This window comes from Leptidea sinapis, chromosome 27 (assembly GCF_905404315.1).
Source record: "Leptidea sinapis chromosome 27, ilLepSina1.1, whole genome shotgun sequence".
Taxonomy (NCBI): Eukaryota; Metazoa; Arthropoda; class Insecta; order Lepidoptera; family Pieridae; genus Leptidea; species Leptidea sinapis.
In genome coordinates, this window is record NC_066291.1 from 1,258,258 (window position 1) to 1,546,615 (window position 288,358).

At 34.7% G+C, this 288,358-nt stretch overlaps 5 protein-coding genes across 8 annotated transcripts; 3 read left to right on the top strand and 2 right to left on the bottom strand.

Moving 5' to 3' along the window:
* Positions 1-10,037: 10,037 nt before the first annotated feature.
* Positions 10,038-186,278, bottom strand: LOC126972802 (TWiK family of potassium channels protein 7-like). Of its 2 annotated transcripts, none has more exons than XM_050819868.1 (6): positions 185,229-186,278; positions 14,522-14,707; positions 13,420-13,604; positions 12,005-12,218; positions 11,078-11,300; positions 10,038-10,818 (listed from the first exon to the last, which is right to left on the bottom strand). In XM_050819868.1, the coding sequence occupies exons 1-6, from the start codon at positions 185,461-185,463 to the stop codon at positions 10,347-10,349; spliced, it is 1,515 nt and encodes a 504-aa protein (XP_050675825.1). In that variant the 5' UTR covers positions 185,464-186,278; the 3' UTR covers positions 10,038-10,346. The 2 variants fall into 2 exon arrangements, with proteins under 2 accessions (XP_050675825.1, XP_050675824.1); XM_050819867.1 differs by lacking the exon at positions 185,229-186,278 and adding an exon at positions 169,971-170,377.
* A 762-nt stretch (positions 186,279-187,040) lies between these two features.
* LOC126972830 (GTP-binding protein 128up) lies at positions 187,041-192,473 on the top strand. The gene is made up of 7 exons (XM_050819917.1): positions 187,041-187,243; positions 187,717-187,837; positions 188,367-188,542; positions 188,864-189,103; positions 189,691-189,859; positions 190,361-190,613; positions 191,598-192,473. The coding sequence occupies exons 1-7, from the start codon at positions 187,202-187,204 to the stop codon at positions 191,698-191,700; spliced, it is 1,104 nt and encodes a 367-aa protein (XP_050675874.1). The 5' UTR covers positions 187,041-187,201; the 3' UTR covers positions 191,701-192,473.
* Positions 192,474-199,491: 7,018 nt separating this feature from the next.
* LOC126972856 (uncharacterized) lies at positions 199,492-211,230 on the top strand. 3 transcript variants are annotated; one of them, XM_050819958.1, is made up of 5 exons: positions 199,492-199,889; positions 200,872-201,138; positions 204,452-204,668; positions 206,260-206,364; positions 211,016-211,230. In XM_050819958.1, the coding sequence occupies exons 1-5, from the start codon at positions 199,854-199,856 to the stop codon at positions 211,162-211,164; spliced, it is 774 nt and encodes a 257-aa protein (XP_050675915.1). In that variant the 5' UTR covers positions 199,492-199,853; the 3' UTR covers positions 211,165-211,230. The 3 variants fall into 3 exon arrangements, with proteins under 3 accessions (XP_050675915.1, XP_050675916.1, XP_050675918.1); XM_050819959.1 differs by lacking the exon at positions 199,492-199,889 and adding an exon at positions 199,922-200,774; XM_050819961.1 differs by lacking the exons at positions 199,492-199,889; positions 200,872-201,138 and adding an exon at positions 199,922-200,774.
* Positions 211,231-211,311: 81 nt separating this feature from the next.
* On the top strand, positions 211,312-225,984 carry LOC126972882 (centromere protein S-like). The gene is made up of 4 exons (XM_050819995.1): positions 211,312-211,509; positions 217,945-218,102; positions 223,136-223,202; positions 225,798-225,984. Exons 1-4 carry the CDS (start codon positions 211,501-211,503, stop codon positions 225,960-225,962), a joined length of 399 nt encoding a protein of 132 aa, XP_050675952.1. The 5' UTR covers positions 211,312-211,500; the 3' UTR covers positions 225,963-225,984.
* A 42,120-nt stretch (positions 225,985-268,104) lies between these two features.
* LOC126972907 (uncharacterized) lies at positions 268,105-269,286 on the bottom strand. The gene is made up of 2 exons (XM_050820009.1): positions 269,118-269,286; positions 268,105-268,784 (listed from the first exon to the last, which is right to left on the bottom strand). The coding sequence occupies exons 1-2, from the start codon at positions 269,284-269,286 to the stop codon at positions 268,105-268,107; spliced, it is 849 nt and encodes a 282-aa protein (XP_050675966.1).
* Between the last annotated feature and the right edge of the window lie 19,072 nt (positions 269,287-288,358).

Consider the following 288,358-nt stretch of genomic DNA (forward strand, 5'->3'; position numbering starts at 1 on the left):
TTATAAATTATATAAGATATTATATTATTAATTAAAAATTTAAGCAGAATTGTCAAATTGTAAGTAGAGGTATTTGGTGAGTATTGCATGATAATATGTAGATTAAGTTTCTTTTTTTGTTGTTTGCTTGAGTTCTCGTAACAGGCTTCGTTATGCTTGCTTGCTTAAATGTTACTGCTTGTGGCGGCGATATAGGACATGATTATTTTATATATAATCCCTTATAAAATATCTACTGTACTAAATAACTTTTGTTTTGCATTAATTTACATTTACGTTTTTGACGTTTAAGAGTGTTTGTTGCATCACTTTACATATTATATGGTAATTGAAGTGATTTGTAAAACGATGAAAATGTATATCTTGATTTAAAAGAGTGGCAATGAGTTTCTTGCTACTTCTTCTCATTAGCTCAACCCTTTACGAAGTAGCGATAGATTCAATAAGAAAAAAAAATTTTTTTGACATTCTTAAGTGTGACTATAGTGTTACCTTAACGTATATGAATAAAGTGATTTTGATTTGATTGACAATTTGATGTATGATTAGTTGTTTCTTCGTTAATAAAAATTCAAAGTTATGTCTTAATAATAAAAAATAAACTCTTAACTAGGGCATAAATAATTTATGAACAAACATCAGATTTTAAAATAACACCCTTGTTTTCGATAATATTGTGTTCGGAGACCTCTTAAACATTAATCTTATTATGGTTGGAATCGAGTACCTACATATTAAAGATCAACTTAGAAGATTAGATTTTGCTATTATGAGGAACACAATAATAAATAGAGATACTTTCAGAACTGTATCTATAAATACAAACTGTCGTACTACAAATAATATACCTTTTTACATAAGCCAATGAAAAATATTATTAGGTACTCATATGTATAATGCTTTCAAATGAGAAAATATATAAGTAAACATTAATATTCACAGTCAACATATTATGCCCATCAATTCAAATAAAAACAAAATTTCAATAAATATTAAATTAATATGTAACTTAAATATGGTCTATAACGATGTGAATAATTTGAGTAAAATCTATTCAAATATAAAACATAAATTATTTACTACTCACCTTACAAAAAATTTTATTAGACAATTTATTAAATTTATCTTGTGATGAAATACAACAAAATAAAACTGTTTATTCCATTAGCTTAGAATCATCAATCAATGTATCAACATGACAGATTGAAGGGAATGAATATTCTCTGAAAATAGGAATGATTTGATTACCCTGCGATTTATTTTGAAAAAAATCTTTATTTTAGTTCTAGCTGTTTCCCGCTGCTTCGTCCACATTTACCAGTGTTACCAGTGTGTTTCAATGCTGCCACATGCTAATAATAAAATATACAAAACAAATATAATAGATCTCGTATCGTTGGCCGCGTTGGTAAGAAATGTTTTCGTTCGACCGTTGTTCCTCCAACTTACTGTGCAAATCACAAAAAAGTTTTTCACTTTTCGGGTTCATCGCAGGGGAGTAGATAGCGCATATGTAGAGTTGGTCCGATATTTTCATGTTAAGAATTATTAAAACAGTTAAATATTTTGATATTCAAATTCAAATTCAAATATTTTTATTCAAAATAGGATGTGAAATCACTTATTGAAAGTCAAAAAAAAATTACCATCCATTCCAAAATGAATGCCTCAGGCCTGAGAAGAATGGGCGCAACAAACTCAGCGGGCTTTTTTTTTCATCAAAAATATGTTTTACAATTAAAGTAACATTTACAAAGTAACAAAGTAACATTGTACAATTAAACTTATTATTTAATAGCCTGAGGGCGGTCGCTCCATTCCCAATCTGTGGTATCATTAAGAAAGTCATTTATGTTATCGTTACCTTTACCACACAAATGTTTTTTAAGAATTCTTTTGAATAACCTAATACTTTTGTTTTGAACGTTTTCTGGGATCTTGTTGTAAAAGCCGAGTAGTAGGCATTATCAGTTTATGTCTGTTTCTTATATTACATTATGATTATCACAGTTTCTGGCAAATTCACTTATTATGAACATACATTACATTATCAAGAATATATTGAGAAGCAACAATCAAGATGTTAATTTCTTTGAATTTTGCTCTCAATGATTCTCTAGGACCTAGGTTATAAATAGCGCGAATAGCCCTCTTCTGCAGCACAAATATTGACTACTATGTATATATTTTGAAGCATGTAAATTTATAAAACAAAATAATGATTTATTTAAAAAGGCTATTGAATCAAATCCCAGTTCCCAGGGCCGGATTTAGGGGAGCAACCGGGACAACAGCCCCGAAGCCACCACGAAGGAGGGGCCCCCATAATAGAGGCATCAAATTCAGAGTACTAAACAACTTTTCCTTTGAAATTTTCTGTTAGATTCCGTTCGTGAACGCTAAAATTTAATTTCAGATAATTATTGTTTCCGATTATATTTATATGTTTGTTAAATAATAAATTTTTTTTTATGGAAAAGGGAGGACAAACGAGCGTACGGGTCACTTGTTGTTGAGTGATCAATTCCGCCCACATTCTCTTGCAACACAAGAGGAATCACAGAAGCGCTTGTTGTATATTCTCGCCTGAAAAATATTATACATTCTATTTGGAAAATCATTAGGGATTAGGGTGCCTCCACTGCTTCGTTGCCCTCGATGCCTACAGACTTCTGAATACGACATTGCATGTTCCATAACAACACTGTACTTGGATGGATAGATATACAAAAGCGACATCTCAGGTCAATTTCCTAATATGCAAATATTGGGGTTGAGCAGGTTATCAACTGTAAAATAGATCCTGTAGATGGAGCCACAACCTGAGAGTTGAACAAAGCAAAGAGAATTTATAACGCGGGGGTACTCGAACGGTTAGCTCAGTTGGTTAGAGCACCGGCACGGAACGCCGGAGATTGTGGGTTCGAATCCCGCATCGTTCTAAAATTTTGTTTTTCAAATTTTATTTGTGTATTAATCCTAGAAGTGAGGGTTATCCCTTTAAAAACATAACATATTGTTAAGTTACATGACTACATTATTTAATTATACAGTGACTATAATCCAGAATATTTTAGAGGCTTCGTCGTAAATCGCAATTAGCATATAGATATACTTAGGGTCTTGTGTCCCTTTTAGCTAAATTACAAGACGCCATCGCAGTCAAGGTAATGGTTGTGTAAATTTGATGTCCAACACCTGAATAAAGGCAATGAGGATATTTACCTTTCGCTTCATTTTAAAGTACTTGAAATATCATGAGTGTCATGCGAGTTCTGAAATTAATTAACAGGTCCATAAAAAAACAGATTGATATCTGTATAGTAAAGAAGATAGTACACAAATAAAATATTAAAACAAAATTTTATGAACGATGCGGGACTACAAGCCACGACCTCTCGCGTTCCCTGCGAGTTCCCTCTTCCAGCTGAGCTAACCGTTCGAGTGATGTATCGTCATAAAATCTTCGTTCAACTCTCAGGTTGTGGCTTCATCTACTGGATCTACTTTACAGTTGATAACCTGATATATGCATATTAGGAAATTGACTTGAGATGTTGCTCTTGCAAATCTAAACAATTTGCTATGTTTTTAAGGTGATAACCTTTAATCACGCGCCTAACACGGCCCCGCTTCTTAGGCTGTCGCCGCGTGTGGCACTATAGGTCAGCAGAGTGGGACGAGATGCGGTGCTTTTTTGCATCCTACCCGTGGAGGCAGATCTGTTTTTCGCTGGGAGATCCAGATGCCGCTGCTGACGCTGTTACTGATGTGGTACTGCAAGGTATGGAACTCTTCATTCCATCATCCTCTGTGCCTATCGGTGGCAGGTCCCAAACATTGTTTGACCGCTCCTGCAAAATGGCCTCTCGCCGAAAGCAGGAGTGCTATCAGGCTTGGGTCAATGCGGTGGTATCTAAGGATGTGAATTCTAGCGAACTTAAAAAACACTTCAATCATGCCTCCAGGTCCTTCAAAAGAGTTATTGCTGACGAAGTCGAAGAGTCGAAGCACATTGGCAGAATTGGCGAGAGACTTGCACGCCTTCCCACGGGAACTCGTGCGTTCTGGTTGCTCGCCAAGGCTGTCCAAGGAAACTTCTGCCAGCCAGCCATTCCGCCACTGCACAGGGATGATGACTCGCTGGCCCATGACGCGAAAGAGAAAGCTGATCTCCTGGGCTCCCTCTTCGCGTCCAACTTGACTCTGGATGACCAAGGAGCACCACCACCGCATATTTTGCGGTGCGATTCATATATACAGGAGGTAAAAATCCGGCATGGTGCCGTGCAAAAATAATGTAGATTAAAGAATCAGTAACGAGGAATCTTGTCGAACTTAATAACTTACTTTTTTCACCATGTACCCATGGAAATTAAGGCCAGACGAAGCTTCTGATAGAATATATTCGCCTTTATTCAGATAATATTTAAGAGCTAACAATATGGTTATTCAAATTTTTATGAAATTCATTACATGTTACCCTATCTGTTCTCTTTGCTCTTGGACACAGGCCTTAACTCCCTCCATAAATTGCTATCTCTCTTCGCATCTGTCATTCTTTTCTCATCTTGTGGCTGCTGAGAGATTTTTACTCCATTTGTCCATACCACAAAATATATAAATATTATCCATACCATCAATCGTTGCTGCTGGTGGAAGCTTGTATTAATTTATCTGTACTAATATTATAAGGAGCTACAGATTGTGAGACTATAGGGGGTAATCTCTGAATATTCTGAAACGATTTTTAAAACTATGCTACCAATAGAAAGCCACATTATTTATCGGTTTTATAGGCTCTATATGATTAACCCGAAAAGTCAAAAGACTATTTTGTGTTTGTGGAAATTGGAAAGTAAGTCGGAGAAAAAGCGGTCGTGAAATAAAACGTTTCTTACGAACGCTGTCTTAACTATGAAACATATATTACGATTGTTTTATATTTTATTTGCATGCTGGTAGATGCGGATGAAGTAGCCGATAACAGCTAGTGTAAAATACAGAAAACTGAAATTAAAAACGCGGCCAACTGCGAGTCGGACTCGTCCATGAAGGGGAAAATCAAACTGTCACTAAATGAAATCCACACGAGTGAAGTCGAGCCACGCCACGCCAAAGCCCACGTTCAAGACGAGTAGAAGTAGCTAAAGTGCTTATTGCGAAAATCAGTTTGGTGCGATTAATATTATATTGTATACGGCGCCTTGAAAAATTTAATTTAAATTTAAAACTGGTTCCAAAAATTGCTTGATTACGCTTAGGGCTGGAGCGCTTCTCTCGTCCACAATAATAATAATGTGGTATTGATTAAGTTAACTGTTTAATTTTGATTATTGCAGGTACAATATTCGGAATTCATTACTAAAGCATTCTTTTCAAAAATGTTGGTTGGTTTTCATTTATTATAAGGGATGAGACGAGCAGGATGTTCAGCTGATGGTAATTGATACGCCTTGCCTATTACAATGCAGTGCCACTCAGTATTCTCAAAAAAACCAAAAATTCTTAGCGGCACTACGTTTGCGATCGCTAACCTTGAACCTTAAGATGTGTTAATTCTCATTTGCCCAGTAATTTCAATAGCTAAGGTGCTGTTCAGACCGAAACACAATAATGCTTACACATTTCTGCTTCACGGCAGAAATAGGCGCCGTTCTTGTCCCCATAATCTAGCCGGCATCTTGTGCAAATGAGTCCTTTTAGTAAATATTCATATTCTAAATTTCTGGATAGGCAGACTTTTACAATCGAAAAATGGACTCCTAAGCGGTAAGAGTTAATGAACATTTTATTGTTCATCTTTTTTACGACTCATGAATCAGTAACAACTTCTTATCATATTCAAATATAGATGTTTTAAATAATATGAGTTGTGACAAGTAAATATTCCTAATCGCTACTACATATTTTTACACCAACATAAATTCATTTAAGTCCAAACCAATGATCAAAATGTTTCAGAGTTTGTTATAGAGCTATAAAACGACGCTGTGGCATAATGGGGTCAGATTCAGAGGGATTATGTCAATATAGCGGAAGACTTGTGTCTGAGGTTGAGGTTCTGTTGAATAAGTTATCGTTTATACAGGTAAAAAGAGACGACTTTAAAGTGTTGTTAGCATACATAAAAAGTAATATTTTAAGACTTAGCTAAATTATATATAGCGCAAATATGGTTTCAAATGGAATACTTTTATAACCTCTGGCGTGCGCTTCTCGGGAAGAGTGGCTCGAATCAGCGAAGTTCAAGTCATCTCCGATCGGCTTTGTTTTTTTGGCGTTTCGCAGAGATATATACATACTATATCACGTGGAGTGCTTAGTTGGTTAGGTTGATACCCGCAGCCGAATTATACCACCAGATTTTATGTCAAAATGCGAATAAAATTGGACCCGCAATATGTTGACGTCTGGTATTCTACAACCACGCATTTCGAAAGATCTTTCTTACTATGCAGAGCCTTTGTGGAATCAATTACTGGCTGCAGTTTTCCCAAACCGGTACGACTCAAGGACCTTCAAGCATAGAGCCTACTCCCACCTCAAAGGCCGGCTACGCATCTCTTGACCTCTAGCTAGTTAGATGCCTCACCACTAACCATTACGTGAGTCATTTTTTTATTACAGTAAGGGACGAGACGAGCAGGACGTTCAGCTGGAAGTAATTGAGACTTCCTACCCATTACAATGCAGTGCCGCTCAGGATTCTTGTAAAATCCAAAAATTCTGAGCGGCACTACTGTTGCGCTCGTTACCTTGAGACATAAGATGTTAATTTTCATTTGCCCAGTAATTTCACTAGCCCTTCAGGCCGAAACACAAATAATGCTTACACCTTACTGCTTCACGGTAGAAAAAGGCGCGGTTGTGGTACACATAATCTAGCCGGAATTCTGTGCAAAAGAGCCTCCCAGTAGTCTCTTTCCCATTTGCTCCCATTTATATAAAAAATCGCTAAGTAGTGAGCCCAAAATATTAGAAAACCAAAGCCAAATTTCCTTAAATTTAAAAATATACATTCTTGGTGATATTTTGTAATTAACGTTAAATTGTATTCCATAATATACGTGATAGTCCGTAGATTATTTCATGGAAATCTTGCGAGCTTTATTCTCCTGATCGAATTCCAATTTCATTTATGCTACATTGTTGGCTGCCCTCGATCTCTGAGCGACTCGGAACTTTCGGCAACAATCGCTGCATTCAAAAGTTATATTAAGTTTACCTCGTCAAAGAGCTGTTGGAGCCACGTGGATTTGTCATAGTGTTTTAGTATTCCAAACTAGTTTACTATAAATTTGCTGCCTGGAATATTGAAACGATAATAAATCAGTGACAATTTTGAATAAAAAATAGATTTTATTTCAAGTTTTGATGTAAGATATTAAGTTTATTATCACAATTTGATTTTGTTATTGAAGATATTCTTTATATAGTTATAACAATAAAGAGTTAATGTCAATCATATATTGACGAGACGACTAATGTTACGGGCGGTTTTTGACGACGAGCACTCGAATTTAATGACAAGTTTGTCGAGACAATGTCGTCATGTAATTTACACGATTATTTTCATTTGAACACAAGGATACAGTGATCCTAAAATGAAAAAGAGATAGGTACCTATCGATTACTATTATTGAACACATTTATGAGAAAATAGAATCAAAAAACAATTACAAATAAATTGTTAATTTGTTAAAGTGACCCCTTACTTCTGGGTTTAATTAAATAAAAAAAAGAAAAAAAAGGGGTTATCATTTTAAAAAAAAACAAAAACAAATTGTTTAGATCTGAAATGTCAATTTGGGGTTGACCAGGTTATCAAATGTAAAGTAGATCCTGTTGATGAAGCCACAACTTGAGACTTGAACAAAAAAGACATATCAAGATTTATGAACTTAACGTCACTCGAATTGTTGACTCAGTGGAAGAGCACTCGCGCAGAAAGCGAGAGGCCGCGGGTTCGAGTTCCGTATCGTTCATAAATTTTGTTTTCAAATTTGACTTGTGCAAAAACAATTTCAAAAAGTTATTACTTGAAAATAGCACATCATTGACTAATTTCAACAGTGCGTGCGTTGCCTATGTACGTACTCAAAAGAACAAAGAATTTAATTTGATAAATAGTAGCTAGTTAAACTTTCTTTGCGTTCCGGGCACTCTCCTGGCATCGCGCTGGTTCTGCCCCACCTTCATTTTCATTCAATTCAAATACAACTTTTTTACAAAAAGGTTTCAAAATCACTTAATGAACGTTAAAAAATATCACTCATTCGAAAAAGTATGCCTCAGAACTAACAAAAACGGGCGCAAGAAACTCTGCGGCCTTCTTTTTTTCATAAGATATCAGTACAATGTAATATCGTAAAATAATAGCACATTATGATACAAGTAAGCTAAGTTGGCCATTATACATGAGGATATGGGTTGCAGCCCCAGCCGTAGTCGAGGGCGTAAAACGGGCAAGTGTGTAGTAAGCAAGTTGCTCACGAGTTTCAAATGCACTTTTTCAATACACTTCGAGGTAAAAACAAATATTTAAAAAAATGTCGCAATGATTTTTTGTTGCACGCGCCCAATGTAAGATGATTGATTACATATAGCCCACTTCAAAATTTTAATTTTAGTTTTAAAAGGCATATATTTTGTAACAAATTATTGTAACTAACTTTTCCGTATTATGAGTATTTATATTTGTGTTTATCAAAATAATCATGAATAAAAGCATTCTGTGATAGTTAGTCAAGACCAGCGGGCCTACCATGAACTCTTATTGCGATTCAATTGACAACCTAAAATGAACTGCTTTGCTATTTCATACCACGACGTGATTAGAGCTATCTAATTTAGGTTGACGTCAAATCACCTGATTAAATCGCAATGATGTCAATTGAATGTCAAGAATATATATCAACTGAATCGCAAACTGATTAAGTTCGTTCATTCATTCGTACCATGTGGTAATATTTCAACCTAAACTGGAGAGCATATGTGTCAAAGTGAGCGATTCGAAAAAAGTTCCTACTTCCTTAGTGAAAATGAATCGTGTTGTTAATAACTTTGAAAAAATAGTGAAAACATACAGAAAACGAAAATTTTATTGACGAAAGATGAGATGAGAATACTTTATCGGACTTTTTTGTAAAACAAATATACCATAATACCGAAAATAAATACCAAAAATTAAAATACTAAAGACGAGGCAGTAAGGGCCCGGACTACAGCCTGTTCGCAAGAACGAATTAAAAAAAATGTACTCTGTGGTCCTGTCAAATCAAACATCAATGGAGGTGCGTTCATAACTCGTTATTTTTACGAAACCACCTAAGCAAACATTTAATTTGTAATTCAAAGAACTATATTTACTATATTACTATTATTTAATAAGTACAAATAAAGGCTTAATGGTTTATAATTTGTTGCTATAAAGCGCAATTTTAAAATGTATTTTTAGCATTTTCTACGCAAAAAAACCGCTAAAATCATATCATTTTAGGTTTCGAAACGCAACGCATATGGTTCGAGTAAGAGACAAACTTATGCAACGACTGTAGAGCGTCATCTCTTTCTCACACCGCGGACCACAGACAAATTTAATTCGTTCAATCTTCATAAGCGATCGAAGCGCCATTCAGTAAAAGGCACTTCATGGTACGAATTGTAGTGATTCAGTTTAGGTACCTAAACTAAACTGCATCGGAATCGCATCGCTTATTAAAAATTGATGGTTGAATTGAAAGTAATTAAAAATCTCAGCTGTCGTTGAATTCAATTGCTCGAAACTCAAATATCACCCCTGAGATGTATAGCCATTGTGGTCCTTTCATAATATTATAGTACTTACCAGAATCTTTTTGTGCATAAAGTCTGCCATTCTAGTTAAAATAAATAGTTGGAGTTGTTTCACAATGTGGATTGACAGTATTAAAAAAATATTTATTATAATTATCTTGATTGGTATTTCTTTTTATTCAGAATTGAATAAAAAACTAATAGATATAACATGCAGATATATCAATTAAAACACCAAGTCAAATTCACACAATTATATTGTATTAATACAACGTCAGCCTTGCTTTTATAAGTAGATTTTTACAATATTTACATGCAAAAACATCGACGAAACCAAACAAATCTTAGAAACATCCAGTTTATCATTAAATATCAAGTTTTTACTTCACTAACTAAAGTAGATGTGTGAAAATAATTTCATTTTATTTATTTAACAAGAAAATATATGCGATAGAAATATAGATCGATTCGATTATAGATGTTCTTTACAATAATCATAACATTCCTAAGTGATTGTCGCTGGAGCTACAATCACTTTTCTCGTACTGTCATTGACGAGATATTCCCAAACTATTTGCTAATTGTGAACATCGGTGAACAACTTCATCTTGGACCAAACTGAATGACATGGCTATTAGTATTAGTCCAAAAACAAGATACGCACAACACGCAATTATTTGTAAGTATTCACTTTTTGAGTACTCAGTATTAGATTTCGACGTGACAAAACTGGTAGGAACAAAGTCACCAAAACCAATAGTTGCTAAGGCAATGAAGCAGAAGTAGGCAGCGTCTAAGAAACTCCAGTTTTCCCAGACAGAGAAAATAGTGGCGCCTATACAAATATATCCTACGAGGAGGAATAACACTATACCGATAGGTACATGACAGTGTTCTATGCTAGGACTTTGACTATACGTGTTAGTTGCGCTTATGCTTGGAACAGCACAACTTCTTTGTTTACGGTTCTCTTCATTCCAAATTAAAGGCACTCGTGATGGTGTATCATGAGGACACATCCTGAAAAGTAAAGATTAATTTTTGTAACTTGAAAAAATCTTTTGGTTTATATCAATAAGTTTTTTATACCTATGCACTACACTAAGAAAAAATTTCCAAAAGCCTCAAAATATTTTTGTTGCGTGTTGCAGCTGACAAAATAAAAATTTCTCGTTTCGAGACTTTATGTTTATTACTAAAATATCTAACTGTCTGCACTTTAAATTCATTAAATATGAGATAATAATGTATATAATATGCTATAATTAATTTAACTTACGGATCATCAGCATCCTCAGAATCATCTAGTTCATCTTGACTCCGATTATTGATATCTTCTCCGCATTCTTCAGCTATCAGTTGTTCTATGATAGCACCACGAGGTCTTTGAATAGTTCGTCCTCTACGATTTGGTGCATGCACTGTAGCCATGCATTTAGGACTGCCCAATGTTTTCTTTCTGTCTAATGTTTGTGTTTGTAACATCGTTGACGTATGGGGCTCTGTAAAATGACACGGAAGATTTGTTAAATAATAAAAAACCTCCAGTATACATTCCAGAAGAGGAAACCCTCCAGTTTGGAAAGACTAAGCTTATTGTCATTAAAATTATATATTATTTAGATTAACTAAAAGTATATTTTACTACTTGGTTGAAACAAATAGAAATAAGCTGCTTGACAAGCTAAAGGTACATGAAATAAAATAATATAAAATACAACAGCCATGATCTATCTAGTTCATTTAAAAGTTAAACGCAATGACAAATGAGAGTGTATGTGGCAGCCGACAAGGAGAAGGCAACCAGAACTCTCAATGCATATTTTAAAACTGTGGGATGTGAGCTTGCAACTTATAAGGCTTTAGAGCATTAAATGTTCGGAATAATTGCTATATTTACTTAAAATTAAAAATTTATTGATACTAATGGAAGCCAATTTTGCTTATAAACTTTTCTGTTATTACTCTCTGAATTAAATAAATAAAATAAATTACTATAAGCAACCTACTTATAATAGTATGTTAAATTTTTCACAACTTCATTTAGCGATGCATAGGTTGGTTGGGCAGCAGATTTCTTAAACCATCAAGCTACTTTTTTGTTTACAAAAAACGGTTCTTTTGAGAACAATTTTGAATAGCTACATTCTTCTCCGATATAATTGGATTACGAAGCGCAAGACTGAGAGAGGTCAAATTTACCTACCATCGAGACTTCTTCGTTTTATTCTGCCGAGAGTGGCAGCCCGTGGACTTGGCGGGGCCTTTTCAAAAACTTGCGAGTATTGGCCCCTATCACCGGCTCTCGCTTTTACGGTTTCAAGGCACCTATGTGTGCGAGGTGGAAATGATGTATACTGATTGCTCTCGATTGGCTGAGGTAATAAACGTTGTTGCTCATGTAGTTGGAAGTTCTCCATCTAAAATAAAACAAAATTTGTTCAAGACTTATTACACGTTTATTTACTATACTTAAATTGTTACTTATGAATATGATATATCAGATTGACCTAAACGTTATGATTGTCGGTTAAGGGCTGTTTTCAATAACCGATCTATTCTTAGTTTAACTTACTAGAGGTAGACAAATCTATCCTTTTACGCTTACTTACATTTCAATAACCTATCGACATAAAGCATTCGACTATAACTATATTGGACATAACTATGGATAGATAAGATATTGTCATTAAAAGGTGACAGCAATGTATCCGTAACTCGAGATATGTTATTAAAAACGGCAAATAAACTATGATTGGACATAACTATGGAAAGATAAGATCTTTTGATTAACGGCCGTTCCTAATATTCAGTCTATCTCTTACTTGAGATAAAATCGTAGCCATCGTTGACTTTTATGTCCCAATAAACTTATCGACGGTAACTCGCCTTAACCGTGCACGCTGTCTGTCAATGGGACGACGTATGACTTACCAGCAATATAAAGTTTGTATGGAAATTGCAATTCACGCGTCCCAATATAAGGCGATAAGAATGACTTATAGGGTATGTTGGGATAGCTTCAGATTATTGACAGCTAATTACCGACAGTAGAAGGTATTAATTTATCTTATTCTGTAGATAGTATATTGGGAACGGCCGTAAACGGTGACAGCAGTGTATCCGTAACTAGAGATACGTTATTGAAAACGGCCGCAAATTGAGCGAATGTGAATGGTTATTCTTTCGGGTATTATTAAGAAGAAACAAATTTATTGATCCGCTCATTTGGCATTAGCTCTTTAGCAATTTGAATATTAAACCACTAGCTAACACAAACATTGTTGAATCAAAATCGATCACATGTTAAATGGTTTTATGATCGTTTTTATTCTTAGTCAATGGTTTTGAGGTATGGTGGATGTTGAGTTTTTGGTTTCAACCATTATTGATACCGTGATTGTGTTTTGTTTGACTTTCGTGTCGTGAAAGAGGTACAAAAAGATCGATGCCGCTTACAAAAATAACAAAATAGCGGAGCTCATCGAATGCTACATTAGAAAGGATATCGTGCATATTAAGTGGCTATTTTAGCTTAGCTCTAAAATCTTACGGACACAGTAGATCTGCAGATAGTGAATGTGAATATGTGAAGTATGTTTCTTTTGGTTATTTTCATACCTCATCTTTTCTCCATGTATTTGGTACTTTGTCCTTAGTGGCACGCAGCCAGGCTAATCTTGCTAGCCTCGCCAAGGAAGCACCAAGTCCAGCTAAACAGGCTAGAGCTAAGGGGACTCCTGCTGCTGCGTACGCTACTGTGGCAGCCTTACCAGCCGCTGTCCTGGGAGATACGTTTCCATAACCTGAACAAATAAAACCGAAAATAAAAAGAAGTGTTGTAATTGTAAACAGAGACCTAAGATCATGTAAGGGCCATGAAGAAAGGCAGAATATTTAAATGTATTGAAGACGTAAATAATGGGAGTGGTGGAAGAAAGACTTTAGAATATAAACCAGCGATGAACGGACGCAAGCAACAAATTCTTGCTGATTGGTGATTATTCTGCGAATTATAATTTTTTTTGAGCTTTGCATAACTGAGTAAGTGATTTATTTATTTTAACTGACCTAAAATTTTAGTTCAATCAACTCACAACATTTGAAGTTTGTGGTTACTAATGACAATATATACAAATTGTCATGTTTTTAAGTTATAGGATTAATAAACTAATAAAATTTGAAATCAGGGACAACATATTTGTTTTAGAATACTATGGGTCGCTGTGACCATTGTACCATTATAATATTTTGTTTAAATTTAAAAAGTCCAAAGACGTAAAAATTATCACCTAGACATATTTGTTCTATAACAAAGAGATAAAGAGAGAGAGGCGACACGATTAAAGCAACAGTATCACTTCTAGTTTATCAATGGGAGGCTTCTTTGCAAAGGTTGCCGGATAGATTATGGGTACCACAGCGGCGCCTATTTCTGCCGTGAATCAGTAATGTATAAGCATAACTGTGTTTCGGTCTGAAGGCCGCCGTAGCTAGAGCAATTAATGGCCAATTGAGACTTAACATCTTATGTCTCAAGGTGACGTGCGCAGTTGCTGTGCCGCTCAGAATATTTGGGTATTTTAAGAATCCTGCAGTGTAATGGGCAGGGCGCATCAATTACCATTAGCTGAACGTCCTGCTCGTCTCGTCCCTTATTGTTATAAAAAAATAGTTCCGATCTATTCAGACTGTATGCAGATATTATATAATAATATTTTACCTATAGTGGTTATCAAAGTTATGCAATAGATGAGGGCACCGGAGAACGACCACTTGGAGTCAAGGGCCAGTTCCGCAGATTGGTTCTCTGATTGTCTTGCTGCTGTCACTATTGAGGACTCGAACTTCCGCAGCTGTTCATGCACAAGTCTCGTCCAATTTCTTTCGTAGAGGACGTTTAAGCGTTCTGAAACAAAAAATATGAATTAACAAAAAACGTCAAAGTACTGCAGTCATGATAGAAGGGTAAATTGTTCATTGGGCTCACTTAATGTTGTAATAGATGGTATTATCACATCAACCAAATCAAAATGTTAAAATAATAAAATCATAATAATGTATTCTTAACTGAATTCGAAAAGTAGGAGGTTCTCAGTTCGATTGGTATTTTGTTTTATGTATCTGCACCGATTACGCTGAAATTTATGATCGGATTTTCGTGATTCTTCTTTAGTTTAATGTGGATTGTTTGCCATTTAGTTTCATTAAAATAGTTTGGTCCTGTAGTTTTCATTTTATGAACATTTTTAACCTACTTCAAAAAAGGAGGAAGTTCTCAATTCGTCGGTATTTTTTTTTATGTTTGTTACCTCAAAACTTTCGACTGGGTGAACCGATTTTGTATTTGAAAGCTGGTGCTTCCCATTGTAATTTCGCCAAGATCTGACAATGGCATCCATGAGAAAAATCATAAAAGTCTTTAATTTGCTATACATACGTATAGCAAATTGAATGATAAATTTACGAATAACTCAATATCACGCCAATTGCTTTTGATGATTCTTTTTTTATTGGAAAGGAATCAAAGATAGTTTGGTAAGAGTTTGGTTAGGTTCTGATTAAGGAATCCATGGCAAAGTAACGGAACTCTTACGTTCATTGCTGCATTAAAAAATTTAGTATATCTGCACAAATATTAGGCAAGTTGTTAGTAAGTGTACTTCAAATTCACTAAAAATCAAAAAAAAAAAATTAACAAAAAAACAACCGACTTCAAAAACACTATTCCAAAACAATAGGTATAATATGCACTAAAAAGAATAAAAATAATTGCGAATTTTATACAATCTAATTCTAGTTACGATTATTGTAATTTTTGGAGTCTGTTTCATCCAAGATAGGCTTATAACTACATACATAGTTATAGATGAGATGTGCTTGAGTCGTGAGGAGGTGAGAGGCGAGGGCGGGTCGCGGAGGAAGGACACCGATTCCAAGTATTACAATAATCGTAACTAGAATTAGATTGTATAAAAATACGCAATTATTTTTATACTTTTTACTGCATATTATATCTATTGTTTTGGAATAGTGTTTTTGAAGTCGGTTGTTTTTTTGTTAAAATAATTTTTATATGAATATTTTTAATTCGGTGTCAAGCCAAATGTAATAGCAAGTATATACACTTGCCACGCGTGGCGGGATAGCTTCGTCTAGAACCAAACAACCCAAGTGGGCAAGCACTGACTTAAACCCTATCAATAGGTAGCACATACAATTAACCTTTCTTGTGCTATATCATGTAGCTTGTCTTACTCAGTGTATATTTATCGAAAAAAATATGTCCGCGCGCCTTAATAAACCTGTGCAGCTTTCAAATATTCCACCAATAAGTGCAGCTGCTCATCAACATTTCAACCGTGTATATTATCAAGTTCAAACTGGGTAGGGCATCATTTGGAACCCCAGGTATGGGGTTGGGCAATGCGAAACGATTTTATGGAGCCTATCATGCCAATTTTACCACCTACTCTACAATTAAAGCTGCTAAATACAATTTTCTGCAACTGCAAGAGTAGTTGTGGTTCGCGATACGGCTGCAGGAAAGCGGGCTTGCAATGCTCTTTAGCTTGTGGCCAATGTAATGGGCAAGCTTGTCTCAATACTCTACCATATCAGAGCGACATTAACGAAGATGGAACCTTTGACCCCGAAATCATGGAAGAACTTGAGACAAATGTCGTTGAAGACGATAATGAAGACCAGTTTAAAATTTACCAGCAGCCAGAAGACGACGATGAAGAGGAAGAAGATGATAAAAATTATAAATTGTAGTTTTTGTAACCTTTATTCCATTTTTTTTACTTTCAATAAAAATAAATGATATTTTTTAATAAAAAGGTTAATTCATAATTTATTTGTTTTTTTTCATCATGTAAGAAGTTATTAATATTAATTATGTTAAAATTCAAATATAATTCCTATATTTTCATTAACAATTCTGCAATTATATGGGCAGGTAAGTGTTGTTAAATAAATTAATACTGAAAAAAAGTGGATAGGTTAGGAAATAAATGATAAAATATAATATAATAGTTAATAAAAATTGACAAATCAATCAATCAATAATCATTGATTTATCGATATTTCATTAGCTACATATGGCGTGTTTTCGACCGGAGGCACCGGTTGACCTGAAGTGATGCTGTGACCGCGCGCTCTCCGCCCTATATCTCGAAAATGGTTCACCGTATAAAATTTTTTTAAGGAAAATTTGTAGAGAATTCGGTATTCTACAATATTGATTAAAATACAAATAGCAAAAAACCCATAGGAAATGAGATATTTCCAAAAAAAGCGCAAAAAACCGATTTTTGTGACCTCTGACCTTGAAATTTAATAGTTGCTTACACCCTACCATATGTAGGTTTTGAGACAACTTTTAGGGTGTCAATATAAAAGTATTTACAGACTTACAGCTGAGTATCTCAAATTCCGAGGTGAACTTACTATAATGACTGCACTATAATATGACGTCTGCTTGCCAAAACCTCTATTTAATTAATATTACAGGTAAAGGATTTGCATAAGAGGTGTATAAAATTAAATCTCTTATAAGTTATTTTATACTTTTGGAGTTTTTGAAGTCGGTTTTTTGAGTTTGAGTTAGGTAATTCATTATTTTTTTTAATTATTCCAAAACACAAAATAAGGAAATAAAATGATTAAGTATCAATCAATTATTTGTTTTACAAATCAGTTCATATAAGATGCAGTTATAAGGTCATCATTATCAGCCGGAAGACGTCCACTGGTGGAACAAGGCCTTCCCCAGAGATTTCCACGATGATCGATCCTGTACTGTCCTCATCCAACGTATACCGGCGATCTTGACCAGATCGTCTGTCCATCTTGTGTGGGGCCTACCAACACTACGTCTTTTTGATTGTGGTCGTGATTCGAGTAGTTTCCTGCCCCAACGGCCATCTGTCCATCGAACTATGTGCCCTGCCCACTGCCACTTCAGTTTCGCAATCATTTGGATAGTCGGTAACTTTGGTTGTCCTACGGATCTATGGATTTGTTTCGATTTCGCAGGGAAACACCGAGCAAAGCCCTCTCCATTGCCCTCTGAGCGACCATCAGCTTTCTCATAAGGGCCATAGTAAACGACCTGATCTGCGTACCGTAAGTCATGGACTGGCAACACACACCGGTTGAAAGCCTTCGTCTTTCGACACTATAGTATTTAAGCAATTATAAGGTGGCAAAGAAAATACATACAATTTTATAATCCCGTTATTGAGTTGGTTATAAAATATACAAATTATGCGATGATTAGAGAATAGTATTTTTAATTTGTATTAGAACTCATTGTTTCATTCAGTATTCAAAACCAAACCGCTTTAAATTCAATTTATATGATGTAACTGTTTTAAATATCCACATTTTATAGGTCATGGTGATTGCGAGTGAAGGATTCGACTCCACAATCGTACAAAGACGATGAAAGTACAAAAGCGATTGTTGACATTCACAAACGGAGACAATGAACGTTTTCATTAACGCGGTAATTTAACCATCCATTATTTTCTGCTTTGATGAAATTGCTGAATAAAAATAGAACTTTTTATGACGATAATGGTGGCATAGAATATTTTAAATTTTTAAAAATAAATAGCGCTGTTGTTGAAGCAAAAACAGCAAATGATACACACATAATGATGGCGCATTGTAAAACGACCGTCATGAAATATATAAGAAATAATTTCTCCTTGTATTAGACCGGTTAATTTTGATAATTTTTAATAAGTAAAAAACCAAAAATCATTCATTTCTTCATAGACAAAATAAGAAAAAGGAAAAGAAATTGCGGCAAGTACTAATAGGAAGATAGCTAAGGTCAAGAAGGTAGCTCGTTGTTAGAGGTTTTAATTGCAATAAAAAAATCAAAAGTGTTTATAAGAGTTCTTAAGTTTTATATTGGTTATATTAATCATCATCATCATCAGTAACCGGAAGACGTTTACTGCGGGACAAAGTCCTCCCCCAAAGATCTCCACCTCGTTACCCTTATCAAACGAATTCAAGACCAGATCACTGGTCACACCACCTTGTGGGGTTGTGCAACACTGCGTGTTCCGGTACGTGGTCGCCATTCCAGGATTTTACTGCCCCAATGGCCATCCGTCCGTTGAACTATGTGCCTTGCCCACTGCCACTTCAGTTTCGCATTAATAGTTATCGCTAAATTAATAACAATTTGTAATAAACTCGTCTAAAAATATTTTCTTTTGACTCAGATTATTTCTAATTTTTATTAGTGTAAGTTTTTCTTAAATATATCAAAAACAATCAAAATCAAAAATAATTTTTATTTCATGGGTAAATCATATTACACTTGAAATACGTCATTTATTCATGCAGCGTATTTGGAAGGAATATTTTCTCAGAGAAGAATGAGCAAGAAATTCAAAGGTTGCTCTTTTCAAAACAGATTGAAATACTCAAAGAAAAACTGCTGCTCAGAAAAAATACTCAAATGTCAAAAACTAAAAGGCTTACACGAGAAAGTAAAAAAAAAGTAACTTAATTATTATAACAAAAGATATGCATCAATCCACACATACTGTAAATTAATTAAGGCATTATGCGAGCATTTTATTAAATAATACATATAATAACTTTAATTTTAATATAATTAAATAAAGGAAATATAAAAAAAATATGAAGCAGACCTCTCGGTAACAAGATCATACAGCCACCACAAGTAGCACCCGTTCACGAGCATGACGCATGGACCAGCCATCGACTCCCTCGAATATATTTTAGGAAAGGAAACGAGCATGACGATGCCTGTCACGAGAAATCTACCGAAAAATAAAAGAATGTTCATCTACATATTATACAAGTATTTCATAGCAATTATTATTGCAGCGATTTTATTCAAAATTTCATTTCAGAGTAAGAGTATAATGGAATTTCTAACGAGATCTAGGAATTAAGATTTCCCGATTGCACCCCAAGAGGCTATTATAAGTTCGATGGAGCTCAACTAAGATGAATGAGACCCACAATCAAACGGTGCCTAGTTTAATCAAAACTGAAAAGAGCCATTTAACTTTTAAGAGCTTAAGCCTGTATTTACCGAAGGCTTTCTAAAATATGGTCTATTCATTAGAGTACGACCCAATTTAGGCAACTTTAACATTGGCTGAGAGTCTAATGAATATTGCACAATAACTATTGAGTTAATTATAAATTTGGGTCTATTGTTCATAATATCATGCAAAAACTTAAGTACTTAATTATTTTGGTTAAAAGCGGCCAAGTGCGAGTCGGACTCGCCCATGAAGGGAAGCAGTAAGTAACATAATATAAAAGTTCTTATAGTTCGTTGTATTTGATCGATGTTTTAATAAAAGTGTTTTTTTTTAAATTAGGCTATTTATGACGTATTCAAAAAAAAACTACTAACTAGATCTCGTTCAAATCAATTTTCGGTAGAAGTTTAGATGGACATTATATTTATTTTAGTTTTATCATTCTCTTATTCTAGAAGTTACGAGTATCAACATTTTTTTTTGTAAAATCAAGTTTTAAAACGCTAAAATAATATTGATAGCCAAGCATCGAACTCATGACCTTGAGACGCCTAATAAAAGGCGAATTACTTCAGATACCATTCTAGTAGCCAATAGCGATTGTTAACTATATGGCGTGATTATTATCTGACCAATGAGCATTAAGTATCCCGCGCCCGCTCAACGTCAGTTGGTTTAAATATATATTGAATCGAGTGTCTTAACTGTGACGGTCGATGAAGTAAAGGTTTTTTTTTATTAGGATATATAGGACATAAGAAAATAATAAGGGAATACTATTACTATATACTAGTAGGAGGCTCCTTTGCACAGGATGCCGGCTAGTTTATGGGTACCACAACGGCGCCTATTTCTGCCGTGAAGCAGTAATGTAAACTTTACTGTTTCGGTCTGAAGGGCGCCATAGCTAGTGAAATTACTGGGCAATTGACACTTAACATCTTACGTCTCAAGGTGACCAGCGCAAATGTAGTGACCATTCATAGTTTTCGAGTTTTTCAAGAATCCTTAGCGGCACTGCATTGTAATGGGCAAGGCGTATCAATTACCATTAGATGAACGTCTTGTTCGTCTCGTCCCTTATTTTCATAAAAATAAAGGCAAAATGTTACTACGACTGTCCATTTTCGTGCCAGTATATTAAAAAGTGGTGTCCATACAAATTTAAAAGGTATGTCACTTTTACAATTGTATTAAAGGCTACATTTACAGTACGGAACCCATCGAGTTGGACTCACTCAAATGGTTTTATGTGCATAAAAGTGACTGTTATGCAGAAAAATGTAAATTGACAGCTAACACGTGAAGTATGCCAAGAGTATCTCTTTGACCATACTATCTGGTGCAGTGAATTGTGTAATTTCGACGTTTATGTCCAAATTTCATACTAGGACTTGAAATGTACAAAGCATACGTATACGGAAATTTGTCTTATAAGTTGTTCTTAGTATTCTAATTTATATTTAACCAGTGGGAGACTCCTTTGCACAGGATGCCGTCTAGATTATGGGTCTATTTCTGCCGTGAAGCAGTAATGTGTAAACTTTACTGTGTTTCGGTCTGAAGGGCACCGTAGCTAGTGACATTGCTGGGCAAATGAGACGAGCAATGACGAGCGCAATTGTAGTGCAGCTCAGAATTTTTGGATTCTGAATCCTGAGTAGCTCTGCATTGTAATGGGCATCAGCTGAACGTCCCGCTCGTCTTGTCCCTTATTATCATAAAAATAAAAACTGATTTATTATTATTTATTGCAGTCAGATTTTATAAAGACCAGCTTTACAATATATTATATTAACCCTAATTTAAGGACGATGCGGAACTCGAACCTTCGCCTCTCGGGTTCCGTCCGAGCGCTCTTACAAACTGAGCCAACCATCACTTGGTTTAAATATGCATTGAATAGAGAGAGTCCAATAGTCCGTCCATCAAATCGTCAGGACGGCTCAGTTGGTAAGAACGCTCAACGGATCCCGAAAGGCGCGGGTGCGAATCGTCCATAAGTTTTGGTACAAATAAAATTTGTATATTTAATCCCACTGAGACATGAGATACGATAAATGGATAATTTTAGTAGTAACGCACAATCATGTATATCCATAAAGTTAAACTGGATTTAAGTTATGCCAGCCCCATCCCGGGACAATCTATATCACAGTCTTGATAATAATATTTACATATCTACTTGTAAATTTTATGATAAATCTTCTTAATTGTAATAAAAATTATTAATTAATAAATATATATTTGATAACGTTTATAGCTAGGTGATTGATCATTTCATTTCATCGTTTTTTCACGCAATTGTATTGAAAAATCATAATCATGAAACTTATCATAGCATAGCATATTGACCAAAAACAGACTAGTTTCATGACTGTAACTCATGTGAACGTTTTATTTTAATTTCACGTACCAGGAACATTCACAAAACTAGTTCAGAGTAAAGTAATAATTCATATTTTATGCAACGAACTAAGAAAGAGTTACCTTGCCGAATATCTGATGAAGCATTGCATTGTTTCTAGAGCATAAAAGAAACTTTTTGGGGCAGCTGTTACATTCATAGCATCTTTTATGTTATCTACTTGCTGGATGGAATTCGAAAAAATGTATTGAATGTCTAAGTAGAAGTAGCATTAACGTATCAATATCTTTTTTTATGATACTTAATTAAGCTATTAACCAATTCCTAATTATAAATAGTAATTGAGGTTGGAGACGATAGGTAAGGTGCCCTTGAAATTGGCAACGTTGCTTCTCTGTATACAAACTTATCCCTTGGCAGAGGTACCTACTTACTTGGGTCAACTGTCGAATATGTAATGCGCCTGAATAACTCTTTTATGAGTTTTGTTATTTCGGCAGTTTCAGAGCAGGTAGAACAGATGGTGTTGGCGTTTTTATATAAGTCGCATCGCATACCAGCGACCTCTAGTGATTCCGGGAATCCACGTGACGCCATCAGGTCAATTGACATCTTCAAGCAAAATACAATTCAATTGTAGTAAAGCCGACACGGCAATAAAGGCCCGACGGATGACATCGTTTAAGGTGGTACAGTAAGCGATGCGTTGCGGCGGCAAGATTGAAAATGCTAATCAAGACCTAACTCGCCGTCCGTAGCGGCAGTTCTTGGAATGTCCAGACGCAAAAAAACTTCGATTGATGAGATAGAATTATACGTTCCTATGATAGTTAAAGGAGTAGCCAGATTCTTGTTTGTTGGTGTTAGTGGCAATAAGGCGAGCTAAGTCCAAAACATGATGACATTAAATAAATAATATTAATAATTTTTAAATTGTATTACATCGTTGTTGTAGTGTTTAAAATTGAGAACAATATGGGCTTAAAAATAAATTTAAGAACTTTTTACTCTTACTCATTAAGATTCATGTGTCGGCGAAGTCGCATACTCTATTGAACTTAGTTAGATATAGTATAGTGTACCTGAGGGTTCGGGGTGTGGGCCAGTATGCTATCTCATGTACGTTAATAGCATATGTGCTGTACTATGCCACTGTTCAGTATACATGTTCGCGGATGACCTATGTACTCTTCGTGTCGGCACCGACCTCGCTGAGACGTGTCGCTTGGTTCAACAGGATATTGACTCCGTAATCAAATGGTCACACGACAATGGTATTATGTTAAATGCAGATAAAACAAAACTTCTAGTTATTGGCTCGCCTTATCTTCGTTCTACAGGTTCACCGCCTCCCTTGTATGCACACAGTTTTAACTGCTTTCATAATAATTTAAGTAATAGCCAATGTAATCCTATAGAAAAAGTTAAGTTTGTAACATACTTAGGTGTTAAAGTAGATAGTAATTTCTCCTGGTTCCACCATGTTGACTTTATTTGCAGCAAATTAAGAATTCTTCTAGAAAAAATTTACCACCTTAGTTTTAGAATACTCATTAGTATCCTAAAGTGCTTATACTTTTCTTTGGTGGAATCCATAATTGATAATGCGCTTGATAGCTATGGACTTTTAAAACATATATCGATAGACTCGAATAATTTCAAATGCGATTTTTAAAATTTCTCGTCACCAAAACGTTAAAAATAATTGTAAAAATGATTATAGAAAATCATTTAAAAAATGTAAAGTATTACCAGTAAGCTTAAAACATAATACTTATTAGCCATTAACAATCATGGCAATTAATTACACTTGTATAAAATCAATGTTCTATTAAGCATTAATGTATTACAAGAGACTTGATCCTGCAGACAAACTGTCCAAGCAGTTTTGCGGGACTATGTTAGCTTTTAAGATTCTTTGTGTAAATGATTAATAGTATAAATAAATAAATAATAAATACTATAGAACTCGATTTACAAGTTGATGTTTATGATAGAATTCGTTACAGTGCTGGAAGTGGTCTAACGAGACGTAACTTGTAAACTTGTTGAAATATATTTGACTCGAAGTTACGTCTTTGTTCGGAGTGTATTTTTAACAGGGCCACGAAAACTGCAAGTCACTTCACCGATGAATTCTCTAGCTAACGCAGCATACTCCAGATCAGATTTAGGATTTTGAACACTTCAGGCCACATCGTGAAGTAATCCATCATGACGAATTATATTTATTTTCTAATTCCGTGAACGGGGATGGTATTGCTATTATCATCATCATCAGCCGGACTAAGGCCTTCCCCAAAGATTTCCACGACGATCGGTCCTGCGCTGCCCTCATCCAACGTATTCCGGCGATCTCGACCAGATCGTCGGTCCATCTTGTGGGGGGCCGTCCAACACTGCGTCTTCCGGTACGTGGTCGGATATTATTATATATTCTGCTATATTCAACCTCAAAACATGTTTACTCAATTAGGTTTAAATTAAGCGCTTTTGAAAATATTTTTCATTTAATTTACTCTTACGTATTATGATAAGAAAAGAAGACGCGAGAAAAAAACCACACTCGCAATTTTGAGTGGCTTGTTACCTATATAATACTTATATAGGTAACAAATAACTTTGAGAATTCAAATTCAAATATATTTATTCAAAATATGATATAATATCCCTTATTGAAAGTCAAAAACTACCACCCATTCGAAAAGTATGCCTCAGACCTGAGAAGAACGGGCCCAACAAACTTAGCGGGCTTCTATTTTTCGTCATAAACATATGGTTACAATGCAATATCGTACAATGAAACTAAGGTATTATTTAATAACCTGAGGGCGGTCGCTCCATTTACAATCTGTGGTATCGTTAAGAGAGTCATTTACGTTATACAACTTTTAACACACAAACGTTTTTTAACAATTCTTTTGAGTTTTGTTATATTTTGTTTTGAGCATTTTCTGGGATCTTGTTGTAAAAGCATATACATAGTTAAATATTATTAATGCCCGAAATGTATTCCGAAAGCAATGCACCCAGATTTGAAAAACTATACAGCAGGCGTTATACCTACCCACTAACCCGTTGTTAGGTATGCAGTGGTATATGAGATCACTCGACTTACGGGCCTTAAAAATAGTAGGTACATAAAACACTCTATGAACTCACGAACGTGATGACTCGAGATGCGACATCACGAATTCAATTCAAACCAATGTCGAGATAACGTTGGCGCGTGCCTAAACGTCGGTTTTTACCAATTCCAGACCGGATCGAATCTAGATTGAGTTTCCAAAGCAACCCGGGATAGCTAGAATTATCTCCATAAATCAATTTCTCTTAAAAACAACGTATTCAATCAGTTATTTATTTTTTTCTATGAGAAAAAGTGACAACATGTAAAGGTTTAAAAATAATAGTCTGTGATATGCCCTGCCCATTGCGGTGCCGCTCTGGATTCTTTAAGACGCAAAATCTGAGCGACACTGCATTTGCGCTCGTCACTTTGAGCTAGCTACGGCGCCCTTCAAACGAAAACACAAACAGTGTTTTAGTAATCCGTTCTTGGAATTATTTCAATTATTTTCAAACGTATAATTTAACTAATAATATTAATAAATTTCTTTATGCTGTGAAAACCTAGGGCTTAGAACTAGCCTCTATTTTGAGCAATTCACGCACACTAACACAATGTGTGATACAAATCGCGAGTGTAAGACTTACCTTGTCACGCACACTGAATTAATATTCCTGGCATCATCAAATTATGCCTGAAAATTTTAAATGTAAAATGGAAACCCTATAGCTAATCTAGTATTTTTCGTGAATTTGAAATATACCTTTATATAAAGTTCTTCACAATATGACACTGAGGTGATGTTAGCACAGTCTAGGTAGAACTAAGTATTATTGTTTTATTTTAGTTGTCAATACACTCCAAAAAATGTGTTAGCATTTATACATAAATTCACACATTTCACACATCATAAGCTATTTAAATTAACACATAGGACTAAGTATAGTTGTAATAATTATACATAGGAAATAATAAGAAATAAAGAATAATATACGAATCAGAATCTGTTCCTTCTGTATAACAAAGTTGCATTCAGTCTATATTTCTGGAACACGGACCTAAGTTATTGACGTGACAACGTCTTATAATTCGATAGAGCCGGCTGCACGCACGAAAAAACATGACTCATGCGGCGTTACCTCGCTCTGAGGCGTTCCATGTAAGGTTTGAAGTGCAAGCGAGAGCGCGGAACGAGCGACAAAGAAGCACAATCGGCCTTTGCGTTCGGCAGCGTTCGACATCAGAATAACACAGATTGTAAGAAATATTACACATGTTTAAAAGTTGTAAAACAATTGCTCAACGCACATTTATACTTGTAAAAACTATTAAATTGTAAAAAAAATTGACCTAATTGTATTTATGCGTACAAATAAATCTAACTTGATCAATTTCATTGTGATTTCCAATTACCTCCTTCTCTATATATATACAAATCTATTAAACAAATGAAATTTTTTTTATAGCATTAGTTATTTGTTATAATATTGCTGAGCAAGTAAAGCTTAAAAACTCATAATTGCGTTGTGTTGTTTGAAACAGACACCTTAACGTTATATTTACGTATAAATATAATTCAGAAAATGTAGAAAATGTGGGAGGCTCCTTTGCACAGGCTTGATTATGGGTACTACAACGGCGCCTATTTCTACCGTGAAGCAGTAATGTGTAAACATTACTGTGGTTTGGTCTGAAGGTCGCCGTAGCTAGTTAGAATACGGGGCAAATGAGACCTTTACATCTTATGTCTCAAGGTGACGAGCGCAATTGAAGTGCCGCTCAGAATTTTTGGTTTTTTCAAAAATCCTGAGCGGCAAAGCGTATCAGTTAGCACCTGCTGAAAGTCTTGATCGTCTCGTCCCTAATCCCTTTTCATAAAAAAAAATGTATTAAATTTTATCATCACAGTTTTTTTTACATGAAACTAAACATTACATTTTTGCGCTGAGGTTGGTGAACAGTAATAAAATCACAAAGAATAAATTCCGTTACTATGAAAATTTACGACCATTTATGCCGCAGTAATTACATGAATATTCAACACTATGTTCATAATGCAATAGCCAGGCATGGTAAAAAATAATACAAAAATAAAATTGTGCAAGAATCAATTAATTCCGCGATCCATTCAGCCGGATAATTCGGAAGCGAATCGTGTATCGAGATACAACGTACGTGGATGAATCGATGTTTCATTGTAATGTAACTGTCTTCTACAGGTTGAAATTTAATTTAGTATCGAGCATTCTGGTAAATTTCACAGTCAATATTTTTACGAATTCAGATACCTTCAGATTATTAACAATTACAAACTCCTAGTTAGTAGCTTAGATCTGGGAAGATCAGACGTAAGAAACTCTGCGGGATTTTTTTTTTTATTTAGTTACCTATTATTTTTTAACTTCTGGCCGCTTAAATATGGTGACTGATTGACCCCGTCATCGAGCTCTCTGATTCATATTGTTGATTTTATAGTTAATAGTTATAGTTTATATATTTTCACATCAAAGATATAATGCTCGTATATTGCTCGTATATGCCCTTATTTGTTTACTGTTTGTGGATTGATTATGATAGAGAAAAAACATAAGGTAGAATTGTTTGCGGACGACACTTCACTGATTTTCAAAGTGAAAAGAAACCAAGCTATGTATAACGAAGTGAACGATATTCTATCTGACATCGTGTACTGGTTTAGCGCTAATAACCTATTGTTAAATAGCAAGAAAACGAAATATATAAAATTTACCGTACCACATGTAAAAAATGTTGATGCAAGTGTTCTGTTAAACGGAGATGTGATAAAACCAGTGCAATCTGCTATATTTCTTTGATTCCAAACTATAATGGGGCTCCCATATTGAAGGATTGGCGAACAGACTTAGTTCTGCAGCATACGTGGTTAAAAATATTAGACAATTAACTGACATAGATACGGCGCGACTAGTATACTTAAGTTATTTCCATAGTATTATGTCCTATGGTATATTGCTGTGGAGCAACGCTATTAATACAATATTTGTGCTGCAGAAGAGGGCTATTCACGCTATTTATAACCTGGGCCCTAAGCAATCATTGAGCGCAAAATTCAAGAAATTAACATCTTGATAGTTGATTCTCAAAATATTCTTGTTAATGTAAGGCACATAAGTGAATTAAGCTTATAATGCCTACTACTCGGCTAAGTAGAGTTCGTAAGTCTTTTGTGGGGCGATGTATATGCTTTTACAACAGGATCCCAGAAAATGTTCAAAACAAAAGTATTACGTTATTCAAAAGAATTGTTAAGAAACTTTTGTGTGGTAAAGGTTACTATAACATAAATGACTTTCTTTATGATACGACAAATTGGGAATGAAGCGCCTCAGGCTATTAAATAATAAGTTTAATTGGACAATATTACTTTGTAAACATATTTTTTGATAAAAAAAAGTTTGAGTTTGTTGGGCCCGTCCTTCTCAGGCCTGAGGCATTCATTTTGGAATGGGTGGTAGATTTTGACTTTCAATAAGTGATGTCACATCCTATTTTGAATAAAAATATTTGAATTTGAATTTCATATAAAATATCTTATTCGTAAAAAGTTCTGCTTTAAATCTTACTCAATCATCAGCGGGCTATTTTACCCACTGGACAGTCTGGGACTATATTGTGATTATAATTATTTTATAGAAATAGCAATGAGATACTACCATGTGCTATAATAAAAAATTTAAGACCGGCATTTGCTTCCGGCAATGGTTGTTTTAGCTACTGCTTTAATTAAAATTAATTAAAAAAAAAGTATTCTAAATGAATAAACTGTGATTAAATGCCTCTCAATACTTTTATTAAGAATTACTTCATATTAAAATAAGCCTTCAAATGCTTTGACAAAATTTCTATTAAAAAAATGTATTAATATAAAAAATAGAATTATTACTTCACATCCGACACGATTTAACTAAATTAGAAATTACCACTCTAAAAGCATTTTCCTTCATCTAAGCCCGTCGAAACAGGTATTTCGCTACATGTCAAACTTTTAATTGAGATGAAAAAAGCAGTCTACATTTGATACGAGTCGTAACTTTGTGGCGTGTTCCACAGTTGAAACGTATACGGTTGCTTTGGTTTAATTAAAATTGTTTAAACGACTACATGTAGTGAAGAAGTTAAGACTAGAAAGATATAATAAAGTAGAAAAAATAAAAGTAGAAATTTATTTCATTATCACCATCATCAGCTGGAAGACATCTACTGCTCGACAAAGGCCTCCCCCAGAGATTTACACGACGATCGGTCCTGTGCTGCCCTCATCCAACGTATTCCGGCGATCTTGACCAGATCGTCGGTCCATTTTGTGGGGGGCCTACCAACACTGCGTCTTCCAGTACGTGGTCGCCATTCGAGGACTTTACTGCCCCAACGGCCATCTGTCTGTCGACCTATGTGACCTGCCTATATATACCGAACGTCGTGGAAATCTTTGGGGGAGGCCTTTTGTCCAGCAGTGGACGTCTTTCGGCTGATGATAACGATGATAACTCCAAACGCATATACATATAGCGTTGGTAGGAAATTAATGAATTTTCTAGAAGTTTAAAATATTAATCGTATCATATCTTTGAGAAATATATTGTGATTGTGTAATAGATCCGCGCTAATTTATTATATTTATCCTTTTGCTACAGAAGTGGAATAGAGGCAGGCCCATGGCAAGATTGGAGGCTGTAATAGTAATAAAAAAACAACTGACTTCAAATACACTATTCCAATAGATATAGTATGCACTAAAAATTATAAAAATAATTGCGTATTTTTATACAATCTAATTAATTAATCTAATTCTAGTTACGATTATTGTTATTTTTGCACTCGGCGTCTTTCCGCTGCGACTCATGACTCAAGCACATCTCACCTATAACTAACTATGTATGTAGTTACAAACCTATCATGGATGAAAAAAGCACAGGCCTTTTATATTTATTTTATTCATTGATAAAAGCTACTTTTGAAATAATATCTTAAGTTCTAATTCATTGGTCGCCAATTTATTTAAATTGTTCTAGTTGGTTCTATAAAACAAAATTCATATCTGTTTTCATGAAAAATAGTCGAAATAAATGAAGAACGTTGAAAAATATTCATTGCAAAAGTTTTGCAAAGGTATTCACAATAAATAGCGATGTTTGTTCAAAGCGATCAGTGAAATGGAACTATAAGCCAGGAGGTAGCAACAAGAATCTGTCTATTGAATTTAATGTGAATAAATATAACTTGAATTAAATTAATTTTTGCAAAAGAATCCTCATAAAACCAACAAAATAGCAATTATAACAGTAAAGGCAAATTACACACGCATATAAAAGTAAGTTTTAGAATATATTTATTGTTATTTTTTTTTCAATCATTAACACTGGAAAACGTGTATATTGCATTATGATTTTATTAAGATATTGATAATTGGAATGGAAAATTAAAGATGATAATAGTAAAAAGATTAGATATAGTAGACTTTTCCACGTTCTGATATTAAATTTCTTGAATTATAAAGAACTGAAAAAAAATCTTTAAGGATTTTTTTTTTTATGGAACAGGGGAACAAATGAGCATACATACGTTTTTCAATGGTTTGTGATCACCGCAGCCCTAACTTTCTTGTAACAACAGAGGAATTGAATAAATAAATACATATGAATTTAAAAACTGAAAACACTGATACGTAGTTACCGTGGTAAGAGTCAACCGTTCTACATACAGCACCACCGACGTTTAAATAGTTTAAATTATTGAATGTGTCTTACGGAATAGGAGATATATTAGATTACGAGAATTAACATAAGAAATCTGTCGTTGAAAACTAAAATCTATGAAATTAACTTATAGTATCTATGAAAAAATAATAGTTTTAATATTTTACCAACCATCTCCGAGCCTAAAACGAAATTTATTCGCAGCACACTAAACGTTTCTTTGCGTGATTGCCAAATGTCAGTAAACAGCGAAACATCAATGAAATATCCTCAATTATAACGAAGATGGATGTTTTGTATTTTGTCGACATGATATTGTTAGAAAATAATCACATAAATTTAATTGATGTATATTTTATATCATATTGCTTTAGAGTACGTCGTGGCTACAAAAATTACGAAGTACTTTTTTCTTTAATATATTTTCTTATTATGTATACATTTGTTTGGAGAAGCAATTCATCATATCATCTACTGTAAATATGTTTTCATAATTGAAATTAACTTTTTAAGTCGGTCACTCCATTACAGTAATTGGATGAAATTTGTTAATGAATTAAGTGTCAATAATTAAATACTTACATATTATTATATTCGAAGGAAGAAGTTATATAAATATAGTAAAATATAACATGGGATAAGCCAAATTGCTATGTTTTTATTATATTCCTATAATTTATTACTTTTCTTATACTTAGTCTGGCCACAAATACTGTTAAACTTAAAAATAAATAAAATATTCCATTTGAATTTGGAATATATGATTTTTAGATGATTGTTCATTGAGTCTTCTCATTTTGGCGCCAAGAATTTTGCAATTATAAAATGGAGTGGGGTGATAAAGAGAACCGAATCGCTGTGATTGCATTACACAAATTAGGTATGGAGCCAAATGCAATTTTTAAAACTCTCCGTACGGTTGATATTAGTAAAATGTTTGTTGACACTTGACACTTAATAGGTACAATGAGACCTCCTCTGTTTGTGACAGAAAGAGACTGGCCGTCCACGTAGTGTTAGTACGAAAAAAGTGGTCAAAGCAGTAAGGGCAAGTATTACTACTAAAGCAAAAGATTTTATCTCGGGAGATGAAGGTAGCAGTTAGAACCATGTCGCAAAAAAAAAAATACTGCGTACGAGACGTACTGGTCATTTCTTTACTGATAATTTAAAAAGGAATAGAGTTGTAAAATCGAAACAACTACTGAAGCGGTACGCAAAGGGAGGTCAAAGGAAAATTTTGTGTACGGATGAGATTTTTTTTATAACTAAGCAACATTTTAACAAACAAAATGGCCGTATTTATGCTCAAAGCTCTAAGGAAGTATACCTATTAGTCGACTTCAGTGATGGTTTGGTGGGGTGGTCAAAACATCGGCGAAAGGGTGTCAAGATACCATTATTGAGCATATAGTAAAGCCCCTTAACAATGCCATGTTTAATAACCAAGAATGGTCCTTCCAGCAAGACTCGGCTCCGTCATAAAGCTCAGTCTACGCAGTCTTGGATGGAAATGAACGTTTCTGACTTCATCAGAGCTAAAGCTGGTACGGCTTACTCTAAACGCCATGAATTTTTGAGTCATCAATCCGTACGATTTGCAGTGAAGAATTTTACCATGGAAAGAGTGCGTTCTTCTATTGATAAATGGCCTCAACGTGTAAAGGAATCTATTGCAGCCAATGGAGACCACTTCGAATAAGCTTTTTAAATTTTAATTGTTTTATATTTATGTATTAAACAAACACACTGTAACAGTAATAAATATTATTTGCAATAGAATTTTTCTTTGTATCTTATCTTATATCTTTAAACGAGCAATTCTTGTATATATATAATCTGAATCTCGGAATCGGCTCCAACGATTTTCATAAAATTAAGTATGCAGGGGATTTCGGGGGTGATAAATCGATCTAGCTAGGTTTCAATTTAAAAAATATGGTTTATCCATGTTTGAATGAGAAACAGCTACAATAACATTAGAATACAAAGGTAAATTTCGCCACTATATACAAGACTATTATAGCTCAGATGGGACATTGGGTGATCCGGAAAGCAGAAGACCCCGGTTAGAATCCAGATGTCCTACACTGGCCTTCAAAAGTAAGTATCACACTTTTAAAATTGGGATTACGTTTTAAGTTCACAAGATATGCTTTCGAAATGAAAAGGACTCCAAAGAGAATTTAATTTTGTACATAAAAACTTTATAGTAGGTAACCTTCTTTTAAGAATTGGCTGGAAAAAAACTTCAAAAACAAAACCATACCTTTTTCAAAGTGGACGTTTCCGAATTACAATTTTACCATTCACATTTTTCTTTCTGTTTTAAATTTTTTTCAAGATCGATGGGTCTTGTTTTAAAAATTTATGCTAAAAAGCACATAACATTTATTTATCATGCCTTTTTCAGTTGAAGAATGTGCTAGGATCATGGCTTTTCTGGAACTAGGCATCAGTATGCGTCGCACTGCAAATGGTGGGTGTGACGGTACGAACGGTCCAGAAGGTAAAGCGAAGGTACAAAGAGACTGGACACCATCTGAGGAGACCTTGTAATGGCAGACCCAGGTGTACCAGTGCCCGAGAAGATCGTTATATTATTTCCACTGTGTTAAGAAATCGCCACCAAAATGCAGTTGAAGTCCAGCAACAGCTACTTCAGACCCGGAGGGACTACATTAGTGACAGTACAGTGAGAAGAAGACTTGCTGAAGCAAATTTGAAACCCCGAAGACCAGCGAGTGGCCCAAAACTCGAGAGACAGCATCGAGTAGCGAGACTGCGATACGCCCGTGAACACATGCAGTGGGATGAAGAAGAATGGTCAAGAATTTTGTTTGCAGATGAGTCTCGATTCTCCCTTTACACTTCTGATGGAAGGCGAAGTATTTACAGGCGACCTGGTGAGCGATACCTTCAAGCCTGCATCTCAGAAAGAGTCCAATACGGTGGAGGCAGTGTACATGTATGGGCTGGAATATCTTCAGAAGGTCGCACAAAGCTAGTAGCCATAGAAAATGGCACCCTCACTGGGCAAAGATATGCTCAAGAGATTCTCAATGAGTATGCAGGGCCGTATTTAGCAAATATGGGTGATGGATCGATGCTCATGCATGATAATGCCCGGCCATACACAGCTCATATCGTACAAGAGTATATTCAGGAGGTCGGTATCAGCGTGATGGCTTGGCCATCAAGAAGTCCTGATCTCAACCCGATTGAACATGCCTGGGATGAGCTTGGGAGGCTAGTCAGAAATCGCAGACCACCACCTACTACTCTCAGGGCACTAAAGCAGGCCCTGGTAGAAGAATGGGAGAATATTCCCCAACATCGGCTCCGAAACCTAGTGTTCGGTATGCCAAACCGGCTCGAAGCTGTAATCAGAGCTCGAGCAGGCAATACCAGTTAGTAAAAATTAAATAACATGTAAATACATTTTAGTTGAATTTTTTTACACTAAACTAAAAATGTCTATTTTCATTGTTTTATCTTTTTTAAGTTAAAAATGTTACTAATGTATAATTTTAGTTTCTAAGAATTATAGCCGATAAAATTTGCAACAAAACGTTTTTAATCTTAAATCTCTACCTTCTATAGTTAAGAAAAAAAATTAATTTGAAAAGTGTGATACTTACTTTTGCAGGCCAGTGTATTAGTTTTTTTTTTGTTCAAGTTTTGTACATTCTTAAAAATCCGAGCAAGGCTCGGTCGTCCGGATATTCAGTATTTATGGCAAGACTAGGTATAGTTACTATTCTTAATATACATAAGTACCTGTAGCTTAAAATGATTATAAGAAAATAATACGACTGTATTTTCACATTTACCACACGTTTCCTTATAAATCAATAGTATAGTGTAAATAAGTCAAAATATGGTGTGTTTCGTTAGCTCCGGCATCTTTTTAAAAACTCAGAATTTAATAATTCGTCTTTAAATTAAAAACAATAACCATATTGGGACAAAAATTATATTGTATTTTAGATAGATTTTCTGTTTTTGGAATCAGCATTGCTTTTAGAACACAGAGCATGTATTCTTTTATACAATCCTACTTTGTAACGATTATAATACTGTATATATTATATTATTAAAATTATTATTATTAAATTTCTCTTTATTTTTATTTCAAATTATTTACATATGACTTAATAATTAATAACGCTTTTTATATAAATAATAATAAAATAAAACTTAAATAATCTAACAAAATTAATTAATTACAAATAGAAAATATCATTAAGATCGCTATCGGCAGGTAAGGTGCCCATGAAGCTGGCAACGTTACCTCTTTGTATAGCCAAACTTATCCTTTGACAGAGGTACGTACCAGATCTTGGGTCACCTGTTATATCGGTTAGACGCCTGGATAGCTCTTTTACGAGTTTTTGTGCCGATGAACCCCAAGGACCCATCGTCTCCACCCCAAAGGGAACAAATATGTATCCATCACCGAGTGATGCACACTTCCTCCGCTTTAGGTTTAAATTAAAATTAATTTATAATTAGTTTATTAAATTAGAAAATCATCTCTGGCAGCCTAATTGCCAAGCACACTATAATTAACTAAGAATAATTTGAAATTATTATAGCTCAAATATTTTTTTTCAAACGAGCAATTCTTTTATATTATTTATTCCGAAAGATACTGAAAATGACTGTATTTATCTTAATTCAAATAATATATATATATATATATATATATGTGTGTGTATATAAACCTTCTAACGTTTTGCTTAGATAAAATTACCTAACAAGTAACATTCGCATATACCATACATAACAAGTAAAAACTGTACAGTAAATTTGTCATTCAGATGAGAAGTTCAAATCCTTTTATATTATTATTATGTTTGTTTAGGACGCGTTCAACGGAGCGAAGATTACGTTAAACAAACAAGTGCCTTGAATCGTCCACAAATTGGCAAATAATAATTGTGAAAATTGCAAATCCATTTATTTATTATATCCGGTATCATAGAACAAAATGATGTACAGGCTATAATATAGGCAATATTTTATTACTTATAAAACTGTCGCGTGAATTATATTTTATATGGCAAAACAACGTTTGCCGGGTCAGCTAGTTATATTATACATAAAATTTTTCGTACTACAATAATCATTATATTCTATTGCCATATTGCAACTCTATTGCGTGTCTGTGGATGGATTAGAATAATATTAAAATCGCGATACAAAAGTAAGTGTTCATCGTAGATAGGTGAAAATTTGAAGTTGTTTGTATTTTTTAATGCTGAATCATAATTAAATTAAAAAAAAATGCCAAATTATTAAGAAAAAGTTTTGGGGTGGACTACTGTTAACATTTAGGGGGATGAAAAATAGATGTTGTTCGATTCTCAGACCTACCCAATATGCTCACAAAATTTCATGAGAATCGGTCAAGCCCGTTTCGGAGGAGTTTAACTACAAGCACCGCGACACGAGAATTATATATATTAGATATTAATATGACCTACATGAAGTGATTTTGATTTTACACTGGAAGATGTAATTTGTTATTTATGAGAACAAACGGCGAAAACAGGGCGTATTAAGTATATTCTCTTAAAAAACCTTGTATAAAAAGGTTGAAGGTTAAGCACATGAAACCAGTTAAGTTTCATACTAAATACAAGCAAATCGGAGACAGCCAATGCTGCAAATCATAAGGGCTCATACATTTGTTTTTGTGTGTGTCCTATAAGAAATAGTAGGAGAGACTCACGTATAATCTGATGTTAAGAAATCAACATTCTCCTGTAACAGAAGAGGAATAGCAGACACATGCTCTTTTTCTTCGACAATGTGGATTTCAAGTCACTTTCTTCCTCGCAAATGAATAGAATGAACTTCCTTGCGCTATGATTCCAGGGCGATACGACATTGTTATCTAAAATGCCAACAAATCGACTTATGATTCCACAATGCAATGAATTGTATTTACCACCAGGTGACCTGTATGTTCGTTCTGTCTAAGCTCAGTTATGAATAGGAACTACATTAAAAACTGGATAAACCAGATCGCTAGTCAGGCTCTGGTTGTCCTAAAAGATAAAAAGTGACCAAGTGCGGATGAAGGGTTCAGTAACAGCAAGTAACATAATATTAAAGTTCTTGTAGTTTGTTGTAACGATTTATGACATATTAAAAAAACTACTTACTAGATCTCGTTCAAGCCTACATTCACATCATATATTTATTTTATTTTTATCATTTTCTTATTTTAGAGGATACAGGGGGACGGGGGGAGACACATTTAACCACTTCGGAAGTGTCTCTCGCGCAAACTATTCAGTTTAGAAAAAAGTTATATTAGAAACCTCAACATCATTTTTGAAGATCCACACGTATGGGTTTCATAAAAAAAAAATTTAAGGTTTGTGATAAGTATAGGGAACACAAAAAACAAATGTTTTTTTTCTATTTTGTGTGAAAGTCTTAAAGCGGTCCAGATTTTTTTGTTATGGTAATAAGGGACGAGACGAGCAGGACGTTCAGCTGATGGCAATTGATACGCCCTGTCCATTACAATGCAGTGCCGCTCAGGATTCTTGAAAAACTCAAAAATTCTGAGCAGCACTACAATTGCGCTCGTCACCTTGAGACATATTCAAATTCAAATTCGAATATTTTTGTTCAAAATAGGATGTGACATCACTTATTGAAAGTTAGAAACTACCACCCATTCCAAAATGAATGCCTCAGACCTGAGAAGAATGGGCGCAACAAACTCAGCGGGCTTTTTTTTTTCATCGAATAAATATGTTTACAAAGTAATATTGTACAATTAACCTTATTATTTAATAGCCTGAGGGCGGTCACTCCATTCCCAATCTGTGGTATCATTAAGAAAGTCATTTATGTTATAGTAACCTTTACCACACAAACGTTTTTTAACAATTATTTTGAATAATGTAATACTTTTGTTTTGAACATTTTCTGGGATCTTGTTGTAAAAGCATATACATCGCCCCACAAAAGACTTACTAACTCGATTTAGCCGAGTAGTAGGCATCATCAGTTCATGTGTTCTTGGTGTTAACATGTTAACATTATGGTTATGACAGTTTCTGGCAAATTCACTTATGTGCCTATGAACATACATTACATTATCAAGAATATATTGAGAAGCAACAGTCAAGATGTTAATTTCTTTGAATTTTGCTCTAAATGATTCTTTAGGACCTAGGTTATAAATAGCGCGAATAGCCCTCTTCTGCAGCACAAATATTGTATTAATATCGGCAGCGTTGCCCCATAGCAATATACCATAGGACATAATACTATGGAAATAACTAGAGTATACTAGTCGCGCCGTATCTATGTCAGTTAATTGTCTAATCTTTTTAACCGCGTATGCTGCAGAACTAAGTCTGTTCGCCAATCCTTCAATATGGGGGCCCATTGTAATTTGGAATCTAGAGTTATGCCAAGAAATATAGCAGGTTCCACCGGTTCTAACACCTCTCCGTTTAACAAAACATTTGCATTTACATTTTTGACATTTGGTACGGTAAATTTAATGTATTTACTTTTCTTGCTATTTAACAATAGGTTAATAGCGCTAAACCAGTACACGATGTCAGATAAAATATCGTTCACTTCGTCATACATATCTTGGTTTCTTTTCACTTTGAAAATCAGTGAAGTGTCGTCCGCAAACAATACTACCTTATGTTTTTTCTCTATAAGATTAGGAAGATCACTTATATAAGATGTTAAGTCTCATTTGCCCAGTAATTTCACAAGCTACGGCCCTTCAGACCGCAACACAGTAATGCTTACACATTACTGCTTCACGGCAGAAATAGGCGCCGTTGTGGTACCTATAATCTAGCCGGCATCCTGTGCAAAGGAGCCTCCCACTGGTGTGTATATAGTACAATACATCTACTTACCAACTTTCAACAGTATAGTAGCATATAGTTATATAGCATATAGTTTCGGAAAAAAGTGTCCGTGACATACAGTCGGAAAGACAGATAGACATGACGAATCTATAAGGGTTCCGTTTTTTGCCATTTGGCTACGGAAACGTAAAAATTCCGAATTTTATAAAAAAAAATTGATATCAAATGGATTAAAGATTATTATTATTATTACATTATCATACACATACCTTCAAGCTTCACTTTTCAATATTAGATACTAGCTGCTGCCCGCAACTGAGATTTTGTAGGACTATTTAAGATAAACATTTTTATCATACATTATGTACCTGTAACTCTGACGGTTTTTGTAGAGCACACCAGAATAGCTCATAATTTTTCCTACTTATTTGACATTTGTCGTTAAATTTTGAACAATTGTGATGATATCTTTATAAGTTATAGCCTATGTGTTATTCTGATGTTTAAGCTATATTATTGTAAAGTTTCATCAAAATTCATTCTGAAGTTTTTGCATGAAAGAGTAACAAACATACATCTGTACATTCTTACAAACTTTCGCGCTTATAATATTGGTAGGATAGTGGGATGATTAAAAATAAACTATTCATAATTCTGTACACGGAATAAATGAATATTCAGAAGTGAATACGCGATAATGTGACAAAGTACTTAGATAAGCATTAAATCAACATTGTGTCCTCGCTACTTCAATTTCCTTCGCGTTGTAAAGTCAATACACTTTCAGTTTGAAAGAAATACAGTCGACATTTTATCTTTAATGCTTTTAGCTTTGTGTCAAATACTAAGAAAGGAAGTTTTATCAGGTGACCTATTACCTTAAAGCGATTATATTTTAATAAATTTTAATAACAAGACAGTGGAAAACTGTTGTGTTAAAATATATTTCAGGAAAATAAGTGTGGTGTTTTCATAGTAGACGTGCTGGCGAGGAAAGATATTCAGGGATGGAGGTAACTGGCCTAGTAAATGCTGGTTCTCCTCTGCAGTCCCCGGGGGAATCAAATTGGCCTTTATGTTAATCCTTTCTTCTTCGTTAGTACTTCTAGGTCACTTATCACTGATGAGGTTAGTTAGGTGGCGCGTCCGCCATTTCATTATTTGAATACGCGGGTCGCGAAGCGCTGCGCAAGCGTGTCGGCGCGTGATCCACCGGTGAGAAAGTGAGCGAGGTAGGGGGAGAGGGCACGGGGTGCGGAAGGAGGGATGAGGAAGCGGGGAGTGGAAACGAGAACTTGACAACTGACGTTGACGCTGACATTTACAAGTTCGTTCCGACATGAGCAAATGAAATAACATTTTTCTGCGTTTGTTCCTCAGACGGTATAAGAAGAGAAGTATTTGCTATAAGAAAACTTTTGTCCATGTACAATACAGAGCCAAATAAATACTCTACTATTATCTATTAGTATGTGGCGTTATAATTATTGAAAATAAAGATTTTTCTATTCTATTGCAAAACTTCTTGCCTCACACAGCGACTTTGTGTACCGGCTACCATTTTCCTCAACCGACATGACTCAGGGACCTTCAAGAACAGAGCATACTCCCACGGTTTTCCAAGCTTTCTGTTGATTATCTTTTGAGTATGAACCCGTTTCAAAACTGTATCTTTTGATAGAGTTATTTATTTACAGCCTTAAGGGTTTGTTGTGGATGATATTTGATAGTAATTTCAACTGGATATCTCGCTCGCTTTCACTCTTTTAATTGTTAATATTTATAGATTAACTATTACTAGGAGTCTGTCATTTTTTATTTATTTATTTATCGATTCATAATTTACAAAATATAAACAAATAATACACATTATAAAAACTACAGAGGTTTGACCTCAATGAATTATATAGTCTACACCTTATGTTAGTTTTTTTACAAAATAAATATAATAAAAGCGTTAAAATAAATTCTATACCTATACACAATTACTAATATCTATAAACAGTCACAATCGACTACAAGTACATTACTTACATACAAATACCTATAAGAAATCAAGTAGGCACAGATAATATGTACATTACTTATATTTAATTGAACAAGAAAACCATCTCCGAAGCAACCAAAATACAGATATTTCAAACATTTCCCAGGCAACCAATGACCATCATTGTTAATTACAAATACGATCAAAGATTACCAAGAAAATATTCCTTCAGTTGTCTGTTTAACATTTTTATGGGTTACTGCATTGGACAGTAATGAGGGTATTCATTCGTCCGCGCGTCCCTCCACCTTTTTTTCATGACAGTAAGGGACGAGACGAGCAGGACGTTCAGCTGATGGTAATTAATACGCCCTACCCATAACAATGTAGCGCGGCTCGGGATTCTTGAAAAACCCAATAATTCTGATTGGCTTTACAATTGTGCTCGTCCCCTTGAGATATCAGATGTTAAGTCTCATTGCGCAGTAATTTCACTAGCTACGGCGCCCTTCAGACCAAAACACAATAATGGGTACACATTACTGCTTCACGGCAGAAATCGGCGCCGTTGTGGTACCCATAATCTAGCCGGCGTCCTGTGCAAAGGATGCTTCCCACTGGTTCCCTCCACCTGTTTGATGAATGTACAACAAAATAACAAAAACAACAATAAAATCTAGCGCCTTAGACCACTCGTGACCTGACTTAAAACAGTAGTTGACATTAATAAATCACCTCCACTCAAACTCCGCGGCTGTAATGCGAGATCGGATAGATGGACAAAAAAATTGAGGCGATGAAATAAAAATTCAACTAAAAATGTTTCTTTTACAAGTATTGTTATGATGATATGATGATAATGATGGTCCGTAACGGTTTTTCGAAGATACCTAACTTAAAAATGGAATACAAAATATTCTAAAATTAAAATGGAAACGCCAGAACTGACCCGAAACTGTATATTCTACCAAATAGGTCAAATTATGTCGCCGGACGCTATCACCAATTCGCTTGATTTGGTACAATTGGATATTTGCCGAATCATTCCTCACCGTGCATATCGAAATGTCAACATCGTATTAACACCTCTGTTAAATACGCATCGACACCTCTGTTATAACTATTCACAATATGTAGAGTCTGATAAGTCTTAATTTGCAACTGGGAATAAATCGAACGAAAAATATTATTATAATACTTAATTGCAAAAATAACTTAATTGTCCTAGCGCTATAAGGCTTTTTATGGGAATAGCAAAAAGCTTAATCGACATCACAGGAGACTGAAGAGCTGGTATCTACCTCGGGCAAAGAATTAGTCGAGCTATTCAAAGGGGGAACACTGCCAGTATCTTTATAACCTTGCCTAAAAGAACTCCTTTTAATAATATATTTTAGTTATTATATTATATTTTTTAAGGTTTACTATCCAAATATGTTATTAAGTCGTTATAGTACTATTCTGAGATATTATTTTAAAGTAAAAAAAATAAATGCTATTATAGTTTATAATCAGTGATAATTATATTAAATAGTATTATTAATTCAAAAATGAGTAACACTAGTTAAATAAATGTAATTATTAATTGGCCACGGACGAGTAAAAAGAAAAGGACTCCGCGCCGTGATATTGTTGCAAGTGAAGCATCGTTATGCTAGCGTGTGTGCGGTTACGGGGGATACTAGTTTTTCACCCTTAAATAATCATATATGGCCAAAAATACTTTTATACCATTGTTTTTACACTTTTTCACAACGCATACGGCATTTTTAAAATATTTTATTGCGACACAAACTGATCTGTCACAGACGATGACAAATCTCATAATGGCTGCCGATCGACTTGTATTAGTGTAAGTGTGTGCGTGGGGCTATGTATTTACTCGTTTACCGGCTTGTTTTAGTGCTTTACTGTTATGTAAGCTCGTCCGTGTTAATTGGCATATCTTTTGGCAGTTCATGACGTTGGTAGCGCTTGTTAACACATTGCTGACACAAGTCAGAATGCACAAGCGCTCACATTTTAGTGTCAACTTTACAATAAAATACGGCGTAACATGTCGTTTCAAATTGTACACACATATTTAAGAGTTGTTTTCCACTTGATGCTAAGTAAATAGAAAAGGGAGCGTAAGTTAAAAGATCATTAAAGATCAGATTTATTTTGCATTAAAATTTTCAAAAAATGTGCTTAAAATATGAACTTAACACTCACTAACAACATAAAATACTACCTCGTCGAATCAACGCATCGTACTAGTTGGGAGGAAGAAAAGAAGTAAATTTTTTTTCATACATGCTAAGGAGGAAATAGCAAAGTAACTTATGAAACGGACCCTGCCTAAATGAATGAAGTGACAAAGTACCTTGAAAAAACCTTGCATTAAATCTAAACCTTGGACACTGTCATTGGTCCTTAGTAGATATTATAACATTTATATTATGCACGTGGTTTAAATGTGGTGCCGTAAAAGCTGATTTAAACTCATACAATTTTTTTTCAAACAGGATAGACTGTGTTAAAAGTAAGGATCTAAGGATTTTGGATACGCATTTACACTTAAATATAATTAACTCAAATATCTTAATATAAAGGTGTACCTAAATCAAGACCCTTCTTCTAAGGAACGCGTTGAGGAACAGAATTAATTAACAGTGCGGTATTCAAGGAGCTTTCTTCCACGTACTACAAAGCTGTGGAATGAACTTCCTTGTGCGGTTTCCGGGACGATACGACATGGGTACCTTCAAAAAAAGCACGTACACCTTCCTTAAAGGCCGGCAACGCTCATGTGATTCCTCTGGCGTTCCATAAAAAAAAAACTCACTTCTAAATATTTCAACACTCAGCTTAATCAGAACATGATACAAAATTAGAAAATATGTAAGACGCGATCACGATACTATTGTTTGTTATTTTTAACAGACTTCAAAAAGGAGGAGGTTATCAATTCGATCGGTATTTTTTTACATGTATGTACACCGATTTCTCTGATAATTATGATCCGATTTACGTAATTTTACATAGTTTTGCCCAGTAGTTTTCATTTTATGAACATTTATATGAAAAATTCGTCTAGTTTTCTGTCGAATAGTTTTCTGTGTACGGCTTTTTTTGGAGTTTTCATTCAGGTTGATTATATATTATTATTAACTGACACTAAAACGTTAAAAATAAAAAAAACTACGTTTAAAAAACCGACTTCAAAAACTGAAAAGTATCAAATAACTAAAAATTTATTAAAACACCTCTTATGCAAACCTTTACCTTTAATTTTAATAAAATACATTAGCATAAAAGGTATTTTAAATTAAATTTTTAGTAATTTGGTTTTTTTAAACATGTTTTTTCTTTTATTGTTATATTGCCAGCCCGGCTAGATAAGTGGTTTTGTTTGTTTATAATCCAAGTCACTAGAGACAATAACTTCATTATTTTTAAGTTTGTAAACTTGCAATGAACGATTCTCTCCTAACACAGATTATCTAAATCTACCAGGAGAGTTTCATATGTGATTGTAAATGACTGCTAACAAATAAAGAATTATTGATTTGATAGTAAGTTTTCACAAACCAGATATATGTTTAAATAATTCACAGAGCAAATAGTGTAATGCACAAGTGAATACGCGATAATAGGGCAAAGTATCAAGGCAAACATCGTCTCCTCGCTTCACTTCAATTTCCTTCACGTTGTTAAGTCAATACACTTTTATTTTAAAAGAAATTCAGCCGACAATTTATCTTTAACTCTTTCAGCTTTGAGTGAAACACTAAAAAACTAAATTACAATAAGCTATTCAATTTAAACTTTATGCAAATTTGAATCGAGGGTTACTAGAATACTTCAGAAAATAATTGCACTGTTCTTACAAGAGATACATTTTATGAGTTACGTTAAAATTATTATTAATATTATATTATTATTAATATCTCACACATCACTGTGCTTCGGTTGGAAGGGTGCCATAGCTAGTGAAATTACTGGGCAAATGAGATTAAAATCTTATGTCTCAAGGTGACGAGCGCAATTGTATGCCGCTCTTAATTTTTGGCTTTTTCAAGAATCCTGAGCGGCACTGCATTGTAATGGGCAGTGCGTAACAATTACCATCAGCTGATCGTCCTGCTCGTCTCGTCCCTTATTTTCATAAAAAAAATACATAGGACAGAAAAATGCAACCAACAAATCTATCTTTGACCCTTTGAAGATCGCAACCAGCCTATTCACCATCCGTTGTCAACTAGTACTAGACTAGTTTGGTCACATTGCCCGGGGACAACCGGCATCCGCAGAAACTGGCAAAAACTGGTAAAAGACCACTGGAGGCCGAATAAAATCAATAGTGGGAGTGTATATCTCGAATGTTCTATGACAAACCAAGGACAGAGTGATTTGCAACTTCTGCAGTGAACGCCTTCTAGAATAAGAACCTTCATTATTGAAGTACTCTAAGAAAAACATGTACGTAATGAATATCCAATATATTAATATTCTAAATAGGACATGAATTAAGTTATTGATATTGATTCAGTAAGACATTGACACCTTATCTATTTGCTATTGAAATAAGTTCAACACTATCTTCAGGGCTTTAAAAATATTTGTAATCATCAAGAGCCACATCGAAACATGAAACATAACGCAATAAGCCATATTTTGAGCAAATAAATTACTGGTACTCGTTTCATGTATTCGACCCTTGCCAATATACAATTAATTTTGTGAAATTCCATCTCAACGGTATTTCGCTATGGTGGGGGGAAAATAACGAAGCTAATAATTAAATACTTCCACAGGTATTTATGAAATATCATACTTTATTATTTTCACAAATACCATAAATAATTTTTATATTGTCTTTTGTTTCAGCATTATTTCGATGGATACTATGTTGTTTTACACATGAAGTTCTGTTTTCCAGTAGTAAATAGGCATTTTCTGACTGCGTTCCTTGTCAACATGGTCGCATGGAAGGAGAAACGAGTTTCTCTTAACTTAAACGAGTCTGCCTTATATAAAAAAATATGTAAGAAGCTTACTATTTCAAAATTGATAAGACGAACAGTATGGTCGATATAATTATGAGCTGCCATCTAAATATTAAAATCACTGTAATGCAATTTTCGCCTGTTACGTGGAAGAAGTGAATTATTCCAATTTTATAAAAAAAGACAAAAAGGCATAGGCATTTATTTTCTTAAAATTGATTCTCTTAGAATTCTTTTTGGCTGCAAAATAATATTTTAAATAAGTTGCATATCATTTTACTAACGATCATTTTGTTCCACGTCAAACTCAACTGTAAAGTAGTGCCTTGGATGTTATTTCGTACGCACACCTTCCTTTTATAGGGCGGCAATGCTTTACATGGGCGATGGTGATCAGATTTCAGATGACCCTAACCCTCGTTCGTCCATCTATTCTATTAAAAATAAATGTCTTAAGACAGGTTGATATTCATGCCTAGAATGTATGAGTTTGTTTCCGACATAAACACGTTTTTAACCGACCTTAAAAGAAGGAGGAGGTTCTCAATTCGTCGGTATGTTCTATTTTTTTTATGTTTGTTACCTCAGAACTTTCGACTGGGTGAACCGATTTGATAATTATTCTTTTATTTGAAAGCTGGTGCTGCCCGTGTGGTCCCATTGCATCCATGAGAAAACCACTAGTCTTAAATTTGCTATACATACATATAGTAAAGTGGATGATAAATTTACGAATAACTCAATATAGCGCCAACCGATTTCGATTATTCTTTTTTTATAGGAAAGGATATACTTCAAGGATAGTTTGGTGAGAGTTTGGTTACGTTCTGATTACGGAATCCATGACAAGGTAACGCAACTCTTCAATTCTTAGGAGCAAAATAACGATACTCGGCTGAATCTTTTTTATTCTATCCGGATATTTAAGTCATCTACCATAACATAGTTATGGTCATGTAACTGTCGGAGTCGAATATGATGATAAATGGGACTCCTTTAACGACTTACAGTAAGGGTGCGATCTGTGCCAGAATTTCTAACTGTCTGTAATCAATTTAAAAAACTTACGTTCATTTTCAATAAAATTTAGTATATCTACACATATTTAGACAAATTGTAAGTTAGTGCACTTCAAATTCACTAAAAATCATAAAATAACTTTTTTAACAAAAAAAACAACCGACTTCAAAAACACTATTCCAAAACAATAGATATAATGTGCACTAAAAAGTATAAAAATAATTGCGTATTTTTATACAATCTAATTAATTAATCTAATTGTAATTATTGGAGTCGGTGTCATCCAAGATAGGTTTGTTACTACATACATAGTTATAGGTGAGATGTGCTTGAGTCGTGAGGAGGAGAGAGGCGAGAGCGGGTCGCGGCGGAAGGACACCGATTCTAAAAATAACAATAATCGTAACTAGAACTAGATTAATTAATTACATTGTATAAAAATACGCAATTATTTTTATACTTTTTAGTGCATATTATATCTATCGTTTTGGAATAGTGTTTTCGAAGTCGGTTGTTTTTTTTATTTATTTAGTTTTATACAAACTTAATTAAAAAATGGCTGCTGCTTGGACTGCCGAAGACAGCAACCGTTACAAATATGTGGGTCTCAGTGAGTCATACATCTTTGTGCCGTTTGGTGTCGAGACACTTGGCCCGGGGCCCAGAGGCGTGGAGAATGAGAAGGCTACTGAAAACCCAAGCGCTGGCAGCTATGTCGGTCAATGGATCAGCCTAGCTATCCAAAGCGAAAATGCTGCCAGTATTCTTGGTACGCTTCTACGTAATGATGGTTTTAATTTTATGTAGTCATATTATTGTAAATATAGTTATAAGATTTGTTTTGTTTCAATAAATACATATGTTATACTAACGGATATTTCTAAGTATTATTTGCGATTCTTGGTATAGAGTTGCAATATTCTTCAAAGCATGAAGAAAATTTGAAGTTTACGATACAACTAGAAATCCTGGCATAATCTAGGAATTAATATTTCTTGATAGCGGCAACCCATGAGGCCTTAAATACTTTGATTAACCCCAAATTAGACGAAATTCAATATAATCTCCCTTGAACAAATGAAGCAGATCCATTTAACTTTTAAGTGCTTAAGCCTGTAATTACAGATCTTCAATGAACTCATTTTAAATATTATTTTGAATATAATAAAAATAATAATAAAATACAAGTCTACCAAACTTAATTTGAAATATATCGCTGTTTAGTAGTAATACGGTAAAAATTATGGGGCAAATATCTAGTTTGACGTATTGCTATCAAAGATTTGAAAATGTAAATGGTGGTTTTATAAAGTTGTCAAAATACTTGAAGGTTAATATTAGTGGCCTGTTTATTTCTTGCTTGTCACTTGTTAAATTGTTGTATAAGTCTATTTGAGTCATTGAGTTTGAATTATATAATTTTTGGGAGACAAGTTCATGTATATATGAGAAAGGAGAACAATCACATTGTATGGGGCAGTTCCTCAGTACTTTCCACCAAAGAACGATCTAGAAAGGTAATAGATGGGTAACCACTATATTATATAATTTCATGTCATAAAAGTTTTCCTAATTAATTTCAAGCACACTTTTTTAATAACAAAATCGGAGGTGGTTTTCAGTTCGTTAGAATCTTTTATCAAAAGAAATCACAAATAGAATAAAAATGAACCATATAAATATTTTATTTACTTTATTGATTGATTTCATATATCTTCTCCAATAATTAAACTTAGATTAAGGATTGGTCTCCGGTGCGCTCCAACTAGATACCGTACTATCTAAGAACAACAGCATTTTAATTACGGCAACTATTAGATGCTCGTGTCCGTGGGATCTTGACACTCAATGGCATCTTTAAAATTTTGTAACATACGCTTCGTATTATTTTACATTGAAATTAATAAAATACTTACTGATGATTTGTGATCCCAGTGTCTTTCTTATTTCTTGTACTTTGTGTAATTTTTACAAATTTTTACTTTTTCACAACCCGGGATTTTAGTTTCAACAATTAGCAAAGTTTGACAGGACATGTGACACGTCAACGTCACACAATTTTCGAGACTGGCTCGAGTACGCCCAAGTTGGCGTACTCAAGCAAGAAGGACGACAGACATCGAATTGATGCCTTTGAGATGTGGTGCTGGAGAAAAATGCTTCAAATCCCTTGGACAGCATTCCTCACCAACCAATCCATCCTTGACATAGGTGTAAAAACACACTCTCATCCATCTACCTCCGTAGAATCTTAAGGTTCTTTGATATCGCTGGAAAAGATGGCCACAACCTCGAACAACTGATGGTTATTGACAAGGTAGATGGACGACGGCCCAGAGGTCGCAGCTCTATAGTATGATGGTATGACCAAATCTCTGGGTTCCGGACTTCATGACGCACTGCACATAGTCAAAGACAAACACAGATGGCGAACTTTTGTCAAAAAGTTGAATCCTCACAGAAATCACGACCCTCAATGAGGTATTCCTCACGCGAGGAGGAGACCACACACTAAGAGCATTCAACAAGTGGTCGCAGGTGAATAATGTATTATGTCAACTATGATAGAAGTTACATTGACAGTTGACAGATGATATCTATTTGCGATTCTACTCTCAGCCACATCGAAGGGATAATCTTATTAAAATCTTAAAAAAAAATGAATTGGAATATTACGAGTTTGATTGTATAAAGACGTCAAAATCTAAGTCGTTCTACTACTAAAGAAATGGCTGGTCATGCATCACTAACAAAAAAAGATGAATACCAAAAGAATTATTTAATTTTAGTGCGAAATGGAAGTAGTAACAAAATGGATCCATTATAAAAAGGACTATTTCTATGATCAAATACTCCTATTTATTTTATACCTAAACATCGTTCAGCGCGACTTGAGAATGAACTATAATTGTGATGAAAAACAATATTTGTGGTAAAATAATGAAGAATCTTAATATATTTTGCTTCAGGAAAATTTACGACGAAATTAATTGCGAAAGCGTCCGTAATTCAATATAAACTTTTAATTCATTGTTAAGTTTGTTCAAAACAATAATCGGTATTGTGCGACAGATTAAACTTCTCCGATTAATGTTGTGATAAACTTTATTTTTAACCGATAGATAAGAGAGTATATTTTTTATGGAAGAGGAGGATAAACAGTTAACGCACCTCATGGTATGTAACCAAACTGAAAAATCATTAGTACGTAGAGAGAGGAGTTTAAATTGGGGCACCGTGATGGGAATTCTTCCTATCGCACCACTGACGCTTCAATTATCATCATCATCATTACAAAAGGCCTCCCCCAAAGATCGCCATGACGATCGGTCCTGCGCTGCCCTCATCCAACGTATTCCGGCGCTCTTGACCATCGTCAGTCCATCTTGTGGGGAACCTACCAACACTACGTCTTCCGGTACATGGTCGCCATTGGATAACTTTACTTCCCCAACGACCATCTGCCCGTCGAGCTATGTGCCATGCCTACTGCCACTTCAGTTTGGCAACCAACTGGGCTATGTCAGTGACATTGGTTCTTCTTCTTCTCTTTTCTTTGCTTCACTAATAAATGAAAATAATCATAAATGAGTAGCAGAATATTAAATATGCTAGTTAAATAGATAATATTCAGTTCAGAATAATTTCAAAAGAATAAGTGTCGAATTGTGTGGTAAATATTTTTTCATCTTGATAAATATTTCATAACCACGATCATCTACGTTGATTTATCCGGTGAAGTTCAATTCATTATGAACTGAAATTATTTATGTAAATTTGTCATTGTAATCAGATTTTTAGGATATTTCAGTGTTCACATAAACAGCTGAATCATGCAATGATTAGCATGTAAGTGGGAATGTTTTCCAAATATTCAAGCACAAGGGATGCGAAAGCACGAACTCAATTCAATACAGTGACGAGATAACACTGGAGCGTGCCAACACGTCGATTTTTCCCACAAATTCGAGTGAGGAATTTATATTGAGTTGTCAACTCTCTAACTAGAGGCGTGTCCATGAATGAACCACATTTTTCACTTTCATACTTCAATTTACGTTTAATCGTATAGTATAGACTAACAGTCTATATTAGCATTCCGAAGCGGTAGTAGTATAGTAGTATCTAGTATATTAGAAATGATATCTAAAATAATTCTAAAGGAATCATGTTTCAGAAAATAAATGCCTTTTTATTACAAGAGGAAGGATATGTGTATTTTTTTATTACGAGCACACTCAAAAAGAAAAAAGGAAACTTCAAAATAACTTAACAGATTTTAAAATTTATTATTACTGAATAACATCGGCCGATACCAAATATTTATTCAAAAACAATTTGGCGATTAAAATTAATTTTGTAGGTAGTTATACAGCAATAAACTCACAAAGGCTGTATTCGCTCACTATGCAACATTTCATTTCGAAGTTATTTCATGAATACCGCTAAATAAAAAAATAACCGTGCATGATAGAAATAATCCAACAATAAAAGTACACAAAAATCAATGAATTTATGAATCAAATGTTTCTGAAGTGGAAATTACTATTCAGGTCCATCGTAGCATGATAACATGTTGTTAAAACAGTTTTTCCTGGGGCACGGGCTACAAGGCTTATGAATACCAGCACTGTGGGAGGCTCCTTTGCACAGGATGCCATCTAAATTATGGGTACCACAACGGTGCCTATTTCTACCGTGAAGAAGTAATGTGTAAGCATTACTTTGTTTCGGTCTGGAGGGCGACTTAGCTACTGAAATTAGTGAAATTACTAGGCAAATGAGAATTAACATCTTATGTCTCAAGATGACGAGCGCAATTGCACTCCCGTTCAGAATTTTTGGGCTTTTCAAGAATCCTAAGCGGCACTGCATTGTAATAGGGAGGGCGTATCAATTACCATCAGCTGAACGTCTTGCACGTCTCGTCGCGTATTTGCATTTAAAAAAAAGACCAATTTTGGTCACTCGGTAATATGTTAATTGTTTTTCTTCATAAAATGTGGTATGTCCTTTTCTGTACCCCTGACAATGTTTGTACAAAGTTCTATGTGTCTTTACTACTTAACCCATCATGTGTTAAGAAGATAAGGCGTGAAAGTGTAACAAACAAAATCATATTCTTCTTTATAATATTACTAAGTGAGAATATTATGGTGATACAGTTTAACCAAATACAATTCAGTGCAACTCAGGATTCAAGAAAAATCCAAAATTTTAACCACATGAAACGGTATAAGGTGTAAGATGTTCAGCCTCGGTGACCCAGTAATATGTTGCCTGTAAAATTTAAATTTATGTGCTAACACGTAGAGACGTCGCTTCATTGTGTGTCTTCTACTGCATTTATCACGGTGAGTGTTCCGAAGAGCTGTTTAACCTGATTCCTGCCGCCGAATTCCACCTTCGCACAACACGCCACAAGTTAGGATATCATCCTCACCATCTGGATGTGTGGCGGTCCTCCACAGTGCGGTTTTCAAGGAGCTTTCTTCCACGTATTACAAAGCTGTGGAATGAGCTTCCTTGTGCGGTGTTTCCAGGACGATACGACATGGGTACCTTCAAAAAAAGCGCGTACACCTTCCTTAAAGGCCGGCAACGCTCCTGTGATTCCTCTGGTGTTGCAAGAGAAAGTGGGCGGCGGTGATCACTTAACAACAGGTGACCCGTACGCTCGTTTGTCCTCCTATTCCATAATAATAATAATAATACTTGGCGGAGAAAAAGGCGCGTGACTTAAAGTTGCTCATATTTAAAATAAGAATGTACATACAAAATTGTATATATATCCCAAATATGAGTCGAAATAAACTTTCAGGCACTCTAAATCATAATTAAGATTAAAAGATCTACGCTTGAAAGCATCGGAAGAAAACCTTTAAAAAATATATTAAGGTACTATTAAGAGTTACATAAAGGTTTCATGTCAAGTTTAAAATTAGAGCCATAACAACGTAAATATGATTCCTTACCTAAAGGTAACCTAAAGGTTGACGATCTGATACAATTTAAGTTGTTTTTTTGGGTTGTAGTAAATTTAAGGAAACAAACTACGTGCAACCTTTTCATGAAAAATTCAATGAAAAAAATAAAGAACGCTGAAAAATATTCAATGCGAAACTTTTCCAAAGGTATTCATGATAAATAGCGACGTTTGTTCAAAGCGATCGGTGAAATGCAACTAAAATGAAAACTAGAAGCCGGGAAGCAGCATTAAAATGTGTCTCTTACATTTAAAAGGAGCTATTTAACTAATTTAAGTACTTTTCAGCAGCATTTCAGAATCTATTAAAAGACATAAATAGCTGTGAAGGTTACTTCTGTATTTATAAAACATGAAATATATAATTTCTGGTTTCGAAATATATGCTGCATTGGGCGGGGGTATCGTCAATGAATTATCTCTCAAGGACATTGATTGACGCAACCCCTACTCCCAGCATCTCCTCCTCCCACCCGATGCTGGGTTTGGCGAATGGTTTAGAGGAATATCAATACAGTGACCCCCTAAACAAGGCCAGTGGACTATCCTTCTCGAGGTTCCCGCCTTTTTTTGGCCAAGTGCCTTCATAGAGTCATTAAATAATTTGTATTAAGGTAATTGGCAGAACAGAAACCTCTGGCCGCTCTCCCCCAACCTACCCACACAATCCCTTCCTCCTTCACCTCACCTCATGTGGTCGAGAGGTAGAGGGCTCATTGACATCAATGGGTAAGGAACTTGCGATCACCCACGTGTTTGTGCCGTGCGTGGATACCCGTAAGGAGGGAGTAAGGAATCGTGGTGGTTGAGCGGATAGCGGTCGGTCAGTTACCTGCTTGATGCAACACACCTCTTTGGCCCTGATCTTCCTCTCAAATGGCCGGTCGGGGACTAGCCATCCTCGATCAATCGGCTGTGGCTTCCCGTCAGAGGGCTGCTGGCGAGTGACCCAAATCCATGTGGGTGCCTATGGCCCGGTCGCGAATGTTGAGGTGAGCACGGGAGGCTCTCTTCCTTACGTATGCGGCTTCTACATTACTCGGCCGTCAGTCATCAGGTATTCACGATGAGGGTTACTATATCCTCGCAGTAGTCCTGGTGAACATGTACATCGAGGTGCATGACGTCCCTTACTGAGGCTCCGAGGGGGGTGGGGCGCTGACGAGGATGAATTTAAATCAATATACACCCATGGATAAAAAGAGAACGATCGACTACAAATCCAGCTGCTCCCTCGGGAGCGCTTATCCAATCCATCCAGACTGCGGCTGCTCCTACAGCGCGGAAAGAGTCTTCCTCGCTGGATCTTTCCATTCTGAAGGAAGCCATACCGGCAACTACCTTTACGGACGATGCCTGGACACTACCCATCAGGAAGGGAGATGCCAAGCCTACTTACAAGGCACCTAGCAGGACCGCACGAAATCGCGCGCGAGCCGAGGCTAAGAAAGCGAGGATAAAAGCCGCCAACAATGCAATCCCCCTAAACCTAAAGAGGTACAGGGAGACAGTGCTACTGGCAAATAAATATAAATAAAGGCAAGTCCGTAGGACAGCTGACAATTGAACCAGTAGCAGGCGGTAGTAAGCCCCAAAAAAGGCTACGAGGGAAACGCGCTAGCAGAATCGTTCAGGAGAGAGCGGTAGCTCGTGCTGTTTCCGGGCAAGGTCCACACCTACCCAAGGGCAGCAAAAGAGCTCGCCCTGATGACACCTTGTCACCCCGCGAGGACGTACTGCGTACGCGAACGAACCCGCGGCTTACTCCCAAAAAGGGCTCCATAAATTACGCAGACATGTGCAAATCCAACGATTTGCTAGTCGCGATAATGGACGAGCCGTTCAGGGACATAAAAGTTTAACAAGCCCAGGCGATACAGTCGGCAATAGAGATTGTGATAGACGCAGAAGTCTGCGCCGCCACCTCTTTCACTGACCCTTTCAGGCTGCCCAGATTCAGAGGTAGAGCCAACCATGGTGAGGGTACCCTCAAACTTTGGTGCGAGGACACTTACACCGTAGGATGGCTTAAGAAGACTGTCTCAAAGATCACTTCGCCACTTCCACACACCAGACTAGTGGTCAAACGTCAAGCCGACATCCCCAGAAAAGTCAAGGCAACCATAATCATTCCAAGGTTTTCAAAGGACGAAAATCTCAGCATGTTGCAGACCAGATTCGCCGGGCAGAATCCGTGGTACAACGTCCGCATCTAGCTTGTACCACATTCCAGAACCGGATGAAAGTGGCAGGGTGCACATAGTCCTTGGGATACCCGAGACAGATGTAGCTGAGCTCAAGAAGCGAGATCCCAGGGTCTCGTATAAATGTGGCTCAGTCTACGTGAATTTCCCCGAAGAGGAGGGAAAAGGCAGCGATCCACTGAAACCAAACTCGGACGTGGCAGCGAAGCCGAGAGTACCAACCTCAACCGATCCTGAGGCAGCGCCCGACAACCGCATGGATGTCGTGCCGGAAGGAGGGCAGCAGCCCTCAGGTGCAGCCCCTGACGCTACACATCAGAAGAAGACCGATGGTGTCTCTATGACCACCACTTGCAAAGAGGTTCGGACTCCCATATAGACTGATAGCAGCAAGGGGCCGGGGAGAAGGATCAGACAATGGAGCTGGAGGATAGGCTACTGAACAGCGATGGCAGCCCAGACCGATCCACCTCCACTCCTTAAAATTATTTAAATAAACCTCCAGCACAGCTATACTGCAACGGCTAACCTGCGACGTTTGCTGGAGGGAAACACCGAGACCATAGCCCTAATCCAGGAGCCGTGCATTAGAAAAGGCAATATATGTGGTTTCAACAAGATCGGGGGCAAACTTCTATCTGATACCGAAGGTAAACCACGTTCATGTATATATACTCCGCGACATGAAACGACCACCATTATAAATGAGCTATGTTCCAGAGATCTAACCGCTGTGAAGCTCCAGGCAGATGACCGCCTAGGCCTGTCAGACGTGGTCATAGCGTCAGTCTATTTGGCGGGGGAAGAGGAGGTACCAACACCGGAGCTCACCGCGCTAGTGACCAACTGCGAGACAGAGAGGCTGGAACTCATCATCTCCGCTGACTCCATCGCACATCACACCATCTGGGGCAGCCAAAATACCAACAAAAGAGGTGAGGACTTACTTACATACCTTTTCTCAACTAACCTCAACATACTAACCAGGGGCACTATCTGCTGTCATACAAAAACCGCTACATACCAACCAACACGTATTTTCTTAGCGCAGATCAACCGAATCCGCACTTTATTGTGTAACATCTAATGTAATAAAAGGGTTATCACATAAACAATCAACCTTAGATGCTTCTATTGATATCGAAGGCGCTTTTGACAAAACCTCTTTCACTAGCATAGGCCGAGCGCTAGCCGATCATGATGTAGATCCTACAATTGCCGGGTGGATAGACAGCATGTTGAGGCAAAGGGCGATACGATTCACTGTGTACACCAGTACTAGATGTGTGGTGGCAACGGGCTGCCCACAAGGAGGGATACTCTCGCCGCTGCTCTTGAACCTTGTGGTGGATGAGCTCACCACAAGGCTAAACAAAAAGAAACTGTACACGGTGAGCTATGCTGACGACTTCGCCATTTTAATAACAGGACCAGTTGAGAGCGTCTTATGTAGCCTCATGAGATCTGCTTTTAAGGTTCTTGAGGAACGGTGCGCGCAACACAAACTAACAGCTAATTCGCCAAAGACGGAGCTAATACTATTCACAAACAAACGCAGCCTTGGTAATCTTACATTACTAAAGCTGTTCAACACCGAACTAAGCCTTACTAAAGGTTAAATACCTAGGGGTCATACTGGATAGTAAGTTGCTTTGGAACAAACACCTCTTAGCAGAGCATTACTTTGTTTTAAGTCAATATTTATTTTGAAGTGTTTTTGCGATTTGTTGTAGTGTTAGTGTCGTACAAATAAAATGCTGTTTCTATGAAATTGTATTCATTCAACAAAAAAAAATGTAAAAAAACAAATTACAACCCTTTAAACATTAACTATATAAAAATGTCAATGCAAAAAACTACGTTCGTCTAACGTAACACCAAGGTATTTTATGGTTTCCTCTTTGGCCAGGATGTAACATTTACAATAAGATCGATTAAGATAATTTTTGAACTTTGACTTTTTGAAATGAGACTGTATCGAATGCAGATTTAGGAAAACGCCTATGCATTTATTGCCACTATCTAGGGTACTAGTGATATATTTAGTAACCTCAGGTACTGCATCCAGAGTTGATCGATTTGACAGAAAACCAAATTGGTTTAGAATTAATGAATCATAAGAACTTTTACTGATAGATTGACCGTATCTTTACTCCATCTTTGTATACAATTTCAATTTTGTGGTCAATTTTACATTTCTTCATCGGTTTATCTTCACTCTTTTTTTCCTAAAAGCAAGAGAGCGTAAGTCTTTAGAGCAAGATATTATCACAAGTTATTAAATTTATAACTGTCACACAATAAAAATTAATTTTTAAATTTAAACAAAGAAAGAAATACAATCTATAACTACCTAACTTAATTTTAAGTAACATTCAACTTTAATTTGTTTTTAACCAAATGTTATATTATATGTATATAAAAAAAAAAAAAAAAATATTTGGACATACGTGATATACCTATTGTATCTTCTTCACACTACATAATCGAATTGCCAGTGAGGCCTTTAAGACTCAGACTGACGAATAAAATATCCACGTTGTATCTACCCGTTGTCGAAGGTCAGGTGCAGACTTAGCAGTGTATATTCTAATAAATAATATATAAGACCCTTTAATATTAGATTAAGTATCCAATTTTAATAAAACTATGCAGTGAACTTGATAGTATCTCAAAGTGATGTATAAATCTTGAGCGGTGATTTTGCTATAATATCTAAAATGAACTAAATCGCAGTGTAACAATAAACGATGTAACTTATCAATGCAGCTCGGCCGAAGTAAATGGCGTACTTTAGAAATTATTTGCAGCAATTTTGTTTTATCTATTTTACATAACAAAAGTAGCGGATTTTGGCTGACTTATGACATTTTTTCGGGTCAATTTTGAAATTTTTATACAAAAATTCAACGTCGTATATGAACAAGAATTAGTCGTAGGATACTGAGACCCAGGTCATTAGGTTTAAAGAGTTTATTTCTCAAAAAGAAAAAAAGTTCACTTACATGAGAACAATGATTCTATATGAATATAAAAGAAAACATAAATTTTATAGTTTTATAGTTATGGTGACTTTAAAGTTAAACAATAATATATTAAAAACACGCTATATTCTAAGGTAACAATCTATCTATTGTGATTGACAGTGCTTTTTTAATTTAGCTTTATATTTAGGAAAATATTTTTCCTCAAATTTATTTTCGGCAAGTCATTATATAGGGTAGAACATAACATATAAATGCTGTTATGATTAATAAAAATAAGATAATAACTCCAATTATTCATGTGTATAATAAATTAAAAGATTCATAATAAATTCCTCGTCCAATATGAATGTAAATACAAATAAAAAAAATGGTCATTCAATGCAGTATTTTTTTTTAATTTAAATGATGTAAAAAACGCATTTTCGCATTTTTCGAGATATGACAAGATCGTCCGGCGTCGATATAGAAATTTATTTATTTTACAGCTTAAAGGAAATATAGTCTGCAACTTTCAGGGTTCCGTAACCAAAATTAATGGGAAACCTAATAAGACTACGTTATCGATGCGTCCTTTAATCGGTAAGCGGACTGTATCCGATAAAACGCTATAGTAAGCAGCTGAAATTATGTCACTATGTAACAAAAGAACGAACGAAGACGGCAGATTCCAAACGAAATTGAATATTTTTCAAAAGCATTTAAAAATAACTAACTGTTATATCACAGCACAGAACAGATCCAGAATGGACGAATTCGCCGCGATTTATTTTGTGCTTATTCACTCGCGCGATAGCGAGATACTAGGCGCCAATAATACCGTCCACAAGCATCGCGCGAATTTCTTAATACGCTCGTAAATCGCCTGCACTTCGTCAGATTCTAGATACGCGCGTAATACGCGTGAGGCCGATATTAAAGACGCCATGTTCCAGTAAACGCGCGAAATTTACAGTAAATGCACATTTAATACTCACGCATTGGCACGCCTCTGCTCTACGCACGAGAGAACTTGAATTCATATATTTTTATTCAAAATAGGATATAAAATCTCTTATTGAAAGTCAAAAACTATCACCCATTCCAAAACGTATGCTTACGACCTGAGAAGGACGGGCGCAACAATATCAGCGGTCTTCTTTTATTTTATAAAAATATGGTTACAATGAAAAATCGTACAATCAAATGTATTATTTAATAGCCTGTGGGCGGTCTCTCTATTCCCAAACAGTGATATCAGTAAGAAAGTCATTTATGTTATAGTAACCTTTAAGTACCACACAAACGTTTTTTAACTATTATTTTCAATTTCGTAATACATTTTTTAACATTATCTAGGATCTTTTGTTTATGTTTGTTGCTTGTGTTAATATTATGGTTATGACAGTTTCTAGCAAATTCACTTATGTGCCTATGGATCGCGGCGAATTCGCCCCTTCTGGACAAGCTCTAAGGGCAAGCCAGGCGAGAACATAGAAGCGTCTTGGCATTCAGCCAACTAATTAGTCATGCAAATGTAAACTACACATCGCCACGTCACCGCAACGTGTCAACATGCTCAAATGTAAAATGCACAAGAAATTGTTACACACATTTCTAATACCGCTATGTACTTTTTAAATACTTTTGTGAAATATTTATTTTTTAATAGCGGCCATTTTGGAATTCGGTAAAATAGCGGCAAACTGTTAACTTTTATTTTCAGCAACACACGCCTCTGGAAGCCGGCAGCTTATACCCAACTTATATGCTGAATAGCAAACCACTGCCACACCATATTATTTTGATCTAGAATAAGCCTTACTTTAGTTTTTTCTTAAGTTCCTGATGTTTTTATTAGATTAAGCATGTATATTATATTCATAATAATTAATAAGTTTTTCAAATCTTGTTAATTTTATTTTTTATTATATTTTGTAAATGTTTCTCTGTATTTGTAGTGTTTGTTCCAAATAAAGATGTACTTACTTACTCCACGACAAAGCCCGCTTCAAAGTTTATTTCCATTTAATTGCGATATTTTTGTTTCATTTTGTTCGATGAATTTCTGCCATCTTGTAGGTACTAACATGATCACGCTGCTGTTAAAATATTTGGACTAAGTACTGATCCACTACTGACGCACGACAATTAGTTTTGGCAATTCTCTCTTGATGTTAACCCGACACACCAGACTATCAAAACAGATTGAAGCCTGAAGATGCAAGATCAGGGCTATATTATAGCGTATAATATTTTCTGAGTGGCATTCATAACATTAAGTCATTTAAGTTCAATAAACTACTAGATACATAATCACGCTGAATAAGTCACGCAATAAGTCACGCTGAATAAGCAAAAGTATACCGCATCTATTAGGCAGAGTTTTATACAATAGACTTTGAACATTCCTGCTGCAATTTAAGGTGTTAATTTGAATGATTGTCTTAATGTTATCTGTATAATGATAATAATGTAAACTATAATGTATTATGCCTGCTTCTCGCCTAAGTCGAGTTAGTAAATCCTTTGTGGGGTGATGTATATGCTTTTACAACAAGATCCCAGAAAATGTTCAAAACAAATGTAAAGAAATTCAAAAGAATTGTTAAAAAAACCTTTGTGTGGTAAAGGTTACTATAACATAAATTACTTTCTTAATGATAACAGAGATTGGGCATGGAGCGACCACCCTCAAGCTATTAAATAATGAATTTAATTGTACGAAACTGCTTTGGAACCATATTTTTTTATGAAAAAATTAAGAAGCCCGCTGAGTTTGTTGCGCCCGTTCTTCTCAGGTCTGATACTTTTTGGAATGGGTGTCACATACTATCTTGATAAAAAATTTTGAATTTGAATATTTATTTGTATAAGTTAATGTGTTAATGCATACGACGCCGCTCGGACATTGTTTACGACCTTTAACAGGCGATTGGGAGTCTAATTCTTAATTACTGTATGTTGATGCATTTTATAATATATATTTTACCTGACATTTTTCTAGCACGGTTTCAGTATGAGACGATATAGTGGACAAACTCCTTAAAGCTGACGAGATTCTCATCTTTGAACTGTGATGTTCTTTAATTGAAGTTGTGAAACTTGGAAAAAATATGGCTGATGTAATCAAAGTGCTCGCCAGAGTTTCATTGGGCGGCTCGTAAAGTTATACTAACATCCTGGGCAAGTTGCTTGCTTAAATAAAATATTACACTTTGATCTTGAAGTAAGTATCAACTTTCGCTATATAATACGATAAAATGTACACCTTTGTTTTTGGTGAAGAAAGTGATTGAAATTTAACTTTTACGCAAAAACCTACTGTTAAAAGTACAGTTTCAATAACACGCGTATATAACGCGTACTATAAAAAGTATTTAAATTTAAATAAAAGTAGTGGTTGAGGATTTTATGTTTACGATAATAACTTATCTGTCCATAGTTTTAGATTAAATACGCGCCTATTAGGGTTGCGACAAAATTTTAGTTTTAGTAATTAACACTTACGTAACATCATTCGCGACAAAAAGTACAGAAAAAAATATCGTATATGTTTAGGTATCTATTTTCGTTTTAAAAACTTTGTGTTAAATTGAAATAAAAAAGTCTATAAACATAAGCACATCAACAAAATGTAACATAATATGTTATTAAATTAAAATTGCAAACAAATTAAAATAACAGGATAACTCACTAACAAAAAAATATTAAAAAAAAACAACCGACTTCAAAATCACTATTCCAAAACAAAAGATATAGCACTAAAGATTTGAGGTAACAAACATAAAAAAACATACCGACGATTTGAGAACCTCCTCCTTTTTAAGTCGGATAAAAAGGTAACATTTAACGTTATATGCAATAAGGGTACTTTTCTATAATAATACTCTAAAGGAACTGCAATAGAAACCATTCGTCACCCTTCGTATTCGCCAGACCTTGCTCCAACGGACAATTTTCTACTCGATAAAAAGTATTCTTTTCAGGAGGAAGTACGTAATGCTTTTACACAGATCGTCGAATGTAGATCACCACAGTTAAATTGCAAAGGCATGAATGACCTTCCTATTAGATGGCAGTAATGTATAGATAGTCAATTTTTTAGTACATATCGGCAATTTTATACTTGAACCCCTAATAAAAAGAAAGGGTTGCATGCATAGACTTAGAATTATTATTATTTTACTAGACAACCTAATGGTCCGATAATTTCTGACCAATTTTGATTTGTCAATGTGTGCCTTACGGCTATTCCCAATATTCAGTCTATCTCTTACTTCAGATAAAAATCGTAACTATCGTTGACTTTTCTGTCCCAATAAACATTTCGACGATAACTCACCTTATCCGTACACGCTGTCTGTCAATAGGACGACGTATAGCTTACCAGCGATATAAAGTTTGTATGGAAATTTCAATTCACGCGTCCCAATATAAGGCGATAAGAATGTCTTATCAGGTATATTGGGACAGCTTCAGATCATTGACAGCTAATTACTGACAGTAGAAGGGAGTAATTTATCTCTATCTGTAGATAGTATATTGAGAACGGCCGTTAGCTAATAGTTTAATCTTTGATTATATGACACGTGTATTATCATAGGGTTTATTAGTCGAAATACCAAGGATCTTATGTCAAGGGTGGCTAACTGCAGGTAAGTCTATACAATAGTATATTATAAGTCTTAAGATTGTATGATATATTATAATTCACTCATCACAAACTTTATAAACAAACAGGCGAACAGGAATGTTGAAATATCAGATTCAGATAAAAGGCATAAAAAGGCATAAAAGGCATTTATTTTCTCAAAATTGATTCCTTTAGAATTCTTTTTGATGTCATTTCTTATACTACTAGATACTACTACCGCTTCGGAAACAAATGGCGCTCTGAGAGAGAAGAAGCGGCGCAAGAAACTCTCCCAGCATCCTTTTTTTTGCGCTCTTTTCAATAAAAATATACAATATTGTACAGTCGCTATAAAATAATCACAATCTAGTCCCAGGCTGTCCGATCATTTAGATATTCAGCAGTGGAGTAATAGGATTTACGACAGAGCCATTTTTTTATAAAACATTTAAATTTATTTCCTGAACAGTGGCTGGGACTTTATTGTAGAAGTGTATACATTTACCCTTAAAGCTATTATGTATCTTATGAAGCCTACTAGAATTAGTTACAAGCAATCCCTTATTTCTAGTGTTATAATAATGATAATCACTATTAAGAGCAAAAAGGTGACGATTTTTGTGAACATATATTAAATTTTCATAAATGTACTGACAATAAACAGTCATAATATTTATTTCTTTAAATTTTTCTTTGAGAGACTGTCTATAACCAAGCTGATATATAGCACGAACAGCTCTCTTTTGCAGTGCAAACACTATATCAATGTCAGCAGCGTGACCCCATAGTAATATACCGTACGTCATGATGCTGTGAAAATAACTAAAGTACACTAATCTAGCGGTCGCAACATTCGTGTACTCTCTAATCTTTCTAACTGCATATGCCGCAGAGCTGAGTCTATCTGCTAGATGGTTAATATGTGGACCCCACTGAAGCTTTTTATCTAACGTGATAACGTGATATTTCATAATCTTCAAATACTCAATATAAAATAGCTATAAATGATATACACTCAGTTCGCAAAACACATATTTTTTCCAAGAACATTATTTCAATGATAGGCTTTTCCTGTTTACCCCTTTCCAATATGCAATTAATTTTGTGACATTCCGCCTCCATGGCATTTCTGTTTCCGATAAAAAATAACGAGACTTAATTAAATTTTGCTGCGGATTCTTGTGGAACACACCGGATTATTTTTATCCTTTAAGGTTTTGAAAATAAAGGTTGCACCTACACGAGAAAAATACTCTTTTATTTTACATTGTCGAATTCGATCGCCATCTGTCAAGTTACTTTTTTCCCCAGGAACTCGTGGAAGATCAAAATAATAATCAAAAAATACTGCTGTTTCAACTTGGTATTTTACGACACGGGTAACACAAAACTAAAAGTGGACAGTCTATAATCCCAAAATCATATATTATTCACATCACATTGCCACCGTTAAGGCGCTTGGTATCGTGAAATGATCATCTTTGAGGGCCTAATGCTCTGCAATAAATTAGCTGGGAAATTAAAAAAATGTATATGTTAGGGACGGATATATAATCTCCAATCCGAAAGTTTAAAAATTTTGAATCACTTAAAATACCACGTAATAAAAATTATTGAACAGAAATTGTCTTTAACTTTAAATTTGCTACTGCTTCTAAACTACTGGTGATATTGTTATCACTCTAACAAGAGAAAATGACTATTTTATTTCTCTAAAGGTAAACGGTCTAAAAGTAAAAAAAAAACTTATAACTTATGACATAAAGCCGTCCGCGGGACCGTGTGTGACTTTCAAACTAATAATATTTGTTTGTGATTGGTGTGCGCGTGTCAATCGACATGGCTAGCTCCGCCCAAACGCTGAAGGTCGTTGGCGTGATTCTTAGCCTTAAATATTTCATTCTTCACCCTTCATGTTTGAAGGGTGAAGGATGAACGGTAGCTGCTTGAATCATGAAGCTGTATAAATCGCTTGGCCACAAAAATTGTTTCCTGTTTCAACGAGAATCGTATCTTTCAATAACATGGAAATAAATTTCGAACAGAATGTGACTAAAACAAATGAAGGCATTTCCACCCTTCGCAAAGAAATATCCAAGTCTTCTTAGACCGCGATTATTTTTTATACAGGATGGGCCATAATAAAATAAGCTAAACATGAATTTACGTGTTATATTTTTATTTACGCACGATTAAAGTGAAAGAAACTCTTCTAAACGAAATCTCAGAATTGAAAAAACAAAATTGAACTTAATTTATTATAATTTCACCTTTATTATCTTCGGAAGAATAATAAAGCGGTTCATTTTGGGCGAAGATTTTATCCAATGGACATTTTTTATTAAATATGTTTTTAATATCGAGGCTAAGGCAAGAGTTTGTTTCGTAAAATTCAATCGCCAGCGCTCAAAAACAATATCGTATAATATAATTGGAAAAATTGCGGTTTTACTCTGTATTGTGAACTATAGCTACTTCATTCTATTTAAGTATATCTTATTTGATTAATTCATAATTCTAGAAAAAATATTAAATATTTTTTTTTTATAATCAACAAAATAAGTTTATGCGGATTTGGTTTTCTGCATGTTTGTTATGGAAATACATAAAAAATTTTTCTGTTAGAGTAATATTGTTAATAAATTTAGAAATTATATGACATGCGTTACATTTTTCATGGATGGACGAGACATGTGCAACCGGTTTAGACTAACAGCGCACCTATACACGGGGTGATCTATGATACCTGATTAGCTTCAAACAGCAAAACAGTTGCATAATCGTCAATCTGTTTGTGTTCGATGTGAAACTCCACAACAACAATGTCGTTGTGGAGTTTCACATAATTGGGTACGAATGCATGAGACATGTGCAACCGGTTTAGACTAACAGCGCACCTATACACGGGGTGATCTATGATACCTGATTAGCTTCAAACAGCAAAACAGTTGCATAATCGTCAATCTGTTTGTGTTCGATGTGAAACCCCACAACGACATTGTTGTTGTGGAGTTTCACATAATTGGGTACGAATGCATGAGACATGTGCAACCGGTTTAGACTAACAGCGCACCTATACACGGGGTGATCTATGATACCTGATTAGCTTCAAACAGCAAAACAGTTGCATAATCGTCAATCTGTTTGTGTTCGATGTGAAACCCCACAACGACATTGTTGTTGTGGAGTTTCACATAATTGGGTACGAATGATTGGGTCAGTGATAAATGAATAACATGACAATGGGCCGAAGCTTATCATTTATACGTCTAATAGACTTTGACATCTATGGAAAGGTCAAAAAAGGTTGACAGTTAACCTCTATTTTGTGCAATGCACGCACAAGAGACAAAGTGAAATACAAATAGCGAGTGTAAGACGTAGCTTATCCCGCACACTAAACCTGACCTGTTTTAATCTGTTGTGTAGTAGTAAGATGCTCTATCTAAACGTATATATTATCTACGGCCCAGATTATATAGTAGTTACGACTGACAGATAAGATAACTAAAAAGAGAGACATTAGAAAAGTTTGAAGACCAAGTAAAGGGTGGACTGGTGATATAATGGAACATTCCGGAAATGACTGGCTTGTGTTGCGCAAAGGCCGGAACACTATGAAAGGAAATCGAGGCCTTCACCCAAAAAGGGATCCTACTAATCAAACCAACAACTTACTAACATAAAACTTAATAATTAGAAAAGGTTTAAAATTCTATAATTTAGTATGAGAATAAAAGGTTTTTTTTTATTTTATTATTATATAAAATATAAAAAGTAAATTTAATATAATTTATTTGGATCCTGAATAGAACAAAAGTATTAATAACAACATTTACATTTTTATCATTAATTATTTTTAACTATCTAGAGAAACTATAAACTAATTACGATTACTTGGTTATTTAAATTCATTCAATAATAATTTAAGTGTCAACTGCAAATAAATGTCAAACTCGTTTAATTAAAATCGCAATTTTGTAATAAATTATTTAGCTATCGATACTTGGTCGTTTGCTTTTATATCTGCTGTCCCATTTTTTTTTATATACGTTCAAATATAATGTGCAATTTCATAGGAAGTTATAGTAAACTAATTCCTGACTTTTTTATGGGAGCCACATGTACTCTCTTGCAGCACCAGAGGAATCACCGGAGCGCTGCTCGCCTTTTAAGTGGTTGAACGCGCTTTTATTGAATTTACTAATGTCCTCGAAACACAGTGCTGAAGAAGAAGAAGGAACCTCATTTCAAAGTTTAGTCGTTCGTGGAAGAAAGTTCCTTGAAAATCCGTGGTGAATTTGAGACCTGTGCGCGAGGATCACGCTAAAAATTTGTCAAAACACGTCCCGTAATAAATGGAGTAGAAGTTCACAGAGCACTTGATAATTTGACCAAGTCTGCGTTGCACCGCGGTCAAATGGTAGTACAAACTTATACTGAGTGAAAATGAAAAAAACATTGTACAGAAAAGAAGGTATCCTTACATTATTTTAAGAATTATGAAAATACTGAATTACACGGACAGTTAATAGCAATCAACATTAAATTTCTAGACCTTATAATAATTATGTGAATGTCGGCATGAATACAAGACAGGCTTTTGAATTGCCAGCCCGAGCAAAATAAACGTTGAACAATACATAAACTGTAGATACAACAAATTTCCATCATGCTTGTGAGCGGTTCATTATTTGGATTAGCTTCGGGTCAGGGAAAGGGTCTAAGTACTCGTAGAAGATAATTTTCGAGAAACTGCCCGTCCCTTATAGAATGAGGCTTGTGAAAAATGAACAAAACAAAATTATAAAAAGCAACACTATTTATATATTGACATTGGTATTTTAGAAATGTGCCGCACTCGCCGCTGCTTTAGAGAACTTAATTATTATTCGATACAATTTTATGGTTGATACATTCCACACAAACATGAAATACTTAATAACTTATATCTTCGTTATATTGTATACCTAATATTCGAATTAACAGTGTGTCGTCTTATTTAAAATTGAGAATAGTAGTAGCCTTATAGTTAGTTGTAACGAGTAAATTGAAGTGAGGAGCGGGTGTCGGAGAGGTGGCGCTAGTGTAGCGCTGTGAAGTGTAAGGCGAGTTGAGGAGTGGAGAGGGGATGAGAAGAAGAGAGGAGAGGGATGGCAAAGGGTACAATATTATAATGTCTTGCTTGGGATTAAATTAATTACTCTGCAGTGTTAAAGTGTTGTGAAATTATTACGAGAGTATAAATTTAAAGGTTAAAAGTTATAATTGTAATATCTGTAATATAGAGAGTTTGTGAAGTTAAATACTGTTTTTATTTTCCCTGACTACTTCACAAAATATTAAGTAGTTACGTTCATTCCGACTGTATAAATAATAATTTGTATAAGTTTTTCGACAAAATCTATATGTACCCTAAAATTTTTTTCTTGTTTTTTTTTTGTAAATATATTTCCAGTCAGCAAAGGCCTTCAAATCCTCCTTCTCCTTTAAGACAATTTAGGTTTAATAATAAGAATTTTCAATTCCAGTTTTTCGTTAGCCACTCTATTCCACATTTCTCCTACCACTTGTCTGAAGAAGGAAAAAAAGATAAATATAGCCTACACATAAGACTAGAGAATGTCATTGTCTTATGTTTGGGCAATATCTTTCTTCTTTTCATTTCTCTGTGGCACTAATTCATCTCAAATTGACTCCAGTTCTCTTTTCTATATACGTTATGTGAATTGTGATTAATATTTTACGTTGTGTTATCATTGTAACGAGCTGATAACTGAAACATGATTGAAATTTGTGATTAAATTATAACATTAACGTAATTGTGAATTCTCGTATGAACACATGATGTGAAATTAAATTTGTTTTGCTGTTGTTTACATTTCTACGTCCCAATTCATCTTTAATATTCCAGTATCATTCAGTTATTCATACAAAACACTCGATTCTGCAGCGAAAGATGTCACATAGATATTAAGATTGTGGATTTTATTCTTGTATTTTTATTTTAGTACTAATATATACCTTTTTTTGAATATATTTAACATTTTCATTACTTTTAGCCTTTACTTGTTAAATAAATTTTATCTTTTTCTACGACTTGTATTTTGTGTACATGCTGTAACTGCCTACGCTATGCACCTAAGACTTAATTAATATTAATGTATCGCATGTAATTCTGTTGGTAGTTCATAAATAAATAAATAAGGCTTTAATTAAAGCACTTGACATACTTCCGTTGTTATTACAAAAAAAAATATGCTTTGTAACAACGTCAGTGACCAAACATCAACTTTTTTTACCGAGTTTATCTTTTAATATTACAAAACAGACAGTTGAGCGAACAGTTTTTAGTTGAACACAATTTAACTAAAACGTCCGCGTCGTTAAGTACAACATAAACTGATATGTTCAGGAACAAAAGGGACGGAACGCATTTTTTGCTAACTGTCATCTAACTGTCATCATATTATAATCTGAAACTTCCATATGAATATAATCTATCCGTTAGACTCACCTTAGACAAGCTTTGACTTGTGTTTAAATATAAGCAATCTCTAAAGATTATTGAACAACAGAAAGACACAGATTTATAATAGTTTTTTTTAAAACAAGTGTTCAACACATGTTTAACTTTGTTGTCATAACACAGTTAGAGTTTAATAACTAAAAATGATATTTTTTTTACATTATATTGCACTGCAATGTGATGGTAGAAGGCAATTCGCGTCATTATCATTATATTTCATGAGAGTTATAGCCGAAACTCGTCATATATCACTTATTGAAAGTCAAAAACTACCACCCATTTGAAAAAGTATGCCTCAGAACTGAAAAGAACGATGCAAAAAACACATTGGGCTTCTTCTCATTTCATAAAAATATGGTTACAATGTATTAGGGATTAAAGTATGAAAATGCTGATTTGTACTGAAAAATTGAAATTCGTTTTTTTTTTTAATTTAACATATATATTTAATCAAAATAATTATCATTATTATCTATACAATGCTGCTATCTAATAGGGCATTTATACCTTTGCAATAGAACTGTGGTGATCTGGATTCGATACATTGTGTGAAAGCATTTTGTACTGCGTCCAGAGAAAAAAACTTTTTATCACGTAGAAAATTGTCCAAATCATGAAAAAAATGGTAGTTAGTTGGAGCAAGGTCTGGCGAATATGTAGGGTGTCCTGTAAAGTTAAAATGGTTTCTCGTGCTGTATGAGGCCTCGCGTTATCATGGAGCAATAACGGTGAAGATCTGTTCATGAGTCGGGGCGGGAGTTTGGCACTGTAGAAATCTGTCGTTATTGCTTGACCAGATCGGAGAAAGCTATAGTGAATAACACCATGCTGAGACCACCAAACAGTTACCATTATCTTTTTATTGGTAAACTTTGCTTTAGGACACTGTTGCGGCGATTGACCTGGGGTCAGCCATTGCATTTTTCGCATACGGTTATCGTAAAGAATCCACTATTCATCGCATATCACAATTTGATCCAATATTCCTTCATTTCTGTATCGATTCAACAAGGCAACATAAGTTTCAACACGCGTTTCTTTCTGCAGATCAGTCACCCATTTTTCATATTTTTTTTATTTTATTGATTTGACGCAAATGGGTCAATATTGTTGGTAAGGTAACGTTAAGCCATGCCGCTATTTCCTGGGTAGTTTGGCTCGGATCGGCTTCCACCATCTCTTTCCATTCATTGTTATTCACCTGTGTGGATGGTCTTCCACGTGGTTCGCTTTTTAAATCAATGTTTCCATCTCGAAAGCGTTTAAGCCCTAATCGCACGGTGCGTTCATTAGCAGTCCCCTCACCAAACGCAACATTGATATTGCGTGCTTTTTCTGCCGCGTTAGAACTAACACGGATGCGGAACCGCATCGAAAGTCGTATTAAAGAATCACTTGAATTTTCGAAGTGTCCATCTTTCTTGTCTTAGCTCAGTAAAAAAATCCACTGAAAGTCAATAATCGAGTGTTGCACATTTTTTAAAAGAAGAACTACATAGGTACCATGTGATAAATTTCACTCAAAAATCTCAAACCATGAAGGTTCTATGTCAATTCAAAGTACCCACCTATTATAATAAAATGGAAATTTCACACTTTAACCCTTATTAATATCGTACAATAAAATTTATAATTTGATAGCCTGAGGACGGTCTTTCCATTCCCAATCTGTGGTATCATTAAGAAAGTCGTTTAGGTTACCTTTACCATACAAACGTTTTTAACCATTCTTTTGAATATCGTAATACATTTGTTTTTTAAATAGAAGAATTAGCACTTGATACATTTCTATTATCTTTTTGTTTAGGCTGTCATACAGCGTTATTAACAAAACGATTCTTAAGCACTTAATAAAAAAAATCACATCTAATTTTCGTAGAAACATACACAGTATGCATAACTTTACGCAGAATATCGAATACCCATTTATAAACTTACTAATGCTATAACAATTTCCCACTTCCTTAACCTAACAACAAAACATCAACAAAAACTTTGTTGCTTATTAAGTTGTTAATGAAACCCTTGTTAGCTCGCTATAAAGCGATTTAAAGATAAGAACTATGTATTTTATTTACGAGGTAACTTTCATTGAGCAATTATGATTGCTCAACTTTCTGAAACACATTAAAAAATCATTGATAGCGGCGATGTTAATAAACTACAAAAAATGGCATGCAATGAAAATTCTCGAGTTCCGTAGATTAATTAATATAATAATATTCTAGCTATCATATTAGTAAAGGACCTACTTAAATAAAAACTGTATTTTTTTTCCGAGGTCTGCTGGCAGGACTTCTTTGATTTAATTTCGTTTTAATTTCTCCTCTGATCTGACACATAGACTTCATCATCATCAGCCAGAAAACGTCCACTGCTGGACAAAGGCTTCCCCCAAAGATCTCCACGACAATCGGTCCTGCGCTGCCCTCATTCAACATATTCCGGCGATCTTGACCAGATCGTCCGTCCATCTTGTGGGGGCCTACCAACCTGCGCTACGTGGTCGCCATTAAGACCTCCAGCCATCTGTATTTCGAACATTTGGGCTATGATGATGACTTTGGTTCTGCTATAGATCTCCTCATTTCTGATTAGATCTCGCAGGGAAACTCCGAGCATAGCCCTCTCTATTGCCCTCCCTCGTCAGACTCCCAATCCATATTTTAATTCTATTTCAGAATACGTTACAAATAAGCTTGCCTGCCTGCTTGTACTCATGCTGCTCCACTCCACCCTCAGGAAGTTGTGCTGCATTAGTACCAGTATTGGTGTTTCGGTGTCACTACCCATTACAATGTTCTATTTTTTATATACATTTATTTCTTTATTTATTTAGTGTGCATTGCAGCTGTGTGCGTGCGTTTACTGAAAATAGAGGCCAACAGTTCACCGCTATTTTTACTGACGTGTTTTCAGCAGTCTCAGTCTATCTAGACTAGACTAGTTTTAATTAAGTCATCCTGTCATGCTCAGTTTCAATCTTTTTTGAATTTATTCCCCTTGGATTAAGGACTGGTCTCAGCTACGCTCCAACTAGATACCGCAGGCGTAGTCGTAATATTAAGTGCGGTACTGTGCCATACTGAGGCATTCTCCAACAATGTGTGACATTGACGTGCCACATGTTCTGTTAAATTTTGCTATTACTTAATTGAAATAAAATGCCGGGTTGCGTAGTAAAACTTTGTAAAAAGAATACTGCAAGAAATAAGAAAGACACTGGGATCACATATCATGAGTAAGTATTTTTTAATTTCAATGTAAAATAACACGAAGCGTATTTTACAAAATTTTAAAGATGCCATTGAGTGTCAAGATGCCACGTACAGAAGCATCTAATAACTGTCAGCGGTAACAGCGGAGATCAATCCTTTATCTAAGGTATTCCCTTATGTCAGTTATAAAACTTCATTAATTAACCGTGAAGTGGTTTGCGGTCGCGTCATACCGACATTATCTTTTGTCAAAAAACGGGAGGCAAAAAGTAGCGAATACCACAGCTCAGTATTGAATGACTATTGTGTGCGTCGCAAATAATTCAAGCCAAGTGTCGCAAAAATATCATATCCATAGATAAGATCTTATGAAATCTCTAATACATGTATATGATGGACAAAAAACACACACACGTCGGCTGGATGTGAAGCACTATTTGTGTTACCGCGTGAAGGGCGTCGTAGCTAGTGAAAATACGAGATTACAGATTTAATATGATCAATGTGACATAAGAGTCTCATTAGCGAACACAATCGCTGCGCCACTCAATATTTTCAAGAATCCTAAGTTTCACACTTCTATACGGATGTGAGGCGTGGACTATTAAAAAAGACAACGGACAAAAGGAAACGTATAGAATCTTTTGAATTGTGGGCATATAGACGCCATTAGTTGGACTCACAAGGTCATGAATGTGGAAGTTCTGCGCCGCGTCAATCAAAAACGCGAACTCACGCAAACCATCAACATGAGAAAAGTCGCAACTCATCATGATGGGAAAAGTTGCCGGAAGAAGAGGCGTAGGTCGCAGAAAAAAGTCTTGGCTGCGCAACATCCGAGAGTGGACAGGAATCGCGAATGCGGCAAAACTATTGCACCTCACGAAAGACAGTAAGTTAAAATTACAAAGCTGACTACCAACCTTCGCTAGTCGGAGATGCACCCGAAAAAGAAGAAGAAGTGTTTCACTTAATAATGGGCAGGGCTTACAATCAAGTGAACGAATAAGTCTTCAGTTCATCACATTTTTCCAAAAAAAATATTTAGATATGATACATTAGAGAAATATAAATTATCTGTATTATAGAAATTATATAGAAACATTAAAATTCCTTTCAACTGTCTAAGGTACCCTGAATTATTAAAAAAATATAAAAGAGCTTTAATGATCACGAAAATAACGCATTAAGATAACAATCGAAACAAATATGGCGCGAACTTTACAATTACTATTTCAATCTACACTGATTTGAATAAATCATGGTTGGACTACATTTTTTGACGTTTCTAAAAACAATAAAAAATTCCTGTATTTCACTTTGATTTATATATTATATTAGTTTCAAAATTGAAGTTTATATTGGTATAAAGTTGTGACATCTAATTACTGACAGTAGAAGGTAGTAATTTATCTCTATCTGTACATAGTATATTGGGGACGGGCGTTAGTTGTTGGAACGCTGACACGTAGCCCGAGAGACGTGGTTCCCGCACTCTACAATCGATATTGGTATCGATTGTAGAGTGCGGGAAACTTCTTCTTCTTAAACTTAATCACAATTGGTAATTGAATACAAAAATTTATTAAATTTATATTTATTCTTTAAATAGCACTTTTACGTGTCTAAAATTAAGATTTTGAGCCTTTTAATATATTCATTTATTACTAATAATAATATTTTTAATACATCGTCATCACAGTTATTACACAACTTATTTTAAAGCTAAATGAAGTGGATAAGATTTCATACCAAGTTTTTTTGTTTTTGAATTTAGTTATCTAAATATTTTCTTAATGATATTTTAAAAATATGCCCGGCTCTTTGCAATGTAGTGCTTCTCATTATTCTTAGCAAACCCAAAGTTTAGCTGCATTGTATATATACTTACAGAAAACGTAGGTTTTGATGATGTACCAATACTTCTTCCTCCAAGATGTATTAAGTATAGATCAACTTTGGAGGATTGAACAGTTTTTTAAAATTCATTTGTCTCCCTTCTGGGTTTAAATATACAAACAAAGTTGCAGGATTCAAACCCACGCCTCTCGGGCTACCTGTCAACGCTCTAACAACTAAGCCAACCATTATCCGTATATCTTGGTATGTTTTTGTTCAACACAATACAGGATCTACTTTGCAGTTGATATCCTCATTATTAGAGGATTGACTTGAGATGTCACTCTTTCAAATCTTTGGTAGAGCGCTGGAAGTAGCCCGAGATGCACGACCCGTGCATAATCACTCAACGTCCTTAAATTTTGGTACAAATTAAATTTGAAGGTTTGGATAAGATACTGTCTAGATTGGCATTATAATAATATAATTAATGTTTGTTTATAAAGTTCCGTGAATCATCCAAATTAGCGAAATAATGAGATATAACGTTTTATGTCTGAGTGACAAGCGCAATAATTGCGATGCTAATTAGAATTTGATTAATTTTAGTTGAGCGGCACTTAAAATATTGGAAATCGGCAATGTGTGTCACTAACCATGGCCTTGCTAATCTCATTACTTTTTCTCATAAAAAAAATCCTTTAAAGTGAGCCCATGCTTAACTGTTATTAGCAGACATAAAAACTAAAAAGTAAATTCCAACTAAAGCCTATCTTGTAAGAATAATTTTGGTATGTATTGCAGTAAACTGCGATACTTACATAATTGAATTGCAAGATCTCATCATATTAAACAAGCAAACTAACTTAATTACACTAATGGTGACACAGTACGGACAGTAGTTTGAAAGACTTGATTCCCCAAATTAATGCAACTGCAGAGTTTCATTAGTTTGAATTACTCTTTGACTTACTAAGTAACTAACAGAAGTAATGACCAAATTGCTGGCAAATTTTAGAATTATATTGCGAAGATTCTCGTCCTTAATAAGCAGAGTACATTTGTTGACGTTATGACATCTTAAAAATCGATCGAAAAAGAGTCATGTTCTGCCTGAGCCGAGCTCGCAAGCGAGAGCGCGGAACAGGCGGGAGCCCGGAACAGGCGGGAGCGCGCAACGGTGGATTAAGTAAAAAAAATATTTGCAGAAAAATAAAAACGTGTGCAAATGTAATATGTTAAAATCGAAAGACAGTTAATTTTAAATTAACTCTTTCTTTGTATTTAACAAAGTAATAATAATTCAGTGATAATAATTCAATTCAATTCATAAAAGTATGCAACTTTTCTTCAATGTTTTCTTATGACGTATCGTGTAAATTTATCGTCCGTAAACCGTCTTTACAGTCAACCAATTTTTTTAAGCAAATATATATAAGCAAATATGATATTCCCAGAGTGTAGGATATCACTTTAAAATAAGAAATAGTTTTTTTTATTTTTATGTTTAGATTTATACGTAAGTATGCATTCCTACTCTGTGGTTTTGATTTGAAAGAGTGACAACTCGAGTCAATTTCCTAATATGCCATTATTGGGGTTAAGCAGGTTATCGACTGTAATACTTTACAGTTACTAATCCTGTAGATGAAGCCACAACCTGAGAGTTGAACAAGATATACCAAAATTTACGATCTATGTGTATTCGAACGGTTGGCTCAGTTGGTAAGAGCACTCGAACGAAATCGTCGCGGGTTCGAGTCCCGCTCCGTTCATGAATTTTGGTTACAAATTTAATTTGCAAATATTTATAAGAATTTGATATAAAAGTCAAGGCCCATTTTACCACACTACTTGACTTAAGAAGTCTTCACAATAAGATACCCTCTAAGAAGTTTTATTCAAATTCAGAACCATCATAATAATTACATCAGCGATTCATATTCATTCATTCATTCATGTTTTAGCTCATGAAAAATGCAACATGCCAATTTGCTGGAGGGTCCGAGTGCGCGTTGTTTTCGCCTTTTCATATCGACTTCGCAACATGACTGTATTGCGATAATTAAGCTTATAAACTTGAACTGAAATGTTAATATTATTGTATTTATTTATTATTTGATCACAATGTACGTTCTTTCGTCATCCGCAATCTGCCGAACTTTGCCAGGTCACTCTTTAAATTTGCACCGTTACGTGAGTTACTCCTGAAGCTTCAATGGTTCTGCGTTTTGTGTATTTTGTCTATGTCTATACATATTCGAAATCAAATGAGAAAGCTTCAGAAATAGGATAGTTAATACGTAATCGTCTGTAGTTATATGTAATTATAGTATTCTAAAAATAAAATTTCCAAATATTTTATTTTTATAGAAATCTCAAACCTTTTCCTCTTCGATTTCAACAAGCAATGGCGAAAAATTGATTGAGCGTCCACATATTTCATTATAACAAATTAAAAACTATATATATTTTTGGATTTTTTTCTGATAAATTGTAGAATATAACATTATTGTTCTTAAACTAGGAAATTGTGTTTTTTTTGGAAATGGAATTAGTCGGTAACTCAGGCACAAGGCCTCGACGATATATTTATTCCTCTTTTTTTATTATACGTATGAAATATCTTAGATTAAGTTATATGTGCGTACCATACCATATAATATGTGCTTAATATGTACTTACTTAGTTCGTCTTAGGATATGATCAGATTTATCACACTATATTTAAATCAAAATATGCAAAATTCGTTACTTCCAATGATACTATACACCAGCTAAATGTAAAATAATTCAATGTCTACGTACTGACTATAAAGCCGGCGCTACACATGTGCGCACATATTTGCGCAAACAAGTGTACACATTGTGCGGCACGGTTACTTGATACTATTGTCAAATATATGTCTAAACATGTGGGTTTGCCGTTCCGTGTCGGTTTTTGAATGCACATCAAAGGGATCTTTGTTACAATGTTTGACAGTCTGCCACTCATGTGCAGCGACCAGTTGCACACGCGTCGTAATAGTAAGCGGTCGTGTCTTAATTTCTTAATAAATTAGTGCCAATCTCACTTTGGGATCTCAGCTGTTCTCCACTTTGTGTCTAATTTCGAAATTAAAGGAGAAACTATTTGTAACAATATTTCAAAGTCTGCAGAAGACATTCTGACAAAATTACTGAAGTTACCTGCCTATTTTGCCATCATTTCATCAAGTGATTTTTTCATGGAAGCTTTAGAGCTTAAGAAAAAGAAAATTGTCAACTGCAATGTATGTCAATCAGAAAAACCAATAAAAGCTAATAAGAACGTATTAAAATGCACATACTTTGTTCGGTTACGATTCGTTGCACACATCCATTCAAACGTACATGAAGGAATAAAAAGGCATAAAAGAAATTTATTTTCTCAAAATTGATTCCTTTAGAATCTTTTTGATGTAATTTCTAATATAATAGATACTACTACCGCTTCGGAAACAAATGGTGCTCTGAGAGAGAAGAAGGGCGCAAGAATCTCTCCCAAAAATTAAATAATACAGGCAAACTGCGTCCTATAAATTGTCATCGATCTTTGTAGTCTATTTGTAAACTGTGCGTTCAAAAGAGTGTGAAACATGTATGGCAGGTATGCAAATATTAAAAGCGATGTTCTATCAAACATGTGAACACATCTGTGCGCACATGTGTAGCGCCGGCTTAACAATAATGCGTCACCAGACCTTTGCAAAGAATTTATGACCGACTTATGAACAGAGGTTTACTAAATTAAAAACTAGGCATTCTTAACATTTAATAAGTGAAGAACGAGAACTTAAGAACAATTTTTTTTTTATAAAGGTTCATTTAGCTTGAAATAACTACAAAAATATTAAACTCATGACACAATACTATACTATTATTGATAAGATTCATTTTCAACATCGAATCTCAATAATTTAAAGCATTATTCAGAAGTACACTTTCTAGAAATTTTATCTCCTTTGCTTTACTTATATATTTTGACAAATTAATAACATCTGTAGGGTCATTTTCAATGTTATGTATATTTGAGTGGAACTACAGTAAATTGATTAAAAATGAAGTTCAGCAATATATTTAATAATAAATAAAACATTCTTATTGTTTTATTTTAAATACAGTAAAAATCGTTTCTAAATAATAATTATAGAGAGAAAGTTTGAGAGAAATTCTCGCAACCGGATATCACTGAAACTTGACCTACAGGAGGTTTGAAGAAAAGATGTTAGCAGAATAAATAGTTAATAGAATAGGTCTCGGACATTCCATATGATTATCTACAAACAGATTTTTTGACTGAGTATTTTCTATTGTGGACCTGTCTGAGTGTTACTGAAGTGTAAACTACTTTAGCTGCTTTGACCGATTTTTGGTAGAGGTGGAAAAACTGATCGCTTTTCGTCACGGTCTTACAATATTTTATAATAGTCTATCGACAACAACGAGAACATCAAAAACATCAATGTGAAATAATACAAAACAAAAGTTATTAAGTACAGTAGTTGCATCATCCACACACACCGTAAATAAGATATTCTGCCAGCATTTTATAAGCGATCATAAAAAACATAATAACTTTAATTTTAAGAATCTGAAGGAGAGTTTCTAGTAACAGGATCATCCTGCCACCACAAGTAGCGCCCTTTCACGAGCATGACGCATCGACCATATTTTAGTAAAGGGAACGACCCGTCCCATGTCGTGGCAACAAGCAACGACATTTAAGCGGGCTCAAGTGAAAAATTCTTAAGCCGCTTTGTGCCGTTTGGTGAAAAACTGATCGTTTCGCGTCACGGTCGACCTCAATAAAATACTGAAATAGTCTACTTATACTAGACTAGGGATGTCATGGTATTGCGGCTTGTCTTTATGTATGTATACACAAATACATTGTATATATGTGTTTTTTTTTGTTTATTTAATGATTAATTTATCATTTGTTATGGTACTTTAATGTTTTTGAATAATCATCAAAAACTTCCATACGTATTTGATTATCGAAGTTACATTGGTGGGCTTCCCTCGATTATATTTTAGGGAAGGGAACGACCCGTCCCATGTCGTTGCCACAAGCAGTGACATTTGAGCAGGCTGAATTGAGAACTTTTTTAAGCCGCTTTGAGCGGTTTTTGGTCGGGGAAACCACTTTTTTAAATATGTTATATATATAAATTAAATAAATTTTATCTCCTCTCATTTGCTTATTTATTTTGACAAATTCAATGTAAATACCCTACATATTACGTATATGTAGGGTCAGCTAGTATAATAATAAACTTCATATATATCTATAATGTGAAAAATTTACGACAGCTTAAAACAACATCAAACGATGTACTCACAAAATTGTAATTAAAAAAGATAATAACATAGAAATGTTGAATCAAATTGGATGAGAGAATTAATTTTATTTAGCTTAAGCCAATTTAATTTGTTACGGACAAAGGTTTCAAGGGGATTTGTAACGACTGGATGGCGATAAAAATTATCTCCGGTTACGGTAATCTGATTTGGTATAAATATACGATTAGAGTTAATTAAATTGTATATGTGTCTAACAAAGAATAAAATATGAACATTGTTTGGCAACACAACAATAACAGTCTAAGCGTGGGGCCTATGGACTTGCATCCCAATCCCAATAAAAAAATAAAAAAAGCCTTAAGTTGGACTTTATATTTTGTTATAGCAAAGATTGATTGCCTTTACTTGTAGTATTAGAAAAATGAAAGAAGAAATTATTTTATTTGTAACGAATAGTACCTACATGTAACTGCAAGAGGCTTAAATTTTAAACAGAAACAAAGTTCTAGAATATATTTGAAAACAATATATTTAATAACAAGTTTTAGCTTGAAAACTAATAAAAGACACTACAGTGAAATAATTAAAAAAATAAAAGGAAAAGTGTACGTAATTAAGGGACGAGACGAGCAGGTCATTCAGCTGATGGTAATTGATACACCCTGCCCATTACAATGCAGTGCCGCTCAGGACTCTTGAAAAACCCCAATAATACTGCGCTCGTCATCTTGAGACATAAGATGTTAAGTCTCATTTGTCCAGTAGCTACGGCGCCCTTCAGACCGAAATACAGGAATGCTTACACGTTACTGCTTCACGGAGGAATAGGCGTCGTTGTGATATAAGTGGCGCACGTGGATGAAGCCATTTGTGAACGCCTTATCTTCAGGTTTACTTCTCAAAGATGAATATTCTAATGCTTGATAGCCCCTTATGAATTTCGCTATTATATTTATTAAAGATCATTCAATTCCGACTGGTTGATCCAGAGATAACCACGATCAGACAGGCTATAATACTCTTCAGATTGGTGAAAAAGTTATATGTTGCAAAAGTGACTTCACATGGAGCAGCACCCCATGCATTAATATAGGTTGATAATTTGTTTTGAATTGAACGCGTGTTTTGTAGTTTTGTTTTAACTATTACCCATTGCATAATAGTTATTTATGCAACTGTTGTGTAATAAGGGGTATTAAAACACGAATGTGGTTTTATTACTATGATAATAGTATCACATGAGTGTTTTAATACCTAATTGTCAACAGTTTCATACAAGACTTTATCCTACACACACACCACACATATGAAACCTCTTTAAAAAGATTCTGAAACAGTCAGCTTACTGCTAAGATTAAAAAGGCCAGTCCTAGTAACCATTACATCATCCAAACGAGTGTTGTAATGAAAACGGATGATGTAATGTTGTACTGAATTTCATTACAACACTCGTTCAGATGATGTAATGGTTATTAGGAGATTGGGTGCTTTAATGTTGGCAATAAGCTCACTGTCTTAGAATCTTTAATAGAGGATTTAAAGCATGGGTTTAGATAAAAGCTAGAGATCGTTAATTTTACATTACGTCTTCTCCTTTGAGACCGTGACGTCTCACACGTCACTGTGAAGTGCCTTTTGGGCGTTTAACTATCTGAACGTGAATATTTATTTTAATTGGTATCTTTTGATAACGGTTAATTTGCATACATTGTTATTGCTTCAAAAGGCAACAGAATTAAGTATTTGAAATTAGATTTCACAAGGTTCCATTTAGTTAAAACATTTAAATAAACTGTTGAATAGTTTGTACACAAATTAATTTATTGATAAAATTTTTTTAAACCTATTTACATTGATCAATTAGTGACAGATGAGTTGTTAACTAATAATAATTAAATTGATTAATTAAATACAATATCAGTATTTATTCTTTTAATTAACCTTAGGCAAGTGGAATAACAATTTATATTGAAATATAATAGAGCCTGCATTTCGTTTGTTTCTTTGTACGTGCTAATTCCTGAATACATCGGACGGATAGTGGATATTTTAATATTTTTTTGTATTGTGATACTGATATTTGAAGAAAAGTAAAAAATATCAAGTATAAGAAGGCTACACTTCTCAGTCGGAAGAAAAACCGCCTTAAGAACTATCGCGTACGCTGGCGAAATAGTTGTGATACGCATATATAATGTTATTAAAAATATTTATTCATAGCGAATATATAATAATATGTATATAACCTTAGATAATTTATACGTCTTGCTAGAGCCTCTTGCTGCTAGGCAACCGATGAAATAGGTAGGTTTATTACTTTAGTGTGCGTGATAAGCTACGTCTTACACTCATAATTCGTAAATCACTCTGTGTTAGTGTGCATGCATTGCTCAAAATAGAGGTTATCACTCAACCTCAATTTTTTCGACGCTTGCCCAGCTCACAATCTATCTGGACATATAAATGATCTAAGTGTATAACAATTGGGCATTAAGTATAAGCCCCAGAAGGATTAAAGGAATTCGGATATAATATAAAATAACTTTTACACATGTGAAACTGCGGGGCCATAGTAATAATAAAACCATCGCGCTCAAAGATATTCTAAGTAATTATTTTGAACTGATACGGGAAAATAATGTTTAAACATTAACGGTTTTTGTGCCAAAGTTTTCCTATTGACGGTTATAAGCGAACGTTTAAGTCCACTATTATGGTTATTAAAGCAAGTTTGATTAAGCTGTTGCTGGAAACGTCACGTGACCTGTAATTACCTTGGGGTTTTATTATTTATATGGTAATTTGTAGGTGATGAATAGCTTTGTGGCTCAGCGATTTTGAGAAGGAAAACGTCATTGTGTGTAATAAAACTATGTAGGGGGCTTAATAAATAAAGTGGAAAAGTGTGATTTCAATTCGCGTAGAAACGGTTCCGTTTCTTAGATTAAATGATGACGTACACTAATGTAATAAAAATGGTCTCTTTTCATGCGTTGCCTAACAGCAAGAGGCTCTATTTATACTTAAAAATTATCTAAGAATAAATCCATTACCTCACTCACCTTTTGCACTGAGAAGTTTCGGGTAGGTACCCTTTCACCATTTTGACTTCGTACACAAGTATCGTGTGTACAAGTGTACTTCAAGCACAGAGACCTCACACCGCGGGATGGTCAGCAGGGTCTTTTCGTTATGATTAAGAGTCAAGCTAGTGGCAAAAAAGTGCTCAGGAGATGGGCTTTCTGTTTTGTTATAAAGCCAGTGTCATTTCCCATATGCTGCGGCGATAGGGATGGCTACCTGAAGTTACTAAGGGCAGCTTTAGGCAACTTTTCATCATCACCAAATTCAGCTGATCTTCTTTTAAAGAAAAGCATTAAACCTAATTTGACCACATTTAGTTTTAAATTATCTAAGAATGATATAATAAAAGCTTTCAGAAGTATAAAAATGAAAGGTACGGAAGACTTATGGGGCTGTTATGACTGTTGGGTATATTATACAAAATATTGCGTATATGTGTCTTTCCCGATTTAATGAAGATAAGCAAGGTAGTGCCCATATTCAGGACTGGCTGCTCGAATAATCCTACTAGTTATAGGCCCATATCTATACTGCCAGCGTTAAGTAAAATATTCGAAAAAATCATGTTCGACCAACTGTTGGCATCCTTTAATATGAATGAAATATTACATAAAAACTAATTCGGATTTACAAAAGGCCGGTTCACTCAAGACGTGGGACCTACTTTTATCAAATCTGTGCTGTTCTGTGATCTCTCTAAGGCATTCGACTGCGTCGATCATCGTACGTTAATTGTAAAACTGAAATTCTATGGAGTCTCTGGAACATCTTTGGATATGATAATTTCCTATTTGTCCGGTAGGGAGCAAATAGTGTCCATCGACGGTGTCACTTCTGCAGGTTCCTCAATAAAGATGGGAGTGCTTCAGGGTTCTATACTGGGTCCTTTCCTGTTCCTAGTTTATATCAATGATCTTCCATTTTATCTAGTAGATAAAATCTCAGAAATAGTTTTGTACGCCGATGATACATCGATGATATTTAAAATAAATAGAAGAGACAGAGAGATCATTGAAACTAATAATACCCTCAACGTTATTTCTAACTGGTTTTCTGCAAATAATCTTTTGTTGAATGAAGGTAAAACTAAATCTATTAAATTCTCTTTACCAAATGTTACATTTACTGAACAAATAGTTAAACTAAATAATGTAACTCTAGACTTAGTTTCTGATGCAGAACTAGGAGTTACATTAGATTCTAAATTACAATAGGGGCCCCATATTGAGAAATTGTCATCTAAATTAAGTTCGGCTTCCTACGCCATTTGGAAAATGAGGCAACTATCGGACATAGCAACGGCTACACTGTTATATTTTGCGTACTTCCACCGTGTTATGTCCTACGGTGTTTTGCTCTGGGGTACGGCGGCCGATATTGATTGCTATCAAAAAAAGAGGATGCTTCCTCTTTTTACAGAAAAGAGCTGTTCGCGCTATATACGGTCTTGGAAGTCGAGACTCATTACGAAATCTGTTAAAAGAAATAAATATACTTACAGTGCCATAAGAATATCTTATATATAAAATTCTCGTGTCACAATGTTCGTTCCCGAACTCCTCCGAAACGGCTTGACCGATTCTCATGAAATTTTGTGAGCATATTGAGTAGGTCTGAGAATCGGCCAACATCTATTTTTCATACCCCTAAATGTTAAGGGTGGTCACGAATTTTTTTTTTAATTTTTTTGACTTTTTTTTTTAATTTGTTTGATTATGAGTCAACATTAAAAAATACATACAACTTCAAATTTTCACCCATCTACGATCAACAGTTACTTTTGTATCGCGATTTTAATATCGGCAATACAACGTTTGCTGGGTCAGCTAGTAATCTATCTAAATATTATGTATACTAGGAAAAATATGCTTATATATGTGAAAAAGTGTGAACAGCATAACTTTGATACCATATATAGACATAAACATAAAATTGCTGTACCCAGTTTTAGAACCACTAAGGCAAATAAGTCATTTTTGGGAAATTCTGTTAGGTTTTATAATAAGCTCCCCAAGACAATAACAGAATTGCCTGACAAAATATTCAAGACTGTTTTAATAAAATAAAAACTGTTTTAATGGGAAAAGGTGACTATAATATTATGGAATATATTGAGGATAAAGAAGTTTGGAGTACGGTACTATGCATATCGCGAGTCACTGCGACCATGTAGCATCCACTGACATATTTTTATTTACTTACGTAATTAACTTTTTGACGCTTTTGCGCACTTGTGAACATTTAATGACTATTTACAGATGCTTTTTGTAAGTTTACGTAAATAGTTTTTTTTTCATTTTCATTTTCAACTCTCAGAATTTTGAGTGTGTGAGTGAGAACTAAATTACAACAGCAATTCGTGGCCTGTCTAATTTTATAAACTAGACATTCCTACAACTCATTGAATAAGATATTTAGAGGAAAAATATTCAATTTTCACTACAGGTCGGAGGACCTGTAGGTAGGTAGATATGGAGACATCTATAGGTTGTCTTCTTCTTGTGATGAAAAACTTTTGCGTAATCTAATATAATGCATGGTAGGTATATAATAATAATTAATTGCTGTCAGGGTATCTCCAATAATTATTCATAGTGAATCATAACTTCAAAGGACCTTTGACTACTGAGACGTAAGCATCACATTCAATAGATAGGCTTCAATCTCACAAATTTGAATAATATAGAATATTGGTGATAGAGTTATATTCGCATTCGACAATATGGTAATTTTCACGGGACTTGTGACTACATAAAGCCAATAATTTTATGACCCACTGTTGTTTTGAGATTTCTTTATTGTTTACTAAATAAAATGTATCTGCTAAGGAAGTTGCGAGATATTCCCAATACAAGTGTCCTAAGACAACTTACTGGGAAGTCTCAACCACTAAAGAATGTTTATGTAATCTATGAAATAAACGAAATTTATTTATTATTTATTTATTATTTTTATTATTATTTATTCATTTAAAGTGAGATTATATATGTACGAGGGGCAGACAAAAATCTTGTTTTGAAAGAAAGGGGATATTTTTTTTATTAAATCTTCTCAAAGTACTCTTCACTATCCTCTTTTCAAAGTCTCATGCGGCTAAACCAGTTTTCAAAATACTTTTTCCAGTCTGACGCAGACACCTCTTCTATGGCTTTCTCGAACTCTGTTAGTGCATCTTCCGACGACAAAAACTGCATCCCTTTCAATTGATTTTTTATTCTTCTATAAAAAGAAGTCATTCGGTGCTAGATCAAGACTGTAAGGAGGGTGACCCGTGACTTTGACTGGTGTGGTGTCCAAGAAGTCCTATGTTTTGAGCGTTGAGTGCGTGGACGCGTTATCGTGGTGAAGCAATAGCCCGTGGAGCCCGGTATTCGGTCACCAATTGCTCATGACAGTAAAAACTTCTGGCAGTTATTTTGTAGTATACCATTTGGCGTTGAAGCAGCCATAATTACATAAAGAAAGGAATCCACACTAAATACCCCGTCACATTGAAGAAACTAGCGATCAAAATTGTACCTGCGTTCTCGATCGGATACTTCCCCTCGGGTACTTAAATACAGTACACACATCACCCTTCACACATACACACATCCCTACAGATTCACCATACCCATGCACACATAACAGTCATAACGTAAATATAACACTTGGTCGATTTTGAACACAATCAAGTACCTAGTTTGCATAAGTTTGTTAATTTCAAGTACACGCATCTAAGTATCGCTGTACTAAGGACGATGAATACTATCCTTTCGTAATACAGTTTTTACTAGTACGAAACGATAGGGTTAATCAGTTTAATGACAGCCACTAAGTTACCTATAATAATGAATGTTAACTTTGAAAAATAATTAGTTATATTGTGTTTAGCTTATTGTATAGATTAAGAAGGTATATAATGGTTGTTTTCTTAAGATAATAAAAGAATAAAGATCGCGGAAATTGCAAGACATAATTCTGGGTGTGTTCTTTAATTGAGTATGGCAGTAAGGTATAATTGTCATTCATAGATGTTTATTATGTTGATGCATTTAATTTGTGTTAAACTTTTGTATGTTATCTTGTATCTTATATAATTACTAGCTGACCCAGCAAACGTTGTTTTGCCTATATTATAGCCTGTACATCATTTTGTTCTATTGTCAATAGTTTTTGCAGCGCACGCAAAAAAAGGTTTTCGATTTGACACCTTGTGTTACATAATAGCAATTTTATTACGGATCCCTTATTTTGAAAAAAAAAAGCCTACATAGCCTATAGCCTTCCTCGATAAATGGACTACCCAACACTGAAAAAATATGCTTATATATGTGAAAAAGTGTGAACAGCATAACTTTGATACCATATATAGACATAAACATAAAATTGCTGTACCCAGTTTTAGAACCACTAAGGCAAATAAGTCATTTTTGGGAAATTCTGTTAGGTTTTATAATAAGCTCCCCAAGACAATAACAGAATTGCCTGACAAAATATTCAAGACTGTTTTAATAAAATAAAAACTGTTTTAATGGGAAAAGGTGACTATAATATTATGGAATATATTGAGGATAAAGAAGTTTGGAGTACGGTACTATGCATATCGCGAGTCACTGCGACCATGTAGCATCCACTGACATATTTTTATTTACTTACGTAATTAACTTTTTGACGCTTTTGCGCACTTGTGAACATTTAATGACTATTTACAGATGCTTTTTGTAAGTTTACGTAAATAGTTTTTTTTTCATTTTCATTTTCAACTCTCAGAATTTTGAGTGTGTGAGTGAGAACTAAATTACAACAGCAATTCGTGGCCTGTCTAATTTTATAAACTAGACATTCCTACAACTCATTGAATAAGATATTTAGAGGAAAAATATTCAATTTTCACTACAGGTCGGAGGACCTGTAGGTAGGTAGATATGGAGACATCTATAGGTTGTCTTCTTCTTGTGATGAAAAACTTTTGCGTAATCTAATATAATGCATGGTAGGTATATAATAATAATTAATTGCTGTCAGGGTATCTCCAATAATTATAAATAAATACCCCGTCACATTGAAGAAACTAGCGATCAAAATTGTACCTGCGTTCTCGATCGGATACTTCCCCTCGGGTACTTAAATACAGTACACACATCACCCTTCACACATACACACATCCCTACAGATTCACCATACCCATGCACACATAACAGTCATAACGTAAATATAACACTTGGTCGATTTTGAACACAATCAAGTACCTAGTTTGCATAAGTTTGTTAATTTCAAGTACACGCATCTAAGTATCGCTGTACTAAGGACGATGAATACTATCCTTTCGTAATACAGTTTTTACTAGTACGAAACGATAGGGTTAATCAGTTTAATGACAGCCACTAAGTTACCTATAATAATGAATGTTAACTTTGAAAAATAATTAGTTATATTGTGTTTAGCTTATTGTATAGATTAAGAAGGTATATAATGGTTGTTTTCTTAAGATAATAAAAGAATAAAGATCGCGGAAATTGCAAGACATAATTCTGGGTGTGTTCTTTAATTGAGTATGGCAGTAAGGTATAATTGTCATTCATAGATGTTTATTATGTTGATGCATTTAATTTGTGTTAAACTTTTGTATGTTATCTTGTATCTTATATAATTACTAGCTGACCCAGCAAACGTTGTTTTGCCTATATTATAGCCTGTACATCATTTTGTTCTATTGTCAATAGTTTTTGCAGCGCACGCAAAAAAAGGTTTTCGATTTGACACCTTGTGTTACATAATAGCAATTTTATTACGGATCCCTTATTTTGAAAAAAAAAACATAGCCTATAAACCTTCCTCGATAAATGGACTACCCAACACTGAAAGAATCATTCAAATCGGACCAGTAGTACCAGAGATAAGCGCGTTCAAACAAACAAACAAACAAACACTGCAGCTTTATAATATTAGTATAGATATATTATATATCAATCAACGAAAAAGTTTGTTGAAAGCAAATTGATTCGTTATTTATTGTTAATTTACGCGCTTCAATCGACGATATCATTGCTTATTCAGAAGTGTCTATAATATAGGTACATAGCCATATTATTTTTTTCTTGTTGTAGTTGAATCTACGCAGTTGATCAAGAAATTATGAAAGCAATTAACCATATTGTTGAAATGTTTTCTTAAATATAAAAGTTTTGACGAGCAGAAAATGGGTTAACAAAAATTTTATTTGGCTGTTCACTGATTTACTAGTTTCTATATTCAAGACGTTGACCAAGAAATATTCAATTAATTCTTTTGGTAAAATGTCGTCTTAAATATAAAAGTTTTGACAAGCATTAAATGGGTTAACTAGAATTTAATTTGTCTGTTCACTGATTTAATAATAATTTTTGTTTCTATACTTTTAATTTTTTTCAGTTTTCGTGCTTGTATCGAATAACGTATAATTGTCCAGTTTCTGAAGATAACAAGATAACAACATTTTTTTTAGTATTTACATCCAACTGTCAATCATCACAGTCTTTAATTTTTTCGTACAACAACATTCATAGTATTTGAAGTTGAGTTTATATATATATTTATTTATTGGAAAACAAACAGCTTAAGTTATATTCACATTGTAACACATAATTTATATTACACGAGCCAATAAAGTTTTCACTTAAATATAAACAAAGTAGGAGTGAATATAATACAAAATATAACGATTTTATATACAATTAAACATAAGGCGAAAAAAGTACACAAAAATACAAATGAAACAAAATTTATCAAATTTATCGGTTGGACATATTTTAAGGATGTTTAAGATATTCTTTCATTTTTTAAGTAAAAGTTCGATAGCTGCTATGAAAAATGTCCAAGTGACTAATTGCGAGTTGCATAATTATTTAAATTATAAAATAAATTATTGTAGTTAGTGAGGATTCATATTACACATTAGTAAGACTTACTCGGTATGCCTTTTCCACCACAAAAACAGTGTAGTAAGAGGCAATTGTCTTAACTGCACTTGGCAGCTGTTTTATTTGGTGTTGTTGTAGGGTAAGCTGAGTCCTGGTCATCAGGGTGGTTTGGGGTAAATGTTCACGAATTCGGTGGTTTTTGAAACGATATGAATGGATGGTTTTAATGTTGGACGGCATTCGGCTGTTTAAAAAAATATTATTGATTTTGATTTGATTTCACTCCAATAGCTTATTGCGTATCATTTGCGTTTCGAATAAATATAAATATAAATTACTGAATTTCGAGGTAGAACTATATTTTACACGTTTACTAAGTGGTTTATCGACTTAGATAATATACTATATTATATTTAGAACTTAGGTATCAATTAGTTTAAGTAAATAAAATTAACTTTAAAAGCTGCTAACGAACATTTAAAAACGGCGGTATTCCTATTCTCTCCGCTCTTTCAAATTATCAAATTTAAATAACTATCTGTCCATTTATTACTCTTTCACAGATTAAAAACCCGATCGATTTCGAAAAACAATTACCGATAAATTATGATCACAACCGACATGTTGGTAAATGAAGTTGAAACAAATCAGAAAGTCTTAAAAAGACACAATATATTGTTTTCGTCCATTTTATTCCTAAAAGTTTTTGTAAGCTGTGATCTCGGTTATGCACGGTGTTATTATTTGCTTGTCATATCCAGGTATATACTTCATCCTAGCGTGGCAACTTGTAAAACGTAATGAACGCCCCAGTTTGAAATCGTTTAGCTGCAGAAAACGTTGGCATAACAAAACAATAGAGAACAACTCTATGTAGCGACAACTTTGTGTGTTAAGCCATACATCGTCTGTCATGTTAGCAAGTTTGTAAGCAGTCATGTATCGAAACGACAATGTACATTAAATATAGATGAACAATCGAGCTGGTAATTGAATGTGCTAGGAAAACTAGGTTGCATAGGATGACACTTTGAACAGTTGATTTATAATGTTTTCTTACTTGTGTTTTTCAACAGTAACTTTTTGTGAACAAAAGTGAAAAACTCATGGTCTCTATATTATTATTTGGTCGCCCCTTCATACTTTCTAGTTTAGAATATAATAGATAAGAGACCCCAATATTTGCATATTAGGAAATTGACTTGAGATGTGCCTCTTTCAAAACTAAACAATTTGTTATTTTTTTAAAGTGATAAATATTTAGGGTTCAGCAGGTTATCAACTGTAAAGTAGATCCTGTAGATGAAGCCACAGCCTGAGAGTTGAAAAAAGACATATTATCAAGATTTATGAACTTTACGTCAATCAAACTCGTCACGGGTTCGAGTCCCGCATCTTTCATTAATTTTGTTTTCAAATTTAATTTGTGTAATATTAAACTACCTAGAAGTCAATCAATTTATTACAATAATATAATTTAGTTACAAAGAAGTACAAAAGCCTACATCAAAGATTGAATCGCGAAAGAATGCAGCGATGATTATTATAAAAATACCGCTGCGTTGTTTTCGCTTAATTAATAATTATTGCACAGCATTTTATTAATATAAACGGTGTGGGCTTAAGTGGGTTTAAAAACATACGAAAGAAAAGAAAATTTCATCACAGCTAGGTCCCGTGCGAGTCCCTTTTTAGTTGACTCGAGTTAATTTTAACCGAATAAGCATTATAAGGTTATGGCTTCATGAGAGTTGATCAAACATACAAGATTTTATAAACGATACGTCACTCGCACGGTTGCTTCAGTTGGAAAAGCGCTCGCACGGAACGCGAGAGGTCGGGGTTCGAGTCCCGCATCGTTCATAAAATTTTGTTTTCAGTTTTATTTTTGTAATTAATCCTTGAAGTGAGAGGTATCACTTTAAAATCATATCAAATTGTTTAGATTAAGCAAGAGCGACATCTTAAGTCAATTTCCTAATATGCAAGTAGTGGGGTTGAGCAGGTTATCAACTGTAAAGTAGATCTTGTAGATGGAGCCACAACCTGAGAGCTGAACAAAGCATACAAGATTTTATAAACGATACGTCACTCGAACGGTTGGCTCAGAAGGTAAGAGCGCTCGCACGGAACGCGAGATATCGCAGGTTTGAGTCCCGCATCGTTCATAACATTTTGTTTTCAGTTTTGTTCGAAATATAAGTTCTCAGCGCGCCTAGAAAAATAATCACTCCAAAAATGCTACGGGCAGACATACTACATACTAACTTAAGGCTGCCATTAAATACAAATGCTTAAAATTTAATCTTGGACTATTATCATTATAATAATAAACAACTTAATGATGTTAAGTTTGCTAAGTTACTGTAATCTCTACTTTACACTTCGTCGCATTTCTAATAAATTAACCTAAAGTTGTTTTGACGTGTCGACAACATTAGGTAATAAGGTAACACTGATACAGTGTCATATTAATTATAAGTTGACGTTACTTGAACTTAGATTAGAGTGCTGAAACAGTTTCCTTATGACATGGAGGTAATCAGTACGTATTTGTATATCATGTATATGTGATGATGAAGAAAGGCTTCGTCCCAGTAAATACACTAGCTATACCACGCTAAAGGCTGTTATATTTTTTTATGAAAATAAGGGACAAGACGAGCAAGACTTTCAGCTGATTGCAGATCTAACGCCCTGCCCATTACATTGCAGTGCCGCTCAGGATTCCTGATTCCAAAAATTCTGAGGGGCACTACAACTGCGCTCGTCAGCTTGAGACATAAGATGTTAAGTCTCATTTGCCCAGTGATTTCACTAGCTAGGGCGCCCTTCAAAACGAAATAGAGTAATGCTCACACATAACTGCTTCACGACATAAATAGGCGCCGTTGTGGTACCCATAATCTAGCCGGTATCCTGTGCAATGGAGCCTCCCACTGGGCAAAGTAAGTTATATGAAATAATAATAATAAGTCTTTATTTGTTGCAAAAAGAAATTATAATTTTGCTTAAAATTACCCTCGATCCCCAAACTAGGATAGCCCGTGCCATGGGGGTCACTCTCTTCCCAGTTGTATAATATAAAATGTCAAAGAAAACAAACTTCAAAATATTTTAATGTGACTAACATTAAGTGTTGATGCAACTAATGATGACAACAGTAACTATTTTTTTATATATATATTTTTGGGTGTATATGTGTGTGTGGAATTGTGTGTAGTTTTTTTTATTTTTCAAGTACTATATCTTATATAAGACAATTACGAATTAGATTTTCATTAGTTTCGTAACTTAGGTTCCTTAACATGTTCTTGAGTTTATGACTAAGTCTAGAAGTTATGATTTTTTATCACATTTTTATAGTTAACTAAAAAATTATTAAAAAGAACTACTTTTAACTTTATTTATTAATCATTTTAAAAGGAACGGCAAAACTGTGCTTAAATACAATATAAGCACACTTTTCTCCTTTGTCGTGTCACTGTCACTCGCCCAATCAAAGCTGAACTGAATAAATGTTTTACATACCTAGCTGCTTCGTGACCAAATAATATTTTAAGCAATAAGCAGTCGATGCTTATTACGATATCATTTGTGGCTTGTTCCATATTACGTCTTTGTTTTTCCCGAGTTTTTACCCAGATGGAAGGTTATGTTTTTCGAGAGTATGTATTTATTCGACATGATTTGACTTTACGTATAGAACTTCGTTGTAAAAATACTGTTAAACTATAAAACCAGTGGGAGGCTCCTTTGCACAGGTTGCTAGAATATGGGTACCACAACGGCGCCTATTTCTGCCGTGAAGCAGTAATGTTTAAGAATTACTGTTTTAAGTGTTAAGCCATGCTTTTTATTTGGAAGCTGCGTGGTATGGATAATTGCGAGTGCTCAAGCTATTTACCAGTGGGAGGCTCCTTTGCACAGGATGCCGGCTAGAATATGGGTACCACAACGGCGCCTATTTCTATTCTATTCCATTATAGGTACCACAACGTTCTAACAATACTGTGTTTCGATCTGAAGGGCGCCGTAGCTAGTGAAATTACTGGGCAAATGAGACTTAACATCTTATATCTCAAGGTGACGAACGCAGTTGTAGTGCCGTTGAGAAATTTGGACTTTTCAAGAATTCAGAGCGGCACTGCATTGTAATGGGCACGGCGTATAAATTACCATCAGCTGAACGTCCTGCTCGTCTCATCCCTTATTTTCATTAAAAAAATAAGAATAAAGCATTTAAGTATATATTTATTAATTAAAAACAGATTAATTAATTAAAAATTCTACAGCACTTTCCATCTCATGAATTAATTAGCCCCAAAAACTAGTTTCATTGTTATATCGTCTTAATAAGACTGAGGAGAGCGTCTTGGCTTTGTGAATCGGAAGTGCAATTTCCAGATTGTGTTTTATGAGGTGTGAAATACAGTTCCATCGGCAAGCTGAGCCAGATAAGCTGTACCATAATCAATATTATGTCTGTATAGGTCTATTGAAGATAGTACCAATTTTTCGAACAGCCAACGCTTTAAAGAGAATTCAAATTTAAATTATTCTGCGTTACAATTCTTGAATATGTACATCAGAATTTTGTGTATGTACATCATTCGTTTAATTATTTAATCCTAAAAAAGTAATAATTCGTTACAGAGGAGGAGCCTGGCTGCTGTTTTTTTTTATGAAAATGAGTGACGAGATGAGCAGGACGTTCAACTGATGGTTATTGATACGCTCTGCCCATTACAATGCACTGCCATTCAAGGATTCTTGAAAAACTCAAAAGTTCTGAGCAACACTACAATTGCGCTCGTCACCCTGAGACATAAGATATTAAGTCTCATTTGCCCAGTAATTTCACTAGCTATGGTTTACACATGTAGGTATGCGTGAGAGAAAGGGAAGCAATACACACTGGCGCCGTAACGCGTTACGTTACGAAGCGGTTTAGCCTGCCATGAGAACTTATCACTTAGTCTTCACCTCGGCTATTTTACAGAACTTTGTATTGTAATAAAAGTAACAATAACAATATCTAAAGTTTGCAGCACCATATCTGCATCCGACAGTCGACAATCCGACTAGCGGATAACAAAGCCACATAGTTTATTCATAAGAGCTGAACAAAACAGATTTCATTCACAATAGAAGCGCGTCGCTTACTGTGGCCGAGTTATGATTGTTTGTATGGAAACTTTCTTACAGTTTGAAAAATATCTAAAACACTCTTAAATGTTTGCTTATTAAAAAGAAATGCTTTGCATATTATGTTTTAACTCAAGTAACACCTATGTTATACAGTTGTACATCAATGTATTATAACATGAAAATAATAATGATAAATATTTTGTTAAAATATAGTATAATATACTATAATATAATAGAGGTATATATTATAATTAATTTATAGGTAAAAATTTAAACTGCTATATATTCACCGGTACACCATGGCGGCACAACCAGTCACCGCTAGCAACAAAATAGGAGCCTGCCTACCGCTGCCATATATATGCCTGAGAGAAAGGGAAGCTAGAAATACTGGCGCCGTAACTCGTTACCTTACGAAGCGGTTTACCCTCCTATAAGAAGTTATCACTTCGAAAGCAGAATCACCTCAATTATTATACAGAACTTTGTATTGTATTTACCAGGAGGCTCCTTTGCACAGGATGCCGGCTAGTTTATGGGTACCACAATAGCGGCTATGTCGGGAGCAGTAATGTGTGAGCATTATTGTGTTTCGGTCCTAGAGTCCGATTGCGCAACCAATTTGGCGGTGTGACCAGCTAGGACGCATGCACAGAATGTCGAAATACTGGTCGCGTCGCTAGGCTGGTCGCGCCATCCCTAATTACTGTAGCACTGTATGGTGTCTCACTCACTTGGTCGCCAGTCGGGTCGCCAGTAAAGCTCCCACCTCATTGCATGCAACACGCGTGCACTGTTGTGTTTTGTTAATTGCTTATTTAAATATTTTCATTGTTTGTTAAATGGGATAATTATTTCGATACAGAAATGTTTATTATTGAAATTCAAAGTAGACTATCAATTTAGGATAAACTCTCATTTGATTATTCCGATAGAGATTTAAAAATGAAATGCTAAGGCTAAATAAGGATGAACCCACCATTGTTTATTTTTTCTCTTGATTTTTCCTGCGTACATACAGCAATAGGGCTATCTCTTCGGGGTAGGTTGTTTAGTTTTGTAGCTTACGGACACAATGGTGGCACGATTGGTTGCGCCGCCATGGTGGCCTGGTGAAACATAGCACTAAAAGTTATAATTAAATAACAACAGAAAAGACTATTGACATTGCTAATCGCCGTATGTTTATTTTCACCTGAATGTTGGGGTTTTTATATTGGGATGTAATTTTACTATTAATAGCTGTTGTGCTCCGCAATTTCACCCATATGTGAACATCAGATAAACAACTTGCTCGTCTCGAACATGTTTTTTTTTTCTAAATCTCCACATATTTATTGCTTAAATAATTAACTACATTCACATCTAAATAAAAAACTTAAAGGATTAAAACGCGTGTAATTGTAACTGTTTTTACATTCGATTTTTGCGTAAAAGTAACATTTTTATTTTAGCTATCCCGACGTTTCAAGACTTCTCCAGATCTCGTTTACAGGGAGACGTTCGTTTTCAGATGAGATCTGGAAAAGTCTTGAAACGTCGGGTCTAATGTAAAAACAGCTATATAAATACACGCGTTTTAATCCTTTAAAAGTGTTTTATTTAAATGTGTAACACTCGCGGTAATGAAAGAAAATAATAACATACACATCTGTTGATAAAAGAAACATCTATACTGTGCTTTATGAACTGATTTTAAACAATAAAATATAATTATTATCTATATGCAATTGCTTTATATATAATTTATCCACGTCCAATATTGAATAAATTTATTCACAACACCATAATTCAATGATAATCCAGTTCACTACTCATAAATTCATATAAGCCAGCCATACATGTTAACGCAGATTTCGTCAAAATATGTCGAAGCAAATTTGCATGTGAATTCAACTTCAGCGCTAAGCAATACCTTCAGCAAATCAAATACCACTTTACAAGATGTTGTCATGGATTTGAAATCCGGAATCCAATCGCTAGAAGTGTATTTGAGACTCGAGTTGATAGAATCTATCATGATTTACCTATAAGGGTATTTTAATCGATTTACACGTAAATAAATTTTTTCTTTATTTCATCTAAATCGACCTTAATAGGTTGAACGAGTACTGTAGACGTTCTGTAACAAATTATTCTTAGCATACAAGAAATGTTAACACATTACTTTCACTACAAATATTAATACAATCTTTAGATTAGGGATTGGTCTCCGCTGCGCTCCAACTAGATACCGCACTACCTAAGCAATAGCTTTTTTATTACGGCAATTTTTATATTGGCTAAAGATGCTTGTATGCGTGGTATCTTGGTACTCAATGGCATCACTCAAATTTTGTAGCTTACATACGCTTCGTGTTAACACTTAAATTAATAAAACACAAAATATTTATATATGTTATGTGATCCCACTGTCTTTCTTATTTCTTGTAGTATTATTTTTACAAAGTTTTGAACGCAACCAGGTATTTTATTTCAATTATTAGGAAAGTTTAACAGTACGTGTGGTACGTCAGCATCACACATTGTTCGAGACTGGCTCGAGTACGCCCACATAGAGGTAGTATTGCTGCGGTATCTAGTTGGAGTGCAGCGGAGACCAATCTAAGAATACAATCATGTCATTTTTTAAACTAGGTGATCATTAACTTGAGTTTGTCTCATGTATTCGTGATGTTGGCGTCTACCTAGACACGCACTTATCTCTTGAGAGGCATATCGGACATATTGTTAATAATTCTTATAAAATATTAGGCTTTGTAACACGTATCTCTAAAGATACCCTTACGGGGCATCAGTATTGTCTCGATTGGAGTACGCCTCTCCTCTATACGATATCTTGACTATAAAATCAACTTTCTTTAATTAACTTATATCATAGATATTATATATATTTTCATTAAGTACTTAATTGTTTTTTTTTTTTACATTTGCTACGTTTTGATTTTTATTTTCATATATTTTATCACAGATATTTTCCCTGATACTGGTTAGCAATGTGGCATTAAACACTCTTCAATCTTTACCTTTGCAGTGAGACTAGTTAAGAAAATAATAACTTGGTACTCTTAAGTAAAAACAGGCGATGCCGTATTTTAAGCTTTTTTTTTTTATGGAATAGGAGGACAAACGAGCGTACGGGTCACCTGGTGTTAAGTGCTCACCGCCGCCCACACTCTCCTGCAACACCAGAGGAATCACAAGAGCGTTGCCGGCCTTTAAGGAAGGTGTAAGCTAGTGTACGTGATATTTTTAAAGGCACCCCAATTCACGTCAATATTATTAACGTTTCAACATAATTATTCACGTTTATTCGTCCAAACATAAATTTTCTCTATCTTTTTCTTTTATAATATTACAATACCTAAAGCTAGTTTCGCTATAATGATTATATTTTAATAGTAATTAATTTCTACTAAGCATACTGTGTACATAAATATATAAATAAATAAATAAAATAAAATACCCTCGTAGAGTTGCAGCCTATCTCGTATTTAGCTGATAATTCTTGTAAATTATATATTTATTGTAATTGTGTTATGTGTACCTATTAAATAAATTAATACCGAACTGGTTAATTGTGTATAAGAGGAGGACAGTTTTTTAAAACTTTTAAGGAATTCTCTGGTATGTTCTGTAATATTTTGCCCTATTTTTACTTATCTGCGAAGATGATAGTCCCAATTAAATGTGTAAAGTCTAAAAGTGAATGCTTGTTACAACTTATTGTTGTCTTTGGTTTTTTATATGAGAGCAAAGGTTGCTTGATTCAACAGTAGATAAACGCCACACGTCATTATAAATATTATATATCCTGCTGTTTAATATGTCACGAGTATTCATGGATTAAATTTTGTGATAGGAATAAGGTAAAATAGTTCTTGTGAGTATATAATTCTAGTGGCATCAGCTCTTCATACTTACAATGATTACCGCATTATTTACCTGAAAAAAAAAAGAAGTTTTATATTTAATTAAGGATTCTATACATATAAAACATTTACGTGTTGTTCCCGGCTAAATATTTTAAAATTGCAAATTTTTTTATGGAAAAAGAAAACAAATTCTCTTCACACTCTCTTGCAGCACCAGAAGAATTGCAGGAGCGTTGGCGGCCTTTTAGAAAGGCATACGATTTTTTGAAGGTACCCAGGTCATGTCGACACTAGACACACCACCCAAGGAAGCTCATCCCACAGCTTGGTTGTACGTGGAAGAAAGTTCCTTGAAAACCGCACTGTGGAGGAACACCACGCATCCAGATGGTGGGGATGATACCCTAATTTGTAGCATGTCGTACTAAGGTGGCGGCAGGAATCATGCTGTTTTTTGTAAATAAAATAAGGGACGTGACGAGCAGGACGTTCAGCTGATGGTAATTGATACGCCCTGTCCATTACAATGCAGTGCCGATCAAGATTATTGAAAAATCCAAAAATTCTGAGCTGCGCTACAATTGCGCTCGTCACCTTGAGATATAAGTTGCTAAGACTAATTTGCCTAGTAATTTCACTAGCTGCGGCGCCCTTCAGACCGAAACACAGTAATGTTTACATATAACTTATTCACGGCAGAAATAGGCGCCGTTGTGGTACCCATAATCTGGCTGGCAACCTGTGCAAAGGCTACTACTGCTCAATTCAAACAGCTATCCGGAAAACCCCCGTTATAAATGCGGTAGAAGACACATAATGAAGCGACGTCTCTACGCAACGTCAAGTTTATCTAGCCATTCACAGAGAACTGGATCCCTGACAATTCGAGCACCTAATGTTGTTGAACGCAGTCAAATGGTTCAAGCTGATACTGGGGTGTGCCAGACTACAGATGACAGCAATACTCCATATGTGCGCTAGAATGTGGGCCGGCTTGAAGCATTGCCGTGCCCTATATATGACACCCAGCATCAATCAGTCAATCGCTCGAGATTTCGAGTATTCTGATACTAGGCGGGGCCTTAAGGAAAGTGTTGTCAAAGAGCGCTGAAACAACAAACACACATAGTTCAAAAAACTCAAAAACTCTTCCAAATATAAATAAACAACAGTACAAGTCGTATTATTTAAATTATTTCATAACTTAGAGCCAAGGCAACTTAAAATATTATACAGCGCTATTTTATTCAGTTAAGCAAAATGAAATACAGTTGTTACACAACAAAATTTCAAGATGAAATTCACAAGAAACGCTCCAGAAATGTCGTAAATTCTTTAAGAGTGAAGAACGCTTTGATAAAAATGTTTTGCTAAGATAGGTCAACCCGAATTAAATGCACCGAGGTTTTTCTTTAGCGTACTGTCCCAAATCCGAAGCATGGCACTTGAATATTCAATGTAATAAATACTTGATATAACACAGCGCTGGACCATGTAGATGGCTGAGTTTGATAAAATGTCACACATACATTAAACTATTAGATCTTTTCCCTTGAATTTTGCTGTACAATAAAGAGAAAAGTAGTATCGCTGGAAAATCAGTTTTTGTTTATTTGCGGAGAGTGAATGGTGTGACCATTTATTATTATATATTTTTTATTTATTTTATGAAAATAAGGGACGAGACGAGCAGGACTTTCAGCTGATGGTAATTGATACCCCCTGCCAATTACAATGGAGTCCCACTCAGGATCCTTGAAAAGCCCAAAAATTCTGAGCGGCTCCACAATTGCGCTCGTTACCTTGAGACATAATATGTTAAGTCTCATTTGCCCAGTAATTTCACTAGCTACGGTGCCCTTCAGACCGAAACACAGTAATGATTACACATGACTGCTTCACGGCAGAAATAGGAGCCGTTGTAATACCCATAATTTGGCCGGCATCCTGTGCACAGGAACCTCCCACTGATAAAATTTTCGTATTAACTTTTTTAACTAGCGTACTGGTATGTTATGATAAGTGATCACCGCCGTTCTTACTCTATTGCAGCACCAGAGGAATCACACGAGCTTTTCCAGCGTAAAAGTGTGTATGTGTTGTATCATGTTGGAAACAATGCGCAATGAAGCTCTTCGTATATGGAAGTAAGCAGAAGAAAGTAACTTGAAAATCGCACTGTTGATAAATACCTTATCTAAGTGGTGAGGATGATGTCTTACTGGCTTGTGGTGCGATGTTTCTAAATTAATGTAATATGTATCGGCGCAAATACTACAATACACCTGATGTAACAAAGAGAATAATTAAGTTTAATTATTTTACTTAAAATTTTTGTTTGCAAGTTAATTAAGTAAAATTATTGTTAAAAAGCATTAATCGAAAACACGTGAACGTGTGCAGAGCCCTATAAATACGGACATATTGTCGATACTCGAGGCATACGTGCTCGAGCTGTCGTGCACTACAGACCTTTCTGGGACGTCGTTATGCTGCCCGTGGAATATACTAAGGTGATCAAATACAGGCGCAGTTTTCTTTCAATGATCCAATTATGAGTCATCACCAGCAACTCAAGCAAGCCAACAATTTTAAACACCATACGAAGGTTCATTCTGCGTCATATATTATAATCATTATGCCACCCCCATAATGTGGAAGAAAATTCGCTACCCTCTACCCTCGGATTTGTAATCGTATCATTATGTTTACATTAAAAGTTAAATTTATTTACTACTAGCTGACCTGGCAAACGTTGCTTTGCCATATAAATTATATATGTAATCCTTCCTTGAGCTTCAACGAATCTATTACAATAGATTTCATTGAGATCGGTCGAATAGTTTAGGAGTTATTAGGGAACATACAAACATACATTCTCTTTTATATATTATATAGATTAATGCTGTGATCAAAATTTGTAAATAAATAACTGAATAAAAAACAGACCTTTTGAATGTACCCATTTAAATTTATATCTTATTTTATTAAAAAAGACACCGTTAAAGATAATTATTGCAGTTTTATTATAAAGTACTGACTTATATAGATAGACTTTGTGTTGGTGGCGCACTGGACCCATATATAACTCATAACAGTAATAATATACTGACAGAAGAACCCTTGACTCTCACCACGATGCCTCAGAATTGCCTGGCACGTATCAATATTTCCTCTTTCGAATTCATACTGTGTACGTTCATTGAACATTTTATGAGAGACAATGCTCTTCGGATTCCTCTACTATTACAAGAGTGTATGGGTTGCGGTAATCATTCCTTTACCAGTATGATAATCTCGTTTCCCGCCTGTTTCTTAAAAAAATACTTTCTAGTTTAAATTGTTCGATTAAGGATTGGTCTCCGCTGCGTTCCAAATAGGTACCGCACTACCTAAGAAGAATAGCTATTTTATTATGGCAATTATTAGATACTTGTGTGCATGGCATCTTGACAATCAATGGCATCATTAAAATTTTGTAACATAAGCTTCGTGTTAATTTTCATGGAAAATACAAAAAAACTTACTGGTGATATATGATCCCAGTGTCTTTCTTATTTCTTGTAATATTATTTTTATAAAGTTTTACTACAAAACCCGGCATTTTAGTTTCAACTATTTGCAAAGTCAACGACACACAGTGTTCGAGACTGGCTCGAGTTTGTAGTGTGGCGTAGATTTAGGTGCCGCACTTTGGCGACTACGCCTGCGGTATGGAGCGCAGCGGATACCAATCTTTAGTCTAAGTTTGAAATACTTATATAATTTTTAAAATCATTTTTAATTTTGCATTCAAAGTTTTATCAACAGTTCGTGTATATTCATTCCTACTAAAGTTCACATGTAAAATTATGAAATGTTTGACTTAAAAACAAAAAATAAAACCCTTTACGCATCAAAGTCTTCTCGAATATATGAGATGGCATTCCGATATTTTATTCGGCATTTACGAGCAGTACCGACATCAAAGAACATGAGGGTAGCTAAGAATTCCTCTTTATTGAAACTTGATCGTAAAATTGGGTATCAAATGGACGAAAGCTACATCAACATAATGTAGTTTCTTTTTCTTATTAAATATTTTTCAGTGGGTACAATCACACAAAATAAAAGTATTTTCTAACGTTAACATGACTATTACCTACACATTCAAATGAATTTTATTATAGGAATAAAAGTGAATTGAATTTTAACATTCGTTATTTATCAATAAAAGAAAAATTAACAAAAGACAACCGACTTCAAATACACTATTCCAAAACAATAGATATAATGATACGCACTAAAAAGTATAAAAATAATTACGTATGCTTATACTATCTAATTCCGGTAACGGTTATTGTTATTTTTGGAATCGAAAGAATTCCATTTTAATTTCTTACTTCACACAATCTTATTAATAATTATGTTCGAAATAGTTGTCACATCCTATGAATGTTTTATAATACAGGCAATGACGTAATTAAAATAACCATGATGTAATTTAAAATCCTACAGATTCGTATATCATTTAGATATTTTCCTTAACAGATAAGCATTCAACTAACATTTCTCAATAGTAAGTCGATTGAATTCGATACTCGTATTACGCCAAATGTATTTAAAGAAACACATCTTGATCTACGAAGCAGCTATCCTGGACTTAATCCTGGCAAAATCTACGAAACTATTTACTTAATATGGGATAATAAAAAGGAAAACAACGATAAAGAAATAAGAGACTTTCTCAAATCGGAGTTCATTTCCAGCGCTTACTTTACGGGTCGGGCAATAAAATCACGATGTAATCTACTTGAGCTTAATACACATCGTTTTTTATTTTGGCAGAAAATTAAAACGAAGAAGTTATACAGTAAAATTTTCTTTAAAAAGGAGAAAATTTGTATTCTTGGTATTAGAAATAAACAAATAACAGCCTGATGTTATAATTGTGAAAATACCTATTCATCGAGCAAAAGGTCATGTATTTTTTTTTCAGGAATAGCAGGACAAACGAGCGTACGGGTCACCTGGTGTTAAGTCATCACCGCCGCCCACATTCTCTTGCAACACCAGAGGAATCACAAGAGCGTTGCCGGCCTTTCAGGAAGGTGTTTGCGCTTTTTTTGAAGGTGCCCATGTCGTATCGTCCCGGAAACACTGCACAAGGAAGCTTATTCCACAGCGTTGTAGTGCGAGGAAGAAAGCTCCTTGAAAACCGCACTGTGGAGGACCGCCACACATCCAGATGTTGGGGATGATATCCTAACTTGTGGCGTGTCGAAGGTGGAATTCGGCGGCAGGAATCAGGTTAAACAGCTCTTTGGAACACTCCCCATGATAAATGCGGCAATTCGAGCTGCTCTGCGTTGCACGCTGTCAAATGGATCGAGCTGATACTGGGGTGCGCCAGACCAGAGATGACAGCAACACTCCATGTGTGGCCGGACCTGCGCTTTGTAGAGCGCTAGAATTTGGGCCGGCTTGAAGTATTGCCGTGCTCTATAGATGACGCCCAGCTTCTTCGAAGCTAATTTGGCTTAGCCCTCCAGATGGCCACGGAATTGGCAATCGCTCGAGATTTCAAGACCCAGTATTCCGATACTAGGCGAGGCTTTAAGGGAAGTGTTGTCGAAGAGCGGTGATACGGCAAATGGGGTTTTTTAATTGGTAAATGCACAAACTTGAGTCTTCTGGGGGTTAAATTGGATAAGGTTCAACTTACCCCATTCCGCGACCTTCTCGAGAGAGGACTTTATAGAAGACACAAGTTTCTCCCGGCACTGGTCGACGATATCCCGAGAGAGACCTGCATGGCCAGTGTATACGGCATCACCAGTGCTATCGTCTGCATAGCAATGTATGTTGGAGGTGTCCAACATATCATTGATATGCAGAAGAAACAGCGTGAGAGATAGCACACAGCCTTGAGGCACTCCAGCGTTCACAGGCTTGTGATTCGAGCAATAACCGTCGACAACGACCTGCATGCTGCGCCCAGTGAGGAAGCCGGAGGTCCACTTGCATAAGCTCTCGGGAAGCCCAAATGATGGAAGTTTTGGAAGGAGCGCCTTGTGCCATACACGATCAAAGGCCTTCGCTATACCCAGGCTAACTGCCAGGCCTTCCGCCTTGCTTTCAATTCTTGCCGCCGCCCATCTATGTGTTAGGTATACCAGAAGATCGCCAGTCGAGCGACCATGACGAAAGCCGTACTGCCGGTCGTTGATCAACTGGTGACCCTCAAGGTATACCAAGAGCTGGCGGTTAATTATGCTCTCCATGATTTTGGAGAGTAGGGAGGTAATAGCAATAGGTCTGTAATTTGCCGGATCCGAACTGTCTCCTTTTTTTTTGGATCGGATGGACAAGGGCTGACTTCCATGAGTCAGGGACTACGCCTTTTGAATAAGAGTGCCGGAATAAACGCGTTAGCACCGGCGTCAACTCAGAAGCACACGTTCTAAGCACGATTGGAGAAATGCCATCCGGCCCGCTCGACTTCTTGACGTCCAACGAAAACAGACCTCGCCGAACAGTTTTCTGTCTGAATTGTACTTCAGGCATGGAGCTCTGATACCGCGGGATGGTCGGCGGTGTTTTTCCGTTGTCGTCAAGAGTCGAGTTGGAGGCAAAAAGAGTGCACAGGAGATCGGCTTTCTCTTTTGCCGTATGGGCCAGGGTGTCATTCCTCATGTGCAACGGCGGCATGGACGGCTGGCTGAAGTTACCAAGAGCAGCTTTCGACAACGACCAGAACTTGCGTGTTCCGGTCGGGTAACTGGAAAGCTGCTCGCCGATTTTGACGACGTGTTTTGACTTTGCACAGGCGATTTGCCGCTTAAAAAATCTGGAAGCACGGTTGTATTTCCTCTTTAGAACTATGCAGTTCGGATCCTTTGTGCCCAGCGCCGCAACCCAAATTCGATACGCCTGTTTTAGCAGTCAGATTTAACTGACGCATCGAACCAGGGCTGTGATCTTCCACCGATCGGTACTACAGAGCTTGGTATAAAAATATCCATGCCCTGTAGTATCACATCGGCTACTGCAACGGCGCAGGCCGATTGTGCTGACGTCATAAGACGGCAGCGTGACTCTTCCACTTTCAAAAAGCCCGTAGTCGCCTCTTACGACACCCTTGGACCTGGGACTACCCTATTATTTTTACGCCCCGGGGAAGCACAGGGCAATGTATTCCCTCAAACCTGCAAGCAGAGTTTTACCATTTTAGAGGAAAAAAAATCTCAACAAAAAACATACCGACGAATTGAGAACCTCAAGAGAAAAATGAGCTTACAATGTTTTACTTTGCATTTTTGTCTTCTGAGGCTATATAGTAAAATTTTCTAAAAGGGATAAAAATGTATTCTTCATATTTGAAATAAACAAATTAACAGCCTGGTGTAATAATTGTGTAAAGACCTATTCATCGATCAAAAGGTCACGTATTCGATCAGCGATGTTTTTTAATCTCTGGGTATAAGTGTTGTTACTTTTCCGATAAGAGTTTTGGTAGATTCTAATAGGGCAACAAACTGAAGTTACAAAATCAAGGGACATGGATTGCAGTGCCCCAAAAATAAAAAATTTGGAATCTAAAAGTATTCTAAAAAGTACAAAAACACTTCTTTTTCTAATTAAATCAAAAATATTATGTCACCGCATTTAATCAAGTAAAAAAAAACAAATATATTGTTAATGCCTAACAAACCTAGAAGAATAAACTCTTCTTTACATGTCCCGAGTGGATAAACCCAATCGTGCAGAAGTAGTGTCACGTCACCAGCCGTTTTTCATGTGATCGTAAACGATTCAATAAATTTGAACCTTGAAAGTAAACTAAAGGGAAAGTAATCTGCAGTAAATATCCTTTACAAGTCACGTTTGTACGCTTGATTTGAACCCGATGTACTACTATCACATAGCCCAAGAGCCGTGGCACATATTTATCGATATAATGTGTATATTAGCAATACAACTTTTGAAATATGGTTTTGTTAGCAATATAACTGATATGTACGAATTATGATTCAAGGATGCCTATAAAAAGAAAAAACTACTCGCAAATAACTTCAGTCACCTCGTAAGCACTACGCTTGAAATATCAGGTAACTCGAAAATAATCGAATATCCTATTTAATATTGCCAATAATAGCATCTATGTTCCTTGAAATGTTTCCATAAACCTGATAAAATACATCTGATAGCGTTATATATCCATAAAGTTGAAATCATAATTTTGCACGGTGGCCATCTTGGATTAAAAAAAATGCACGATCCAAAGCTAGTAGGGAAGAAGATCTACTTACTAGCGGCCACGAGCTAAACCTGCACGATACAAGGCTAGTAGGGAAGCCCGAGAGTAAGAAATACTCTTCCTCAATCGGTGTCAATCGCTCTCTCCCTTGAACAAAAACCTCATGCTCTTCTTGAACAAAAACGTCTGAAATTTTCGTGACGCTCTATTGCGTTTCATTCGTAAAATTTGACCCTCATGCGCCTAAAGAAGTTTCACTTCAAAAAGGTTTTAATGTACAAAATACAAACATTTCATACTTATTAATTCACAGTGATATTGAGGTTAATAAGCATATCAATATATTTCAATGTTAATTTATAATTTTATGATATTATCCTACAGTTATCTTGAAGGGATATATTATGAGGGTACATCATCATAACAATATAATCATCAACAGTGTTGATGATAATATTGAGAAGTCTTCAATTTATTTACTTTTACCTATGCTAAGGTACCCTATGGTAAGATTACGACTTTCTTGACTTAAAACCCCTTTGAGATTATTCTAAACAATTTGTTATTTTTAAAGTGATATTCCTCACTTCTGGGATTGTAAATTAAATTTGTAACCAAAATTTTTGAACGATGCGGCACTCGAACCCACGACCTCTCGGGTTCCGCGGCGCTCTTACCAGTTCAAAAATTTCCTCTCGGGTTCCGCGGCGCTCTTACCAGTTCAAAAATTTTGGTAACATTTTTAATTTGTATAGATAGCAATATAATAAATATATTACAGCAATTCTTTAGCTACATTTTCTTCAAAAAGCGCTGCAATTCTACCTGGTCGAAGTGGCATTTAAAAATGAGATTACATCTTTCGATTTAGAAAAGGTCCAGCTTAACGTCCTGAGGCTATTTCGAAGTATGTTCTGTAATTGAATTGGACTTGGAGCACTATGGTGTGATGGTATCAGTTGTGTTTCCATAGTACCAGCTGTTGTTAATAGTGACTATATTTGTTTAACTATAAAATAAACTATGCGATAACGTTCTATGTCCATGTGGTCAAAGTTTATTTAAAGAGAAACTTATATTATAACTTTAAGAGATTTGACGTTAAATATTTGCATTCATGTCGAATTAATAATAAGACTGTTTTCACAAAAAACTAATAAGTGTCATGTAGGCTTTACAAACATATAAAAATATATAAGCAAATAATAACTAATTTAAACGACATTCAATAGTAATAATAATAATACTAAAGCCTTTATTTAATTGATTTTCCATTTGATTTTTACATTTTTGTAGTTGCTCCAATATATTTTTTAAATCTAGCCTGAACATTCAATATATTTTGTATATATTTACACCAAGCATGCGAAATAACGGAATCAATAAACTAATATTTATTTTCCGCAATTATAGTTAATACACAAATTCAGTTTGGTAATTAAATAAATATCTAAAGAAACATCTTAAGGTTTTCTGCACTTAATTCTGTTCGAGCTTTCGGCTGTAAGTTCAGTGTTCTGTGTTAAGGATTCTAGAGTGTTCATTTATGTTGTATAACTATCAGTGAATATTATAAAAGTTTATAGTTATAATTGTAAAATCAATGTTATTATAATGATTGTGTAAAAAATACTGCTTTTATTTTCCCACCTGCGTTACAAATAATAATGAATTCTTGTTTCATCGTTCGTCAATTCGTCATATACCGTAATATTTCCTGTCGTTATATTCACAACACATCACTCCAAAATATTAAAAGACTATAGAAGTATATCTGAGTGTATTTCAGATTTGCGCAAAACTCAGATTTGCGCAAAAATTCGATCTTGCAATAATATACCATCTAAATATAATGTAAACATCGTTGCTGGCTCGATTACTCGGCGATCTCACTACAGACTAAACGGCACGATCTTTTGTTTTCTTGTCCTACATTCGGATTTGTATACCGTATTTTAACTATCTTATCTAATCTCAACACTAAAACAGATTATAGTTTACTTCAGGGCGTAATACTTGGCATAGGCATGGGTTCATAGATACGCCATGCATATTGCAACGCAGTGCCACTCATGATTTTTGAAAAACCCAAAAATTCCGAAATACAGTAAATGTTTACATATTACTGCTTCACGGCAGAAATAGGCGGGCGGAGTATACCAGTGGGAGGACAGGATGCCAGCTAAATTTTTGGTACCACAATGGCGCTTATTTCTGCCGTGAAGCAGTAATGTGTAAGCATTACTGTGTTTCGGTCTGAAGGGCGCCGTAGCTAGTGAAATAACTAGGCAAATGAGACTTAACATCTTATATCCCAAGGTGACGAGCGCAGTTGTAGTGCCGCTTTACTAATGCCAGAATACCATTTTTTTATCTATCTGTCTCTTTAGATCATAGAGAATGAAACTTTACATGTATATAATATTATAGAGGAGTCCTATTGTAAGCATTGCAATGATAAATATACAAATTTTCTATAAAATCGACACATTTTGTTACTTTTTGATAACACAAGTAAGTAAGACAGATAGGTAAGCAGAGATAATACAATTGACCACCATTATACGTCCCTATTGTTTGTAATATTTACGATATTTGGTGATAAATATACATTGAATCTCATAATAATTGTGTCCAAAGCCATGACGTAATATTTTGTGGCAATGATGATATATTGAATAAAAAATAGTTAAAAATAAACTAAAACAGTACCCCACGCTTTTATTAAAATAAAATTTATTCTTTTGTCATTTACACTTAACTGTATTGTACTTTAAGTACGTACTCAATAACTATTACTATGTTTTTACTTATTTTAGTTTTATTTTATTTTATTTTGTTTTGTTTTATTTTGTTTTGTTTTGTTTTGTTTTGTTTTGTTTTGTTTTGTTTTGTTTTGTTTTGTTTTGTTTTGTTTTGTTTTGTTTTGTTTTGTTTTGTTTTGTTTTGTTTTGTTTTGTTTTGTTTTGTTTTGTTTTGTTTTGTTTTGTTTTGTTTTGTTTTGTTTTGTTTTGTTTTGTTTTGTTTTGTTTTGTTTTGTTTTGTTTTGTTTTGTTTTGTTTTGTTTTGTTTTGTTTTGTTTTGTTTTGTTTTGTTTTGTTTTGTTTTGTTTTGTTTTGTTTTGTTTTGTTTTGTTTTGTTTTGTTTTGTTTTGTTTTGTTTTGTTTTGTTTTGTTTTGTTTTGTTTTGTTTTGTTTTGTTTTGTTTTGTTTTGTTTTGTTTTGTTTTGTTTTGTTTTGTTTTGTTTTGTTTTGTTTTGTTTTGTTTTGTTTTGTTTTGTTTTGTTTTGTTTTGTTTTGTTTTGTTTTGTTTTGTTTTGTTTTGTTTTGTTTTGTTTTGTTTTGTTTTGTTTTGTTTTGTTTTGTTTTGTTTTGTTTTGTTTTGTTTTGTTTTGTTTTGTTTTGTTTTGTTTTGTTTTGTTTTGTTTTGTTTTGTTTTGTTTTGTTTTGTTTTGTTTTGTTTTGTTTTGTTTTGTTTTGTTTTGTTTTGTTTTGTTTTGTTTTGTTTTGTTTTGTTTTGTTTTGTTTTGTTTTGTTTTGTTTTGTTTTGTTTTGTTTTGTTTTGTTTTGTTTTGTTTTGTTTTGTTTTGTTTTGTTTTGTTTTGTTTTGTTTTGTTTTGTTTTGTTTTGTTTTGTTTTGTTTTGTTTTGTTTTGTTTTGTTTTGTTTTGTTTTGTTTTGTTTTGTTTTGTTTTGTTTTGTTTTGTTTTGTTTTGTTTTGTTTTGTTTTGTTTTGTTTTGTTTTGTTTTGTTTTGTTTTGTTTTGTTTTGTTTTGTTTTGTTTTGTTTTGTTTTGTTTTGTTTTGTTTTGTTTTGTTTTGTTTTGTTTTGTTTTGTTTTGTTTTGTTTTGTTTTGTTTTGTTTTGTTTTGTTTTGTTTTGTTTTGTTTTGTTTTGTTTTGTTTTGTTTTGTTTTGTTTTGTTTTGTTTTGTTTTGTTTTGTTTTGTTTTGTTTTGTTTTGTTTTGTTTTGTTTTGTTTTGTTTTGTTTTGTTTTGTTTTGTTTTGTTTTGTTTTGTTTTGTTTTGTTTTGTTTTGTTTTGTTTTGTTTTGTTTTGTTTTGTTTTGTTTTGTTTTGTTTTGTTTTGTTTTGTTTTGTTTTGTTTTGTTTTGTTTTGTTTTGTTTTGTTTTGTTTTGTTTTGTTTTGTTTTGTTTTGTTTTGTTTTGTTTTGTTTTGTTTTGTTTTGTTTTGTTTTGTTTTGTTTTGTTTTGTTTTGTTTTGTTTTGTTTTGTTTTGTTTTGTTTTGTTTTGTTTTGTTTTGTTTTGTTTTGTTTTGTTTTGTTTTGTTTTGTTTTGTTTTGTTTTGTTTTGTTTTGTTTTGTTTTGTTTTGTTTTGTTTTGTTTTGTTTTGTTTTGTTTTGTTTTGTTTTGTTTTGTTTTGTTTTGTTTTGTTTTGTTTTGTTTTGTTTTGTTTTGTTTTGTTTTGTTTTGTTTTGTTTTGTTTTGTTTTGTTTTGTTTTGTTTTGTTTTGTTTTGTTTTGTTTTGTTTTGTTTTGTTTTGTTTTGTTTTGTTTTGTTTTGTTTTGTTTTGTTTTGTTTTGTTTTGTTTTGTTTTGTTTTGTTTTGTTTTGTTTTGTTTTGTTTTGTTTTGTTTTGTTTTGTTTTGTTTTGTTTTGTTTTGTTTTGTTTTGTTTTGTTTTGTTTTGTTTTGTTTTGTTTTGTTTTGTTTTGTTTTGTTTTGTTTTGTTTTGTTTTGTTTTGTTTTGTTTTGTTTTGTTTTGTTTTGTTTTGTTTTATTTTATTTTATTTTATTTTATTTTATTTTATTTTATTTTATTTTATTTTATTTTATTTTATTTTATTTTATACCTTTTTTGTACCTAATTGACGTTTGTGTATTTTGTTGCATCACTTTGGATATATTGTAATTGAAATGCTTTGTAAAATTTATTTGAAAATAAGAATCTGTAATATCATTCAGGTTTGAAAAGAGCAACCTTAGAGTTTCTTGCTCGTTCTTCTCTAAGGAAATCTGCCTTCCGAACGAGCTGAAAGTAATAAATTACATATTTCAAGTGTAATGCAATTTACCTACGAAATAAAAATATTTTTGTTTGTTTGTTTACACTCTTAATTAAAATTTATTCATAAAATTTTAACACTATTCTTAATTTAAATTAATTAAAAAATTATTTCTATTTTTTAGTTCGGTTTTCTATAAAAAGCGTACTTTTTTTGTTTTTTTTTTAACTATTTACATTGTTGAATTAAAAATTCTCTTTGGTTTTCGAAAATTTCCTTATACATATTAGATAAATCATTTAAAGATAATGGTTGAAATTTAAAATTAACATCAATTCCTGCCTTATCGATACATGAATATAACAAATCTTATTTTGCAAATTCAAAAATGGAATAATTTTATCAAATTAATGTATTGTCATCGGTCCTCGATAAATCTACGAAGTGCGAACGAAATCTGTGTGGGTTACAAAGAAACGTACAACAGATGAAGCTAATAAAAAACGTGAAAAAAAGATAAGGCACTAGCAAATAGATTGTGTAATTTGTAAATTAGGTTTCCATTTGAGTTGTTTCTTAAAAGTTGAATAGTGTTGTGTATGAACAGTTTCGATTCCGTGGCTTCATCTTTCGATAGACTATTCTATATGTACGTTGTCATTAATCCAAACTTTTTATCGTAACTTTTGTTGTTTGATATAATGCGACGTCATCAAATGAAATGTCACGTGCCCGTTTGCAAGCAACATTTAAAATGGATTATGAAAAATATTATCATACTCGTACACTTTGTTTATACATTATTACATTCATTTCTTCACACTTTATTCATAAAAATACAACTGAAAAAATTCATTGCAAGTGTATAAAATAAATAATTGCAAATTTTAAAACACTTTTTGTAAAACAGTCAACTAGCCAACCATCTTAATAATTGTGATAAAAATCATCCCGTTCCAGTGTATCCCAACCAAACCATGTATTTTTTTATTTCAATAAGGGACGAGACGAGTAGGATGTTCATCTAATGGTAATTGACACGCCCTGCCCATTACAATGCTGTGCCGCTCAGGATTCTTGAAAAACCGAACAATACTGAGCGGCACTACAACTGCGCTCGTCACCTTGAGACATTAGATATTAAAACTCATTGCCCAGTAATTTCACTAGCTACAATGCCTTTCAGACAGAAACACAGTAATGCTTACACGCTTCACGGCAGAAATAGGCGCCGTTGTGGTACCCATAATCTAGCCGGCATCCCGTGCAAAGGATTAGGAGTAGAGTACATTGAACAGTTGAAGTCGAATCGATACGTAAGAAGTTGAAGTTGTTTTGTCCTCGAAATCTAATTGTATCCTTCACAATATAAACATAGATACCCTAAGCATGAAGTTCGAAATGCTTAAGTCTGTATGCGGAGTTGCGCTGGGTTGATATGTTAAAATATTGACGTAAAAGAGAACGAAGTACACAATAAAATGAGGTGCTCCATCAAATATACTGGCGTAATTATTAATTAACAAGCACGGCTACCCTAAGCCATCTGTGTTTGACAGCATTGATGGATTTTGAAGACCGCCTAATACCGACCTCACATAATTAATTCGTGTTTCTCAAACTTTCTAAGCAAATAAACTTTATATTAAAAATAACATGACCGACATATTTCTGGTGTCAGTTTGACACCCTCATGACCTCCGGTTTTAATAGGATTGTGTCCTATTGAAGTCGGTCGACAGGTATATTCTTGTTTTTATTGCTAAGAATTTAAAAAAATAAACATATAAATATATAAATAAAACACTTTTAAAGGATTAAAACGCGTGTACTTGCAACGGTTTTACATTAGATTTTTGCGTAAAAGTTAAATTTTTATTTTAGTTAACCAGACGTTTCAAGAACTTCAGTTTCAGTCGCCCTGAAAACGAGGTCTGGAAAAGTGGTTTATTTTAATGTGTAACACTCGCGTTAATCAAAGAAAATATAAATATTTGTAAGAAATTTCTCCAACATGTTATAATATAAAACGTGGATTTAAGTGTAGTATAACTTTTCATCGAGGTGCAAATTAAATTTCTCTATATGTAAGACCGCTTTATTCATAATAGTCTCTATTTGGGGTCGGCCCTCCTGATACAAGATCGCCACTGTTTGCGATCTTGGGTCATTACTGGCGTTAGGCCTAGCATCGTCATGTCTTTGTTAACAGTTCTAGTCCAGGTAGTTGGTGGGCGGCCTCTGCCTCTCTTTGCCTCATCCATATCCATGACTCGTCTCGTCATATGGTGTTCGTCCCTACGCATTACATGCCTATACCAGCGAAATCGGCCTTCCTGCTTTTTATGATGTATAGGTATAATTTAACCTTTAAAATTATACTCGGATATACTCATTACGAATTTTGTCTGACCGTGTAACACCCCCAGACCAACGCAACATTTTCTATTCGGCGACATGCATTTTTTGTTCGTCACACTTTCTCATTCCCCAGCATTCGGATCCATAGAGCAAAGCTGGTCTCACTGCTCGTTTGTACACGGTGTCCTTAGTTTTAATTGGCATTTTTGCGTCACATAGAACACCGGTAAGAGAACACCTCCACTTCAGCCATCCTGTTTTTATTCTATTTTGAATATCACTTTCGATATTGGCTTTAGTGTTAATAATGGACCCGAGATATTTGAATTCGTCTACCTTATTCAAGGAGTTGCCCTCGATTGTGGGTGGTGGCTGGGTATATGTGTCGCTTTCAGAGAAATTGCAGTACATATATTCAGTTTTCTGTCGGCTCACTCTTAGACCTTTTCCCTCCAATGCTATCAGCCATGCTTCGAGGCTTCTTTGAAGTTCCGGCAGTGATTTCTCTACTAGGACTACATCATCCGCATATAAAAGTGTCCACGGGGCCAGTTTTTGAAGATCTTTGGTGATTTAGTCCATGACGATGTTAAATAGCAGGGGACTCAGTGTAGATCCTTGATGAACGCCGACTTTCACTTCGAAGCTGTTACTCATGCCAGCAGGTGACACAACTCGGATGGTCACGTTTTTATACATGTCTTGTCTAATTATTAGTCTCCTGACTTAAAGCATTACTAATTATTCTATTGACCTTAGTCAGAATGAGAAATAACATTCTGTAGCAGCTGTTTTAAGTTAGCCGACCATTATGAATAAGGGGGTAGATATTTATCTGAAAGATAAAGACTTTGAGTGAAAATTAGGCAAACATTGTAGTGAGAACGGCTCTACAACGCAAGCGATGCGATTGCTATTCACTGATTTCTGTCTTGTCCTGTCGTAGCAGTTGTTCGGTGTTAAGTGTTGGACTGCAAAGTATAAGATGAGATGATAGATCTATACGATAGATTTTAAGCGTAACTGAGTAATTATCAGCGTAATACAGATATGTTAGATTTTGCCAAGAGACCTACGAACATCCTTCTGGAATGTGAGGCCATCGCCATAATGAGGGCGGGATTCTTCAAAGCCTTTAATATCCAGGCAGAGTACCTACCCCACTGGTGTCCACTGAGTATACTGCACTTAAGGCTACATTTAGTGCTCAACGAACAGTGAGCGCTGACGTCAGTCAAGTGTAGCTATAATAATGAAAACATATGATCGTGTACAGTCCAACTTTTGTTGTCAGCTGAGCACTAAACGCAACATGGTCACGCGTACGGGTACGCGTTACGCTCGACCGACGCACGTCAGCGCTCACCGTCCGCGTCGGTCGAGGACTAAATCCGGACTAAAGGGCATAGGCCTGGGGGATGTGATTGTGATACAATTAAGAACAATGATTATTCAAGGGAATAATTTCTGTAAAGCTTTTTTTTATGTAAATAAGTGACGAGACTAGCAGGACGTTCAGCTGATGGTAATTGATATGCCCTGCCCATTACAATGCAGTGCCGCTGAGAATTATTGAAAAACCCGAAAATTCTGAGCGGCACTACAACTGCGCTCGTCACCTTGAGACATAAGATGTTACGTCTCATTTGCCCAGTAATTTCACTAGCTACGGCGCCCTTCAGACCGAAACACAGTAATGCTTAGACATAACTGCTTCACGGCAGAAATAGGCGACGTTGTGGTAACCATAATCTAGCCGGCATCCTGTGCAAAGGAGCCGCCCACTGGTAAAGCCTCATCACAACGAGGCTATTATCTAGTTTCCGCTACATATGCGCCTCAGCACATGTAGCGGAAACAATAGATCGACTGATTTGATCAGGGGGTAACTCGTTCAGTTGAACAATCGTCTAACACTGCTTGCAGTATGCAGTATTAAGAATTGGTTAGTACCAATATTCCTAATTATCAGCTAATATGAATATTATTATTATATAATATTAATTCATCATATAATTAAATTATATTTGAAAAAATCTTCCAATTCAAAGTAATTCTCTTCTCGAGAAATAACAGAAAATAACTTGTGTTTTGAGTCAAGGTTCCTCGAAATCTACCGCAATGGCTTATATGATAGTAGATATACAGGTTGTAATCGTAAGTGTGACCACGCCATTATTCCGTAACTATTACAGATATCGAAAAACTTTAAATATATATTAAAACTCTTTGCAGTTGAGGTAAATTGCTTCACAGAGAGATAATGCGGGCAATGCCTTTTATCAATTTAACGATTTCATTTGTCACTTGAAAAGATATTTCAGGTAATCTGTCGTATCCATTTATCAGGATTGATCTATATCAATGTGGATAAGTGGACCCAATCACATTTTTGCTACAATATTTCATTCTTAACACATAACGACATAATTAACTAAGCCATAGCTTTGCTTTTCGAGCAATTGTCTATTTGAACATAGCTTGGAACTTTTTTTTATAGAATAGGGGGAAAAAACCAACGTATGGTACCCTGATATTTAGTGGTAAATGCCTGCACACATGCCTTTTAGGACTGTGCTTCCTTATGCACTTTTTTTAAAGGCACCCATGTCGTATCTACCTGGAAACACCACGCAAGTCTACACAATCCACAGTATGTTTGTGGGCGGAAGAATGGCGAAGGCATTTATTTTCTCAAAATAATCAATTTTGATGTCATTTCTAATATACTAGATACCACTACCGCTTCGGAAACGGAGAAGAAGCGGCGCCAGAAACTCTCCCAGCATTCTATTTTTGCGCTCTTTTATATAAAATATACATTATTGTACAATCATTGCTATTACTAGAAGACAGAATAATTGACATCGGTACTCAACGCCCAACAATTTTTCTTATGATACGTCCTGTCCATTAAAATTCTGAGCGGCACTACAATTGCGCTCGTCACCTTGAGACATGAGATGTTAAGTCTCATTTGCCTCAGTTATTTCACTAGCTACGGCGCCCTTCAGACTGAAACACAATAATGTTTACACATTACGCTTCACGTGTGTGCAAAGTCCTGTGCAAAGGAGCCTCCCACTGGTGTATCCAAGTAGCTCTGCATTACTACAAAAGAATAGCAGGACAAACGCGGGTCAACTGATAGTAAGTGATCACCGTATCAGCATGCTAGAAAATGAATTTATATTACTACAAAACCAATTTTATTATATCTTTGATAAAACGAAATGATAAATAAATGGAACTAATTCTATTTCTTTTTTGAATAGGTGCACGCAACTCTATAATCTATAACTTGTGCTATTATGCTCTCTAATAGTATCCACCCATAGTATTAATCAAAACACAAAGCAAGTGTTGTAGAAACGTACCGTAAATTATGATTATATAGAGAGACCTTTAGAATGTTACAAAACTATCCGTAAAGCCCAAAGGAGGTTAAATGGGGCCTTATAATGATTCCATTCACAATATTTAAGAACCGTAATAATGCTGTAAACCCCAAAAAACAAAAAAAAAATATTATTTTCACTGATGTACCGCAGAATGTAGGTACATTTCTACCTAAATCACAGAACGACTAAAATTTTAAAAGACCGAACCCAACGAAACGACCTAAACGAACACTTATTTTTCATAATAAACGTCAAATTTACAGAAACGGCTCCAAGTGTGCGCCGCCTTGCTCAATACATAACCTCGCACGTCGGGATATGGCTTGGGTGGCGTTTCGCATCGTCGCGTCGGTGGTATTGTTGCTAAGACCGATCCAACACGCTGTTTCATCTCGGCAGCCAATCAAAGAAATACACTGTGTCCTTCACATAACCACTTTCTCCAACGTGACATTTTTAGAAGCCAGTACTTGAGTATAATTACATCCTTGTGTTGAGCAAACATTTATACAAGAAAAATAGAACAAGTATTAAAGTAGACAATTATTAGGTAAAATAGGTACGTAGGCCTTTCTGTTTAATAATCTGGTTCCCGGATATAACAGCTTACTAAGGTTGACAAAATTTTTGGCTTTAATAATAATAATTATATATTTTTACGAGGTATTTTGTAGCACGTTGTATATTATATATCTATAAGTTATGAAGACTTTAAAAGCTTTATTAACTTTTTCATCGGTGATATTTTTAAAGTGACAAAAGCATTATTTTTTGTCTATATCAGTTACTATCGTCATTTATTTATAAATTTGTTTGTTGTGAAGTTAATTGTTAATTGAGTGTTACATATAATAAGTATTAAGAAACATTTTGATATATATGTCGCGAACCAAATCACATAATATAGAAGTTAAGTAGTGGCCAAAGATAAAAACTAGGAGGCATTTGAACAATGAAGGGAAACAGTAGGTATCTATGCACAAAACTAGGACGTGTTCGAATTTTTTGTTTGAAAAGAAGTCGAAGTTTTAATATAAAGGAAAGACACAACACACAGGACAAAAGCAACTATTAGTAGTTGGAGAACAGCTATTTCGTGGTTGTGAACATGTGTAGCAGATGTCAATCGACTAAGTGTGGGGAATGGTGTCGAGTGGAGTGCTCCAAGATGTCGGCTTGATGACATGTTGTGTAATACTTAATGATTGCGGGCACTTCTATGTTTGCTTTTGTACGCTCTATTTATAGACATGTTCTGATAAGGTCAAAATACCTTATCATATATATTTAAGAAAGTTTATAGAGAAATAGCTAGAAAAATATTGTGTGAAGGTGGAATTAATCGAATTACCATCACATAAGATACAACCTTGTATATATACTCTTTAAATACTTTCGTAAAAGAAAGGAGGGGTGACAATTTTTAAATTTGGAATTCGCCATCTTGGATTTTATAGAGAAAATACACGATCGGTCATAATTTTAGCTGTCTAACAAGTGGGATTTATACAATACAGCAAAGATTAACCGGTACACTGAAAGTTCTATCCGCCACAAATATATATATCATCCCCACCATCTGGATGTGTGGCGTTCCACCACGGTGCGGTTTTCAAAGAACTTTCTGCCATGTACAACAAAGCTGTGGAATGAGCTTCCTTGTGCGGTGTTTCCGGGACGATACGACATGGGTACCTTCAAAAATAGCGCGCACATCTTCCTTAAAGGCCGGCAACGCTTCTGTGATTCCTCTGGTGTTGCAAGAGATTGTGGGCGGCGCGCCGGTGATAACTTAACACCAGGTGACCAGGTTTCCGGACTATATGACATGGGTATCTTTAAAGATCAGTGTGTTAAAGATACAAAAAAATGCAAAGAAATTAACTAAGTAATTATAGTAGTAGGAAAAAGATGAATAGTATTGTGTTATATTATGCATTTATATTTCAAGGGCAAAGTTCGACAATACCGCAGTACAGGACTTACAAATTTCTGCCCGTATGTTGTTTATGTAGTATGTGGTATCCTTTGTAGCCGGTCTAAAGTACGGATAAAAATGCATTGAACAAAATTAGTGTCTGTCTAACCATTCGGCACAAGCGAAGCAAATCAAGTTTATATATACCCATGCACAAATCATAGACTTTCAACTCTAAAAATGATGTCGGAGATATATAATTTCGTCCAAGATATAAAGAAAAGGGCTTTTAAATTCATATAAAAGTAAACGATAATGTAATAAACAGAAACATTACAAATAACTCAATCTTACATATACCCTCCAAAACTCCCCTTATAAAATGACTAATTGGTAAGGTAAGGTTGCTTGTTTTCCTATATTTTAGAGGTGATTAATACTTGAAAGGGTAGTTTATGTGTATCCGAAAGGGCGAAGTAAAGTCATAAATATAGTGAAAATTAAATATTCGCATTGAAGATAGCCCAGCTATTTTGACCCGCAATGCCATGTCAGTGCCTATGATGGCTATTATTTATCATAGCAATACGAAGCAGGCTTTGTCATAAGTTTTGAATTATGGATGTCCCGATATACAATAGGCGTGCCGATAAAATATAATATTATGTTTTGACACTGAAATATTGCTGATCTAATCATGTATTGAAAATAAAATAAGAAATGTGTAATAAATAAGGGAGGACCAAGATAATTTGTATTTTACATAAGTGTCTAAGCCTGAAAAATCCAGTCGACAGTAAACCAACTTTTATATTAGTATTTATACAGGCTGTATTAAAACATTGTCTCAACGCTTGACAGAAAATAATTTTTGATCATAGTTTCCAAGTTATGATGTTTAATTTTTGTAGAATCCTGACATCTTGACATATTAAAACAAATTATCGTAGGAAATTGCTAAGTTCAAAACAGTAAACATGCATAGTATTTAATAATTATTATTATTTCATATGCAAAATAGTTTTTGCCTGCCCTGTCAAGCCGCGCACTACGATCACAAATACGCAGTATGAGATGGGACGTTATTGCGAACCCACTCCACTCACCCTGATGAAGTCGATTCTACACCGATAAACCGTCAGTAAAGCCGTGTTAATAATAAAGTCTTTACCCCTTTAATAAACGTATTAAAAGTAAGGAAACTAAGGGAATACCTTTCCAAATTTAAAATATGCAATTAGAGGATTAAAATTTGAAGATTTATAACTTTGGGTCCTCGACGTCCCATATCATTCGTTATCGTATGCTAGTCCCTAAATGAAACAAGCCAAATGAAAAGATTAGGGTTATTTGAATACCAAATCCGACACGTGGGTTTTAGGGTTTGTGAACAATAATTCTAATTACATTTCTACAAAGGCAACACCGGTAGGGATGGCCAAGCGGTTGCAGATCTTTTCAATATGCAAATAAGGAATTTAAATTCGTGTGTTAATTCTATCCTAACTGGGAAATGTGGCTTTTTGTCTTTATCTTTGCTGTTTCAAGAATAACCTTGTACAGCACCGAACCGTATTGTTTTAGGTTGGAATTATTGAACAGTTATGTCAGTTGTACGATTGTGTTTTATGGAAATTGTTTTGTTTTCTTTAATTTTATATACGGAATTGATAACACACTATAATTCTGAAAAGATGAACTCAGTGTGTGCCCAATTGCCTTACGGGACTTACAGATAACGTAATTTTCGCTTTGCGACTTTTTGACAAGGTATTGGAACATTTCATGGGATATTAAATATTAGTGGGTTAAAGAAAATTTTGCTTTTACGTAGTATAGGATGGAGTAGGTTGGAGAGATAGACCAACAACCTCGGGGCGGCATCAGCAAACGCGAATCACAATTGAGATTATCTAGAGCAACGGATCACCATATAATGCCACCTGATTTGACACTTAACCTACAAAATTCAGATTGTGTAATCTAGAAAGAAATAAAATATTTAAAAAAAGTGTGTGTATGTTTATGTATACGCGTAACAAAACAAATCCTTAAATTATTTATTCGTCGTGCTATTCTACGTTTGTAGAAAGAACAATATTGTAAAGATCGTGAAATAAATTATTGAATATTAACGAATATGTATTGCATGAACCTTTTGCCTCTCCTAATAATGGACGAACAAAACCAAAAAAATTATTAATGTCGCAAACGTCAAAAAATTTCTGAAGACTTTTATTTTTAGATGTCGTTGTGCGCAAAGAGAATTTAAACACTACGTTCAGTTGTGCGCGCGCAACGACTAAGTCAAAGAAGTTTTCTTCAATAACATCAAAAAGGTACAAAACGTCACTATCGTTTGCTTTTATGTCAATGTAATTTTGCAGTTATAAACCACGGACGAGTATAATAATAAGGACTCCGTGTCACCTTACATAACAGTGAGGTACCAAAATAAGCCGGTAAACGTGTAAATACATAGCCCCACGCATACACTTACACTAATACAAGCCGATCGGCCGCCATTATGAGAATTGCCATCGTCTGTGACAGATCAGTTTGCGTCGCAATAAAATATTTTAAAAATGCCGTCGTGCGCTGTGAAAAAGTGTTAAAACAATAATATAAAAATATTTGTGGATATAAGACTATTTAAGGGATAAAAAATTGTGTAACCCCGTAACCGCACACACACTAGCATAAAGGTGATTCACTTGCTAATATCACACCGCGGAGTCCTTCTTTTTTTACTAGTCCGTGTTATAAACCTAAAATCTTTTTTTTATTGTATTTCGGTTTGATTTGGTCTTGCTACCAATGCTGTAAATAAATAAAACAATAAATGTAATTTGGCAGAAATGTGTCAAATGTCAATAATTTCTCATATTATAACAACCAACTTCAAACTGTTACTTTTGTGTTACAGTGATGCGCGCGTATCTTAAAATTTCACTCTCATCACTTTATCATAACGCGCCTAAAGAAGTACAAATCAATAATCATGGTAATGTTCTACTTATTGAGGCTCTTGGGCAGATACAAACGCAACGGATTTCATCAACGCTCGCTGCACAGCCTTAAAGAAACGCTACACGGACACTGTATATACAGGGTGTTACAAAACTAACCGTTAAGCCGAAAGGAGGCTAAATGGGGCCTTGCAACGAGTCCATTCTCAATATTTAAGAACCATAGTAATTACATACCCCAAAAAAATTAAAAAATATATTATTATTTTCCCTAATGTAAAAAAACCCTATTACATTAAAATTAAAGAGTAAATTACGCAGAATGTACCTATATTTACACTCTGTACTTCACATAACCATTTATTCGAACTTGACATTTTTACAAGCCAGTACTTGAGTATATTGACATCCACAATTGTATTGGGGTAGCAAACATTTATGATTGTAATATAGAAAAACTATTAAATTTGATAATTATTAGGTAAAATAGGTACGTAAGCCTTTCTGTTTAATAATGTGGTTTCCTGGCATGACAACTTACTAGGGTTGACAGAATTTTTGGCTTTGATAATTAATTATATTTTTACTGGGTATTTTGCAACACGTTGTATATCAGCTGAAGCAGTTAGGAAACTACGTACAAACGTTAGGGCGGTTTTAGTGTGACGCGTATTTTCCTCCACGTGCGGATCTGGTCCGCGTGTGGTTCACCCGCATCCTATTATTTTATACGTGTGTTTCCTATCACGCGTGCTGCATGCGCGGGAAACGAGGATTGGTTGCAGGTGGAACATTGTCTTAAGAGTGACAGGAAAACTGCCCTTAGATATAACACACGCACAACAAAAATATTATGATAGAATTACATTAACATAATATAGTCTATAATAAAGTATTTGTTGCTATTGATGTTGGTTTTTATTTTTTTTACAATATTTTCACTTAAATTAGTTTGTTTCCTCAAGCGAATTAAAATATAACGTTTGTAACGACATGAGCTCACACAGTACACATCTCCTCTATGCAGAGCTCACATCTCCCCGCTACACATCTCCTCTGCGCTTTGGTGGAAATTACCTGAGCGCTTCGCGGCTAATCTCCTCTCGTCTACTTTCCTCTCCGCTTTAGTGGAAACCGGGCCTAACAGGACTGCGATGTCCGCTTGGCCTTTTAACGTTTATGCGTATTTTATTTACTGCTTTAGCATATATATACCTACTGTGACATAGGTGAGTTGCTATGTAAGCAAAGTGCATTTTTTTTTCACAACAGCAGAGTAGGAACAGTGATAGTAGATTCTGCGCATCTAAAGGTGGAGGAGGAGAGAGAGAGGAGAGGAGGAGTACAAACGATCGTTAAGGACAACTAATGTTAAGTGATCACCGCCGCCTACATTCTCAGAGGAATCACAGGAGCGTTGCGGGCCTTTTAAAAAGGTAAACGTGCGTACTTTGGAGGTACCCGTTTTGAACCATCCTGGAAACCGCACAAGAAGCTCATTCCACAGCTTGATTGTACGTGGAAGAAAGTTCCTCGAAAACCACACAGTGGAGGATGTATATTTTTTTATAAAAATAAGAGACGAGACGAGCAGTGCGTTCAGCTGATGGGAATTGATACGCCCTGCCCATTACAATGCAGGGCCGCTCAGGATTCTTGGAAGAACCAAAAATTCTTAGCGGCACTACAACTGCGCTCGTCACCTTGATACATAAGAAATTAAGTCTCATTTGCCCAGTAATTTCACTCAGACCGAAACACAGTATTGCTTACACATTACTGCTTCACGGCAGAAATATAAGCGCATATACACATCATATCTACCTTTATAATAAGCTACATAAGGTATTATGTTTGTATGGTCTAAACATGTACAAATGTCGGTCAACTGCACACGAATGGCTCCTTTTGCAAGATTACTGTCACACAGAGAGACTTCTGGAGGTCTTGGATAGATAGCACAGCTATAAACCGAGAACACCCTATCGTACGCATGTTTTCACATACACCCTCTCTCTCTCTCTCTCACACACACACACGCACACACACACACACACACACACACAATTACCTCTATCCTTTTGAATTTCAAGCTTTTTAGTCACTGTGTAAAAGTGGAATCCTGGTGACCAGTAATACAGGTATTTTATTACCTACCACAGGCAGCAGCGATCCACGACCAAAAATTACGTATCCCCTGTATTTTTAAGTTTTCGCTATATTGTAATTTTGGTTGTTGGTGAGAAATAAAAGTTTTTATTATTATTATTATATGCTTTTTTTGTACAATAACTTAATTTTAATCTCATATTGGCATATATACTATACTATTTGAGAAAAACCTGATATGATATAATAGTATACTTAATTCTTTTTTTGAACTCTTTATTCAGTATAATATGGAGAGTTCTCAAGACACTTTTTTGTCGAAAGAGTAGACTAATATCACCCTTATTCAATTTGATAATACTCGCATGAATGTATTGCAAATGTAGTGATTTTACCTTAGATTAAGGATTGGTCTCCGCAGCAACTAGATACGAAACTACCTAAGAACAATAGTATTTTTATTACGGCAACTATTAGATGCTTGTGTGTGTGGCATCTTGACACTCAATGGCATCTTTCAAATTTTGTAAGATACGCTTCGTGTTATTTTACATTGAAATTAATAAAATACAAAATACTTACTGATGATATGTGATCCCAGTGTCTTTTTTATTTCTTGTAGTATTATTCTTGCAAAGTTTTGCGAGGCAACCCGGCATTTTAGTTTCAATTATTAGCAAAGTTTAACAGAACATGTGGAACGTCAACATCACACACTGCTCGAGACTGGCTCGAGTACGCCCACTTGGGCGTAGTACTATTCGCTGCACTTTGTGACTACCCCAGCGGTGCCAATCCTTAATCTAAGGATTTTACATAAATTAAAATGACAGAAATGTTATAAAATAATTAATGAATGATTTTTCGTCTTAGTTGTTTAGGGGTACTGTTAATACGATATATTACAAGCATGGGTAAGTAGCTATAAGTTGAATGGTTCACTTGATGGTGCACACTCTCTTGGACTACCAGAGGAACAGCAGTAGGAGGAGAAACATTATCGCATTACCAGTTACCACTATATATTTGTTATTTTACTTCTGCTTAATTAATCGCAAGACTTTCTGTTTGCCACAAAGCAGAACCAAGCTTGGGGATCATAGTCCGCTGTATAGAATGCAATTTTTTGCGAATTTTTACAGAGATGAAAAAATAAATTAAGTACGTAGAAGTTAGCAAGTAAGTAATCTGTTAGTCTTATTTTTATTCTTGTTAGTGGCTGTTAGTCATAAGTTAGTTATAAGTCCTGTTTTTATCAAGATTGTTTGTTAAGCGTGTTTTGTTGCGCTGTAGTTATTGTATCACTTAATCACGCATGCCACGTCCACATCCAGTAGACAAAATTGATAAATAGTATTTAAAAAAATTAAAAATTAAATAAAAAAAAAATCAAAATAACTATTAATATGACAGAAAAACAACACCAAAAGATTTATTATAAAAATGTATGAGTTTGTCGGGTTAGATAAATATAACAAGCCCTGGAAAACAGCGAGAATTTTTAATTAAAACATTAAACATTGTCGCAATCCTACCAATATAAACCCAGTGTTAACACAAATAAGCAAACTTGTGAATGTATGCAAAGTTTGTCTTAAATTAGAACGTAGAAGCCTTGTGGAAGCAGTTAACGGGAACCTCTTAACCATTTAAGAGTCTCGTCGGCCTTTGAGCGAAGATTTTTAATTACGCCTCAACCTTGCATTATTTTTATTCCGTGTATGTTTTACGGCTGCTTTCACTATATAATATAGTGAATATCTCTAATTTAAGGTTATTTAGTATACAGATTTTATTTCATTCATCTTTTAACATTTTTTTTTTGCCTCAAGTCAAGTCAATTCCTAATTGAAACAAACGTTTTAACCACGGGATTTAACTGCTCTAAACTTTAGCATTTAACGTCTAGATAGAATATGCCAGTTTTGAAAACGTCGAAATAAATTGAATTTAGAATTAAGCTCTATTTTGAGCATTTCACGCACACTAACACAAAGTCTCATGCAAATCGCGAGTGTTAGACGTAGCTTGTCACGCACACCAAACTAATATTCCTGGCCTGTTTTTATCTGTTGTCTTATAGCAAGAGACTATATCTAGATGTATAAATTGAGTAATTTTATATAACGTTATTTTTTTTACTTTTTATTTAAACTAGAATAAAATCTGGTAATTTGTAGCCTAATTTTGTGCTATAAATTTAATTACAAATTTAAACTACTTTAATTGATCAGATAATCATTATTAGTATCTAGTTATTTATGATTGGATTTAAATTTTACTAATTAACCAAACTGTGTGACGTGAACATCTATTATTGTCATCTTTGTTCCTTTATTAACTAAAACTCATTAATTGTTAAATGTATCATTATATATTACATTCCGTATAGTAAATAAATAGATTTTGAATAGGTATCGCTTATCGGTCATATTATTCATACAAACATAATATATACTAGTCAAAACAAAATAAGGGCCACCACGTTTTTACAGTATTCTCATGAATCCTTGAGGTTTAAAGGTTGGTCAATGATTCAATTGGATAAATTGATTGATTTTTATTGTAGACAGAATAAAATAATGATGCATTCCATTAAAAAAAGAAATATTTCTCCACTTTTTCTAAAAATTAACATTTTTGCAAAAATAATTAGTCAGGAAAAAAAATTCTGAAAAAATAAAAACCTAAAATGTCGGTTGATTTATGACTTTCCTCAATATCTAGTATGCCGTCCTCGATTACTAATGCACTCTTGAAGCCTAGAAGGTACACTCTCCACCAGGTGTACCACTGTTTCTTGAGGATTTTGTTCCCAGCTTGATTTCAGAACGTTTATTAGCTGTCTTTCATTTTGCACGGGTTGGTTTGTGCTTCGAACACTGCGTTTCAGTAAGTCCCACATGTGTTCAATGGGATTTAGATCCGGACTGTTTACAGGCCAGTCCAACACCTGTATACCAGCCTCCTCTAGGGCTTCTCTGGTGGCCCTAGCTGTATGAGCGCGAGCATTATCGTGCACCAGGTGGAATCTTGCGCCGATTCTGTGTGCATATGAGACCACATGGGGTCTTATAACCTCCTCGATGTAACGTTGAGATGTTATTGTGCCTTCGTTTAGAATTACCAGCTCGGTTCGGCCGGACATAGAGATTCCTCCCCATACCATAACATTGGGGCCCCCAAATCTGTCACTTTCAAGGATGCAAGCATCCGAAAATCGCTCACCTTCACGCCTCCAGACCCTAATGCGACGGTCATCACTAAAAAATTTCACTTTGCACTCATCCGTAAACAATACTGTCCTCCAATCATTCATATCCCACGCCAGATGCTGCCTTGCGAATGATAATCGGTTTGCACGATGAGCACTTGTTAATGGTATCCGCACTACACGTCTCCTGGAGAACTGCTGGTCCTCGTGTAAACGATTTCTAATAGTTTGATCACTAACACGTGTACCGGTTGCATGCCGCAAACGGTTTTGTAAGGAACGGGCTGTTATACAGCGTTCTCTACGCGCAGTCAAGCGCACGTAGCGGTCCTCCTGTGCTGTAGTTGCTCAAACTCTGCCAGATCCCCGTCTCCTGGTTAGTCTCCCAGTCTCTTGAAAACGATTCCAAGCATTCTGGATCGCTCGCCATGAAAAACCCAGCTGCAACGCCACAGAACGCTGCGAATGGCCTTCTTGAAGCTATGTTACGGCCCTAGTTACGGTTGGCAAGTCCATATGACTTCGAATTCTCGGCATAACTTTTTTTAAAATGTTAATTCAGCGACTAGTCAAACAAAACTGACAGTGTTCCTGAGAGAAAAGTCAATTTGACTGAGTTGAAATCCATCTTAAAATCGGGTAGAATCAAGTGGTTACAATAAATTATCTAAAACTACCCACTTTAAACAATTATGCGGGTGGAATGCTAAAAAAATGTGTGTAAGCAAATAAGGTAACACCACAATAAATTATCAGCTACTTGAGAATGCATAAAAAATAAATTATCGCTACCGAGGCCAATAAAATCAAGTGGCCCTTATTTTGTTTTGACTAGTCGCGTCGCATACACATGGCTATCACAAGAATAGGTATTGATTAATTGAGATTGATTCTCTAGTGTGCAATGTTTTTGTGATCCGAATCCTCGCAAATTACTCAAAAAATGATTGACTGTTGTACAAAATCCAAATTAAAAAAAGTTCTACAGTAATTGTGTGATTATGTGACTTTTAATAACTTAAAGTATACATTACAATTATGTAGGTTGTGTATACATATAAACAATTATGTATTACATCTTAATATACTTATATAAATTACGTGACACGTTGTTTGTACGCGATGGACTCCTTAACTAATGAACGAATTTTAATGGGGATTACTTCATGCAGTGCAGTTTGGTCCAACTTGAGAGATAGGATAGTTTTTATTTCGATTTAAGACCCATAATTATTTTTATTTTCAACATTTGTTTTGTATGGACATATTTTCTATGAGAGAATTTAGTGACGCACGGTTTGACAGTTCCGCTGTGAAACAATTTCATTATAACAACAGGGATTTTTTTGAAATAATTCTTGATGTTTTGAAATATTATTGACAAATTCCTATGAAACAGTATTTAATTAATTATTTTTTTTTTATTATCTACAGAACAACGTCTGTCGGGGCAGCTAGTAATGTATATATATATATATATTCTCCTTTTGAGTGTGCATTAAACAAAGAATCTTTTTTTTTTAAATAAGACCCCTGACGTTTTATTACATCAATAAAAATAATTATGTTAGTAAAATATACCTATGTGCCATTTTAGGGTTCCCTAGCCAAATGGCAAAAAACGGAACCCTTATTGATTAGTCATGTCTGTCTGTCACTTTTTTCCAATACTATAAGAACTATATACTGTTGAAGCTCGGTAAGTAGATGTATTCTGTGAACCGCATTATCATTTTCACACAAAAATAGAAAAAAAAACAATAAGTTTTGGGGGTTCCCCATACTTAAGACTGTAACTCAAAATTCTTTTTTTATCAAACCTATACGTGTGTTTATTTAAGGATAGGTCTTCAAAAATGATAATATTGAGGTTTCTAATATCAGGTTTTTTGTAAACTGAAAAGTTTGCGCGAGAGACACTTTCAAAGTGGTAAAATGTGTGTCCCAACCTCTGTACCTCTAAAATAAGAGAATGATAAAACTAAAAAAAACATATGATGTACATTATCATGCAAACTTCCACCAAAAATTAGTTTAGTAAGTAGTTTTTTAATACGTATAAATATGATGAGAGCTCATTTGCAGTGTATGATCTTAGGTTTAAATAACTCTTATTCTCATTAAGACCTATTGTCACTTACATGAGAAATTAATATTTTACAAATTAAAGTAGGTACTTAACAACAATGATTTTGGTAGGTACAGAATGCAATTTTGAGCAAAGATTCTTTGCCTTTTCCATTTAAATAATTTAATATAATTTTCCTATCTATAAATCTTTTATATTATGTTACTTGCTGCTACGGAACCCGTCATGGGCGAGTCCGACTCGTACTTGGCCGCTTTTTTTATGTGTTTTATCATTACACAAATTGATCGAGACTTATGATCCTTAAAAGCTTGAGATTCAAATTCACATTTGCTTATATCTCCCGCTATGTTGGCGTGTGTATTTTCTTAGCCAATCGTTCGTTCTTCATTCACTATATCAATGTTCACTCGCCTTATTTTATTTCATGTTCAAAATCTTTCAAGACTCTAAGAGAACGCCCAATATCTTCAATTTCATTTTTCACTCTTAGCTTGAATTGTATCCCTGCAAACTTCTGTACTCCTCATAGATCCTTACATGACACATATTTCTTTAATACATTAGGTATAATTAATTATCCCAATAGCTGATCCTTAGGTTCAATCTCAGCTTACATAATAAGGGATAGATTTATGAAGCTACAAGCCATTGGGTGCCACCTGATTTATTTACTTTCAACCATTTTAGCATTATTCGAGGAGTGATTAATGTTGTGTAAGTGAAATTTTGTTTACAAACCAACTGGTGCTGTCAGTATAAATCGTTGACTTTAGAATAAATTTTCAATATCAATCATGATTTTTGTTTTTGTCGTCAAATTTAAGAAAGGAATAATAATATGATCATCATCAGACGAAAGACATCCATTGCTGGACAAAGGCCTCCCCCAAAGATTATGACGATCGGTTCTGCGCTGTTGGTTTCAGTGGTGGTTTTTTTCCCTCGGACGTACAGAACCCTAAAACATGTGTATAAATATATGTATATATTAATGTCGAATATATAATAAATATGAATTTTAAAATTTTCAATATAATTATTTTGAATTCGCTCAGCTACTACAATAACCTGGGAAACAATGTCCATACTATGGTAATAATAAATTTGCACGTCAGCCATCCTGGATTTCTGAAACTAATTAAGAACGATTTAATATGTATATGCGCGTTTAATGCGCGTCGGCCAACTTGGATTTCAAAATTTATCCGAAATTCTTTCTCTACTATCCTGAGAACCTTGGAAACGATATCTTTCTTGGATTTATAAAATTAGTAATCGAAAACTTAAACCAATTATTTTGTATAAACTCTCTACGATGATATTATAAGAATATTAAAATAAATAGGATATGGAATGTGGAACGGCGAACGAACCTAATACCTCGCTTGCTAAATGAGCTGCCCTTCGTTGAGCGGCAAAATTTAAATACTAAAAACATTAATTACAGACTAAAAGATTATCTATTACAAAAACTATAGCAGCTAAGAGAATTTGAACCTGCTTAGTCATATTTGTAAGTTATATTAATTGGCTTCAAAGAAACTGGGCGTCATTAATAGAGCACGGCAATACTTCAAGCCGGCCCACATTCTAGCGCTGTACAAAGCGCAGGTCCGGCCACACATGGAGTATTGCTGTCATCTCTGGTCTGGCGCACCCCAGTATCAGCTCGATCCATTTGACCGCGTGCAAAGCAGAGCAGCTCGAATTGTCGGGGACCCAGTACTCTGTGAACGGCTGGATCACTTGGCGTTGCGTAGAGACGTCGCTTCATTGTGTGTCTTCTACCGCATTTATCACGGGGAGTGTTCCGAAGAGCTGTTTTACCTAATTCCTGCCGCCGAATTCCATCTTCGCACGACACGCCACAAGTTAGGATATCATCCTCACCATCTGGATGTGTGGCGGTCCTCCACAGTGCGGTTTCCAAGGAGCTTTCTTCCACGTACTACAAAGCTGTGGAATGAACTTCCTTGTGCGGTGTTTCCGGGACGATACGACATGGGTACCTTCGAAAAAAGCGCGTACACCTTCCTTAAAGGCCGGCAACGCTCCTGTGATTCCTCTGGTGTTGCAAGAGAGTGTGGGCAGAGGTGATCACTTAACAACAGGTGACCCGTACGCTCGTTTGTCCTCCTATTCCATAAAAAAAATATATATTTATTCGTTTTTATGTCTTTTAAAATATTTTCACTGTTATTCATTTAATTTATAGCATAATTTGTGAGTTGTGACGTATTAGTAAGTGTTATTAGCATTAGTTGTTAACCTTTGCGGTTTTTTTATATGCTAAGTTGACCTAGTTTTATATCGGTATATGTAATATGATAAATAAATAAAAAAAAAGATTATTCAATAATTGATTTGATATATCCAGTCAAAGTAAATAGAACTAAGCCTAATGTGACGTTCAAAATGATTGATTTATTACGGGAATTCTAAGTAAACATTTGTAATTAAGCAAATACATATAGAAACGGCGCGATTGTTAACACGTTTAGGAAGACCTACAAGCAAACACGAAACTAACAATACAATACGAACGAACATTAATCCCAACATTACATGACACACCCATTTATCAAACTGTATAAACGTTTTATTACCCACACCAGGTGAATATTACAATGATATTTACAAATTCATCACATTTGGACATAGGCCGTGATACAGCGGAAACTAAATTGCCGAGTCAGTGAGTAAATTTCTAAAATAGAAGCGAATGTCATAATAGGAAACTGATTTGTATAATAGGCTTGTTTGAATTAAATACTTTTTAAAGTATTAAAACACATGTAGTTGTAACTGTATTTTCACAATAGGTTTTTGCGTTTAAGTTATTTTTTTTTATTATATTACTGTCCAAAAACCAACTGTAAAAATACAGTTACAATTGAAGGCGTTTAAATCCTTTTAAAATATCCAGTTAAAGGAAATATGTAAAATATGGACGGACGGAGTGCCAATAGAAAAATAGACTTAGTGAGATTTTGATTTCACATTTGCAATCCATTTGAAAAAAGGAGAAATTTCTAAGATAAAATATTTTAAGTAAAGTAATATTAGAACAGTTACTACAAGAGATTATTATTACAATAAATTTGAAATTGTCGACGCCAGATTTCCTATCGTCAACTGCATTAAATTAAATTTATTATTATATCGAGCCATACACCTAAACCCATCAAATAACTCAAATATTACTTGGTTTACCTACTCTGTCAATCATACTTCATCCTTCATCTAACTGTCAAATACAACCTTCATTCATTCACTCAATTCTACTTCAACTACTTGCACACGACACCTGAACTACACAAGAAACTATAATTGTATTTATCCTGTTAAGACAGACGGAATACACATCTTTCAGAAAATATCAATCCTTCTTTTGTTCATCGCGAACCGAAATATTTATTTTCCAGTTGTTCCGTCACAAAAAAATCAGATATGACTCAGAAATAAGTGAACTCCTTAAAATTAACAAAAATTAAATTAAGCGCATTTCTTCAGCTGATAGTGGGGTGGCGACGAGATATTAAAACAATCTATCATTGCCGATCTAAATATTTATCTATAAGACATATACATCCTCGTGTTTGGGTTTATTAGAATTACATAATATATCCGAAAATTAAAATTGTAAAATAGGTAAGTATTAAATAGGAAAGAAAAAACCAACTTCAAAATAATCAAATATTTTAAAAGAAGGTGGTACCAACGTACATAAAATAAATATTTTCTATAAGATTAGAGCGTGTGGCGAATTTGTGAGTTTGGAAATTCTATCAAACAAATAAAGTATATCTCTAGTTCATATCAAATTAAGGGATATAATACGGATAACAATGCCAACGAAATATGTTTTATTAATGTATGTATTGTGTTGAGACGTCGCGTAATCTATTAAATAAACACTCAACAAGAAATAGTTCTCATAACAGTACTATACTTTATATTATAAAAAGTCCACACGATATACAAACCTCTCGTAACTATGGTAATGCTCCTCTGGGCTCCTAAGATTGTCTAGTACTTATAAGAAGAGAATCTTATAGTAATGTTAAATGGTAAGATATTAATATCATAACATAAAACAAATTAAATTCACTACACTACGTAATAACAATCTACAGAGGATGAATTGAACCCTTCCATACCCACTACACATTATCGTTTCAATTAAAGTCGCATTAGGTAGAGTGTCATACAATTCGGTTATCCTAATACATCACTATATTGTCATAGAGAGGCCATCAAACTGACCTAACCGGATTAAACTCTCCATATATCCCCATAATGGATTCATCAAAGCGTTCCTGACATTTATGTATAGATGTAGCCATGTTCAAACATTATCTTTGAACAATAATTTTGTGAAAATAATTAACATTCGAGTGTACTGCTAATTTGTTTTTCAACAACAATAATATATTTCAATGAAGTGTGGTTATGGAAAGGAGGAGAAAAGAGCGTACGGATCATCTGGTGTTAAGTGATTACCGCCGGCTACATGATCTTGCAACACCAGAGGAAACACAGGAGCGCTGCCGATATTTAAGGAAGGTGTACGCCCTTTCCTTTGAAGGTACCCATGTCGTATCGTCCCGGAAACGTGTACGCGTGTTTGTAGTACGTGGAAGAAAGTTCTTTGAAAACCGCTAAGTGGATGAACGCCACACAGCCAGATGTCGGGGATGATATTCTAATTTGTGGTGAGTCGTGCGAGGGTGGAATACGGCAGCAGGAATCAGATAAAAATGGTTTATCCCGAGCAATTTACCATGGATCATATAGAACATAGAATTGCATGAGTATTATCTTTGAAAACAAACAGCCAAGAAGGAACCTACCTAGCATGTAATTCAGTAGTCGACTAAAGTCAAATAACTTTTATTCAAATAAGTTCATCAATACAAATTTATATTTTCAATTACATTTTTTTTCACCCCAATCGATTCGGAAAGCTTGACAATGCAAAAGCATTATAACTTGCTTAGATTAAGGATTGCTCTCCGCTGCGTCTCCAACTAGATACCGCAGACGTAGTTGCAAAGTGCGGCAATCAATACTACGCCCAAGTGGGCGGGCTCAGGATTGAGTAGTAAAACATTGTAAAAAAATACTACACCAAATAAAGAAGACACTGGGATCACAAATCATCAGTAAGTATTTTGTATTTTATTAATTTCAATGTAAAATAACACGAAGCGTATGTTACAAGTATTCGAAAGATGCCATTGAGTGACAAGATGCCACGCACACAAACCTAATAGTTGAGGTAGTAAAAAAGCTATTTGTTCTCAGGTAGTGCGGTATCTAGTTGGAGAGCAGCGGAGACCAATCCTTAATCTATAATTACTTGTATGTTATTTAAGACTCATGCTACTTTATGACACAAACAATTTCTATACAGGAATATTATATTTATACAATTGTTAGTATGACAAAAATAGATGTAGAAACAAGACAGTACTTCTTCCCACGTCGGTTTCTAAGGGTCCTCATATATAAACTCGTAGACCCGACCTTGTGTAGTTACACAATCCAACCTTGACTTAACCTTCTATTTGTGAAACATGTATGTAATTCTTTTCGGTAGCAATGAATATGAATATGTAAAGTTCTAGAGCTAACGAGAATACTATTTCATGTCCGTAAATCTGGCATACTTTAAATAGCTTTGAAGACTAAATATTATTATTGCATTATATCTTTACTGCATCTTTAAGAAACACTTAATCAACTCATATAGATTTTTCGTATAAACTATCACCCAGACTACATTAACGTCAACTTATACCCTGTGAGAATACAGGCAAGTACCTTGGCATGATATTATACGCATAACTACGCTGAAACTCATGTCAAAAAGAAAATAGAGGTGTTGGAATTAGTCATGTTACGTAGGTCACACGAGAACACGGATTTTTGGTCGTCTTTCGCGAACTTTTTTTAATAAATGATAGAATACCACTCGGAATTAACACTCTTTTGAACTTCAAGTGGAATTGTTGGCCTGTTCTCATTTTTAAACACCCATTCCAAAGATTGCTGTTTTTTTCGGGTTCAAAACAATAAATCCACGTTTCATCTCCTGTGACAATGTCATAAACAGCATAAGAATGTCCGTGGTCTTACTTCATTAGCATCTGTGAGCACAATTCCACGCGTACCCGCTTCTGCTCCGCTGTCAGTTCATGTGGGATCCAACGACGGCTAAGTTTCCGAACTATCAATTCTTCGTGTAAAATTTCCTGAATTTGGCTCATACCAATCCTCGAATTGTCTCATAGGTTATCCGAGTGGCACAGTCTTGCGGAGAGAGAGAACTATTAAAATCATAAAAAATCTTCGTTTTTCGACTTCATTCCATTTTTGTTGCGCACGTAGAACTTTGATGTGTGAAAAAAACCAATTGACAAATGATTCCCCGCCATTTTTTTTGTTTATAACTAACAAGGTTGCAACGTTTCAAAAAATATAACATTCGAAATTCAAATAGTTCCGATTAGCTAGAAGTACAAAACTTTTAGTGTGCCCCATGTATACGCTATAAATATATGTACTGGTTTCTTGGAAAGCACTCCTCATTATCGGTGAACAATAAAATCCTATATGAGTATATAAACTAATCCTTATGCAAGTGTGGTCTTATGGTATTCAACTTTGGAGTTGAACCAAACCCTCCGAGGTATTATTTTAAATGCCCCCTGGTATATAAGAAATGTCGATCTTCTTTGTGACCTTAACGTGGATTTAGTCGTAAAAATATTCAATGATTTGCAGAAGCTGACCTAAGACTTCACCATCATGTGAACGCCGAGACTATTCAGATCCTCGACAGCACGAACCTAGTGAGAAGACTCAAAAGAACTAAACCTTTTGAGATATTGTTGTAAAAAGCTAGTTAAGTATAGTGCAGTTCATAGTGAAATTAACATGTACTAAGTGTAAATAAAGAACACAAGAACATAGTGTCTACCCCTTAATAAGGCAATAAAATTAGTGCTAATAGACACTTTCCTAGTTTTCTTCTGCTTAGTAAATTAAGTTAAAATTAAATTGCTTATAAGCCTAAGGATAGATTGTAATTAAATTGATAAAACTTAAGTTTTTATCGTAAAAGGAAAAAAAGAGTATAAAATTTTTTTTGGAAGGGAAGAACAAACGAGCACTCATACGGGTATCTAATGAGAATATGTGTACAACGCAGCCCATACAAGAGCGTTATGAAGTGGCAAGCAAACTACATATTAATTAGATAGTACGTTGCGGGCTAAGAGTGAATCAGGGATGCCGTGACGAGATTCATCGTTCTACCTTTTGCGCCACTTACGCTTTTATTTTATAAATCTTGATTGACATTGAAAAAAATAACGTAAAATTATTGTTGTTTTGTTATATAAGAGGGGCAAAAGGCAAGTGGTGGCACACCTGATGGAAAAGAGAAAACCCATCGGCCCATAGCTATCCGCAATGCCAGAGGGTTAATTTTAATTGCTGTAATAGCTATCTTTTTGAAGGTAATATATCAAACTATCCTAGAAATACCAGGTTAGCAAGCTCAAATCAGTTTGATCATACATGGAAGAAAGTTTTTTTAAAGCCGTTCTTAGTTAAATAGTTTTACTTACTTATATATTTTTTTTTTATTTTTTTTTTTGGGTTTTTCTATTTTTTTATGAAAATACGGGACAAGACGTTCAGCTAATGGTAATTGATACGCCCTGCCCAGTACAATGCAGTGCGGCTCAGGATTCTTGAAAAGCCCAAAAATTCTGAGCCCTTTAGACCGAAACACAGTAATGTTTCCACCGTAGGCCGTGGCGCCGTTGGGGTACCCATAATCTAGCCGGCATCCTGTGCAAAAGAGCCTCCCACTGGTAATTAATTTAATATGTCTCATTTGAATCATTGTTCAGATAGAAAATAGTAATTCAATAAGATGTTTATTACTTTGAGAACGATAAACATGTTAACAAGATGCTGCAAATACTATTCACACAGACGATCCGTAGAATAATTTGTATTCAAAACGCTTAAGTTATGGTAATCCGTGGTATATACTTAACTAATTAGCAGCCAAACTAATTACGAGCTATAACGCTTCCTACACCGTGATTCCGTAATGTTATGGATAGCTCACAGAGTAGAAATATTCAGATACACTCCTCTAATATTATTCTTTAACTGTTTTGCTGCTGGTATAAATGAGCATGCTGGGTATTCATAGGAGCGATGTCGGCCTGTAAGCGTAGGCTTAGATGCTTTTCAAAGGTTGCAAAAGAGTGCAAATCGCGTTGCTTATAACTTAGTTCCCAGATAATAAGTAGGAGAAAACGCGTCATAATATAGTCTTGATAATGTACATTAACATTGTACATAGGCATATTAAAAAAAGTACGTATAAAAAAAACGACTTCAAAAACTGAAAAGTTTCAAATAACTAAAAATTTAATTTATCTCTTATGCAAACCTTTACCTTTAATATTAATAATATTATTTATATGTCCTACCTATTCATAGCTTTTCAGTCAGTGCCAAGCCCTTGACAAAATAAAACTTAATTTTATAAACAGCTTGCTTAGTGTAATTATTTAGGTTTTCTGGCGACGCTTGTCTGTCCGCTTGGGTTGTTTTGTTCTAGACGAAGCTATCCCGCTCAAAGTCACGCGTGGCGAGTTTAAGTACCTATATTACATTTGGCTTGGCACCGACTATAAAGCTATCAATATGTAGCACATGCAGATAATAGTATTTTATTAATATTAATGGTAAAGGTTTGCATAAGAGGTGTTTTAAATTAAATTTTTAGTTATTTGATACTTTTCAGTTTTTGAAGTCGGTTTTTAAAAACGTAGTTTTTTTTATTTTTTACGTTTTAGTGTCAGTTAATAATAATATATAATCAACCTGAATGAAAACTCCAAAAAAAGTTGTACACAGAAAACAATTATGTCATCCAGATAGACGAAAATTTTCATGTAAATGTTCATAAAATGAAAACTACTGCGTCAAACTATGTAAAATTTTTATAAACAAAAGAAAAATTACGTAAATCGTAATATATATATATATCAATCGTCGATGATAAATCTCAGAGTAATCGGTGTACATACATAAAAAAATACCGATCGAATTGATAACCTCCTCCTTTTTGAAGTCGGTTAATAAAAAGTAGTTGAAATTAATAAAAAGTATAATTAATAAAAGTAGTTACTTATATATACTGTGTCTTAAATGTAATGTTATTGTTAAATTAAAGTTATTTCTAAATAATCTTCTCACCATGTTAAATAGAACAAAAAAATTCACAAAAAATATGAGGGATAGCTCAATCAATTAGGAATGACGTATAGAAAAATTTATGATGGTTTTTTTTTAACACATAAAAAATTGCAATATTTATTAACAAAATAAAATGAAAAAAGTTTTGTGGTTTTAAGAATTTTAAGTTGAAAGAATTTATTTCATTCCTTATTGTCAGGTATCTAAGAATAATTTAAATATTATGTAAGATTATCTTAAGTATTAATTTCGCTACAAGAGAAACTTGAAACTCTTTCCAGCGTTTAACGAGTCAACATGTCGTGAAGATGCTTCGCATAACGTTATGAAAAATACGTGTCAAAGTGATAAGAAATGGATTTTCCCAAAAGAACGCCTAAAACACATTACTTTTTCTATTTTTTATACATAATATAATATTATGTCTTTGTGTTTATATGAAGTCAAAGATACACTATATATATATATATATATATTATAACTAAGCTATCGACCAGTGTGAGCCAGAATAAATTGACAGACTAACATTAATTTTAAATATTGTTGTTTTTGTTCTGATATATGTGTCTGCCTAAACATTCGCATATATTTAGTAAAAAGTTGATCTTTTGAAGTTACCATTACTGACACTTAAATTGTCAAAAAAACAGGAGCTTATTTTTTTTTATGAAAATAAGGGACGAGACGAGCAAGACGTTCAGCTGATGGTAATTTATACGCCCTGTCGCTCAGGACTCTTGACAAACCCCAAAAATTCTGAGCGGCACTACAACTGCACTCGTCACCTTGAGACATAAGATGTTAAGTCTCGTATTTTGCCCAGTAATTTCACTAGCTACGGCACTCTTCAGACCGAATCACAGTAATGCTTACGGATTACTGTATCACGGCAGAAATAGGCGCCGTTGTGGTACCCATAATCTAGCCGGCATCCTGTGCAAAGGAGCCTCCCACTGGTAATTGACCCTCAATATTAAATTCTCCGTTTTTTTAAAGTTAAATTGCTATATTGTAGTTTGTTTTTGTATTGTAGTAGTGCCCCACTTAGGTCATGCGTTCTATTTGAACTTTTTTAATAATACAAGAAAAATAATCTGTTTTCAATTACTCTATGTCGCAGATCGCGGAGCATTAATATAGAACAGTTTCATCCTGAAGTAGGTACTCCTAACAAAACCTCGAGATGGGTGTTCGCGAATTATTACCGAGAATGTGTGTATGTGAGAGAGAGATAGGTAGCAATATCGTGAAAGAAATGAGTACAATACAGAACCTTTTACTGGTAATGAAGGTTGAAGGAATGTCTAATATTCATCGCAGATTTTTGGTTCTTTTTACCGTTGAGTTGTTTGGTTTATTCATTGTTTTTCATAGTTCAGGAAGCTAATGGCTTAAACAGTGAAAGCATTTTCTTTCAAAATAATTAAAAGAATATTATCATAATAATTTTATATAAAAATAAGCAGGACTTCATTGTTATCAATCAATTATCATTTAAATGCGTTGTTTTTCGGTAAAAATTAATTTATTTACAAAGTCTATGAAACCAATTTTGAAAAAAAATCTGAAATATTTTTTTTTAATTTTTGCAATGTCTTGAAAAATTATATGCTGACGATGAATAATTTATTCCACAATTTTACTTAAACAAAAAAAGGAAGGAATTCGCTTAGTCCAGCGATTCATAAGTTGCTCCTACTTTAAAAGATTTACACTGTCGAAAATTTTTGTTTATCTGATTAGGTACAGCAGATATCGAAGTTACAATACAAACTTTACAGTCATAATGTTTAGGTAACACAACTACTACAACATTGTGTTCTATTTTAAATACTTTAGCAAGAGAAGACGCTATGACGATATATAAATATTTATAAGGTTGTTTCGCAATATGTTGGTTTTTAATAGAAACAAGAAGGATAGTGGAGCCATATAAATATTATGCCCATTGATTACCACCTTTACGGTACCCTTATAGGCTAAACACATTGTCGGATTTGGTACGGCCGGACAATGGGACATACCAACGAATATGGCCCGCTACAAGACCGCTTCCGATGATTCGGCCGTACCAAATCCAATCACGTTGAGGCTATTAGAAGCCACCATGCTAAATAATAAAGAAAAAAATATGTAAAAGAAAGAAGAAATACATCTGATAAATTAATTTATTTCCCCAAAGAAGCATAATTTAATAACGTCGAACAATTAGGATAATAGAAGTTTGCAGTGCCCCAATCACATTATAGAGAAGTCTTACAAAAGTCAAATTAATTGAAGATGACCCCGTACTCTGAAGCTCCACAACTTGTAGAACCATTAAAAGTTAACACGAGAATATTTTACTCAGCGACGCTGCATTTATTTTTTGACGAACATTTGAATAAAGAAATTTTAAATTATCTTTATTATATGATATTATTATTAATTTATTAGTTGATAAATTCGGTAAATTCTCTTCATTGAATATATTTTTTCTGATAATACGGGGTGAGACGAGCAGGTCGTTCAGCTGACGGTAATTGATACGTAATGCCCATTACAATGCAGTGCCACTCAGGATTCTTGAAAAACCCAACAATCCTGAGCGACACTACAACTGCGCTCGTCACCTTGATACATAAGATGTTAAGTCTCATTCGCCCAGTAATTTCACTAGCTACGACGCCCTTCAGACCGAAACACAGTTATGCTTGTACATTACTGCTTCACGGCAGAAATAGGTGCCGTTGCGGTACCCATAATCTAGCTGGCATCCTGTGCAAAGGAGCCTCCCCCATGATCATGATATCAAGTAGACAGGTCTTAATAACTGCCCTGAAATAAATATTGTATCAATTAATAATAGATACCTACGTAACCACACCTTTAAAATCACGAATTTTTTTCATAGTGTCAATGAAGCTTATAATTCCTTACAAATGATTGAAAATCTTTCTTCGCCTTTGTTTTATTCGTTCATCAATTTACAAATTAAAAGTTATATAATTGAAATAATAATCAAAAATCATAGATATCTAGACGATGTGAGATGCGTTACCAATTATATTTGTCAATGTGTACGTTAGGTAGTGATTTAATATACTTAAATACTTAGGAGCTTTCACCAGTGGGAGGCTCCTCTGCTGTGCAGCATGCCGGCTAGATTATGGGTACCACAACGGCGCCTATTTCTGCCGTGAAGCAGTAATGTGTAAACATCACTGTGTTTCGGTCTGAAGGGACTGGTAGCTAGTGAAATAACTGGGCAAATGAGACTTAACACCATATGTCTCAAGGTGACGAGCGCAACTGTAGTGCCGCACAGAATTTTTACTGCATTGCTAATAGACCAGGGTCGATAATTTTTGAAACCATTAAAAATAATGCTAGGATTAAACCCGTTGGAAAAGACAGAGAATATAACAAAAATGAAAGGTAAATAAATTACGGGCATTTTTATGAAATAATAGTATCAAGATTAAATAATATAAAATCCAAGAAAATATTACTTTTCATTCGAAGTCTAAAATTAAAACAACCTTTGGTTTATATCCAACATGTCATCAGATGTACCTCGTAAACCGCTTCAAATGGAGAGCGTAGTTAATATTTGAAAAAGGCCTGCTCGTGATAGATTCTGGCAAACTTCCAAAAGATCTTAGCGCTATAATGGATCTTATATGGGCGTATATTTACGTAATAATGTATGAATGTTGGTCGCTGAAAAACTTGGACATGTTTTCAGAGAAATGAATTTTGTGCTTCCCGTGTATAAATAGTTATACAAATTTAATTTGAACCAAAATTTATGACCGATGCGGCATATCACTTAAAAATAACAAACTGAATACATACAAACCCGTGTAACTTTATAATGTTGTTCAAAAGAAATAAATTTGTGCTTCCCGTGTATAAATAGTTATACAAATTTAATTTGAACCAAAATTTATGACCGATGCGGCATATCACTTAAAAATAACAAACTGAATACATAGTTATATCAAACTCGTGTAACTTTATATGTTGTTCAAAAGAAATAAATTTGTGCTTCCCGTGTATAAATAGTTATACAAATTTAATTTGAACCAAAATTAATGACGGATGCGGCATATCACTCAAAAATAACAAACTGAATACATAGTTATATCAAACTCGTGTAACTTTATAATATTGTTCAAAGGAAATAAACACTTTAAAACCAGTATCGTATGAACGCTGAAAAAACTTTGACATGTTTTTAGAGAAAAAAATTTGTTCTTCCCGTATTTATACAAAGTTATACAAATTTAATTTGTAGCAAAATTTATGAACGATACGGCATATCATTTAAAAATAACAAACTCAATATACAGTTATATCAAACTCATGTGAAATGAATACATGTATAATGTTGATCTACAATATAAACACGATTTAAATCACAATACATCATTCAATCTGAGCTTCTAAATAATAATAATTATAAATCTAAAATAGAAATAAGGAATACTACTGGATCTCACAATCCCAACTTTAATACAAGCAATAATATATATATTTCAATGGATGAAAAATTAATTTGACCGTCTAATTTGAATTACTGTCATCTAAATGAAATTTTTTATTAAATTTTATAAATGAATTTGAAGAAGACATGACAACGATGTTAGGCTTAAATAAAATTATTTTGCTTTCAGCTTCTTATTTTCTTTAAGCCTTAATGAAGAGTTTAGGAAAATTTATTTAGTTTTTAGATTTTTTTTTTATAAAGACTGTAATAATCGGAATGATAACGCCAGCAAGAAACATAAACTTGTTGTGCTTGGTACGTGGTTAAGTTTGGTAAGTCTTTTATTGATATATTCATGTATATGCCTTAAGAACCTGTTCAAACCTGAACCTTAATCGAGAAAGTGTACAAAACAAATGTGTTACGAGATCCAAAAGAATTGGCCAAATATCATTTTTTTGGTAAAGGTTACGATGCTATAAAAGATTTTTTTAATGACCGTCCCTAGACTACTAATTATTAGTTGGTGTTTCAGAATTTTACTAAAAAAGGCCCACCTTAATTCTTGCGTCCGTTCTTCTCAAACCAGAGGTTTATATTTTCGAATGGGTGGTGGATATTGCCGTGCAATATATAATTTAAAGCCCTGTTTTGAATAAAAATTTATGCGAATTTGATTTTGAATTGCTTTTCCAAAAGAGTTTACAAAATATGAGCTGATTATAAGTCCTCAGTGATGACTTACGCAGACGTTGTCGCTAACTATGGGCCTTTTGAGAAAGCTTATGGTAGCTCAGAGGGCAATGGAGAGGGCTATGCTCAAAGTTTCCCTTCGACATCGAATCAAAAATTAGGATAACCGTAGGAGAACCAAAGTTACCAACATAGACCCAATGATTGCGAAACTGAAGTGGCAGTAGGCAGGGCACATAGTTCGACGGACAGATGGCCGTTGGGGCAGTCCTCGAATGGAATGGAATCGTACCGGAAGACGTAATGTTGGTAGGCACCCCACAAGATGGACCGACTATCTGGTTAACATCGCCGGAATACAGTGTATCTATAGTGACTGTTCGCGCCAATTAACTAATATTCGTCTGCGCACGAGCATACCATCTGCAACCCCTGTAATATTTTAGGTTAGTGCACTCGTTCCAATTATCGATCCTTTGGTTCATGCCTTAACTTAATACCGCAACCTACAGTCCATTATAATTTCCACAAATCATTGAACTAGGTTTATTATTGGAGTTTACTCCTTTAGAATCGATTTTCATATAAGGCGCCCTGTATGAGAAAAATATGGACAGTAAAATCTGCTCATCAAAATTTGATAGTAACGTTTTTCTCATTTAAATAAAAACAGACTTTGTCAGCTTACAAATAAGGTAACAATTAGCATTGTATTTTCCTGTCGACCACCTATCGTTACTTTTGAAAAGTATTTTATTTTGCATTATGAAGTGTTGTGGCTAATGAAAGTTAGTTTCCTAATTTCCTAGTTTCCAATTAGATGGCGTTGAACCACAGACACCCATCTTAGTTCAAATTAAAAACAAATAATACTAGATTAAACGTCATCTAGTGTCACTTTCATAAACTATTTCGTATTTCCAAATCGAACGCTGAATCTTTCGAGTAATACGATAACATAACTTTTCATTATATTGATATTGGTTGATATTATAAAAGACAGTAAACTTAAACTTAAATTACATAGAAATTGGAGGAAAACCCAGCGGCTAGATGTCTTCCGGGCCTTTTCGGATATGAGAAGTTCATTAAAACGTCGAGCTGCTGAGGCTTACAAAGCATAACTAATTCGCGTAGAAAATAAAATCAAATCTAATCCGCTTGTATTCTGGAAGCACATAGCAAGTCTTCGTTCCAAAGGAGGTTTTGAGCCAACGGCAAAGTTACAGGGTGACAGTTTTACAGGAGCTGCAGCTGCTGATGCATTTGCCAGGTTCTTTGCAAGTGTGTATTGCACCGATATTCCCCATCTAAATACAGTACAGGCCAATAATAATGACACTTCTCACAATAGCAACTACGTAAATATACTTATATTCACATCTCAGGATATTCTATATGGTATTAATAAATTAAAATCTTCCAGTTCAGTAGGACCTGACAGATTACCATATTTTATCTTCAAGGATTTAAAGACATGCATTGCCTTTATTTCATATATTGAATTTATCTTTGCAAACAAGTTGCTATCCCCTCCAATGGAAAACAACGAGTGTAACGCCTATATCGAAGAGTTCTGATAAATCCGATGTTGAAAGTAATCGACCCATAGCAATTCTATCTTCACCAGCTGAAATATTTGAAAATGTTCCCTACAGACTAATTTATTTACAGGTAGTTAAACTTCTTTATAATGCTCAGCATGGTGTTAGATGCAGAAGGTCAGTAAATTAAAATTTGTTAACATTAACAGAATTTATATCAACCCAATTAGATTTACGATTACAAGTAGATGTGATTTATTTTGATTTTCGTAAGGCCTTCGACAAGGTTAATAATGACATCCTGCTTGCTATACTTTGTGCTATAGGCTTCTGTCCAAAGCTTCGTAATCTCTTGTCTGACTATCTCCGTGATCGGCAGCAGTTTATTAGCGCCCGGTATGAGAAATATATGGATGGTAAAATCTGCTCATCAAAATGTCATAGTAACGTTTTTGGTGCGCATCATTTCTAGCGCACCTTTCACTTTCTTGTATTTTGAAGCTTTATTATATTATTGAAATTGATTTATTATTATACTTTCATAAAGTTACGTGAAAATTCTATAAATTATGGAAGAAAGTGATGTAAAACTAGTGCCGGAAAATCTGATAAGCACGTGGGTACTAAGTATTTTACAATTCATACATTAATATGACATGTATTGTATATATAAACATGTGTGCTTTGTATTTATTTAATATTGAATTATCAATATAGTTGATACAAATTTATATGAGCTATGCACATAATTAAATGTTTAATTTTATATGTAGGGTAACCTAACCTATTATTTTATTTTTTAATATCTATAATTTTTTTCAAATTAATACGCTTTTATTAGCTTTTGCTGTATGTATGTTCGTAACCGACTCCATTGGACTTGATTTTGTTTAGTACCTGTCCAAAGACAATCGTTCTTGAGCAGTAAACTCCAGTCATGCGTCGGAGCTGACACACACACTTTTTTTTTATGAAAATATGGGACGAGACGAGCAGGACCCATTACAATGCAGTGCCGCTCAGGATTCTTGAAAAACCCAAAAATTCTGAAATAGCGCTCGTCACCTTGAGACATTAAGTCTCATTTGCCCAGAAATTTCACTAGCTACGGCGACATTCAGACCGAAACACAGTAATGTTTACACCTTACTACTTCACGGCAGAAATAGGCACCGTTTTGGTACCCATAATCTAGCCGACATCCTGTGCAAAGGAGCCTCCCACTGGTAAAAAAAAGTCAGTAACTTCCAGCGACATTGTTAATAAATAAAAATATTTCGCTTAATGTGATGCAAGGCAACCATGAGCTTATCGATAAAAGTATTAAATAAGATTCAGTTATCACAAATTTGTATTATTTTTGAAGTAATCGCTGCTACTCTATGAAAGATCTATTCGAGGTCAATTAGACGTTCGTAATTTTTGAAAGATATTAAATAAAAAAGGCATGACATTATTCTACAGCTAAATAAATATATTTCGTGCGTAGGTCGTTAGCCGAAAATAAGATACGAAATGAAGAAAATAATTTCTCGCAATAATAACACAAAAGAAATAAATTTTTCATTACTTACACTTTTATGTCTTGACCCTAAAATGAAATGAAGCCATTTTACAGGTTGAGTTATCTGTTATTCTTTATTATAATATAGGGCATACTTCAAAAAATTTATTGAAGTGGTATTGACGTGGTTTAAACGGTAGTAATTTATACCAATGCAAGACATAAAAGTTATGATAAAAATGATAGTAAATGCCCTTTTTTATAATCTCTATTTGTAATAATATTCATTTAGTTACAATAATAATCATCAAGTGTTGTTCTAGTGAACATACCACATTTTCAATCTTATTCTATGGGAAATGTTTGAACCTAAATAGCTTTTCATCCCGACCATCTAGAAACCCAGTAGATTTAAAACTTTTCTCATGAAGACATTTTCAACGGAACATTATGGGATTGTTGTTGGTGACGAACGAAATTTCCAAAGCCGTTCAATTGTCATATAAATTAATAAAAAACGATCAAGCCGTTTCGGAAGAGTATGGCAACATGAACCTAATATTGTGACAAGAGAATGTTATATATATAAACTAGTGGACACGACAGACGTTGTCCTCAACACACGTCTTAAATTTGAAAAATCAGTCCAGCCGTTAGGAGGAGTTCACTAACATACACATGAGCAGGAGAATTATATCATATGGATGGAATTGAGAATCTAAACCAATCTCAAATTCACTGGAACACACAAAAAAATCATCAAAATCGGTCCAGCCGTTTAGGAGGTAGTTCAATTGTGCATTTAACATAAACCGTTCTCGAATCCACCTGAAGACACACAGAAAGATTCATTAAAATCGGTCCAGCCGTTTAGGAGGAGTTCAGTTACAACATATGCACAAAAGAAATATACTTAATATTTATTAAGATATGGATGGAATTGAGAATCTAAACCAATCTCAAATTCACTGGAACACACAAAAAATCATCAATATCGGTCCAGCCGTTTAGAAGGTAGTTCAATTGTGAATCTAAACCATCCTCGAATCCACCTGAAGACACACAGACGGTTTCATTAAAATCATTCAAGCCGGTTAGGAGGAGTTCAGTTACAACAGACGCACATAAGAAATAGATAATATATTAGGATAAATCAATTAACACTCCCCCCCCTCCCCCTTAACAGGCAACGCCTATTGTGAGGGTCAACATAAAATGTTACTGTGTATGTTATGTCATGTGCGAAATAAACGATTTTATCGTGTACATACTCGTACATAGGTACGAGTAATTATATTCAAAAACTAGCCAAGCATATGTTCGGTAATAATATAAATTATAAAATTAAAATAACAACATTATCAGAGATGTTTTACAAAAGCGCCCGATAGTTTTAAATAATATATTATAACCTCCAATGAGATTTCACAAATAAACCTTATTGATGAACTCTACATAAATTTTTAGCTATATGGTGCTTGATCCTGGTGGCGCTATTGGTGAATGTCTTCATTTAAAAGATAAGTCAGAAGCCTTTTGTAACTCTACTTGAATGTTGTGAAAGAGAGTCTTAACTGCCAATTCTCATTATTATATAAAATTTAAAATGGTTTTGTTTTGTGATATATTTATTTCAAAATAAAAAAGCAATATTTATGCTTATAACAGCTATATATTACTAATACGATATATTATATCACTTACGATAAGGTCGCATCGTCAGTTTTTTCCATAAAATGTTATATGTAAACTTTTTTAGTTGACTTGAGCATTTTTTTTTCTGGGTATTAATTATTGAGACTTTAAGCTCGGCTATGCTACGCACGTTTAGGCAAAGAAGGGTAGTATTTGATTTAAGGTTTTGTTCGAATTTGGCGGCAGGAATCAGATCAAATAGGCATTATATGTTCTTTCAAAATTATAGACTTTTGCGCCATACAAGCAAAAAGCTACTAATAGCTAAAATAGCTTATAAAACAGTATACTAATCTCAGAAGTAAAAATTCACACAGCTTTTATATGGCTAATATATTTTCTCGGCCATTCCCTAGGGATCGCATTGCAAACTTTATGAAAACCGAACATGTGTTGAACGAATAATAAAACTGCTCTTACGAAATCTCTCAGCATTTTTCCTGCTTTTTGTAAGTGAACACAGTATTGATTTTAGTTTTTCGTGCGACTTATCGTACTCACTACTGTTATTTTAAATAATAAAAATACACCTGTGGTTCACATTATTATCGTAAACAGTGTCGATATGAGCACAGATATCATCAGATTGCAAGATATATAGATATAAGCAGGGCTTGGTGACTACAAAGCAGTGTCGTTTAAAATACGTGAAATCCCATAACGCCTGGCAGTACCTCGATTATGCCCGTCATCTTATAACAAGATATTAAGTCCCAGTCTTCCAGTTGCTCTAGTTAGAACGCGTTTCAAATAGAAGCACAAATTGCAGTATTTTTGCTTCAGTTTCAAGAGCCATATAACAAGAACACTTTCTGTGTAAAGCAGCTGCCAATTAATACTCATATCAAATGGTAGGTGACAATTAAAAATAAAGTCTTTTCCCTGATGAATAACCAAGGCAATAAATAAATAAGAAAGTATGGTATTCTAAGCCGTCATAGGACTAGCACATCAGACCTAAAAACTTATCAGCTTGGTAAAATAACTATCACTATTTGCGGTATTTTTACTAATATAGTAATGTTCTCTATAACTATCATTATTTCCATCTGAAGTCACAACAATTTTCAGAATATTATCATCATTTTCGATCAATTGGCTCTGAAACCCAGCCAGTTAGATTGGAACCCTTCTTGCCTCAGCCGCATAATAAGTTGTTCAAAATTTACTGGTACAGCGTGCTTCCCTGGGATTCCAGGCGAGACAAATTTGCACTGCCCTGTGCCAACTTGCGTTTCTCCAGGGTTATTCTACAGCTTAATATTAAGCGCAGCCACAGGTATTCCGCTGCCTGCAAGCAGCCACCCAGGTTCTGCTTGAGTGTAAAGGGTGGTTAACTATAGGGCGAAGCACCTAAGATTCCCATTAGGCGTTCTTCAGGAGGCCTTCCGCAACATCAAGAAGTAGGATAATTTTCTTGATGAGCGTGGCTGTTTGGAGTAACCTATAACACCCTCGCGCGCAAAGAGCTTATGACTTCGAGTGCGGAAACCGCCCGTATGACGAAAATAATATCAACATATTATTTACAAACAGATATACACTCACAAGTCTTACTTAAATAAGAAAGGTACAATTTTGATTTAATTTTCTAAAATACGTAATAATGTGAAGAGGCAAATAGCAAGTTTTTCTAAATTCATACACATATTAAAAAATAATTTAATAACTTTGGAGAGATTAATGCTTTCCCCGATAGCAAAAGAGCAAAACATAAACTTTATAGTTTAAAGCATGGTTACTTAAAAGCAAAAACGTTAATTCTCTGAACATTTTGAAGTTTGCTCGCTATTTCTAGAGCGCTTAGGCGTAGGTACGCTAATTTTTAACACTCATTTGTAACAATTATGCTTTTCAATAAATACAAAAATTGCAGCATTAATTGCTAACAAATGAACATTTTCTTCATTTTAACAACGCATAGAAAATTCACAAACTAAGAGTGACACGCACAATTCGTAGAACACGACATACCACAAACTTGAATGTCGTCCTCACTGTATGAATGGCAAGCGTTACTCGACTATACGGTTTTCAAGAACCTTTCTGGCCACGTTTTACCAAACTTAGGATTGAGCTTCCTGTCGCAGTAAATCCAGGATGATACGATATGGGTACCATTAAAAAAATGGCAGTTATAGAACCTGCCGATAGAATTGAAAACTTTTAATAGGGTAGGGCGGGGCTAGTTGAGCAATTTTTCACCTGAGCGGCGATAGCTCCTCAACGATAACTCTTAATGTCTTGTTCTGCGTACTGATCAATTACTAATATATGCCTTAGCAAACGTGTCCATAGTAATTATTTCTAGCTAGTTGAGATTAAGAGCTATAGCTGTTTAAATACAGAAAGTCATGTTTGCTGAACATACCCCATGGGTGAGGTAAGTTGAGGGGCAAATTGAGCACTCAGGTGGATTCAATGTTGTTTTTATTTTATTGAAGTAGGCGTTACTTTGCGGAAATCCGTAATTATCCAAATGTTGTGAGTTTTCTTTTGTGTTAATTCCGCCAATATTTGTTTGGCCAGAGTTTGGCGAGTCAACATGTCGTATGAGGATGCCTCGTATAGAGGCGAAACACGTGTCGAATTGTTTTAAGACTAAAATTGGCGGAATTAACACTAAAGAAAACTAAAAAAGGCCTGCAACTCTCTTATGTTTCTATGTATTATAGTGATCACTTAGCATTTCTTGTCCTGCTATTCTATAAAAAAATAAATAAAGCAAACTGTAATGATCTGTAGGGCCAAAATTACTTTACACCCCGAAACAAATTCCTTCTCATTTTTCTTACATGACATGTGTTTTAATTAGTTAAATATCAACTCTGTTTAACCAATCGTACCTATTATGCGACCAAAGAGTCAGGGTTTCACCCTGAAATATACTGAAATACTGCGAACAATTCCAAGTAACTGGTACAATATGACACGGATGTGTTTGATTGTATAATCAGTTTAGTTCAATTTGTAGCTGGATCTATTCTTACTTAATATTATAAATCTGAATGTACGTTTGTTTGTTACGCTTTCACGCCTATACCACTGAAAAGATTCTGATGAAATGAGGTACAGAGATATACTAGCATTTGGTAAAGGACATAAGCTACCTTTTGTCGCGAATAAGAGGTTTGGCGGTTGAAATAGGGATGGAAGTTTGTATGGAAGTTCGTCATTATCAAAGGTGACACTATGAATAAGAAATAAATAAATATTTGTTATAGCATTTTTGAAATTTCGATCTGTGTGGGGTTGGAATAGGGGAAAGCTAGGAATTCCATTTTGATAATAATTTGTTCAAAAATAGAACGCTTAAAAGCTTTAGGAATACTTTAAGAAAAATATGTGTCTCCCATAGGAAATTATATTAATATGTCGTACTCAAGAATACCAAACACGCAAAATGTTTTAGCAAAGGATGGAAAAACAAAATGAAGTAGTTTATAAAAGTGTATTAAAATAAGCAAATTATATTAAAGTTAACCGCAGCAGTTAATATGTGTATTATTGGCTCAGTATTAAAAAAAAACTGCTCAAAGTAACTATTCCACGCGGTCCAAGTCGCGGTATTTTAATAATTTTGAAGGATCCGAATTATCTTCGCTCTTTCTTTGGAATCTTTCGAACCTACAGTAACAGTATCACGTATTAACTACGTAAATATATTCGTTAGCTAGATTTACTCGTTCACAGTCCCAAAGTAAAATACGATATTGACCCGGAAGGTCAATAGACTTTTTGCAAAATATCATCTATTTTATAGCAGCAGTAATGTGTGAGCATTATTTTATAGAAGCAGTAATGTGTGAGCATTATTTTATAGAAGCAGTAATGTGTGAGCATTATTGTATTTCGTTCTGAAGGGAAGATCGTAATAATTACCATCAGCTGAACGTCCTGCTCAACTTGTCCTTTACTTTTATAAAAATATAGAAAATTTCTAAGGAACATTTAAAAATAGAACCGCATGTTCGTATGACTTCTCTGAAACACATATTGCTCCAGATCGTAGAGAGACGTTTTTACTTACACATGCTCACGAGCCATATGTGGTTCAGGGAAGGTATTTAGTTTCTACGAATTTTCATAAATATTTATTTATTATGTGTACTTTATTGTTGTAATTTTAAAAAATACAACGCTTATGAATTTGCGATAGCAATGTTATATTTTTTACTTTGTGTAATGACATCTGTAAGAGCCAAATATGTATGTAATGTTTTGTATTATGATCCCAAAACAAAGTCTCTGCCGTGGTTCCTCAGGAAATGTTGACTCACCAAATTCTGGCTAGGAATTATTTTGTCAGTCAGTTATTTGGCGGAAATCCATAGCTATTTTAACTAACTTAACTGTTACTTGATATCTTACAATAACAATCTATAAAGTTCATTTCTTAATCATAGAAAATTGTTACCAACTTCAGAGTTCAAACAATTTATAAGGTATTTCAAATTACATTCTGTAATAAGACCCTTTTCAATGGAAAGTACCGACTCACTGCAATTAGGTCGAGATTGAGCCACGGTTGGATACACATTGAAAAGTCATTAGCCATTAAGGTAAATATTGCCATTTATATGGAACGAAAGAGCTAAATGTGACGTTATACTTTTATAAGGAAAAACCGTGAACAATTTCAAAGTACACAGATTGTAAAAGCGTTCTGTAAGTCCTAACTAACACACATTGTATATTATGAATGTAGGATGGGTAGACTAAAGCGGTTTATCATATTATTGGCAATCATTATTATTTATGTGTTTTTTAAGGCATCAAATGTAGAACTGCCATTCAGCCCAGACCCTGCGCCTTGAAATTTTTTTAATTTCTGGAAATCAAAGATAGGCTTAGAGGTTTACGAAGATGTCCCACAGAAAGACTGGCACAACTGCGCTGTGATTGTGCACTCACTCATATACTTTGTAAAACAATAACAATATCGTAAGATGTCAGATTGACAGCGACATCTGTTGACTTGAAGTTTAACCGAATGTTCTCTTTGTATATTGTGAGCTCACCATTTTATGACTATTTGTCAAAGGAGAGATTGTTGCTAGTTTTGTTTTAGGAGAGTTCGTAGACTGATTGTTTACTCAGTCTACGGGAGAGTTAGTCGGCTGCCGACCAAAGATGATCTAAATACTACACACTAAGAGGCGGGACTGCCTAAGTAAAATTTGAAATTTAGTTTAGTATGAAACGTGCAGTAATTTGACATTAGTTTGAATTAGTAGTAATTGCAGTATGGCGATTGGCGACGAAGTATAATCCGGCAAAGTTTTAAAGCGAACAGTTGCTTAAAACGTAGTGGATTTCGGCTATCTTCGTTTTTTACAAGATTATAGCTGTCATCTGTCAATCTATCACTGCACGTTTCATACAATAGAGTGAATCACTTTTTTCTTAGAGTGTTTCGCTAGGCTGGATTCGACTGCCGAGCGCCATGCCGAATGCAGTTACATCTGAAAGACTGTCAGTGTGTCGGAGCAGATACTGTGCTGTGATGAATTGTGCTGGTTTAAGTATTAATCGAATGCTATGCGAGTATTACTTTGTGTTATTACATGTATCTCGATCACGTTGGATGGAGGATAGTGCGTTTGCGCGATGTAGTGCGTTTATTTATACTCCTTGGCGAAGCCCCGCATTTCCACAAATTATTTACAACTTTTGTAAAGATTGTGTCGTAACTCCTGACATGCGAATCATGTTTCAATTTTAAAAAATCGCATCTGTCATATTCGTAACAGGCTGACTGGAACAACTACTAATCTTTACATTAAATAACCGGATTCCACAATTTTTTTTTTACATTGAAAGTTATAAAAATTTAAAATGTTTTTAATATCTCATTAAAAAATCAAATGAAACTTCATCAAATTCAAATTCAAATTCAAATATTTTTATTCAAAATAGGATTTATAATCACTTATTGAACGTCAAAATACCACCCATTCAAAAGAGACTGCCTCAGACCTGAGAAGAATGGGCGCAAGAAACTCAGCGGGCTTTTTTTTTATATAAAATATGGATTACAATGTAATATCGTACAATAAACATTAATAATTAAAGAGCCTGAGGGTGTTCGCTTTAATCCCAGTCCGTGGTGTCATTAAGAAAATCGTTTATGCTATAATAACCTTTCCCACACAAACGTTTTTTAACAATTCTTTTAAGTTTCGTAACACATTTGTTTTGTACAGTTTCTAGGATCATATTGTAGAAGCATATACATCGCCCAACAAAAGACTTACTAACTCGACCCAACCGAGTAGTAGGCATAACAAGTTTATGTTTGTTCCTCGTGTTAACATTATGAATGTCACAGTTTCTAGAAAATTCCTCAATGTGCTTATGAACATACAAAACATTATCAAAAATGTATTGAGAAGCAACAGTCAAAATGTTTATTTCTTTAAATTTTTCTCATAATGATTCTTTAGGACCTAGGTTATAAATCGCGCGAATAGCCCTCTTCTGCAGCACAAAGATAGTATTAATATCGGCCGCACTGCCCCATTACAATATACCATAGGACATAATACTATGAAAATAACTAAAGTATACTAATCTCGCCGTATCTATGTCAGTTAACTGTCTGATTTTCTTAACCGCATATGCTGCAGAACTAAGCCTATTCGCCAATCCTTCAATATGGGGGCCCCACTGCAATTTGGAATCAAGAGTAATGCCAAGAAATATAGCAGATTCCACTGGTTTTACCACCTCTCCATTTAATAAAATATTCGCATCTACATTTTTGACATTTGGCGCGGTGAATTTAATATATTTGGTTTTATGATTATTTAACAATAAGTTATTGGCGCTAAACCAGTACACGATGTCAGATAAAGCATTGTTTACTTCGTCATATAAAACTTGGCTTCGTTTCACTTTGAATATAAGTGAAGTGTCATCCGCAAACAATACCACCTTGTGTTTTTTTTCTACAAGGTTAGGTAGATCATTTATATAAATTAGGAAGAGGAAGGGTCCAAGAATAGACCCTTGTGGTACCCCCATACCGAGAGGAGTCCCAGGAGATCTCCTGCCATTCACCTCGACCCTCTGAATCCTCTTATTTAAATATGAGATCAGAAGATCGAGTGCAGATCCTCTTATACCATAGTGGCATAGCTTCCTGACCAGCGTTGAATGTTGAACACAATCAAAAGCCTTAGATAAATCACAGAAGATACCAAGTGCATTCTGTGATTCCTCCCAGGCCTCAAAAATATTCCTGATGAGTTCAACACCTGCATCCGTAGTCGAGCGTCCCCTAGTAAAGCCAAATTGTTTTATATGAAGTAACTTATAAGTGTTAAAGTGAGTAAGCATTTGGCTTAAAATAATTAACCAGGCAAATACAAACAGTGTAGTAAAAAAATAAAAAATAGTGAAGCTAAAGATGTTTTATAACCGTCTATACATACCATATGCGAAAAGACTGGTTCCCCAACCTATTAATTATTCTTTTTATAAAAATTATACTCAAATATTCTTCCAAAGTAATATGACCTTCAAATTATTGAAATGTAATAAATGAAATATACCAATTTTATTAATGAATTCATGACAAAAAATAGTTGTATTTCCTATAGCTTATTATTTTGGCATTGATAAAGTTATCATTTTTATCATGTACTCTCAAATAAACACTGTTTATTTTTACGTTTTCGTCACTTGAGTGGCATTCCTTCATAATTTTTTTTTATGGAAAAGGACGACAAACAAGCGTACGGGTCACCTGGTGTTAAGTGATCACCGCTGAAGGTACCCATGTCGTATCGTCCCGGAAACATCGCATAAGGAAGCTCATTCCACAGCTTTGGTAGTACGTGGAAGAAAGCACCTTAAAAACCGCACTGTGGAGGACCGCCACACATCCTAAGCCTAATTTGTGGCATGTCGTGTTGTGTCAAGATGGAATTCAGCAGGAGGAATCAGGTGAAACAGCTCTTCGGAACACTCCCCGTGATAAATGCGGTAGAAGACACACAATAACAACTTCATAAGCATTTCAGATAAACACGTTCAAAGTCCCAGAGCAATTATAGTAGTACCAACATTAAAGTAAACTAAATAAAACTAAACTAGAGTTTATCGTCTATGCATAATGTTTCACTTAAACGAGAAATTTAATTTATAACGAGCTCTTTAATTAAGCCACTCAGAGGCGTACCTTTTAGAGACGCGATATTTTCGCCAGTATTTTATAATGTGAATGTCGAGACTTCTGAATTCACGGCTATAATTCCATCTCTGTTTTAATGTTTTCAATGTAGGATGCGTTGTTAATGTTGACGAAATTCTTTATCTTGTGTAAATTTTTAAAATATCTGAATAATTTAAATCAGATGAATTTGAGCACCTTTTTTTGAAGTCCCTTCATAAAACTATAGAAATATTATAAGGAGATAAAATGTTTTGTTTGAATGAGAGTATTGGGACATCCCAGGAACAGCTATCGACATTTAAAGCAATCTTAAAGTAATACACCCGGCCTGTTTTCATCGGTTGTCCAGCAGCAAGAAGCTCTAGGTGTTTATCAAAAATATCAACTATTGCTTCGTCTAGAATAATAATACACACGAGTGGTATATTCTATTGGTAACATCAAAGATACTTTCGAGAATACAAATTTCCCCACACCGACGATGTGAACAGATACGTTCATTCATTTGTGTTCCCGACACCACTTCACTCTGTCATATAGTGTTTTATAGATATTACTATAGCAAACCAATTTTTTTTTTTTGGATTTAGATTTCAATATTACTTCCTATAGTTTCTTTATAACTATGTTAAGCACTTAGATAATTTATATGTCTAGATAGATCCTCTTGCTGTTAGACAACCAATGAAAATAGGCCAATATTTAACTTAAGTGTGACAAGCTACGTCTTACACTGGTTATGGTTAAGTTAAGTTAAGGAAACGAGCGCAATTGCTATGCCGCTCAGGATTTAGGGTTCAATCAAGAATCCTTTACGTTTCTACAATCATGGCAGGGCGTATATCTTACCAACAGATGAATATTCATCTAATCTCATTATTTTTCCTTGAGTAGTTAAATAATACTCATAGATTAATTACCACTTTTGTAATTTTGTTTTGTTGAGACAATATAAACTTATTTTGTCTAAAACGGCTTTACAAACTCAGTTTGAGACTGGACATCACCGGAACTCATTGCACTCACCCATATTATGGACCAACGAATGGTCCGAAACTAGTCGGTACCAACTCCGATAAACCGTGATTGGGTAGTAGTAATAGTAAAGATTGATAATATCGTTTTCTTGTAATGGGGCAGTTCAGCATCAATTTAGTCCCTTGTACAATTAAAAAAACCAAAGTTTATGTTCAGAGTTCCGCAGTGAAATGCAGATGGTATTTTCCATTACAATCTTAGGTTTTCATTTATATAGTGACAACAGAATGGAATTACTGCTGCTCACAGAACGAGCGTCCCAACTCTTGTTCCAGATCCCTAATTGCTGCCACGGTAATGACTTCCCCAATTTTCGTCGACGCAGCCTCTCATTTTTGCATTGTTTGCATTTGCTTATAATTCTTGAATTGAAAGGATTTTTCAAAAACAAATTCATTTTGAGTTAGTATTTTCATTTATCTTGTGTTCTTTATATATTATTATAAATTGTTTGTTTAGTTGAGTTCTAAAATATTATGTTCAATATACTGTTGAATTAATAGTGTTCGTTTTAGTATTCCATTTCTGTTAAGAGGGCCCTTCTCAGTCCTGCCTATCGTAACGCGAACATGTTCTAAAATAATGTTGTTACATCCAATGCAACGCATTCCGCCTGTTGACGACAAGTAAGTGAAAGCGATAACACTGAATGAAAAATAATGTGCATAAATTCTATAAAACTCTTTCCCGGAAATACGAGTTATTGACTAATCCTTACGAATTTGTGAAATAAATGTTATTCATACAGAATCTACATTACATGTGGAGAGTTTTTTTATTTTTTTTTACTATTACAATTTATGAGTACTACGGCAGTAATGAACGGCCAAAGTTAAGGTAAATTTTGTGCATGGAAGTTTTGCACAAAATTTTTTATCTTCTATTCCAATAGAAACCTGGTTCAAATGCACAAGAAACCCATCTTTAAATTTTTTTTTAAGGATAAATGATTTAAAACGCCATAATCTCGTACGAGCGTTTGTATGAGAAATATGACGGATTGGTTAATAAAAAAAAATATAATTTTTTCGTCTTTGGCACAAAGACTTTTTATCGGTCATAAAAAATTGATATTTCTAAAGGACAAAAATTTGATACAGCCTACTGATAGAGAGTTATAGGATGATGCTGCTGCACGGAGCAGAGTAGATACCTCAGTGTACAGTAGTTTTGCCCTGTGATTCCCCGGGGCGTAAACAGAATAGGGCAGTCCCAGGGCCAAGGGTGTCGTAAGAGACGACTACGGGCTTATTGAAAGTGGGAGAGTCACGCTGCCGTCTTATGACGCCAGCACAATCGGGCCAGACTCGTCCGGGTTACTTACCACTCTCGCACAGAATACCGGCGTGAAGTAGCGGCCTAGTGCCGCTATGTTTCGCATAGGTTAGTGTCGAGGACCGGAGCTCCATGCCTGAAGTACAGTTCCGACAGAAGACTGTTAGGCGAGCTCTGTTTTCGTTGGACGTCAGGAAGTCGAGCGGGCCGGATGGCATTTCTCCAATCGTGCTTAGAACTTGTGCCCCTGAGTTGACGCCGGTGCTAACACGTTTATTCCGGCACTCTTATTCAAAAGGCGTAGTCCCTGATTCATGGAAGTCAGCACTTGTCCATCCGATCCCAAAAAAAGGAGACAGTTCGGATCCGGCAAACTACAGGCCTATTGCTATTACCTCCCTACTCTCCAAAATCATGGAGAGCATAATTAACCGCCAGCTCTTGGTATGTATACCTTGAAGGTCACCAGTTGATCAACGACCAGCAGTACGGCTTTCGCCATGGTCGGTCGACTGGCGATCTTCTGGTATACCTAACACATAGATGGGCGGCGGCTATTGAAAGCAAGGGGGAAGGCCTAGCAGTTGGTCTGGATATAGCGAAGGCCTTAGATCGTGTATGGCTCAAGGCGCTCCTTGCAAAACTTCCATCATTTGGGCTTCCCGAGAGCTTATGCAAATGGACCTCCAGCTTCCTCACTGGGCGCAGCATACAGGTCGTTGTCGACGGACATTGCTCGAATCCCAAGCCCGTGAACGCTGGAGTGCCCCAAGGCTGTGTGCTATCTCCCACGCTGTTTCTTCTGCATATCAATGATATGTTGGACACCGCCAACATGCATTGCTATGCAGACGACAGCACTGGTGATGCCGTATACACGGGCCATGCAGGTCTCTCTCGGGAAAACGTCGAGCAGTGCCGGGAGAAACTTGTGTCTTCTATCGAGTCCTCTCTCGAGAAGGTCGCGGAATGGGGTAAGTTGAACCTTGTCCAATTTAACCCCCAGAAGACTCAAGTTTGCGCGTTTACCACTAAGAAAACCCCATTTGCCGTATCACCGCTCTTCGAGAACACTTCCCTTAAAGCCTCGCCTAGTATCGGAATACTGGGTCTCGAAATCTCGAGCGATTGCCAATTCCGTCGCCATCCGGAGGGCAAAGCCAAATTGGCTTCGAAGAAACTGGACGTCATAAATAGAGCACGGCAATACTTCAAGACGGCCCATTTTCTAGCGCTCTACAAAGCGCAGGTCCGGCCTCACATGGAGTATTGCTGTCATCTCTGGTCTGGCGCACCCCAGTATCAGCTCGATCCATTTGACCGCGTGCAACGCAGAGCAGCTCGAATTGTCGGGGACCTAGCGCTCTGTGAACGGCTGGATCACTTGGCGTTGCGTAGAGACGTAGCTTCATTGTGTGTCTTCTACCGCATTTATCACGGGGAGTGTTCCGAAGAACTGTTCAACCTGATTCCTGCCGCCGAATTTCACCTTCGCACGACACGCCACAAGTTACGATATCATCCCCACCATCTGGATGTGTGGCGGTCTTCCACAGTGCGGTTTTCAAGGAGCTTTCTTCCTCGCACTACGAAGCTGTGGAATGAGCTTCCTTGTGCGGTGTTTCCGGGACGATACGACATGGGTACCTTCAAAAAAAGCGCGTACACCATCCTTAAAGGCCGGCAACGCTCTTGTGATTCCTCTGGTGTTGCAAGAGAATGTGGGCGGCGGTGATCACTTAACACCAGCTGACCTGTACGCTCGTTTGTCCTCCTATTCCATAAAAAAAATAGATAAACGTAGTTGTGTTCCATTAGTTAGTTTTCTAGAACGGAATAATACAGAGAAATGAAAAATTATTTATAATCAATAGAAAAAATCCTTATTTTCCATTCTATCAATTTCTACTTAAATTACCATAAAGCCTTGTAAGTACAGGAAATTACTTTCGTCACAAACGTGTGATTAAGCATTTTGTATTACAACACACGTAATCAAACAACTATTTTCAATTAGTTTATTTTTATATCCTGACTGATAAATACTGACTATAAAACTGAAATTGTTGCGCTATCTACTTAAATTCCATTTAAATGGCAAATCATAAGGCTAAATTATAATTAGCGTTATTATTATATTGAAATATCATCGCAAATACTAAATAGAATGAATTTCAATAGCTTATTCTACTCTATTATTTACATGGTGTCTTATGTCAGTGTTTGACCAGAGATTATATTAAATTTATTACATACCCATGATATTATACTTTAAATACGTTAATAGTTATTAATGCAACTGTTGTGTAATGAGGGGTATTAAAACACGAATGTGGGTTTATCACACGAGGCGAAGCAGAGTGTGATAATAGTATCACATGATTTAATACCTAATTATCAACAGTTACATACGAGTACAAGACTTTATCTACACCCATAATATGAATGTAAAAGATTCTGAAACAGTTACCATACTGCTAACATTAAAAAAGCCACTTTAGTATGGTTACTAAACTGGCTTTTTTAATGTGTAATTTATGTAGTTGAATGATGTAATGGTTTTCATCATTCAAACGAGTGCTGATATATAATAATAGCTTACTGATGTAGAATTTTTTATAGAGGATTTAAAGCATGGGTGTATATAAAATTTATTACATACCCATGGTATTACACTTAAAGTACGTTAAATAACTGTAAGTAAATAACCAAAAAATTTGCCCAGGCTTGCGTGGCTACTTGTAGAACATTATATGTTTACGGAAAGGAGAACAAACGAGCGTACGAGTCATCTGATGCTAAGTGATGTAATATAATTTTAATTACTTACTATGCCACACCTTAATAGACCTTTTAGATTAAAAAAAATAGTACTATTCAAAATAAACATGCACATCCAGTTACAGTTTTCAGCAGTCAGTTTATGAGTAAAATGATTATAAATATTTTTTTTATGTAATAGGAGGACAAACGAGCGTACGGGTCACCTGGTGCTAAATGATCACCGCCGCCCACATTCCCTTGCATCACCAGAGGTATCACAAGAGCGTTGCCGGCCCTTAAGGAAGGTGTACGCGCTTTTTTTGAAGGTACCCATGTCGTAACGTCCCGGAAACACCGCACAAGGAAGCTCATTCCACAGCTTCGTAGTACGAGGAAGAAAGCTCCATGAAAACCGCACTGTGGAGGACCGCCACACATCCAGATGGTGGGGATGATATCCTAACTTGTGAGGTGTCGTGCGAAGGTGGAATTCGGCGGCAGGAATCAGGTTAAACAGCTGTTCGGAACACTCCCCGTGATAAATGCGCTAGAAGACTAAGACTCTATTGATAATATTTGCCGCTCTCATATTATGGTGGGGAGGGGGGGGGGAGGGATGGCCTCCTGTCCTCGACACTAATCTATGCGAAACATAGCGGCTCTAAGCCGCCACTTCACGCCGGTATTCTGTGCGAGTGTGGTAATTAACCCGAACGAGTCTGGCCCGATTGTGCTGCCGTCATAAGACGGCAACGTGACTCTCCCACTTCAAGTAATCTTCGTTTCTTCTATTCATTGAAATTCTGTTTGAGTTTTTCATATAAAGTCACTGTACGTTTTAGTATACTTTAAAAACATTGTTTATGAAAACCTGCATACACATTTATATTTGAAAACAAACGACACAGATGCGGATGTCCTCTTTCTGCACTTTTTCACTCTTTGCGATTTTAACATTTTAAAACTTAAAATATTTGTTCATTTTCCGAGAGCAGTTTCATGTTATATTATTTTTGTTTTATATAACATTAACTGTTACTGTTTTATTCGCCAAAGCAACTAAAAGGAGCGATTTATGAATTATCAGTCGATGTATGTTTGTTGCTGCGTAGCGTTCATTCTCAAAAGCAAAGGTTTTAAGGCCGATTTTGATAATTTTATTCTAACGCCAGTCGAATTGTTCTTGCAGCTAACACACAACAGACGGGTACCCATCCCATACCAAACACAACAAATAATTGCATATTATTCAAGTGAAAAATTAAATGTGCCTGAGCCGTTACGCTCGTCTATATAACTCTCCTTGTTTATTGGTACCAGGCGATCATAAGTGAAGTAGAGTAAGTGGTCTGTTAAAAGAGTAAGTTTAGAAAGCAATTACAGCACTGCAAAGGTTTGTATTCAATTACGTTTATGAATATTTGTAAATTGGTTAAACCTTACAATATAATATTTTGAACCTGTGACTTTGACTAAAAATTTGTTAGTTTTTGTTTGTGGATGTAACTTTATTTAAAGAACTTTGTGAATATTAAATAAAAAAAAATGTTGGATTTAGTTAAAATAATTCAGTGAAAAACGAAAGCTAGTTTAACTTCAGTTACAGCATAACGTCTTATAGTTAGTACGAGGAAAACAATTCCTTGAAGATCGCTCTGTTGAGCACATGATCACTTTCATTCATTCATGTCAGCCGCCACAATATAATATCATAAAATTTCGAGACGTTGATATATTTTTTATAATGTAAACTTAGGCTTATGTCGCAATATTTTACAATTTCAACAATTTTCTCTGATAAACCTATTCAGGAACCATATTTAAGTCCATTCTTTTCTTCATTTATTTATGATTACACCAGTTGTTTACTTACAATGTTTTTTCTGTACTTTGCTTTTGTTTCTGTGACGTCTATATTATCCCTTACTGAGGGTTGTTCTAGAAAAATATCAATACTGTCCGATTTATCAAATAGTGACGATATATATTTCTTCAGTAAAGTATTACCCTGGATTGTTGAAAATGTCGATGGTTACAGATTTAAAGTTGACTTCTTTTTCAAACCTCATAAAGATAACCCAAAAAGGTATTGTTCATTGAAACAAGTTAAAAGAACAAATGATCAAGTGAATTTTTTAAAGTGTGACGTGCAAACCAGTAACGATATTGATGTGTGTATTGAAGACGTATTCTTTTTTCACAAAAGAAAATTTACAAAATGTTTTTATACGGAAATTCGATCATTTGAACACAAAGCATCTAAGATGTTTAAGAAAATTCAACCTAAAAAGACGCCTTTGATTATACTTTCGACTAATCAAGCTCTCGTAGGTATATCAGCAATGGAACTGCTAAAGAAAATTTGCAAACAGATTTATGGTAAAAGACAGCCACAAGGATGCTTACGTCCTACGCCACCACCGGAACAAGAAGATACTACCACAACAGAAATAACAGAACCACCCACAACAAGTTATCCTTCATCGACACAAACACCAAGTACCACTATGATACCTTCAACACCACATCAGCCTTCAACAACTGAAATTCCTTCTTCAACTGTAATACCCATAACAACAGTAGTACCATCAACATCAGAACAGCTTCCAACAACCGAAATTCGTTCTTCAACTGTAATACCCATAGCAACAGAAATACCATCAACATCAGAACAGCTTCCAACAACTGAAATTCCTCCTTCAACTGTAATACCCATAGCAACAGTAGTACCATCAACATCAGAACAGCTTCCAACAACTGAAATTCCTCCTTCAACTGTAATACCCATAGCAACAGTAGTACCATCAACATCAGAACAGCTTCCAACAACCGAAATTCGTTCTTCAACTGTGATACCCGTAGCAACAGAAATACCATCAACATCAGAACAGCTTCCAACAACTGAAATTCCTCCTTCAACTGTAATACCCATAGCAACAGAAATACCGCCAACATCAGAACAGCTTCCAACAACTGAAATTCCTTCTTCAACTGTAATACCCATAGCAACAGAAATACCATCAACATCAGAACAGCTTCCAAGAACTGAAATTCCTTATTCAACTGTAATACCCATAGCAACAGAAATAACATCAACATCAGAACAGCTTCCAAGAACTGAAATTCCTTCTTCAACTGTGATACCCGTAGCAACAGAAATACCGTCAACATCAGAACAGCTTCCAACAACTGAAAATCTTTCTTCAACTGTAGCACCCATAGCAACAGAAATACCGTCAACATCAGAACAGCTTCCAACAACTGAAATTCCTTCATCAACTGTTATACCCATAGCAACAGAAATATCGTCAACATCAGAAAATCTTCCAAGAACTGAAATTCCTTCTTCAACTGTAATACCCATAGCAACAGAAATACCATCAACATCAGAACAGCTTCCAAGAACTGAAATTCCTTCTTCAACTGTAATACCCATAGCAACAGAAATACCGTCAACATCAGAACAGCTTCCAACAACTGCTATTATTTCTTCAACTCTAATACCTACAACAACAGTAATAGCATCGACAACACAGCAGCCTCCAATAACTGAAATACATTTTTCAACTTTAATACCTACAACAAAAGAAATACCGTCAACAACTGAACAAACTCCTACTTCTGAGATTCCATCAATTTGAATTCTAACAACAACACAACAGCGTTCAACAACTAAAATTATTTCTTCAAGTGAAACACCTTTAACAACCGGAATATCATCACCAACAGTACAAGCTCCAACAATTACTGAAATACCTTCTGCAACTATAATAGCTATAACTACAGAAATACCATCTACATCACTACAACCTTTCACAATAGAAAATTCTTCAGAATTAGAAGAATTTGCTTCGATAACAGAATTTCGCTGTATTGAACCTGAAATTACTTTACCAGGATAAATAGAATTATTAAACTTCTACAAGGGGACCATTGACAAATCTAAATTTTATTCTTCAATGCACACCATGAAATTATTGCCGCAAATAAATTTTCTTCTACAAGTGTAGAGTATGCTTTTAATTGTCAAAATATAAACTAATTATTCACATCTTGATCTAGCTTTTCTTTCAATTTCCTTCCATTTACTGCATTAGTAGGTATATTTTATACAATTTGTATTCATTTTTCGTTACATTACATAAAACATAATTATTTCCACCAACATTTTGATGATTGACTAATAGTATATTAAATTAGCTATCACTAGACTAGACAATTTTATTCTTGTGATATTTTACATTGAAATTAATAAAATACAAAATACTTACTGATGATAATATGTCTCGTGCCAGATTTTGGCGACTCAACATGTCCTGAGGATGCCTCGTGTAGAGGCGAAACACGTGTCGAATTATTTAAAGACAAATATTGGCGGAAATAACACTAAAGAAAACACATATCATTTGGTTAATATTATGTGATCCCAGTGTCTTCCTTATTTATTGTCGTATTATTTTTACAGTGTTTTACTACGCAACCCGGCATTTTAGTTTCAATTATTAGCAAAGTTTAACAGAACATGTGGCACGCCCACATGGGCGTAGTATTAGTTGCCGCACTTTGCGACTACGCCTGCGGAATCTAGTTGGAGCGCAGCGGAGACCATTCCTTAATCTAAGGAAATATGATTATTTTTCTATCCTTCATGTTAAAGGCTAGCAACACACACAAGATTTTATAAACGATACGTCACTCGAACGGTTGGCTCAGTTAGACAGAGCGCTCGCACGGAACGCGAGAGGTTGCGGGTTCGAGTCCCGCATCGTTCATAAAATCTTGTTTTCAGTTTTATTTGTGTAATTAATCCCAGAAGTCAGGGTTGTCACTTTAAAAACATAACAAATTGTTTAGACAATATTAAAGGCTAGCAAAACATACAAGATTTTATAAACGATACGTCACTCGAACGGTTGGCTCAGTTGGACAGAGCGCTCGCACGGAACGCGAGAGGTTGCGGGTTCGAGTCCCGCATCGTTCATAAAATCTTATTTTCAGTTTTATTTGTGTAATTAATCCCAGAAGTCTGGGTTGTCACTTTAAAAACATAACAAATTGTTTAGACAATATTTTCGCAGAAAAACAGGAGCTAGTTTAATACCCCGTAACGTATATAGCCTCGCTGACTTTCAACCCCCATAAATTGTGTAATAATGAAAATCTCATTACACTGAGATTCGCTGAAAAGATTACAGTTGATTTATACAATAAAAGTGAAGTGTCTTCACCCTACAGTAGATTACGCAGATTAGAAAGGGCTCTTAAATAATAACTCCACTCGCGTCGTTTGCAATCTTACTTAAACGTTTGACGTTTCATTATTTTATTATATTTGCATCACAATAAATTACTAAACCTAGATAGAAACATAATATTTCTTATGCTATTTTTTGCAGAGCATAAATAATAAGGTACATAGTATTTTCTTTGATTACACATTTATTGAAATAAAATACTTCTTAAAAGATTAAAACGCGTGTTATTGTAGCTGCATTTTTACATTAGCGTTTTGCGTTAAAGTAACATTTTTATTATTATTGTGAAACCGATGTTGATAATTCTTTTTTTTATTTGAAACTTCCTATTACAATTTGGTCAAGATCAGACAATGGCATCCATTAGAATTAAATTTGCTATAAGTTTGTGCACGACAAATTTACCAATTTACCAATTAAAGCAACCGACCTCAAAACATAATTCCAAAACAATAGATATATCTATTGTTTTATAAGCACTAAAAAGTATAAAATAATTGCGGATATTATACAATCTAATTAATTAATCCGATTCTAGTTACGATTATTATTTTTGGAGTCGGTGTCAGCCATGGTAGGTTTGTAACTACATGCATAGTTATAGGTGAGATGTGCTTGAGTCGCACGCGCGACGTGTGGAGGCGAGTGGCAAGAAGCGGGTCGCGGCGGGATTATACGGGGTTATTGATAATTCGACGTATTCCCTTTAGAAGCTGATAGGGGTGATTATTTGCGATAATTTGAACCCTCATGCATGATGCAAAAGTGAAACATTTATATTTTATCACGTTTTTTACCTTTTTTTTAAATAAAGTCAAAATTGCATTTAAATTGTTTTTAAAAAGTCAAATTAAACATGTTTTTCTTCTTCATAATAAAAACAATTTAACATTGGTTAGTTATCAATATTAAAACAACAATTATCCATCCAAATTTCCAACTGCGAGACAAAAAACGATATTATTTAGATATTTTTTTCAGTTTTTTTTTTTACTAAAATGCCTGGCAAACAAAATAAACGTTACGATACTTAGCTTGCAGATTATTTTAAAAACAAAACCGTTTTCTTAGCTCAATAACAACTAGAAACATATTTCAAAGAAACTGAAAAAGAATTATGACATAGGAAGCACGCGGGAAATCCGTATTCGAACTTAATGTAAGGTCGTTCATTAAAAATGTAATTAATTGAGATATTATAGTAAAATGCTGCCAGATTTTGTTAGGTGTAATAAATCGTAAGAAATGGCCGCTGAGAGTCGCCGTTTACACAAAACGGGTGAGAATTAATGTTTTGCACGTGACGCCCCGCTGGTCGCTGGGCTTTTATTGTTTAAATTGGAATCAAGGTAACCTCCGTTATTCTGATTCCAATTCAAATTATAGTTAGACACTCATATTACTCTTGTTAGTCAAAGTTTTTCTTCTCCAGACTGCTTACTTCAAACTCCAAACTTTCGACTGGGTGAACCGAGTTGATAATTGTTTTTATTTGAAAGCTGCTGCTTCTCGTGTGGTTCCATTGTAATCTGGTCCAGATCTGACAATGGCATCCATTAGAAAACCATAAAAGTCTTAAATTTGCTATACATACGCACAGCAAAGTGGATGATAAATTTACGAATAACTCAATATCTCGCCAACCGATTTCGATGATTTTGTTTTAATTGAAAAGGATATACTGCAAAGTAGTTTGGTGACAGTTTGGTTAGGTTCTGATTACGGAATACATGATTGAATTGTTAGTAAGTGTACTTCAAATCTACTAAAAATCATAAAATAAAATAATTATTAACAAAAAAACAACCGACTTCAAAAACAATAGATATAATATGCACTAAAAAGTATAAAAATAATAGATCTTTTTATACAATCTAATTCTAGTTACGATTTTTGTAAATATTGGAGTCGGTGTAAATTTTTATGTATATTTTAATCTAAACTAATATAATTAAAAATGAATTTGGTAATTTAAATGCAACAAATGCAACAAGATAAATAATACATCTTGTCGATCTCTTAAAGCTGAGAATTAAAATTGATGATATAATTTAACTTCTCTTATTAAAATTAATTCGTCTTTTGGTCTTCAAAATGTTTCTCGAATCACTGTTGTTTTCATAAGAGAATTATAAATTACAATAGATTTTTGTAATGACAAGGGAAATAGCCATTTACATGAACATTGTTCTTCTTGGAATATTTCAATAGAGATTAAATACAATAGTTTGTGGCTTAGTAAATAACTTATAAAATGATGATAATATTTTGCAACAATTCTAAAATAAATTTTATGTATGTGAAGAACTATATGCACTTTTAAAAATATTATTATGTAATGGATATATTATATATCCTAATTGTATGAAAATGTAATTTGTAAAATTTTCAATTTAAATTGGTGCTATTTAAGTAAATAGTAGAAAACTGACCTGTAATTGCCCATAGCTCTTTCAAGCACTCTTCCCTCGAACGCTGAATAGCTGTTCTCTCCTGCACTTGGGGTCCTGACTCCAGATATTCAAACAACACAGCACCCAAGAGGACGTAAATAACAACTATCACAAGTAAACCGACTTGAGAACAAGCAGCTTTTAAACAGCCCGCAGTAAAACGACGAAGAAAGCTCGTCTTTTCTGGTCCTTCTACAGATATCTCTGACGACATCGTTAAAATATTAATGGCATAAATTTCACTTAAATAGCATAGTTTGTTATGAAGTAGCAACAACACATTTTCAATTATTATTTATATTGATAAAACATTAAGTCACAACTTTTGGATACACTGTCTTTGAAAAGTGAGCAACATCCTCACATGATATTTTTGTCAAAAGTTTGGCTTAATTTCATCATTAATGATCTACATTTCGCAGATATATTTATTTTCATTAAAAAAAAATTATAAGAATACCGAAATAGTGTATATTAATGTCATTTTATAAACTCTGTAAAATTATTATGTTTGATGAAAAGACATTCTTCTTTAGATCCTTACAACATCGCAAACTTGTTGGAAGCAGTAACAGTGTGAACGCACGTCTTTCTAGTGCGGCATATGGTGAAGCACTGAAATGTTTCCGAGCTTTCCATAAAACGAACACGGCGCACCAATGGTTTCCTATTTCTTTCGAGTTCGCAAGTTGTGTGGAAAGCGTTTTCATACAAATTTCTTGTTATAGTGACATCTTGCGGGCGGCGGTTTACTTTTAATTTCCATTCTTATGTTTAAGTTATATTTGCCACAGTCAACAGATGGCGCTGAAACTGTAATTAAGCATTTTATACTTTTGCAAGGTGTAAGCGTTATAACGTGCATATACTACATATAATAGTTTACTTTGAATTTCTTATCTATAACTTTTATTTGCCACAGGCAACAAAAACATCGAAAATGTATTCAGGCATTATAGATTTTTATAATAAAATATTAATATTAAGTAGGCATTGATCTACATTATTATATGTATGTATACCCTTATTGTTCTTATGCTGCCATTCAAAACTAGACGCTGTGTTCAAATGGCAGTTCAGTTTTGCAGGACTGCTGTGTGGGGGTGTCAGACTACGATGCTTAGTTCGCGGAAAACGTTGATCACAGAACCTGTACCTTGGAGTTTAAGAATTGTTTGGCATGAAGACAAAATTCTACTGGATTTAGCATCTCGGTGTCGGTAATTGTATGAGCTGTTTGTATTTTCCTTGTATCTTTTCATGTTAGTGAAAATTATACGTTCATTGGTATAAAATCAGAAAGTCGTAAAACATACGCCATGGAAACACGTTTAGGAGTTAACAAGCCACTCGCATTCAGACTCTTTATGTATACGAGAAATCCCAAAAAAGTAATAAAATGACGGGTGAACGGTAAAGTCGCAGAGTTAGATATATTTTTAAGTACCGATGTAGTTTATTTTAAATATCGTTTTTGGAGCTTTTTCTAAAATACTTCAAATGTAAATAACTGGTGATAAAAATTTGCGGTATTACCTACACTTATATTTCATCTATACAGGGTGGATTTTTGAGAAGGGCGGTGATGGCCAAGTCGGAAACTACGAGACATAGAGGAAAGTCGTGAAACGAGTCGTGACCTCGATTTATAAGAAACCAATAACTGCATATTTAGTTTTTTCAAATTTCTTGAACTTTTGACGGAAATCGACCCGAATGATTTTTCAAAAAAAAAACATTCAATATTATTGGACCAATGGATTCTGTTGCTGATAAGGATCAATTTTTGCAAAGATATCTATTACTAAAAATGAAACAAAATTTCTGAGTTTCTATTTTCAGACGAAGGAAAACTCAACTTCTAAATAAACTTACTGTTAGATATCTTAATTTTTTTTTGATATTCTATCGAGGATAAATCCTGTCATGCATGTCAAATGCAGTAACCATTTTGAGCAACTTATTAGTTAGGTTTAAGTGAGATATAAAAGTAATTAGTAGAAGTTTTCTATTTGATTTCATTTTTAATAATACATATATTTGCAAGGTTTGATCCTTATCAGCAACAGAGTCCATTGGTAATGCAGGATGTTTTTTTTTTGAAACTTCATTCGGGTCGATTTCCGTCATAAATAAAATTTGAAAAACAAAATTTTATGAACGATGCGAGATTCGAACCCACGACCTGCGGCGTTCCGTGCCGGTGCTCTAACCGAGCTAACCGTTCGAGTACCGCCTCGTTATAAAATTCTGTTTGCATTGTTCAAATCTTTTTTCTTCTTTTCTCAATTTTTTTTTCAAATTTTATTGTGTATTAATGCTAGAAGTGAGGGTTATCACTTTAAAAACATAACATATTGTGTATTTATATAGATATAAACTAATGTTTGAAACGAATTTGTTAAAGAATGATTAATAAATATATTAAAATAATTTACGAAAATATTTTACGTCATGTACGTGTTATAGGCCTCCCTTTCAGCCCACTCCCTCAACATAATACATAGGTATACCATTATATAAGTATTTTTCATTCAATTTGTTGTTTCAATTATAATTCATATTACTTTTTAAAAGCATCTCTTTGTCTATATTTTACTCGCTCATTCTATTTAAACACTTAATACACGAAACGGACAAGCCAGCTATAAAGCCTGCACAAAGGAGCACATTTATGTTTTGGCCGCCAGTTTAACATTCTTCAGGCTAATTAGCACGCGATACCGCCCTCTACCACGTTTTAAGTACCGTCATTTATAACACGACAATTATAGTGTTTTTTTTTTAAATCCCTGCCTTAAATTAAAGGGACATAAATATTTGGCAAATTCATTCTATCAATACTATTTTTTAACTACACAATAAGATTTAGCAACTCTTGAGACTAGTTATTTATGGCCTGTCATACAGTCTAACCACAGAACAGTTTAAAGAGATTACAATGATTGTATGGGCGGGGATGGCGCGCCGCGAATATGATCAACGGATCTTATTCAACGAAATTAGCTTCACCGGCTGCCAGTCGCACTCTTATTGTGATAACGCATGAAACTCCACGGAAATTATGAGTTTTGGCGTCTTGCACTATAATAACGTGCCGAAATAGAAGCCTGGTGTGTACAGTAGCCCGAAAAGGAAGTTTCTTTTCATCGGTAAGTTCAAAACCTCCAAATACAAGAGATATTTGTAATAATCAAATATAACAGCTTGAATCCATGCGTATCGATAGGGTTGTACCTCTTTGTAAACAATGTCGACATTAAGTATGGTTACCCTTTGTAAATGGTTATACACGGAATAGATAAAAGGCCCGAAAAGCGTAACTGTCGCGGCGTCACTATGATTAAACAATCATACTTAAACTGTTTCATTCGGTCACCGCTTGTAGTTTTTTAATGCTTGTGGTTCATGCTTAGAGTACGTCAGGAACGTAGTTACGATGAATAGTATTATAATGCCGTGTTGTGCTATTATTGCATGTAAGACACAAAATTCAGACTTCGAGAATCGACCGAGGAGGTATATCTTTTCATCAGTAAGCTAAAAATAACAATTAATATCTCATATAGCAATGTTTACAAAATTTTAATTACTTCTCAACTCTCAAAACACTAGATAATCCTTTGACAGAAACCTAACGAAGATCTGGATGTATTGATTTTAATGTGCCGTAGGTGATGAACATTTCTGTGAAACATTAATACTTTCTGAGGTTCTTATATTTATGCCATTTTACAAAGTAAATCAAAACAGATGGCTTCGAATAGACGAGAATATAAGTTTAATGTTGCTATAGACAGAGGAGAACTTTTATATCTGTCAAAGGATTCGAATCTGTCTTAAAAATTTATACAGATAAGCTTCAAAATATAAATAAAAATATATCGTTGTAAAAATACGCACCACTTTGTAGGAACTGAAATATTTAAAGATTTAATTAATCATCAGAGTGGACAGTATCAAATGGCAAACAATGTGACTTACTTAAGCAATTATTGAAAAGTATCCTAACGTACTGTTGCAGTTAATAGTAAAATGTTCTATAATAATAACAATAATATAAATATTTAAATATTAAAATCAGGCCGTACAGCCATCATCAGCAATTGGCAATCGCTCGAAATTCGAGAGATTTAAGAATACATTAAAAACCCGAGTAGTTAAATTAACAGAATCTATTTTTATAATTCTGAAATGCCTATGGGACCCTACACATGGGACAGTATAATTTTTTTTAAAGTTATGGTACCAGGCAATCATATTTGAAGAAGAGATTGTCTTATGTATACGCGATTAGTAATACGTCATGCGCACGACGTATTACTACATAGACACCAGGTGAACATAAATATGGGAGCGGTAATAGTAATGTCTTTCTCATAGCGGTTGTCGGTCATGTGTCATTCTAGCAACATGCACCAGGACTTCATATTATGCAGTTTAGAGGTTTAATGTAAATTTTGTATCGGATACAGCGATTCCGTTGACATGTGAATTGCACACATGTTTTTATTTATATCCTCATGAAGTGATATTTGACACTTATTAAAAGACATCACTGTGAGCGAAGCTGCGGGTAAAAACTAGTTTGGATAAGTTGAAATGCCCATCAAATCGATGTTTAGTAGCTGGCAACAATTCTAAAACGGCCATTTGGTCTCGATCTGTTCAATGATTGCAATCGGACTAATCATATTTTGTGGATCGGAATAGATTTTCAGCCGATGGCAGTGCAACCGCTCTTAGATTCGATTTCGATTGGTTTTATAATTATAAAACGTGACATCTCATATTCAATATAGGGCTGTGTACCTTTCAAAATTAAAACCCCACTTTTTTGAAGTAAAAACTTGTCTGGATGCGCTGAGCACTTTATTTTATAGGTATTTAAAGGCTGAGCTGTTAGTTATGTAACGTACATTTGGGTAACGTCCGCTCGAGCTAACAAAGGCAGCGCAATCAGTTCAAAATTAACCAAAGTAATTTATACACCGTTAAAATTACAGAATTAGTATATACTTGCATACAGAATACCTGACAGCCCGATAAGACGTAACCAATTGTATTTTGTCAATATGTGCGTTAGATAGTGGTTTCATATTGAAATTCTAAGAAGCTAATGTCAAGAGTGGCTGACTGTTTACGCCTTGTCAATCAAAATCTGTTACAGTCACAATAAATTCGCTTTCCTTTTCTATCTTGCTGAATCTCCGTTAGAGATGTAATTCTCTTGCGCTTTGTTGATCTATACGCTAGTATTATGTATGTCTAAGATAGAAATTATGTATAGTTTATCTATTTTAAATATTTTTACTATATGAAGAAAACATACAAAAATGGGTTGCAATCCGGGAGTGCCGGCAGAAGTGAAAACTTGAACATTAACGTTGTGCATTTTTTAATATTTTGGAATGGTTAGGGAATAATTTCGCAATTTTTTTATTTATCTTATTATATTTTTTAACTTTACTAGCATTGATGTGGTTAGATACAATATTCATTTATCGTGCTATCGGACACAAAAATGTCAATTTGTATTACATAAAAAAATTGACACTGCAGGACTATTACAATTATTTTACATAAAAAAGTTTATCTCTCAGAAAAATCAACTTTCACCTATAATTTCAACGACTTTCGAAATTTCGACCAGACCACGAGTCTTGGCGCGAACTTAACATTTTACCCATACATACGCATCCCAAGAAAAGTGCTCAACGCCTCTAAAGAAGTTTTCACTTCAAAAAATCAACTTTCACCCATAATTTCAACGACTGATTGACGAATTTTCGATCAGGTCACGGTCTCCTGATGCGAGTTTAACATTTTTACCGCAAATAAGTTTTCAGTACAAAAAGATTAAATTTAAAAAATGGCTCTGTCGTAAATCCTATTACTCCACAAATGAATATCTAAGTGATCGGACAGCCTGGGACTAGATTATGATTATTTTATAGCAATAGCAATGACAGTACAATATTGTATATTTTTATTAAAATAGAGCGCAAATAAAGAATGCTGGGAGAGTTTCTTGCGCCGCTTCTTCTCTCTCAGCGCGCATTTGTTTCCGATGCGGTAGTAGTATACTAGATACTACTACCGCTTATATTAGAAATGACATCAAAAAGAATTCCAAAGGAATCAATTTTGAGAAAATAAATGCCTTTATGCCTTTAATTACTAGTTTTTCGTATTATTAATAATTGGGGGAAGAAAGACGAGCATGGAGAATTCTAGGGAAAATTAAAATAGTGAATAAGAATTTAATACATAAAAACTTTCGAAATCTATCCATGTTTTACATGGCACGGCCACTCAAGCTTTATACTTTAACACTGAGCATAATTCAGAACCTTTAGGGGATACCTACTTTGCGTTGAACTAGAATCATGTAGGTAATTTGGAGAGTAACAAGGTCTTAAAGTTCACTGTACACTCTCAAATTACATGGGAAAAATGTATATGCTGCCACTGTTAGACAAAGGCTTCCAGAAATAATCCACGACGAACGGTCGTGCGCTGCCGTCATTCTACTCCGGCGATCTTGACCAGATCTGTCCATCTTGTGGGGGCCTACGAACACTGCGTCTTCCGGTAGCCTTCTAGAGATTACGGGACTCCTTTTGCCACGGTCTAGTGATACTTTCCTGGCGTCCTGACATTATTATGACATTAAAAATATCTCTAATCCACGGTGAAATAAGTTTATATTCATCAAAACAAAAATGCTTTTAGTAATTTTATATATTGAGTATTACCGCAGAACTATGAATGATAAAAGAGCTTCTTCAATTTCCGATGTTGACACATTAATATATAATATTAATAAACTTTACAATCTGCAACTGATTAAACGCGATCCATCAACTCGAAATTTTATAATTAAATTGAGTTTTACGATGAACGCTACGTCGCACCCCTTATTATGGATGCATTTTGTTAGTAATAAAAATAGTAGTAGAGTAAATACTTGCCTTTCTCTCCTATCCATTTCCAGCGAAGAAAATAGAAGCAGGTCCCACTGTACGAAATTTGGTAAAAAAATTCCTTGGTATCTAAGCTATACTCCTAATTGAGTTTTTTTTTATGGAAATAAGGGACGAGACTAGCAGGACGTTCAGCTGATGGTTATTCATACGCCCAGCCCATTACAATGGAGTGCCGCCCAAGATTCTTGAAAAATCCCAAAAATTAACGTCACCTTGAGACTTAAGATGTTAAGTCTCATTTGCCTAGTAATTTCACTAGCTACAACGCCCTTCAGACCGAAACACAGTAATGCTTACATATTACTCCTTCACGGCAGAAATAGGCGCCGTTGTGGTAAACATAATCTAGCCTGCATCCTGTGCAAAGGAGCCTCCAACTGTTCCAAAGGAGCCTCCCACTGATGCAAAGGAGCCTCCCACTGGTCTGGACTGGACCTGGACTTACAGGGAAGAAAAACCCCTTTTCAGATTCATAAAGGACCTAAATTTATTCTTATTCGTGCTATTCAGAAATCAGAAGATGAAACTATGAATACTTACGTAAGCCAACCTAAGAGTGATCCTTCAAAAGATTTCTCTCTATTGAAAACGGGTAAACATCTTAATAAGCCAGTTTCCTTTATAGGAGGAGAGTTTACAATAACGTAAATAAAATAATTCCTCCTATCAAGGAAATTGATTATTATAAAGTAACGGTCATATTATATCACATTGGCACTTAGTGAATTTGCTAGAAACTGTCATAACCATAATGTTTATGTTATTTTTTATACCAGGAACAGACATTAACTAAGTAGAGTTCGTAAGTCTTTTGTGGGGTATATATTATGTTTTTACAACAAGATCCCAGAAAATGTTTGAATAAATGTATAATACGAAATCCAAAAAAATTGTGAAATACGTGTGTGTGGTAAACGTGACTGTAACAAAAATGAATTCCAGATTGGAAATGGAGCGACCGCCCTCAGGCTATTAAATAATAAGTTTTATGTAAAAATATAACATTGTAACCATATTTTTTTGAAAAAAAAGGAAGCCCGCTGAGTTTTTGCGCCCATTCTGCTCAGGTCTGTGGCATACTTTTTCGAATGGGTGGTAGTTTTTGTCCTTGTCTTTGTCTTTCAAAAATATTTGAAATTGAATCTTTTGTCTTGATTTGTCGGGGCGCAAACTAACCGCTGATAGTGTGCACTTATCGATAAGTGAATGTGCCACGTACGTATCTATCGATAGTTCAGCGTAGATTTTGACATCTAGAGATAGTTACATAAACGTGTTCTACAAGTACCTCGAGGTTTCCTTTGACATTAGACGCTCAAAAAGTCAAGGATTTTCAAAGATCTACTAACACTTTCCGAACGATTCGATCACCTATATTCATATTGTATTTTCACAAGCTGTTTGACCATCGATCAGCGAAGTCCGAGATTGTGAACCCTATCAAACAACTTTGGGATCAATATTCGAAAAATTTTAAAGCTTTTGTAATTGAAAAAGCTACCTTACGTAGGTTAGTGTTACATAAAATAAAATAAACTCAATTGTTTTGTTCCTTGTTCCTAACTTACCCAGTTAAACAACCGAATCTTCTTTTCTCATAAATAATAAACTTTGATAATAATATCTCATTTAAAATTCATTTATACAACAATAGGTTATTTGGGAGTGTGATAAATAATATGCTTGCATTTATTCATAAGAGTACATGCAAATTTTCTTAGCAAATATTTATAGCAAGAAAAACCTTTGCGGGACTCTCGATTCTATTACTGTTTGTAGTTTGTTATCGCGTAAATAGAATGTTTGTTTTGTTGACAAATTGAAGGTGAAAACAAGTTTTCACAAAACCCTAAATAAAGAGGGTTTGTCACGAACTTTGCGTATTAATCAGAGGTAAAATGTAGAAATATTCATGTATGAAGTCGTTATTGTATTTCCGTTTCTGTGACGTTTAAAAATTATTCTATTTTTCATTTTGAGGGAAAACATTTAACTCTATTCTTTTTAATAGTAGCAGTTTTAGTTTAGTATAAAGTTAGTATGTTGTTTTATTATAATTATAATTTAATTCTGATAAATAGTAAAATTATCTATACTAATATTATAAAGCTGCAGTGTTTGTTTGTTTGTTTGAACGCGCTAATCTCTGGTACTACTGGTCCGATTTGAATGATTCTTTCAGTGTTGGGTAGTCCATTTATCGAGGAAGGCTATAGGCTATGTTTTTTTTCAAAATTAGGGATCCGTTATAAAATTGCTATTTTGTAACACAAGGTGTAAAATCGAAAACCTATTTTCGCGTGCGCTGCAAAAACTATTGACAATAGAACAAAATGATGTACAGGCTATAATATAGGCAATATTTTATTAGTTATAAAACTATCGCGTGAATTATACTTTATATGGCAAAACAACGTTTGCCGGGTCAGCTAGTTAAATTATAAATTTCATGAATATATTATGTATTACTGATGCCGGCCCTTTATGATTAATGTGGTACACGTTTTTTTGAAGATTTCAATGTTGGAAGTTCAATTCATAATTTTGCATTTGCGTTGAAGTTCCTTTTGATAAGGGCCTCTCATTCGGATGGAGAGTATGGTATTTTAGATAAGGTGTCTTGCCCGTCACGAACCCTTTTTCTATTCTTTGAATAAATATAATAATTGAACATGTTGTTGCTATATCTTACTATTTATTTAGTTAGTCAAAGCGTCAGCGGTGTGAAGACCATAGCCGTTGCCTCTTAACCGGGAGGCACTGATTCGTTCCCCGCCCTCCATATGCCATGACCATGTGTTAAAGTTTTCCGAATTCATACTGGACACCCAACTTACAGTCCTCATCTAGCAATGTGTGACTTCTTTTTATTACCTTTAATAAAAATCAACCGAAAGGGATCCAGTTTTAGCGCTAAGAGATGCGGTAGAAGAGGTGTCTGCGGCAGACTAGAAAGTCGTTTTGAAACCTGGATTAGACGCATAAGACTTTGTATAGAGACTGACAGAGAGTACTTTAAAGAGATTTAATACAACGAATGTATCCATATTAGATGATATTTTTAGTTTCTCAATACATTCTGAGTATGTACGTATGTTTATATGACGCTCTTACGGACTGCGCAGAATTATAAATATTGTGTGTTAAGTTGACCAACCCGCACAGCTGGTGCGGGGTTTCACGTAGAATAAGCGCACAGTAGACATCAGTGGAAAGTACTAAACGATTCAAAAGTGTAGCAATGAGTTTTTTGCTTCTTTCTCTAATGAGCTCTTAACACACACATGTGATGTGTAATGGTATAAAAAAATAGTATAACCACAGAGTAGGGAGGGATACTTTGAAAGTCATTTTCAGACCACAATGAATAAATGATTTTTGATATTATCAGCCAGTGTGATGATTGTGTGTCAAAATATTTGAAATCATGCAGAAATTAAATTTGATATATTTTTACAAATTACACAAACAAATACTTCTAAAATTGGAAAAATTTCATCATCAAATAGTAACGCGGCAAGCAAGATAAATGAAAAAATTTCACACTACGGTTTGCCTATAACGCTACTCACTCCCATACATAATTTGTTAGATCAACTTGCAAATCAAATCAAAATCAGTTTATTCACGTAGGTCACGGAAATGACACTTATGAATGTAAAAAAAAAAATCTTATAGAATCTACCGCTACTTCGCAAAGGGTTGAGCTAATGAGAAGAAGTAGCAAGAAACTCATTGCCACTCTTTCATATCAAGGTTTACATTTAAGTACATCGATTTACAAATCATTTCAAATTACAATATAATATGAAAAATGATGCGACAGACACACTCAAACGTCAAATAGTCAATGTCTTACACGAGTAAGTCAAAAAAGTAAATGTAAATTAATACAAAAGTTATTGAGTACAGAAGCTGCATCATCCACATACACCATAAATAAATAAATGTATTCTGTGAGCATTTTATAAGCGATTATAAATAAATAAATATGTATATATCCATACATATATACACACATAATAACTTTTAAGAATCTGAAACCGAGTCTCCGGCAACAGGATCATCCTGCCACTACAAGCAGCGCCCGTTCACGAGCATGACGCATGAGCCAGCAATCGCCTCTCTCAACCATATTTTAGGGAAGGGGATGACCCGTCCCATGTCGCTGCCACAAGCAGTGACATTTAAGCGAGCTTGACGAAACCTGTTACGAGAACTCAGCAAACAACAATAAAATAATCCTAATCTACATATCACGCAATACTCACCAAATACCTCTTCTTACAATTTGACAATTCTGCTTAAACTTGTAATTAATATTATATTTTTACTAACAGTAATCAAAAGCTCAATCCTTTAAGGTAATCAAATCAAAATTATCTTATTCCGGCAGGTCAAGGAAATGACTTTTCTTTTATATCCACCTCCTTTGAGGGTTGAGCTTTAATAAGAAGAAGTGGCAAAAAACTCATTGTGACAATCACTCACTCACAAATCATTTCAGTTACAATATATGTAAAGTGATGCAGCAATAATACTCAAACTACAAATAATCAAAAAAAAATGTAAATTAATACGTACCTACGTTGCAGGTATAAAGTTCCACCAAAATGATCGGCCTTTTTGAAAATATTATTTTTTAGTTATAAATAATAACGTATTCAAATTTCAAGCTGTCTCAAATAGGTTTTTTTAAAATTTTTTTGCAAAATATTTTTGCAGGCGTCTGGCACTGTTAAAACCCCGAGTAAATAGTCTGGTTTGTTTTTTATTTACTCGTTAAACATAAAACTACAGTCTACAACATATAAAAACAGCATATTTTTGGGAAATAAAATATATTTCTAAAACTTTAAGGGTTTATTCAGCCCCTCTACTCACCAGCCAGGTCTGCAGCTTGCAAGTTGGCGTATAATAGGAGAGTTATTGAACAAGATTTCAGCTTGCCTCAAATACCTACCCAAAAATTGGTGCCAGTTCTCGGACTATGATAGGTCTGATAGCTTAAGCAAATATACTTTTTATTTTTTTTTTTATTTAAATATTTGGATCATCAACATTACATATATTACACATTTGTATAAACTTATGCAGTATTCTATTTATGTAACAAATAAAAATGAACACATCATTCAATGGTAACAGTGTGATTTATACAGTCAAAACTGTCTAAGTACTAAATTTGTATAAAATACGTAAGGATATAATTTATATGGTTTTATAAGGAAAACGATATAGGTACATACTACTTGGAAAAATTATTAGCATGTCACATCATTCAGTTTCTATCTATATAAGAAAATTCAATTCACAGCGAGCAATTTGCAACAGTAAAGAAAATTATTTAAAAATATTTATCATTTTATTTTGAGTATGGGAGTTACCACAAACACAGAGTGCCACAAACACATACGATTTTTGGTTTAAATTTGATTGTTCGAAAATAGAACGTCATTGGTTTGAAATAATGAAATCGGAACAAGAATAGCTTTTGAATTTCGAATCTCATAAGCTTTTCAATATGCATTCTCTATGAGTTCATAGGAGACTGGAGAGTCATGAATGTTTATATTAAAAGAATGATAGCAAAGGAATTTGAAAATAATATCTTCCTAGGAGATTTACTATCGTTATAATATAGTACCTATTTTATATATTTATTGTTATTTTTTAATTTTATTTATATTTTTTATTTTATATATATATGAAAATGTTAAATTGATGTTATGTTATTTATTATAAGGTACATTTTTGCCATATTTATGACGAATTATTTAAAAATCATTATACATTACAAAATAATTTGTTACATAAATATCAATTTAATTCAAGTACTTCTAATATAATATATAAAATTCTCGTGTCATGGTTTTAAACATTGAACTCCTCCGAAACGGCTTGACCGATTCTCATGAAATTTTGAGTGCATATTGGGTAGGTCTGAGAATCGGACAACATCTATTTTTCATCCTCCTAAATGTTAAGGGTGGTCACACGAAAATTGATTTTTTTATTTTTTTTTTACATTTTTTTTATTATCATTATATTTGCTAATTCTAAAAAAAAGTGTTATTAATCAGTAATAAGGACTTTGCTTTTGATATTGTAGATATAAGGACCATTGCAACCTCGCGAAGATGCACAGCATAAATTTTTACAATTATACTTCATGGGCACCATGTAGGAATAACTTGATCGATGTCAAGAGATCAATGCAGTAATGATAATAGCAATTCTTCAAGATCTGCAGCAACTACTTCGTCAACATTTTGCATGTCGTGTTAGCCCGCAAGGCAACTGAAAAACATTTATTATTTAATTAAAATTATTGTATGTGGATATATGAATACCATATTAATGTGAATAGTATAGAATACTTCGGTATATTTTTTCTCCCGTGTTCTAGCTTCACAGGTACTCTAAATAATGAATTCAATTATATTAAAATTGCTATGATAATAGGTGTTAAATCTTGTGTTGCCTGGTTGAATCGATACAGAAAGGAAAGAATATTGGATCTAATTGTGACATGCGATGAAAAGTGGATTCTTTAGGATAACCGTAAGCGAAATGCCTGAAATGCAATGCCTGACCCCAGGCCATCGCCGCAACAGTATCCTAAAGCAAAGCTTACCAATAAAAAAGTAATGGTAACTGTTTTGTGGTCTCAGCATGGTGCTACTTCCTATAGCTTACTCCGATCTGGTCAAGCATTAACGGCAGATGTCTATTGTGCCGAACTCCGAACAATGATAGCAAAACTAGCATTAAAACAGCCCCGACTCATGAATCGATCTTCACTATTATTACTCCAAGTTAACGCGAGACCTCATACAGCACGAGAAACCGTTTTAACTCTACAGGAACAGCAATTAGAAACCATTCGTCACCCTAATTCCTTATTCGCCAGACCTTGCTAACGGACTACCCTTTTTTTCGTGATTTGGATAATCTTCCACGTGAATAAAAGTTTTCTTCTCAGGAGGCAGTACAAAATGCTTTCACACAGTTTGTCGAATCTACTTAGATCACCACAGTTCTATCACAAATGTATATTGACCTTATTATTAGATGGCAGCAATGTATACATAATAATGATAATTATTTTGATTAAATAAATATGTTAAATTAAAAAAAAACTAATTTAAATTTTTCAGTACAAATCGGCAATTTCATACTTTAACCCCTAATATAAAACTCAGGCAGATCATTTCTATCCATCATATTTGATTGGAAATTTAATTTCATACAAATCATACGTAGTGAGATTGGTTTTGACAGTAGGATAATCCGTATTTACATAATAAACCTATATTGTGAATATAAAAGTGGGTCTCTTTTGTTGTTCTCTGTTACTCCTTAACCGTTTAATTTACCCACCATTTTCATAATATTCAGTGTAGACATATTCTGAGGTAAGAGCATCTAGGGCTGTACCTATTTCTAGTTAAGAGTTTCTTAAACACGATATTAAAAATCTTTAAATGTTCATATGTATTTATGTATGTTTAAGTAAGTATATAGTACAGGCTATGCCTAGTTTGGGCGAAATAATTTGTGTAAAAGCGTATATAACTCACAGAGTTGTTTTCAACAAGTTCATTTGTTACAGTTTAGTCGATTTTTCACCACTATATTTACTTAAGGGTTACACTATTTCTATGTTAGTTAGCATTCGCAAGTGTAAAAAATGACCTATCGATTGGTACTCATATCATACGATTTCTGTCTTTAGTATTTGGTGTATGAAATTAAATGTAAAAATTGTTTCAACTCTCCTCGGTCTCCCCTACACTTAATTTTATAACTGCTCACCACTTTATAAAACCTTGGACTCTAATGAAAAGTAGCCAACAAAAACTGATTGCCACTCTTTTAAATCAATATTCATAGCATAAGTAATAATTTTACAGTTATTTAAAGAATAAAGTAAAGAGATGAAAATACTCAAACGTCGCGATTCAAGTTAAAATTTTGAAAAAGTACCTAAATTAATTAAATAACCCTAAGAGTTATTGAGTAAGTTCCACAGATATGTTAATCTACAAACTGTAATAATAAAGGTATTATGCGAGGATTCTATTAACATTATGAAATTACTAAAAATTTATAGCAAATATATCTTTATAAGCATTTAATCATCCAACCACCACAAGTAGCGCCCGTTTATGAGCATAATGAATGGACTTTAATTTGTACGATGCAAAATATATTTAATTATAAATTACTATAGTAGAATACTCACCTGTGATTGCCCATAGCTCTTTCAAACACTCTTCCCTCGAACGATGAATAGCTGTTCTCTCCTGCACTTGGGGTCCTGACTCCAGATATTCAAACAACACAGCACCCAAGAGGACGTAAATAACAACTATCACAACTAAACCGACTTGAGAACAAGCAGTTTTTAAACAGCCCGCAGTAAAACGACGAAGAAAGCTCGTCTTTTCTGGTCCGTCTACAGATATCTCTGACGACATCGTTAAAATATTAATGGCATAAATTTCACTCAAATACCATAGTTTGTAATGAAGTAGCAACAGCACATTTTCAATTATTATTTATATTAATAAAAAAAATCAGGTAAAAATAAGTTTTGAATAACACTGTCCATAATATTTATTAAAATAGGTAACAGTTTTCCCAAAAGTTAGGCATATCTCATGTTAGATCTAAATTAGACCTACAAGAAATATTATTTATTTGAATTCATTTTGTAATATTAAGTTTTTTAAAAACAATACCGGAACAGTTTATTATAATGTTCTTTTAAACTCTATAAACTAAATACTTTTAATGATTCATTCTTGTTTATATCTTACTTAACAACATCGCAAACTTGTTGGAAACAATAACATTAAGAGTACACGTCTTTCTAGAGCGGCAACTGGGGTAGCACTGAAATGTTTCCGAGCTTTACATAAAACGAACACTGCGCGCCAATGGTTTCATACTTCTTTCAGGATTGCAACTTGTGTGAAGAGCGTTTTCCACGTACGTACAAATTTCTGGTAATAGTGACATCTTGCGGTTGGTGGTTTACTTTCATTCCCATTGTTTAAGTTATATTTTTCGACAGTCAACAGATGGCGCTATAACTGTAACAGTCATATTATGATAGATTTTTTATTTCTCATCTATACGTAAAAAGTCTGTTATAACTATATCTTTCATTAATTTATACCGTCATCTTGCCATAAATATGTACCTACATGTTAAGGACCTACATTAAATATAATTAGCGATACTGCCTCGTCTAGCCTAGTTTGTCCTTGTTGATAAGTATTAGGATAGTAGTCCTGTATTCTCTGACAGATTGTGCGAGTGAGAACGCTCAGCACTTGCTGCACAACTTCTTCAGTTGGAGAATGTGGAAGATACAACACAATATTATAGCCAATATCGTTTTGAAAGTAGACCACCAAGCTAAGAGTACCTATGTATTTTCTAATTTTAACGTTATTGATCGGTGCTATGATTGGACCTTGTTTTAATTTCTTATTATACCTGAAATAAAAATACATGCTGTTAGACAGTAAAGGACATACTTAAAATGACATAAATTAAAAAAATAATGTGACTGAGTGTGATTGATTCCCTGTAAACACAGAAGTAAAAAATGGACAGCTATAACTCAGTTTAGTTTCTCTAAAGGGAATCTCGATATTGCAATGAACGTAGTGTTTAAATTCTCTTGGATTGCAAACCGGACTAAGTTTTTTTTTATCTTACAACAAAATGCAGAACCAGTTTAGTTCTATTTTTCCTCCCGTAGCTTCTGTGGAAGACATACCACAATTTAGCCAATACCACGTTTAAGTAGACCACACTTAGAGAATATGTATTCAAATAACACGGTAGTTATCGGTGTTAAATAATATTTAGTGAGACAATATTATTAATGTAGCCTCAGAGCATTATGATCAATCCTTGTTAATTGCTCCGAGACTCCAAAGTGTAACAATAGGTTTTAATTTGACACTTGACATGCGCTGTCCCAGTCAGTTTATTACTTGTCAAATAAAGATTGACAACTTGACACGCGTACTCCTACTCTCACTATAGCTCAACTTTTAAATTTTTAATTTATGTGCAACTTCTAAGTTTTACAATAATTATTTTGTTTTTTTAGATTCAAGATCGTTCACTGAAATATAATTTATTAAACTAAGCATAGTAAATTAGCTTAGCGCAACTAAATACATAAATCCCTACAAAATGAGTACCATATTAGAAAAAATCGCAGCAATAGAGTCTGAGGTTAGTTATAGGTTAATAAAGTTCTGTGTTATGCAGATTTAATGGAAATTTCATATCCAATGCACCATTTTTCTTTTAATAATTTACTGATAGATGGTATATTACCTCTATACATCTTAGTTTATCGTCAAATATTTAAATGCAAAACGAGAAGTCTGATTGAATGTTTGACCAAGATCTCGCCCTCTCTTGCTTTTCCCCATACAAAGAATGTATACTTACTTACTGCATTTTAAACAAAAAATTTACAGTTTTTAAACCCTAATAGACATATATACAGTAAATATTAGTATGAAAATGTAGGGAAAATTAAACTTAGCTGTAGATGCTATCTATCAACGGGGATGCACTGAAAATTGTCTTAATCAAGAGTACTATGAGCTAGACAACTTGTATGAAAGTCTGTCAGAACTGTGGCAGATGTGATTATATGTATGTAATCAATTTTAAATCCATCCAAAATAAACTTTCAGATGGCTCGTACCCAAAAAAACAAAGCTACTGCTTTGCATTTGGGTATTTTGAAGGCAAGACTTGCTAAGCTAAGAAGAGAACTTATCACACCTAAAGGTGGTGGTGCTGCAACTGGTGAAGGTTAGTAAATGTTACCCTATCACAATAGTTTTGTATGGTCTTTGTAGTTGTCAGGGACACTTAATGTGTTTTGTCTATTCAAATGTTAAGCTTTTTTTGCATGTTATTGGTACTGGTTACTTACACCTATAAATTCATTAGTAATGGGCTACATCATTCAGTATAAATGAAATAAACTTAAGTCTGATCTGTCTACAATTACCCACAACACATTGCTTGATCTCCAAACACATGTACTGCTAGACGAACACCCAACCAACAATAAGTTACGGGAAGGTTACCTTTAGTTTTATTCAATAATTATCATGTATTAATCACTGGTTTTATAAGATATACATTTCTTTGCCTTAAATTGATGACTTATTTACATTGCAATAATAATTCATCTTGTTATAATATATTAAAATTTTGTATTTGTCTATTATAATATATTGAATGAAAAATGACTGTGAGTTTCTTTCCATTTTGACTTTATAAAATAATTAAATCAATCAAAAATATTATCACAAATACCTATTATATTATTCAGGTTTTGATGTGGCTAAAACTGGAGATGCCCGTATTGGATTTGTCGGGTTTCCATCAGTGGGAAAATCAACATTGCTCTCTAATTTGGCTGGTGTCTATTCTGAGGTGGCTGCTTATGAGTTCACAACACTCACGACTGTACCTGGCTGTATTAAATACAAAGGTGCTAAAATACAGGTATAAATATTTATTAGTCGCTCATAATATTGCTGATGTAAAAATTGTCTTTCCGGTGAAAAATTCTAATCTTTGATAAAAATCTTTGACCGTGAAGAGTTTTCTTTATTTTGGGATATATAAAAAAATGTTGGAACTTAAGTCACTGTATAGAATGGTCAAAGAACTTCTGTTTTTTTAATAAACTTTGATGAAACAGTCTGCATTATCTTTTTAGGTTTGTGATGTTTCAGTTTGCTATGAGTTATCAGTTATGGCCTTTGGTCCCATACTGACACTTAATCCAATTCTGACAATAATAATTTTGGTATAAAATTCCAGTTGCTTGATCTACCTGGAATTATTGAAGGTGCTAAAGATGGCAAGGGTAGAGGTCGTCAAGTGATAGCTGTAGCTCGTACATGCAGTCTTATATTTATTGTGCTAGATGTATTGAAACCGTTGCAACATAAGAAGCTTCTGGAACATGAGCTGGAAGGGTTCGGCTTAAGACTAAATAAACAACCACCAAACATATACTTTAGGAAGAAAGAAAAGGGTGGTATCAACTTGAATACTACAGTAAGTATCAAATAACATGCAAAATTAATAGATTTACACTTCTTAGGCAAGATATTCTATTTGTGTTTAAAAAGAAGGAATCATAGTCTATGGACTACTAACACACACACATTAGTTCGTGTTGTATGTCTAGTACACTATTTTTTTTCGATATTCTCTTTGGTAAATAATAATAATAATAATAATTTTTCACTATATTCAATTTCCTAATTGTGAATATTTATTCAAGAAATAAAGATAAAATATTTTTTTGTATTTATTTGTAATGAAGAGTGCCAAATAGTTGCATGAATACTTTGCTATTTGTTGTCTTTAGATAACAATCTTAAACACCACAACAGTGTTAAGTTGTTCACATCTTGTGGAGAATCTCAAATGAAAAACATGCATATTCTCACATTTCATGGTCTTTTAGATATTTAATACAAATATTTCATGAATTGTGGATTTCTTAAGTCAAGAATTGGAACATTTAAATGATTCTGAGTGAAATACGCAATATTATTATATGTTGAGTAGCTGTAAATAGCCCATGAATTTTGACTAATCATTAGCAATAAAGTTGCATTCATTTTATTATATTTTAGTGCCCCCAGTCTGAACTAGATTCTGAAACAGTTAAAACAATACTATCTGAATACAAGATCCATAACGCTGATATTACATTAAGGTTTGATGCTACTAGTGATGATTTGATTGATGTTATTGAGGGAAATAGAATTTATGTACCGTGCATCTATTTATTGAATAAAATTGGTAAGTAATAATACTCTTTAACATCCAACATATCCAACCAAATTCAATGAAATTGAACTGTACTAGATAAAAGAAAAAATAACAAAATAATTGCTATGATTAGTAGTAAATTATACACCGTAGACTGTATTTTGATAGTTTTTATCATTGAGGATATATTATTGATAATTTGGACTAGTGGAGGCTCGTTTTGCACAGGATGCCGGATAGATTATGGGTACCAAACAGCGCCTTTTACTGGCGTGAAACAGTAATGTGTAAGCAATTTTGTTTTTCGGTGTGTGGGGCGCCGTAGCTAGTGAATTACTGGGAAAATAATGTCTCAAGGTCACGAGCGCAATTCTTGTAGTGCGACTCAGAATTTGTGGGTTTTTCAAGAATCCTCAGTGGCACTGCATTGTAATGGGGAGGGTGTATCAATTACCATCAGCTGAATGTCCTACTCATCTCGTCCCTTACTGTCATAAAAAAACGTTTAACATAAATATAATTCAATTCCAGACCAAATAAGCATAGAAGAGCTTGATGTTATTTATAAAATTCCTCACTGTGTCCCAATATCGGCTCATCACAGGTGGAACTTTGATGATTTACTCGAGAAGATGTGGGAATATTTGAAGTTGATTAGAATTTATACAAAACCAAAAGGACAACTACCCGACTATAATTCACCTGTTGTTTTACATGCAGATAAAACAAGTGTAGAAGACTTTTGTAACAAATTACATAGGTCTATTGTCAAGGAATTCAAATAGTAAGTAATTTGTAGGATAATATTTTATTCATGTATTGTAAAAAACAGATAGAAACTTTAATCTAGAATCTAGGTGTTTTGATTTAGAAGTCAATTCATCTTACGAAAGAAAATCTAAATATTAAATATCTAAAAGAGGTTTTTTGCATTACACACTTGACTGTATTAGGATGCAACTTACATCTATCATTCCAAGAATTTCCTCAAGGACAGCTATACATACTGAAGGCCTCCTCTGCCAATTATAAATTTTCGCCATGTTTTTTTCAAGAGTTTTTAGATTACAGGCCTGCTCTAATTGACACGACATCTAGTCTCTTAAGAAATCTCTAGAACAAGCAGTTACCAAAATTCCCATAGCAACAGTGTGTAATACATTCAAGGCCAGAACTGGCCTGTAGAAATTTCGAATAGAAATATTTTTTATTTTTTGCTGAGACTTCAATAAATAAGTATATGTTTTATTTAGATTACGTTTCTATTATTAACAGAAGTTATTATACCAGACTAGGTACAGATAACGCGCAAGTTGAATGCAGAGTTCAGCATTTTTTGTTCTGCCTTTCTTCAACACACATGTCTAAAACATTTTTCGCCAATTCACGTGCTTGGCGATGATAATGATAAACACGTAGTTTTTGGAATTAAACCTGATGGGCTCGGATTAGCCATTATTTAATTCAAAAAATAACACAGGTTCTCAACTTTAGTGTTAACGTAAACACATTAACTTCCACGGTAAGCAACGACTACGGCATAGCACTACACTGCAGGCGCGCGAGTCGAGCGGACAGGGGGGGAGATACTTCCGCTCTTACCCAGGCATTCCCGACTGCATTCAACTCGCCCGATAACTGTAGTTTGACTGTGAATGACTACTGACACTCATTGAATAGACGTTTTTTATTACGCTTTAATTAGTATCATTCAAATATTACAAATTTCCGAAAATATGTACGATAAATTTTGTTTTCATATTTGCAGTGCTTTAGTTTGGGGCTCATCTGTGAAGCATCAGCCGCAAAAAGTTGGTATTGAACACGTTTTGGCAGACGAAGATGTTGTGCAAATTGTTAAGAAAGTTTAGGTCGAATCATAATTAATTGTTAATTAATAATTTCGTGTTTTTTACTGTTTGCGTTTTTTTTCTTTGTAATCTCAATTAATACTTTTAAACAACGTGGCGCTAATATGGCGATATTTAATCAACACACGGGCAGAGGTACATAACCGTAATCATAAGGAAATACTTATAAATTAAAGTAATTAATTGAAATTTTCAAACAAAGAAATTATACATTTAGAAAACAAAATTTTAATCACCCTTACATGGGCGCTATTCACCTACGAGTTCTGACGGCTACGGCGCAGCTTGGAAGAAGTAGTTTCAGCTACGTTAGCTCGCGGCTACTAGATTACTTACAGGATGTTCCGAAATGATGTTATGGAAATTGCTTGATTTAGGTGAATCATGTATTTTTTTTTTATTTTTTTTTTACGAGTAAGGTTAAGTAACTATCCGTGTGTTCATTTAATGTCGCCATTACAGCGCCGCACTGCATTTTGTGTCCAAGACGTCCCCCAATTAAATACAAATCTGATTACTTACTTACCTTAATATTTCTATGAAAATTTGAATCGGATTTTGTTAACAATTTATTGAGTATTATTATTTTTTGGTTAATGACCCTGATTAATATTTCTATAAATTAGTAGACGCCTATAACTTTGCCTACACAATAATCGTAACTTTTTCTTTGTGAACGGATTATACAAACACAAAAGTTAAGTCCATCAGTGAAAGCCGTCTAGATGTTTGTATGATTAGTGTGCACAAATAAACAGACAAAAATTATTAAACTGTTTTCTCTCAGCTACATAAGTACTACCATATTGAATCGTGATCCATCTTAATTTCATTTTCCTACAGTCATAATAATCAAGTGGGTAGGTTGAAATTTGCTTGAACATACATTTCCTACAGTATATTTTTCCTTACGTGTAATAATTAGTAGGAAACAAACTTGATCGAAATTCACTTATTATTGGACAGATTCATCATTTATAACTATTTCAGGAACACTCACGCTATGAATTACATAAATAAAAGCAAAGCTATTCATTAATGATTTAAGTGCAATATTTTTGCTAAAATCGAAATATGAACAGAAACATTTTCCACAGATAAAATTTGAACATCACATTTTGACGTTTCGATACGCTACTTTTTCTTTGAATCTTAGAGATGGGACATTTCGAATGAATTACCTAGAATGGAAACTGAACTTTAAAAAATTTACAATAACTGCAAAATATGTACGAAATTATTCATTTTCAAATTTTATTGTTTCAAAACAATAGTGTCTGTTGTACAAATAAGAAGATTTACAATTGCTTTTATTAAACTTATATTTATTATTTATTTTTTTGTATTGTACTGCAATGTTTCTTAAAATAGAGCGAGGACGATCGTGACGGAGATGCCTTCTACTACTACTGCTTTGTTTTTATGTCAAATCACTGCACGTTTCATACAAAACTAAATTTCAATTTTTACTTAGACAAAACCGCCTCTTATTATATAGTATTTACATCAATTTTGTCGACGGTAAACTGTACATCAAAATTTTTTTTGGATCTTATGTACAGATGCGGCACGGTAATTATTAAATTATGTACGTAAAGATATAAAAGTGGCCTGAGTTATTCCTTATTACACCACCTATATTAAATCATCTACCATAATATCCACCGTTAAAGGAACAGTTACACAATAGACTTAATTTTAGAGGAAGACGAATGAGCATACGGGTCACCTGATTTTAAGTGATCACCGCCGCCCACATTCTCTTGCAACACCAGAAGAATAAAAGGAGCGTTGTCGGCCTTAAGTTAGTTTTACCACTTTTTTATGGTACCGACGTCGCACTGGTAACAGTGCACAAGGAAGCTCATTCCACTGCTTGACTGTATGTGGAAGAAGATTCTTGAAAACCGCTCTGTAGAGGAACGTTAGACATCCAATTGCAGTGCGAAGGTGGGATTTGGCGGCAGGAATCAGGTCACACAGTTCTTGGGAACATCCACGTGATAAATGCGGTAGAAAACACACAACGAATCGACGTCTCTACGCAACGCCAAGTGATCTAGCCGTTCAGAGTCTGGATCCTTTACAATTCGAGCAGCACTGCGTTCCACGCGGTCATATGGATCGAGCTGATACTTGGGTGCGCCAGACCAGTGATGACAGCAACACTCAGTGGATGTCATAAGAGGCGAGTCTGCCTTAGTAAAAATTTAAATTTAGTTTAATATGAAACGTGTGGTTAGATTTGACATTAATTTGGAATAGTAATTATTACAATTACAATATTAATTATTTCATCATTTTGTGGAACCAATAAATGAACGATTAAGCTTTTTCAACAACTTTGAATAGATTTCACTCAGTTATTTCATGATATTGATGCTTGCTGGCTTTTGTTTTTCATTCTATGAATAATATGTATCCTAAAGAATTGACTGGTTAAAAAAATAATGTTCTAGATCTATTATACTTTTTTTAAAGTTGCTATTTGTAAAAAAATAAGGAGTTTACCCCTATAGTTGAACAATGAGCCCTAATTATGAACATTTTGCACCCAATAGTTGAACTAACATTTTGATAGACAATATGCCTTGTATTCAATAATATATTTTGTATGTTTAAGAGAAATAAAAAATGTTGTCAGTATTCACAAGTTCTTACTTACTACGGCGAATAATAGAAATATGTATTAATATAATCAAAGACCAATATATCAAGATTTTAATCCAACCTAAATCTTTCAAATCTACCATTTATTATTTCTTCAATCTGACAAAATTCTTAAATTTGGAGGGCACTCACCTTATGTAAATTTCCATATAAACCCATTTTTTGGCGCGAAGCACTCACAAAGTGACTAGCTACGAGCGCGTTATAGCTGTGACCATCGATGTTGTTACGAAAACACGAAACACATCGAGATTGTGAGTGTGTTTGTTGCATCATTTTAAATATTATATTGTAATTGAAATGATCTGTAAATCTTGATATAAAAGAGTGGCGATGAGTTTCTTGCTACTTCTTCTCATTAGCTCAACCCTTTACGAAGTAGCGGTAGATTCAATAAGAAAAATATTTTTTTTTGACATTCATAAGTGTCATTTTCGTGACCTACGTGAATAAACTGATTTTGATTTGATTTGATTGTTTTATGCGAGAAAAAATAATGCACATACCTAAGTTACGGAGTTTTTTATAGTTTTTGAGTTTTCGCTCAAATGTTCATTTATTGGGGTTCGATCAGCTTTTGGTGACACTACCCTACTATATTACTAGGAAAAAGTGTGTGTCAGCTCCGACGCACGACTGGAGTTTACTCCTCAAGAACGATTGTCTTTGAACAGGTACTAAACAAAATCAAGTTTCCAATGGACAAATGGAGTCAGTTGCAAACAGACATACAGCTGAAGCTAATAAAATCGTATTAATTAAAAAATATCGACATCTATGTTAGGGTAAATAAACGCATTATTGATAATTCTAAAAGAATATATATATTTTTATTTGATTTAAATTATTTACGACTACTTTACCGTTAGGTAAAGTACATCTATCTCGCGTCACATATGTCTCCCAAATTCGAATGTGTTTGGCTTAAGTGCTATGCATTTCTTAAGAAAGTATCATTGCCACTAGGCACATGTTGTGAATCGTTAACATGTTGGTAGATGAACAAGCCAAACTCGCGGTACTTCATTTAGAGCACCTAATTCAACATATAACAATTTACCTACCGCCCCATTGGCTAAACTATCAGTGACATTGATGTTCGTTGTTATCATGTATGGCTTATCGACAGCGAAATTAATTTCGTAGGATAAGCCTCCTGTCGATAGAACTGAGCTTATGAAGCTTATCTCTAGCAACCCCTTTTTTTTCGCGATCACCATCATAATAGGATGTGATGGATTCATCATCAGCAATAGAATTTGATGTTTCACCAGATGAGCTTAAAATTCTTAAATTGTTCAACTGAATGGTTGTCATTGAATAAACGAATCCCACTAGGACAACGTTCTTCCGCTTCTACCTCTGAACTGAACCTCGATTCAATCATTTGCAACTGTTGTTCGTCCAATTCATCTCCATTAACAATCTTTGTCAACAGTGATGAAAATTCAGCATTTTCTTGTTCTTTCTGACGATCGATTCGCTAGATTTTTTGTTTCCAAATGGGAGTAGCTTTAGCATGTGGCAATTGCCTCAAATCGCCAATGAGAATTATGTGTAATCCACCAAAAACAGTACTAAAATTGCCTGTTATTTCTTTTAGTCTTAGATCAATTCGTTCTTACATTTCTGCCCCGATCATGCTGATTTCATCAGTATCATCTTGACGTACTTAAAGAAAGATCTATATAAACCCTTGATCTCGTTTGATAATGGTGATTGAAAACTCGAAAGCGTAATTTTGAATGCAGTGTGGACAGTCGTGTCTCCTATAGCAAATGCGGCCTTCCCTGTAGATGCACATGCAAGATAAGCGTTACAATAACAATCCGCATCAGTCAATCGATAGAATACTTAAAAATTTCATGTCTGAAAGAATATCAAGTTCTTCAATCCTAAAAGGAATATGTAGAGTAACCATTTCCCTCTTATATCCTGTTATTTCTTTTCCCATATCATAATTTCGATACCTTATAACTTTGGTAAATTTCCGTAGTTTTTCGTAACATTTCCGTTAACAGTGACGTCATACCGAGAAACAAACTGGGCTAGAGTGACGTGATCAAGTTCAACGGGTCTCTTTTCGTACTTGTCAAACCAATTCTCCTTCCATATGCGTATATCATCATCACCAAGTTGATCTAGTTCTTTTAGAGTTTTTCTAATTCGTTCTCGCTGTTGTGGCCAAAAGTCGGTATGTAATCAACAGATACCGACGTCTTGGACATCGGTTCCCGTAATTAAAACCAAGTAGCTTCTTGACTTGACATTTGAACACTATTCAGTACGTTACACGTTGACACTAAGTTTCTTGGTTGCAGCTATAACGTCAGTCTGGATTCGCAATCATAATTTCAACGAGTTTCTGTTGCAATTTGCTAATTATTCCTCTGTTTGTTTTACTGACATAATCAACGAAGTACTGGGCGCATGAATATTCTTCAGTGATGAATTGAAAATCCATATTGCAGCCAACCACGTTAAGAATAAAAGGATTAAAACAATTATGCTATTTTTCCGAAGGTTTTATAAACATTCGCGGTCGAGTTATTCCAGCTCGTAATATATTTATTTAATCTTCTTCGGATATTATGTGATTAGCATGATAAAAGTTTTCAATGTTGTCATAATTATTATCTTCTTAGTTTTTTCGCAAATTTTTGTATTGTAATTTCAATCTTTCCAACCCAGAATTTTCTTTCTCTAGCGGTATAAGAATAGTTGTTTTACGAATAGGCAAGAAAGGCGCCTCGAATCTACATTGCCGAGCGAGTATTTTTATAGCAGGTAAATGTATGGTGGTGAGTTTGAAGTTTTATGTGTCTAGAAGCTTCTGCTGAACTTACTGAGATTAGAGCACCAATTAAGGTAATCGCTTCTTCATAATTTACCTCCAACGCATTTGGTGCATTATCCAACCATAATAAAAAATGTGCGTGTGGACTACCCTATGTTGGAATTCAATGCGTTTGAAGTAATTTACAACTCTGTATTTTCCAAAACGACTTACTTTCTTGGATTCTAAAATTAACATGATGATATTATCTAGCTTATTGAAGTACATTGCCCATCTTACATCATCTTTATTGACCAATGTTGTTTTTTGAAAGTAATTTAAAGTTTCAATCTGATCATCTGTCAGTATTTCTCCTTTATTTTTAAGTTTATGAAGAAGTTATAGAAGATGCGGCTAACTTATTTCATTAGCACTAATCGTCAAAAACATGATTGATTGTCCCAACTGTCGCATCATTGCAAACAGATCTCGCTTACGCGCCGACCAATAAGCGGCAGAATTAGGTATAGATTTCATAAAAGCTAAGTTGCTCTCTAAACAGGTGTTAATATAATCTTCTGATAGAACTTGCTCTTTAGATATATCGTTGTTCGTGCTAATATGTTTAAATCCAATCTTCAAACCATAACAAACTCTCAGAGGTAAAATCTTCATCGCAGTATTTAGAAGTTAATTTGGCATCAAGCCCCTTCTATTAGAACGACGCAATTCACTGGTTGCCATCATAAATGGGGTCACTGTAAAATCCTCTCGGAATACACGAAATTGTGCTAAGTAAATGGCTGGAAACGTCAATTCTTCTGCGTATTTATCAAATAGTAAACTCTTTGGAATTATATTTTCCCCTGGAGCGATGTGAAAGAATTTATCTTCATTCCACAGAAAAGTTTGCTGCTGGGCTATAAGACTTTCATAAATTGTAATATGCTCACTAAATTCGTTAATATTTATTTGCGTTTGTGCAGAGTCAGGCTCAACAGGTATCGTGTGATCTGCAAATTCTCTATAATCAACTATAACGTTATCATTAGTTGTGAACCAGGAATCATCTACTTTAATATCAAAATACTTATTTAAAGGTGTGTGCAGATATGTTAAACATTAGGTTAAACAATTTTGATGACAGATCTTTTAACCAGCCCATGAAGATAACTTGTCCTATGAATAAGCTTCTTCTTGATGTGTACATTAATACAAAGATCTTCTTCTTGGCCATTGCACTCAATGGCCTCTAGGTAAAATGTTTCTCATGTTGTTAACTGAAACAGGTATATTAATTATTTGCCCGGTTATAGCGACCTGACAGTTAAAATACCGCAATCTCCGTAGTTATCTGCATAAATGGAAGCCGTGGTGAAATAAATCTTTCAGCAATGATGTCTAATTCTGGTAAGTCCGCTGGTCTCTCTGGATATTTAAAGCCGTTAAAGGTTGCCAAAGACGGGATTTTGTCTTTTTTAACACAGACATTGCAAGTCTTACACATCTTGACTTCACTAACGTTAGTAAAGCTCTAAAAAAATATATCGTATGATAAAAATAACTTCATAGTTAATAGTGATTTTTCTTATGGTCAAGTACCTAATTATTAAAATCTGTGATCAGTGCAGATAGCACTGATCACAGATTTTAACCGAATCGATCGAAATCGAAAACCGTTATGTTGCCGTATTACTCGATAGATTCAGTGTTCAATTTGGAAATACGGGGTGTCTGTGGTTCAACGCCATCTAACAAAGTTTAGGAAACTAAATTTCATTAGCGACAACACTTCTTATTGCAAAATAAAATAATTTTCAAAAATAACGCTAGGCGGCTGACAGGAAAATACAATGCTAATTGTTGCCTTATTTGTAAGTAGACAAAGTCTGTTTTTATTTAAATGAGAAAAACGTTACTATCAAGTTTTGATGAGCAGATTTTACTCTGCATATTTTTCTCATACCGGGCGCCTTATATGAAAACCGATTCTTATGGAGTAAACTCCAAAAACCCTGTTAGGTTTTCTTCCCAAATTATTATTCTTTGTGTTCCTGCTCTATTTACTCTAACGATGTTGTCACTTGTCATCAAAGAACTTGTAAATTTGTCATATTTTTCTCTATTTAAATACATCCCTACCTAGTACGGTAGTATGGTCTGTATTGGCTTGAACCCTTTGCCTGTCCTTATATTGGACGAAGAAACAATAAATAGGTAGTAAGGTCAAAGTTGAAACTTGAATACATTAACGGAAATGGTAAAATAACTGATGACTTTAAGACTGGATTGGATTTGATGAAAGAAACTACTATAAATATTCGCTATCGAATATACATAATTGGAAAAGGAAAATGGAAATAATGTAAGATGAAATGAGAAAACTGGATTGGACTTTTTGTAAAACAAAATAGTGAAAATAATAAATACCAAAGAAATGAAAATACTAACGACAAGGCAGTAAGGCCCCTGGCTATAGCCTGTTCGAAAGAACGAATTAATATAATAAAAAAAAAAATGAAACTTGAATTTTGAAAATACAAATAACAACTATGGATTAAGATTAAATCTTAGCATTGTCGAAAATAGAATTAAATACAAAATAAAATCATATTAGGAGTAAGTTTCGTAGAACTTAATATCTTCTCGTAAGTCGTAACATTCAGCACATAATGAGTGTTTGTTTTAATTTAAATTTGAGTCGATAATGTCAACAAATTTTGATGGTTTATCCTCAAATCAGGTAAATTTCATTGAATTCACTTTATTTTAATAAACCGAAAGATCTTTGTATATATTAGAATTTATACAATTTAATAGGATTTAAACTAAAAATTATCGATTTTTTATGTGTATGTATTGAATGTAATCAACATTTATCAAGCTTGGTACACTGTTCACATAAAATAAATTGGCCGAGTCTATTGATACGGGTACTGGACAAATAATTTATTATTATTCGTACAGAAGTCGGACGAATAATTTTATTTAGGCTGTTGCTATTCGTCCGGCAACTGGACGAATGAATTTAATTAGTCGTCCGATTATCGGATTAGAGAGAAAAAAAACATCATTTAACTGTTCTAACATAACCTAACCAATTTTTATAAATCATAGTGATAGAGATTTGGTCCATCTTTATAGTGCTACTAATCTTATTACAATACACAATTTTCTAGAAAATAACGAAATAAAATTACAACCTCTGAACGGGTAAACACATAAATAAAACACAGATCATACATTTGAATAGGTAATTAAGAAATCAGACAAATGTGTTATGATAAGTTTTTTAATACATAAAAAAGGAATCATAAAATTAAAAAAAAAACTCTTTCCGACTGAGCTAATCATTATAATTCATGAAATAAGTAAATAAAAATGTTGAAAAAGTTTTACATTTTAATTTAAAAAAAAATGAATAAATGTACAAATAAATATAATTTATTCATCCAGTACCCGTACAAATAGTCACTTCAAAATAAATTTTAAATGTGAACATTTTCCAATGCTGTACAATAGAGTTTTGCTTTCGTTTCGCTAATTGGCTTGCAATATAAATGTAAAGGCATTGATAAGCAGTTGTGTCAAGTGTTTATGAAATTATTAGAAAATGGATCTACCGTTAGTAAGTACAACTTGATTTAAGATTTTCACTAACTTGCATGCTCATAATATTATTATTTGGCAATTTGTATCAACAATAAAGCTCACATATATTACAGAGAAAATCAAGGGCTATGACAAATAGGCAGGTCAGTCTACTCTTGTCATTAATTCAGTCATTTCCTATACTTTTAAGTAAAGACGTAACTGCAGTGACAAATAACCTGAAAGATCAAGCATGGGACTCGGTAACACAAATATTCAATGAGAAAAAAATGGGAACACCAAAACAAAAAGAGCAGCTTAAAATGAAATGGGATAATTTGAAAAAAGCTGCTAAGAAAAAAGCTCTACAAATTAGCATGGCTAGTTCTAAGCCTAATAAGGTAATAAGGATTAAAGCCATTTATAATACATCAGGGTTGGCATTAGAAATTTGCTTCTTGAATTTGGGGTTGGTAAGGCTTTCATTTTATGCAGGTTTTTTGCCGCTCTCAATTGACACACCTCTCACTACACACTGTTTTGTGTTTTTGTTTTAATTTGCATTTGAAGTTACACACATTGAAACTAATCTTTCAAGTTTATAGAAAAAATAAATGTTGTATGATGGTGAAATGGAATGTTTTTCAACAGTTTGTTGTGCATGTGCATGTATAAAATTAAATACACCACATTTCACTAACAAAGTGGTAGATGTTTTGTTAAAAAGTTTATATGCATTAGAATGTTAATGACATAACTGCCAATTTATTGAAATGATATATCAATGGGGTATATACAGCATCGATTTTGCATTTATGAATTAAATGTAGCCACATACTTGCATTTGCTGACTATACACATAACATTAACAAAAACAGAGCAGTAATTAGGTCAAAATGTAGTATTTTAATTTTGAGTAAATATGAATGTGCTGTAGATTGGTGTCACTAGGTCAATCATTCAATGAACTTGAATCCTTGCACATCAAAAAACTATTTTCCTATTGATCGGCTTCAAGTTCAGAGTTGCTGTTTGTTTGTCATTAACCAACCCATTGCTACTCAGGATTTTTTTAAATGGACAAATGAGTGTACAAGTCACCTGATGTTAATCGATCACAGAGGCCCAAATTATCTTACTACATCAAAAGAATCACAGGAGTGTTGCCGAGCTTTTACAAAGGTGTACAGGCTAATTTGAAAGATATCCTAGTAAAGGAGGAAACTTGAAAACTGTTTCTCACTTTAAAGACGCCAGATATCCTGATGATGGAGATTAATTAATCTGTGGCGACTAGTGCGAGTTAAAAAAATTATTCACGCCGGTTTTTTGTGCGAGTGTGGAACCTATTCCGAATGAGTCCGACCCGATTATACTGTCATCATGACAAGTCAGGATGACAGCATGACATCAAAAAACCCTTGTTACTCACAAAACAGTAGTTTCGTAAGTTTAATCGTAAAAAAAATACTTTTTCAAAGGTTCATTAAATTTATAATTTGTGAAAATTATTAAAACATGTTGTATCCTAGCCTTTGGTCGGTATTTGGTAACGGTTGCTAAATAAGTGTAAAAAAGTATAGATAAAATATAATTGTGAGGTTTTTCGTTATTTGAATGTTCACAACTTATTGCCAGTCTTCTGGGCGAATAGATTGTGTTTGCCTTTCGGAGCCTTTGCTACTTGACTTGACTTGACTTAACAAACTTAAAATACTTGAATAAATTGAGTTTTAAGTTTGTTAATTGTTTTCACTGTGAATTTGACATTTATTTTTTCTTTGATGTTGATACTGTTTTTAAGTTAAAATAAGATGCACAGTATTGAATTTAAAGTTCAGTTCAGTTATACCGAAATAAAAAAAACAAATAATCAACCGAATCAAGGGTGAAACGGATGATTTGGCGCGCATCATTCCAGAGGTCAATGTATGTTGACTGTACACTGTTTACTCTTAGTACATCTTTTTAAATATTTATTTTGTTTGAAAATGTCACTTTTCAATTTTAAGTTTTTAATAAAATTAGGATAAAGTGTGGATATAATACTGTATAAACCTTTTGATTTAAAACAGATTTTAAGAGAGTAGGGAAGGGCGGGGCTAGTTGAGCAATTTTTCACTTGAGCGGCTATAGCTCCTCAACAATAACTCTTAATGGCTTGTTCTGCATACTGATCAATTACTAATATATCCCTTAGCAAACGTGTCCATCGTTATTATTTCTAGCTGGTTGAGTTTAAGAGCTACAGCTGTTACAATACAGAAAATCATGTTTGCTCAATATACCCCATGGGTGAGTTAAGCTGAGCAAGGATATGGGGCAAATTGAGCAGATGGATTCAATGTTAAGTAGACACGAAATCAAATTTGTTTTTGACAATCATCTTATTTAAAATTTTTATGGGCAAAACGACAATTCTAAATTCTCTGAATAATGAACTTGCAATTGACACAAACGAAAGTACGACCAGCACCAAGTATACATTTTGTATGAGCCCATTTTCTGCAAACTTGACATTGTATGCATGTTTCTCTCCTGGTAAACATTAAAATTCCCAACTACAATCTTAAATGACTTCAGCACAGTGTACACTCCTGTCTCATCCACATTCCAAATATTTGATACACTGAATCCATGTTTTTGAGCTTGTAGATGAACTAGCTTCACCCCGAAATTTTAAGACAAAGGTGAGATTATGAATAAACTGTTACAATTATATGCAGAAGCTTTATATATATCAAAAGTAAAATAAATTTATCAAAGTATAAGACATACCCAATTGAAAACGAACGAAATTTGACTATTACAGACGAAATATTACTGTTTACAACTATTTTACCCGTTGTTGTCAAAATGAATAATGCAGTCATGTTCTTTACTCGATCGACGTGTCACTGGCGGTCGTGCGATAAGTTCTTCTCTGTCGACGCTTTCTTTTCGCTATTTGATGTTTCTCCGTGCAGTGTATAGTTTCCGAGATATTTCCATTGCCCAACTGGCCCCTATGCTCAACTAGCCCCGACCTACCCTACTCTAAAATTACAATAAAAACATTCTTTTGAATATTACTTATTGAGATGTCTTTCTCCTCCATATTGATGCTGTAAATATTTTGATTGACAAGTTGTAAACAGTCAGCCACATATTACGATTTTATTGTCGGATTATAGAGTACAGCCTACAATCTGGATTTGATTGAAAAAAGAGTACCCTGTTACATTTATATGTGAACCAGAAATTATATGAACTATAAAATGTAGAATGGTTTAATAATAATAATATTTATGTCAGATTAAGTAAATTAAACAACACAATAGAGAGTGTATGTTTTATTAAGAAAATATATTAAATAAATCTACACCATAGGTATTCCGACTTGTTAAATAAACTACTGCAAGATTTATTATGATTTAAGTCCATGGGTGGTTGTCCCACCTCCACTCAGCATTTAGCCATTCTCTTGCCCGCTTGGCCCCTCTTTTTAAAAATAAGGTGTCTTAAATATCACATTGTGTACTCATTTATTAGTATCTATATTTAACAGTGGTAGTGATGTTGTATTACAGGCTGCACCGAATTAGACAGGGGGCAGATAACCTGTGGTCCGCTGTATGGCTTATACTAAACTTAATATTAAATAGAAATATATTAATACATATTTATCTGACTCTATTATCCAATGTTCAGTTAATTTGACATTTTTAATTCCAGACATCTGATGAAAGTAATGTACCTTCGAACAATATTCTTGATGTTGTTATGAACTTGCTTGGCTTGAATAGTGATGAATTTGATGATCCATTACATAGTCTCCCTCATACTGATGCTGATATGGACCTAAATAATTCAGAGGAAAGCAATGATATTTCTGATCAGCCCACTGTAATTGTAAATGATTCAGATGATTTTGAGAGAAACACCACTTCAGGTACAGAACCTTAGTTTTATTTATATTATATTATAATCTGGAGTTTCAGCCCATGAAGTTGTATCTTAGATATGACAGAATCTTTCCAGAACCTTAGTTTCCCAACTCAAGTTGGCTTAGTAGTTCCTGATTCCATGAAGCTGATTTTACCATTGGGAGGCTGCTTTGCATCGGATGCCTGCTAGATTTGGGTACCAAACGGTGTCTATTCCTATCATGAAGCAGTAATTTGTAAGTATTACTGTGTTTCGGTCTGACGGAAGCCGTAACTAGTGAAATTACTGGGCATATGAGACTTGACAACTTATGTCTCAAGGTGACGAGATCATTGTAATGGGCAGGGTGTATCAATTACCATCAGCTGAACGTCCTGCTTGTCTCGTCCTTTATTTTCATAAAAAAAATAATTGTTCAGACCTGTGCGACGCGACCAAAGCGACTGCTAATTGGAATGTCAGCCGCGTGGCGGTCGCCTCCCATGATACTTAATTCGTGCCGTACAATACCTAAATCCACGCGAACGGAGTCGCGGGTATTAGCTATTATAACATATTTTATAATCCTAATCACGGTAAGTAACCGTGTGGTTTGTACCGCAATTGCATAAAACAAAAGGTCTTCTTCATCTGAATTAGACTCAGATATTGTTTAGTACGAGTTTGACGTAACCATAATTAAAATTCCAGTAAAAAGACGTGAAACTACAGCAAGAGTGCACCATCAAATGAGTTTCGCAATTCGCATCGTTGTCGTGTAGCTGTGAACGTATTGATTCGCGTTATTGACACGTGCAGGTGTGGCTGTAGCTTAGAGGAGCTGTGTTTTTTTTATGAGAAAAAGTGACAAGACAGTACCACTAAGTATTCTTGATCGAACAAAACATTCTGAGTGGTGTCACAATTGCGCTTGTCTCTATGTCTCATTAGTCCAGTAGTGTTATTATTATTAATTAAAAAAAAAGCCTTTATTTATGTATGTTTGTGCTATTTAACAGTGTTTTCTGTACTTATTCTAAATTCCTCCAGTACAGCTACAATACCACTAATTTTCTTTATCCTTATCTATATCTTTTTCTTTCTACCTCATGAATTGTTTGCCTTGTTTCCTTTTTTTTATCTTGTGGTTGCCATTTTGATATGATTTTTGTCCATTTTTTTCTGTATACATGTATAGTCAAGGAATTTGATTCACGTACCTTAAAGCCTAAATTGCTGATGACAATTAATAATACTAAGGGCTGTCCTTCTTTGCAATACTACTATAATATTTGTGAGGAAGTGCTAAATGAATATAAACTTTAAGATATTTCTAAATTTCCAGCAATAAGTCAGCGAAATGGTACGTAAATTCCTTGACTGTACCTACTACTATCAAGCACTGACAAATCTAAAAGGCTAAAATTTTAAATTTCATCCTTGAGCTCTAGTCTGGTAACTTCCAAAAAACACCAGTGGATCACATACCAAGTGTGTCCCATTCTTCTCTGTTGATGACAGACATTATATCACTTAACTACTTTTAATACACTATCACTACCTTAGACATTGTCCATTGCCATAGCTTTAACTAACTGACACCGATTTCATTTCAGCCAAAAAAAGAAGACATTCAGTCGATAATAGAAATTCAAATAACGAGGCAGCAGTGTTTGCACAGTCTATGCCATCAATGTCAGATTCACGAAATAAACGCAAAGGTAACTAGATACAATATGTGTGATTTAAACTGTGGTAGGGCTTTTAGTAGTCACCGCATGACGCATCGGCTCGGGTTACAATATAATTTATTGTTCTTTAAGTGTTCGGGTTTTTTTTTTTTTTTATGGAATAGGAGGACAAACGAGCGTACGGGGTCACCTGGTGTTAAGTGATCACCGCCGCCCACACTCTCCTGCAACACCAGAGGAATCACAAGAGCGTTGCCGGCCTTTAAGGAAGGTGTACGCGCTTTTCTTGAAGGTACCCATGTCGTATCGTCCCGGAAACACCGCACAAGGAAGCTCATTCCACAGCTTCGTGGTACGAGGAAGAAAGCTCCTTGAAAACCGCACTGTGGAGGACCGCCACACATCCAGATGGTGGGGATGATATCGTAACTTGTGGCGTGTCGTGCGAAGGTGAAATTCGGCGGCAGGAATCAGGTTGAACATCTCTTCGGAACACTCCCCGTGATAAATGCGGTAGAAGACACACAATGAAGCGACGTCTCTACGCAACGCCAAGTGATTCAGCCGTTCACAGAGTACTGGGTCCCCGACAATTCGAGCTGCTCTGCGTTGCACGCGGTCAAATGGATCGAGCTGATACTGGGGTGCGCCAGACCAGAGATGACAGCAATACTCCATGTGAGGCCGGACCTGCGCTTTGTAGAGCGCTAGAATGTGGGCCGGCTTGAAGTATTGCCGTGCTCTATTTATGACGCCCAGTTTCTTTGAAGCCAGTTTGGCTTTGCCCTCCAGATGGCCACGGAATTGGCAATTGCTCGAGATTTCGAGACCCAGTATTCCGATACTAGGCGAGGCTTTAAGGGAAGTGTTCTCGAAGAGCGGTGATACGGCAAATGGGGTTTTTTTAGTGGTAAACGCGCAAACTTGAGTCTTCTGGGGGTTAAATTGGACAAGGTTCAACTTACCCCATTCCGCGACCTTCTCGAGAGAGGACTCGATAGAAGACACAAGTTTCACCCGGCACTGGTCGACGTTTTCCCGAGAGAGACCTGCATGGCCCGTGTATACGGCATCACCAGTGCTGTCGTCTGCATAGCAATGCATGTTGGCGGTGTCCAACATATCATTGATATGCAGAAGAAACAGCGTGGGAGATAGCACACAGCCTTGGGGCACTCCAGCGTTCACGGGCTTGGGATTCGAGCAATAACCGTCGATAACGACCTGTATGCTGCGCCCAGTGAGGAAGCTGGAGGTCCACTTGCATAAGCTCTCGGGAAGCCCAAATGATGGAAGTTTTGCGAGGAGCGCCTTGTGCCATACACGATCAAAGGCCTTCGCTATATCCAGACCAACTGCCAGGCCTTCCCCCTTGCTTTCAATAGCCGCCGCCCATCTGTGTGTTTGGTATACCAGAAGATCGCCAGTCGACCGACCATGGCGAAAGCCGTACTGCCGGTCGTTGATCAACTGGTGACCCTCAAGGTATACCAAGAGCTGGCGGTTAATTATGCTCTCCATAATTTTGGAGAGTAGGGAGGTAATAGCAATAGGCCTGTAGTTTGCCGGATCCGAACTGTCTCCTTTTTTTGGGATCGGATGGACAAGGGCTGACTTCCATGAATCAGGGACTACGCCTTTTGAATAAGAGTGCCGGAATAAACGCGTTAGCACCGGCGTCAACTCAGGGGCACACGTTCTAAGCACGATTGGAGAAATGCCATCCGGCCCGCTCGACTTCCTGACGTCCAACGAAAACAGAGCTCGCCTAACAGTTTTCTGTCGGAACTGTACTTCAGGCATGGAGCTCTGACACCGCGGGATGGTCGGCGGTGTTTTTCCGTTGTCGTCAAGAGTCGAGTTGGAGGAAAAAAGAGTGCACAGGAGATCGGCTTTCTCTTTTGCCGTATGGGCCAGGGTGTCATTCCTCATGTGCAACGGCGGCATGGACGGCTGGTTGAAGTTACCAAGAGCAGCTTTCGACAACGACCAGAACTTGCGTGTTCCGGTCGGGTAACTGGAAAGCTGCTCGCCAATTTTGACGACGTGCTTCGATTTCGCATGGGCGATTTGCCGCTTAAAAAATCTGAAGGCACGGTTATATTTCCTCTTCAGAACTTTGCAGTTCGGATCCTTTGAGCCCAGCGCCGCAACCCAAGTTCGATACGCCTGTTTTTTGCAGTCAGATGCTGCTTTAACTGACGCATCGAACCAGGGCTGTGATCTGCCACCGATCGGTACTACAGAGCTTGGTATAAAAATATCCATGCCCTGCAGTATCACATCGGCTACTGCAACGGCGCAGGCACTAGGATCATCTGAAAGGAAACAAACCCTGCCCCAAGGGTAGGATGCAAAAAAGGAACGCATCCTATCCCAATCTGCTGACTTGTAGTGCCAAACGCGGCGGGTCGCTGGTGGTCTGCGACGTTGGCGTCGGATAGGCACTACACTCCTGACCAGGCAATGGTCGGACGTTCCGAGAGGGGCGTCGACAGAGACCTGGTAACCATCGGGATGTGTAGTCAGCAGAAGATCTAATAAGGACGGCATGTGGCTATCCACATCCGGGAGCCGCGTCGGCGACTCAACCAATTGGGACAGACCATACGCCAATGCAAAATTATGCACAGATCGCCCTGCGTAGTCTGTGGTACGTGATCCAAGCCATTCGGCATTGTGCCCGTTGAAATCACCCAAGACTACGATTTCAGCGGAGGGGATCTGAGCAAGCACGTCATCAAATGCCGCTTGAACGCAGCCCATGAGGTGATCCGTTTCTGCGTTACCACTATGGGACCTGTAGACACACGCATAGATGCGGACGCGGTCCTCTAAATCTACGCGGAGCCAGATAGTAGATGGCCTCCGGTCCTCGACACTAACCTATGCGAAACATAGCGGCACTAGGCCGCTACTTCACGCCGGTATTCTGTGCGAGTGTGGTAAGTAACCCGGACGAGTCTGGCCCGATTGTGCATAAGACAGCAGCGTGACTCTCCCACTTTCAAAAAGCCCGTAGTCGCCTCTTACGACACCCTTGGACCTGGGACTATATACCCTATTCTTTTTACGCCCCGAGGCAGCACAGGGTTTGTTTATAAAAACGTACGGAGACGCTTTTGTTTTTTAACATGATACCTCTTTGTTAAATAGCATAAACAATAGATATTGCATAATTTAAACAAATTTCGTCAAAATTTGGGCAGTCACACACATTTGTTATGATTTTTTTAACTTTATCTACAGATTACGTTTCGATTATTACTAATGAATGTAGTATTTTTTAATGACTAAAACATGCTTAAAAGTTACTAATTAGTAATGGAATAGTTACTAAAACACCATAGATAATACGAAAGAGAATTTTTAAATCGACTGCTACAGACAATTTTTACGGCTGACCGCATTTTGACGGCTTCTCGTATTTTACACGTATAAAGATTTATATTAAAATCTTTTTAATTTTATAGTCTGTTAAATTACCTTTCGTTTGGTGTATTGTGTAGCTTGTCTTACTCAGTGTATTTTTAAACTTTAAATAATGTGTCCGCCGGCCCCCCGTGAACATACATAATATGTCTGCTTGCCACCTCGAGAGCCAGCTAGTCATAATACGAATTATGTCCTATGGAGTAGCTTGGTGGACCAGGAAAAGCTTGCCCTACAAATCCTGATTCAGCTATTCCAACTGCTAACTTGCACAACCATAACAGGAAGCATAAAGATAGTCTTGTTTGATGCTATCATCCACCCTGCAAACTGGTGGTGGTATGCTGAGAGAGGCAGTGACGAGCGACATGCGATTACATGCGACATAATACGAAATGAGTTTATTTATCATAATAAGGGACGAGATGAGCATGACGTTCAGCTGATTGTAATTGATATGCTTTGCCCATTACAATGCAGTGCCGTTCAGGATTCTTGAAAAACCTCAAAAATTTAGAGTGACACTACAATTGCGCTCGTCACCTTGAGACATACGATGTAAAGTCTCATTTACCCAGTAATTTCACTAGATACAGTGCCGTCATCAGACCGAAATACAATAATGTTTATACGTTACTGATTCACGTCAGAAATAGGCGCCGTCGTGGTACCCATAATCTAGCCGGCATCCTGTGCAAAAGAGCCTCCCACTGGTAAGGTACTTGTTGCTAACTGGACACCCACAAAACCTCTCACCACACCAAGTCTTTAAAACATTGTCAGATACATGATGGTCGTGTCATTAATTAATTGTTTTCGTAACTTTATACTACCACAACGATTTGGATTTAACTACCTTAAGCGGTGTCTCTTTATGATTGCGTAACTGAAGTGACAGTGGGCAGGGCACAGAGCTCGACAGACAGATGGCGGCACCACGTACAGGAAGACGTAGTGTTGGTAGGCCCCCCACAAGATAGACCGACGACCTGGTCAAGATCGCCGGAATAGGTTGGATGAGGGCAGCGCAGGACCGATCGTCATGGCGATCTTTGGGGGAGGCCTCTGTCCAGCAGTGGATGTCTTCCGGCTGAAATGATGATGATGGTGATTAAGCGGTGTTCCAGTGTAAAAATGTATATGTACCTTCAAAAAAAAAAGCGCGTACACCTCTCTTAAAGGCTATATTATATTTATATATATAAATAAATTACTTATTGAGTCAAACACATTTTTTTGGAAATTTCAGGTCGACATAAGAAAAAAGTGAAAAGAAACGACGGAACATTGGATCGTAACCTCGCCATAGCCAAATTTTACCAGAAGAAAACTGAAAAATTAGACATCGAAATAAAGTTACTGAAACTTGAATTAGCGAAGAAAAAACGAGGACTATAGAATGTTTTATGTATAGATTTTAGGGTTCAATATATTATGAGTTTCTTTGAGAATTCTCTTGCCATACATGAGCTTTTAAGAATATTATAAATCTATTTACATTATAAGAACAGTTAAATTATTAAGTGATATTAACGTCCGTTCCCAATATACTATCTACAGATAAAGATAAAATACTACCTTCTACTGTCAGTAATTAGCTGTCAATAATCTGAAGCTGTCCCAATATACCCGATATCATTCTTATCGCCTTATATTGGGACTCGTGAATATCAATGTTCATATAAACTTCTATCGCTGGTAAGCTATACGTCGTCCCATTGACAGACAGCGTGTATGGATAAGGTGAGTTATCAAAGTCAAAGTGTCTAGTGTCTGGATTAAAAATATTATATTTGAAATTGAATTCACAGTATTGATATGTTGTTCAACATGGAGTTTGTTAGGGATTGCTTTGAGGGTACTGTTTGTAGGCACAGTGTGAAGTCGAAGAATAGAGCAAATGGACTTTGTTCCTTAAAAAGGTTCCAAGCCACATTAATCACATTTTAAGGAATTCATGTTTAAAATTTAATAAATATTAGTGTGTTCCATACATGTGAGTTGGGCTACTAAGTCATGATGTCATTTAGAGAGTGACAGTAGGTCTGCCATTTTTTATCACGTGACCACTTTTGTGTTATTAACTCAATTTCGACATGATTGTGGTTTGGAACGCTTTTCTGGAATAACGTCCAAATAACAATTTAGCAAATTTAATACACAGGATTATTTGCAGTCTTGTACGGCAGATGTGAAACAGATCTTAAATCTAGTGAATTTAACTGTAGAAACTCTTTCATAAACTGCAACTATACTAGTCAAAGTATTACATTTCATCAGTGAGTGTATTTTTAAATAAAATATGTAGCGATTCTTCACTATGAGATTAGTAATTTATTCGTATTGCCGTCATTTTGCTTACCATTGCTGCCCCTGATGTAGTCGGACATCCGGGGGGTTGTAAGCATACTAAGCAATGTAATGTATATATGCTTCATTCGTCATTAGTCCCCACAAGGATTTAGCACTTAATAACATTTATAGTACTTCTTATTTAGATATTTAGGGTTTCCCCTGTTAAATAAACAAGACTTATCATTCCTATGAAAATTTAAAATATATTTTTAGACTTATTTACTTACTACTTTCAAGATTGAATACGATTTGTAACCTATTTTTGGTATCGTATACTTACCGTTTTATTCATAATAAAATTCACATGTTGTAGCAAATACCATGGTTTAATGAAAAGATTCCACTTGTCGACCTAAAAAAGTCGATAATGTAATACTATTCCCATATTCCGTCGATAACTGAAATAATTTAAACGTCTAGATACTGCCTTCTGCTGCTAGACAACCGATGAAAACAGGCCAGGTTTATTACTCTAGTGTGCGTGACAAGCTACGCCTTACACTCGCGATTTGTGTGTCACTTTGCGTTAGTGTGCGTGCATTGTTCAAAATAGAGTTTAACTGTCAAGCTCATTGTTTTCGACGTTGACAGCTGTCACAAGACTGTTAGATAGACATCTAGACGTATAAATGATCAATAACAATCGATTTTAACAGCCGCAGCGGCACAACACTAATAAATGTAGCCATATTTAATTATCAATTTATAGGTACACCAAAGGTTTAATTAACCAATGGTGTTATCTGTTAACAGACAAATAATTTGTCTACTACAATTGTTGTAGTACTAACAACACTTTGACAATACAGTTTGTCTAAAGACTTGCAATTTTATTTTTTTACTTTTTTAAGCCTTTTGGCTGGACCAATATGAATGAAATTTTCCGTCGAGAAGATTTTGATGATTTTTTTCTGTGCGTGTAGATCCTCAACTCAGTCTATATTATATAATTCTTGCCAGTGGCGGATTATGCTTATTGCCGCCCTAGGCCCTGTCTGATATGCCGCCCTTTTTGATCAATAAAATTCTATATATTTTGGTTCACAATTGTTATTAAAATATAGCTTCTATTTTTTATACGACCCATAATGCGAAGCATTAGAGAGTGCTCTTTTTTTTATTCAAATATAATTATTAAATAATACATTTTTTTATTAAACTCTAGCGATCATAATAAACAATAATAAGTATTTTTTCAAATTATAATGCATTGCTCAATTTGTAAATTTCTTCTTCCTGGCTTTTTTCCGAGCAAAAGATTTTGATTACTATGTCATCGTAATCAATTTCTTGAACTAGTTGAGATTTAATAGACAGTAATGCCAAAGCATTAAGTCTATCTTGGCCCATATTTGCGCTTAAATAAGATTTAACCCTTTTCAAGGTGGAAAAAAAGTTTTCTCCTGAAAAATATTAGTTGGAATAGATTTTTTTTTATTTATACTTCTGATAATAACACATTGAATAAATATAGCTATATTACACACATCACTATAATGTATGTGTATCAACATTATATTCACTTAAGTTTGATAAAATTTTATAACAACAAACTCTTGCCTCAGAATTTCATAAATTTGTTGAAATTTAAGAATATAGTTCAACATTTTTGCAGCTATAAATTTTTTTTTTTTTTTGAGTAAGATAAAAAATAAATTTTCTTTATTTTGTGACTTATTTTCATTTTTTTTTCATTTAATATGGAATAAATAGGATTTATTTTGTATTAGAGAATTTACTTCTATAACAAAAAAAGTTTCGAATTTCAAATGAATGCATACATATAGTTAATTCATACATATTTTTATCCAACACCGAAATTAAAATGAAAATACTGGAAACCGGTGACCCTGGTCATCCCTACAATTCCCGCTATTTTCGAGCTCAAAGCGCTCCAAAATATCCCTCAAAGTTAATGGGCTCTTCGAGCTCAAAATATTTATTTTCTGAACTCTTTGAGCTCGCAAAAACTCGAGACTTATTCGAAGTAAACGTTATTTTATAAAATTTTAAATTGCGATATATTTTGAATGCGTGGTTTTGATTGGCTTAGCGGCATTCGGTGCAATTTTTAATGCACAAAAAAACATACGTAAGTTTTGAAATCGATTGGTTGCGAAATTACAAAGTTATTTCAGAAAAACGAATAATAATTTCTTTTTCAATACTTTTTTTGAATATCCTTGAAACCGTTCGATCGATTGACGCAAGAAAAACTAATCAGATCAAAGTCTTGGTTAACCGTTTCGAACGCCGAGTCGCGGATCTCAATCGGTTGATTCGTTCTTGAGATATCGTACGACAAAAATTTTGTTTACACACGACGGGACGTCATGCTGAAACTACTCAGAATAGCTTCCTAGGAATTCTTCGATTTTCAAAGAAAAAGCGGATACTTAAAAAACAAAAAGTAATTTTAAATGCTTTATATTCTTATATGTAAGAGTAATCTCATCAAAGATACAAATGTGAAAAGTTATTTGGTAATTCGAAACGAAGCTTATCAATTTTTTTTAATAACATTCGATAGTTAGACTATAATTGATTCCATCAGAATATTAATAATGCACCCTCAAATTGAAAAGTCAATAAAAAAATTACTTAAGTATATTATAGTCCTTAGATTTTTTTTTAATAAATTCGTAAAAAAAACATAGGCAATTTAAAAATAAATTTTTGGTATATTTCTTCGGCTCTTAAATTTTAAAATTCTGAAAATTTTGCCGCCCCCCCAAATCGTGCCGCCCTAGGCCCGGTCCTCACGGGCCTATGCGTTAATCCATCACTGATTCTTGCCATGCCATGTGTATGTTAGTGTAGTCAACCTGAACGGCTGGACCGATTCAGATGATTTTTTCTGTGTTTCAGTTAATTCGAGAATGGCTTAGATTCTCAATTCAATCTATATATAATTTTTCTGCCATGTGTTAGTGATTGAACTCAACCTAAACGGTCAAGATTTGTTACACCTTATTCACAAAAGTTTGAAGTTTTCGAATTAAAGATGTGTACAGGACAACGTCTGTCGGGTCGGCTAGTAAATATGTATGTATACATTATATCAACAAAATTATTGTGAGCAATTGTCACACACACAACCTTATATTGTGTATGATATACCCGACAAAATCACACATGCCTGATTTCCTTATGTTATTAGACATGAGTTTGTTATTTTTTAATTTGAACTTGATTTCAAGTCAGACTTACAATTTGTGTAGGTACTTACCTTAACACCAATCGGAATTATTTCACCATTGACCTCACTTTTTAACGCGCTAATGTAAACAGCATAATATTATAATAGTTAAAAAAAAAAAAAGAACGCTTTATATAAAATTCAACTAAAAAATAGATAGCTACATTTTTTTTACACCATTTTCAATTTATTAATATTAATTTTCAAATTTTTTTGTTGAATTTTATATAAAGCGTGCTTTTTAGTTTTTTTAACGGTTATTTATTTTTCATTATTTAGTTAAATTTTCTATAATAGCGTATTTTTAAAACTATTATGTACTTTAACATCAATTCCTGCCGTATCGACTATAGATAAAAATTATATAAATTGACAAAAATCTTAGCAAATTGCATAATGGAATAATCTTATCAAATTATCCATCGGTCCTCGATAAATCTACAAAGTTTGAATGAAATCTGGCCATTTAAAGTGGGTCAAAATTGCGTCTAAAGGAGTCAGATACAAACACACATACAAACATGCAAGTGAAGCTAATATAAAGCATATCAATAAAATGACTGGCACTGAAAAACAAACGTCAAACAAGAAACAGCTGACCAACATCAGCCATATTGTGCTATTGAAGGTTATAAATAGATGGACAGAAGGGATTTTATTAACTGCTTATTATTCACATCAACTTTAACGGAGAGATAATAATTACCTACAACCTATACAGCCGAGTGGTTAGCGACCCTACCTACTAAGCTAGAGGTTCCGGGTTCGAATCCCGGTAAGGTGCAAACATTTGTATGATCAATATGGATGTTTGTTTCCGAGTCATGGATGTTTATTTGTATTTATGTATGTTTAAGTATATATATTGTATTAAATATATTGTTGTCTTGCAACCCATAGCACAAGCTATGCCTAATTTGGGGCAAGTTAATTTGTGTAATCAACTATGATTACTGTTGGTTAAGTGTTTACATTAAGTATATTTTTGTCTTTAGTAGCTTAATATGCTGTCTGTACCTGTTTAGATGTGATCATGTTGAAAATGGATTATCAATAGATTAAAAAAATAGTCGAAATAAAATGAATTAAAAATACCTTGGTGTTTTTCTTATTTTTGTTTAATATTAATTAAAGGTATTTGATCTCAACTATACCACTATGTTCTCAAATTCTTTAAAAGCAATCACGACTATAATAAACAATACCCATATTGTGGTATTATTATACCTAATGTGTTACCTAAGGCGTTACGCCTTAGTGAATGTTACAATGCTCTCAACCGCTTACAATCCTTATTGATAGAAGAGAGAGTGAGAGAGCGAAGTGGTTCATGCAGACAAGAACGTCTGGAAGAAGTTATGGTTAAAGGACTGGCAAAACTCGGGTTAACTCGCAATAAGTTGATGCTTTATATGGACCTATATAGGGTTTGAAATGGAATTCGATAAGAGTTTATTTACCGCCGGTCAGAACCATGGAGTCGCAATAACGTGAGATTCTAAAATCAACATGTCTACACCAACCGGATCATTTCACTAGATTATAGATAGCACATCGGCGCCTATTTCTGACGTGAAGCAGTAATGTGTAAACGTTATTGTGTTTCGGTTCTGAAGGGCGCCGTAACTAGTAAAATTACAGGGCAAATGAGACTTAACATCTTGTCTCAAGGTGACGAGCGCAATTGTTGTGCCGCTCAGAATTTTTGAGTCTTTCAAGAATCCTGAGCCGCACTGCATTGTAGGCCAGGGCGTATCAATTACCTCCAGCTGAACGTCCTGCTCGTCTGGTCTACAGTATTGTTTCAAGTTTTCATATGATGAAATGTGCAGAAACTTTTTCACCAACCTACTTTAATGAATTATAATAAATTAAAAAAAGGCCTGCACTTTCTTGCGCTCTTTCTTCTGTGGTCCGAGGCGTTCGAAAGCGTATGGATAGTGGTTTCGAATGGGTGATGTTAGAATCCTATTTTGAATATTTAATGTTGTAGATCAATCTAAAGGCTTACTTACCACAAGAAAATCCATTGCTTTTCTTTATAGGTATCATGTGATCAACTGAGTGGTCTTAATTTTTTAATTATAATTTTTCACTATATGAAGATGTATTCCAAATATTACAAGAACTGAGTGTGCTATCACCGCTGCTCAAATACTCTTGCAACACCAAAAGAATCACAGGAGCGTTGTCGACAAGGTACCTTAGGTGGTATATTAGATTAGGTACCGGAGGATTTGCACAATTGCTTTCTCTTTTAGGAGGCTTGTTTGCACAGGATGCCGGCTAGATTATGGGTACCACAACGGCGCCTATTTCTGCCGTCAAGCAGTAATGTGTAAGCGGTCTGAAGGGCGCCGTGGCTAGTGAAATTACTAGCCAAATGAGACATAACATCTTATGTCTCAAGCCTACGAGCGCAATTGTAGTGCTACTCAGAATTTTTGGGTTTTTTAAGAATCCTGCGTGGCACTGCATTGTAATGGGTAGGGCGTATTAATTACCATCAGCTGAACGCCGTGCTCGTCTCAGCCCTTATTTTCATTAAAAAAAACCAATACATATAGATACTTAGTGACTACTCATACAAGTTTTGTTTATATGTCCTTGTTGGCTATTTCCAGAAAGCGCAAGCCGGCCTCCATAGAGATGTTCGCGCCATTTGTTCAGAAACCTGCCATTTCGTTGGTTTGGAAATCACAAAACCGGCCATGGAAATAATAGCGGAGCTCGTACTTAAAAAACTTGTTGTGTATGGAAGTGACTTGGAAGCCTTTGCTAAGTAAGTTTACAATTACGTGGAGAAAAGATGTAATTAATCTTTGTACTCCTTTTAAAGTACCTACAATACGTGCTCGGAATTTTGTGATGTGGTAGATTGAATGTTTACATAATATTGAAGAAGTGCGGAAAGCTAACGATAAATATTGTAACATGTTTAAATAAAACAGTTTAAAAGGATCACAACGCGTGTACTTGTAACTGTGTTTTAAATTTAGATTTTTGCGTAAAAGATATTTTTATTTAAGTTAACTCGACGTTTCAAGTCCTTTTCAGGTCTCGATTTCAGGGTCCCACTCACCCAGTCCCGTTTCAGTGGCCCGCGTTTTAATCCTTTAAAAGTGTTTTATTTAAATGTGTAACACTCGCGTTAATCGAAGAAAATAGTATTGTAAAATGTATTAGGTACAAATAAATACAACAGAATAATAAAATCATTGTATATAACAGTACAAAGACATTCTATAGGTACCTACCTACGTACCTATGTACCTACATATAGACAGTGCATGTCGTAAAAAACAAAGCCGAAATATGGAACGTGCTACATATTACAACATAACAAGTTTCGACTGCTATATCTATGCTAGTGCTACATTGCCGCATCACTATAGTCGTTCAAAATATTCTTGGCCAATAAGCAGCAATGTAAAACTTTATTCAGTTTAGGTTCGATTTGGAGAGTTAGAGCGCTTTCGCACTACGTCCGATCAGAGTCCGATCCGTACCCGTGAAAATATAGATCTAGAAATCTCGGACCCAATTCGGTTATTGCTTACGCACTAGTCAGGTTTCTGATCCAATTCCAAGCAATTCAGGTCCATTTTCTGGCATACGGAATTTTACGCCACAGCAGAGCATTTACGACTTTGATCATGAGTCCTTTCAATCGGCGTCAATTTCAGGACGCTTAATTGGGACAATATAATATAATTATATGATTTTTATTAAAAGACATGTACATTTGTATCATTATATTTCTAACAGTTAAAAATTATTTCATTTAGCTGATTTAACCACTTAGCCGTTATTTAGCTGCCTAATTTTAAACGATACTTGAGACTACGACTACTTCGGACCGTATTTTCACGGGTACGTATCGGACTCTGATTGGACGTCGCGTAGTGCGAATGCGCTCTTATAGTGGACCCACGACTTAGGACAAAATACAACATAATACGACTCAGTGTCGCACAATGGCGAATTGTTCTGTGCTTAGTTTGAACATGAATTAGTTTTCATACATAGTCATACCACCAACTAAACAATTCGATCAAGCCATTGCAATGTTGACAAAAGTATGTTTCTGTAAAATGCATTTATTTTTGGTTTCGAATTCTATAATGACATGTATAACATTTTAAATGTGGAATATAAAAAATAGTAAATACAAAGTCAGAATTATTTTAGTATTTCCAACAATATTAAACAATTCAACAATAACTAATATTACTAACGATAATATACATATATAAAATTTCGATCAATAAGGCAACGGCCTTCATCGCCATAATATAATATTGACACACTTCGATACAAATTATCTTGCGCCAAACTAGGCATAGCTGTACAATGGGTACAAGACAATGATATATTTAATACAATATACTTACTTAAACATACATAAATACATATACACATCCATGACTCGGAAACAAACATCCATATTCATCATATAAATGTTTGCATCTAATGGTACTCAAACCCGGGACCTCTAGCGCAGTAGGCAGGGTCACTAACCCAGTGGTTATATAGCCCAGTGTCTATATAGGTCGTCAATAATTTTTCATGCAATTTTTATCTAGATTGAATGATTAACTTTTTTCGCAATTTCTATTAAAGATAGAAATGTAGAATAATGTATCATATTTTGTAGACATATAATTATTTTTTGTAAAATAAATGCTTTATTTAAACCGTTAAGAAATGGTTTCAAATATTTTAGCGATATCTTAGGATAGTGGCCTTAAAGAAAAACTTGCTAGCTTTCTGCCACTGAGTTGGTGTTTCGATTGCACGCATTACGCGGAAGTACTTACTTAAGTAAGATACTTTTGACAGTGCTCGATTGTGTGAAGCCACGGAACAGAAAAAACTAGTGGAAGTGGCATGTGGCGTTACCCTGCCACCACTATTGTGTACAGATGTACCTACTCGAGGCTCAAGTAAGACCAGTCATTTGATGTAAAGTGAACCATAATTATCTTTTAAAAAAATACAAATATGCCTTATTGTGCCATTTGGACTGTATAAATCATAGCCGCAATAAAAATATGTCCAACAAAGGGATATCCAATCATCGGTAGTCAAAATTTTATGATTTAAATACAATTAATATTATTTATGTGTTATGCAAAATATACAATTAAAAATGAACCATAACATTACGACGTATGATTCATTTACCTTTACGTTTAATCGATGTTACTTATGTTAGATTAACTAATGTAAACAAAACAAATTTCTTGCTACTCAACAAGTGCATGCATGTATATATCGATATAATTTTATCAAAATAAATTTTATCTTTATAAATTGCATTTAAGTATTGCTCTTTTCCATGCATCATGCGATAAGAGTGTAAGTAAGCAAAATGGTATATGGTTGTGGTAATTGTGTACAAGAGAGACTACGAGGAATTCAAATTAATAGTTTTAATTGTCTCTTAGGTACAGCTAATTATAATTAAACAAATATGTGTAAGATTCCAGTTAAACTATATAAGCGTTAATTTTAGAAATATAGACAAACAGTTTTTCTAATTAAATTTTAATATTTGACATATATTGAGGTTCCACCGATAAGGTTGAGTAAAGGAAATACGTCATAGAATTGTAAAAAATAGACCGAAAACCATGAATTCTGGGAATGTATGCAATCATTGTAGCATATGTACATCTATACTAATATTATAAAGCTGTTTGTTTGTTTGTTTGAACGCGCTAATCTCTGGTACTACTGGTCCGATTTGAATGATTCTTTCAGTGTTGGGTAGTCCATTTATCGAGGAAGGCTATAGGCTATGTTTATTTTTTCAAAATTAGGGATCCGTAATAAAATTGCTATTTTGTAACACAAGGTGTACAATCGAAAACCTATTTTTGCGTGCGCTGCAAAAACTATTGACAATAGAACAAAATGATGTACAGGCTATAATATAGGCAATATTTTATTACTTATGAAACTATCGCGTGAATTATACTTTATATGGCAAAACAACGTTTGCCGGGTCAGCTAGTCATAATATAAAATATCATATATCATAAGTCTAACAAAATTATTAATACTTCGTCAGTCCTTATAGCTTCTCTTTTTATTAATCATTCGTTACTGCTTTTTTTGGAAATGTTCTTTCCGCACGCGCATTACGTATGGAAGCAGTGCGGTTTATAAAATCTCATGTCTTACTGGCCCCTGGGTTTATACAGAATAACGATGAATACTTATAGAAAAACTATGCTTTATGCTTGTATTCACAAGTAAATATGATATTGATATTGTATCTTTTCAAGACTATTTCTGTACGCTGTCTTGATTTAAATTGAATTGAGCTAAATATTGTCCATCCTTTTAAATAAAACTATGTCTAAGAAAAAAATATTGGACTGTTATTATTTTAGCTTAGGAGTTACATTATCGGTAAAATACTTTATCAACCCTGATTACATCATTTCTACTTTTCACTTACTTATCGATATGTTTATTGATTTTCGTACAACATTCACGTTACAGAATTCCTATTATTTCAAGATTTATATGTTACTAGTGGACCCAACAAACGTTGTCCTGTACACATGTTTTAAATTTGAAAAATCGGTCCAGCCGTTAGGATCAGTTCACTAACATACACATGAGCAGGAGAATTATATTATATGGGCGGAATTGAGAATCTAAACCAATCTCAAATTCACTGAAACAAACAAAAAAGTCATCAAAATCAGTCCAGCCGTTTAGGAGGTAGTTTAATTGTGAATCTAAACCATTTTCGAATCCACCTGAAGACACACACCAATCTCAAATTCACTGGAACACACAAAAATATCATCAAAATCGGTCCAGCCGTTTAGGAGGTAGTTCAATTGTGAATCTAAACCATTCTCGAATCCACCTGAATACACACAGAAAGTTTCATTAGAATCGGTCCAGCCGTCTACGAGGAGTTCAGTGACATACACACGCACACAAGAATTATATATATAAAGATTTCTCGCAATTTAGGAAAAAGTTCTGAGGTTGTCATATTCACTTTAAGAATATGAGATCAGCGTGATTGTATTAACTTCGAAATTGATGTAAATAAATTTGTAGTTATGTCTTTTCGTCATTGTGAATTTAGGCCTATCATAAAGCCGGAATTAAGTGTGTGTACATATTTGTGTGTAGTGTGAGTTTGGCGACATCGGTTTCCATAGTAAAATGACATGATGCCACTTCTAGTAGTTTTTTTTTCTGTTCTGTGTGTGAAGCGTTGCTGAAGTTGGAGCATTCAATTTTGAACATTATACAGCATAGTGAGCTTTAGTGCTGTAATTGGATAACTAATTTTGTCTTAAAGCACACTTTTCCGTACTGCTAGAACGAGTCCTTAAATTTGATACAGTCCTTAAATTGAGTACAATATTTCATTACCTATTTTTAAAGGCTATTAATTGTTAAAATGTTTATGTGGTAGATATTAATATCAGACACTTTCTTAATACCACACATTAATAAATTTTGTAATGATTTTTTATTGAAAAATGTTCTCTGATCTGTATGCTATCTGTATCAGCATGCATTTTCGATAGGGTGTTAGATTTTGGGTTGTAGTTCAGTAAGTGATTTAAAATTTTAAAACTGTGAATTATAATTTTAGGAAGCTTATAATATTTATTTCCTCTGGACATTGTGCGTATATTATTATAAACATGTGAATCGAACCAACGACTAGATGCTAGCAAGTTGACGCCCTCAAACGTACCCTCGTAGGAATATGTTCCATTGTCCCCTTGGTAGTGTATGTACAATTCTGCTGGTAATTTATCTATGTTACAGGCATGCAAAACGTTCAACAGTTAATGCAGAAGACGTGAAATTATTGGTGCGCAGAAACAAATCTCTGGTAAGACATGTGCCTGCTCTAAGCAGCAGTACCAAGATGGATTTTTTCATGACTCTGTTTTTGTCATTTATGATAGACTACTCCACAGCTGAATATCCAAGTGATCAGGCAGCCTGGGACTAGATTATAATTATCTTATAGAAATAGCAATGAGAGTACAATGTTGTATATTATATTAAAATGAGCGTAAAAAATGCTCTGAGAGTTTCTTGCGCCGCTTCTTCTCTCTCAGAGCACTATTTGTTTCCGAATCGAAAATAGTATCTAGTATATTAGTAATGATATCAAAAAGAATTCTAAAGGAATAAATTTTGAGAAATTAAATGCATTTTATGCCATGAGACCTACCTCAGGAAAAGAACGGGCGCAAGAAACTCAATCTTTTTTTAATGTGATCTATATTAGCTGCGCATGATTGTATGTAAGTTTTTGAGATTCAGTTCTAAGTATTTATTTTCTATTTTTGTGTGAAAACCTTAATACACAATTCACAGAATACATCTACTTGCCAAGTTTCAACAGTATATAGTTTCGGAAAAAAGTGCCTGTGACGAACGGACATACAGACAGACATGACGAATCTATAAGGGTTTCGTTTTTTGCCATTTAGCTACGGAACCCTAAAAATATACACCTAAAACTTCCATTAGGTACTTAGGAGAATATTTAGAGGGGTCAGGGGTTAATAACGTTACTTTCTGAATATAACCTACCTACTCGAAACACAGTAGTCGCCAAATATTTTCCCAACACCACATGATTTTAAATGTATGAGATAGTAAACTATAAACACGCTGCTTAGTAATGTAAATTACATGAAATATTATTGGTTAGCAGTTATTAATAGGCAATTTTAATTTAAATTCGATTCTGAATGACTAACAGTCCGCATGATGGAAAGTGTTATTTATGCACATGCTGTTTTCAAGTGAAAATCATAATGTAATTGATGTGGCCACGTGTAACTAGTGTGTTAATAACTAATGATATTCGGCCGTCGACCACGATACTCTCAGTTTACGGGTAATTTAAATTAAATTCACAAACTATCTTAAAAAGAAATATGTCGCCGAATTGCTTGGGTCCGTTCTTCTTAGGAAGTATCCTTCTCCTAATGTGTGGCATGTAATCACTCTCAATAAGTGATTTAAAAATCCTACGTCCTACACTATCATTTCGAAAAGTAACAATATTTTAGTGTAACAATATAGTTATACCTAATCAATATGTTATGTTTTTAAAGTGATAACCCTCACTTCTAGGATTAATACACAAATAAAATATGAAAAACAAAATTTTATGAACGATGTGTGATTCGAACCCACGATCTCCGGCGCTCCGTGCTGGTGCTCTAACCAACTGAGCTAACCGTTCGAGTACCGCCTCGTTATAAAATTCTGTTAGCTTTGTTCAACTCTCAGGTTAGGCTCCGGCACGGAACGCCGGAGGTCGTGGGTTTGAATCCCGCATCGTTCATAAAATTTTGTTTTTCAAAATTTATTTGTGTATAGTTATACCTGATAATAAAGCAAGAATATGCAAAATGTTTACAAACTAACATTTTGCTTATGATTGGTTAATTCGGACGTATAACGTTTCCCGTTTTTATTTGCAAGGCTGCTTGACACTCGGAAAACTTCAGAATTATATTTTTTTTATTTATTTAGTGGCACGAGCTGCCAGTCCTTCGGCATATGAATTGTAATTGTATTGACATTGTTGTCAGCCAACACTTTGCATATTCTTAGTTTATTCTCAGGTATAACTTGATGCCAAGTTTATTTGTAAAGCTGTTTCTGTCCTGATTTCAACAAAGGTGCTCCCAGACTTGTGATCTCTGTGCCACTCTTTTTATTATTATCATCTCTTTACATATGATATATCTCTTCACATAATTGCGTTTTAGGTACCCACATTTTTCTATTTGTTTTGCCTATGTTTCTGTTAGTTCTTTATACATAAACTTTATATTGCGTTTATTAATGTATTCGTTCATACCATAATTGTTTAGTTTGCATGCGAATACAAAGTAGTAGACATTTGCCACTATCTACTGGCAACAGCGGGTAAAATGACCATTGCATGCAGCTCTTATTTTGACAAATCACTAATGTTTGTAAAATAATAAGTGAATCATGAAACAAGGCACATTATACCAAAAATGTTTTGTAAAAATTGTTTCTTCAAATGCCCCTGCGTTTGTTTTTTTCCTTTCTAATGTATTGTCTGTATGTTTTGTGATGTCTACATATTGTCTTGTGTCCGTTTATTTCATCGTGCACATCAAAACACTGTACGCCAGAACCTGTTCAAATACGCCATACACTGTGCTGTTTTCAGGAGTCATCGGAAGTAATGGTCGCTAACCTAAAAGTGACCCAGTTGCCATAAACAAGAGTCGTAGTTGAAGTTGATAGCAGTGAACCGATCATAAAATTTGACAAAACAAACTCCATACCTTAATTCTTCCTTCAGAGTTCCGCTAGGACTATGAACATACATTTACACACTTTAATAAACTCCTATAAACAGTAACCTATGAAAGTGGCTCATCGCTTCTAAGTTAATAATGTAAATACCTACGTTTGATTTCAGAAGGCACGGATAGATACCTTAAGTAGCAATACTCCAAAAGAGAAACGACGTAAGACAATACCACTAGTTATAAAGCCAGTTGAAACGCCATCCAAAGATGTCGGAAAAGAAGATAAAGCAACAGAAAGTGTTCTTGATCAAACTATAGATCTTACTTTTGATTAAATGAATAAATGAGTAAATCATTCCTGTGTGTTTACTTCTTATTTTGAATATCCTCTTTTTAAGTTAGTAAAACGACAGCTGCCTCATCATCGATCGGTGCTGCGCTGCCCTCATCCAGCGCAGACGTGGTCGCTATATTATGGGCCTGATGAGAAAGCTCGAGGAAGAAAGAGGGAGAGGGCTATGCTCGGAGTTTCCCTGCGAGATCGAATCTGAAATGAGATCCGTAGGAGAACCAAATTCACCGACATAGCTCAAACGATTACGAGTGTAGGGCCGGCTTGAAGTATTGCCGTGCTCTATTAATGACGCCCAGTTTTTTCGAAGCCAATTTGGCTTTGCCCTCCAGATGGCCACACACGAGACCCAGTATTTCTATACTAGACTAGGCTTTAAGGGAAGTGTTGTCGAAGAGCGGTGATACGACAAAGGGGGTTTTTTAGTGGTATACGCGCAAACTTGAGTCTTCTGGGGGTTAAATTGGACCAGGTTCAATTTACCCCTTTCCGCGACCTTCTCAAGAGAGGACTCGATAAAAGACACAAGTTTCTCCCGGCACTGGTCGACGATTTCCCGAGAGAGACTTGTACGGCATCACCAGTGGTGTCGTCTGCATAGCAATGTATGTTAGAGGTGTCCAACATATTGATATGCAGAAGAAACAGCGTGGGAGATACCACACAGGGTTCATTCTCCAGCATTCACGGGCTTCGGGTTCGAGCAATATCCGTCGACTACGACCTGTATGCGGCGCCCAGTGAGGAAGCTGGAGGTCCACTTGAACAAGCTCTCGGGAAGCCCAAATGATGGAAGTTTTGAGAGGAGCGCCTTGTGCCACACACGATCAAAGGCCTTCGCTATGTCCAGGCTAACTGCTAGGCCTTCCCCCTTGCTTTCAATAGCCGCCGCCCATCTATGTGTTAGGTATACCAGAAGATCACCTGCCGACCGACCATATCGAAAGCCGTATTGTAGGTCGTCGATCAACTGGTGACCCTCAAGGTATACTAAGAGCTGGCGGCTAATTATGCTCTCCATGATTTTGGAGAGCAGGGAGATAATAGCAATAGGCCTGTAGTTTGCCGGATCCGAACTGTCTCCTTTTTTTGGATTGGATGGACAAGGGCTGACTTCCATGAGTCAGGGACTACGCTTTTGGAATAAGAGTGCCGGAATAAGCGCGTTAGCACCGGCGTCAACTCAGGGACACATGTTCTAAGCACGATTGGAGAAATATCATCCGGCCCGCTCGACTTCTTGACGTCTTACAGTTTTCTGTCTGAACTGTACTTCAGGCATAGAGCTCTGACACCGCGGGATGGTCGGTGGTATTTTTTCGTCAAAAGTCGAGTTGGAGGCGAAAAGAGCGCACAGGAGATCGGCTTTCTCTTTTACCGTATGGGCCAGGGTGTCATTCCTCATGTGCAACGGCGGCATGGACGGCTGGTTGAAGTTACCAAGAGCAGCTTTCGACATCGACCAGAACTTGCGTGTTCCGGTAGAGTAGCTTGAAAGCTGCTCGCCGATTTTGACGACGTGTTTTGACTGTGCACGGGCGATTTGCCGCTTTAAAAATCTGGAGGCACGGTTGTATTTCCTCTTAAGAACTATGCAGTTCGGATCCTTTATGCACAGCGCCGCAACCCAAGTTCGATACGCCTGTTTTTTGCAGTCAGATGCTGCTTTAACTGACGCATTTAACCAGGGCTGTGATCTGCCTCCGATCGGTACTACAGATCTTAGTATAAAATATCCATGCCCTGTAGCATCACATCGGCTACTGCAACAGCGCAGGCACTAGGATCATCCAAAGGGAAACAAACCCTGCCCCAAGGGTAGGATGCAAAAAAGGAACGCATCCTATCCCAATCTGCTGACTTGTAGTGCCAAACTCGGTGGGTCGCTGGTGGTCTGCGACGTGGGCGTCGGATAGGCACTACACTCCTGACCAGGCAATGTTCGGACGTTCCGAGAGGGGCGTCGACAAAGACATGGTAACCATCGGGATGTGTAGTCTGTAGAAGATCTAATAATGACGGCATGTGGCTATCCACATCCGGGAGCCGCGTTGGCGACTCAACCAATTGGGACAGACCATACGCCAATGCAAAATCATGCACAGATCGCTCTACGTAGTCTGTGGTACGTGATCCAAGCCATTCGGCATTGTGCCCGTTGAAATCACCCAAGACTACGATTTCTGCGGAGGGGATCTGTGCAAGCACGTCGTCAATTGCCACTTGAACGCAGCCCATGAGATGATCGGTTTCTGCGTTACCACTATGGGACCTGTATACACACGTATAGATGCGGACGCGGTCCTGTAAATCTACGCGGAGCCAGAGAGTAGACAGGTCCTTACCCTCAAAATTGCCGAGACGGCGACAGCAGATTCCTCCCTTACGTATACACATACCCCGGCATGACGCAAAAAATTGTGCTCAATTTTGTACTCGGGGTACGTTAAGTATGACGTATCGCTAGGTCGAATATCTGCGTCTCTGTACGGAAACACAAGACCGGCTGCGCCGTCTCAAGGTGGTGGTGGACGGCGTTTAAATTGGAGTGAATTCTCCTGATATTGCAAAAGTCCACGTTGATCGTGGAGCGGGGTGCCGTGGTGTTACTGCCTTGTTTGTCCTTGGTTATGCACGGTTCTGTGCCCTCCCCAGAATACGAAGGGCAGCCCGAGCTGGGGTGGTCGGGGAGGGATTCTCCGACTCTGGTAGAGCCGGTAAATTAAGGTTATTAGCGCTAAACCAGTACACGATGTCAGATAGAATATCGTTCACTTCGTCATACATAGCTTGGTTTCTTTTCACTTTGAAAATCAGTGAAGTGTCGTCCGCAAACAATACTTCCGTATGTTTTTTCTCTATAAGATTAGGAAGATCATTTTTATAGATAAGGAAGAGGAACGGTCCAAGAATAGACCCTTGTGGGACCCCCATACTGAGAGGACAGGAGAGAACAGTAGATAAAATATGCTAAAAATGTAATTTTTAACAGAGAGCAAACAAGAACACTGTTAATAAAGATATAAACAGTTAATTCAGTAGATAATATAAGTACAAGATAACTACGTACCATATTCCACTAAAGATTGATCGATTTTGTTCACCTGCATTAAAACTCTATGTTTTATGTACGGCTTTGTTAAAATATTATATTTGAAAAAAATTATCGATAGTCCATTGTAGTAAAGTGCTTAGTTTATACTAACATATATTATACAGAGATAAGCAGACAAAAGCGAGGACATGTTGGTACAAGCCAGGCGGTTGGATACCAGCGTGCCGCCAAAAAACTCGTTATCATCAAACACAATTACAAAACAAACACTAGCACTATGGAGTAGCATTTTCAAAAATTATTCACAGAAAAATTAGGAACATTTGTCTTATTTCATTTCATATTGCAAAAGGGAGTGGTCCTGATCAATATATTGTGTCTGATTAGGTTTTTACCATGGCTTGTCAAATTCCAATATTAAAATAATACAAGAGTATTTTAAGCTTCTGACTCTTGTATGGACGTCAACACTAGATTAAAAAGTAATCTTAGATGTCTATCATATAAATAACCCAAGTAAGTTCCAACTTCCGCTGCTCCATTGGCTACCATTGTCACCATCAAGAATCGTCTTGTATATTATTATTTCGCAATTGCCACGCCACCCACTATTTCCGTTTCATACCAAAGCTTTATTTCGCCGAATTCATAAGGGCCTAGTGTGAAGGAATTCTAGTTAACGGGATGATATGATAATATTCATATGATGTCACTTCGTGATGACCACGACCGCGAGTGTCACGAAGAAGAAGAAGAATGATAATATGAAAACACTGAATATTAATTTTTGCATACATACAATTTCAAGTAACTGTCTAGGCTAAAAACCATTTCCCACGATCTTGACATATTATTAATTGAATATATTATCTAAGTCCTGTTTTTCAACTTCACATAAAAGTAATACAAGACAAAATGAATATTTATATTTTTAATGACAACAGTAGGTACTATTGTTGCTTTCCAGATCATATTCATTTTGACATATTATAATTTTCAAGCTTTCCATTTTTTTTCTTATATAAAATTGACACACTCTTACAAAATTATCTTGCCCCAAACTAGGCATAACCTGTACAATGGGTACAAGACAACGATATATTTAATACAATATACTTACTTAAACATACATAAATACATATAAAAATTTATGCCGCAACTTATTAGTTTTATACTACCGACTCCATGTATTCCTCTGTGCCAGGTAGTTAATTACTCCTATAACGACAGTTAGAGCATAATGAGATTTTTGCAATTCAACAGTAGCACATTACAGGGTGTTTGTCACCCCCTCCCTGACCCGGGGGGGCATTAGGTGGGTTTGTTAATGAATTTCATGTACGCCAGCAAATATTTGACGTGTGAATTATGAGTTTTATTATCACGATTATGGCTTTTCATTTGTATTTTTATCTGTTTTAATTACAGTTGTTGGTCCTTAGAGCGCTCGTGTAAACTTCAAATGTTAATTTTAGTAGTTAAGCTGGGAATATGAAACAGCAAAATATATAAACAAAAATGTGACGACTGAGAATTAAATAATTTGTTGTTTCAAAGTGACAACCCTCACTTTTGGAATTAAATTTATTGCACAATTAAGTTGAAGCTACAACCTGAGAGTTGAAAAAACCATACAAGATTTTATCAACGATACGAACGGATGGCTAAGTAGGTAAGAGCGCTCGCACGGAATGCGAGAGGTCGCGGGTTGCAGTCCCACATAGTTCATAAAATTTTGTTTTCAAAAATTTGTCTAATAAGAGACTAAAAATTAAACTAAACCTGTAGTTATTAATAATAGCTGGCGTTTTGTGCTGTGTGTTGTTCGTCTAGATTGCGTGCGGGGTTTCCACGTGTTCAAAACTGTGGGTATATCTTCTTTACGCGCTGTTCCCTAACTGATGTCATGTAGGTAGGTAATTAGGGACCTTCAAAATTTGTGCGTAAATGCATCTAAAGGGCTGGCAACGCTCCTGTAAACCCTCTGGTGTTGCAAGTATAAGTGGCGGTGATCAGGTGACCCGTATGCTATTGATCATTCTTATTTAAGTGTTATTGGGCATTAAGATCTTCAGGAACGATTTAATTGTGAAATAAATTTAATCATTGAGATTATTTTTTTTAAATATTTAATCATTGTGGTAAAAAGAGAATGTATGTGTGTATGTATGTCCACGTAGAACCGTTAGCCCAATTTAAATGAAACTGCACACATAAAGGGCCACATCACCACTCGGACGAACATAATTAGATATGTTAGTGCCGTATAGATGGCGCTGGTGACAGAGATTTTTATGATTTGATCCATAGGTCGAATGTCAAACTTTTTAAGTAAAGCGAATCGCACTGCACCTACAGATATATATTTTATCACAAATATTGATTTAACTAAGGAAATGAACGCAAACTCTTTGGTTCTCCGTTTAAAAAGCGCGTATGTCATGTTCCTGTGATATGTCGAAGTGATAATTATCTAAGTAGTTATAGACTAAACAAAATAACAATATTTTTTTATAACAGTAAGGGACGAGACGAGCAGGACGCTCAGCTGATGGAATTGATACGCCCTGCCTACAATGCAGTGCCGCTCAGGATTCTTGAAACACCCAAAGAATAATTCTGAGCGGCGTTACAATTATTGCGCTCATTACCTTGAGACAAGATGTTAAGTCTCATTTACAAAATAATTTCACTAGTTACAGCGCCCTTCAGACCGAAACACAATAATGCCATGGCGATTGGTCCTTCGCTGCCCTCATCCAACCTATTCCGGCGATCTTGACCAGAATATCGTCGGTCAATTTTGTGGGGGTCTACCATTACTGTCTTCCGGTACGTGGTCGCTATTCGAGGACTTTACTACCCCAACCGCCATGTATCCGTCAAGCTGTGTGCCCTGCCCACTGCCACTTCTGTTTCGTGTGAATATAATTTTTGGCTATATTTTAACGTTTAAATTCAAAACTTTATAGAGAAAAATATGTTTTGGTTTTAGTAAGCTTGTTTTAAAGCATGTTACACAATATATTTGAAGTCAGTATTTTTAATGAAGAGTTTACCTACTTGACAGAAAATTGGCCAATAATACAGTGCGTACCATAAATTAATCAGGTAGTTAGCTACTTTAAAAAACAAACAACCAAGTACAAGTAGCTATCAAAGCTATTAAAATGCATTACCATCAATATAATTCGCAACACACACTCAAATACGAGAGCTATTAGCTGACTGCAGGACTGTAAAGCCTATAGCTAGGGAGATAGACTTGCGGAGCTCATTAAAATATGTAAATCTTGCTGAGACACAGATAGGTGCCCCTGACTTATTGACTGGACTGCATTAAGCATCTGTTATGAGTGTTCAATTCAATTTATAAATAATAATTGTATACAAAAAATTAATAATAGGAATCTAAATACTAAAATATTTATCGGATTCCTTAATAAGCGTTATCCACATCTATCGATTCTAAATCTTTAGAATATATTCATTTTAATTATTAATTCATAAAGGCAACTAAGCAATAGGCGATAGTGCCAATAGTATTTAGCGATAGGATTTATTTATTTATATGATTTTAAATAAATTAATCCTCAACTCTTAAATAAGAAGTTATATTATCATTATTATTATTATATGCCCTAAAATATTATATGGCTTAAGCCATGTGGTAATATAATATAATAATGCTAACTAAAAGGAAATATAGCGTGAAATGACGTCGACTTAAGGCGTAAGCTCTAAACATATACATCATTTCAATTTCAGATAAATTGATTATGTGAAAATCTTTAATATGATTATGTTATGGGTGATGTTACAAGCATCTAATAATCGAGCATACTATTGATGACTGAAGAATAATTCAAATGTCCAATAAGTTCTTGGACCAAAAACATTAATCGTCCAATATCTAGTAGAGCAAAGGATGGGGCTAGAATCAATTAAATCAATAGGCTTACCAGTAATATGCTTGGAAAAATAACATTATCGTTATGCCATACAAGTATTTAAATAAAAGTTAAACTAATTGCTGTTACTGGTATAGTTTCGACTAGAGTGCGTAATGAAGATAGAGCCTCCTACGTTACTCCCCAAAACTGACAGAGAACAGGTGGGATTGATACGGGATCAGCCTTCGATGTTAGGTCAATGTGTGCCGAGAAATTTCATTCTTTGTATATTGGTCGAACCATGACATATTTGTATTAACTGTTTAATAATCATTATTAAGATTAAGAAACATAAAACTGAAACGTACTTACCGGAAAGAGAGTTGATACGGTAGTATTACTAGGACTACTATGGTAGTACGGTAGTAGTAACTCTCTTTCCGTGTTTAATGCCTTTAAACTAGGAGACATTGAATCGAAGAACAAATTGCATAATGCGGTCCATCGTTTGAACGCATTACTCGTTCCAGGGCACCTACCGCGCGCAACTATTTAGTATCATTACAAATGTCGCTCTGCGTGTCCGCGTGTCTGTCCGTCTGTGTGCGCAGCGCTGCTACCGTTCTTTATTAATAAGGTCTTTGGATGTCATAGTATGGAAGGAACTTATATGTAGCTTATTAAAATCGCGGATTCTCACAGCAATATTACGCAACGGACGTTTGTTAATGTTTGTATTGGAAACCGTCTGTGTGTTATAATAAATATTGAGTAGAGTATGGCGTAATGGTCACCGTTGACTTTCCATCGCCATCAAGAGTAGAATTTGAGGCTTATTGTCATGAGCAGAGCTCTTCAAAGCCGCAATTCCTATACGGATTAATAAAACACAGTTTCTCATTTTTTTGTTTGAACAGGAGGAGAAATGATTATTCTCATGTGTTATTTAGACCAAATGACAGAAATAATAATTTCATAAATAACTCTTGTTTTTGCTATTATTGATCGCGCCCCCCTAATCTAGTTGAACAGATTTTATTCGAACGAAAGATTCATATTCGAGTAAAGGATCTGAGCGCGCCTAAAGAATTTTTCACTTCAAAAAGGGACTCTCATAGTAACTTAGAAATTCTTTTATTTAAAAAATAGAGAGCGAGCAATTAAAAAGCTCATTACTATATTAAAAAGAGACATTGTGATATCTCATGATTTTTTTCTCATTTTCATTATAAGTGATGTAATCAAAATATTTTATTTAATCGAACGTAATCTTATATTAAGTGAATACTTTTTATAAGGTTTATTGTTATGTGAACCATTGATATTAAGATATTAATTTATTAAAAGCATTTTAAGAAATCCTTTTCCATACTAGTCAACCCGCGTTCAATACTCGACATAGCTGAGGTAAGCAAGAGTGTTGTTTTGTTCTGTCCTCGTCATTACGTACCTTTCAGCTCATTACAGTTACTGCCAAGAGATCACTCGCTTAATTTGTGCATTTCCGATCTGATGATATTCAAATTTCAGCCCTAATGACGGGAGGGAAATGTTAATAAAATGTTAATGTAGCAAAAGCGGTTAGCGAGTACAATAAGAGACAGATTTGCTTGACATCTCGTTTGCAATGTATAAAGTCACGAGTGGTTTTTTGCTGGGTCTATTATTATAGGCTTGTGTAGATTGAATCGGTGCATGTTCTGTAAGTATTCTACAATATCTATTGAACAAAACTCTGGTTCACTTTATCGAGCTATATATGCCTTCAAAGGGAAATACATTACTGTCTAAAAAAACCTCATAACAAATTAAGACTCTCATTTGGATTCTGTCACATAGTCACTAGATTTATATATATTAAGATTAATATATATAAATCTCGTGTCACAATGTTTGTCCTCAATGGACTCCTACACTAATGAACGGATTTTAATGGTGGTTACTTCAAGGAGTGCAGTTTGGTCCAACTTGAGAGATAGGGTAGTTTTTATTTCGATTTTGGGACCCATAAATATTTTTATTTTCAATATTTGTTTTGTATGGACATATTTTCTATGAGAGAATTTAGTGACGCACGGTTTGACAGTTCCGCTGTGAAACAATTTCATTCTAACAACAGGGAGCATATTTACGAAATAATTTTTGATGTTTTGAAATATAAAACAGTTGTTTTTTTACTATCTACAGAACAACGTCTGTCGGGGCATCTAGTTATTAAATAAAACTTAGCTCTTAATTCATTCTATAGTTGAATAGAGGGGAGCGATCTCAACTCTAAAAATTAACTAAACCTTCTCTAAGCACTCAACAAACTGCAAGAAAAACAACTTACAGTACAAATTGTGGTAAATTTTTAGTTCGTATTCTACATTTTAAAGCAGTGACTAATTTTCTATGTAAACATTGTGTTAATCCAAACATTTAATCCAAAATTATATTAGTTTGGATAACGTCGCGACTTGTTAATATTATAAATATAAGTTTGTTAAGGGATACGAGAAACAATAAATTAAAATAGAAACACACACACCCAATTTAAATCCCTTTATTATTATTTTAGTTTGCTGGGCGCCGTAGTAAAATACAAAAGTAACAAATCTCACACTGGAATTAGAAATAGATTATAATCTATACAAATAAATAAAATTGGAGTGTCTGTTTGTAATATTGAAATAACCGTTTTTTACTACATGTTTATGAATATATATATACATACACCAAAATAATTTTTTATTTAAATTTATGTCTGTCTGCTTGTTTGTTCCGACTAATCTCTGAAATGGCTGAACCGAATTTGACCAGACTTTTATTGGCAGGTAGCTGATGTAATAAGGAGTAACTTAGGCTACGTTTATTTTAGAAACATTCTTTTGTTTTATAAAAGTATTGTTGCAATGTCCAAGAAACGGTCTAAATCTAAAATATAATAAATAATAATTTATATGGCAAAACAACGTCGGCCGTGTCAGCTAGTATAATATAAAATGAGACTTTATCATAGTAACAAATCATTCTCAAACATTCGCCCAGTTGTCTGAAACTTATTAAATTCAAAAGAATTCAAATTAAACTTATAATTGTTGAGTCTCGCAGCGAACTAAAAAGACTTGGCTCCAAGCGAGAACTGAAGATAAATTTATTTGCTGTAATTTCATTCATTATATTAATCAACGGCAAACGGATATAAATGATAACTATTTCTCTTCTGATGTTTTTATGAGGGTTGTGAGAGAGATAATTATGATACATTTACTGCCGTTCCCAATATTCAGTCTATCTCTTACTTGAGATAAAAATCTTAACTATCGTTGACTTTTCTATTAAAATCTTATCTACGGTAACTAACCTTATCCGTACACACTGTCTGTCAATGGTACGACATATAGCTTACCAGCGATAGAAATTTGTATGGAATTTGCAGTTCACGCGTCCCAATATAAGGCGATAAAAATTACATATCGGATATATTGGGATAGCTTCAGATTATTGACAGCTAATTACTGACAGTAGAAGGTAGTAATTTATCTCTATCTGTAGGTAGTAAATTGAGAACGGCCGTTAGGTACATCTCAACAAAAATCAAAACTTTACTGTTTGTCGCTATCCCTTGTCTACATACTCAGACATAATTTTCCTTTAGGTTTTATTTATGCATATTTGTTTCGCTTTTATTTAATAACATTACAATTTGGTAAAGCTTACCAGTGGGAGGCTCCTTTTCACAGAATGCCGGCTAGATTATGGGTATCACAATGGCGTCTATTTCTGCGGTGAAGCAGTGATGTGTGTTTCGGTCTGAATGGTGCCGTAGCTAGTGAAATTACTGGGCAAATGAGACTTAACATCTTATGTCTCAAGGTGACGAACCCAATTGTAGTGCCGCTCAGAATTTTTGTTTTTCAAGAATCCTGAGCGGGGCTGTGACACGTCATATATACCAGCGGGAGGCTCCCTTGCGCAGGATGCCGGCTAGGTTATGGGTACCGCAACGGTGCCTGTTCGTAGTGTTTATTGGTGAAACACTTATGTGTAAACATTAATGTGTTTCTGTTGTGAAATGTTTTTCTTAAGGCGACGAGCGCAGTTTAAGTGCCGCTCAGAATTTTTGGGGTTTTTCAGTTATCCTGAGCGGAATTGCATTGTAATGGGCAGGGCGTATCAATTACCATCGATTGAACGTCCTGCTCGTCTCGTCATAAAAAAGCTAGTTTCTCACTTTACAAGTTATCTCGGCCGCAGTGCTCGGTCGAGCTGAATAGTTTAGGATTTCATTTAGAATTTCGTTAACACACATTATGAGTCCAATGTCCAAGTATGGTTTATTGCTTGTGCACAATCCAGATGACAACCACAGACCTTATGATACAAGGTAAATAAGTGCTAACGGATGTGTACTAGATCATGAAGCGAAAAGAAGTCAAACCGGAAGAAAATTGAACTTGCAAATATATTTAAGACGTGATCTATCAATGTTATTAATAACCAAAGATCATTTATAGATAAAAATTGTATAAAAAATTATTAACTGTTTACCAATACTATTTAACATGACATAATTTTATTATTTTTGTATCGACAGTTGTATTATGTTTGTGGATAAATAAAATTGCTTCTAATTTTGAAATAAAACTATGTCGATCTTGCTTGAACCTGAGCCCCGCTCGATTCCTCAAGGACATTGGCTCTCCAGCCTTAATAAGTTTCCACTTATCTCATGATTTCCTCAGCAATTTTTATATCTGGGAGTTTTTAAAACCTACTGAAGCCATTTCGTGAAGCATGCTTATCTTAGCGATCGCGTAGTGTGAATTAATTATCCAATGGCCCCAAAAACAAAATTAAATCTGTCCTTAATCATCATTTATCGTAACATTTATCTAAACTTCCCAGCACTAACGATTTCCCGGTGTTGCAGAAGATCATGAGAGTTGCAGTTAGAACTTACAATCAATTCATTCAGTTAGGAAAGTTATCCCCCTGCTCACCTGCAATACATAAAAAAATTACACATAAATCATTTCGGCAAGAAGTTATGTAAGTAGGTAAATTAATTGCAACTAATTTATAATACTTAACAATAACTAAATACAGGGCGAACTCTTTATATCCCAGTTTAATGATTTTGTCAACCTGAGGTAATAAGATTTATTCAAAGATTCATAAGGTTTTTCACCCCACGCAGTTTTTAGTCCGAGAGCTGACAATTAAACAAAAGAGTTTTAAATACTTAAATTTTTACATAATACCTATAGTTACAGTGATTTTTGAAGCCTATTCTATCGCCAAATCCTTGAGTATCATAGTAAAATGTTGTTACTTAATCAATTTTTAAATCAATATTTATAAGGTTTTTAACTGAAGCCTTGCTTATATAACAGATTGGGGACTCAAAATAGAATACCACAGATGCAAATTTTTTGGTCTGTATATCATCCTTATTATAAATAAGAGTAAAATATATGTATGTTCTTCTGTCCTATTCCTTATGATAGAAGCTGACTTATTCAACAGTTACTGTTGAATAACTCCAATAATATATTGTTTCACTAGTTTTTTGACAAATTCACTGAAAACACCGTAACAACAATTATTCTTTTGCTACACGTAAAATAATACGCATAGGTACACGCTCGCGTGCGCGTTTAATTTGCGCGAAAAATGAGCGATTTTCAACAATTAGCAATTTCAAAAGAACAAGATGAAATACAGACATTTGCGCCTGACCTAAACAGAGATGCTTAACCCCGTTTTGCCATACTTCCTTGGTATATTCTTATCACAATACCATCTATTTTATAAAAGTCTTAGTACTCTTAAATTTAAAAAAATCTTTTTTAAGGATTTAAGGCTTAATCGACCTAGTTCATTTGCCACGCTATTTTACAAAAATATTTTCCTTAATATGGTAAAATTTAATACATCAAGGTAATTTAGAATGGATAAATTCATGCATTTGCTAATACGTATGCAAGAGTGCAAGGTGAGTGTTGATAATACGGGAGCCCCAAAAACTACAACCAGTCTATGCGAAGTTGCTCACTCTGCCACGACCAGATTGACACAACAGATATACCAGACTATATATGGTGAACCCATTACCATCATACCTGATAAGATATATATATCAATAAAATATAAAGTAAATAGCAAATCAACGTAGTAAGAAGTAAAAAATTATGACTCCTTATGTCGAGTGATTTGAATCACGAAATTTTTAATTATGGACACGAATGATATTATATTGGATTCAGCTACAAAATAGTTTGTCATGTTCATTGCAGCAATTATAAAATAGTCAAAATCAATTAGATTTACAAAACTGGCCGTTGAATTTCTTGTATGTTCTTCTCACGATTTCCACTTTTTCAAAACATAATAATTTGTTCAATTCAGTAATTTAAAAAAACATTTATAATGACGATTCAAAAGCACTTATTTCAATAAGGATTACTTGACTTTAACAAAATAAGGTATCACGTTTCATATCCAAAGTGTCTATTTTTAATTCAACTGTCGTGAAATCAAGTCACACCAATTCTTGCCAAACCATCGCAGGATGGTTTTTACAGAAAATCAATTATTGCCATTTGTCACTTCACAACTTTATTAGTTAGTTAAAATCTGTACGTATTACAAATCTAAATAGATAATAATGTATGTTTTTTTTTATTCAGTAGCTCTTGGTCTATGACGTGTGTGGCTTGAATAATTCATTATAATCAGTGCACTTAAGGAACATTTTAGCCAACCTACGCAAATGTAAGCTACGATAATTTCGTAATAAACATATTTTATGCGAGGATCTTGGGAGAAATTAAAATTAACTTAGTAATTACCGATATTAACTAGTTATAGTTTGAATCTATTCATTTTAAGATTCTATTAGAATAGCCAGAAGGCTATTCTAATATAATAGAAATTATATCTATATATTCTATATTGTGTGGAAGTTCTATGGATTTTTGCATGTAAAAAATTGTCAAACGGGTTTAATATAAAAAAATACCATCTGTTTCATGTTGCCACATGATACTTTTTATGTGTTATTAATATTTGATTGTTTCTGAAAAAAAATCTATATCAATAGATACATTCATCAGATGGCACTTATTTGGAAGTAAACATGCTCAATTATAAAAATCGAAAATATTCTCAATAAACCTCAGCAATATGTTTGTGGTATCAAAATATATAAATAGAAAAAGATTCAGTTTTTGACTTTTGAGTATTTTTGTTGCGTCACTTTGCATATATTGTAATTGAAATGATTTGTAAAACAACTAAAATGTAAATCTTGACTTAAGAGTGGCAATGAGTGTCTTGCTACTTCTTCTCATTAGCTCAACCCTTTACGAAGTAGCGGTAAATTCAATAAGAAACAATATTTATATATTTTTTTTGACATTCATAAGTGTCATTTTTGTGACCTACATGAACAAAGTGTTTTTGAATTTGAATTTTTAATTGCTTCTCTTTTTTTCAATACGTAATAATTAAGCATGTAAATTCGTTACAACTCAAACGCTGCAAATCCTTAATATTGAATGATTATTTACATATTATATTTTTATAAAGATTACACTCATTCAACTCATGCAGAATATTAATAATAGTATGTAATATATTATCGCTTACCGATCAACTGATACTGAAACACCGAATGCAATTGACATTTTTTGGTTTTTACCTTCATTATCAATAAAATGCTGGAAAAGTATTCGCAGCGCCGCATTGTAGAGGCGTATGTTCATTAGTGTTCAAGTTTAATTTATTAAAAAATATACAAATTAGTTTGTTGAGTGATGTTACAATTAGTGTTACACTTGTGACTAAGGATCCACTATTGCATATTATTATAATATACTTTACAGAAACATATTTATTCGAAATTAATTATATTATTTGGCTTAAAATTGTGTGCTTTCTCTACGATCTCAGCCATTGCTTATGAGAAGACACCATTGTGGCGTGTGGCGAAATTTGCGACAGTATATATCAGTTGTTAAATATAATGCAGAATTTAACAGCTGCGCGATAAGATTTTCATTTCCCTTAGATTTAAAAATTCACATTTATAGTTTTAATTATTTTGCGTTAGTATACTTAAAATTATAACTATATTTAAGTAAAATGCTTGTTAAAACTGATTTCTTTCTAACTCCTTTTCCTGTTAAAAATAGGTTTGCAATGGACAGTAGGATATCCATGTATCTAAGCGTATTTAAACATTTTTTACTATTCAGCTCAGCAAGCGACATATGGTCGGGTATTTATATTAACATTACATATACATAAATCTTTTACTTTTGAAGTGAAAACTCCGCTTAAGTATAAATCTCTATGGTAAAATTTATAAAAGCCATTTTAACAACATTAAAATTATATGCATTGTAACGTTTATATTAAGAAATAAGAACTTAGAAATAGTCGTTTTTCGTATTATTATAATATTAACCTTTGATGAAGTTTTCATTTGCATCGTGTGGTAACCCAACTGCGATAGAATATGTTTTGTCTGAATAAACTGTTTTCAATTAAATTTTATAAAAAAAAGAAGATCTACAAGTGAAGCAACTTCTCAATAAATATGATTGAGCACGATAATTGTTATTTTATTTTCCAATAGTGAAATGCGGTGCGCGCAATCCCAGTGTCCAAGAATTAATAACAGCGGCTCGACCGCGACCAATCTGCGCTCTTTTGGATGTATTTTTTTAAATTTTTTCTGTTCAGTATTGGATAGTTTTTTGCGGTTGATGACTATTGGAGTTTATGATTGTCGCGGACGGATTTTAATGGAATGCGACAGACGGGGATGTATTTTGTTTGTTTCTTATCACTGAGGGGCTAAACGGTTCTGTGTGTTCCGTTTATATTACATTGGTTTATATCTGTTTCTATTTTCTTTGGATTATTTTTCTTATTTATTCTTTTATCAATAGATACATCATAAGTATTTTTTTTCGATTAACGCTGACTGTTACCTACACATTTAAATAAAACAATTTAAAAGGATTAAAACGGGTGTAATTGTAACTGTGTTGTTACATTAGATTTTGCGTAATAATTACATTTTTATTATTATTTTAACTAACCCGATTTCGAAACCATTTCAGAGCACTTTTTCAGAGGAATTGCGTTTGACAGGATTTGTCGTAGTTGTCATTATGAAGTTTAGCGCGATATGTTGCTTCGGAGGTGGTATTTGCTGAAGACAGATGGTTTTTGGCAAAATTTACTGACTGTGTCCGCTTCTTCTTTGATATGTATAGTTTTGGGTTTTAATTTAGAGATTATGTGATTCCAGGTAATAGTTAATTTTAGAATTTTGTTAAGATTTACAAGAGCGACATCTCAAGCCAATTTCCTAAATATTTAGGTTGATCAGGCTATCAACTGTAAAGTGGATCCTGTAGATGAAGCCACAACCTGAGAGTTGAACAAAGCACACAAGATTTACGACGGTTCGTCACTCGAACGGTTAGCTCAGTTGGCAGAGCACACGTTTGGAACGCGAGAGGTCGTGGGTTCGAGTCCCGCATCGTTCATAAAATTTTGCTTTAAAATTTTATTCGTGTATTAATCCTAGAAGTGAGGGTTATCACAAAACAAAACAAATTGTTTATTTTAAAATAGATTTAAATTCGATAAGTGTGCGTGAATTCATGCAAATGTGTTGACATATTTGTAAAGTGGATATCAAGTTGGTATCGAGATCGCGCTGTCAAATATGAAAATGAAGCGAATAATAAGCACTTAGCGGCGATCGATTCTTGGACGCGACGCAGATGCATTTCCACTGTTCATCACTTACTAACCCTACGTTGTTATGATATTTATTTATACGAGATTCAAATACAGGCAACGCTTGAATAATTATTACAGTTACGCTTGTGGCGCGTAAACGTCGGAATAACCATTTGATCAGGTTATGAGGGGATTGATAGTTTATTGTTAGAATTTATTACTTTGTTTGTTTTGTGAGAATAATTGCCGATTAGCAAGACGTTCCAGGTGAAATGGTTAGCAACATGCCCGGCCCATTACAACGCAATTTGGCTCAAGATTATTGAAGAACACAGTATTCTGAACAGCATCACATTTGCGCTGGTTACTTTGAGACATGAGCGGCCTTACAAATAAACTTGGTATAAAGTTTTACCTGAGAATAAACCAAGAATATGCATGATGTTGACTATATCGCTGTTAACACTGTCAATACAGTTTTTTGAAACGTTGCAACCTTATTAATAATAAAAAAAACAACTGACGGGAAATCATTTATCAATTGTTTTTATCACACATCAAAGTTCTACGTACGCAACGAAAATGAAATTAAGTGGCAAAGATCTTATTTGTTATGATTTTAAAAGTTCCCTCTCTCTGCAAGACTGATGCGCTCGTCTTTAAAATGCTTTAGGGAGAGAAACACCTTGCTTGAGCACTGTGAGGCGATGGTTTGCTGAATTTGAGAGAGGTCGGGTTTCTTTACATGACGAATTTCGTGAAGGGCGGCCTACAACTGCCGTTAATGTGTCTACTGTTAAGCGGCTAATTGAAGAACACATGCAAATTACCTATGAGACAATTCGAAAACTATTGGGGATTTGTATGAACCAAACCAGAAAATTTTACACGAAGAATTAAAAGTTCGGAAACTCTGTTGTCGTTGGATCCTTCATGAACTGACAGCGGAGCAGAAGCGGGCTCGCGTGGAATGGTGCTCACAGATGCTAATGAAGTACGACCACGGACATTCTAATGCTGTTTATGACATTGTCACAGGAGATGAAACATGGATTTATTGTTTTGAACCCGAAAAAAACAGCAATCTTGTGAATGGGTGTTTGAAAATGAGAACAAGCCAACAAAAGTGAGGCAGGCGGGAAAACTTGGTAAAAAATGATCGCATTTTTTTGCACAATGCCACTTGAAGATGAAAAGAGTGTTAATGCCGAGTGGTATTCTACCATTTGTTTACCCAAGGTGTTAGAAAAAGTTCGCGAAAGACGGCCAAAAAGCCGCGTTCTCCTACATCATGACAACGCTTCTTCACACACGGCCAACAAAACTAAGTCATTTTTAGCTACCGTCACAAACGTGTTCCGTGTACAACTCGTCACCCATATGGCACCTAGCACCCTGTGATTTCTGTATTTTCCCCAAAATCAAAGATTTGATGAAAGGCTTCACATTTTCCAATTTCGAAACGGCAGTGATAGTGTTCATTCAGCACGTAGAAAACACGCCTTTAGATCTGTGCTCCTCCTGTTTAAGAAATGGTTCGATCGCATGAAAAAATTTTTAAAATGTAAACGAGAGTATTTTGAAACGCAATAAACATAATATTTTGTTTATAACATGTTGTTTTTTTAAGTTACGCAAAACTTTTAGTGTGACCTACGCAATTCTGAAGTTTTCCGAATGTCAAGTAGTAAATCACAGTAAATAAACGTGGGAAACGTTATATGTCCAAATAAACCAATCATAAGTTAAATTGAGAGGCAACTTTTCTTTTAATGATTCTTCAGGACCTAGGTTACAAATAGCGCTAATAGCCCTCTGGTAGTATTTCCGCGTTAGATAACTAGGCTGATCCATTGCCCGAAATAATTCTCAGTGATTAGATTTCCAGTAACTGTATTTGAGACACGCTGATACTACTGTGTATAGTATCCGCGCCTCTGAGTCCCACGGGCCCAGTGTCCCGACACCAAATGGCACACAGACGTAAGACTCACTGAGACCGAATATTTATGAGATTTGCTGTCTTTGGCAGTTGATACAAGTGACAAAGTGTCCACTGAGGTGGCGTCTAACTTATGTAACTGATATTTTTTATGAAAATTAGGAACGAGCAGGACGTTCAGCTGATGGCAATTGATACGCCCTGCTCATTACAATGCAGTGCCGCTCAGGATTCTTGAAAACAGATTATAAATCTAATAAAAATAATTAAAAATAAAGAAAAACTACTTAAATAAAGTATCTTCTTTTGGAACAAACACTACGAATACAGGTAAACATTTACAAAATATAATAAAATGTAAAGAACTTATTCTAAATAATTACGAATATAATAAACATGCCTAAGATAATTAAAACTAATATACATTAAGAACCAAAGAAAAACCTAAAGTAAGACTTATTCTAGATCAACATAATAAGCTAGTGTTTGCACTGTTTTGTCACAAAAAGGTTTGCTACTCTACTACTAGTAGGTGAAGGCGGCCGTCGCGACTACAGTGCAATAATTTTACTAATGCAGATTGAGCACCTGCAAAATGCTTAGCAACGCTTTCTGTAAACCTGACCAGCCCACTATCGAATATATCCAGCTTTGAATCGTTCAACTTATTGTACTCGCGAAGAATTCGGGGGAGACACGCCTGAACTCCCAGGTTGGCTTTTACAGGAGCAACTTGGAAGATTCTCTTGATTTTGAACGTTGGGAATGAATGTGTGTAAAATTATATTTTTTATTATCAGAAATTCGTATTACTAGTTTTAATTACATAATAATTTTATTGCCTCTATTTTATTTCTATATTCTAGCAACAGTTTCGGTTCATGACTAATGGCCCTTACATAGACATGATTGATTCATTACCAATAACATACCTACTTTTTTTTTGTTATAAAGAATAAGGGACGAGACGAGCAGGACGTTCAGCTAATGGTAATTGATACGCCCTGTCCATTACAATCCAATTCTGCTCAGGATAATTGAAAAACCCAAAAATTCTGAGTACTAGTACTAGTAGTGACACGAGACATAATATGTCATCATACGCACTTCTCACTTGCCCAGTAATTTCACTAGCTATGACGCTCTTCAGAAACACGTTAATGCTTACACATTAGTGCTTCACAGCAGAAATAGACGCCTTTGTGGTACTCATAATCTAACCGGCATCCGGTGCAAAGTAGCCTCCAACTGGTATACCTACTAACGCAATTCTACAACAATATATTCGAGATATTTTATGGAATGACTATCTATTTGTGGCCAGATGCAAAGGCAGACTTTAAACAGCACAAAAGCCAATAAAAACATTATACAGATCAAGTTTGAAAACAAGACAGTACAAAATGTTGCTAAATTAAGTCCACCATTAACATACGTAATTACCGCTGTTATCGGCAGCTTAATTGCGCTAAGGCATCGGCATACCCGATATGCGTTCCGACGCCGATTCTTGGTATTGCTTTTGAATTATTATCACCATTAAAATGTAATAATTGCAATTTATAAGCAAAGATGTAATACTATTAATAATATGTATTTTTGTAATATTTATTACTAGTAGCCTAGGCCCTAGGCTGAATTAGAAAAAATGTAACGCCTTGCTATTTCAAAATTCAAATTCAAATATTTTTATTCAAAATAGGATTCAAAATCACTTACTGAACGTCAAAAACTACCACCCATTCAAAAGACCTGCCTCAGACCTGAGAAGAATGGGCGCAAGAAACTCAGTGGCTTTTTTTTTATATAAAAATGTTGATTATGATTTTGACTATGATATTACGATTATTTTGAATCAAAATTGGCTACGATATTTACTTATTCTTTAAATTTTCTAAGGCAATCTATTTTTTAATAAAATACAACCTATTTTACTTATGATATGATTGATTTAAATAACATATTATATTAAGGTTCGGTTCTAATCCCGGTAGGTGCAAGCATTTATATGATGAATATGGATGTTTGTTTCCGAGTCATGGATGTTTATATGTATGATTATTTGTATGTTTATATGTATTTATGTATGTTTAAGTAAGTATATTGTATTAAATATATCTTAGTCTTGCAACGCATAACACAGGCTATATATGCCTAATTTGGGGCAAGATAATTTGTGTTAAAAGTTTGTCAATATTATTATTCTTATGAATATACTAAGTTGACCCGAACGAAGAGGTACTTTTCACCGATATAGTGATTAGTTCTGAAATGTGTAAGCTATAACGAAAGTAGCTTTTTCTTGAAGTAAAACTTCTCTACGATGAGACCGTTACGAAAAGTGTGATCGGGCGAGACGAACGGAAGTTGGTAATTACTGATGTATACTATCATGAATAAAATGAATAAAATTAAAAAGTGTGTATGTACTTACATAGGTAACATTTTTTCATTGCATACATAAATGCACGCAAGAAGTTATACTTCTTTGGCCTAACGAAGTAAAAATAATTAAAATGATTTATTCCTCGTGATATTCTGCGTTTTTAGAAATAAAAATCTTGCTTAGATGGCTCTGCCAATTAATCTATATCTATACTTATAAAATTATCAAAAGTGTGTCAGGGGGATGTAAGAAGAGAAATAGAGCAAGTCCCGATTTTTTTGGAATTTCTTATTTCTCTGTCTGTTCGTCTGTTTGTACGGGCTAATCTCTGAAACTATTGGACAAATTTAATTGAAATTTTGAATGATATTACTTTACATCCCCGGTCAACATCTAAGATACTTTTCATCCCGGAACAATAAAGAGTTCCTGTGGGAAAGTTGAAAACCTCTACTTACTTATATAGCGTAGTACTATGCACATTATTAAATAAAACTTGGCATGTTCATACCTTATATTGCCGGTCAACATCTTAGATACTTTTCATCTCGTAAAATATAAAGAGTTCCCGTGGGACAGTTAAAAACCTCTCCTTACTTATATGGCGAAGTACACAAAACATATGCACATAATTTGGCATTTTGATAATTATATTGCCGGTCAACATCTTGGATACCTTTCAACCTGGAAAACTAACGAGTAGGAAATAAATATAATATAGTTTTTTATATAGCTTAGTACACATCAACTTCTGCACCTAATTTAGTAAAATTTGTCAACCTTATATTCCCGGTAAAGCGATGTGTACGTATTATAAAATTAAAAAATCCCATAAAAGCGACGGGTTCCTGCGAGAAAGTAAAAGATTACAAAAATATAGCCTAGCAAAGCGTCATTCATGTTAAATCAATTGTGTGTGTGACGGACATCATTTCCACCTGAGGCTAGATTGAGGCTTATTAATACGAAAGTATGTAAGAATGTATGCATGTCTGGATGTATGGACCTGTGAAAACCTCAGCCCTACCTTCTGGCTTTTCAAGAAAGTATCTGCTAATATTATAAATACGAAAGTTTGTAAGAATGTATGGACGTCTGGATGTATGGACGTCTGGATGTATGTTTGTTACTCTTTCACACGAAATCTACTAAATTGATTTTATTGAAACTTTACAATAATAAAGCTTACATATCAGAATCATACTTACATAACAGATATGTAAAGTAGATAATCTCTGTCTATACTATATTATCTCAAATTATAGTTAATATCCGGACAATCGAGCCTTGCTCGGATTTTTAAGAATGTACAAACTTGAATTTAAAAAAAAAACTAATAGGACATCTGGATTCGAACCGGGTCTTCTGCTTTCCGGATCACCCAATGTCCCATCTGAGCTACTATAGTCTTGTATATAGTGTCGAAATTTACCTTTGTATTCTAAAGTTATTGTAGCTGTTTCTCATTAAAACGGATAAAACTACATTTTTTTAAATTGAAACCTGAATCTAGATCGATTTATCGCCCCCGAAACCCCCTATATACTAAATTTTATGAAAATCGTTGGAGCCGATTCCGAGATTCCAATTATATATATATATACAAGAATTGCTCATTTAAAGATATAAGATATATAGTTAGTAATTATAAAAAATTATCATTATATTATAGTGTAAATTGGTAAACTTGAACGATTGTTTGAATTTATCGACACACTCATGTTTATCGTGATAGAGGCCTCTACACTCTACATTCAACTCGCGCGTTATTTGTACATCACTATTCATACTTTAATATAAACATATACAGTTATTATAATTAGATGTATGTCTAAATAAACCCTACGACCAATCCTTACAATATTTGTGTTGATCATGTGGCTAAGCTGCAAATGGGCATTTATCTTACTTATTTTCTATCTTTTACTCAAAATTTACATATTAAATTGAATAATCGTTCGGTTTAAGTTTTTGAAAAGTACTAATTCTATTAAATTCTTTGAAAAAAGAATGTTGTTATAGCTGAAAATTCAGACATTTTTGACTCCAAAGTTTATTTTTGGGAAGCAACTTCCAAATTTTTAATTGGATATTTCAAATTACATATAAATATTCTATACGGTTCAAAATTTTCTTTAAGTCCTTTTTTGTGCACTGTATTTTTTGCGTAGGAATATTTTCATTGCGTTATGTTATAATCGACTCTCTAAGAAACCAATTTTTGTCGATATTGAGGTATGACCGCGCCTTAACACGCGATTATTAGCTTCATACATTTGTTAGTATGTAACTAAAAATTTGAGCACGATTTTAACCCACTTCAAAATGTTGGATTGAATTCAAACTTTGCACACTTATCAAGGACCGATGACAATACAATAATTTAAACAGTTTGTCTTACTTTTGTGGTATGTATGACTACAGTCTGTTATTATGTAACGGAAACTTTGAACATGAATTTTCACCCATTTTAAGAATATGTTGGAGTGAATTCAAACTTTGCACACTTATCAAGGATGGATGACAATATAATAATTTAAACAGAGTGTCTGACTTGTATTAACTTGGCATGTTTGTCTGTTTGTATGTAACGGAATCTTTGAATTTAATGTTCGACCCCTTGAAAACCTCCGATTAATTTGGAACTTTGCACACAGACTTAGAGAAACATCATCAAAGGGGTCATGCCCTCGATTTATATGAAACCGATAACGGCATATTTAGTTTTTTTTTAATTTCTTGAACTCTTGGCGGAAATCGACCCGAATGATTTTTCAAACAAATTACAGTCTGTAGTATTGAACCATTGGACTCTGTTCCTGATAAAGATCAAACTATGCAAAGATGTGTAGTCTCGTAGATTCCGACTTGGTCATCACCGCCCTTCTCAAAGAACCATCCTGTATAATATATAGTATCCTACTGTATTAAGGCCCGACTACTATATTTCTGAAAAAAAAATATACTGTAGTTGAAACTTGGTAATATATTTCAAAGGCATCTCAACTCAATGAGGCATTATTTAGAAAATAAAAATTGTAAAAAAGGCTAATAATAGCAAAAAAATATGTTTTAAGACAAAGTACCGATTTTGGAACCTTCTATATTTTTCATGTTTTCGGTATTTACCTACTATAGATGTTCTACATCTTTGTGGGTAACAATTTAAGAACTGCTATTTTTGACCGACAAAGAGTTTGTAACCCTACCGGCGTGCTAATTCGTTACAACAATATTAGTACCATTTTAAGGGCACTATCGCCAAAATTTCATGACGGTATATATAAAGCTTATATTTTTTACAAAAAATAACTTTATATGTACACAAATTGAGACGAAAAATCATAAAATTTCTATTTTTTATAGACAGTGCGAAAAAAATCACCAATCTACCCCTAACTTTTACAGTTGGAGCCAAGCTAATCATTCAATCTATATAAAAATTGTAGGAAAATCTATTAATTGTACACCAATACTATTTAACATGAGATAGTTTTGTAAAGAAAATTGTATCATGTTTGTAATAAATTAAAAACGCTTGTACTACTGAATTAAAACTATTTCGATCTTGTATGAGAGAGGTCACCTAGCTCCGCTCGATACCTCAAGGCCGTTGGCTTGGTCCCCAGCCATAAGACGAAAAAAGCATTAATAAATAATAGTTATTAATCACTTACACTTTTTCTATACATAAATTTATTTAATTTTTTAATTTACTGTGCACACCTTGGTCTAATTGCCGACGCGACGTTGCCAACTTATAATAACTAGCAAATCACACTGCAAACAGAATAAATAATATAAAACAGGAAATATAAATAGGGCTGACACTATATCAATTTATATTAGAATTTCAATATCATTTTCTTGACATTATTTGACATTATAGTTCACGATATATGATTGCTTTTTGCTTAAACGCTTCAAACATATCTGTTGGCTAGGAATTAGATCGGCTCCTTGCCAGTACCGACTTACGTAGTAGCTACGGTACCCTCCGTCAGATGTTTATTAAGATTTATCTTATTTTAACAATTCATATAAATTATGAGTGTTGGGTTCCTGAGGAATAATGAGTATATTGCTGGCAAAGAGGCATTGTTATTCTCAAAACTGATTCCTTTAGAATGTCTTTTTTATGTCATTTCTAATATACTAGCCACTACTACCGCTTCGGATACAAATGGCACTTTGAGAAGAAACGGCGCAAGTAACTCTTCCAGCAGTCTTTGCGCTCTTTTTAATCAAATATACAATATTGTACTATTGCTTTTGCTATAAAATAATCATAATATAGTTCCAGGCTGTCAGATAACCCAGATATTCAGCTGTGGAGTAGTAGGATTTACGACAAAGCCATTTTTAAATAAGTCATTTAAATTTATTAATAGATTATGCCCGAACAGTGGCTGGGATTACATTATATAAGTTTATACAATTACCCTTAAAGCTATTGTGTATCTTATGAAGTCTACTAGAATTAGTTACAAGCAATCCCTTATTTCTAGTGTCATTATAATGCAAATCACTATTAAGAGCAAAAAGATTGTTCCGAGGTATCCAAAATATGAATAGATGAGCTATTTCAAGATATTTATCTTTATTTTATGCACTGCTCTGCATTCTGGGCGTCAGGTAACGATATTATTATACAATACAATAACAATATAAATTCTTAAATCAAACATTTCATGCAGTAGTCCGTCCTATAAAGTTCTGACTTTTTCAGTCAAGCAATGAGCGATGTACCATGTGCTTGTATGTCTCCACGAGTGACGTGAAATGTCTCCGAAGGAGGCGAGATTTTATATTGGACGCTTCTTGATGTAATTCTTGGAGAACTTTGAGGCTGCTTGTAACTCGTATGTATGTTCGTAACTCTGTCCTTATTTGTATTATCTTATTAGTACGCGTATTCCGTGACTTAAAAATGGCGCATATCGGGACTCGAAAGTGTCCTATTTGGAACACAATTTGACGGTAAGTTTGCTTATTATGTCCCAAACTGTAAAATACATTTTTGTTTGTATTTTATAACACTTTACTTCGTTTCAGTGTGTGACACACACAGAACTATTAATTTGGTTGTTTTTTGATATAGTCATATTTTTTTATTATAGTAATAACATTGCACTTAATAATAAAGTCCCAGTCACTATTTAGGCATTATCTATAAATAAATGTAAATTTACTAAAAAAATGGCTCTGTCATAAATCCTACTACTCGACAGCTAAATATCTAAGTGATCGGACAGCCTGGGACTAGATTATGATTATTTTATAGCAATAACAATGACAGTACAATATTGTTTATTTTCTCAATTAGAGCACAAAAAAATGCAGGGAGAGCTTCTGGCGCCGCTTCTTCTCTCTCTGAGCTGCATTTGTTTCCGGAGCGGTGGTAGTGTTAGAAGTGACGTCAAAAAGAATTCTAAAGTAATCAATTTTAAGAAAATAAAAGCCTTTTATGCCTCCAAACTTCTTCAAATCACAATTGTAACTGTATATAATAATATTTCGTATAAGTTAAACAAACTACGTAACCAAAGTAATAAAATTTATCCTGTTTAATATATAAATAGGGAACGGTAGATACATCTGGGGCTGACACGCAGAGAACATAAGTTTCAATCTGTTTTATTGTATCTCAACACGAGATTATTAGCACTTAAGACCACCTGCATTCAGCATAATTATATACAGGTCATTCGTCTCCAATATTTACGAAGTGCAGTGCCGTATGATGTGTGTGCTAAACATAGTATCAATGACATCTAAGTTTCCTTATTAAATATTTGTGAAAGCAAAACAAATTTATTACCGATGTTATGATTTTCGTAAGCACACAATACGTGTTGTTTGAATTTAAACACCGTATCTTAATATATATCCACATTATTAACCGACTTCAAAACATGAAAATATTTTTTTTTTACAAAAAAACAACCGACTTCAAAAACACTATTCTAAAAAAATAAATGTAATATGCACTAAAAAGTATAAAAATAGTTGCGTATTTTTATACAATCTAATTAATGAATCAAATTCTAGTTACGATTATTGTTATTTTTTGAATAATTACTATGTTATGGTAGATGACTTAAATATCCGGATAGCATAAATAAGATTCGGTCGAGTATCGTTAATTTTCTTCTAAGAATTGTAGAGTTCCGTTACATTGCCATGGATTCCGTTATCAGAACCTAACCAAACTCTAACCAAACTATCTTTGAAGTATATCCTTTCCAATAAAAAAGGAATCATCGAAATCGGTTGACTCGATATTGAGTCATTCGTAAATTTATCATCCACTTTGCTATACGTATGTATAGCAAATTTAATACTTTTACGGTTTTCTCATGGATGCCATTGTAAGGTCTGGACCAAAATACAATTGGACCACACGGGAAGTACCACCTATCAAATAAAAAAAGAATTATCAGAATCGGTTCACCCAGTCGAAAGTTTTGAGGTAAAAAACATACCAATGAATTGAGAACCTCCTCCTTTTTTGAAGTTGGTTAAAAAGTATCCAATGACTCAATAAAGATTTAATTTAATACTCCTCTTATGCAAACCTGATACCTTTCTTATTAATAAAATACGACCTATTTATAGGTTCTAACTCGTTGCCAAGCCAAATGTAATAGCAGGTACACTCGCCATGCGTGACTTTGATCTTAGCTTCGTCTAGAACAAAACAATCCAAGCAGTCAGGCACCAACTGAAAGCCTATCAATAGGTAGCATTTTATGAATATAAAAGATATCAGGTTTGCAATAGAGGTGTATTAAATTAAATCTTAATTAATTTATTGTATACTTTTCAGTTTATGAAGTCAGTTTTTTTAAACGTAGTGTTTATATTTTTTTATAAACACCAGGAGTGATAGAACCGGTGGAATCTGCTATATTTCTTAGCATAACTCTAGATTCCAAATTACAATGGGCCCCCATATTTAAGGATTGGCGAACAGACTTAGTTCTGCAGCATACGCGGTTAAAAGATTAGACAATTAACTGACATAGATACGGTGCGACTAGTATACTTTAGTTATTTCCATATTATTATGTCCTATGGTATATTGCTATGGGGCAACGCTGCCGATATTAATACAATATTTGTGCTGCAGAAGAGGGCTATTCGCGCTACTTATAACCTAGGTCCTAAAGAATCATTGAGAGCAAAATTCAAAGAAATTAACATCTTGACTGTTGCTTCTCAGTATATTCTTGATAATGTAATGTATGTTCATAGGCACATAAGTGAATTTGCCAGAAACTGTCATAACCATAATGTTAACACCAGGAACAGACATAAACTAATGATGCCTACTACTCGGCTAAGTCGAGTTAGTAAGTCTTTTGTGGGGCGATGTATACGCTTTTACAACAAAATCCCAGAAAATGTTCAAAACAAAAGTATTACTTTATTCAAAAGAATTGTTAAAATACGTTTGTGTGGTAAAGGTTACTATATCATAAATTACTTTCTTAATGATAGCACAGATTGGGAATGGAGTGACCGCCCTCAGGCTATTAAATAATAAGTATAATTGTACAATATTACTTTGTAAACATATTTAATCGATGAAAAAAAAACCCGCTGAGTTTGTTGCACCCATTCTTCTCAGGTCTGAGGCATTCATTTTGGAATGGGTGGTAGTTTTTTTTTGACTTTCAATAAGTGATGTTACATCCTATTTTGAATAAAAATATTTGAATTTGATATCAAAAAACTTAAATCTGATATAGAAAGTAAATGTACTTTGACTAGGTAATGACCTAATCAGTAAAATGACGTCAGTAACTTTTCTACATATCTCACTCTAAATCTATCATCATAATTAGCCCGACGACGTCCACTGCTGGACAACGTATTCTGGCGATCTTCACCAGATCGTCAGTCCATCTTGTCGATGACTACCAACACTGCGTCTTCCAATACGTGGTCGCCATTCGTGCATAACATTATTGCCCCAACGGCCATCTGACATGCTAAATATATAGGGGTGTTTAATATCAAAATTTTGGATACTTCTCGTTTGATTTAAAAAAAGTTATTGATGTCATTTTACTCATTAGGTAACTTACTTTTGATATCAGTTTAAAGTTTTTTGATATCTGTTATAGTTACGGAAGAACCGCCTCGTCACACTTAAAGATTACATCCCTGTATATATTATAGAAATGCATTACGTGATATACAGAGTGGTTTTTTGAAAACGGCGGTGATGGCCTAGTCAGAAACTACGAGACGAGAAAAGTCATCGAAGGAGTCATGCCCTCGATTTATAAAAAAATCAATAACTGCATATTAAGTTTTTTAAATCTTCTTGAACGTTTGACGGTAATACGGTACGACCCGAATGATTTTTCAAAAAAATTACAGCCTGTATTTTTGAACCAATAGCCCCAAAAAACAAAAATTTATATAATTTTCATCTATCGTCGGTAAGGCCGAAACTGGTGTTAATTTTAATTTTCAACCACAATCTTTAACCAATTTTTCTAATATAAAGAAATTTTCGAATACTAAAGAGAATTTTGTCTTATCATCGTGTTTTTAGTTTTTTATAAACTATAATATCAATTTTGCCATTTCTCTAAAAGTAGTTTAGTCTAAAATATGTTGTTATTGATAAAAAAAATAATATTAATTTAATTATAATATATATATAAAACACAACTTTTGAATTGAAAGATTTACCAGACCATTCAACATGTAAGTATATATATGGGACTAGGCACGAGGCAGGCTGCGGCTAAAGCGAAAATTATTGGGAGAGTCCGCTAGGGGTCTGCCGTCAGGGCTGATATGTGACCGGTACGTTGTTCAACAAACGCTGACGATGATTTAAGCTCGGCCGTTTTAAGTGTATTACCGAGGTAGAAACCCGGCTTTCTAAGCTGAGGCACGGATTGGAGAGAGGCGGCCATTACCGGGCGATTTATGTTCTTGTCGCAGAGTTGAGAGAGTTGCATTGTCGGATAGACTCATTGCATGGAAGAATGAGTTGTTGTCATTCGTAATTCGTCTTTCGTCTTACATCTTATGTATCTTTTATATGCCGATGATAAGGCTCAGTGGTTGGAAGGTGACCCCTGTCTATCATTTGTTAAGTTATTCATTTACTTTTTTGAAGGGAAACGTTTAACGCTACCTGTACTGTAGAGTGCATAGTCAACCAAAGCTAAAATATTTAATTTATAAGCAAAAAATTAAATAAACGAATGTTAATGTGCGTTTTCTATTGTTAGATAGTTTTTAAAGTGAAAACTGCTTTAGCATCGTTGTGTGAAAGTCGGTGAAATGAAAAAGCGAGACACATAAATTTATAAGATTTAACGTGTGAAAAAAAAGGAGAAATGAAGCATTATACAGTGTTTTGGTATCGGACGATCATAGTTGAGGATCAGATTGTCTTATGTATGACGCGAGTAAGCCTTAATAAATTGTGACGTCATGCGCACGACATAAACACCAGGAGAACATAAATATGGGAGCGCTGATAGTAATGTCTTTCATAGCGGTTGAAATTTTATGTTATCCTAGCAACATGCACCAGGACTTCATAAGAGTTCATGCAGGTTTCACTTCTGACATGTGTACCCATTTTTTTTAAATTAAAATCGATGAACTTTTGAACATATAATATCTTAATTTACACTTTTTATCTACCATAGCCTGTACGGTTTGTATGGTAATCGGATAACCATTTTAATTCAAAATTTAATATAATACGTTGTAAGGCCGGTGACATGGTCAGGATCTTCGTGGTTGTCCATTTTTAATTGTGGGCGTTGAACGTGACACAAACACCTCGACAGTTCTTACGATTCGTGATTACACTTTAGCTGAGACAAATACCGTATCATCTTCGTACTCGTTTCTTCTGCTCAACGTTCTTTACTACGACGAAATATATAAATTGTAGTGTCACACAAATAAACATTCATATTTATCATACTCAACGTTTGCAAACTACGAGGATTCTAAGTAAATACATAATCAAAACTTAAACGCTGACGATTTACAAACAAGTCTGAAACATGTTATCTATTCTTTACAGCAGTAAACTTTGTATTTATTAATTAAAACTAAAATAATTCAAATTGAAATGAAAACACATTTTTTATAGCGAATCAAATAAGCAACCCGGTGCTCAACTTAGATGTAATACACAATATTTAGAAAATTTATTGAATAAGGCGTTACTTTGCGGAAATCCATAATTATACAAATTATTTAAGTTTTCTTTAGTGTTAATTCCGCCAATATTTGTCTTTAAAACAATTCGACACGTGTTTCGCCTCTACACGAGGCATCCTCAGGACGTGTTGTCTCGCCAAAATCTGGCACGAGACTCGTGCGAAACACGTGTCGAATTGTTTTAAAGACAAATATTGGCGGAATTAACACTAAAGAAAACTTAAATAATTTGTACAATATTTAGAGTTATTTAAGAGAATCGAACGAGCAGTTTGCTAAAAGAATACTCTCAGAAGTGAATCACGATATAGACTTGTCGAAAAAAATCGAATTAGCAACCCGTTTCTCAATAGGCTTGTAAGCTATACATTTACTCGGAATTGGGTAAGCATGTAGAGTTTTATTGAAAAATCCATATTTTTCCATGTGTGAGTGTATTTATTTTATTTATTTATTTCTTATTAACAAATTACATATTATAGGTAACACAATTATTGTACATACATAAACTCATTTGAGTTTTACCGTGTACAATTGTTTATCTCAATTTCAAAATATGTTTATTAACAAGTAAATTGTACAAAACCATTGTAGTTAGATACTAGTAGAACAGTATCGTGTATTTTAGGTATTGTCTTGCCGGTATTTAGGCTTAAAAAACAGAATAAATTAATTACAGAGTAAACAAGCGTTGTTGAGTATGATAATAATAATTATTGATTCAACAAGAATTTGTCGTAGTTGTGGTTTAGTTAGGCTTACTGTATGTATTATTTATGTTGAAATCCTTACAATTAATAGCTGTGAAGTACGTATTGCGTATGTCATTCCCACTCGAAGTTAAAAATTTAAACTTGATCGGTGGCGTATATATATTACTATCGCTTGAATGTGAATTTCCATTTAGTAATCTCGACGCTATGACCTTTTACATTCAAACTTTACATCCTTTACGTTTATATAATATATATGTATACTGTACATGCACACTGTGTGTGTATATAGTATATCCAGTGGGAGGCTCTTTTGCACAGGATGCCAGCTAGATTATGGGTACTACAATGGCGCCTAATTCTGCCGTGAAGCAGTAATGTGTAAAGCATTATTGTGTTTCGGTCTTAAGGGCATCGCAGCTAGTGAAATTACTGGGCAAATGAGACTTGACATCAGTAGTGCCGTTCACAACTATTGCGTTTCTCAAGAATCCTGAGTGGTACTGCATCAATTACCATCAGCTGAACGTCCTGCTCGTCTCGTCCCTAACTGTCATAAAAAACTATCTGGTGACAAGTGCGTTTCGAAATAATCTAATATCAATAACGTTATTGGCTTCAACAAATAAAATGAATAACTTACAAATTTTATATCAAAATTTTAAATCTCTTTTGTTAATTACGAAATTTGAAGTAGTTCAACCATTGATGACCATTTGGTTCTTTTTCTGTTCTCTAAATGAAATAATGTCACAGCAGATCTGTCAAACAGTGCGTCAAAAATTTATGTCATAGAATTATTTATAAATAAAAATATTAAGGGTCACGAATCGTAATAAAACTATCTTGTCTCTCAAGTTTAATAAAACTGCAAACACAGTCCAAAACCTTATCATCGGAAATCATCGCGGACATACAACATGACACATTTTTTTTTATATATATCTTAATATTAATATTGTTAAAGTAATTTGTATAATACTCGACTAACGCGCATGTACTCATTCAAACTGTTTTCCGTTTTCATGGACATCTGTATATTCGATTGTGAACTCAATTTCTACTGATGTGGCCTTTTTAGGGTTGAGAGTCTAATTTTATGTTCATTTTGTTTTTGTATTTTTTTTTTATAGTTTACCAAAGAAAAAACAGAGAATTAACACTTAATTTGTAAAGATACAATTAATATTCTAACCCTACAAAGATAATCATATTGACTTGTACGTTAAATTGACTCCATAGGTTTGATTAGCTGTATAATCAATAGCTTTTTATGCATTTTAATAAATTAAAAAGATATGTGTTGTATCATGTGTTTTTAAATGAAACATTCGAAATGATGTTTACACTTTATTAAGAAAATTACAACAAAACTCAAACTTCAGATTAATTAACAAAAAATAGGAACATTATTTTCTTTAGTATATTTCTCTTACTAATAAAAATTACTAAAATAATATCTATTGAAACATCACTGAATACATTTATGGCACATGTCCACATTATGCTCTCGTCAAATTATTGCTTTGAATTTTTTGCCCGAGGCTTTCACCTTTCTCTTTATTTTGGAAGGGCAATATTTACAACAGGCCCGTTTCTTGGCTGCTTGATACCTCGGGACGCTCTTCTTCTTGATCTTGAGAGTTTTTTGGCACGACAGACGCGATACTGTCCCGTAAATACCTAATCAAAGTTGAAATACTCGGATTCAATCGCATCGTCATAAAGGGCGATGTAAGAGCATTGCTTAGGTTTTTCATAAATTTATTGCGATTCAGAGCCTTCTCACCTTTACTGGCAATGTTTTTGGAGTATATAATGTAAGTATGTATGCAGTCAATAGCAAAAATAAACCGATCCAACAAAAAAAAGTAACTTATACTTGGTATATTAAAAATCATAAAAGTCACGTAAGAGATAATCATAGGTCATTTTGACTCCTATGGCTGTAAAATATCGAAGTGGCGGTTACTTACCAGTTGGACACGTGCGACCTAAGTTACAGCAAAATGTCGTCGGCACGGGAGTCATTTTGACATAGATTATCTTTCTGGGGTAAAGTTTGGGTAGCTCAAAAGGCAGAATCGTCAACTCTTTTCTCGGAGCCCCCGGTCAGATCCTTGCCCGCCACATACTAATGTGTTTTGGTTTTTCGAATTCATATGTACGTACATTATATCGCCGGTGAATTATCGGTGGATTACCGCCGCCCACAGTCTCTTTCAACACCAGGGGAATCACAGGAGCGTTGCCGGTCTTTAAGGAATGTGGTGTTCGCCGTTTTTTTGAAGATACCCATGTTGTATCGTCCCGGAAAGACCGCACAAGGTAGCTCATTCACCAGCTTTGTAGTCCTTGAAAACCGCACTGTGGAGGACCGCCACACATCCAGATGGTAGGGATGATAAATATAATGGAAGTGGAATTCGGGGGTAGGAAGCACGTGATTCAGCTCTTTGGAACACTCCTCGTAATAAATGCGGTAGAAGACACACAATTAAGCGACGTATCTACGCAACGCAAAGTGATCAAGCCCTTCACACAACACTGGGTTCACTACAAATCAAGCAGCTCTGCGTTGCACGTGGTCAAATAGATCGAGCTGAGGTGCACCTGACCAGAGATGATGAGCAATACTACATATTATATGGCCGGACCTGCGCTTTGTAGAGCGCTAGAATGTGGGCTGGCTTGAAGAATTGCCGTGCTCTATTAATGATGCCCAGCATCTTCAAATCCAATTTAGCTTTGCCCTCCATATGATCATGGAAATGGCAATTGAATGAAACATGTCGAAGAGAGGTGATACGACGAATGGGGTTTTTTCTTAGTGGTAAACGCGCAAACTTGAGTCTTCTGGTGGTTAAATTGGACAAGGTGTAATTTACCCCATTCCAGGATCTTCTCAAGAGAGGACTCGATAGATGACACAAGTTTCTCCCGGTACTGTACGACGATTTCCCGAGAGAGACCTGCATGGCCCTTGTATACTAACATCACCAGTGCTGTCGTCTGCATAGCAATGTATGTTGGATGTGTAGGTTGGACACAACATATCATTGATATTTATTTATTTATTTATGAAATTCCGCCAACAAGGTTTACACTAATATGTATAAACACAGTATAATACAAAAACAATAACATTCATAAGTGATGCCTCAATTATAGGCGAAAATGACATGCTATTCAATTAAATTAAGCCACAAACTAAAATAAGAACTAAAATATATTATATATCTACGAATACAATCTTAATAAAAATTTACACAAAATACTATCGAAAATAACGACCATCCCTCCCTTGAAAGAACCGTTTTAATATATTTTTTAAATTTGTGTAAGTTGTGATCAAATTTATCGACTTCATCGTGATGACTGTTATATTCGTTCGTAATTCTATGCACGGGAGAGAAATAGCCTAAATTAGATCCTGCATAATTACAGAGAAATGGATTATATTTCTTAGATGCTCTCGGTTGAGTTTTTGGAACAGTGAGGTTTAGTTTCGATATAAGATGAGGAGAATCAATAGTATTATGTAGTAATTTAAAGAGGAACATACTGTCGAGCAAAGTTCTACGGGACTTAAGTGAGTTAAGGTGGAAATACTGCAGTCTACCTGTATAAGAAGGAATTTTATTCGCTAGATTACAGCAATAAGATAAATGCCAGAGAGACCTCTTCTGAACTGATTCTAAGCGTTTGTTATATACATCGTAATTCGGGTTCCAAACGACCGTACAATATTCTAAAGTGCTCTGCACTAGAGCATTATAAATGGTGATTTTCGTTGTGGGCCTTTTAAAGGGCTTGGAGTTGCGTAACACAAAGCCTAAAATCTGAAAACTGTTTTTAGTAATTGCATCAATATGAGAATTGAACCTTAACCTGTTGTCGATGATGACCCCTAGATCCCTAACGAGGTTCACTTCAGCCAAAGCAATAGCATTAACAAAGCACAGTAAAGTTCTCGTGTGTAAATTATTTTTCTGTCTACTAAAGGGGATCACGTGACTATAATGAATATTATGTTTTGAAGTATATGCCATTGGTTCTTTTCTTGAACTATTATTTAAAAAACTCATAAACAGTACACACACAATACAGTTCATCAAATAAAAAAACAGATATCTAAAAAACTGTCTTAGTTTCAACAGGTTCCCTACATACTTTGTTGAGACTTTGAAAAAGTCTATACACTATGGCCTTAAAAACATTATATACCGTACTATAATGTCGCCAAAAAAGCACAGTTGCTTAAATAACCAAAATATCTAGGTTAGGTATGGTAGATTCATTGAAACATTTGGCAATACGTAGTAATTGAGTATACTACATACCTACATAATATTTTCTTCATTAGACTAAACATTTTAATGTCACCATAAGAAGAAAACTAATTATAATTGCTATGTGAGATTGACAGCCCTATGTAACCTTAGGTCATTTCTTAATGAAAAGTAATTTCATTTTGTTACAATAACAATTAAATGGATATGAAATTTCGTTAAGCTTTTGTACAGGAAAGTCGTTTTATCTTTCTTGCAAGTGATACATTTTTGTGAAAATGTCTGTGCCATCAGACAGTCTTAAAAGAAGAATTAATTTAATAATCGATATCTTAAGGCCTGTGATGAAAGTAGGGCACTGTTTTGGTATATTCAAGTTTTCCTATACGGGAGGAAATCTAACCAATACCTCAAAGAAACTTAAATTACTGAGCCTTGCACTAGCGTGCCTAATAACTTCTCCGTATTTATACAGCCTAGTAAAATTGATATTTATACAAGACGAAGATCAAGGAATTGATTTTATAGAACAGATACCCGCGCTATTTGAGGCTGCGATTTATATGATGTCAATTCTTTCTTCCTTTTATTTTTGTGAAAAGAATAAAATGATAATTAAAAATTTATCCAAAATCGACCATTTTCTGAAAATCAGTGACAATTTTTACATTTCATCAAAGACGAATGTACGAAGAGGGCTATATTTTTACATTATAATTTACTGTATTGCTGCTCTCGTAGATATTGCAACTGTTGGATTAGTGCATTGGATTACATTTGCATGTATGGTTCTTATATCGTTCGAGAGACACCTTGAAATTTACTTGTTTTATACGTATATGAAGTGCATAATTCAAAGACTAAGTGTGATAAACAGGTTTCTGCAGAAAATATGCCCAAATACATCGAGGATGAGTATATATTTGGATGTACACAGATCTAAAAGAATAACTGCGGATCCAATGGTGCAAAGACAAAAAATCGATTTGATATCAATATCCTCAGCGTACGATCTTATTGGTGAAACTGTTCTCCTGGTAAATGAAGTGTATAGTTTGCACATTATCATGTCATTATCTTGTACATTCTCCTACATACTTACAACTATTTGGCTGTACATATATTACTACAGCTTCCGACTTATACCAAATCCAATACTAGATTTCGTATGTTGGTGCACTACTGAGATAGTTTTTGTTGGAGTACTGTCATATGTTTGTGAAGAAATAGAATCAACTCGGAATGACACAAAAGTGTTTGTTAACAACATAATAATGGATTACAGTTTACCAAATAAAGTACGAAGTGAAGGTAAAACACTAATGGAATTGATAGACGCCTGGCCATTACGTGTTGATGTCTTCGGAATGTTTGACGTTAATATTAAGTTATTATTGAGTTTTGTTAGTGTGTCTACTTCTTACTTGATTGTAATAATTCAAATTTCTCATTTATATTAAATAAAATGTAACAAAACTTTGTTTTTTTCCTTCGCCTATCACACAGCTAGTTTTGACCCAAGTATAAAAAATTTCAGAGACTTCTAAACATGTAGCTAGACTTCGTAACTGCAATATACTCGCCCGGTGTACCATTAATTTTGGAATTAAGCTCTTCTATTCTCATGATTATCATCAAAATTTCAGCCGGAATACGTCCACTGCTGGACAAAGGCCTCTCTCAATATATAAGTAATGTACATGAAAACTCCTAAAAAGCCGTACACAAACTATAATTATATCATCCACATAAACAAAAATGTTCCTAAGCTGAAAAGTACTGGGCATAATGATGTCAAATTTGTATGGCAACATTTCGCATAATAATCTCGCTAAAGATGAATCACGAAAATCGGATCAGAAATCTCAGAGTTATCGGTGTACATACATAAAATACCGGTTGAATCCTACTTTTCGAAGTTGGTTACAAATTATGGGAAATTACTATTTCTTTTTTACACGCGCCAATTGTAAATTGATTAATTACATATAGCAATACTTTAAAATTATAATTTAAGTGATAAAATGCATATATTTTATTACAAATTATTGTGAATTATAAATAATTTGAAATTAATAAATATATTTTCGTCTCAATTAGGAACACATTTATTTATTCCAAAAATGTAAATGGATTTCAACGCCATAAAACCTCTTTGTTTTTACACAATACTGTATTATACATGGTTAAAATAAGGGTCCATATTGGCTGACCTAAAGTTCTTTACCCGAAATTGTTCTTCCTAACTATTTGTAATCCGAATGATCATCCTTCTAAAAATTTTCATCCTAAAGTTTTCATTCATACTATTTGTAGTGCTACCGGCGATGCTCATAGCACTGATGTTTCCGAAAATTGTATTTAATAACATCATTAATGTAAACATATTTAAACTCCTACTGTTCTTTATCATAACGCTTTTATTCCTTAACATACTCACCATAATATTTTCACTCATACTCAGAAAGAAACATTTACCAAGTGTAATAAAAAATATATGTGGGTAGAAGATGATATTTATAGTTTTAATGATTATTATTGGATCTGGTCAAGATCGCCGGAGTAGGATGGATGAGGGCAGCACAGGAACGATCGTCATGGTGATATTTGGGGGAGGCCTTTGTCCAGCAGTGGACGTCTTCCGGATGAAATGATGACTATTAATAATGGGTGTTGCCAGGCCTGCGGCCGGGCATCAATGTATTTATGTTCTAACTTAACCTAACCTACCTTTAGTGTTTGGAAAATGATTTGGATTTTTATTATTTTATATGCACAGAATCATAAAATATTTCTCATTGCAATCACTACCTGTCAAAGTCAAACTTCATAAAGAGGTTATCATCAATACACCAATAAAAGTGATTATTTGAAAGCTATAGCCGCTAATATTAAACTTATTTAATTGAAATGTATATAATATGAAAACATGTATTTAACTACTTGTATCATGGTACTATTATTCTTATATGTTATACCTACATGTTATATGAAAACAAAGTTACGCAAAATTAATGTATATAATATTGATTATTATGAATAAAAAGAAATCTAAACAAAAAAGATATGACTTTGAATAATAGTATAAACGATGGTTATGTTGAGAAAAAATAGGAAAACAAATAAAAGTATAATAGATGTTTATTGCTACTGACATTATGAAGTTGAATGCTTCGGAATTATTAACATTAGAGACAATTAAATTAGGAATTGTGATTGTTAGGATGAAAAATGTTAGAAAGAACATTTTCAGATTTCCAATTATCGGAGTTGAAATTTTAGGTGAACTTTGTTGCACCCTTAAATTAAAAATGTTCTGTTTACTTTCATATAATTTGCAGTTAGGTACTAACTTAACTTTGTAGGTATACTTTTATTATTCACTTCTGTGATATAGTACGATTTAGGGCCCTTAAAACGTTGTAATAAGATGATAAGTAATAGTAATACTAACTAAAATTCGGTTCTTTTCATTTTCTTATCAGAAATATGTCATCATATCTGTTTAGTCTTTTATTCCTGTGGGTTAAGTTTGACTTCACAAATCACGCATTCTGCAAATGTTTTCTATCCATCGCTCCATTTTTGCATGAATATATAATATATGATGATATAATGATAAGAACACTTTCCTCGAAATTTCAAGGTTGTAAAATAAAAATATTATAACTACATAATATTTAAGTTTATCGTCCCTATCATATTGAATGTGTGCGGTTTTTAAGAAATTAATAACGTAAATTCAAGATGTTTAAAAAAGTTTACCTTGCACAACGATTTGATACCTTCAAAAAGAGCGGGGGCCTAATTTATATGATAACCCAGACCGTATCAAATTATGATAAAGTGGAAAGTGTTGTATTATGCAGTAATGGCGTGTCAAATGTTATATTCTAAGCGTCATAATCACAAAGAATCGTTTTAATATGCATATGAGTTGATGAAAAGTGCTTTTCCAGATACTAATGTTTAAATTAATTGTGTATGTATGAGTTGGCTTCTGTTACACCGTTGTGTAATCGGTAGGAAAATAGTATTTTCTTGTAATTTTTTTAACTATCGAGTATTTTAGGATATTGACTATAGTATGATGAATATCTTCAGTTGTTAGTGAGATCGCTGCTTATGTCATTTGAATCATTTGGTTTAATACCAAATTATCTGACTTTATGAAATATTAAACACATTAAAAATTATAATAATCAGGTTAAAGCAAAAATAATTATAAAAGACGAATATTTAAAACTTGAGGATTGTAAGGTATCCCTATGAATGAATAAAATAACAGTCTTTTGTTTTTACTAGCGGAAAAAATAAAGACGTAGATCCAACAAAAAGTCTGGAACCATCTACGAAAAATTCCACGCCGAATGTTCGCAGTAACATATCGATATGTTAACTTGAGGTGATTGTGCGTTAAATAAATCTTATCTTTCTTATATAAACATAATAGGGTTCATTACAAAAGCCTTTTATATCTATAATTATTAAATTTATTTACTCTTATAACGCAAGCAATTATTACTTTATTGTTTCTCTTACACATCGGTGTTAGCTCAACAATTATTAATTCAAATATCTCGTTATAATTCACCAAACTCGCAAAATTAGTTCATTTTTATTCAAAGCGCAGAAATATTTATAATTAAAATTTGAATACGAGATTAGGTAAAAAACCAATATCGAATTTAGCCTCGTTACGTAAAGGATTGGAGAAGTCTACGATTATAATCTAAATTTTAATAACGTTATCCGCAAACTAATTAATATTTAATAGGTGATTGTTACAATGACGCGATCTGCTTTATAATGCAAATAATGTTAAGATCAAAATCAAAGATGGCGTAATAAAAAGGGTGTGTGTGATTTTTGACAATTGAAAAGTGTTTGACCAAGCGTCCCACAATTTATAGGGTTCTGTTTTAATTAAAGATAACAGGAAACCTAATATTATATTTTATCAATTTAACGTCTGGCAGTCAAAACCAAATCGAAAAGCTTTTTACGTATATGTTCGGAAAATTAAAGTAAAAATTAAAAACACTTAAATCTGTAGATCTATTGTGCCCCTTACGTATGTACGCACGCCCTAACGATGACTATGCTCTTTGTGATGAGGTAGTGTAGAGGGCAACGTTCAGCGAATTTTTTCTCCTTGCATATTTGGAGTTCTAATTTGTATCTAAATTACATCCTCCAGGCCTATGACCTTTAAGAGGTGCAGTATCCTCACTGGACAAGAGTGGGGCAGGCAACCTGCCCTCACCCAGCCTCACATTCCAGGAAGATTTGTTTAGCATCTTCGTAGGCATCTAGACAAAATCTGCGTTGCCAGCCTTTAAGGTATGCTTTTTTCTTGAAGGTCCCTAAGTCGTATCTATTCGAGAAAACCGCAGCCGGTAATTGATTCCACAAAGTACGTTAATTCCTACAACAATTACCTGTGTATCGGCAAATTGTTTACAATTTATTCTTAGTATGGTTGTTAAACTGAAGTAGCAGTGGACAGGACACATAGATTGACGGACAGGTGGGGCCGTAAAGTCCTTGATTGGCGACCACGTATCGGAAGACGTAGGCCCTCCACAAGACGGCACGACGATCAAGATCACCGGAAAGGTTTGGATGATGTCAGCGCAGGACCGATCGTTATGGTCACGTCATGGTCACCTTTGAGAAAGGCCCTTGTCCAATAGTGGACATCTGATGATAATAACGAGAACAGAAGGGCTAACTTACAACATTAATTTACACAGGAGTATATTTCTGATGGTAGAAGTTACGAAGTTACGTGTTAAGAAGTCTCTGATTTTTTTTTAAATCAAAACTAGTTGTGGTATAGGTGAAGGAAAAAAATCAAAGTTTAGTAATTTATTTAATATACATTAATAGAAATGAGAAATTTGAATTATTACAATCAAGTAAGAAGTAGACACACTAACAAAACTCAGTAATAACTTAATATTAACGTCAAACATTCCGAAGACATCAACACGTAATGGCCAGGCGTCTATCAATTCCATTAGTGTTTTACCTTCACTTCGTACTTTATTTGGTAAACTGTAATCCATTATTATGTTGTTAACTAAAACTTTTGTGTCATTCCTAGTAGATTCTATTTCTTCACAAACATACGAAAGTACTCCAACAAAAACTATCTCAGTGGTGCACCAGCATACGAAATCTAGTATTGGATTTGGTATAAGTCGGAAGCTGTAGTAATATATGTACAGCCAAATAGTTGTAAGTATGTAGGAGAATGAACAAGATAATGACATGATAATGTGCAAACTATACACTTCATTTACCAGACGAACAGTTTCACCAATAAGATCGTACGCTGAGGATATTGATATCAAACCGATTGTTTGTCTTTGCACCATTGGATCCGGAGTTATTCTTTTAGATCTGTGTACATCCAAATATATACTCATCCTCGACGTATTTGGGCAAATTTTCTGCAGAAACCTGTTTATCACACTTAGTCTTTGAATTAAGCACTTCATATACGTATAAAACAAGAAAATTTCAATGTGTCTCTCGAACGTTATGATAATCAAATATGCTAATATAACCCAATGCACTAATCCAAACGTTGCAATATCTACTAGAGCAGTAATACAGAAAACTATAATGTAAATATATAGCCCTCTTCGTACATTCGTCTTTGATGAAATGTAAAAATTATCACTGATTTTTAGAAAATGGTCGATTTTGGATAAATTTTTAATTATCGATTTATTCTTTTCACAAAAATAAAAGGAAGCAGGAATTGACATTATATAATGCGCAGCTTCAAATAGCCCGGGTATCTGTTCTATTAAATCAATCCCTTGATCTCCGTCTTGCATAAAAATCAATTTTACTAGGCTGTATAAATACGGAAAATTTATAAGGCATGCTAGCGCAAGGCTCAGAAATTTAAGTTTCTTTGAGGTATTGGTTAGATTTTGATTTGTATAGGAAAACTTGAATATTCCAAAACAGTTCCCTACTTTCATCACAGGCTTTAAGCTATCGATTATAAAATTAATTCTTCTTTTAAGACTGTCAGATGGCACAGACATTTTTCACAAAAATGTATCACTTGAAAGTAAGACAAAACGACATTACTGTACAAAAGCTTAACGACATTTCATATCCATTTATTTGGTATTGTAACAAAATGAAATTACTTTTAATTAAGAAATGACCTTAAGTTACATAGGGCTGTCAACCATCACATAGCTATATGTACGTTATATGTACGTCATTGGAAATAAATAACTAAGCTAGCCGTCCGAATCATCAATCAGTTGGTAAGAGTGCTCGAACGGTACCTGAGAGGCGCGGGTTCGAGTCCCGCATCATCCATGACTTTTGATATAAACATAAAATTCGTGTATAAAATCCCAGAACTGCGAAAACATAACAAACTGTTTACTGAGAACTAAGTTTAATTCTTATGTCTTAATACTTAACCTTTTTTTATGATTACAGATGACGAGAGGAGCAGAACGTTTATCTAATTATGAGTCAACCGCCATGCCTTAAGATTCTTTGAAAAACCTTAATTTCTCAGGGGCACTGTGGTTGTGCTTGTCACCCTGACCCATAACATCTCAAAGAGTATTTTAGCAACAATTGTATAATGAGGGTCAAAAACACGAGTGGCGTGGGTTATGATGTGAGCAGGCGAACATCGTAATAATTGACGTCACGAGCGTTTTTCGTCCTAGTTATAAAACGTGTCGCATACAATGTATTTTCTACGACTAGAATTTTAAATAAAACAAACAAATATACCAAGTTTTCAAGTTGCCGCTTAAATCAAAGAGGATGTAAGTACTACGTAGTAAGAGGCGGGTCTGCCTAGGTAAAAATTGAAATTTAGTCCAGTATGAAACGTGCTGTGATTTGACACAAATTTGAAATAGTAGTAATAACAGTATGGCGATTGGTGACCAAGTATAATCCGGCTAAGTTTGAAAGTGAACATTAATTGTTTGAAACGTAGTGGACTTCGTCTATCTTCGTTTTTTACAAGATTCTAGCCGTCGTCTGTCAATCTATCAATCACTACACGTTTCATACAATCGAGTGAATCGCTTTTTCTTAGAGTTTCGCTAGGCTGCTTAAATGGGCGGGAAATGTATTGTATACATACATAACTCTGGTGACTGGTTTCATTTTTTCTTCAAGGTATATCTCATAATATACATACAGCATTATCTTGGCAAATTATATTAACAAGGTTTCTTCTTAAGTTGACATTAAAATGTTTAGTCTAAATAAATGATTTCAACATGAAACTATTATGTGTGTAGTATGCTATACTAATACTACGTTTTGCCTAATGTTTCTATGAACCTACCATACCTAACCTAAATTTGGTCGTCTGTGGCACCAAAACAACTGTGCTTTATCGGCGACATTATAGTACGGTAAATAATACTTTTTTACGCCAAAGAGTATAGATATTTTCAGGCTCAGTAAAGTATGTACTTATATTACTGATAGTGGCTGTATTAATGACAGATGAAAGTAGAAAAATAATATTTCACTAGCCACAGTGCCCTTGTAAATAAAATATAACCGGCTACTGTTCTTAGAAGATTCCCACTCAATAGTGATTAGAACACTATAAGTTAATGTTATCGGGGTGATAACCACTGGAACACTAGTTACTGCAAATATGATTCCAGCGGTCTGAATTATATTTTTGCAAACATAAGTAAAATTGTTTTATTATCTGTACTAGATTACACAGGATGCCAGCTAGATTATGGGTACTACAACAGCGCCTATTTCTGCCGTGAAGCAATAATCTGTAAACAGTACTGTGTTTCGGTCTGAAGGGCGCCGCAGCTAGAGAAATTTCTAGACTTAACATCTTATGTCTGAAGGTAACGAGCGCAATTGTAGTGCCACTCAGATTTTTTGGGGCTTTTCAAGAATCCTGAGCGGCACTGCATTGTAACGGATGCGTATCATTTAACATCAGCTGAACGTCCTGCTCGTCTCGTCCTTTACAGTCATAAAAAAAAACTATCAACGACACTCTTGTTTCAACAAACCTTGTTTTTTGTGGTAGTTAAGCAGTCTAAAGAGTAACTAATATATTTTTTAAAGAAGAGGAGGTCAAAAGAGCATACCTGATGTTAAGTAATCACCGCGGCCCAGACTCGTTTGTAACACCAGCGGAACCACAAAAGCACTGTCGACCTCCTGAAGCGTCGAATAAACATACATATTATTATGAATTTGAAAATTGAAAACACATTAGTACGTGGCGGGCGAGGATCGAACCAAGGGGTCCGTGGTGAGAGTCAACGGTTATATCTATTGAGCTAAAAATATTAATGTATTTTTACAAATTTTTTCTTTTTCATACTAAAAAATACAAAAACAAAATGCACATTAAATCGGACTCTCAACCCTAAAAAAGCCACATTAGTAGACATTGAGTTCACAATCGATTATACAGATGTCCATGAAAACGGAAAACATTTTGAATGAGTACATGCGCATTAGTCGAGTATTATACAAATTACTTTAACAATATTAATATTAAGATATATATATAAATTCTTTGTCAAGTTGTTTGTCCGCGACGAACTCCTGTGAAATAACTGGGCAAATGAGACTTAACATCTTATGTCTCAAGGTGACAAGCGCAATTGTAGTGGTGCTCAGAATTTTTGGGTTTTTTAAGAATCGTGAACGGAACTGTTACTGGCAATTACCATCAGCTGAACGTCTTGCTCATCTCGTCCCTAATTTTAATAAAAAAATATATTCATTTGATTCGTTGAAGCGAAACACAATGATCTTAATTTACATCCAAGCGATAGTAATATATATACGCCACCGATCAAGTTTAAATTTTAAACTTCGTGTGAGAATGACATACGCAATACGTACTTCACAGCGATTAATTGTAAAGATTTCAATAAAAACAATACATACACTCACACATGGATAAATATGGGCGCTCAATATAACTCTTCATCCTTACCCACTGAGTGAATGTAGAGTGTGCTACTCGGCTAAGTCGAGTTAGTAAGTCTTTTATGGGGCGATATACATGCTTCTACAACAAAATCTCAGAAAATGTTCTAAACAAAAGTATTACGATATTTAAAAAGTTGTTAAAAAGTTTGTGTGGTAAAGGTTACTTTAACGTAAATTACTTTAATTTAGTTAATGATAACACAGATTGGGAATGGATCGACCCCTCCTGACCGCGTCCCGTAAAAAAAGAAGCCCGCTGAGTTTGTTGCGCCCGTTATTCTCAGGTCTGAGGCATTCTTTTTAGAATGGGTTTTTTTTATATAAAAGGGGGCAAACGGGCAAGAGGCTCACGGGATAGGGAGAGGTGAGGCAACCGCCCATGTACATCCGTAACAACAGGTGTGTCAAGAAATGCGTTGCCGGCCTTTAAGGTGGAAGTAGGAAGTATGCTTTTTTCTTGAAGGGAAGGGAAAACCGTAGCCGGTAATTGATTCCACAAAGTGGCTGTGCGAGGCAAGACATTTCTAACGAAACGTGCGGTTGTGGAATGCCAGACGTCTACGTGGTGCGGGTGGTACTTTGCACGTAATGTCCGGTGGTGGTATTCTTCCGCTGGAATCAACCCGAACAGCTCCTCTGAGCACTCCCCGTGATAAATGCGGTAGAAGATGCAGAGAGAACCCACATCTGCGCAATGCCAAAGAATCAAGCCGATCGTCGATGATTCGAACCTCTCTTCATTGTATGCGGTCAAATGGAAGAAGCTGGTACCGGGGAGCATCCGCCCAGAGGTGAGAACAGTCCTCCATGTGAGGCAGAATTTGCACCTTATTAAGTTGCAGGCGGTGGATTTTAGTGAAGTATCTGACTCGCCTTACTGAGTACACCAAGCTTTTTACGGGCCAGTTTGGCCTTCTCTTCCAAGTGACCACGGAACTGAACGTCGTTCGATATATCGACGCCAAGTATGATAATACAGGCTGTGGCAGTTAGAGGAGTGTTCTCGAATCGAGGGGATACGACAAAGGGAGACTTTTTAGTGGTGAACGCACAAGCTTGTGGCTTGAATTGGACTACATTTTGTTGGCCCCATTCCGAGAATTTGCAAAGCATAGTCTCGTGACAGATTTTGGCGAGACAACACGTCCTGAGGATGCCTCGTGTAGAGGCGAAACACGTGTCGAATTGTTTTTAAAAACAAATATTGGCGGAACTAACACTAAAGAAAACTTAAATCATTTGTATAATTATGGATTTCCGCAAAGTAACGTCTAATTCAATAAACTCTACATCTTATTGAAAACGTCTGAATGTATTTCTTTAAAGCTCATTTATAGAGTGCTTTGTATTTTGAGCAACGATTTGCTAATTTGACCCGCTATAAAAACATGATTTTATTTAAATTTTAATTATTTTAATTTTAATTAATAAAATACACGGTTTACTTACGGCTGTAAAGAGTGGATTACATGTATCAGCCCTAGTTTGTAAATAGTCCTCCTTAAAGATTTGATTATTTTATATATGTAGTTAGTGGCTTTCACCTGATCTAATGTTTCGAGGATTGAATCCTGATAAATATGAATGTTTATTTGCGAGACATTGCAATTTATATATTATGTCGTAGTCAAAAACGTCGTTCAGAAGAAACGATTACGAAGATGATTCGGTTTTTGTCTTAGCTCGAGTGTAAACGGCGTGCTGTGCGAGTGCGGGCGTGGGGCGAACGCCGAGCATCAGTCAGAGAAGTACTGTCGAGCGAGGTGGTTGGGTCACACGCGCATGCCGACAACCCCACGTTCTTATTACATTATCATAAGGCTTTGTGAAGTGTACTTACCATTACAGTTCTAAGGTTTATAAGACTGTGTTTTACTTGGTGTCGCGTTCAACGCCCACAAAAAAATAGACAACACAGTCATAATCAAATCAAATCATATTTTATTGATAACACCATTGTTAAAAGTCACAGAGAAAATAAGTCAATTAAAAATTCTAATTATCATTTTAGAAAGGGAGGGAAGTACCCAACTGACAAAAATACAATATTATGTAAATTTTTGTTACGTTATATAATAATAATATTGACACACTTTTTACACAAATTATCTAGCCCCAAATTAGGCATATATAGCATAGTATTATGGGTTGCAAGACATTGATATATTTAATACAATAAACAAACATCCATAATATATAAAAATAAAAGAAAACTAAATAAAGAAAGAAATTATATAAAGATATATTATTATTTATATAAAGAAAATTAATATTTTTTTACGTATTGTAAAATAAGTATACTTATTAAGTGTTACCTAGTCAAATAACTGGCATCTTGTAAAACACTTCCACTAAATAAAACGTATGTTCGAGAAGCCTTGGCGTTGGGTAGAGACGTCGCTTCATTGTGTGTCTTCTACCGCATTTATCACGGGGAGTGTTCCGAAGAGCTGTTTAACCTGATTCCTGCCGCCGAATTCCACCACGACACGCCACAAGATAGAATATCATCCCCACCATCTGGATGTGTGGCGGTCCTCCACAGTGCAGTTTTCAAGGAGTCTTCTTCCTCGTACTACAAAGCTGTGGAATGAGCTTCCTTGTGCGGTGTTTCCGTGACGATACGACATGGTTACCTTCAAAAATAACGCGTATACCTTCCTTAAAGGCCGGCAACGCTCTTGTGATTCCTCTGATGTTGCAAGAGAATGTTGGCGGCGGTGATCGCTTAACACCAGGTGACCCGTACGCTCGTTTGTCCTCCTATTCATAAAAAAAAGCCCACTTTCGAAGTTGTGTCTTAAATACCGCTATGGATGTTGCATCTTTCTTGATCGAGTTCGGCAGCCTGTTATAGACAGATGGACCCAATACATAAACTGATCTCTCCGATTTTCGCAGCTTATGGTCTGGCGTGACCAGTAAGTGTGCGATATGGTTGCTGCGTATGGATCTGAATGTATTAACACCTGTCCATCGGAAAAGGTTTATGTTACGATACGTGTACAGTGCTATCAGCTCGCAAGGTAGAGGCATGATTTTTAAATCTCAGAACAGCTCTAACAAGAGACATCGTCTGAGACGCCCACAATGACGCGCACGGATCGTTTCTGCATGACAAAGACTCGCCCAACGTCCGCGGCCCGCGCCCAGAGCTCTGCACCGTAGTTGATATTGCTGTGGACGGTAGCGTGATAGCACGAAACTATCACGCTGCGAGATGCGGTGCTGGCGAGCCGGCGTAATGCAAAGCAGGCACGACCAAGTCTAGAGCAGAGCTCGTCAATGTGGACATCCCAGGTGAGGCTACTGTCCAAATAAAATCCGAGCAATTTTGTTGAGTGTACCATCTCTACTGGGGTAACGCCCGCGGTGACTGCAAGAGGCGGCGGTAGTGTACCATTCAGGTAGATGGACATAAAACAAGTTTTATCTTTATTCAGAGCCAGACTGTTTGATCGGAACCACTGCTCAAATTTTTGAAAAACTGAGTTTAGCCTCTGCTGCAACTCGAATGTTGTCGGTGCGGTGACAATAGCGGTGACGTCGTCTGCGTACGTAAATACCTCTGCGTCGCCAACTGCTTCGGGCAAGTTGTTTAGCAGAAGGCTTAACAGAGTGTTGCCCTGCCGGACTCCGAGGGTCGTGACCGTTTCAGATGACTTTAAACTTCAGTTTTGCCCTACAACAGTCTGTGATCTCTTGGACAAGAATGAGGTTAGCAAGGACAGTGCCGGATTGCGTATACCGTAGAAGTTAAGTTTAGTAGTAGCGCGTCCGCTTCTATAGGCGTATTGCTTGTCAGTCATCAAGTTGCGTTCTCCTATGAGGGACAGAAGCCTGTGGTTCAAACCGACTTCGAATATTTTGCTGATGGCGGGAACTATCGATATCGGCCGGTAAGAGTTGATGTCAACTTATTTGCCTTTGCCTTTATATAGCGGGGATATCTTGACTCGCTTGAGAGCAGAGGGGTATACCCTTGCGAACGCAGGCGTTAAAAAGGTAGCTATAATGCATGCAAGTGGGTTCAATAAGGCACGGTTAGCTGATATACCATACAAGTCTGTACTCTTCTTAGGGGCTATGTACTTATTAACAATAAACATTATCTCGTCTGGGGTTAAATACGTAAGCCTTATCGACGAGTTACATCCATTCGATTTAGTACATGGATAGTTGCACGTAATTAATTTATTTTATTAGAAAAACACAAACAGAAATACAAATACATGCGTATATAAATAATGAGTCCACGGCGTATAAAAGATACATAAGATCTAAGACGAAAGACGAAATACGAATGACAACGACTCATTCTTCCATGCAATGAGTATATCCGACAATGCAACTCTCTCAACTCTGCGACAAGAACATAAATCGCCCGGTAATGGCCGCCTCTCTCCAATCCGTGCCTCAGCTTAGAAAGCCGGATTTCTACCTCGGTAATACACTTAAAACGGCCGAGCTTAAATCATCGTCAGCGTTTGTTGAACAACGTACCGGTCACATATCAGCCCTGACGGCAGACCCCTAGCGGACTCTCCCAATCATTTTCGCTTTAGCCGCTGCCTGCCTCGTGCCTAGGCTCATATATATACTTACATGTTGAATGGTCTGGAAGATCTTTTAATTCAAAAGTTGTGTTTTATATATATATTATAATTAAATTAATATTATTTTTTTATCAATAACAACATATTTCAATACCAAATAATTATTAGGAACGAATGCCGACTGTAAACTTAGCTACTTTTAGAAAAAAGGCACAAAAATTTTTAAAAATATATTTTGTACAACATTGCCAAATTAGATGTCAAAACCTGATTGAAATATGAGAATGACAACAATGGGAACGTATATAATTATGTAATGCTTTTTCATTTAAAAATATAATGTAAAATAAAAACCAATAACTTTTGAAAAATGATAATTATCAAAATGTTTTGAGTTTTCTTTAGTGTAAATTCCGTTAATATTTGTCTTTTAAACAATTCGACACGTGTTTCGCCTCTGACTCAAGACTCGAGTGCCAGATTTTGGCGAGTCAACATGTCCTGAGGATGCCTCGTGTCGATGCGAAACACGTGTCAAATTACTTAAAAGACAAAAATTGGTGAAATTAACCCAAAAAAAACTCAAAACATTTGGTTAATAATGGATTTCCGCAAAGTAACGCCTACTTACTTCAATAAATTTTCAAACGATAAGTATCCAAAATTTTGATATTAAATAATCCTATAGATTTAGTTTGAGATTTGTAGAAAAGTAACTGACGTCAATTTACTGAATAGGATTAACGTACTTTTGATATCAGCTTAAAGTTTTTTTGATGTTTGTTATAAGTACGGAATAATCGCCTGGTCACAAAATCTTATAACTTTTCGTGTAATATTTGCGGTAAATTATAATCAATCATGTTTTTAAGCTGTTTGATTTAAAGAGCGAATCCTTTAAAATTTTACATTTAAATATATATAATAGGTTTGCATCACACGTTTATTAAATTAAAATTTAAAGTTATTTTTTAATTTTCGTAGTTCACGTAAATCTTTATGTTTGTATCGCATCAAAAACAATCCAAAAATCGTTTTAAAAATTGAATATTCACCAATTGTTTTAATAATTAAACAATTAAGTGTATATTATTCAAAAAAAAAAACAAATCTTATAACTATATTTACAATACTACATAAAACTACTGACTACATAAAATTAAAACTATCATTACGTGAATACTACCAAGAATACTGGCAGCATTACCGCGCAAGGCTGATCCGCTGACCGAAATAGCTGCAAGCGCTTGGGTTACCAGTAGCCTTATTGAGGCGGGATGATAGTATTTTGAATATTCTCCGCGCCTCTGCGCCCCACGGGCCAAGTGTCTCGACACCAAACGGCACAAAGATGTATGACTCACTGAGACCACATATTTGCGACGCTTGCTGTCTTCAGCAGTCGAAGCAGCAGCCCCAGCACTTACTGAAGTAACTTGGACATGAGAAGGAGCCAGAGTGTCGGCGCAAGTAGCGTCCCACACCAGTGCCCTTCCCCGTGCCCAAGCCACCAGCGTCGTTCCATCCGGACGCTTGCCGTCGCGGCGGGAATTACCATTTGGCCCTAAAAAAGCTGCTATATTGAGAGCAGCAAATGCCCTGTGGATGACTTCATTAATGCTGGCGTGACGACTAATACGGCCTGACGATTTTAGGCAGGATAACCTGTGACGCCCAAGAGCATCTACCTGAACGCCACATCTACATTAATGTGGTTCGTTCAGTTTTATACGTAGCCGGAGTGATACGCATATTGACAATGTCCTATTGTCAAGTAGCATTCCAATCGGCGCAGAAGGCAAGGCTTGTAACCAAAAGCCCGACTCATTCTGTGTCACGGCCAAAAGACGAGCACGCTCTGTTCTTTCAGAAGATGAGATCAAAGGCTGACTTACAAAGAAGTGCGTCCCATGCTTTTTGACACTTTAAATCGTCTGGAAAAATTTGAATGTTTGCAATATTTAGCCAAGCAATGTTAGCTTCGTTCAAATACGCAATCTCTGAGTTACCTGGTATATGATTTACAATTCCGGTAACCCAAGGCTGCGCACTATGAACTGAAGATAGAAATGCTGATAATTAATTATTAAACAATTTTTTCAAAAAATACGTATGAAACTTGTGTCCAACTTGCTCACTAGACACTTGGCTGATTTACTGCTACCCACAGCCTCGTGTATATTTTTTTTTCTTCAATTAGGGAACATAATAATATAGTTATTATAATGTTGCCCCACTTGCATTACAATCTAGCCTTAAATTAGACTAGTAAGTAATTCTACTTTAACTTAAACTGCTATTATAACTATTAAACAAAGAATCTGTCCATTAACACATTTCATAATGACTCTATTAAGGGGAAGTCACTTTGTTCATGTGTCTTTTATAAAATCACTGTTATTATATTGTAATACACAAATTCAGTAGCAGTACACTTACTCAAAAGGTTTTGTTCGTTTTAGTCTTCTTAATATATCAGTGTTGTCAAGGAGCTGGATGGCCTCGACATTCACGTGATGGTGAAGTCTTGATGAGCTTCAGCATAGTTTTGGATAACTCAACAAACTCAATGTTAAGGTCCCGATGGAGTTCACTGTTTTACCAAGGTGCGTTCAAAATTTCAGTCATTACTTTATTCTGGAAGCATTGTATGATTTGAATATTTGTTTATTTGGTGCAGCCCCACAGCTGGATCCCATAAGTCCATACAGGCATAAGGACTTGCTTGTACAATAAAACTTTATTTTGTACTGATATCTTAGAGTATCTTCCTAGAAGCCAGTACATATTTTTTAAACGAATTTCTAATTATTCTCTTTTTTTTTCTTGATGTGAGCCTTCCAGCCTTTGCATCAAGAGTCATATCCACATATTTAGCTGTATTTTCGTATGGTACTATTTTCTTATTAATGTAAACTGGCTCGTAATCTGATTTCTTATCACTAAAGTTTACATGAACAGATTTACTTTCATTAAGTTAAATTCTCCTTTTTAAGTACACTTAACTACTGTGTTTAATGAGGAACATAGCTCACTTGTATCCTAATATACTATTATATATTATAACTAAGATCATTTATACTAAAGAATAGACTTTCGAAGTAACCTCTATTTTGAGCAATTACGCACGCAAACACTGTCATACAAATCGCTAGTGTAAGACATCGTTCGTCAAGCACAGTAAACTAATATTCCTGGCTTGTTTTTGTCAGTTGTCTAACAGCAAGAGACTCTATTTGAAAGAGCTGTTTCATATATCGTAAATAAGAACAAGAACATTAAAAAACAAAAGACACAAAGTGTAATAGAATCTCGACAAAGTATTCGCTCGCTTTATAATAATAATGATCAATAATAAATTTCATTAAAATGTAGATGTAGTTAAAAGCATTTTTTCTGATTAATTTTCAGTCTCGCTCTTCTTTTTTTAATTGAATATCAGGCCACTTTGATGGCGCGACGCGAAAGGGTTGAAAAAAGTTCACCCCTCATTTGAATAAAATAACACCCGCACTTTGCATTTACGGAGATATTTCAGATTATATCTGAACTCCTTTTTTGTTTAATTTTTTCGGTATTTATTTTATTTTTCCATCGGCCCACCCTGTCTAATTGAGTTAGGCCTCCGAATCGAAAATGTCGATTGAGTTTTAATTCAATTTATTTTTGTTTCTAATGGAGTTCGGAGATTTTTCCAATTGTAATTTTGAATCATTTGTATATTTGAATATTACTTATACTTAGAAATTGAGAAAGTTCTGCAAATGTTTTGATTTAAGAGCAGAATATAGATTGGATGATTTAAAAGAGAAATATTTTATATCAATGATTGATTAAAAGATAATTAAAAAATATAAATTAAGAAAATTTAATATATTTTGCTTAGACAAAGGATGGGCTGTATTAAGGATTACAGTGATAAGAATCTTATCACAGGCCTAAACAAACAATATATTCTTATTTATTAGACTACTCACCAGAATAACAAGAAAGCAGACCGAATTTACTTCATGAATATGCCCGCAAACTTGCTATAACCCGATGATGAAAACAGTCCTTAGTCCAACTACAGCATCATAAAAATTTTACTCATAGAATATTCCTTTTTAACTGATGATTTCACACAATTCTCGAAAAACTAGTGATTTTCTATTTTGGAATTATAGAATGTGGCAGTGCAAAACAATATTATTTTCTTATTGAGATCTAAGGGGACTATAAGATTTATTATATATATATATATATATTCATAAAATCATAAAATTCTTTTTGAATAGTTAAATAAGAAGGAAAAGACAATGATTAAAATAATAGCAATATAAAAGTTTTACTCCGATTGCAGCCGGAGCAGATGAATAGAATTTAGGAAACCATAATGGTTAGCCAGCCATTATTTTATTAGCGATACACGGCTTACGACAATGTCGACATTGTCGCGGATTTGCACTCTACCAACACTTGCCGAGGTTATTGCAATTGAAATACTTTGATACTTGAAGATTAAGTTACAAATACTTAATCTTGGTCTCGAATCATCAACGATTAAGTCATCTCCGATCGGCTTGATTCCTTGGCGTTGCGTAGAGATGTGAGTTCTCTCTGCATCTACTACCGTATTTATCACGGGGAGTGCTCAGAGGAGCTGTTCGGGTTGATTCCAGCGGCCGAATTCCACCACCGGACATTACGTGCAAAGTACCACCCGCATCACGTTGGCGTCTGGCATTCCACGACCGCACGTTTTGCAAGAAATTTCTTGCCTCGCACAGCCACTTTGTGGAATTAATAACCGGCTGCGGTTTTCCCGAACCGATATGACTTAGGGACCGTCAACATATACACCCACCATAAAGGCCGGCCACGTATCTCTTGAAACCTGATTTTGTGGATATCCATGGGCGGTTGCCTCACCTCTTCTCATCCCTTGAGCCTCTCGCCCCCTCTTATTTAAAAAAAATTATAATCACAGATCTGTGCAAACCTGCAAGAAAGCTTTTCCGTTCATAATGTTACATGATATGTTTCTCAATTTTCTATAGTTAATAATAGCTGGTTGGACTGTGTATAATTAATAGATAATTATTTATTTATTTAGAAAAACCAACAATTGTTAACATCGATGCATTATATATTACGATACAGACAAAATATAATGTTCAAAATGTAACAAACAATTACAGGTATCGACCACAATCTTCAATGATTTTCAAAAAGTAAATATTACTTTACTATTCAGAAAAAGGAGGTCCGTAGCTACTACGTAAGCCAGTACTGGCTAGAAGCCGATTTTATTCCTAGCCAACAGATATATTTAAAGTAATTTATAACTTACATTCAAATCATTAAAGAATAATGAGCCAATTTTTTTGCCACATTAAAAAATAATATAGTATTAATGTTGTACAGTCGCAGTACATTAAGCAAGAGCGTTTAAGAGAGTGAGGAAAGCCGCCCGGTGTATTCGTTCCGAGGGCGGTCCTACCTGTCTTTGAGCCACGATGAAAAATGGACAACTAACCTTTTTATTTTATAATTCTTGTTAATGTTTTGATTTTTTGAATATGTTGTGTATTTTTGTGCAGTATTATATTTAATAGTAATTAAACTTGATTGCATGATTTTTTACTGATTCTCTGTTCAAGAAAACTACAACTGTTTTCTTTATAATTGACTTTATAAGTATAACCTAGTACCTAACTTTAATCGTAAGAAAGACAGTAAGACTTTTAACTCAACCACGTACCCATAAGTAACCATGAAAAGGCACATAAATGTTCGACGGCTTATAATAGGAAAAAAAATAAGAATGTTAATTCTCAAAATAATTTAATTTATAATGACACGCAAAGTTATTCTTTCAGATGTAGGTACCTACTTAATTATTAATATGAAAACGTACTTATTATAAGTGCATTGCGGTAGCGAAATCTGATATAATACTTAACATTATTGCATAATATGTGTTGAACACTTTTAAATATGGTCTAATTATTATGAAACGTAAATCTCAACAGTTTTTATCAGTGGGAGGCTCCTTTGCATAGGATGCCAGCTGGATTATGGGTACCACACCGGTGCCTATTTCTGCCGTGAAGCAGTAATGTGTTTCGGTCTGAAGGGCGCCGTACTTAGTGAAATTACTGGGCAAATAAGACTTAACATCTTATGTCTCAAGGTGACGAGCGCAGTTGTAGTGCCGCTCAGAATTTTTGGGTCTTACAAGAATCCTGAGCGGCACTGAATTGTAATGGGCAGGGCGTATCAATTACCATCAGCTGAACGTGGGATCATCTCGTCCCTTATTTTTCATAAAAAAAGCTAGTTATTTAGTTTAAAACAGTCTTGAGAGGAATATTTTGAAGCCGGAACTTAATCTTTTTTCATTACGTCATGTCTTTTCGAGGAAGTTTTTCATGGGCTTGTTGGTGTAGTAAATGTTATATTAAAGCTCGAGTGCAAGTAACGCTTATGACAACATTTTGAATAAAGTTCTGTTTAATGAATGAATAAATTATTGTTTTGTGTATTCCGCGTTTTGGTCACTGCTTCTGAAATGTCTTCATTGCGCAAATTTCTTATAAACTATTATTTTCGAGAGTTTTTATCTATATACAAAGTAAACCGTATTATTTGTGCACCACTTTGTAGTACATGAATGTATTTTATATCCTTGTTTTATCTGTTTTACAATTCTGTCTAAGCAGGGTCCGATCGTGCTCACTCGCTTAACAGAATTGATTCGCGAGCCGTTATAGTTTGTAAGCACTGCCCGCTATAGAATAGTTTTAGTTCTTTTTTATTACAATAAGGGACGAGATGAGCAGTACATTCAGCTGATGGTAAATGATATGCCCTGCCCATTAGACCTGCCTATCAGGATTCACGAAATACCTAAATCAGAATTTTTACCACTACAATTGCGCTCGTTACCTTGAGGCATAAGATGACAAGTCTCCTTTGCCCTGTAATTTCACTGGCTTCGGCGCTCTTCAGACCGAAACTATTGTCAATAATGCTTACACAGTACTGCTTCAAGGCACAAAAAGGCGTCGTTGTGGCACCAATAATCTAGCCGGCATCCTGCGCAAAGGAGCCTACCACTGGTAAGAAACTGAAAACATATTAAGTAAATAAATATCGTATTTTATCGTAAGGCGGTACAACTCAAGTGTAAGACGTCCGCGTTGGGGAGGTGAGTGGCCCTTGGGGTGAACGGGAGGACAACTTGACACTCATTTAAGTAGCATATAATTCAGTTTATTTAGCCGAATTGAATCTCAGCGAAGGGTTGGAACAGGAAAAACAAGAAAGTACTTTAAGGGACGACTGTTTTCTTTTATTGGAATAAATTAGTTTAGTTTCATTAATGAACTTTGAATTTTTTAGACGCGGTTTGTATTGTTCTGCGAGTGTGAAAAGTTTTGGAATATTAAATGAAACTCATTCTTTTTACAAAACTTTTGATCGAATCAATAGCAATATTGCTTACAAGCTTCTATTTTTTTGTATAATATTTTAGTCAACAACGAGTTGGATGAATCTCAGTTGGTGATTGGTGATCCTGAGCCCAGTACAATTTACATTTATGATAATGGTGCCAACGATGGAAATTCTAATTTAATTTCGAAAACTATAGCGGCTTATTTAAATAGAGTTAATATATGTCTGTATAACAAAAAGAAAATTGGCAGTTGAAGAAACTGCCGATGGAAATGAAAACTTAGAACATTTAGTATAGAAAATTATAATTTCATAATGCTTAAAAGCACTTAAATTATTAAAATCAATTTATTTTTAAAACTTAGTTTCAATAATAAATCAATTAAACACAAAAAAACTATGTCAACCATGGACACAGCATTAATGGTACACAATACGGCAGCTGTATAGCTACAGATATACTGCTTTAAGAATTTCGGTGACGCGATCTTACGAGATTTCACCCATCAAAAAAGTGTCTAAACATATATATTTATTTTTTAAATTATTTATTCATCGCGTGTGCTAGTCATGAGCATGTCGTTGACGCGAACCCATAAGATTATCCCCTACCAAAAAGTGCCAAACGCGGCTAAATAAATTTTCATTTAAAATAAATATAAATCAAGACAGAAATTCCAAAATGGTCGTTGAAAATATTTAAAAACAATATCTTTGTTTAATGTTACCGAACCTTTGAGTGTGCGAGACTGGTTTTTGTAAAGCTTATTAAGTTCTTGTACAATATTTATTTAAATATAATAGTTTAAGCTCGTGACATAGGTATGGATAAAATGGGTTGAGATTCATTTGAAGGACAGGATTTGGTTGTAATTTTCTTAGATAATTTATACGTGTAGATAGAGTTCGTTGCTGGAAATAAAGTCTAACTGTTCGCCGCTATTTTTTCGACGTGTTCACAGCTGTCAGGCTGGTTACCTAAGGTATTTTTCTTATAAAATCAAATAGAACCATTATTTGTCACAACTCTTGACTATTTTAAATGTTTTAATTTAATTTCATTAGTAATCGATATAGCTAGTAAACTAGGCACAAGCTCTCCAGCTCTTCCATTGTCACGACAACAATCAAGTTCTGACATTGACAGCTGCGTCAAATTGTCAACGATAAACAGCCCGATTATCATAGACGCGAATGAATCGCACCACAACAGATGTCGCTCAAGTATTTTATCATGCCAACAATCAAAACCCAGCCGCAAGTTTAATTATGCAAACATCAAGCCGTTGCCAGATTTCTCATTAGAGCCAAGATAATGACGGCGACGTACACTGTCGCAAAATTAGATAGCAAGCACGCACCCAAACAGATATACGCGGCACATTAACATAAACCGAATTTGCATGTAAATTACATTTTACAGCGTCTTAATTAAAACATTTTGGTATTATAAATGATGAGGGGTGTCTGTCCTCCCGGGCGAGACCCCTCCATTTAGTTTGTAGTTGGTGTGTTCAATTGTTAGTGATAACATCAGTGAAGATTGTACTCTGTTCAATATTATTGTCATTACTAAGTAGAGCTGGTAGCTAGATTCTAATAGCAATGTAATATTGTTGGTAATATTAAAAAAAATTGGATGCTACAAATATTATGCTAAAGTTTCTGTTTATAAGACCAATACAAATTAACTAATAATACCTATCCATACGATGAACCAGTACTTTATAGTATTTTATATAGTACGGTAAATAATGCTTTTTAGGCCATAGAGGCCACCAACTTATTTGTGAACTGATGGGTGTTGCCATGGTCGTTTCAGTGTTGCTAATTAATTACAATGTGCGCAATTCGGGGCATATTTAACGCTTAAAATTCATAGTATCGCAATAAAACACACGGAACACTCGAAATTCTCTGAACGAAGGACACTGACAGTCGAATGACATTTCAACACGACGACCGTAGTTCCTAATTTTGCCACAGATAAGTTGGTATTACTATACTTATATTACTGATCGTGGCTGTATAAATGACAGATGAAAGTAGTAGAGTAGAAAAATAATTTCACTAGCCACAGTGCCCTTTTAACTGAAACACAAACATTGCTTGCACATAAATGCTTGGTAAAACGCTATGGTTCCGCAGCGGCGCGAAGATTCCCATTTACTTACCGCTGGCGTACTAATATTACTCACCATGGCTGTAGAAGTGACAGATAAAATAAGAGAAGCAAAAGAGTTACTTTAAAAAAGGCAATCCAACAATATGTGAAGTAATGAAGTTAGCGATATGCCAACCTCAAATAAAAAGTAGTATGTTAAGCATTGACATAAAAGAAGTAACCAATCTATTGGGAAAATGAGATAAGGTGTCACTATTGCACTTACTGCAATATTGAAACCTTGATCATGCGAAAATGTCTTTAAGTCGAGTTAACGTGAAACAATAATCAAAATAATTTTTGCACAAACCGTCAGTTTAACGTAAAGTTTTGCATAAAGTATAACAACTTTATGGGTTTTCGTCATTTTATCATGATAATTAAAATAACCATTATAAAACGATATGAAAATAAAAACAGAATTTACAAATAAAATATCTCAAGTATAAAATATGCAATTTCGACTGGTCATCTTACTCTAACGCTTTGCAGAAATAATCTCAGTCACTTGATTGAAAATAATATGGTGAAGCCAGCCTAGCGAAACTCTAACACAAAACCATTTCACGCGATTGTATGAAACGTGCAGTCATTGATAGATTGACAGATGACGGATACAATCTTGTAAAAACGGAGATAGCCGAAATGCACTATTTTTTATGCAACTGTTCGCTTTCAAACTCAGCCGGATTATACTTCGTCGCCAATCGCCATACTGTAATTACTACTATTTCAAACTTATGTCAAATCACTAAACGTTTCATATTAAACTAAATTTCAATTTTTACTTAGGCAGTCTCACCTCTTATTACGTAGTATTTACATCCTCTTTGGGAGAAGGCTAAACTCACTTAAATTCCTATGGACCACCTTATTTTCGACTGCCAAACATTTCTGATTGACAGACTTGTGCTGGCTAGTAAAATCATTGACTCCAAAATTTTATGTTATTCTTCATCCCGCCCGCCTCCACTTGATCAATTATTAAGAGACAAAAGAAGTTATAAACCATTATATAAATATATTAAGAATACAATTCTAGCAATAAAAAATAAAGTGAAGTGATAAGTGAACTGTGAAATGAAAAGTATACATATTTAGATAATAAAAAAGGCTTGACTTAAAGGTCTTAGTTACCAGGTCATAAAATCCCAAAAAAAAAACTCTTAAATTCAATTGAGGTGAACGACCATTTAAATATAATAAAATTCAATAATAATAAAATAGAAACAATATCAGGCTTTGTCTACATTAAAAGACTTAAAAGTTACTGTTTCTAAATCTCATTCAACCCTCTCCTCTACTGAAACAAAAATAAAATACGTGACATTTGAAGAAACAAAAATATTTTCTCTTTCGGGGTGTAGAAATGAAATAAACAGAAACCTCTTTAAATAATTTGGCAATTAGGAGTAACATTAAATTTGCATAATTACGTAAGTTGTGTACTGTTCATATTTTCATAATAGGATTTATCTGCTAATGAAGGTTTAGTTATTTTGTTTTTATTCGACCTTAATAGTCTTGAGCTACTAGTAGGAGGATCCTTTGCACAGGATGCCGGCTAGATTATGGATACCACAACGGCGCCTATTTCTGCCGTGAAGCAGTTTTGTATAAGCATTACTGTGTTTTGGTCAGAAGGGCGACGTAGCTAGTGAAATTACTGGGCAAATGAGACTTAACATCCTATTTCTCAAGGTGACGAGCGCAGTTGTAGTGCCGCTCAGATTTTTTGGGTTTTTTAGAGAATCCTGAGCGGCACTGCATTGTAATGGGCAGGGCCTATTAATTACCATCAGCTGAACGTCCTGCTCGTCTTGTCCCTTATTTTCATTAAAAAAAGGTTAAATGTCAAGTGTTGACTTGAGTCAATCCAAATCAAACATCTTTTCATCTAATATGTATTCATGTAAGTAAAATCATTTACCACAACTTCGGAATTTTGAAGAGAAGTAGCAAGAAACTTATTGTCATTATAATAAA

Bases quoted from the DNA above. Each gene is read 5' to 3' on its own strand.
- LOC126972882 (XM_050819995.1), top strand. The intron at 218,103-223,135 runs GTAAGTTTACAA...TCTATGTTACAG, and splicing joins GACTTGGAAGCCTTTGCTAA to GCATGCAAAACGTTCAACAG. The intron at 223,203-225,797 runs GTAAGACATGTG...GTTTGATTTCAG, and splicing joins TGCGCAGAAACAAATCTCTG to AAGGCACGGATAGATACCTT.
- LOC126972830 (XM_050819917.1), top strand. From the start codon at position 187,202: ATGAGTACCATATTAGAAAAAATCGCAGCAATAGAGTCTGAG. The intron at 187,838-188,366 runs GTTAGTAAATGT...TATATTATTCAG, and splicing joins TGGTGCTGCAACTGGTGAAG to GTTTTGATGTGGCTAAAACT. The intron at 188,543-188,863 runs GTATAAATATTT...ATAAAATTCCAG, and splicing joins ACAAAGGTGCTAAAATACAG to TTGCTTGATCTACCTGGAAT.
- LOC126972856 (XM_050819958.1), top strand. From the start codon at position 199,854: ATGTCAACAAATTTTGATGGTTTATCCTCAAATCAG. The intron at 204,669-206,259 runs GTACAGAACCTT...ATTTCATTTCAG, and splicing joins TGAGAGAAACACCACTTCAG to CCAAAAAAAGAAGACATTCA. The intron at 206,365-211,015 runs GTAACTAGATAC...TGGAAATTTCAG, and splicing joins TTCACGAAATAAACGCAAAG to GTCGACATAAGAAAAAAGTG.
- LOC126972802 (XM_050819868.1), bottom strand. From the start codon at position 185,463: ATGTCGTCAGAGATATCTGTAGACGGACCAGAAAAGACGAGCTTTCTT. The intron at 14,708-185,228 runs GTGAGTATTCTA...TTTTTGTTTCAG, and splicing joins AGAGCTATGGGCAATCACAG to AACGCTTAAACGTCCTCTAC. The intron at 13,605-14,521 runs GTAAAATATTAT...TTATTTGTTCAG, and splicing joins AACTTTGATAACCACTATAG to GTTATGGAAACGTATCTCCC.
- LOC126972907 (XM_050820009.1), bottom strand. From the start codon at position 269,286: ATGTCTGTGCCATCTGACAGTCTTAAAAGAAGAATTAATTTTATAATC. The intron at 268,785-269,117 runs GCCTTATAAATT...GGGTTATATTAG, and splicing joins TCTGAGCCTTGCGCTAGCAT to CATATTTGATTATCATAACG.